At 50.1% G+C, this 274687-nt stretch overlaps 23 protein-coding genes, 4 non-coding genes and 6 pseudogenes across 45 annotated transcripts; 19 read left to right on the top strand and 14 right to left on the bottom strand.

Annotated features, from left to right (window-relative positions):
* The first annotated feature begins 417 nt into the window (after positions 1-417).
* Positions 418-1353, top strand: LOC149861848 (olfactory receptor 4N2-like). Its single transcript, XM_090053828.1, has one exon. The coding sequence runs from the start codon at positions 418-420 to the stop codon at positions 1351-1353; it is 936 nt and encodes a 311-aa protein (XP_089909954.1).
* A 7758-nt stretch (positions 1354-9111) lies between these two features.
* On the top strand, positions 9112-12702 carry LOC149861847 (cathepsin G-like). Its single transcript, XM_090053653.1, has 5 exons — positions 9112-9174; positions 10427-10583; positions 11788-11932; positions 12084-12344; positions 12553-12702. Exons 1-5 carry the CDS (start codon positions 9117-9119, stop codon positions 12700-12702), a joined length of 771 nt encoding a protein of 256 aa, XP_089909779.1. The 5' UTR covers positions 9112-9116.
* A 3829-nt stretch (positions 12703-16531) lies between these two features.
* On the bottom strand, positions 16532-17618 carry LOC149861846 (ribonuclease pseudogene; annotated as a pseudogene). The gene is made up of 2 exons (XR_016443121.1): positions 17548-17618; positions 16532-17353 (listed from the first exon to the last, which is right to left on the bottom strand). The product of XR_016443121.1 is annotated as a ribonuclease pseudogene (transcript).
* Positions 17619-18496: 878 nt separating this feature from the next.
* LOC149861845 (cathepsin G-like) lies at positions 18497-19615 on the top strand. Its single transcript, XM_090053826.1, has 4 exons — positions 18497-18516; positions 18674-18845; positions 18997-19257; positions 19466-19615. The coding sequence occupies exons 1-4, from the start codon at positions 18497-18499 to the stop codon at positions 19613-19615; spliced, it is 603 nt and encodes a 200-aa protein (XP_089909952.1).
* A 2778-nt stretch (positions 19616-22393) lies between these two features.
* On the bottom strand, positions 22394-24219 carry LOC149861844 (ribonuclease pseudogene; annotated as a pseudogene). The gene is made up of 2 exons (XR_016443086.1): positions 24166-24219; positions 22394-23210 (listed from the first exon to the last, which is right to left on the bottom strand). The product of XR_016443086.1 is annotated as a ribonuclease pseudogene (transcript).
* Positions 24220-40429: 16210 nt separating this feature from the next.
* TRNAP-AGG (transfer RNA proline (anticodon AGG)) lies at positions 40430-40501 on the top strand. Its single transcript has one exon. It is a non-coding gene; the product is annotated as a tRNA-Pro (tRNA).
* Positions 40502-42684: 2183 nt separating this feature from the next.
* PNP (purine nucleoside phosphorylase) lies at positions 42685-52245 on the bottom strand. Of its 2 annotated transcripts, none has more exons than XM_090051865.1 (6): positions 52116-52245; positions 48968-49137; positions 48731-48834; positions 48361-48536; positions 44350-44540; positions 42685-44142 (listed from the first exon to the last, which is right to left on the bottom strand). In XM_090051865.1, exons 1-6 carry the CDS (start codon positions 52133-52135, stop codon positions 43925-43927), a joined length of 879 nt encoding a protein of 292 aa, XP_089907991.1. In that variant the 5' UTR covers positions 52136-52245; the 3' UTR covers positions 42685-43924. The 2 variants fall into 2 exon arrangements, with proteins under 2 accessions (XP_089907991.1, XP_089907992.1); XM_090051866.1 differs by lacking the exon at positions 52116-52245 and adding an exon at positions 51439-51705.
* Positions 52246-55338: 3093 nt separating this feature from the next.
* On the top strand, positions 55339-59861 carry PIP4P1 (phosphatidylinositol-4,5-bisphosphate 4-phosphatase 1). Its single transcript, XM_090051867.1, has 7 exons — positions 55339-55619; positions 55759-55949; positions 56072-56178; positions 56289-56394; positions 57455-57507; positions 57774-57864; positions 58152-59861. The coding sequence occupies exons 1-7, from the start codon at positions 55445-55447 to the stop codon at positions 58293-58295; spliced, it is 867 nt and encodes a 288-aa protein (XP_089907993.1). The 5' UTR covers positions 55339-55444; the 3' UTR covers positions 58296-59861.
* Positions 59862-61091: 1230 nt separating this feature from the next.
* Positions 61092-66156, bottom strand: APEX1 (apurinic/apyrimidinic endodeoxyribonuclease 1). 2 transcript variants are annotated; one of them, XM_090051863.1, is made up of 5 exons: positions 66026-66156; positions 65175-65306; positions 64909-65096; positions 63184-63376; positions 61092-62411 (listed from the first exon to the last, which is right to left on the bottom strand). In XM_090051863.1, exons 2-5 carry the CDS (start codon positions 65233-65235, stop codon positions 61897-61899), a joined length of 957 nt encoding a protein of 318 aa, XP_089907989.1. In that variant the 5' UTR covers positions 65236-65306; positions 66026-66156; the 3' UTR covers positions 61092-61896. The 2 variants fall into 2 exon arrangements, with proteins under 2 accessions (XP_089907989.1, XP_089907990.1); XM_090051864.1 differs by having other exon boundaries at positions 65175-65301; positions 66026-66128.
* On the top strand, positions 66148-70524 carry OSGEP (O-sialoglycoprotein endopeptidase). 2 transcript variants are annotated; one of them, XM_090051868.1, is made up of 11 exons: positions 66148-66310; positions 66414-66533; positions 66610-66785; positions 66865-66960; positions 67748-67797; positions 67992-68070; positions 68176-68241; positions 68548-68638; positions 69199-69274; positions 69657-69755; positions 70310-70524. In XM_090051868.1, the coding sequence occupies exons 1-11, from the start codon at positions 66196-66198 to the stop codon at positions 70347-70349; spliced, it is 1008 nt and encodes a 335-aa protein (XP_089907994.1). In that variant the 5' UTR covers positions 66148-66195; the 3' UTR covers positions 70350-70524. The 2 variants fall into 2 exon arrangements, 1 of the variants encoding a protein (XP_089907994.1); XR_016442975.1 differs by lacking the exon at positions 70310-70524 and having other exon boundaries at positions 68548-68654; positions 69657-69719.
* A 120-nt stretch (positions 70525-70644) lies between these two features.
* On the bottom strand, positions 70645-88591 carry SLC12A3 (solute carrier family 12 member 3). Its single transcript, XM_090051870.1, has 26 exons — positions 87794-88591; positions 85547-85860; positions 85187-85315; positions 84784-85084; positions 84283-84422; positions 83304-83414; positions 82992-83103; positions 82768-82898; positions 82574-82658; positions 82270-82430; positions 81888-81995; positions 81226-81349; positions 81018-81119; positions 79931-80086; positions 79560-79659; positions 78649-78760; positions 78435-78563; positions 78206-78312; positions 77809-77891; positions 77154-77228; positions 76882-76986; positions 76006-76117; positions 75510-75596; positions 74975-75110; positions 74539-74606; positions 70645-71530 (listed from the first exon to the last, which is right to left on the bottom strand). Exons 1-26 carry the CDS (start codon positions 87849-87851, stop codon positions 71389-71391), a joined length of 3288 nt encoding a protein of 1095 aa, XP_089907996.1. The 5' UTR covers positions 87852-88591; the 3' UTR covers positions 70645-71388.
* Positions 79936-94074, top strand: KLHL33 (kelch like family member 33). 4 transcript variants are annotated; one of them, XM_090051860.1, is made up of 5 exons: positions 79936-80073; positions 90585-91203; positions 91458-92259; positions 92651-92821; positions 93189-94074. In XM_090051860.1, exons 2-5 carry the CDS (start codon positions 90648-90650, stop codon positions 93760-93762), a joined length of 2103 nt encoding a protein of 700 aa, XP_089907986.1. In that variant the 5' UTR covers positions 79936-80073; positions 90585-90647; the 3' UTR covers positions 93763-94074. The 4 variants fall into 4 exon arrangements, with proteins under 4 accessions (XP_089907986.1, XP_089907984.1, XP_089907985.1 ...); XM_090051858.1 differs by having other exon boundaries at positions 91314-92259; XM_090051859.1 differs by having other exon boundaries at positions 79968-80073; positions 90629-91203; positions 91314-92259.
* Positions 94075-95772: 1698 nt separating this feature from the next.
* Positions 95773-108263, bottom strand: PARP2 (poly(ADP-ribose) polymerase 2). The gene is made up of 19 exons (XM_090051862.1): positions 108209-108263; positions 107886-108018; positions 107695-107813; positions 106759-106971; positions 105478-105624; positions 102348-102418; positions 101726-101776; positions 101529-101625; positions 101289-101364; positions 101095-101197; positions 100588-100744; positions 99989-100127; positions 99567-99630; positions 99323-99457; positions 99085-99212; positions 98879-98978; positions 98484-98582; positions 98024-98142; positions 95773-96169 (listed from the first exon to the last, which is right to left on the bottom strand). Exons 2-19 carry the CDS (start codon positions 108014-108016, stop codon positions 96010-96012), a joined length of 2109 nt encoding a protein of 702 aa, XP_089907988.1. The 5' UTR covers positions 108017-108018; positions 108209-108263; the 3' UTR covers positions 95773-96009.
* A 229-nt stretch (positions 108264-108492) lies between these two features.
* On the top strand, positions 108493-127231 carry LOC149861833 (uncharacterized). 3 transcript variants are annotated; one of them, XM_090053259.1, is made up of 13 exons: positions 108493-108585; positions 109019-109121; positions 112172-113148; positions 114189-115387; positions 115755-115970; positions 117627-117851; positions 118103-118130; positions 118739-120102; positions 121142-121196; positions 121890-122441; positions 122596-122732; positions 123135-123306; positions 123675-127231. In XM_090053259.1, exons 4-13 carry the CDS (start codon positions 114419-114421, stop codon positions 123965-123967), a joined length of 4011 nt encoding a protein of 1336 aa, XP_089909385.1. In that variant the 5' UTR covers positions 108493-108585; positions 109019-109121; positions 112172-113148; positions 114189-114418; the 3' UTR covers positions 123968-127231. The 3 variants fall into 3 exon arrangements, with proteins under 3 accessions (XP_089909385.1, XP_089909383.1, XP_089909384.1); XM_090053257.1 differs by having other exon boundaries at positions 117624-117851; XM_090053258.1 differs by lacking the exons at positions 108493-108585; positions 109019-109121 and adding an exon at positions 111371-111646 and having other exon boundaries at positions 117624-117851.
* LOC149861835 (Nuclear RNase P) lies at positions 108568-108879 on the top strand. The gene has a single exon (XR_016443403.1).
* LOC149861834 (uncharacterized) lies at positions 109070-111178 on the bottom strand (annotated as a pseudogene).
* Positions 127232-128266: 1035 nt separating the features above from the next.
* On the top strand, positions 128267-143166 carry CCNB1IP1 (cyclin B1 interacting protein 1). 7 transcript variants are annotated; one of them, XM_090052989.1, is made up of 7 exons: positions 128289-128386; positions 131605-131780; positions 132876-133023; positions 135119-135197; positions 136052-139674; positions 140660-140999; positions 141928-143166. In XM_090052989.1, exons 5-7 carry the CDS (start codon positions 139378-139380, stop codon positions 142125-142127), a joined length of 837 nt encoding a protein of 278 aa, XP_089909115.1. In that variant the 5' UTR covers positions 128289-128386; positions 131605-131780; positions 132876-133023; positions 135119-135197; positions 136052-139377; the 3' UTR covers positions 142128-143166. The 7 variants fall into 7 exon arrangements, with proteins under 7 accessions (XP_089909117.1, XP_089909115.1, XP_089909119.1 ...); XM_090052990.1 differs by lacking the exon at positions 128289-128386 and adding an exon at positions 129038-129052; XM_090052994.1 differs by lacking the exon at positions 128289-128386 and adding an exon at positions 134623-134671 and having other exon boundaries at positions 129082-131780.
* Positions 134780-134857, top strand: LOC149861832 (small nucleolar RNA SNORD126). Its single transcript, XR_016443370.1, has one exon. It is a non-coding gene; the product is annotated as a small nucleolar RNA SNORD126 (small nucleolar RNA).
* LOC149861831 (small nucleolar RNA SNORA79) lies at positions 135574-135718 on the top strand. The gene has a single exon (XR_016443386.1). It is a non-coding gene; the product is annotated as a small nucleolar RNA SNORA79 (small nucleolar RNA).
* A 324-nt stretch (positions 143167-143490) lies between the features above and the next one.
* Positions 143491-151624, top strand: TTC5 (tetratricopeptide repeat domain 5). Of its 3 annotated transcripts, none has more exons than XM_090053149.1 (10): positions 143491-143559; positions 146316-146448; positions 147258-147469; positions 147652-147802; positions 148117-148208; positions 148451-148507; positions 148984-149130; positions 149219-149433; positions 149712-149856; positions 150776-151618. In XM_090053149.1, exons 1-10 carry the CDS (start codon positions 143512-143514, stop codon positions 150893-150895), a joined length of 1320 nt encoding a protein of 439 aa, XP_089909275.1. In that variant the 5' UTR covers positions 143491-143511; the 3' UTR covers positions 150896-151618. The 3 variants fall into 3 exon arrangements, with proteins under 3 accessions (XP_089909275.1, XP_089909276.1, XP_089909274.1); XM_090053150.1 differs by lacking the exon at positions 143491-143559 and adding an exon at positions 143668-144649 and having other exon boundaries at positions 150071-151624; XM_090053148.1 differs by lacking the exon at positions 143491-143559 and adding an exon at positions 143676-144649 and having other exon boundaries at positions 150776-151621.
* Positions 151625-151838: 214 nt separating this feature from the next.
* On the bottom strand, positions 151839-159731 carry LOC149861828 (olfactory receptor 11H6-like). The gene has a single exon (XM_090053151.1). It carries the CDS (start codon positions 155459-155461, stop codon positions 154526-154528), a length of 936 nt encoding a protein of 311 aa, XP_089909277.1. The 5' UTR covers positions 155462-159731; the 3' UTR covers positions 151839-154525.
* Positions 159732-173964: 14233 nt separating this feature from the next.
* LOC149861827 (olfactory receptor 11H6-like) lies at positions 173965-174900 on the top strand. Its single transcript, XM_090053574.1, has one exon. The coding sequence runs from the start codon at positions 173965-173967 to the stop codon at positions 174898-174900; it is 936 nt and encodes a 311-aa protein (XP_089909700.1).
* Positions 174901-181828: 6928 nt separating this feature from the next.
* LOC149861826 (olfactory receptor 11H12-like) lies at positions 181829-186057 on the top strand (annotated as a pseudogene).
* Positions 186058-194191: 8134 nt separating this feature from the next.
* Positions 194192-195237, top strand: LOC149861825 (olfactory receptor 4Q3-like; annotated as a pseudogene).
* A 2013-nt stretch (positions 195238-197250) lies between these two features.
* On the bottom strand, positions 197251-198195 carry LOC149861824 (olfactory receptor 4D1-like). Its single transcript, XM_090053825.1, has one exon. The coding sequence runs from the start codon at positions 198193-198195 to the stop codon at positions 197251-197253; it is 945 nt and encodes a 314-aa protein (XP_089909951.1).
* A 13048-nt stretch (positions 198196-211243) lies between these two features.
* On the bottom strand, positions 211244-212191 carry LOC149861823 (olfactory receptor 4D1-like). Its single transcript, XM_090051620.1, has one exon. It carries the CDS (start codon positions 212189-212191, stop codon positions 211244-211246), a length of 948 nt encoding a protein of 315 aa, XP_089907746.1.
* Positions 212192-227292: 15101 nt separating this feature from the next.
* LOC149861822 (olfactory receptor 4M1-like) lies at positions 227293-228228 on the top strand. Its single transcript, XM_090053824.1, has one exon. The coding sequence runs from the start codon at positions 227293-227295 to the stop codon at positions 228226-228228; it is 936 nt and encodes a 311-aa protein (XP_089909950.1).
* A 4020-nt stretch (positions 228229-232248) lies between these two features.
* Positions 232249-233245, top strand: LOC149861821 (olfactory receptor 4D1-like; annotated as a pseudogene).
* A 10108-nt stretch (positions 233246-243353) lies between these two features.
* Positions 243354-244298, top strand: LOC149861820 (olfactory receptor 4Q2-like). The gene has a single exon (XM_090052909.1). The coding sequence runs from the start codon at positions 243354-243356 to the stop codon at positions 244296-244298; it is 945 nt and encodes a 314-aa protein (XP_089909035.1).
* Positions 244299-246259: 1961 nt separating this feature from the next.
* LOC149861819 (olfactory receptor 4K3-like) lies at positions 246260-247189 on the bottom strand. Its single transcript, XM_090052910.1, has one exon. It carries the CDS (start codon positions 247187-247189, stop codon positions 246260-246262), a length of 930 nt encoding a protein of 309 aa, XP_089909036.1.
* An 8419-nt stretch (positions 247190-255608) lies between these two features.
* Positions 255609-256523, bottom strand: LOC149861818 (olfactory receptor 4N2-like). The gene has a single exon (XM_090052911.1). It carries the CDS (start codon positions 256521-256523, stop codon positions 255609-255611), a length of 915 nt encoding a protein of 304 aa, XP_089909037.1.
* Positions 256524-261123: 4600 nt separating this feature from the next.
* LOC149861817 (olfactory receptor 4N5-like) lies at positions 261124-262059 on the bottom strand. Its single transcript, XM_090051855.1, has one exon. The coding sequence runs from the start codon at positions 262057-262059 to the stop codon at positions 261124-261126; it is 936 nt and encodes a 311-aa protein (XP_089907981.1).
* A 10830-nt stretch (positions 262060-272889) lies between these two features.
* On the bottom strand, positions 272890-273894 carry LOC149861816 (olfactory receptor 4N2-like). The gene has a single exon (XM_090053823.1). The coding sequence runs from the start codon at positions 273892-273894 to the stop codon at positions 272890-272892; it is 1005 nt and encodes a 334-aa protein (XP_089909949.1).
* Positions 273895-274687: the final 793 nt, after the last annotated feature.

The raw sequence follows: 274687 nt of genomic DNA, 5'->3' as shown, positions 1-274687 counted from the left end.
TGGAAAAGGGCAAATATAGTGCCCATCTTTACATGGGGGAAGGAGGAGGATGTGGGGAGCTATGAACTGCTCAGCCTGAGCTCTGTACCCAGAAGGACCATGAAGCAGGTGAAGCGCCTAGGGGAGAATAGGGAGGTAAGGATCAGTCAGCATGGATTGACCAAAAGTAAGTCAGTTATGGATGACCAACCTGATTTCCTTCTATGATAAAGTGACAGGCTTGGTGGATGAGGGGAGAGCAGTGGATGTGGTATACCGTAACTTTAGCAAGCCTTTTGACACTGCATCTCCTGACGTCCTCATTAGCAAGCTAAGGAAATACAGACTAGATGAAGCTGCCCCCCGCCACTTGCTTATGACAATGAATAATAAATATCACCGACCCCTGTGTGTGTTACAGGACTCCACGCTGATGGGATGGAGCAGGGGAACGGCACAGAAGTGGTGAAGTTTGTGCTGCTGGGACTAGCGCAGACCCAAGAAGTCCAATTTTTCCTCTTTATCTTGTTTCTCATCTTCTACTCGCTGGTCCTCCCAGCTAATATCCTCATCATCCTCACTATCCAAAGGGACCGCTGTCTGGGCTCCCCCATGTATTTCTTCCTAGCCAACCTGGCCTTTCTGGACATCTGCTACTGCTCCATCACCCCACCAAGGATGCTTGTCGACTTCTTTTCCCAACGCAAGGCTATCTCCTACAGGGCCTGCATGGCCCAGCTCTTTTTCCTCCACTTCTTGGGGGGGGCTGAGATCTTCCTGTTGATCTCCATGGCCTTTGATAGGTACGTGGCTATTTGCAAGCCCCTGCACTATACCACTGTGGTGAACAGGGGGGTCTGCTGGACCCTGGTAGCAGCTGCTTGGACAGGGGGTTTCACTCACTCCATCATCCAGGTCATCCTTATCATCCATCTCCCCTTCTGCGGTCCCAATCAGCTGGACAACTTCTTTTGTGACGTCACCCAGGTGATCAAGCTGGCCTGTGCTGACACCTACCAGCTTGAATTTATCATATTCATCAATAACAGCCTGGTCATTTTAGTAAGCTTCCTCCTCCTGCTGATCTCCTACGGGGCCCTGCTGGTCCGACTCAGGGCAAGCTCTTCCCATGGGAAGAGCAAAGCAGCCTCCACCTGTGTCACCCACATCATCATTGTCTTTGTCATGTTTGGCCCAGCCATCTACGTCTACTGCCGGCCCTCCCGTAGCTTCCCCATGGACAAGGTGGTGGCCGTCTTCCACACCGTGGTCTTCCCCCTTGTGAATCCCATGTTCTACACGCTGAGGAACAGGGAGATCCTCAGTGCTATGAATAGGCTAATGCACAAACACAAGCCCTGGAGAGGGAACTAGAACGGAGAATAAAACCCTGAAGGGACTGAAAATAGTTTTGATGGGGAGGCCAGATTCTGATGTGCTTGAAGGCACAGAAAGTCTATAATAAAGCTGTAGGATTTATGATCCAGAGCAAGGCATGCTTTCACTAGAAATTAGAGGCAGGCACAGAGCCAAGCCATCAAATATTTCAGAAATTCTGAAAGCAAACTGTATATATGCCGGTGCACTATATGAGAGCTGCAGGATTATACAGATAAAAGTTGTATGTACAGTTTCTTACCACACAGTCGAATTACATGATTATGATGGGAGTACAGCAGTAAAATATTTGGTGTTCTGGACACTCACATGCACTCGTTGGTAAAATTGAAGATAATTCTGCAAAATGGAACGAGCGATTGTCTATGGCTTGCTTAGCCATGAAAAGCTGAAGAGTTGCCGTTACTTTGTGAGCCTCATCTAGCTTGTCAGGTTCTAGAGCGGCCATAGGGCAGTGCCTCTCAAGCCAAGTGATTACCAGCTCTGAATCTTTTTTTGCATTAGGGTGCTTGTACTTTTAGAAACGACTGATTACACTTCAACAGGTGACAAATTAGCCAGCATGTATCAAAGTCAATAGAATCCAGTACACCTACTAATGAGACCACAGGGATGAGTGACTCACTCATTAACAAGGTTTCTACAGAAAAAAGTGTAATTGTAGTATCTATGGAATATTAACATCATCATCCTTTAATATCTATTCAATAATGATGTACCGTTTTTAAGTGTTTACTGGGTCATTCTACCTCTTGACAATCTTGTGGATAAGTATAGAGTGCTGGCTCTATACTTATAGAAGTACAGAGCACTATCTTTTTTAGATCTAACAATCCCCTCCTTAGACCCACAGCATCCTTTGGAAAATCCCACCTCTTAGTTTTCACTTGTTCTTTGAGTAGGGAAAAGCAATAAAACAATTCTCTGCTGCAAAGAACTCAAAACAACCACAGTGTGTCAGAATGTTTTTCACACTATGGATTCCTGTTGAAATCTCTGGTTTTTCTTATGAATCGTGTTTGCACACCTAACTACGCTAACAGTACATGGCATTAGTGACTGATGCTACCCTAGTCAGGAGGGGCACATGCCCACCCCCAGCAACCAGTCAGCGACCAGGGCAGGGGTCCCCCAATGGGTAATCTCACTGATTGGTGGGAGGAGGGTCCTCTACAGCCAATCATGCCGCCTGAGAAGTGGCTGCAGCGCTCCCAGAAGTGGCCACGGCGCAATGTCTGGCGCTCCCACTCCCCGGCTGGTGCTCGCAGGGTGGGCACCAGCACTCCTACGTGCCCACCCCCCTCCCCCATCACCTAAGCAGGGAGTGCAGCTTGTCAGGGGGTGCACCAGCACTCTCAGGGGGTGTGTGTGCACCCCCATGCACCCCCTATGTGTTACCACTGGTACATGGCACCCTGCAGGTCCTGAAAAAGGACCTGAAGGCACCTCTGGTGCCATGGCACCCTGATCTAGAGTTTGTATCTACTGCGCCTGACAGCAGAGCTTAGCTTTGCCTCTCTTCTGATTTGGGAGAAGGAGGAAGCCAGCAATTTTGCCTGTGGGAGTGAGAGGGAAAGGCAGAACATGTCCAAGAAGTCCAGAGAAGAGAGAGAGACTTTTAAAATTACTTTTCAGACCTTTCTAATAAAAGCATTCAAAATAAAGGGTAAGAGTACACAACGCACTATGGATGTATAGTACTCATACTATACGTTATAGTACTGCTGTGGGGATTTTTGTGTTTGTGATGTTAAACCCATGATGGGAACTTTCCTCATATGAACAGGCCAAGCTGCATTGAGCAGCTCTTTGAATAACCAGTCAGGATCAGAGCACTCGTTGCACTGGGGGCTACACGGACTCACGGAAATCGGGGCCCTTGTTAGGCCAGGCAGCATGCAGACCCTAAGCAGAATCAGGGCCCCGTTCTGCAGGGCATCGCACTGTCCCTGACTGAGGTGAGGGTCCTCTTTGTGACTGATTCTACACGGGCTTGGCTCCTTCTGGCAGGCACGCGGGTCGTGTGTGTGGGCCAGAGGTAGAATCAGATTGTCTCCTGGCTACAGAATAGGGATTCAAGATGATTAGGTTTCCTCAGAGTCTGTGGGTCGTGAGGCCCAGCGGTTAGCCTGTGGGACAAGGACTCCTGGGTCCTACTGGAGTACAACAAAGGAGCAGGGAGCTTGGATGCCGCCGCTCTGTCCTCAGCTCCAAAGGGTGGGAACGGCGGCTTGCAGGGCTTGTAGCACCAGCTCAGGGAAGGGACTGGCATCTGTTGTGTTGGAGTGGGGCCCGTGTCCAAGACGTTCTGTGTTGTACCCCAGCTCTTGGAAGGCAATGGGGCTACTGTGCAAGAGCACAGGGCAGCTGGCAGCCAGGACGTCAGGATGCTATCGCCTACTCGGGGAAAGGACGGAGGTCTAGTGGTTTAGAGCAGGGGTCTGGGAGTCAGGACTACTTCTGGGCTGTGGGTGCTTCTCCTTGCCCTGCCCAATGTCTGTTTTCACTCAGCAACTCCAGCAGGTCGGTTGGTCCTTGCCTTGGGCCAACCGACCTGCTCCATCCCCACCCCAGCCTGGTCCCCACCCCTACCATCATGCCTGAGGCTCCAACTTCCCTTCCTTTGAGTCACTGCCACAAGCCTCTGCCCTCGACCCTGCTCACTAAGGCACTCTTTGCTCGCAGCAGCGGGTACATCTCCCTAGGATCCTGAGTCCCACCCTGCACGGACACAGGAAACCCGGTCCTGCCCCCAGTGCCCAGCCCTCTCCCACCCAGATGGGATACTCCCAGAAGGTGGCTGGATCTGGACTGAGCACAAGGCAGGGACATGAACTGTTGAGTATGTGGGATGCTGGAGAGAGTCCTGGCTTGTTCTCCCATCCTGATCCTCCCGACCCTCCTAGGCAGCCGCACACAGCACTCCCCCAGTGGAAAGGCTGGTCCACATGGGAATGAGCCCAACTTCCAGCCCCCACCCCATCACTCATTCCCCTCCTGGGACACCAGCTCTGTTTATTGCTTTGGGGACCAGCCTGGCCTCTCCACTTCACACAGGACCTCTGTAGACTCTTGCAGTTGGATTGTAACTTGCAAGTGTTCCTACTGCCCAATTCCTTTTTTTTTTATTGTGTATCTTGATGCCATAAGCTTTTTACAAGTCTGTTTATTATAGGTTGGCCCTGTGAACTTATCTTTATAGCATGTTAACCTGGCAAGCATCCTAACCCTATAACCCTGCCAATTATAGGCTTCTTTGTAAGTCGGCTACTGATAAAAGAGACAAGCAACAGATCTTGTGCCTGACTGTTTATCGGTTACACCCAGAGTACGAGATAACACATGTCTGTGAGTGCCTGTATCTGGCTGCCTGTTACTGTGAAGTAAAAGTTGAAGTTGTAATTTGTAACAAGACAGTACAAACGAAAGGACCAGTGTGGAGAAGAGGAAATTTGGCCAGCAGCAAGTGTTTTGGGAGGCTTCCTGGGTTTTCTCCCATTTTCCATCTATTCTAACAGACATTTTCTGATTTTTTTTTCCCCCTTTGTCTTTCTGGGACTCTCAGAATCCAGCCTAAATCAGTTTTTCCGTAATCTGGTCTAAAAGAGGATAGCACTCTATAAGCCCAAATGCAAAGTGCTATCCTTACAAAGAAGCAATAACATGCACAAATACCAAATTGAGAGTGACCAGGCTCCAGTTCTGGTGCAAAGAGTTTGGGACTGATAATAGAAACCAGGCTGAATGCTCATCAACAATGCAATATGATTGAAAAGAAAAGCTAATCACATGCTGTATGGTTTGTAACAAGAGTGCCATCTGCAAGCCACAGGAAGTGATTCTTTCACTCTATTCAGCAATGGTGAGACATCGTCTGGAGTACTGGGTCTAGTTTTAGGGACCAATCTTTGAGAAAGAAAGGGGGAAATTAAAACGAGTCCAGAAGAGAATGCCAAAAAAAGATTTACAGGTCTAGGGAACCTCACATATGAGGAAAGGTGGAAGAATTGGAGCTATTTAGTCTAGAAAACCATATACTGGGCATGTCTACACAAGATGCTAAATGCACAGTAACCAAATTACATTGTGCATTAGCATGTCATGGCAAAACCCATGCTAATACGCTAATTCACAGTAGTGTTGAGCTACTGCACAATATGATCACTTAAAAATCGTGCATTAAGCATTGATTTAGTACCTGGTAATACAGGTACTAAATTTAATGTGCAGTACTACGGCACATCAATGAACATTGTAGACATGCTCACAAAGAGGTGATTTGATAACCATTTTCAAATTCAAAATACATTGTAGTGAAGGGGATGGAAATCAATGGCTCTCTATGTCCACAGGAAGGGAGGATGAGAAGTAATGGGTTGAAATTGCAGCTATGGAGATTGGGACTGACTACTGAAGTTGGGTTAAGTAGGTCTCACTAGGAGGGTGATTAATCACAGGAAGCAATTGCAAAAAGAGACGGGGGAGTCTCCACCATTGGCAGTTTTTAAGTGCAGGTTAGAAAGCTTTCTGACAAAAAGGTGGCTCAGCAGCTGATGCTAAACATGAAGCTACACATGTGCAGCTCCCTGGCTCGCTTGTTCCAACCATCCAGACACCCGGACTCTGCAATTAGATGTCTAACCCTACCAGGGCAGAAGACTCCAGGCCAGAAAGCTTTCCTGCCTCTTCCATCCTGGCCCTGGACTTGCTCCGTATCAATTCTGCCCATCTCGATCAATCCTGGCCTGCAGTCTCCTGCTATCCCAGCCCCAGGCTTCTTCAAATAGGGATGGGAGAAACATTCATTGGCACAGCTGTGCACAGACCGAGATGACAGCAAGTCTTCAAGTCAAGACTGAGTTGCTAGCAGAGCTGTATTCTGGGGAGCACCAGGCTGGAGAGGCAGAGGGAGCAGCAGGGCATTGGTGAAACCATGTGCGCTACCCCTGGGGCTGGGGTAATAAGTCGATGCAGATCAGGATGGAGGGGCACAGCATCTGCTTGTAAGGGCTGGGCCATCATAGGAGATGTCTCTCTTTCGCCATGGCCTGCTCCCACTTTGTCAATCGTTGCCTTTTATTGCCAGCTTCTTAGAAGCATCTGTTCACCATGTGGACTTGCTAAACTTTTCCTTTGATATTTCCTTGCCTGATCAAGCACCAGGCAGCAGGCACTTGGCACAGGGAGATCAAAGGGAATCTGTGGGGAAGTCAAGGTCAGGACTAGCTGGAGACTGCAGGGCTTTGCTAGTTGTCTCTCTTTCATCCTCTGCCCCCCTCACTTAACAGCTGTTTCCTTTGAAAACTATTTCCCGCAAAGAACCCATTCACCATCTGGATTTACTAATCCTCCCCTCCCAAAATCCCTAGTTTCTTGCCCAGCCAAGGTCCATATAATGTGCACCTGACAGTGATGGAAGCTCAGAGGAAGATCTCCAGTTCAACAGAGGTTTGGACCCACCTGGCAGCTCCAAGGTTAGGTAAGAGGAGACATAGCTGCTCTCTGCAGTCACAGAGACATGGGCAAGAAGCGTCAGTGCTATCCGGCAGGACACCGATCCCCTGGTGGGAACTGGTGTGTGTGTGCGTGTGTGTATGTGCGGGTGCGTGCACGCTGTCTGAAGCAGTTGGTATTGGTGTTCTTGGTGCTAAATGTTGGGGACAGGATCATCCATCTCTTACATCAGGAGTTGAACTCATCTTTCACCCATCTAGAGACCAGACCATGATCTATGGTGGGGACAGGTTGTCTCCTGCCTGCTTCTCTTTGGGGGGAGTTCTTGCCCAAGGAACTTGCTATCTATGGGGTGTCTCCATCCTGCCTTCCTCCAGCCAGTGGGATCCTCCCCTGTGAGCCTCATCACTGAGAGCACTAGTGCTACCCCCAGTCTGTGTGTAGAGGCAGGTAGGGTCTCACTGGGAGCAGCACTGAGCATCCCCCCAAGCGCTGGTGCAGAAATTGGGGTTTGCAGGACGCCCACGTAAAAGGCTGGATCTCTTCATTAACCCTGGAAAGGAGCTGGGATCCACTCCAGGGCAAAGCTTGGGGAGGTGGCATGGGTCAATAAAGAAGATGATGACAAAGCCTCCAATAAGATGCAAGGCAGGGAATTAAGGCAGGGGGTTGGAGACAGAGAGATCAGGCAAGTCACAGGATCAGTTCTGGGGCTTGGGGTGGGGGGCTGCATCAATGGTTAGCCTGAGCTAGTGCGACCATCATTTTGTCCTTATTTATCAGTGCCCTTCTGCTCATGGAAGAGCAACCAAGCTGCTCCAGCTTTACAGCCCCCCTAGCTGCTGAGCACCCGCCCTGCCTGCCCAAGGGATTTCGGTAGTGACACAGGACAGGCAAAGCTCCAGGAAAGAAGCAGAACAGATCAGTGTTAATGAAACACTCTTTTGGCCCATAGTAAAAACCTCTGTCCAGAAAGCACCAGCTGGGCCAGAACTGCCAAGATCTCAGCAGTGACTGCCTCACCTGGGATGGCGAAGACCCCAGTTAAAGTCCCAGCTCTCAACTGCAGCTGGCATGTGAACCCGGTTCGCCTACCCCTAAAGCTGACTGCCCTCTCCACTTGGCCAGAAAAAGGCTCTGATGACAACCTCCCCCCTTTACGGCCTGAGCAATGCCAGACATCCCGCGCACCCTTCCTCCTGTCTCTTTTGTGCCTCATCTCTCACCTTTTCTGTTGTGTGTAGAGGATTTGCTACGCTGCCAAGGGCCCATAACCAGGGATCGTAGATAAAAGTAATGTCTGCGACAGATCGGGACTGATGCAAGGTTGGCAGGTCTTGAGGCAGGCCCGTGGTCCCTCAGCAGTGGGAAGACAGGGAGTAGAGACACAAGCTGCAGTTTCTCTCATTGCTGTTCCTTCCTCTCCCTTTTCTGGGTGCATCTGTTTGCTTTTGCCCCTGAGAAAATGGACTGGACTTTGACAGCAACACCAGCTCCAGCCCAGCTCAACGAATGGTTTCCCCTTTCCCCCAACTATTAAGCCCATGTCTCATATGAGGGTGCTGATCCAACCAGAGACAGTGAGGAAGGGATACTATCACAAGGAGCTCCTTACTTTTAAGATTATTTTAATGATTTTCTTTCTTTTTTTCCCCCTGCATGTTTAAGAAATATTAAAAAGCTTTCTGGTACAATTTTTTCCAAGAAGGTAGCCGACGATACATTAACATGAAATACTTGGCTGTTTCATGCTGTAAAATAGGACAGTTTCTAACACTTTATCCGTTCTTCAGCTCCCAATGCCCCCCTTCATCATCGTTTCAGTTTGTGAGATGCCGCTGGGGACTGTGGGAAGGGAATGGGGATGAAAACTCCCACAATGCTTTGCACAGGAGCATGAATCCCGTGTATTCAGATGCTTTCTCTGTGCCCATCACCCTGGCATTTGTCCTCCTCAAGGTCCTACGACTGGGCTTCAGGTCGACAACAGGCTTCCCAGTTTCAAGAGGAATTTCTGCCATTCGCCCTCTGGTGGGGAAAAGAAACCCAGGACAGGGTTCAAACCTGTCCTCGCCTCTGACACAGGTTCACATGCACAAATACATGCACAAATTCCCATGCAGAGCTGCATGGCCAGGTGATTTAACGTTCAACACACTCCACTGGCGGTTCGTGAAGGCCCCCACAGGACGCCAGCTTTCTCTCAGGGCGTGTGAATGTGATTTGGAGGTTTTCTTTTGGTGTTTATTATATCTTCAGGTTATTGCTTTCCCCAGACTGGGAAGATGTTGCTCCTGCTTCTGCTGCCTGTGGCTCTGCTCCTGCCCTCCACACTTGGGGACGGTGAGTGTGGACTGGGTTTGGGGCCACGGGGAACAAATGCCAGCCGGCCAGGGGTCTTTGCAAATCCGGCTTCCTCCTCAGAGTCAAAAGCGTCTTTATTGCTCCTTGCTGGTGACCCAGCTAGAGGTGTTCAAGAGCAGTTTGAACAGCCATTGTTTGGGGACGATTTAGGGGTAGCCGTACCTATGGCCTACTGGGGGTATTTCCCATGCCTCTGGGCTTTGCTCATTGCCCTCTTCCCAAGTGTCAGGATGTTTCTAGGCTTTCCTCAGAAGCATTGAGTGTTGGCTGCAGTCCAGCCTGTGGATTTGGACTGGTAATGCTGGTAGTCCCTGGCTAGAGGACCTTGCCTGTCCACTCAGGGTCAGACCAAGAGCCATATTTGGGCTCTTTTACCCTACGGTCAAATAGGTCTGGACTGTGGAGGTTTAGCCTTCCTTCTCCCTGGGATCTCACTCTCTGGGAAGGGTTTCCCAAAGTGAATCAGTGCTGGGAGAGAGGTCCTGCTGGTGAGCCTGTTACATCCTTACCACAGCCTTGGGAACATAAATTCGTAATTAGCTCTAATAAGGAATGGCGTCCTCCCTAGACAAATCCTACCTCCCTGCACCTTGCTGCTTGGTCCCTTTGACAAGAAAATTGAAAAGCTCTGAGATCATCTCCACACGCTGCTCCTGATATGCTGAGTCCAGCTATATCCCCTGCACAGCGGTAGGAGTGCCACCATGCTATTACAGAAAAGCTGGCAAGAGCCCGCTGCCATCACTAGCTCACTTGGGGAAAATTGTCCTCTTCTGCTCCTTATCCATCACCCCGGGAGCTTGATTGTCCCAGAAGGCCCCCGTCCCAGTTAAAGTAACTGCTCCCCAGGACCGAGTCCCCCTCCAGTTAGGACTGCAGCAGTGCAGTTAGGACTGCATGTAAAGTCTCCTAAACAGGAGACTTTACATGCAGCTGTATCAAAATGCACTTTCTCTCCTTGTGCCCAGATTATCAGGCAGTGCAGAGCGCTCTGTGCCAATGCTCATACTCTGCATTACTGACCATTGCCACCATCTCTGTGTCATCTGCAAACCGTATGAGAGACCAGTTTCTGTTTCCCAGGTGGGGATGGCAAGAGTTCAGGGCTGAGAGCCTTTAACAACTTCCCTCTGAGATCTAGAGATGGGGAAAGACCATGGAGGGGTGGATTTCAGAGCCACATGCTGTCTCAAGGCAGGTGACTTTACCCTCTTTCCTGTCTCTATGCCAGACAAGATCATTGCGGGACGTGAAATTGCAAATAACTCCATTCCCTACCTGGCCTCCGTGAACATAGAAATATTTGGGCATGTGAGAAAGAGATGTGCAGGATTCCTGATCCGGGAAGACGTGGTGATGACGGCAGCTCATTGTTATGTCAGGTTCAGGTGAGGAATCCCACCCGATCTCCAAGGGATCAGTCCAAGAATACACCCAGTTCCTAGTGGTAAAGTGACCCACCCTGTTCCTTGGAGGCCACCAAGAGCCATCAAACAGCTGGAAGCCCCCTGCATTGCCACCTGCCCCAACTACACAGGACCACTCAGCTGGCTCTCCGCTGCCTGGGGACCTGTCACGTCACACTCCAGGACATGGCAGACCTGCACTGCTGTGAGGTTGCTATCAGGCACAAGTTTCCCTGATCACCCCAGCAGTGCAGCTCTCACCCTCGGCCCGCTACAGTGAAAAGCAAAGCCATCCCAACCCCTGAGCCACCAGTACCCCTGCCCCGGCTCTGGATCGAGGATGGTGTTGGTGGGACCAGGAGGTGCAGGGGTGCAACTGCACCCTCCTTTGACTCCTGCTCCACCCAAATTTCAAATCTATCTGCCTGGGAGAGGCAGCAGCATTTCTATTCAGGCAGTGCTGAAAATTGACTTCATGCCTCATTAACCTCCCCGATTCCTGCTTATCTCTCTCCATTTCACAGGTGTTAACAACCCACTCCTTTTTTTAACGGTCCTCATGTTGCACTATTCAAACTAAAGGACTAATGACACAATATCTTTTGACTGTTTCCTATTTTTCCCTAGTTTGTTCTGCTTTTTAAACTTCCTTTATAATCTAGCAACTTAGTGGATATTCCAGAAGTGATGTGTGGTTTCCTTTGATCATAAACTGAATAACACAGTGCTAGCCCCTTGCATCTTAGCAAAGCACCTAGCTTCTCTTTAACTGGATGAGCAGTACATGTTGCATTATACACGATTGTGTGCCGTACTATCTGCCACCTGGTTCACACTCCTAGATCCTCCCCTGTGTCTCACTTCCACCTCCCTGAGCTGGCCAGTCTGCCCACCTTGGAGCCAGACCAGAGCCACTGCCCCTCCAGGGAAAAGAGCCCGTATTGCATTCCCTTTCCAGGATCTACTAAAGGGGTCGTAGGGGATGGGAGCCCTGGTCCACCAGTGACAGTGGCTCTGAGCAAGGTGGAATAAGATCACACTTCGGTGCTTAAGCCCTAAGAACTGCAATGGGATCTGGACCACAGCACCCCAAAGGGGTCACAGAGCATACGATCCACAGAGAAATGCTCTAGAGAGCCTGTTTCCAATGCCTGAACAGCTACAGTATCCTGAGATTTCCACACAGGGATTTAAACAAGTTATCTGTGGTGCTGGGAGCCCACAGCGGCCAGAAGTCAGAAGCAAACTCACAGAAGATTGAAGTGCGTCACCAGATTGTGCACCCTAAATACAGGTGGAAAACGAAACACAACGACATCATGCTGCTGCAGGTACTTCCCTCCTTGTATTAGCCTGTCCCCAGTGACCTCGGGCTGCTGCAGGGTCCAGCCCCGTCACATAATCCCACCCCGCAGGAGCTCAGGCTGCTTCCTTGTTCTGTGGGATGAGTCTTTGATCCTGTGGTTTTGTTCTCCATGGCAGCTGGATCAAAAGGCCAGGCTGAACAACCGAGTGCAACTCATCGGCCTGCCTGCTGCAGGGGAAGCAGTGCAAGCGGGAGCTGTGTGCAGTGTGGTCGGCTGGGGCGGGAGACGCCTGTGGAACTGGAAGCCCTCGAACGTGCTGCTGCAGGTGGCCCTGCTCGTGCGGCGTGATGAAGTCTGCGAGAACGCTTTCTACACGTATAATGCCCAGGTGCAGATGTGCGCAGGGGACTCCTCCAGCAAGAGAGCAACTCTCAGAGTAAGCGTGTTCCTTGGCTCATGAAGTCGGGGGACAGTGACCCCAAGTTGTGGGTGCTGGCCCAGACTGCACCGGGATTGGTTTCATTATCGCACCCAACAAGGGCTGACACAGCCCGGGGGTCGTCCTCCAGAGAGGCGAGGCGAATCCCGTCTCTGCCACAGAAGGATGCAATGAGGCTTATCTCACCGCTGGCTTTATTTCACAGGTTGATGCTGAGGGAGCATTGGTGTGCAACGGGACAGCCCACGGCATCCTCTCCTACGGACGCCGAAGAAGGGCCTTCCCTCAAGTGTTTGCAAAAGTCTCCAGTTTCATTCCCTGGATTCAGAGTGAGCTTAAAAAGCTCAAGCCCTAGGCTCGAGCTACCAGCATCTACCAACATCACCCAATTTCTCCATCACCCTGCACCAGCTGGAAACAATCTGCCAGGGCAACACAGGGGCCAAAGAGGCCAGGGGAGTCCTTGGATGGATAAACGTGGGAGCGGGAGGGCCTGTCGCCTCTGTGCTTGGCGCTGGAGCCGGTGTGTCTCATATTGTCCCCACATTCGTCTACTGCAAACATGCAACCCTTGGTCCCTTGGGATGCTATCACAGAGCCTCCTGATCGGTGAAAAGGAAAATGCCTAGGCTCAGAGCTGGGCCCTGGGCTGACTGCGGGGTGCTCCAGGGCTTCTCTGAGCTGTCTCCAGAAACATCCCCTTCACTCCCGGGTCTAGTCCAGGGTAAACCGGGCCCATTCTTCCCCAGTGTACAAAGGGTATAATGAAGGCAGGGAAACTGAGGCATGCACTAAGAGAAACATTACTGAAATATTACACAGTGCTGTCACATTCAGTCACAGATCTGAAACTTCCCAATGTACGGGACCTTCAGCTGGTACTCCCCTGCCGCCTCACTGCTAAAGACGTTGTGATTGTGTCTTGGAGAAGACATCTAGGGACATAAAAAACACAACACGAGGTTTAATGAGGTATGACCCACACTTCTACATAAATAGCATAGTTTGTAATGATTTACTGAAAAGAAGCGATGAACAAAGGGAAAAAAAGACCTAACTAACTACTAACATTTTATTGTTGTAAATGCAGGTTAGTCAGGCAGGATATGGCCCTCTCCTGGGGCTCATCACTTGCAAATTCTGAAAAAGTTTTCCATTCCAGGCTGCAGTGTAACAAAACCCTTGTGGTCCAATAAATGATAATGATTCAGACAAGTAATGGTCCCGCATCTCCATGAGAAGACTGTAACATGTATCACTAATGCTGCTAGCTGGAAAAGATTGCCCCTGCACCCCTCTCTTCTTGGCCTTTCCTGGCTTTATTTTGTCTTAAACTGCCATCAAAACCACTTCCTTCTGCTCAGCATGTTGCTCTTGATCCCCTTGACTAAGGGCTTCAAGAAACAAACCGTCTCCAGGACTTAAAAGTTCAATGAGGCTTGAGGCGAACTGCTTAGCTGAGCCTTGGCCTGTCGTGCTGGCTATAGAAGCCGACTTTGGTTCATCAGCGAGACGCCAAGCTCCCTGCCTCCTGTGGATGTGACACAAGTTTGTGTAGACGGGCTTTTCTTGAAAACTCCTGTTTCACTTGTCGTTTTCCACACTGTGGTAGGAAGGAGTCATTCCCTTGCTGAGGGCTGCACGACGGCATCACCAGGAAGTTGTCGGCATCTTTGTGTGTGTGCGAGTTGTTGCAATAAAGCCCTTTTGAGAGCAGAAAGTCTCCCTGCCTTTTAGCTATGAGAGGGCACACGTGCAACCCTCCTGCATAAGCCACTGGATTTTTTATCTGTATTTTCTCTCTTCGACATATTCTCAGTTTAACTTAATTATGTCCTTTTTTCCTCCTCTAAACAGGGTTTTGCAATTTGCTGAATAACATCAACGGTCAACATTCCCCATTAGATATTTATCCAAAGGTTGCAAAACCAACTGACAGACTGATACCAGTCTTCAGATATTGCAAAGGGTACTGCAAAGAGGAAGGCTGTAAGCTGCTCAGGACAAGACATAATGGGCTTGAACTGCAGTTGGGTGAATCAGGCTAGACATCAGGAAAACTTTTCATGTGCGATGATAGTTAAGCCCTGGAACAGAGAACCAAGGGAGGCTGTGGGATCAAGAACAGGTTAGCTAAATAGCTGTCAAGAATGATTTTGGTATGCTTGATCCTACACAAGGATGACTAGATGAGTTTTCAAAGTTTGTTCCACAATATTAGCTCAAATTCTCAAGATATCCTGGACTATAATCACATGCTTGTTGCTAAATTTAGATAGTTTTATAAAATGTGGGCTGAAAAATTGACATTCAAGTACCTTTTGATTACTTGTTGAGTTATAATATAAATGATAAATGTTCTTCAGCTGGATAGTAAGAAGGGCGAACCAGACGGAGACATGTTCCAACACGAGGTAAGGAAACATCCCGTTTGGGAAGCACGTTCCCCACCCTCGTGGCAAGAACAGCCTCACTGGTACCCCATGGACTGCGAGAGCAGAAGGACCGTGTCCGCTGTGCCCTAACCACCGGCTGACACCCGCAGGGTGAGTCAGACCTGGCTTTGCACATGTAGGTCCTTGAGCTTCACTCACGTCTTGCAGTTGAGGCTGGCGGGGTATCAGGATGATGGGATCGTGCCTCACTCTGCAAATTAGCCCTGGACCTGCCTCTCAGCTGTATGCGGACATGTGTGTGAGTGGAGGGGTCTATGGATATGAGCACAAAGCCCTGAGAGAATAAGCAGCTTTTACAGCATAGCTGGCATAGAGAGGGCAAGGCCAGGTCTGAATAGCAGTACTAATGGTGACGGTGTCAGTGCTCTCTGACCATTAGGGCCTGCCCTTCCTACAGTGATATTTGCTGTCTTGAGGCTGATAAAGGGAACAATACAGGGAGGAGATGCAAGACAGGATCAGACTGTGCATCTAGTCAGTTTGACCCCCCCTGGGATTTGCTCCTCAGCCCAGCCAGCCCCAGGCTCCTTCCTCTTCTATCCCACATGAGCCCCTGGCCAGGCAGCCTGGTCTCTCCCTGCACTTCCTTCACATCAGCTCTTGGGCCCAGATATCTTAGTGTCCAGGGACTCATACACAGACATGGCTCCCCAGGAGGTGTTCATGTGGGAAGGGAAGCTCAGGGTGGTCAAAAAGGTGCCCAACGGAGGGGTCCTGGCTCTATGAAGGGGCTGATTTAGCTGGACGCTGGTGGCGGATTGGGAGGGACCCTAGCTTTGAGAATGGCTGGCGGCTCCAGCTTGAGCCAGACAGGGACTGGAGAGTAATCCTGGGGCTGTGTGAGCTTGACCGGGAGGGGAACTCAAGCAGGGAGGGTTGGGTGGCTTCGAGAAGGCTCCCGATTCCAGAGGTCTCTTATTCCAGAAGTGGGACGATGTGGACTAGGGACAAATCCTGCCCCAGTGAGCCTCCTACCATGTGGGAAGAGCAGGTCAGGAGGACACTGGGTGAGAGAAAGCTTCCAACTCTCCTGGGGGTAGATGGTGGGACACACAGGCCAGCCCTTTTCAAATGGCCTTGCTGGGGTACAAGGATCAGCTCCTTGCACCTGGCATCACCGGTCCCCTGCCCCCTTCACCCAAATTGCTCTGCTGTTTCTGCCTCGGGCAGCACACAGGGTAACATGATGGCTGGACTGTTGATCTGACACAAGTCGGGGTATGGCTGCAGGCCGGGCTGCCTGGGCCTGGAAGCGGGGGAAGCTGTCCCATGCAGTGCTCCATGCCTTCTGGTTCGGTCACAAGGTTGCTCAGAGGAGGTGGACGACTTGCCAGGTTGTTCATTTACAATTTTTTGGGAACCTGAATAAAATTGCACAGCAGTGGCCAAGTCCACTTTGGTGCCTACTAGGCAGTCTAGGGTCTGGCTCCTAGTCTCTTGGTGACCTGGTGCTTTGTCTCTTCCTGGCTTTGAAGCCAGCGGCTGTGCCCTGTTGGAGTGCAGGAGACGGGGCTGGGCTGGGAAAGAGGGAGTAGCCTCCAAGGGGGAGCCTCCCCTCCCAGTGCCTGTGGGACTGCTCAGATGCCCCCTCCCTCCATGGGCTCCAGGGAAAAGGCTCGGTATCCCATTCCCTTCATGCTGCTAAGCCACTGAGTGATGCTCCCTGCATGCTGCTCGGGTCGGGTGCTCTGCACAAACACACTCGCACTCGTTCTGAATTTGCAGGGAAGCACTTTATTGCAAGAACAGCAGGAGAACTGAGCAGACTTCCAGCTTCCGAGGTGCAGTCAGAGACAGTCAAATCCCCGCACTGCACAGCTAACATCACCCCGCTCAGCGGACATGGGATGGGAAAGGGTTGTCTTCGCTCTATAACGGACACTAACAGGAAGCAGAAGATGAGGGGTGGGAGAGGGATGCCCCGTGCTCATGCACGTTCGAGCCCACCCGGACGCCCCAAGCAACTGGCGCGTGGAAAGGCCGTGAGCCCTAGCCTAGGAGGAGCAGAAAGCAGGAGGGGATGTCATGTGGCGCAAAGGCAGGATGTGCAAGGAGCTGGATCCTCTTTGCATGGCCAACCCTTGAGCCCTACAGGATTCTGTCAAAGTGCACAGGCATCTGGTTGGTACAGGCCACCCGGATCCTGCGGGTCTGGGACACGGACTTATAGACACAAGGCCTCCTGAAGTTGCGGGGCACCAGGCGGCATTCAGTGAGGGCGAATGACATGTTGCTGTCAAAGAGGTTGTCTCTGAAATGCTTCCCACCATTGGTGCAGATGGCTTTGATCTCCTTGACAGGGGCATGGATGAAGATGTTGGTAGTCTTGCAGCTGGGCCTGGTCATGCCTCGTTCCTGCATCATGATGTCACAGTAACTCCCGCTCTTAGCAGCACTGGACTTGGGGTAGTCAACATGCTGGAACACAAACTCCCGGAAGCTGTCCCCCTGGGTGAGCTGGGCCAGGCAGACGGACAGCAGTGCAGAGAGGAGCAGCACCATGGGACAGGGGCCCCTGGCAGCCATGGCTCTGTCCTTCACAGGATCTTCCTGGGGGTGGAGAGACGGGACGGTGAGGGAGTGGCATGAGGATCTACTTTCCTTACAGCAATGCTGGCCCCATCTCCCATCACCCTCCCGCACCACCTTCCCCAAGCTCCTCTCCCTCCCATTGCCCCCTGCCTCACCCTGCCCCAAGCCCCTCTCCTCCTGGGTCTGTTAAGCAATGTGCCTCCCATACTTACCCAAGTCTGGAGGTTGGAGCGCCTGCCAGAGCTGTGCAGAGCTGAATCCCTGCGATCTGTCCCCCCTTGTACCCAAGATATAGAGACCGGGCAGGGTCCGAGGTGGGGCATGGTGGATCCTCCCACTGAGGGACCAGGGACCGTGCACTCGGCGAGAAGATAAGCGGGGAGTGGGCATGGCCCTAACAGGAGGGCTGAGACACGGCAAACCCCACACCCCCAGTTCCTCATGTAGCTGCCTTGTCACCTTGAACCCAGCAGTACACCAGAGACAGAAATCCCGGCTCCCAGCCCTGTGCCCCACTCTACCCCAGTCGATGCTACTCCCATCGCAGTTGTGTGCGAGTGTGTACAGTATATCTGAAGATCTGCATGATTGTGGGGATACAGTTACCATCGGCTTTTGGTGGTAGCCATGTTGATCTAAGCACACAGGCAGGCAAGGTTCTTTGCGCAGTTGTGATATCTTTTAGTAGAGCAGCTGAGTACTTGGGAAAAAGTTTTAGGCAAGCTTTCAGGTGCAATCACACTTCTGCAGGCATAGTGACTACTGACACAATATCTTTTGACTTTCCTTTTTTTTTTTTGCTTTAGGTTGCTTGGCTTTTTAAACTTCCTTTATAATCTAGCAACTTAGTGGATATTCCAGAAGTGATGTGTGGTTTCCTTTGATCATAAACTGAATAACACAGTGCTAGCCCCTTGCATCTTAGCAAAGCACCTAGCTTCTCTTTAACTGGATGAGCAGTACATGTTGCATTATACACGATTGTGTGCCGTACTATCTGCCACCTGGTTCACACTCCTAGATCCTCCCCTGTGTCTCACTTCCACCTCCCTGAGCTGGCCAGTCTGCCCACCTTGGAGCCAGACCAGAGCCACTGCCCCTCCAGGGAAAAGAGCCCGTATTGCATTCCCTTTCCAGGATCTACTAAAGGGGTCGTAGGGGATGGGAGCCCTGGTCCACCAGTGACAGTGGCTCTGAGCAAGGTGGAATAAGATCACACTTCGGTGCTTAAGCCCTAAGAACTGCAATGGGATCTGGCCCACAGCACCCCAAAGGGGTCACAGAGCTTACGATCCACAGAGAAATGCTCTAGAGAGCCTGTTTCCAATGCCTGAACAGCTACAGTATCCTGAGATTTCCACACAGGGATTTAAACAAGTTATCTGTGGTGCTGGGAGCCCACAGCGGCCAGAAGTCAGAAGCAAACTCACAGAAGATTGAAGTGCGTCACCAGATTGTGCACCCTAAATACAGGTGGAAAACGAAACACAACGACATCATGCTGCTGCAGGTACTTCCCTCCTTGTATTAGCCTGTCCCCAGTGACCTCGGGCTGCTGCAGGGTCCAGCCCCGTCACATAATCCCACCCCGCAGGAGCTCAGGCTGCTTCCTTGTTCTGTGGGATGAGTCTTTGATCCTGTGGTTTTGTTCTCCATGGCAGCTGGATCAAAAGGCCAGGCTGAACAACCGAGTGCAACTCATCGGCCTGCCTGCTGCAGGGGAAGCAGTGCAAGCGGGAGCTGTGTGCAGTGTGGTCGGCTGGGGCGGGAGACGCCTGTGGAACTGGAAGCCCTCGAACGTGCTGCTGCAGGTGGCCCTGCTCGTGCGGCGTGATGAAGTCTGCGAGAACGCTTTCTACACGTATAATGCCCAGGTGCAGATGTGCGCAGGGGACTCCTCCAGCAAGAGAGCAACTCTCAGAGTAAGCGTGTTCCTTGGCTCATGAAGTCGGGGGACAGTGACCCCAAGTTGTGGGTGCTGGCCCAGACTGCACCGGGATTGGTTTCATTATCGCACCCAACAAGGGCTGACACAGCCCGGGGGTCGTCCTCCAGAGAGGCGAGGCGAATCCCGTCTCTGCCACAGAAGGATGCAATGAGGCTTATCTCACCGCTGGCTTTATTTCACAGGTTGATGCTGAGGGAGCATTGGTGTGCAACGGGACAGCCCACGGCATCCTCTCCTACGGACGCCGAAGAAGGGCCTTCCCTCAAGTGTTTGCAAAAGTCTCCAGTTTCATTCCCTGGATTCAGAGTGAGCTTAAAAAGCTCAAGACCTAGGCTCGAGCTACCAGCATCTACCAACATCACCCAATTTCTCCATCACCCTGCACCAGCTGGAAACAATCTGCCAGGGCAACACAGGGGCCAAAGAGGCCAGGGGAGTCCTTGGATGGATAAACGTGGGAGCGGGAGGGCCTGTCGCCTCTGTGCTTGGCGCTGGAGCCGGTGTGTCTCATATTGTCCCCACATTCGTCTACTGCAAACATGCAACCCTTGGTCCCTTGGGATGCTATCACAGAGCCTCCTGATCGGTGAAAAGGAAAATGCCTAGGCTCAGAGCTGGGCCCTGGGCTGACTGCGGGGTGCTCCAGGGCTTCTCTGAGCTGTCTCCAGAAACATCCCCTTCACTCCCGGGTCTAGTCCAGGGTAAACTGCACAAACTGTACAAACTGTAAGAAAGTTTTATTTTCCAGGCTGCAGTATAACAAACCCTACTTTTTTGCGGGGGGGACGGGGGGGTGGGTTCCAATAAATAATAATGATTCAGACAAGTAACGGTCCTGTATCTGCATGAGAGGAAGATTGTAACGTGTAACACTAACGCTGCTAGCTGGAAATATTGCCCCTGTACCCCCTTCTTCTTTAGCTATTCCTGGCTTTATTTTGTCTTAAACTGCCATCAAAACCACTTCCTTCTGCTCAGCATGTTGCTTTTGACCCCCTTGACTAAGGGTTTCAAGAAACAAACCGTCTCCAGGACTTAAAAGTTCAATGAGGCTTGAGGCGAACTGCTTAGCTGAGCCTTGGCCTGTCGTGCTGGCTATAGAAGCCGACTTTGGTTCATCAGCGAGACGCCAAGCTCCCTGCCTCCTGTGGATGTGACACAAGTTTGTGTAGACGGGCTTTTCTTGAAAACTCCTGTTTCACTTGTTGTTTTCCACACTGTGGTAGGAAGGGGTCATTCCCTTGCTGAGGGCTGCACGACAGCATCACCAGGAAGTTGTCGGCATCTTTGTGTGTGTGCGAGTTGTTGCAATAAAGCCCTTTTGAGAGCAGAAAGTCTCCCTGCCTTTTAGCTATGAGAGGGCACACGTGCAACCCTCCTGCATAAGCCACTGGATTTTTTTATCTGCATTTTCTCCCTTCAACATATTCTCAGTTTAACTAATTATGTCCTTTTTTCCTCCCCAAACAGGGTTTTGCAATTTGCTGAATTGCATCAACAGTCCACATTCCCCATTAGATATTTATCCAAAGGTTGCAAAATGAACTGACAGACTGATACCAATCTTCAAATATTGCAAAGGGTACTGCAAAGAGGAAGGCTGTAAGCTGCTCAGGACAAGACATAATGGGCTTGAACTGCAGTTGGGTGAATCAGGCTAGACATCAGGAAAACTTTTCATGTGCGATGATAGTTAAGCCCTGGAACAGAGAACCAAGGGAGGCTGTGGGATCAAGAACAGGTTAGCTAAATAGCTGTCAAGAATGATTTTGGTATGCTTGATCCTACACAAGGATGACTAGATGAGTTTTCAAAGTTTGTTCCACAATATTGGCTCGAATTCTCAAGAGATCCTGGACTACAATCACATGCTTGTTGCTAAATTTTGATAGGTTTTATAAAATGTGGGATGAAAAACTGACATTCAAGCACCTTGCTGGGATACAACCGGTGCGAGGGCACATATCTAGGAACCTGGGTGGCAGCCCTGGCTCCAGAGGCAGGAACTCCCCACACCAGCGTGCAGTGGAGATAACCGCGCCAACAGCCACGGCTCTAGGCAGAGAAACTTTCTCCTATGTGAGGTGTTTCCTGCTGAGAGCAGCCTCCTGTCCCCACTCCCCACAAATGACAGGGGCTCTTAGGGGACTTGAACCATGTCAAGAAAGTCCCCGCCGCCGGCTGACAACAGCAGGAGAGCAGGGCCTGCCCCAGTGCAAAAGAAGCCCTCACGCTTTGCTCATTTTCCAGGGTTGGGCTTGGGCTCGTCTTTGACTGAAGGGTTAGGCCACAGGTGCTAACTCGGGGCCTTGTTTTGGAGGATGGTTATGTCTGGCAGGGCTTATTCAGGGAAGAGGACTAACCAGGATATCCATTCACAAAGGTCCTCGATCAGTAAGGGCGGACACGTGCACCCACACCCAACAGATGCACACAGTCTGCCATCCATCTCCAGTCTGCACATCTGCATATCCCCACAGCCACCCCTGCTTATGTTCATACCATCCCGGACCACTGCAGCACGGCCCCTGGTCCTACGCGGACGAGCCCTAGCTGGGTTAACTGGCTCAGAAGACCCATTCGGCTGCGTGCAATGGAAGGTAAAATAGCCTCCGGTTTCTTGGTGGTTACTGCACAACTCACTAGCAGCATCATTTCCGTGGTGGGGGACAGAAAATGGGATACGGTTTTACTGCCTAGTAGTACCCACTGTTAGTGCTCATAACAGCTGGGTGCACACGATGTGGGCAGGGAGCAGCTGGCAGGCTGCCCGGGCTGGTGCATTTAACGTTGTCCATGTTGCGTACAAGCACCTGCAGTCTAGACAGAGGGGAGCTCATTCAGGAGTATAATTCAATTGCCTGGGTGAGCCCTGGACATCCTAAGTGATGGGGACTGTGTTGATATGACTAGGAGTAGCCTCCAAGGGGGAGCCTCCCCTCCCAGTGCCTGTGGGACTGCTCAGACAACCCCTCCCTCCATGGGCTCCAGGGAAAAGGCTCGGTATCCCATTCCCTTCATGCTGCTAAGCCACTGAGTTATGCTCCCTGCATGCCGCTCGGGTCGGGTGCTCTGCACAAACACACTCGCACTCGTTCTAAATTTGCAGGGAAGCACTTTATTGCAAGAACAGCAGGAGAATTGAGCAGACTTCCAGTTTCCGAGGTGCAGTCGGAGACAGTCAAATCCCTGCACTGCACAGCCAACATCTCCCCGCTCAGCGGACAAGGGATGGGAAAGGGTTGGCTTTAACGGACACTAACAGGAAGCAGAAGATGAGGGGTGGGAGAGGGATGCCCCGTGCTCATGCACGTTCGAGCCCACCCGGACGCCCCAAGCAACTGGCGCGTGGAAAGGCCGTGAGCCCTAGCCTAGGAGGAGCAGAAAGCAGGAGGGGATGTCATGTGGCGCAAAGGCAGGATGTGCAAGGAGCTGGATCCTCTTTGCATGGCCAACCCTTGAGCCCTACAGGATTCTTTCAAAGTGCACAGGCATCTGGTTGGTACAGGCCACCCGGATCCTGCGGGTCTGGGATGTGCCCCTATAGGCACAACGCCTCCTGCGTCCCCGGCTCACCAGGCGGCATACAGTGAGGGTGAATGACCTGTTGCTGTCAAAGAGGTTGTTTCTGAAACGGGTCCCCCCATGGGTGCAGATGGCTTTGACCTCGTTGAGAGGGTTGTGGATGAAGGTGTTGGTAAGCTTGCAGGAGGGCCGGGTCAGGCCCCGGCTCTGCATCAAGCGATTGCAGTAAGCGTTGTTGTTAGGAGCATTGGTCTTGGGCTGGTCAACATGCCTGGACAGAAATTGCCGGTAGCTGGCAGCCTGGGTGAGCTGGGCCAGGCAGATGGACAGCAGTGCAGAGAGGAGCAGCACCATGGGGCGGGGGCCCCTTGCAGCCATGACTCTGTCCTTCACAGGATCTTCCTGGAGGTGGAGAGACGGGATGGTGAGGGAGTGGCATGAGGATCTACTTTCCTTACAGCAATGCTGGCCCCTGGCTCTGCCATCTCCCATCACTCTCCCGCACCGCCTTCCCCAAGCTCCTCTCCCTCCCACTGGCCCCTGCCTCACTCTGCCCCAAGCCCCTCTCCTCCATTCCTATCCAACTGCATCCCGTGACCCTGCTTATAGCAAAGCCCCATTGTGCCCTGTGCTTGCACACACGTGTGCATTCACGCACATGCACACGCACGCGCCCATTCACATGAGCACTCTGAGGGCCAGGTTCTGAGAGGAAGATTTTATGGCTTAAGCACAAGGAAAGGGTCCCTTGCTGCCAGGGTGCTGGTGAGGGCATAGGAACATCAAGATCAGGCCTTTCTGGGGCACCTGAAATTGTCTAGATCCCTAATTCCCATTGAAATACACCCAGCTTGGCCACTAAAATCTTGTCACAAGCTTTGGAAATCACAGCTTTGGAGCCTGGGAATCAAAACCAGCCCTCCTTGACCCCAAGCAAGCCTCTTGCCCCAAGCACCTGTGTACTATAAGATAGCAAACATTTGTCCTTTCTACTAGTTCCCAGCACTCCTGCTCTGAGTCCTAGATCCAAATCCTCTCCCAGAGCTGGGGACAGAGCCTGCGAGCCCTGAACCTAGGTCTCCTCTGCTTTGATGCTAATTTTTCTGCTCAATTCGAATCTCAGAAAGCGAGGAGTCAGCCACTGGCTGCAGGGGCCAAACCTGGATTCTGCTCCCCGTTCCCCTGGGGTAAATGATGAGCTAGCTCCCGGATGCAGTGGGGTTAGGCCCTGTTCTGCTCTGGGCTCCCCCAGGGTAAATCTGATGTCAAGACTGGTCTTATCTCATCTCCCCAGGGGCAGCATCTGCATCCCTCCCTGTGGCTGGGTCTGTTAAGCAATGTGCCTGTCCATACTTACCCAAGTCCGGGGGTTCGAGCGCCCGTCAGAGATGACTCCAGGCTACGAGAGCTGAAACCCTGCAATCTGTCCCCCTTGCACCCAATATATAGAGACCAGGCAGGGTCTGAGGTGGGGCATGGTGGCTCCTCCCACTGAGGGGCCAGAGACCCTGTGCTAGGCAAAGGGTTAAGGGGGGAGTGGACACGGCCCTGCTAACAGGAGGGCTGTGACACGGCAAACCCCACAGTCCCAGTTCCTCATGTAGCTGCCTTGTCACCTTGAACCCAGCAGTACACCAGAGACAGAAATCCTGGCTCCCAGCCCTGTGCCCCACTCTACCCCAGTCGATGCTACTCCCATCACAGTTGTGTGCGAGTGTGTACACTATATCTGTGAAAATCTGTGTGAATGTGGGGATACAGTTAACAGGGGTGTAGGTTGTAGCCGTGTTGGTCTAAGGAAACTTCCTGAGCCTGACGAAGGGTTTTTGAACCCAAAAGCTTGCTTAAAAATTGTTTTCCAACTACTTAAGTTGGTCTAATAGAAGATATCAGGTTCACCCACAGAGCCCTGTCTGCCGGTATACAGTTAATGCACGCGTGTCTGGGAGAGCACGTGCTTTGTCAGGGTGTGTGTCTGGGCAATTGTCGGTGTGTCTCCGGTCCAGGACTGCCTCGCCCGATGACTCCCGCGCTTTCTCCTGCCCTGGCCATGCTTAGTTTGAGTGGGTAGCCTGGGTCGAGGACCTCTGGAAGATCAGGGTTGTTCAGACCAATTGACCTAAAGAGCTGATCTCAACAGAGGAGCAAGGGAACCCAGGCTACGTGGGTTGAGGAGTCCCTTAGCCCTGGATACTTGGGCCCAGTCCCCCAACAACAGCCCCATCTCCTCCAAAACACAGGGTCTACACACACAGGCCCCGGGGCTACAGTCAGGCTTTCCATGGTCCAGTTAGCCAGGAAAGCCCAAATCCCAGGCATGGGCAGTGGATGAAGCCTGGTTGCCCGCTCTGTCCTGCCTGAGCTTTTGCTCGCCCGTTGGATATTGGTTGGTAGTTGGGGCAATCCTGACATGGGCCCCACAGGGCCCCTGTGGTTGTGGGGAGCTTGCTTTTGCTGTAACGGTGGAGGGGGAAGTTTCCCAACCCAGAATGGGGGAGAGGTACGGGGCTCACATTGCAGAAGCCAAGGAAGGGATGGAGTTTGGAGCATGACTTGGAACAAGAAAGTATTTCCATATAATAGATGGGACCCCAAGAAGTCATCGATCCTGCCCCTCTGCCCCACTCCTAAGGGAGTTTTTCTCCGCAGCTCCTATAATCCTCAGTGACGGTGGGTCCACGGCCTCCCCAGGTCACCTGTTCCAGTTCCACCATCCTTACAGCTAGAAAGCTCTTCTCCACACTGCACTGACCTGGCCCCTGTCGCCCATTACTTCTTAACCAGTTCCCGGCAGACATGAAGAATGGGCTATCGCTCCCTTCTTTCCAGCAACCTTTGACTGATTTGAAGATATTCTGTCGTCTGCCATCAGCCTGCCCTGCTCTAGACTAAATCAGCCGTGTTCACAGGGCATGTTTTGCTGCTCATGTTTTGTTGCTCGCAAAATATGATGCATGAGATGGAAAAATGACCTTACTGGAATGACCGCCAGGGCCAAGGGACCGAGACACAGAGGGCTGCACTCCTGGGACGACTGATCGGGAGGGAGGGTCAGGTGAGCAGCTGGGGCACGGGGCCTTGTTGAGCAAAAGGCTCTGGAGCATGGCCGGGGGGTGGGCGCACGTCCAGCGACCAGGACGCTGGGTCTCAGCCCCCAAGTGGACGCTCACATGCAAGACTCTGAAAAGGGGCTTGAGGTCACAGCAGACAGTTGATGAGCCCTGGGTCTCGCAGGCCCAGGTTGCTGTGGCAGACTCAGGCTACTCTGGGGCTGAATGCTTGCTGTGGGAGGTGTGGGATTGCTGGGGGTATAGTGTTGTGCTTGCTGTGGAAAGCCCATCTAGTGTAGGGCACTAGAGGAGGGCATGAGCCAGAGAGCCCCAGGCACCGACACAAACCACTGAACAATGGAGCCTTTGTCTCTGGGCCCATTGCCCCAGCACAGGGTTGTGAAACTTCCCCTAGTGTGTCATGCTGATAGAAAACTTTCCTAGACCACAGTGGGGGCCCCAGGGGAATGGGAACATGTCAGGAGTGTCCCAACCACCAACTGACACCAAATGAAGGAAGGCTGGGCTGCCACTGAATGGACCCTCGGACCCAAGGGAACGGCATTAACTTCCACTGGGGCACAGTCCTGTAGGCATCTTTCCAACCCACTCCCAGCTCCCAGCCTAAGATGCATCCCTACCCACATATGTGATTAGGCACCCCCCCCTTTATACACATCTGCCCATTCACGGGCACGTCCCAGCATCCATGCCTATTTCACAGGCACTGATCTGGTCTCCACCTCTCTGTCCACAGTGACATCTATACATGGACTCATGGGCAGATCTAGGATTTTGAAAATGAGGGGTGGAGATAGTGTGATGCACTATCACTGCATATGACATTTTTCTCCAGTTAAAAAGAAACTAGAAGCTTTACTGATCTGCTAGGGGCCTAGGGCTGTATTATTCAATGTACGACTGAAGCAAAACCAAATATGGCTTGGTTTACTCCAGGATTTATTAAGTATAAAAATGCAACAAACTACACAAATAATAAGCAAGCCATTAAAATTAAATGGCCATCTCTTATTCAGAATCATGAAACAAAATCTAACCTCCTTGAGCATCCTGACAGTGTAACCCACATTTCACTGACAGTTATTTCCACATCTGAGTTAATGTACAACATGACACTTCTCACCTGCGGCTGAACAAAGCCAAATTTTAAGTCTCCACCAAGGATATTTTGTCATATTGTTTGTTGGACCACCTGTAAAGTTGGGAGGGCTATTGGACAAGGTGACTTGAGAAAGGGCACTTGATTCCCAGAAGTTTATCCAATGGTCTCCCAGCTATACAGAATCATAGAATCACTGAGTCGAGAGGGACCTGGACAGATCATCGAGTCCGAACCCCGGTGTGGAGCTCCTGTTGCCTCTGCACATGGATGTGCTGTCCTCTGAAAAGCATGGCTCAGGACTCCCTGATGCTTAACCTATTTCCTGCTGGCTTCAGAGGGGACAATTTGCTCCCCCATTGCAGCAGCCGCACCAGCCATGTGGACAGGAGTGGGGAAGAGGGGATAGGACTTTCGCCCAGGAGAAGCATGTGCCCTGGACCCCGGGAGCCCTGCCGGACTCCCCACTGCTTCCCACATCCCAGCGGTTCTCGAACTTTCTAGACTCACGGCACCCCTCACTGCAAGATCTCAGAATTTAGTGGCACCCCATTTCCAAAATGACTATAAATATAGTACAAGTATTATAAACATTACATTTTGAAGTGTGAGATTTCTTATTGTATTGCTGTATTCTAACATAATATGACATGTAATTCAAGTGTAACAGGCACAACGTCAGGCTGCTACCCCCCGCTCTGCCTGGCTCCATCTGCTCCCAGTGTGGCCCCTGGACATTACACCAGGTCACTGGTTGGGACTGGGAACCAGTGGGCCAGTTTCTGGCCTTATTTACTTCTGGGACAATCCCCACTTGAACTCCATCCCCAGGGCCAAAATGGGCAAAGCCCAAGGACACCTGCCCCCCCCAGGGATGAGGTGTCGGACTGCACACATGTGGCACGTGGTGGGGGCTGAGGAGGTCCAGGGAGCAGAGCGATGGGGGTAGCAGAACACATGGCTCAGGAACAGAACCAAGAGCAATTGCCTCAAACCGCAGCAGAGGAAATGTATGTTGGAGATGAGGAACTTTTCAGCGATGGGGGAGGTCAGGCATTGGAACAGGCTGCCTAGAAAAGTTGCAAAATCTCCATCCCTGCAAAGTATCAGGAGCAGGTTAGACAGACACTTGGCTGGAATGGTTTGCCAGGGATGATTCTGCTTTGAGCACAGGCTGAACTTGTGAGGTCCCTTCCAGCCCTGCTTTCCTGTGATCCTGTGCAAAGGTGATAGAAATCAGCAGTGTCTGTGGCACTGAGAAGGCAGGGGAGAATCAGACCCAGCAGGTGGGTCCAAGACAACAGCTTTCTGCTACACTGGGAAATGAGACGTTCAGGAGCCAAATGCCCTGAGTTCAGGTTTCTCTTGCGTTTCTTCTTCCCTGTGATTATTTTCATCTCCTCACCCTCTGCCTGCCTTCTCGTGCCCATTATACAGGCCAACCATTTTCTTATCTCTGACCTGCTGCTGGCCCCTAGCATCCATTGTAGGGCAGAGACACCCTTTCTTCAGGGGTACTGACTTGGATGTCACCGTACAGCCCAGGGGCTGGATCCAGCCTGTGGAGCTGCTCTATCCCCTCTTTTGGGCTACCAACCAGCAACCAGAATTGGGTGGCATGGCCAGAGGGACTGGCCTGCCACAAAATCCAGAGCCCCTGAGCCCCGGTGGATGTGAAGATAGGAGGCAGCAGGGTGCATGATGACTGATACAGCCCTAGTTGCTCTCCAGCCAGTTCACTCATCACCACCACTGCAGCCCTGCCTCTTCTGCCATTTCCCCATCCTGGAGCTGTCACCATCACTGCCAGAGGCAGGTCTGCCCCGCTGCATAGGGTAGCTAGAGGTGGGGCTGCTGCCACTGCACAGAGCTGGAGCTGCCATCACCTGCGCTGCTGCCACCTGCCCAGCCTGGAGCTGCCACGGGTGCTGCCACAAGAAGCCCCACAATCTGGATCTGGCCTGGGGCATGCAGTGAGTTTGACAACCCTAAGGCAGAGTAAAATATATCTTGGGTCCTGGAAGCAGCTTCTGTCTGCTGCAATCAACAAATCTGCATGCTCAGTAAAGATTTTTGAGTCACACTGCCAGGCACCTTGGTGCTCAGTAATTTCCAGAATCTCAATACTTGATAAAAGCTCAAAATAGTCTTACTCTTGTAGAAAGGTGAAAGGGGGGGAGTGTTTGGGGGGGAAGTGGGTTGTAGGGTGTGGTGGGTATGTGCCCCTGTGGCAGGGCACTGTGGGTGCTGCCACTTTAAGATCAGAGCCAAGCAGCCAGCAGGTACTTGATTGCGGCAGCCATTTTAGATCCCTGGCTGCCTATATAAATAGATCAGCTCCCTGCTGGCAGTAGCATGGTCTGGTTGCAAGGCTGCTAGAACATCCTGGAGGTAAGGGAGGAGCTGCAGGGGATGGTCAGGAGGCTCCTGGTCCTGGGCATGACCTAAAACTGCACCCTGCCAGGAAAGGGTGGCCTGGTGGGGCTCCCAGTGGCATGGGAGCCCCCAGGAAATGCCAGGCTGGTTACCACCTTAGTGAAAGGCAAGTTGGGGTGCCTTAACCCCAGCTCTTACAACTGGGTGGGTCACCTGCTGGTAAGGTCCAGAGGGCAGAGCCCAGGAGATAGTGGGGCTAGAGACTTGGAGGCCTAACAGAGAGTACCCTAGACTAATCAGTGCTGGGGCCAGAACCAGACCAGTCAAAAGGGCCAGGGGCCCACCATGAGGGATATGCAGAGCTGGAGGGCCTGGGGTTTCTGGCTCACCTTGGAGGTGAGGCCAGGGCCTGTATGGTCAAAAGCCCTGGGGGGCCACACCCAAGAGGAGAAAATAGCTTCAGGGTGCTAGATTGCCTGAATGAAGGTGGGGTAGGCTGTCTGATTAGAAGAATCTTAAAGGGGTCCTGATTGGAGAAGTCTGGGGCCTGGCATGGGGCTGGTGACTAAGAACTATGGATGCCATCTGTGAGGCATGGGCTGTGGTGTAGGGGAGATATGGAGCTGCAGATTGTGCCCCCTAGCACTGGGGCAAGAAATGGGTGGCCTCCTACCTAATTAAGATCATTAATTAACAACAAAGCATGGAAGGTGGGTGGTTGACCCAGAAACAGGTGGGTGGGTCAAAGGTAAAATTGGCCATGAGAAGGCTTCCCCCCCCCCCCCTTACAGTCCCCAGCATACATGCCCACACTTCCCCCCCTCCCCCCCATCAGCTGTCAGCTCTACTATTCCTGAGGGAGCCCTGGCACCCAGCTTGCTGGACTTGCAAAAGACTCTTGCTATTTCCTGCCCCCACCCCACACACACCTCATCTACCCAGAACTAAGCAGAAGAAAAGTTTAATAGGCATCTCGGGCTGTACATTCCCTGGTCCCAGTATGGGAGGCCTATTTAAACTTTATTGACTAAAACTTGGTCACTCCATTAGGGAAGGCTGAGGCAAGAGAGCAAGTCGGAGTGGGTATGGGCAACACTTGAACAATAGTTAAGGGGTCATCACAGTGTCCAGCCCATTGGAGCCCTGATGGCAAATGCTATCATACTTTTCCCAGGATGACTGGTGGAAGTCCTCCCCACAGTTATGATGCTCCAAGTAATCAATCCCCTTAAGTCTGTTAAAAGAGTATGTCAAATCAGAGTCATGCTAAGCTGAGGCTTATCCACAACAGATAAAATACAAAACCCTGATGCTGACTTCACAGTGCTAGCATAGCAAGGCCATCGGAAAAGAAACAATGTGGTATCCCTTCCACTATATCTTCTATATTCATAAACATTTCAAGCTGGCTCACAAGTGTCTGGTTACTCCTTAACTTTCTGGTTTTCTTGGTTGTTAATCAGTTTCTTGAGAGGCTCCAAACCAGATACCTCTTTCAGTGACAATGGGTTAACTCGTTTACATTTAAACTGTTTATATAATAGGATTTTTACCTGTCAATTATGGCTTGGGACCCTCTTGATTTGCACAACTAAAAGAAAGCTTTAAGAGGCTGGACTAAGGGTATAAGACAGCTGTAAAGCAGCAAACAGCATGCTTCAAGAGAAATCTCTGACACCACCTGCTGCTGCTCTTGAAGTTGGGAGAAACCAGTTGTCTCCCTTAAAGGATTGTGCTGGGGACTCAGCTTGTCAGCTGATCACCTGAGTGCCTTGGACTAATGAGATCCCAGCTGTCTCTGTCTCCTCTGCATAGCTTTCTGAATCTAAATTGTATTTGTCCAGCTCGAGCTAAGTTTCCCCAAATTCTCAATTAAACCAGGGTAATATTGTAATTGTTTTTCCTTGCATGGTTATTACTACTAGTGCCATTATACATCTCATACACTCAGCAATGAATAACTTTTATAGTCAAGCTGGCAGTAACTGGGTGTGTATTTCCTTCTCTACTTTCTTTCCCCACTTGCTCTGCAGCAACACTTTTACCTAAGCTAAAGATCCCTGTGAAGCCTAGAAATACGGTGGGGTCTGCTCATCAAGAGGCTACCCCTACTAGGACAGTTAGGCCAAAAAGATTGGGATATGCTGAGTTTGAAGCACATAAGGGGATGGGCATATACAGGATGATTGACCCAGTTTGGCTCAGATGGCCCCTAATGAACTGAAGGCTGGCTCACAAGGGTGTCAGCTGGACACCCAGCTGGATTTAGAGGATTGCTCACCTATGTGCTTGTGCCTGACTGCAGTTTATTGTTACCTTTAATGAACAGCTTCCTGGCATATGAGGGTGTCAGCCTGTACACGCTGATCAACCTGGCCAGATCATCACTAGTGTGAGTGTGTGTGTATTTGATTGATTTGGTGACTGGAGGAACCCAGCCCCACTGAAACCGAGTCCTGCAAGATAGCTCCACTGGGGGGTGAGGGCTTGCAGAAGGGAGAAATGCAGCTCTGTATAGGAACACAAATAACACGAGCAGCACATCGATAGAATTACGAAGACCCTAGAAATGCATCCCTAATAAATGAGCACACCCCAGTGACAGATAAATCAGGTAACACCCCACACATGCACAATGCATGTGCCCTCCCCCCTTGGCCAACACACATGATACAGGAGTAAGACTTTTGTTCTGAGCTATTATGCAATTGCCTCTATATACACTACTCAAAGAAACTTAAATTAGGACAAATTATTTTTTTAAATAAATTATAGCAGATGTTTGCATTTTAGTATATTATTTGCTCTTTTCACTTTAATTTGTTAAAGTAATATCTTCTGAAAGATTTAATGTGTGTAGCCTTCCACAGCTCACCAAAACTAGATAAATGACCTGCCAGCTGAAATAATTGCCCACCCCGGTCTATAAGGTGCAAGCCTACCCTGCCCACGGTGGTACAGCTACCATTCCCCAGGTCCCTCTCCTCTGCTGTCCCCCTAGTAGTTCAGCTGCCCGTTTTGCATTCACAGCAGTTGGGTCAACATGGGGAGATGGCTGTATCAGCCTGAGATCTGGAAATCTGTTTCTGAGGTGACATTGCCAAATGCTTCCTGCAATAAAACCATTTCCTGCAAATATGACTTGACTGTGGGTTTTTGTCACGGGCTCTGGGCAGAGTAAGTATCCCCCACCAGTAGTTTCTAGACTGCTTTTGTCATGAAGTGGGGTAGGCAGCAACTCCAGTTTAGGTGGTCATAAGAGTATAAGAAGGGCCATACTGAGTCAGACCAATGGTCCATCCAGCCTGGTATCCTGTCTCCAAGAGTAGCAGACATAGATCATTCTAGATATACCCAGTTCAATGCTGTCCCTCTGTAGCATCCATCTCCTATTCATTACTTTTCCCAGTGTTCAGAATTATTGACTTGGAGATGCCCAGCCATTCTGTTGAACCGCTATTAATAGATCCATAGATGATACATCTGTGAATTTGTCTAGGCCAGGGGTGCCAAACTCCTGCAGCCCCACTAACCAGATGAGGGTTGCTGGGCTGGTCTATGGGCCAGACAGGGACCAACCTCCTGTGCAGCACCTATGGTGTTGAGGGTAGCCCGTGCACTGCACATAGCACACATCAGCCCCAGGGCTTACTGCCTGCAGCAGGCCAGGCTGGCACAAAACGTGCTGCTGATGGTACATGGGCCAGGCCCAAAACTGCAGGCAGCACATGGGGTCAGTCTGGGGTGCTGAGTGCAGCCTGTGCCCTGGACTTGCTTTGTCGCATGTAGTGCCGCTTCCAGCTTGTATGCTGCAAGCACACGCTCCCCATGCTGGCCCTGCAGCTAGTGTCAAGCATTAGGCTGTGAGTCCAATGGCTAATGATGGGTCTAGTGCCCAAAGGCCTAAGTCAGGAGTTAGGGCCCAGGGCCTTGGTCAGGATTAAGCTAGCACCTAGAGCCATGACTGAGAGCAATCTGGGGTTTAGGAGCTGGGCATCATAGTCAAGAATAAAGCAGAAATTAGAAGCCAAATAGGTATCGGGAAAGCACGATGAGCAAGGACCAGAGTCGAGGCAAGGTACTGGGGTAAGGGCAATGTACATGCTCCATTTGTACAACCAGACTGACACTTTCTGCTCTGCTTCTTTTAAGGTTCAGCATGCTGGGCCTGGGCATTCATTAAGTCATCACCTTCATATAGACTGGATCCTCCATTCCTAATGTTGCTTGGCAGGAGTTTAGCGGGTGTATTTCAGCAGAGACATGACTGTCTAGAGCTGTTGGGCTTCCCCTTCTGCTGTTACTTCCATGTCTATATAACACCAAAGCAATTAGCCACAGACCTGTAATCATCCAGGATACCTAGGCTGTAGAGGGCAATAGCAACTCACTTGTGAACTACCTTAGCCTTTTACATGCCTTGCTGCTGATGGGCCAAAGAGATTTCCTCTGAGAACTCCAGGCATTGGCTATCCTCTTTGAGAAATTGCAGGGAGCAGATAAGGTCCCAGATAACTGGGAAAGGTCAAATATAGTGCTCACTGTTAAGAAAGGGAAAGAGGAGGATCTGGGGAATTACAGACCAGGCAGCCTAACAACAGTACCTGGAAAAACCACAGAACTATAGAATCATGGACAAGTGGGACGAGAAGGGACCTCCAGAGGACCTTCAGTACCCTGGGATGAAGTTCATAGGGCCCAAGTGAATTCATTCAGACCCATTAAAAGTTCTCTAACTGCTTCTTTTGTTATATCATTCATCAGCTTGTCTCCTTCCTTATCTGAATAATCCTCATTAGATGTTCTCACTGCAACTAAATTTATTTTTTTTGTGAAGACTGAAGCGAAGCAGCTGAGTAGCTCTACCTTCTTTGCATTTTCTGTTCAGAGTTTGCCCTGGCTATTTAACCATGGGTCCACAGCTTCCTTGGCCTTTCTTTTTTTACCAATGTACTTGTAGAACCTCTTCTTGTTGTCAGGTAAAGTCCATTTTTAAAATCCTTTTCTTCCTGATTTTTATCCCTGCAAGTTCATGTTTTTCCCTAGTAAGCTTCTTTGATGACCAGCCCATCTTTCAAGTGCTTGTGTGCTTTCTTTTTTGCATTTGAAGCCTCCTAGGAGTTTTTTGTGCAACCACATTGGGCTCTTAACCTTCCTTCTTGTTGTTCCATTGTGTGGGAACAGTTTCTTGTTAGGCTTCCAATATTGTGCCCTTTAGAAACTTCCACAGGCCTGCTTTTCCTTCGGGCTGTCTCCCCATGGCACCATGCCTATCATCACCTTCAATCAGTTCCACCTTAGTTTTGCTGACCCTGTGTTTTCCCTTCCTCTGGATAATAAAGTCTATCGTATCATGATTACTTCCTCCTAAGATCCGCACGCTGACTAGCACATCAGAGAGTGATATCAAAAACTAATTAACTACAGGGACTTAGCAGCCTCTCCTGCATGGGAGGCAAAGTGCCTCAGCAACCTCCCTCCACCTGGGGCCAATAAATGGAGGGGACAGAGGGCCATGGTCACTTGAAAGGAGGGGGATGATGATAGGCATCGCTCAGCCTGGCACCAGAGGGTGGAGACTTAGGGAAACCAAGCATCTCCATTGCTGTCTGCTTTGCAGGCACCTCCTGAGGTCCTGTTTAAATGGATTCCACGTGGATCTACAACCCCCAGGTAGTTATAACACAACCACGTGGCACAAAAAAAATCCTCCCCTGCCCTTTCTCCCCCTGCAGCTTTCCAAAGTCGATCTGGTTGATTATTAACAGCCAGATCTTTATCTGCATGTATTACAGTGCCAAACTGATTATATCACCCGGTGCCTATTTCTTCAATGTAGTTTCAGCGGCCACATCAATTTCCAACTTGCTGTCGTCAGTTATGCTCTTGGGGGGGAGAGTCACGTTCTGCACATCTGCACTCAAGTTCAGAAAAACCATAACTTTTTTTTCCCCACCAGATCTTAATTTCCTCAATTTTTTGGCTGCCTTTTCCCTTAAAATGTCATCTTTTTTGTTGGTATTTGATATGTTTTACCATGGTAGCTCTGGGCGGGTTGCTTTCTGAAGGCCCTCAGGCGCTGTGTGCACTACCATTTCCCATGTCTTACACCTTGAGAGAGTCCAGAGAAGGGCCACCCGTGTGATCAGAAATTTGCACGGCAAGCCATATGAGGAAATTACATTTGCTTATTTTGCAACAGTGTCATATTTACGTATTCATGTTTTCTGCCAAACCCCCACTTCTCAGCATCCCTACTGCCCAACCAGTTATCTCTCATTCAGTACTAGTGCATTTGGATATCCTTCCCTAAGTGTAAAACCTTATATTTGTCTGCACTGAGTGCCGTTCTGTTAACTCCAGCCCATATCTCCAGTCTATGATGTATATTCCTGCTCTTCAGAGTGGTTTCAATTCCTCCCAGTTTCGTATGCTTTATAAACATGAGCAGCAGGGATCCTGATGAAATCACTGTCGGCAGGGATCAGCAATCTGACCTGCTGAACATGAAAGGAGTCTCATTTTTAGCATTTCCCAAAAACCAGGTCACTTCAAGGCGTACCAAATCAGGTGCACAGAAGCAGTGGTCCTCTGAAAATTTCACCCTCAATTCGACACCTGAGACATGGCTTGGATGATCATCCTTTGTGTCTGCTATGATTTAGATCAGGGAGTCTCAGCACGCGATCCGTCCCCATGATCGGACTGGGGCCTTCCCAAACAAACAAGTTTGTTTCTCAGTCCAGCATAAACATCTTAGTTGCAAAGAACCAGTGTGGATGTCAGTGGGAAATTAATGCTTCTTTTCCCAGTGGCCCTTATGAAGCCTGGAATAAAAAAGGAAAAGGCCCCTGAGCCAAGGGCAGTAACAGCACAGTGGTAGGCTTTCCCTGCTTACAACTACAACGCAGCGTCCCTTGCGGTCCCTGTAGAGCCTTTCAGCCCTTTAGCATGGACAAGAGCCTCCGGGGATGTCATCAGTCGTGTAGGATTCAGTGTCGTCTTAGACTATGCTTGTAGCTAAATTGGCGTTGACCCTACAAATTACAGGTAGCTTCAGTTTTCACAAGGCTCACCCCTCCCAGAGAAGTTACTTGCTCTGGGGCTGCTACGTAGAATGTAGAGAAAATAATTGGCAGCTGTAAAGAAAATGCCTTATGTCATTTAGCTTCTCTCTGTAGAAATGTCTCTGTCGGCATGTGTATAAAGTGCCGCTTTCGCAATGGGCTGCACAAAATCCATTCCTGGCATCTTGCAGCGCAGAGAAATCTGCCTCCCAGCTGGATAAAAATGAGTCCGGGGGGGGGGGGGGGGAAGGGCATGCTTTTTTCCTTGTTTCAGGTAAAACTAGACTTGCGGAGCCTGCGAATGAGACAAGGATTGCCTTTGCAAGTTCAGGGGAAAGTCTTTCCTGATTATCTTCTAGACCCCAGCTCCCCCAAAAAACCTGCCTCCTTATTCTGCGCACTTGTGAAAAGAGATGTATCATGTAAAATAGGGAAGTGATGTTCATCTCTTTATACTGCATTGGTAAAATGCTGTCTCTAGTTCTGGGGACTGCATTTGGAGACGGTTGTGGAAACCCTGGGAAGTTCAAAGGCAGGTTATAAAAGTGATCTGGAAAACCAGGCTTCTTATGTGTGTGTTTAGCCTCCTCTTAATGGAAAGATGGCTGAGAGGAAATGGCTCATACAGTTTGCAGGTATTCAAGCCATGGGGAAGATGTTTCATAGTGAGGGTCCAGAAGACATTTCCCCTCAAAATCAGATCAGCAAGGACCATGGGGGGCTTTTAACCTTCCTTGGCCGCATGTTTCCTTTGGTGGGATTAGCAGAGGAACACGTACCTAACCAATTCCCCGTCATCACAGGGGCTCAGGCCTGAGCAAAGCCCTGGTCTCTGCAGGTTGGATGTTTAGGACAAATATATTTGGTTTGACACGGGACATGTGCACGAATCTTAGACTGCTGACAGATGGTCACTTAAAGGCGTGCTGGGATCTGATCCGTGATCCCAGCAATTACTCTTCCTGCCCTGCTACACATGCATGGGATCTAAAGAGTGGCAGGAGGCGTGAGGAGCAGGGGTCGTGCTAGGGAGAGATTTTTACTCTTCCTAAAATCTTAAAGTGGGAAGAAAAAGAAGAGGCAAGCCAGGGTGCTACTAGACTTTAATAAACCTGGATTCATGTGCAAAAACTGCCGGGTAAGACCAGCACGCAGGGAGGAGAGCTTTTTTGACATGTGCTGTGATGATGGCCAAGCCTGTCCCTTTAGCTGGACGTCTGCCTCCCTCTGCTGCCCAAACTAAAGCATTGCCTTGGCAAGTTCAGGGGAAAGTCCTTCCCCATCCCTGCAGCCACAGCTGGGCGCTGTGGGACAAGCGCCAAAAGGAGGAGCAGGGGCGACATCTGCTGACCTCTGTGCTCCTGGCACAATAGTGCAGCCTTTTTTTTTTTTTTTTTGTATAACCTGGGTCTTGGTAGTGTGGCTGAGTGCTTTAAGGTGCTGCATTAAGGGCTCTGTCTCTGTGGGGATGTGAATTGAAATCCCACTGCTGCCCAGACTGCAGACTTCGATGCCAGTGCCGTTGTGGTTGCCGTCAAGGCCTGGCTTCTTGTTCTTGGCACTCACCTCCTGGCACCCCTTCCCTAGGGCAAGGGCTTCCCAGGCAGCGAAAGGCCTGTGCCCGGTTGTCCCAGGTGAGCCACGTGGTCTGCCGGCCTCCATGACCAATCCCTCCCACCTGCCTTGACATCATAGCCCAGGGCATCGGAGCCCAGGGTGGGCAAACCCTACGCAGGGAGATCATGGCTTACCGCTCAGGAGCTGCCCCAGCTGTAATGACCTACAGGTTGCAACACAGGTTGCAATGGCTTTGATTTGCGGGGCGACACCAGGACACTCCATGCCCTTGGGCAGTTTCCGAGCGCACCCTGCACCTCTTGGTAGCAAGCAGTGGCACACGGCACTTCAAATCAAGATCCACCTTCTTGCAATCCAAACGGTGTCCCTTGATGATTGCACCATGCCCTGTGCATGCAATACGCTGGCAGCGGATGAGAAGCACAACAAAGCGCGTGATGTAAAGGCAGTGTGGAGGGACTCAGACCCCCAGTACACTTGGATTTCTAGCAAAGAGCCTGGCAGCAGGGTGGAAGCAATAGAAAGAGCTGAGCTTGTAGACGCACCTAACCGTAGCAGGCAGGTAAACTTTTCCATTACCTCCCTGGGAGAAAGGGCAGAGAAGCGAGTGCAACATGTTTTACTTGAGGGGCCTAATACATTACAGCTGGTGATGAAAGGTTTGGATAAATATGGTGACACCAGGCAAAACGAGGCTGTAGGAATAGACTGGGGATTTTTAAATCCAGAACCAGGCTCCAGATGAAGTAGATGCTTATGTTACAGAGCTGAAACCATTAGCACCCACATGTCATTTGGGGAACATAACAGGCTTCTTTATTAGAGCCAGAATTATGCAGAGAATACAGGCTCTGCACCTGGGAATAGGGGGCTGCCTGCCCCTTGAGCTTGTCTACTGGCCACACACCAGATCCCAGATGAAGGCATACCTGGAGCAGTGCGAGGTGTGCAGAGCATGGAGACAGGCAGCAGGAGACACCGCAGCTTCATCAGATCCCAACATGCCCTTGTGAAAAAGTCAGCACGGCCCTGTTCATGTTCAATAACAGAAGCAACGTGGTCACAGAAGACTGCACTCCTTCCAGAGGACCCGGGGCCCCTTCTCCATTGGATCCCGTGCCATCTCGCTCCCCCTTGCCCACAACAAGATTTGGATGCAGACATGCCAGCACGTGCTCTCTGTGGTGCTGCAAACCTCTTTGCAGTGCCACAAACTCCCAAGTTGCACAGCAGTCGGTGCACGCCGCTGCTAATTTGCAGCGCTGGGCCAGAATTTGCTACCGGGATTTTCTGGTACCAAACAAACAAACCTGCAAACCACACCAAAGTGGTGAGCGTTGGGACAAATGCAAAGACAGGGGATCCGGCAGCCCAGGCTGCTCCCCTGTCCTCATGTGCCACTCCCCAGCTGGCACAGGCCCAGCATGCACCCCTGCTGTGCCACCCTGCCAGCCCCCCTGCAGCAAGTGGAGCAGCGGGACGTGTTCCGCTGCAAAGCACATGGGCAGGGGTGCATGCTGTGGCCCAAAGCAGCGGCATAAATCTGTGCTGCTACTATTTGTGCGCACACCCCTGCTCGTGTGGTGTTAGAGAGCAACTGTTTGCCTAACGCAAGCTCCTTAGACCTTAAAATGAACTAACTCAGTGGGCTATGGACCAGCCCGCTGACTTCCCTCCTTCCTTCTGCTCCTGTCCTGTTACGGCTGTCTGCAGACAAGGGAGCCCGTCCTCTCCCCTGGGTCCAGTTCTGCTACATCTCAGGGGTTTAGGTCTAGAACCGTCTAGACCTAAAGAAACATCCCTAGAAACGTCTTTGGAGAAAGGCAAGTGCTGGCTTGGCTCGAGCTGCTGTCTGTATCTCGGGGGGAGCACATGCAAAACGCTAGCACTCTCGAGACATGATACCTTTTATTAAATCACAAACCACAGAGGAATGATTTTGCTTTGCAAGCTTTTGAGCATGCACACCCTTCCTCTGGCTTGTGGATGAATCCAATCTAGTAAAAAAATTCTCTTAGGTAGAAAAGAAACTTCATTTTGCCGAGGCTGGAAGTTTGCTTCCCTGATTTGCAAATGAAGGGTTTTTGTTTTAGTTTTTAGTTCCAGCCGGCATGGAGTTTGCGTCTTGCTTTCGCTGGCAGGAAACGGATCCTTGGTGGTGGACTTCCTTCTTTTTGCACATGCAAATGTATCTCTTTCTTGGCCCTCCCCATCAGCTCCTCCCTGCAGAGGGCTGGCATTTGCTGTCCTGCTGGCACCCCAGCAACTCATCAGATGATGCCTACGTGACACATGTGCAGTACCGCCAGGGGAAGGGCCGCAAGCGGGGATGAAGGAGCTGGGGCACATTGCAGCTGGTGGGGGAAAGGGATGGTGCTGGGCAGGGAGGAAGAGCACAAGGGGTATTGCTAGGAAACCACTTAATCAGCTGGCTCGTTGGTCTAGGGGTATGATTCTCGCTTAGGGTGCGAGAGGTCCCGGGTTCAAATCCCGGACGAGCCCAACTCTGCAATTTTTCTCCCACAGCTTTTGGGGTGATGCGATTGCTTTTATTCCACCAGCTCCAGGCTGGGAAAAAAAGTCTGTGGGCCAGAAGAAGCCGCTGCTGGCGATGGATGAGGCGGAAAGGCGCCACGCTGCCTCCCGGGACAAGTGCGAGCAAACCCAACCTGCACATGCAGGAATGGTGTGAACACATTAACTGCCCCACCCCGTGTGGCCGTATGGGACGTGGCGGTCTTCTCTGTGCTGCCTTTTTTTTTCCCGTGGGTTTTTTTTTCTGGACTGGGGTCAAATATACCCACGGACAAACAAAGAGCGGAGCTGTGCTTGTGTGGGCAGTGCGCGCCGCTGAAAAGCTGGACCACCCAGAGCAGGGGTGGGCAAAATGCAGCCCACGGGCCAGATGCAGCACACCAGCCCATGCTAGCCGGCCCGCAGTTGTCTAGCCCCGTGAGTCTACCTTAAGACTTGGGTGTTTTTTTCCAGGCCTCCCCGGGCATCCCAACTTCTCCCTTCTTGGACATTCAACTAAACCCCTAGGAAGTTTGTTGCGTGGAACTGGAGGAGCTGGCATGAGGGATGTTCTTCTTTCTTACCTCCAGGAGTTGGAGCAGAGAGTTTCTTTCCACCTTTCCTTCGAAGCCAGTTCATCATAGAAAGACCTGAGCCGGTGCTATAGGGTTGCCAACTCTCCCAGATTAGCTGGGAATCCGCTGGAATTGGCATCGATCTCCCGGCGACTATTGAAAGCGATCCGGGAGATTTTAATGGGATGTTTTAAGAGAATGAATTAATATTATGAATGCACATCATTCATACAAAAGTCTGTTTGTTTAAGTGTCTCCTGATTGCGTTTTTCTTTCCCTGGGCCGCGGAATGACGTAATGTCATGAATGTACTGTTCATTACGGATTACATCCTGTTGTGATGGGGGGGGGGGGAAGAAATCTCCTGGAATAGCTTCAGTCGGAGTTGGCAATGGGAGCTGGTGCTTCCCCAGCAGAGATGGCAGATGGCAGAATGAAACCGTATGTCCCGACGTGTGGGTCTGCAATGGTAGTATGGTTTCAAAATCTGGCTCCAGCTGGCAGTCTCTGGGGTTGAGTCAGGTTCTTGCTTGGAGTATTAAGATGTGCCAGGCCTATATCCCATGGGAAGCAGCTTGCATTTTTTTTTTTTAAATAGACTTCCTCTGTTTGAAGGAGGCAGAAGTGTGCAGGGTCCCCGCTGTCTCATGCAAAGCGCACTGTAGGAACAGGATCTTGATTAAATGCACTATATTCGGTTCTGCTGCTCCCATCTTGAGCCCATAGCGTTTCCTGGGAGTGTGCTGGTGTCGCCCACATCACTATCCTTCTCATCACTCGCACTCCAGCCTGCAGCTTTTGACACCGTCAAGCAAACTGCTGTACCCAGAAAGAGGAAGGGGCAGCTTTGGCAGGGCTGGAATTGGCCGGGGCAGGGTAGGGGAATGTAGACTGGGGCGTCAGCCGTGAGAAATTGCCATGCGCAGTGCTCCCACGTGTGAGCACCCCTTGCTCTGTCGGCTAGAGCCAAATGCTGCGTCCCGGTACAGCTGACTTGCTGCCCTGCGCCTCCATGGTCACATACAGATTCAGTGCTGTCCTCCGGTGCCCTCGACAGCAGCATTTTCTCCTCCACTAAGTCCTCCTTTTGGCACTCTTTGGGGCATCAGAGTCATGGTTCTCAACTGTGTGCCAGTGCCATGTATGGGCCTCAAGGCTGGACATGAGGGTGGGAGTCAACCTTTGTGAAGTGTCCTGAGCTGTCGTGCTCCAGCCCCCCCCAGGCAAAAGCACAGCCTTGTTGGGCAGGCTCCTCAGCCCTCAAAAGAATAAGACTTCCCATGAGCCTTGTGAACACAGCTGTGCTGCTTCTGCCAGCAGAGCCAGCTCTAGGTCTCTAGAGAGACACCCCCAAATATGACCTCTCCTCCCAAGCAGGGGTACCTCCCTCAGCCTTCAGCAAGGCTGTCTGGCTGGCATCTGGAGCTACTGACGCTGGCCAGCCACGGGCCCAACTTTCCTGTCCCGGCAGTGGTTTGCTGCACATGTAAGTAGGCTATCATATCCCCCGGAGGTCTGAAGTCCAGCCCAAGCCCTGGACCGCCACCACCTCCCATGAGACCTGAACATCACAAAGCAATTCACATGAGAGACTTTGCACTTTTATTGCTTTATTTTAACTGGTGTTATAATTAGCCAGGGCTACAGCTTCTTAAATAAAATGAAAGTGCCATATGCTGAAACAGTCCTTTAATTCAACCAGTTTGGACTGGGGTGCGGATTCAGCTCTCCAGCAGCACTGGGGCACCCCACAAACAAACTTAAGAGCAATTTAAAATGTAACTGTTGGACGGACACAGTGGTAATGGTAAAGAAGGAGGAATGCGAAGAGCAGGCTAAAACCAGCTGCACAGGTAAGGCCTAACCCCAGAGAGGCTGTCTGGTAGGACATTCATCTCCTATAGCCAAAGTGGAACAAAAGGGGCTTTGGTCCCTTTGCCAGTGAGCACCAGCTGCAAACAGGAGTGGATGTAACACACACGTATGTCACCCCATCTCCTCCAAGGGGACCAAGGTACCCCTGAAAGTAAGAGACCCCCAACTCTTCATGAAGCCAAGGCACAAAAGCCACCCGTTACTGCTCTCAGGACCTCAGGCAGAGTTGTCTCTGAGAGAGCACTGCATGACCCCAAAAGAGCCTGCCCACATCACGCACTCTGCACACAATAGGCAACAGCTTCTGAAAGACTGGAGTCCAGATCTTCCTAATGCCTGCAACTCAGGTGACGCTAGCAGGGCAGCACCAGATGCCCACGGAAACTGCCGCCCTCCCATACACGTGAACTGGCACCGAGCTCACATGAGAGCAGCCAGAAGCAGAGGGGGACATGAGTGAGTAGGCGCATGAGAGAGACACCGAGATGAAAACGGGGGGCTTTTTTCCTCTGCGCTGAAAGAAGCAGCTAGAATGACTGAGGTGTTTACGGTCAATCACCCCCTGCCTGGGCTGGATGCATCCATCAGTGCAATTAGTGACAGGGATGCCTCAGGAGAAGGAAATCCCGGGGGGGCGGTCAACTTGCTCAGCAGAGCAGAGACCAGATTCTCCACAGACAGACAGACAACAGCATTCTGGGAGGCTTGCAGATCAAAACAAGTCTCCAAGTGGCAGAACAAACTGGGAAGCTCATCTACTAACAACAACTAAGGACAGAGAAAGGGACAGGCAGACTAAGAGACCAGAATGCAGTCCCTCAGAGTGAATGAACATCCTCAACCAGGGCTGGTTCTGGTGCTCAGAGGCAGCCTAACAGTTCACTGGAGGGGGAGGGTTAGACAAGATTTGAGAATTCCAGTGCCTGGACAGGACAGGGAGGGGGGCACCGGCATCCCCTGCCTACGCCAAGTTGTTGTTGCTCTCAATGCGCTGCACCAGCTCGGAGACAATGTTCTCCAGCATCTTGGCACTACCAGAGCTGGCCTGCAGCACCTCTGTGTGGTTGGCTGTCTCTTGGCTGGTGTAGTCGAGCACCGCCTTGTTGGTGATGAGCGAGAAGCCAAAGACACGCAGGCCGCAGTGCCGTGCCACAATCACCTCGGGGACAGTACTCATGCCTAGGGAGAGAGCACAAAGGAGGTTAGCCTGCTGAAGGCGGAGACGGCCATGTCCCTCCCCTTAAGCCCTGCTCCCTCTTCTCTCCCCACTATGCATCCTCCAATGCTCCCCTCCATCTCTCTTCCTCTGTTGCCTGTCATTCATTCTTTCCCTGTCCTTCCATCTACCTTCCCTATTCCTCTACCTTCCCCGCTCCCTCCACTTACCCACAGCATCGGCCCCCACACGCTGCAGGAAGCGACACTCAGCGATGGTCTCATAGCTGGGCCCTCCAACTGAGCAGTAGACCCCTTCATGCACAGCCTTGGCATGGCCCAGGTCCCTGGCCACAGCCAATGCCAGGCGCCGCAGGTCCTTGTCATAGGCGTCTGACATGGGGGGGAAACGTACCCCAAACCTGCAGGGGGAAGAAGGAAGAGAAGTCAGGGGGAAGAAGGACAGATAGATAGGGCTCCCCCTGGGCCACACATACGGGATGGCAAGTGTACCTACAGCCCAGCATATCTATCTCTATATATCTCTACCTCTATATATCTCTATTTCTGTGTCTCTCTATCTCTAAGTATGCCTGTCTCTGTATATTGCTCATAGAGTCTGGGGCTTTCGCAGCAAACACAGTGAGAGGCGGTGGCTCTCTCTCCAGCCCGTTTTGTAGCAGTCCTGCTCTGCGCAGATGAGGCAGATGGGGCAGATGAGTCCAAGTCAGAGCCCCTGGCAGTGCCCCCGCAGCAGGGCTGGCTGGAAGGGGAGGCGGAGGCCTGAGCCCTTGCAGGGGAGCCCTTGCCCAAGCTGAGACGGGGAACCGGGGCTGGCTCGGGCTCAGCTCCCAGCTCCATGACACATGGCTCTGAGTCCTCACCAGGCCCCAAGCGTGGGCGGCTGGCCCAGCAGTCCACGCCCCGCCTGCCCTGCCCAGGGGCTGCTTGGAGCCACAGGTGGCTTGTCCTGGGAAGGAGCCTCGCGAACGCCCATCAGGCCTGACTGCCCATGATCAGCCCCTGTCCCACCGCTGTCCCAGGGACCCGCAGCTCCCAGCTCCCAGCAGCTTTGGTGCAAGTCCCCGGCCGCTGCCCCCGCTGCCCCACACAGCATCTAACACAGGCGGAAGGTCACCGAGTGGACCATAACTCACCACTCGCATGCACCATCTGTCATGAGCACGGCGAGCACTCCTGGCCGCGTGGTGCAGCTGGCCCTGGCTCCCAAGCAGAGGCTGCGCAGCCTCCTCGCGCTGTACCTCCAGCCGCAGCCCCCACAGACAGAGGTGCCCGTGTGCAGCCACAGGCCCTGTCGTGCTCCAGGTCAGTCGGGCACGGAGAGACTGGGCACAGCCGGGGGGAGGCAGCACAGGGAGTAAATGAGGCCTGACGGCTGGGGCTTGCAGGAGCTGCCCGAGGCTGGCTCGTGCAAGAGGCAGAGGGCAGGCAGTACCTGTGTCCACCCCGGAGCCTGACTCGCCTCCCAGGCTGCCTGACCTGGGTGTAGCACTTCACCACGTCGCCCTCCAAAGTCAGGATAGATGTACGCCTGATAGACTGACCTGACCTGGAGCAGAGCCGTGATCCCAGGTCTCTGGTCTGCCATGTTGCTGGGGCTCCTGGGTGAGGTACTCCTGCTCTCATCTAGCTGGACCCATTCCCCTGATGGGAAGTCAAAAATGGAGGTTTGGCCCTGGGACTAAAACCAACAGCACCTCAGGGTGGGGCTGTAACCACTGCACTTTTTGAGGCTCTCACCCGCAGGCCTTTAGTGCCTCCAAGGAGGAACCCACTCAACAGAAGACCTCTGTTACTTCCAAAAATCCCCAGCCTATGTTTCCGGTAGCCTGGTGGGCCAAGTCCCATGTGGGTATATAAGAATAACTAGAGTTCAATCCCTGATAAGGGAGAAGTGGGTCTTTCAGTGGGAAGACAGTGTGTAAGACTAGTGTCTTTCTTTAGCTTGACTATCACAAGACCTCATTCAGAAGCACCGAGTCAAGAGGCACAGCTGACAGCTTGGCCTGGTGGGGAGAGGGCTGGTCCAGCAGCTTGATGTCCTGAGTTCAAATCCTGGATGAGTTCTTTACTCCTGGGGCCCCCTGATGCTTTCATTGCTGTGGCCAGAGGCGCCAAGTCAAGAGGCACAGCCAACAGAGTGCTGTCAGGAGAGCTTATCAGCCTTGTGGGTAAGGTGCTGGCTGGTGACCCTGGTGGTGTGGGTTCTTCTCCTGTGTGTGTCTGGTCCTGAGTCAGCAAACTCTCCTGACAGCAACCTGTTGGCTAGACCTCTTGACTTGGTGCCTCTGGCCCCAGCAAGCAAAGTGTCAGGGGGCCCTAGCAGTAAAGAACTTGCCCAGGATTTGAACTCAGGCCACCAAGTCTCTAGACCAGCATCCACCCCACAAGGCTGACAACCTCACCTGAATGCAAAGCTGTCAGCTGTACCTCTTGACTCAGTGCCTCTGAATGAAGTCTTGTGACAGTCAAGATAAAGAAAGACACTAGTCTTACACTCTCTCTTCCCACCGTTCACACCAAAAGACCTACTTCTCCCTTATCAGGGATTGAACTCTAGTTTTTCTTGTATACCAGCATGGGACTTGGCCCACGAGGCTACTGGAAGCACAGGCCAGGGGTTTCGGAAGTAATAGATGTCTTCTGTTGAGCAGGTTTCTCCTCAGAGAGACTAAGTGCCATGGGTGAGAGCCTCAAAAAGCGCAGTGGTTACAGCCCATAGCCTGAGGTGCTGTTGGTTTTAGTCCCAGGGCCAAACCTCCATTTTTCATTTCCTGTCAGGGGAATGGGTCCAGCTAGATGAGAGCAGGAGTACCTCACCCAGGAGCCCCAGCAGCATGGCAGACAGCTGAGCTGCTGAAACTTAGACCGGAGACCTGGGATCACGGCTCTGCTCCAGGTCAGGTCAGTCTATCAGGCGTACATCTACCCTGACTTTGGGGGGGCGATGTGGTGAAGTGCTACACCCAGGTCAGGCAGCCTGGGAGGCGAGTCAGGCTCCGGGGTGGGCACAGGTACTGCCTGCCCTCTGCCTCTTGCACGAGCTGGCTTCGGGCAACTCCTGCAAGCCCCAGCCGTCAGGCCTCATTTACTCCCTGTGCTGCCTCCCCCTGGCTGCGCCCAGTCTCTCCGTGCCCGACTGACCTGGAGCACGACAGGGTCTGTGGCTGCACACGGGCACCTCCGTCTGCAGGGGCTGCAGCTGGAGGTACAGTGTGAGGAGGCTGTAGCACTTGGGGGCCAGGGCCAGCTGCGCAGCGCAGCCAGGAGTGCTCGCCGCGCTCACGACAGATGGTGCGTGCGAGTGGTGAGTTATACTCCGCTCGGTTACTTTCTGCCTGTGTTAGATGCTGCATGGGGTGGTGGGGGCAGTGGCCAGGGACTTGCACCAAAGCTGCTGGGAGCTGGGGATCGCTGGGGCAGCGGTGGGGCTGATCATGGGCAGTCAGGCCTGATGGGCGTTCGCGAGGCTCCTTCCCAGGACAAGCCACCTGTGGCTCCAAGCAGCCCCTGGGCAGGGCAGGCGGGGCGTGGACTGCTGGGCCAGCCGCCCACGCTTGGGGCCCGGCAGGGACTGAGAGCCACGTGTCACAGAGCTGGGAGCTGAGCCCGAGCCAGCCCCGGTTCCCCGTCTCAGCTTGGGCTGGGGCCTGACACCCCAGAGGTGAGTTCTCCCCTGCAAGGGCTCAGGCCTCTGCCTCCCCTTCCAGCCAGCCCTGCTGTGGGGGCACTGCCAGGGGCTCTGACTTGGACTCATCTGCCCCGGCTGCGCAGAGCCAGGACTGCTACAAAACGGGCTGGAGAGAGAGCCACCGCCTCTCACTGTGTTTGCTGCAAAACCTCCAGACCCCATGAGAGATGTACAGATATAGAGACAGAGATAGAAGTATACAGAAATATATACAGATAGAGATATACAGAGAAGTATAGAGGTAGAGATGTATAGAGATAGAGTTATATAGATATATATAGTGTTAGAGATATATAGAGATAGAAATAGAGGACCTGTAGTCTCCTCTAAGGCGAGATATCTCTATTTCTGTATATCTCTATATATGTCTAAGCTGTAGTCTGGCCTGGACACCTGGGCCCCAGGACATGTTGGGAATAAGACTCTGGGGTGCTGATCACCATGGAGACAGAGAGTAAAGGAGGCGGGGGAAAGACTGGGGTGCCTGGGAGTGCCGGCTGATCCCCAGGTGCTGGGGAAATGGCTCTTACCTTTCCTCATTAGGCCCCACCAGGGGGTTGTTCCCAGCCAAGCCTGGCATGTTAATGTGGTCACGGATGATCATGATGTCCCCCACATTATATTCTGGGTTGAGGCCACCAGCTGCATTGGTGACAATTAGTGTCTCCACCCCCAGCAAGTGGAAGATCCGTACCGGGAACGTCACCTGGAAGAAAGGTGGGGGGGAGAAGGATCAGGTGTGCCCCCTCATGTGAAACAAGCAGTTCTAGTGAAGCTTGAGCTTTCTCTCTCCTGCCCCAAAGTCTTCCAGTGGCCCTCCTTCTCAGGCCACACAGCCTTCTGCCAGCCCAGGGTCCTCCCCTCCCCTGCACACCATGTCTGCCAGAAGCAGCCACTCACCTTCCACAGGGGATAGCCCTCATACATATGGAAGCGACCCTGCATCACCACGCAGGGCGTCCCAGACAAAGTCCCAAAGACTAGCTTTCCTGCATGACCTAGGACTGGAGAGAGACAGCAAACAGTTAAACCCAGCTTGATTTCCCACTGTCCAGCACAGCCTCCCCTTCCCCATCTCATCTTCTCCCGCCCTCTCACACTCATTACACAGTCCAGCTGCCCCTTCATCCCAAGTACCCGTGCTCTGGGGGAAGTTGGGGATGTCCGTGTACTTGATCACCACTTGATTCTTCAGGAGACTGGCCAGGCCCCCGAGGCCTGAACCACAGATAACAGCTACGCGAGGCCGCTCTTTGGTGTTAGCCTGGAGCCATTCAGCTGTCTCCTTGTACTGCTCGTAGGTGTACCTTGAAGACAAAACACCAGCAGGTAAAGCAGCCACCACAAACCATCCTGCCTCCGTCTCATCCCTATGCTCCTTCCCATGAGATGCAAAGTCTCTCCCAGGAGCTCTCCTGCGTTATGTCTCATTCCCATTCGTCTCCTGAGAAGCCACCCTCTCCCCTCACCCCTGGTTGCGCAGACAGACACCTTGTCCAATACATCACTTCCTCCCATACACAGGCAGCAACAAACCACCTTTAGGATGAAACCAGGCTGACATTCGGTAATCCAATTACCCAATATTCTGGGGAAGGAGATTTACAGCAGCAATATCTGCTGCAACTTGCCTGGAGCCAATCATGTGACAGGAACTTGAGATGTGTAAAGCAAACAATAATTACTAACGTAACAGGAAGCACATGCAACCCAAACAACATTTGCCTTCTTGGGTTTTTCCACCCATATCCATCATTAACTGCTCTCAGCTGAGGTTGTGCAGGAAGGACATCCTGAGATGGACGCATCCAAAACTCAACGGAAACTTCCACCGGGGGAAAAAACATTCTGTCCTGTTCCTGGGTGGGTGTAAAGCAGCTTCAGCTTAGCTCTGGCCAAGCATCCAGCTGGGAATCTGGCCCACAGTCCAATAAGCCTCGTGCTTGGGCGAGTCCAAGTAATTAGCTGGGTTTAAAAGCCACATGACCCTCATGCTCGCAGGAAAAGGCAGAAAATTAGATTTGCTGTGATTAAGTCCTGAAGCTGGATGAGTCCAATGAGAATTGAGCCAGGAGGGGGGCACCCTGCTGGGGCACTGGGGCCACCACCACCTATCCGGGGAATGCATCCCCCAACTCCACTCCCTGCAGCACAGCAGCCCCCTGCACTAACTGCAAGTGCAGAACACCACCCCTTCCCCAACCAGAGCTTGTACCTTGCTCCCTGCAGGAAGGCCACCGTGCGGTCAGCAGCTGCCAGGGGAGAGCACTCCTCTCTAGAGCCAGCCCCTTGCACTGCACTAGGATGCTGACATCAGTGCAGGCCTCAAGCAACAGTGACTCATGTGGATCCCCCACCCACACTTTGCCCCTGCTTAGCAAAGACTCTGAAGCGAGCTCTGAACAGAGTTGGACGTATGCTTCTGCCTCCTGTGGTCCCAGACCAGCCACTGGCACGCGCAGCAACTTGGTAATGAAGCCAACTTCACTGGGGGAGGATCCCCTGTGGGAGTAGGACTGAAAAACACCGTCTTCTATAAAGGACTCGTTTGTCCCCGAGGTCACAGAGAAGGACTTTGATCCAAGGCTGACGGACATGTGTCTTAGGAATGCATGGCGGCACGGGCGCCGGGACAGGGGGCAAGATCACATGCGTGTGGGATGGGGAAGCGAGGGGAACAGTTTTCTTGCTACTGGCATCTTCCCCAGTCAGTTGGTTGCCATCCAGGACAGCAGTGGAGTGGCAAAGTCTGGGGGAAGCTGGAAACGCTCTCAGAAAATGCTGCCCTGCCACAGATAGGGAGACAACCCATGAATCCTGGCTCCCAAGCCAGCCCATCTAGCTAGCTAGACCCCACTGCCGTCCTCTAGCTGGCAATAAAGTCCAGTAGGCCAAGCCCTCAGCCCCTTCAGCACCTCCCTCACCTCTACCCAGCTGCACTCCCCAACTCCAGGCCTGGGTGTCAGCAAATCTCCCCCATAACCACATGGAGCGGGTCAGATTTACAGGGCTGCCAAGCTGGGACCTCTCACAAGGGGGGGTCCCATCAGTGACACTAGAAAAACACTGATAAAACCATGAAAACCTTGCTCTGGAGGGGAACCACCTGATCCATCCCCTGGGAGTAACAAAGAGTCAAAACAGTGATCCAAGTGGCTATGCCAAAGCACCTGCTTCTGGTTCCCCCCGCCCCACAGACCTAGCTCTTCTCCACCGTCTGCTCCTGGGGACTCGCAGCCCTGCCACGCAGCCACAACTGGAGGGGCTCAGAAGGGCAAAAGCAGAAAGCACCAGGATGGGCCACTGGGCACTGCCCTACTGAAGGGACACGGCCTGCCAGATTGGCCCAGGACAGGAGGGCATTGCATAGCCAGGGGGAGGGACAGGGACAGACGCCCCCCTCTCCCCGCACCTAGCAGGCCAAGGTCATTAACCCCCAACTGCCAGACGCCCACACCGGGAGAGACCTGCCCTCCTAATGCATAGCCCCCTCCCCCCCTCGGCTCTGCCGTGACCGGTACCCGCCCTTCCTCAGCTCCGTGCCTACATGCAGCCTCTCACACCCTGCCCTGCGGCTGACTCCATGTGGAGCCAAACCGGAACTTAACAGTGCTGGGCTGGTCCCAACGGCAGCGGGAGGTGCAGGCAGAGGGACCTTCCTCATGCCACCTGGGCTTGCATAATCTGGGCAGGGGAGGTGTGCAGGCAGCGGAGCGCGCGCACGGGCTCCCGTCTCCACAGCGAGCAGCAAGGTCTTTTCCTGGGGACCCAAGAGCCCCGTGGAGCCGGGGAGGCCGGCAGCGCCCCCCGTGCATGAATGGCAGCTTTCCCGCCGGCGCGGGCGCGGGCACCTGCCCCTGCGCCCAGCGCCGCCGCCGGCCGGGCGGGCGCGCAGCCTTTGTTCCGCTTCGCAGCGCGCGCTGCCAATTGGCTACGACGCGAGGGTGTGAGCGCCGCCGCGCGCTCTCATTGGCCGCCTCCTCGGAGCCGGCCGTGAGGTCACGATCGGGAAGGCAGCAGACCTTTGCGGGGACCCGAGCCGGCGGGCGGGGGGGACGGAGCGGGTCGAGCTCTCCCCGCAGCCCGCCCTGCTCCTCCCGGCCCGGGGACCCCCCCTTGCCGGCCCCTGCCCCCGGACACCTGCCTGTCCCATGCCCGCTCCCATCGGGGGGTCGCCGGCTGCCCGGGGGGACCCCAGGAGTCCGGGCTGTACACCCCCGCATGTAAGCGTCTGCCCCCGCCGCCTCCCAGAGCCGGAGCCCCGCGCCCGGCCCGGCCGCCGAACCTCTGCTCCTGGCGCGCCATGCTGCTCCGCGTGTCCCGGGAGATGTGTGGACGGATTCCCCCCTCACGGGCGCTAAGACACCTCGCGTCACCCCCGCCGCAGCCAATCGGCAGCCGCCGGGCGTCTCCATGGCGACGGGCTGGCAGGGGACCGCGGGCGGGGCCGGGGGCGGGGCTTCGGGGCCAGCTGGACCCGGCCGGGCTGGAGGGTGACTGCCGCACCCAGGGTGACTCCTGCTGTACCTGGGGCACACGAGAGCGGGCAGCCACCCTGGCCATCTCCAAAAAGCATCTGTGACCCCGGCGGTCTTTCCAGCCCGAGTGCAAGGGGGGCTGGACCCCACCATCTGCGCCGTCCCTTCCAGCCCCTAACAAGGATGAAAGCCAGGCCCTTCCCAACCCTGCATGGGGTCAGGCAGCTGCAGCCAGTGGAGAAGGCACAGACCCGCTGGCAAGCCAAGCGTGCAGTCACACAGGCGTGCTCATGCCGGCACGCCGCGCAGCTCAGAGGGAATGCTGCAAGCCGCCCCCGTGGCACAGGCCCGTTCCAGACTCACACAAGCGCTCAGGAGGGCACGTCTAGTCCAGCCCCCTGCTCCAAGCAGGACCAGCCCCACCTACATCATCCCAGCCAAGGCTTTGTCTACCCAGGGCTTAAATACCTCCAAGGATGGAGATTGCACCGCCGCTCCGGGTAACCTGTTCCAGCGTTTTACTACCCTCCTCGTGAGAAAATTCTTCCTAATATCCAACCGCAACTTCCCTTGCTGCAGCTTGAGCCCACTGCTCCTTGTCCTATCATCTGCCCCCACTGAGACCAGTCCAGCTCCATCCGCTTTCAAACCCTCCTGCTGGTAACTGAAGGCTGCTATCAAATCCCCCCTCCGTCTGGTCTTCTCCAGGCCAAATAAGCCCTGTTCTGTCACAAGGCATGTTCCCCAGCCCCCAAACCATTTTTGTTGCCCCCCCTGGTCTCTCCAACGTGTTCACATCCTTTCTGCGGTGGGGGGCCCACAGCTGGCCACAGGACTCCAGATGTGGCCTCCCGAGTGCTGCATTGAGGGGAAGAATCACTGCCCTCCCACACTGCTGGCAATGCTCACTCCCCTCCCCTCGGTATAGGTATTTAATACCCTTCCCATTGACATGCCTGTCTTCCTGGCCATCGCTTCTCTAAAGGATCACTTGGCCCGTTGACTAGGGAGCATGGGAACCGAGTCAGGACCTGTGATTTCCTGACCTATGACACAGCACAAAAACAACACAGGGAAGGGTGACTTGTTGCTCTCAAAGGAGCTTTATTGCAACAATAAAGCTAACACACACACCCACCAAGTTGGCAACAGCTTCCTGTTGATGCTATCATGCCAGCTCTCAGGAAAGGAGTCACACCTTACTCCTACATCTCTCTTTCTCAAGATTTCCAACAAACCACACAATCCTCTTGAGAAGAAGTTGCAAGCACATCACTGTCTTGCGAGTCTTTACCACTTCCCTACAAAAAGAGAAAAATCAAACAAAAACATCAACAAGCCTTTCATTTAAAGCAGACAGGTTCACAAATCATGTCTATTGGGTGGCCCCGACACACATCCTGACCTAGCGCAGTCAAGAGGTAGGACACGATGGAGACGCTTTCGATTCCTATGGAGAAGACCTCTGTAGGAAGGAGAGGTGTCCACCCTAGCCGGGACCATGCCTTGTACCCATGCACCTGGAGTCCAAACTTGGCGCTGGGAGGAAAGAGCAGGTGCATTTCTGGAGACACGCCTCGCATATTGATCGGTTGGTCTCTCACAAAAGTCCTGTATGTCAACATGTTTTGGGACCAAGTCACCTGTCGCAGTCGGTAGAGTTGTATGGAGTCAGAGACTCATAAGCAACTCAATGGGCCTCGGCTGCTGCTAGAGCGTGGTTTAGCATTTGGGAACCGCTGGGTTGCAGGCTGGCATTCAAGCTCCTGCCGGTGGCAGCATGGGTGACTGGTGCGCCCCAAGGCTAGGGGGGCACCAGATTGCCAACAGGTGAGGGGCTATCATCAAGCCAGCAGCAAAACCAGTTTCGCGGCTGGCGCATCCAGGGGGTGCACGGCCGATCTCGGGCACCCCTACAGGTCGCCAATAGGTGGCAGGAGGCAGCCACTGCTGACACCATGCATTGTCTCATAGCTCAGGAAAAGGCTGGGAAACTTCCTCTCGAAAGGGCTTTATTGCAACAACTAAAACACGCACAGAGGGCCATCAAGTTCCTACGTGTGCCCTCAGGAAGTCAGCCCTCGCCGCTACGGGGGTTTTCCCGGGTCCCCACGCTAGCACTGGGCATACTCACGCCCTCAGTATCTGCTGCCCTCACATGCTAGTCACCATCCTGATCAGCACTGGTGATCTTCTGGGACGTGTGCCTGCCTGCCGAAGCGTAGCAACATGCCCGCGGGCGAGGCGCAGTCCAGCCTGCTCAGCCTGGGCTCCCACTGGGGATTTTCCCCTGGAAAGACAGCAAGCGGATGGCTGCGCATGGGCATCCCTTAGGGGAATGCGCCAACGTTTTCCCTGCTCCTCCGCGCCGAGGCCCATCTCCCTCTCCTGCCCCACTCGTGCAGCCGCCTTTCTGCTGCAGGTCTGCCCGCCGGGGAGCCTCGCTCCCAGCCAGTTCTCTTTGCTTGTGCATCGCTCAACGTCGGCCCGGCTCCCCGGGGCGGGCAGGGATGGATGGAGCGTGCTCTGCCCGCCCCGAACTCTGCCCGACCGCCCGTGCGGGGCCAAGGCCGCCCTTATCGCGCTGTTTGCGGAGCGGGTCACCACCCCGCCGTACGTCCGCAACGGCCCTGAGCCGGCGCCTGACGTCAGCACCGCGCCCCCTTCCCGCCTCTCGGCCGTAGGCGGAGCCAAAGAGCAGGCCCAATGCCAACGGGGCTTTGTGCCACGTGACTACGCGCGATGTCACTTGCCACCCAGGCCCCCTCTCCCACCGGAACAAGCAGCGGGATGACGGGAGAGTGGAGGGGAAGTCATGTGACGGGGATGTCACGTGTAGGGCGAGCGTAGTTGTGGATGTCCACGTGAGGAGGACTAGCCAATGGCAACAGCTCCCCCAGAGGAACCTCGGCCCAATGGGGAAGAGAGCGCCTGCCTCACGTGCCCGCCAAGCCCCGCCCCTGCAGGGCCCGGGGGCGGAGCCCACAGGGGGTCACGTGAGCGCGTCCCTGGTCACCGCGCAGCCAATGGGCACGCCGCCCCCTCTCACGTGACCCTGCGGACGCCGCCGAGGCGAGAAGAGCGAAGCGAAGAGCAGGGGAGGCGGCGGCGCCACCTACGGCAGCCGGGAGGGACGATGGCGGCGGACGGCGAGCGCTCCCCGCTGCTGCCGGCCGAGCCCGGCGACGCGGGGACCCCCGGGGGCGGTGGTAGCGGCGGGGGGGGCCTGGCGGGGCCGGGCGCGCTCGTACCCTCCGCCCCGCTCCCGCCGCAGTGGGGCCCCACGGGGGCCAAGCCCGCTCCGCCTCAGGGTGAGCGCCTGGGGGGCGTGGCTGCGCGCGAGGGGGTGGGGCGTCTGTAGGGGCGTGGCTACACGCGAGGGGGCGTGGTCTTGGGAGGGCTGCACCAGGTGGCAGCTGGTCTCCCCCCGTCCCCCCACACACTTTGTAGGTTTCCCGCCCTTCCCGGAGGGGCACCCGGCCGTGCTGCCCGGCGAGGACCCGCCGCCCTACTCGCCCCTGACCAGCCCCGACAGCGGCAGCGCCCCCATGATCACCTGCCGCGTCTGCCAGAGCCTCATCAACGTGGAGGGCAAGATGCACCAGCACGTGGTCAAGTGCAGCGTCTGCAATGAGGCCACCGTGAGTCCCTGCCCCCGGCTGGGCCATGGCCACCCCCCCCTTGCCCGGGCTCCTCCTCTCCAGAGCCGGGTCCGGGCGTGAGCGTGTTGCAGGCGCTCACCCGAATCCCCTTCCTGCCCCAGCCCATCAAGAACGCGCCCCCGGGGAAGAAGTACGTGCGGTGCCCCTGCAACTGCCTGCTCATCTGCAAGGTGACGTCGCAGCGAATTGCCTGCCCCCGGCCGTACTGGTGAGAGACTGCGAGGGAGGAGGCTTGCCTCGGGGACAGGGTTCCGAGAAGGGCGTCAGGCACTTGCAGGGGGAAGACCTGGTTAAATGCATGTTTTTCTTTGTCCGCAGTAAAAGAATCATTAACCTGGGCCCGGTGCACCCTGGGCCCTTGAGCCCCGAGCCTCAGCCCGTGGGAGTGCGTGTTATTTGTGGGCACTGCAAGAACACCTTCTTGGTAAGCTGGGGTCCAAGAGGAGATGGGGATGGGGATGGGGAAATCCTGGCTCCCAGTTGGCATCTGGATGTGTTACTTCCCTGCTGGGAGAGGGAAGAGAGAGTCGGCACGCGGAGGGTGGGTGTATGAGTCTGTCCTGGTAGATTTCACACGAGCACACACACAAAGTAAAAAGTGCTGTATCATTTGGTGGTGTCCCGAAAGCTTGCAGAAAAGTACAATTTTCTTGCCATTTTCCAGTTGGTCTAATAAAAGGTATCTTTTTGGAACCAAGAGTTCTAGTTTTTTGTATCGTTTGGTTGATGCACATTTGGTTTTTTTCTTTTCTAACGGTTACTAGTAAATCTTCACGCTAAATCTGAGACGATTTTGCTGTGTTCAGTTGCTCATGTAAGGAGAAGGATCCAAGTATGGACCCGCCCCAGGTGGGCTTGACGGATGATTCTGACTGTGCCTCCTGGTGTCAGAGGGTGGATCTTGACCCTTGTGCCAGCTTTATTAGCGTCTTGTTTTCTGTAGCTCAACCCCTGTATTCTCCTGTACATGAAGCCCTTAACACAATACCTGTGTGTGTGTGCGCGCGTTTCTGAAATGGGGAGTGGTGAGAGAATTGGCTAATTCTTGGAGGAAACAGGTATCAGTAGCTATTGAGCACAGGAGTTGGGGATGATGCAGCCTCTGAATCGGAACTTCCTAGTTAAATGCTGGAGGCCATGAGTGAGTGTGGAGGTGCGGGGGAGGAACCCTGGTTATACCCAATTCACTGGTTACACCCTTTCAGCATCCACTCTCTGCCACTGTGTGACACAGGATGTTGGGCAGTTCTTAGGCTCTTACGTAAGGTGACTCCTTAGTTTAGGCTGTAATAGATTTGCATTACATTTAGACTTCATTTGGAAAAAAAAGTTTATTTATCAAAGAAATCTTAAAACCTGTGGTGGTCTTTGTTTTTATCTTCCAATCCTTTTTAAAAAGAGAGGGGACTAATGGATTAGGCATGTTGAAGCTTGGAAAGTCCTATATGTATATTAAACTTCCTTTTGTATCTCTTCTTTTCTAGTGGACGGAGTTCACAGACCGCACTTTAGCCCGCTGCCCACACTGCCGTAAGGTGTAAGTGACTTATTGCTTGTCACAGTTGGACCCCCCTGTTCCTGTGCAGGACTAGACTGCAGAAAGCCCTGCTTGGTGGGGTGGGATTGTTCGAATGCACATAATGACCCTAGAGGTCCAGGGAATGCAGCAACTGTGTGAATCGACCTGGGGGCTGGGAGACAGGTCTTCTGCATTCTGCCTCCAGCTTTGGAAAAGGAATGAGACTTTTTAGTTGGTTTAGAATAGGGGTTGGACATCTCACACTCCGCTCTGTTTTCTTCCAGATCATCTATTGGGCGCAGGTATCCCCGGAAGAGATGTATCTGCTGCTTTCTCTTAGGTGTAATAATGGCTGCAACTGCCACGGGCCTAGCGGTGAGTGTCTAGATGAAAGGGTGGAACTACTGGTGCTTCAGACTTCTTCCCCTTGTTCCTCCCAGGGCTGAGAGCTGGGGCTGAGTCTTGGCCTACCCAGGGGTGGGAACCTGAAATCCCTTCTCAGACATCTAGGGCCAGAAGCAGGAATCCTAGTTCCTCATCTCCTGTGCTGAGCAGTAGATGCCTACTCCCTCCAGAGTTGGGCTGGAAGCTGGGGCTCCCCTGGTCTAAGCTGTTGGCTGGATATCCTGACCCCGACTGTCTTTCTGTCTCTGTCTCTACAGTTTGGCACGTGGAAGCACGCCCGTCGATATGGCGGGATCTACGCCTCCTGGGCACTGGTCATTCTTCTAGCTGTGATATGCCTGGGCCGGGCCATGTATTGGGCTTGCATGAAAGTCAGCCACCCGGTCCAGAACTTCTCCTGAGCCGCCTCCTACCCAACGTTTCCCTCCAGTTGTTCGCCATCATCCCCCCTCTAGCACTACACCATGTGCAGGGTCCCCTGCCCTACTGCTTCCTTCCAGCTATCATCCAACCGTCCAGCCTTCTCTTTGAACCCCTCACCGTGGTCATGCTCCTCTTTTCCCCCACCTCTGCCAAAGCCAGGAAGGGCAGGTGGGCTTCACAAGGAAGAGGTCTCTGACTGATGAAACCCTGAGGCTAGGAGGACATGACCCTGCCGATGCCAGGAACACTTGGACAGCAGTTGCTCAGCTGGAACCTGTTGCCAAGACCAGGGACTGGCTCAAGGGGTAGCCCTGCATGGACAAAGAGGAAGCCAAACCACAGTGGCTCAGCTGGGATCCACCCCTCAAACAAGAGATGGCTCACAGTGGCACCAGCTTTTATGCAAGAGGAAGAAACGGTAGTTCCGGTCACTGAAGAGCTCTTGAGCAGGAGGAGGGAGCGAGGAGCACAGTTATGATGTCTGCATGTGTGGTGGGTGTGCTGAAAATGAGTAGGAGGTTGGAGAACATTCCACAATGTATGTTGGGGGCTGATGAGGGGACCCAAATTCCCCATTCCCTTACCTAGCACCCCCCTGCCCCCCGCTTGTCTTCTGTCAAGGGACCAAATGTAGCATTTTTGTGGGGCATCCTAGGGCTGCAGCTGGTGCCTCTGTGCTGGGGAGGCCCACGAGCTGTTGCTGATGGTGGTGGCAGAAGTTGCTTCCTGTTTGCTCTTCCCCTTGCTCCTTGGGTAGTCTGGTTGCACATTCCCAAAGAAAGAGGGCTGCCCCATCCTGAACCTCTCACATCTCCCTCGGGCACAATGGACAAGGAAGGCCCCAGGGCCTTACCTTCCTGCTGCTGGGTTTGACCACCATAGTAGCATCCCCTTCCTATTGTGTCCCTGGACTTCTGCACTTCTGGGGCACCACACCATATCTTAGGTGAGGGTGGAATGGGATTGAGGATCATCTTTCTCCTTTCGTTTCTTTCCCCCCCCCTCCTCTTTTAGGGCTTCTTTTGAGGAACTGCTTGGGAGGAAGGTTTGGGGAGAGACCTCTCCTCCTTCATGCCTTTTTGTTCCTCTGGAGCAGGCACAAATGGAGGTTGAGAGGGAAGGGTGATCATCTTGGCTAGTATCACTTCCTTCTGGGGTAACATCTCTTTTGGGGGAGTGACCAGCACTTCCTGTTCCAGAGCAGGGGGATGGAAAGTGTCAGGCCTCGGTTCCTTGGTGATCCATGGCTGGGTGAGTGGCAGGACTTGGGGCTCCTCTCCCACCCCCTCCTGATCTCCACATGTCCCAGGGCCAGCCTGTTCCTGCCAAGCTCACATGGACAAACTGGATACCGCTTTTGGCTTGTACATAACCCACCCCTGTATATAACTATTTAAGCTCCACCCTTTGCTCTTGCTCTTTCCGAGGGTTTGTCCCCTCCCTGTGCAGTGCTAATTTAAATTGGGTTTGTGTCTTTCCCAACCCCAGGGACAGACAAACTGACAGATGATCTGACTGTAAATAAAGAAGATTTCACGTCTCAAGGATGTCTGGGTCACTTCTCTTTCCCTAGGACTGCCTTTTTTTTCCCCCCCTTCTTGTCTGGTATGGGTCCCTGAGGCCTTCTTTTACCCTTTTCTGCTACAATCTTGGCTGACAATACCTAAACCTGCTACACCCCCGAGGCTGCAGATACAGGGCCTCTAACTCCCCTCCAAAACTGTGAAAGTCCTGTGTTCCTGCTTCAGCCAGTCCCCCGGCTCCTGAGTGGATCAGAGCCACCATCCCTTGGGGAACAGGAGATGGAGTTGGCTTCTAATGGACCCTTCTTAGTCCTTTCCACAACCTCTTTACTATGGGGTGAGTGTTTGAGAGTAGGTGGGGTGGGTTCATGAAGGGCACTGCATTCAGCTGGTTAATGGGAGGGGGCTCTGTGTGCTATGCCTGTCGGGAGGGTATGGAAGGAGTGGGGGTGGAGATTGGCCTGTTTCTCCTCCTGTAGCAGAGCCAGGATACTTTATGGGAGAGGTGTGGACTTCCTTACAGCCAGAATTGTCTCAGCTCCTGGTGCCCTGTTCCCAACTTGAGAACTGGACTCCAGAGGACAGTAGCTTACCTAGCCAGAGAGGGATAGTACAGCTGCTTCCCGAGGTCTGCCCTTCACGTGGTGTAGCAGCGGGACCCCTGGTTCTGGTTTGTGCTAATGAGGCAAAGGGCCGAGTCAGGTGTGCTCATCGTAGTAAGCAGAGGCTGGCTCTCTAAACACAACCAGATCATGCTTTTGACCCTGATAGGGCTGTTGTTCCTTGCTGTTGCACTCGTGTGCGCCTTGTCCACCTCCCTGCCCCCCGCCTCAAGAATTGGTCCAGGTTCTCTGTAAACCGTGCAAGTTGTTTCTGTATCAGGGCACTCCCATTTCAGCTTGGGGATCAGGCACAGCTGTTATTTCGATAACAGTCTGAGCACTTCTCCCTTCAGAGCAGCTTCCTCAAAGTTCCTGCAGATTCAAACAGGCACCACTCTGCTGGGTTTTCTTGAGAGCAGCATTTCAGGCTTTCTGCAAACTGAGGCATATTCCTCCTCCCCCATTTGTGCTGACGAGCTAGGAATTTATTTCCCTCCCACCACGCACGAGCTGGGATTTGATGTAGGGACTTCAGTACAGCTCATTTACCAGGTAGGTGCCTCCCCTGGAGCTTTAGGGGACCTACCTGTAAAGAGCTAATAAGGCAGAGCCCACTTTCCCTTGCCCCAAAAAGATGAGATTCAACAGCTTGTTTTAAATATGTTTTATTCAATACTCCTTGCAACAACATACAGCCCCCAGCACAACTGGGGAAACCCCCACTAGTGGGGCATTGGCTTCTAGGCAAGAGAGCTACTTAATTTTACAGGTAAAAAATAGTGCCCTACTTCTCCATTATCAGTAGGGTCTCTGAATTTTGGGGAGAAAGAAACAAGCAGATCCTAGGGCGGTCCTTACAGGTGGAGGGAGCTAGGGAGTCTACTGGGGGTCACAGCAAGGCTTGGGCAGTGCGGGAGGATCAGAGTCCTGGTCTGAACAAGGTGCAGTGTAATTGTCCCCAGGCTATGTTTGCCACAGGTTCTTGGTCTCTGAGGTGTGAGGTCATGGACCCTCTGAGAGCTGGCTCTCCCATGTGCAGGGGGTTGAACTGGGACTGCTCCGGGGTACCCCTGGGGCGAGGCATCGCCTGACCTTGGCACAAGGCCTTTTCTCCGTACTCTCTCCATGGCTCCTATAGGGCTCTACAAAGACATACAGGCCCATTCTTCTGCTCATGTGGCCCTGTTACTCTCTTACGGGGCTCTGTAGATGCACAGAGGTCAAGAGTATGTCCCAAGGCCAGACAGAGGCCGAAAGGCCAAAGTCCTGCTTACAAGACATATTAAGACTTGATCAGAATCAGAAAGGTGAATATAGTCCCCCTTCTACCTCTGACTTGTATGGGGACAGAGGGCCCATTCAGGCTATAGACCCAAGCCTTGCTGCTAAAAACATAAAGGGTAAGAGAGCATTGGGGTGATGCGGCTGTAAGGGCATACTGGCCCCAGCCCAGCTCAGAGGGCCACATAGAGGGTGATGGGGCAGTGGTCACTGCCCATGACCTGGGTGCGGATCTTGCTGTCACACACAGCCCCTTGCAGGCTTTGCGATACCAGGAAATAGTCCAGGCGCCAGCCCACGTTCTTGGCGCGGGCGTTCATCATGTAGGTCCAGAAGGTGTAGGCGTAGGGCGTGTCTGGGTACAGGTGACGGAAGGTGTCGAGGAAGCCGGCTGCCAGCAGCTCCCCGAAGCCCTCGCGCTCCTGGGGTGTAAATCCAGCTGACTTCTTGTTGCCCTTGGGATTCTTGAGGTCAATCTCCTTGTGGGCCACATTGAGGTCCCCACACAGGATGAGAGGCTTGCGGGCATCCAGCCCTTTCAAGTAGGCCCGAAAGGCAATATCCCACTGCTGGCGGTACTCTAGGCGCACCAGGCCCCGGCCTGCATTGGGCACGTAAGCGGTAACGAGGAAGTGCGAGGGGAACTCGGCTGTGATCACCCGCCCTTCCTTGTCATGCTCTTCCTCACCTGTTAGGGAGAAGAGGTCAGAAGGGGCAAAAGGAATAGTAGGAATGGAAGGCATGAGACTAAGGAAGGCAGGAGTCTCTGAAGGCACATGCAGAAGTGGTTCAGGATCAGAAGAAACAAAGGACATCGGCTGGTAAAGGTCAGAAGTTAGAGCACAGGTCAATCACATGGGTAGAGTTGAGGTCAAATGTTAGGATGGGTCCTTGAATCGGAGGCAGAAAGTATAAAGGGGAAAGATGTAAGGCTTGGGGAAGTGATCTAAGAGTCAATTAAGAGGGAATTAAAGGGACAGTTATGGGGTAAAGGGAGGAGGGACAAAAGTCAAGGCTGTGCAGACTGAAGTCAAGAGGAGAAGGCTTGGTGTACCAGAAATCACATGGCAAGGTCACCAGCAGGTAGGGTTCAATGGGCAAATGTTTGGAGGCTGGGGAAGAGAAGTTACAGGGACCACAGGCATGGGTCCCATGTTCAGGAGGTAGAAGAAAAAGAATGCAGATATGAGGGTCAAAGTCAGACATTGCAAGCAATTGAAAGGTCAAGGACAGTGGTCACCAGCTTAAAGAGGTGCACAAAGAGGCCTGGCCACAGGAGCAGGCAGCATGGTTTTTGCCCAACATGAGAAAAGGATGCTGAGAAAAGGCAATTAAAAATAAATAAAAAGGGAATCAACCAGAGGGTGAGGGGGCAGAGGTGATGGAGCATGGTAAACGGGCTCCAAGGGGAGAACTGGGGTGTTAAAGGATGTCAAGGGTCAGAGATGGGGGGTCCTTACCAATGCCATAGGTGACATTAAGCGGCTCGGTCTTGGAGAGCAGGGCCACCCCGCTATAGCCTTCCTTGTCATCAGAGCAGGCCCAGTACTTGTGTGGGTATTCGGGCATGTCCCGTATCTCGGGGGGCAGCAGCTTCTCTGCACATTTTGTCTCCTGTAGGCACAGCACATCTGGGCCCTCTTCGCGCACCCACTGTGGGGGAGGGTTGGGTTAGTCAGGGTGGCTGGGCTGGCAGCCAGGACTCCTGGTTTCTATCCCCAGCCCAGGTCTCTAGATCTGAAACACAGAAACCTATTTCCCAGACTCTCCCCGTCTCTGCTACTGCAGCCCCCTTCCCAGGCGTCCTCCTGGACTCTACTATAAACCTCAGCCCCGTTATAATCCACTGGACTCTGTGCCCCTTCCTGAACTAGGCCCAACACCCCACCTCTATACCCATCCTACCCCTTCTCTTGTGGCCTCACTGTACGTCATCCTCCTGCTGTAATGCTAGGTGTTGTTTTAATTGCTCTGTAGCTAAGGCTGAGTCGCTGAAACCAGCCCCACAGGATCAGAAAGCCTCATCTCCTTTGCTCTCAAGGCAGGTTTCTTATACTGTTGAGGCTGTGTTGGGAGTGAGCTCCTAACCAGCATAAGACCTGACTGTACCTGTATAACAGTGCATGACAGCAGCACAGCAGGGAAATATCCTCCACCTCCTCATTAGCTCTAAAGTGCATTGGGAGGGTTTTTTGGAAAAAAAATAAAAATGATATTTTTTGGACAGCAACTACAGCAGGAAGACTGAGATCCAAGATTCAAAATTGCTCCCTGCCAGCTATTCAAAAATGTCTAGAGGCCAAATCAATTGGAGGGGAGAAAAAGGGGCAACCTGCCCTCAGGACATAACTGCTAGTTAATTAAACCTGGTGGCAAAAATCAAGAAAGGGGATGGCTGAGAGAGAGCCCCAAACATCTAAAAGTCAGTGTTCACCAGATTTGGGAGGGAGGGAAAGCAGTCAAACTGTACATTCAAAACCAACTTCATAAAATGAGAGGCTCGTTTATTATTAGTTTTTGAACGCACTCCCAACCACCCCATTTCCCAAAACTTTGTTGGCCAAAAATAAAACTTAATAATCCAAATTCTCCTTCTGCATGTCTCCAAACACCCACAAGTTACTATTTCTACCCTGGAAGGGGAAATGGAGGAGCCGAGGGGTGGCAATTTGCACCCTGAACTGCAGTGACCCAGGCCAGGGCTCTGGCTACTAGGCTACACTGTAAAACAGGAAATGGTTCTCGGCTGCTGCAGCTCCGAGCGCTCATCTCCGACGCTCTCCAGCAACACCACCGCAGTCTGTGGCCCTCGCTCCATGCTCGTATTCAAACTGAACAGAAACCAGCTGTAGCGTTGTTATGTATTTCCAAGCGCTGACTTGAGACCAGCAACCGTAGCAGGAAGACGGAGATCCAAGATACAAACTGATCCCTCCCACCTCTGCCGGCTGTTCAAGAACGGCTAGAGGCCCAATCAACTTAAAGGGAGGGAAAGGGGACAACCTGCCTCATCTCTTGATAGATGCATTCTGAATGGCAATTACTCTGCACCTTCAGCAGGTCCAAATGCATGGCACGGTTCAGCAGTTAGTTGTGCGCTAAGTGCGTTGCAGACGTGGCCAGTCTTACTTTGTGAGCGCGGCTGGTCTGAACGTACTGCGTGACTCTCCTGCCTCGGCTCTTACCTCCAGCCCCTTCTTCTTGAACCACGCGCGGAGCCCGTCCACGTTCCAGGAGGTGACCTTCAGCGTGTACCGCTTCCCGCTGGGGGAGGCGAGCTTGTCCGGGGGGTCCTGGTACAGGATCGGCCCCTCAACAGCCTTCTCCTTGGCGCCTTTGGCTCCTTCTTTCTTACTCTTCTTCACCTCGGGCTCTGCGGGGAGAGGGTGGGGGGCTCCAGTGCTCGCACAGCAGGGGACGGGAATCCACGGGGGATGGGGAGAACTCTTACCTGGGACCTCAGGCTCTTCCCCGCTGTCCCCTCCCCCCTGCTTCTTCCCGCGCTTGGGCATCTCGGGCCACCCGCTGCACCCGCAGCCACGCCGCGGCGCCAGGAGCCAACGGAGCTTGCCGAGAGCCTGCACTGGGGAGAGGAGGCGTTGAGCCCCGGAGGACAGGGGGCCACGCACCCGGGTGCCCAGGCTTGTCCCGGGGGCAGCATGGGGGGGCAGCCACCCCATCCCCTGCTAGCCCTCTGCTCCGGGCTCCCCGCTTCCTCCGGAGCCCGCCCTGCCCCCCATGGGCTGGACAGCCCTGCTCCAAGCGCAGCAGGGGCCCCCCCCCCCCCCCCAATTGAAATGCCAAAGCCCCCTGCTCCCCAGTCAGTCACCGCCTAACACACACAGAGCACCCGCTCCCCAGCCAATCACCACGCAGCACACGCGTAACACCTGCTCCCCAGCCAATCACCACCCAGCACACATAGAGTGCCTGCTCCCCAGCCAATCACCACCCAGCACACGCATAACACCTGCTCCCCGGCCAATCACCACCCAGCACACAGAACACCTGCTTCCTGGCCAATCACCGCGCAGCGAACGCCAACATCCATTCCCTGGCCAATTGCCGGGCCGCGCGCTCCGCACCCGGGTCCCGGCCAATCCCCGCCGAGCACCCCCTCCCCGGACGAGCCCGGACGCCGAGCACGTGCCCCGCGGCCTGTTAAGCCCCCGGGCCGGCCAGTAACCACCGGGCCCGGCGCCCGGCACAAGCGCCCCCAGCCAATCGCAGTGCGCGGCACTCCGCTCCCCGCCGCCCCCAGCCAATCGCCTGCCCGCTTCCCCCCGGCGCCGCGGCTCCCACCGGCGCTGCAGCTCGGCCCGCGCGGCCGCACAAAGAGAGGAGCCTGCACGTGGGCGGTCACGTGGGCGGGGGCGGGGCCGGGGCCGGCGCGCGTTGCCGGTGGGTGGGGCCTGACGTCAGGGGCGGGCGCGACGTGACGTGACGTGGGCTCGGCTCGGCTCGGCGCGGCCATGCCCGTGGTGCTCGGCTTCGAGGGCAGCGCCAACAAGGTGGGCGTCGGCCTGGTGCGCGACGGGCAGGTGCTCAGCAACCCGCGCCGCACCTACGTCACGCCCCCGGGGCAGGGTGAGCGCCCCGCCCCCACCCCTCCAACCCCCTAGCCCCGCCCCTTCATTGCCCGCCCCATGGCCCCCATCCCCAGTGTGACGCGCTTGTGGCCCCCTGGCAGGGTTCCTGCCCGGGCACACCGCGCGGCATCACCGCGCCTGCCTGCTGGAGCTGCTGGCAGAGGCACTGCGTGAGGCCGGCCTGCGCCCCTGCGACGTGGACTGCGTGGCCTTCACCAAAGGTAGGGCGGGCACCGGGGTGGGGCGGGCAGTGCCAGGGCGGGCAGACACTGATGCGTCGTCCCGTCCCCGCCGCAGGGCCGGGCATGGGCGCGCCGCTGGCGGTGGTGGCGGCAGTGGCGCGGACGGTGGCGCAGCTGTGGGACAAGCCACTGCTGGGCGTCAACCACTGCGTGGGCCACATCGAGATGGGACGGCTGGTGACGGGCGCCCGTGACCCCATCGTGCTGTATGTCAGCGGCGGCAACACACAGGTACGGCTCCGGCTCCGGCTCCCCCCGCCGGCACCCGTGCTCCGTCCTCACCGGCCTCTCCCCTCCTCTTCACCCCCAGGTCATCGCGTACTCACAGCGCCGCTACCGCATCTTCGGGGAGACCATCGATATTGCCGTGGGCAACTGCCTGGACCGCTTTGCCCGTGTACTCAAGGCGAGAAGGGAAGGGGCCATCCCTGTGGGGCCCCTAAAACTCTTAAAAAATTAATATTTATCTGTCCCTGACTGCTTGTCATGCGGCCGTTGATGGCTTGCCAAAACTCAGTAAGCAGCCCTCCGTCCGAAATAATTGCCTGCCCCTGCTCTGGGCCCTCCTTTCTCCCTCATGCTGGATCCAGCACCTGCAGCGTTTGCTCCCGCTGCATGCAGGGGTGACCAGGATGGGCACTACAGACAGCACAGTCCCACCTCAGCAGGTGCCACATGCAACACAGATCCTGGGCCAGCTGCAACAGGTGCTGCACTGCATGCAGTGGCTGTTTCAGGGCCTGCATCACACGGTTGCCCCATGGGCTGGTCCCACGCTGGGACCCATGCTGCATGTAGCATCCGTGGATGTTGTGCAGCGTGGGGCCTGGACCAGGCACAGTTTGCAATACTCATTGTTCCTGGAGCACCGCAACGGGCTCCATCTGCGGTGTGTATCCCGGGCACTGTCCACAGGGCAGCCAGCGTCGATTCAGACCCAGGGCTGGATGGTAGGGCTGTGTATCTGACACCCTTGTGTTAATGTAAATGCCCCACTTCCTGCTCCAGTGAGTTTCTGGGAGATCTGGTAGGATACTAACAGAAAGACCGAGGGTGAACAGGACAGTACAGACCTTACTCCCAGTGGTAGCCGGGCTATGGACAGGTGGGAAGAAGCAGGGAGGGCCATTTACTTAACTGCAGTTCCGTTGCATTCCCATAGGCAAACATCCCTTCTTTGCTGTCTGTTTTAGATCTCCAATGACCCCAGTCCTGGCTACAACATTGAGCAAATGGCAAAAAAGTGAGGGGCAAAGCACAAGGCCTGGTGGACTGGAGTGGGGGCAGGATCCAGCCGCTGGGAGCCTTCCCCCAGCTGCAGGGAGAAGCTGGCGGAATGGGTTACAATGGGGTAGAGCAGGGGAGGCTGGGAGCTGAGATTCCTGGGGTCTGTACCCAGCTTTTGGAGGGCAGTAAAACAGTCTCCTCTCTCCACAGAGGTCAGAAGCTGGTGGAGCTTCCCTACACGGTGAAGGGGATGGATGTGTCATTCTCAGGGATCCTATCCCACATAGAGGTAAAGCACCCATGAGTCCTGGCTCCAAACCACTAGATCCCACTCCCCTTCCAGATCTGGGGGATAGGATCCAGGAGCCCTCACTCCCCCTCTCTGCCCCTGCAGGAAGTGTCTCATAAGATGCTGGCATCAGGAGAGTGCACCCCTGAGGACCTCTGCTTCTCCCTCCAGGTGAGAAGCTGTCCTGCCTGACTGGGGGCTGTGGGTCAGGGGAGAGAGAGCTCAGAGCTGGGCTAGCAGTGACTATGGGTCAGGAGCAAAGGGCACTGTCATCTGGGCTGTGCAGGGAGCTGGAGCCAGCAGGAATGGGAGGCAGTGCCGGGACTGCGGTGAAGTGGAGTCTGGCTCAGAAGAGGCTTTGGATTAGAAGTGACTAGCACAAGGAGAACTACGGAGGAAGCCTGGGCCGGGAGGGAGTTGCTGGAGTGTAGCGAGGGGCAGTATTGAAGCTGTGTACGTTGTATCCCCCCACCCCAGGAGACGGTGTTTGCAATGCTGGTGGAGATCACAGAGCGGGCCATGGCACACTGTGGCTCCCAGGAGGTGCTCATTGTGGGCGGAGTTGGCTGTAGGTACCTGTGGGGGTGAGGATACATTGCACAGCTGGAGATCTACCCCCCTCCCCGAGTCCTGCTTGTTTCCACGGCAGTCAAGCCCTCCAGTCTGCTGTCTTCCCAACAATCCCCTCCGGACTGCACCTTCTCGATCCCCAGCACAGAGCACCCCGGGCACGGTGATGCCAAATTCCCGCCTGCGCACATAACCTGCAGCTAAGCACCTGCCCCATGAACAGATCTCCCCAGGAATCCCAGAATTGCTCTGTCCCCAGCAACAATTTTCAGCCGCTGTCATATCCCTCTCTGCCTGCCATTTTACAGGGGTCTCAGCTACCCAGGATGCATTACTGGATCTGTCGTGTCAAACACCAGCCTGCATGCGGGGCTCAGGGGACCTGGCAATAGACAGGCTGTGATTGGAGGGCAATTACTGCCTGTGGCACCAGACTGCCCATTTGAATGGAGGCTGGATTTAGCTGAAGTCACTCCGACTTGTGTTACTTGTGGCCAGTGATTTTACACAGGAACCATGACCCGGCTGGACTCTAACCCTGCCCTCTCTCCCCACCAGGTAACCTGCGGCTGCAGGAGATGATGGGGATCATGTGTGCAGAGAGAGGCGCCAAGCTGTTTGCAACAGATGAGAGGTAAAGACCAGCAGTGAGCAGAGGCAGGCCCTAGCATGTGCCACGCCACAGTGAGCAAGCTCTGTGGTTCAGGGTACCCATCAGGCCGAGACACAGTTTTTTGGCAAGGGTGAAGTCTGCCCTGTTCAGCAGGAAAAGAGGAAGGCCTTCAAAGCTATGGGGCTTTGGGTCCTTACCTGTCCCCGGCATCTAGAGCCAGTGATGGAACCCAGGAATCCCGGCCTTCAGATTGCACCGCTCCTCCCTTCCTATGTAACTCTCTAGGCTGTACTCCCCTCCCATAGCTGGGGTCAAGCCCAGGAGAGTTGCCTTCCCATCCCTCTCCAGCCCTTTCGACCCCACTCTGCTGCCTCTAGGAGCTCTTGCCTCTCATCTCACCCAGGTTCTGTATTGATAACGGGGCCATGATTGCTCAGGCTGGCTGGGAGATGTTTCGTTCAGGACAGGTGACCGCGCTGGAGGATTCCTGGATCACACAGAGGTATGGGATGAAGGTGGCATGCGAGGTACTTTCAGGAAAGGCAGGGAAATATCAGTGCTGTTTATTGCATGCTGCCTTGGTGAGACCTCATCAGGGCTCTGGTGTGTAGTTGTGGTCACCCACATACAAAACTGATAATCTTGATTTACAGTACGTGCAAAGAAGGGCTGCTGGGGGGGTTAAGGGTGGAAAGTTGCGAGAAAAGCGTGGCTGGTTTAACTTGGTAAAACAAAGGCTGAGAAGGGGACCTAGTTAACACACAAGAGGGAAAAGAGCTCGTGACTTGGTGGTAAATGGGGATGAACTGGCCAGGAGTAAACATGGATCGGAAATTACCAGTTGGAGCAGGGAGGCTTTGGGACCAACCTTCCAGTGGGATGCAAGCTGGTTTCAAGACCGCCACAGTGGTCATTCCCTTCACTCACTGACCAGGCTGCCTGAGGGAGTAGGGACTGAGCTGTAGACACAGGGTCCTCGGTGCTGGGGGAGCCTGGAACCAAGTAGGCATGGGGTAGACACCCCTGAGTCTGCGTGTGCCTGTCTGTGCCTTGTAGGTACCGCACAGATGAAGTCGAGGTGACCTGGCGTGATTAACTCCTTGGCTGCGCTGAGCGAGGCGGCTTCTGGCAGCAGCTGCTGCACCCAGAGACTCTTGGAGTGAGGTGCAGAAGAGGCACAGCCGGGGGCTTTTCCAGTTCAAGGTGCTGGGCTCCCTCCAGGTCCAAGGTTGGGGCTGTTTAAGTTTTGAATAAAGCAGTTGGCTTTTGTAGCTGTGTTGACCTCCTTCCTCCCTTGAATGGGCACAAGGGCAAGGAGCATCACCCTGGCACCCAGCGAAATTTGCCCTGACTTGCGCTACAGGTTGCTGCCAGTCTCAGCCTGACTTCTCAGCTCCGTTTAGTGCAACAAGCCTCCCTGGGTCGCATTGAGCCAACCCTCAGACACAAGGCTTCTGTGCTTTTAAATAAGAATATTTAATATTTACAGCAGGTCCCACTTGGGTACATGGAGAGAGAGAGAGGGAGGGAAGTGGACTAAGGGTTCATACCCATCCACCATCAGGCTGAGTTGGAGAGAAGGCTAAACAGGCCAACAGTACAACAGCTTCCTGCTTGCACTGTCTTAGAGAGGCCTGGCCCTAAGGAGGAGACTGTCTTGCAGGCCTGAATCCTGCCTAATGGGTGTTGTCATATTGCAGATATTTGGTCAGTGCAGAGAATCGTAGTTACTTCAGTGGTAGGGCCAGGTGCTGAGGATAGACTCCTGGCTGATCCCCAGTGCCCAACTCACTAGGCTACACCCGGTTTCCAGAGCTGGAACAGAACCCAGGAGTCCTGGTTCTGAAGTCCTCCCACCCTGCTTCAGTCACTAGGACCCCTGGCCTCCACTTTCCTCCAGAGCTGGGGACAAAACTCAGGGGGCCCGACTCCCAGCACCTTCACCGGCCCCAGTCTAACCCAATGGACCCAAAGTTGTGTGATAAAACCCTGGAGTCTGAGCTTGCAGTCCCGACTCTGCTGTAATCCAACAAGACTTTTGCTCCCAGCACTCCCATGTCCTGGCTCCCCGCCGCTCCCTCTTGGCTGCACCCCATTTTTCCAGTCAGTCCCTTCTCCCTCCTGCCAGACTGCCACTACTGGCAGTAGAACGTGAGGGCATCCTGCTGGTTGCCTCGGATGAAGGCGATGGGTGGACGCAGGTCCCGGGAGAGGATCTCCAGCCAAGCCATGTAGAGTGCACTGGGACAGGCTCCCTTCCGTACCACAGGCAGGCTCCTGGAAGAAGGGCAGAAGCAATTATGAACGGGAGGACACTGGTCATCTCTTCCATCACTTGTCACATTTGGGGCCTAGGGCAGGGCTTCTTTTAAAGCAGCGTTCTCCAGACAGGTCTAGCACCAGGTCATCCCCTCATGTGACACTAGGCAGAAGGTGGCATTTTAGGCTCATTGACCAGCTCAAGTACGACCTCTTGGGGGAGCAGGGAATGCAGAAGGTTGCATTTTTTGTGAGACCTTTCCAAGTGAAACAGGCACGCAAATACTCCAGAAAGGGATTGTTGGTGGATGTTTACCCTGCCCCACAATTGCTGGGGGACCTCCCACAAGCTGGGACCTTCAGCTCCAGAGCCAGTTCTCACTAGGTTTCCACAGAGAGGGTGAAAGGAGTAGAGGGGATGGGGGCTGAAGTGTCCATTTCAGCAAGGAGGCTGAGGTGCCCTTGCTCCGTGCCACCCCCCACCCCTTACCTTTTGACACATCTTTGGGGGGGGGTGCACAGAGCAGAGCCACAGGTCACTGCAGCCCCTGCCTCACAGTAGAGGAGGCTGCAGCATTTGGATTTGTTGCAGCCAAAGTGGGGGTGCATGCATGGCCCTTGGCTAAAACGCTTCCAAGTGTATTTTACTTAGAAACATGTCAGTTGTTCTGCCGGGGCATGGACGCACGTGCGCTTGGAGCTGTTGGAGAACGTTTCCAAAGGGCGGCAGCTGTTCTGTGCTGTTTGGGCGTAGGCACACATCACGCCTGAATCGTGCATCTGTACAAGCCTTTTCAAGCTGCCTGAAATGGTTCGAGAGTGTGCCCGGAAAACGAAGCGCTAGGTTGGACTTGGATCAGCTCACGCATGGACCCCAAGTGTTCCACATGCAGCTCGGCTCAGTCCTCCAGGCATCCCACATTGCATTGCTGCCCAATCCCCCACCCACCTTGTAACTGGCTGCTCTGCTATGTGGCCCAAATCCTCCTGCCCTCCTATTTTCTCTCAGTCTTGTTAACCCTTTTTATCAATGAGCTCCCTTGCACAACTGGTGCTATCAAAGCTGTCGTCTTAACAACCAGCTCTGTCCTCACTCCCTACTCCATAGTGGCCCCCTTAAGTTCCCCCTGGACCCTGGCACCCGGGAAGTGTGGGCTCCAAGCACTTCCCCCTCCCTGGCACCCCCAGTCAGGCAAGCACACTGCAGAGTTCAGTCAGGTGCAGGCTGCTGAGCTTCACTGAACTCATGCTGGAAAGCAAGGGGAAAATCAGAAAAATGAGCATGCTCCCAGCCACAGGGCACCGCCCCCTGAACCCCCAAAACAGGAGTCCGAGCACTCCCCAGCTCACCCACTAGGAGGTACAGTGGCCTGGGTGCTTGCTCTCACCCCTGGTATTGGAGCCAGTGCCCTTCATGCACAGGTGTGGCCCAGGTCCAAATCAGGGATGTTTGAGAGCAGGTCAATTGCTGCATGTGTTTGCACCCAGGTGTTAGGCTCAGACCAGCTGAAATGGCTCAGCTCTGACATGCTTCAGCCTGGGTGAAAATTGGAGCAGGTTTGCTACATTTGTACCTGCCCCTGCGTGTCCACATGGGACAGGAACAGCTGCTGCCCTTTTGGAAAGTTCAGCCCCAAAGGCACATGTCTGTACCTGGTGTCCAGAGCCTGGATCAGAGCTGTCCACATGACAGTCCCTGGGCCGCATGCAGCCCGCAAGGGGTTACGCTGTGGCCCCCGGTTCCCCTATTGCTCCACAGCAGCTGGTATTTCTGGTCTCCCTCCTCGGGCTGCTGCCTCCTGCCCAGGGAGCAGGCCTGTGCGGTGCAGGGCTGCCCTGGACGGTAAGCACTACAGCAGACACGCGGCCAGTTCTCCCAGGCAGGCGGGCTATTACAGAAACTGGCCGATAGATGGTAAGAGAGCCTGGATTTACTCCAGAACGAAACGTAGAGCAAGCGAGCAGATGCGACTGTTACACCTGCGTGTAGCCGCTCCCCGCTTCCTGAGCAGTCACTGTGCCCTGGAGAGGAGCAGCTTTACACAGGTGTAAAGCCACGTGTTATATGTCCACTCCATTTATTTATTTATTTTTTATTCCATGGCCGCACCTCGTGGCTGGACACACTGTGACATTTTTGTGGGAAAAATACTCTTTCCTGAGAACAAGCATTTTTTTTTTAACCTTTGCCAGTTCAAAAAAAAAAAATAGTCTGAACTTCCTCATTTGGTACAAATGGGTTTCAGCAGCTGAGCTTTTAACAATAGGATTTAAGGGGATTTTTTTTTTTTGACCCTGAGAGAAGTTTCTAGCAGAGAAAAGGCTATTGAGGTGTTTTATTTTGACAAAACTGACCCGCTGCATTTGGGTTTTCAGTTTGTTAAAATGCTTAAAAATCAAGAAGGGACTTTCAACCTACAGGAAAAAAAACATCCCGGAAACAATTCATTTTGAAAATGGCAGCGCCTGCCTGTTTCAGATCCTTTACAATAGGACCTGGCAACATACGGCAGTGCCACCGGGTCCAGCCTGTGCAGCCGGCGGGGCTTCGTTGGCCAGGGTCTTTGCTGTCCCTGCATTTCAGGTGTGGGGAGAGGTGGCGGGGAAGAGACAGGCTGCAGCAGCCAGGTGTGGGGACCAGCTCCCCATCCACCTTAGCCCCCAGCCCGGTTGTTCCAGCCCATGGCTCTGAGAAGTTGCCAACTGTGGCATTTGAATGTGCTCTTGGGAGATACCCTGCTCCCCCTTCCTTACGAGAATGGTCTGGGGAGAAGGCCTTTCTTTAGCTCCCACTGTCAAGCTCCAGCCCTTCTTTGACCTGTCTGAAAGGGACTCTGGGGAAGGAGAGATCTCTCCCGTAAGGAATCCTCCCAGACCTTTATGGGCAGCTCAGTCTGCCCCAGCCCGTGGCCGGCAGCCCCCAGGCACCCCCCGCCTTGTCCTGCCCCCGTCCCCCGGTTCCTCTTCCTGCTGGGAGGGTGGGCTGCGTCCGGTCCCGGGCAGGAAGAGAAGGGGCTTGGACTTACATGACAATGAGGGCAGAATTTCGGGAGTTCTCCTGCAGGATTTCGTGCAGCCGGATCTGCTGCTCAGACTGGAGGGACAAAGCAAGGGTCATGAAGGGGCTGGCATGGTGAGCCCCCCCTGCTCCCTCCCATTGCCCCGACTGCTGGGTCTGTGGGCTCACCTCCCTTTTCTGGCATTTGCATCCTGCCCCTGCCCCTGCCCCTGGAGACAACACCTGCAGCGCTCGGGGAGGGGGCCTGCCTGCACACGCAGCACAGTGGTGGGGGGACCTGTCCAGGTGCTCAGTTGCCTGCCCTTGCCATGCTGGGGAAGCTTGCAGCGCAGTGCAGTAAGGGAGGTGGGGGGCTGTGACCGCTGCTAGGGCATTGGACTGCTCTGCTCTAGCCCACTAGAGCTGGGGTAGATCCCAGGTGTCCCGGCTGCCCGGGTTTTCACCTTCTTCTTGTAGATCTGGAGATCTTCATCCGACACTTTCCAGGGTGCCTCCTTCTTGAGGGCTTCCACCGCCTCAGGGTCCCGCTGACCCTCGTTCAGCCGGTACGGTGCTAGCAGGTCCTCAAACTCCTTCTGGCTGCCAGGCAAAGCGGAGGGTGCTGGGACAGCTCTGTCTTCACCAAGGCCCCCGGGATGGAGCCAGGGGGGTCCTGACTGCAGTAGGGTAAGTGGTAGCCTGCTTCCTAAGGGGACTGGGGGCCAGGATCCCTGGATTGTATCCCCACCTCTGGGGCTGAAATGGCATCAGTAGAGAATCTGAAGGGAACACGGGTCTCGATTCTCCGCCGCCTCCTGCTCGGACCTGCTTGACCTCGCTCCTCTTCCAGAGGTGGTGGCAACCCTGGCTCATCGGCCCCGCTCTGTTCTAGCCCACTGCCCCCGCTCCTCGCACCAATGGGTGTGTGCGGGACTTTCCAGTGCCCTCGGCTAAGCGGATACTGGGGAAGCAGGATGAAGGGAGGAGTGGGCTTCCCACCTGCTCTCTTCTGGCTTCCAGGCAATGTCAGGCAGCACGACCACCTCGTTGAAACCCAAGCGAAACTTGGCGAGGAGGAGCTGGATCCTGCCATGGAGATGGAGAGAAATCAGGCAGAGGAAGAGAGAGAGGCCAGACTGGGGCCAGCCAGGGCTACTCTTTTGCAGGGATGAGCCCAGCTGCCTGAAGGGATGCGTCACAGGCCCAGCACCAGGGAGTCCTCCAGCCCCAGAGGGAGGCCTGCATGCTCGGACAGCAGGTAGGAGTTGGCACCGAGTCCCACTGGGCCATTTCTCTCTGGGGTATACCCCAGCTCTGGAAAGGACGTGGGATTTCATGTGGTCAAGTCGGTGGGGTCTGGGCACCAGAGTCCTTGGGTCCTCCCAGCTCTGCTGGGGGACGAGTGGCATCTGGTGGGTTAGATGGGGGGTGTTGCCCCTGTCCAGATCATGGGGGTCACCCTCAGAGGGTCCTGGCCCACTGGTCCCCTCCTTACTCTTCCCGCTGCTCTTCGGCATTGGCCAGTTGGCCGCTAATGAAGACCCGGACTTTACAGCGGCTCCAACGCTTCCGGCGCGTCAGCAGATATGGGATGAGCAGGGTCAGCCCTGGATGGGGGAGAGAGGATTAGCAAGATGGGCTGGCCAAGATCTAGTGCATTAAACTGGGGGGTGGAAATCAGGATTCCTGGGTTTTATCCAGCCCTGGCAGAGTGGGCTCGAGCGGGGCTGGCTAGAAGCCAGGACTCCTGGCTTCCTCCTTGCCCCAACTTGTTCTGAACTGTTTCCCTCTGGATAACATGGGGGTCACAGCACCCAGTGCCAGGGTGTGGTGAATACTGGTGTCCAGATGGGGTCAAGTGAGGCAGAGGCAGGGGGGAGTTATAGAGGATGTGGCTAAATTGCAGTTGGCAATGGGGCATGTGATGGTTTGGTCAGCCCAATGAGTAACACCTCTGTCCTCATGATGAGCTGAAGGCAAGAAATGAGATGCCTGCCCAGGATCAGCACAGGCCGGGGAGAGCTCAGAAGCCTCCTCCAGTGCTTGCAGGAACGGGGGGGCAGGGGGTGTCTGGGGGACCAGCTCCCCCTGGGGAGAGGTCCCGGCTGCCCAGCACTGCATGTCTCCCCGGCCTGGGCTAGCACCGCCTGCAAGCACAGCTCAGCCCTTGCGCACGACCAACTGCATGGTGCACAGTGTTGTGCCGAGGCAGTGGGACCAGCCCGGCTCGTGGAGAGTCCTGGCGGGCTGGGCGGCCGGGGAGAGTCCCGAGCAGGGACCAGGCATCCCCATTCGAGGAGCCAGAAATAGGACACTGGCCGCAACCGGTCCCTGGTCAAGGGGCTGGCTGGGGTTGAGCTGCGCCACGCACCCCCGTCATCGAAGAGCCAGTACACATCCAGACATTTCTTCTTCTGGTTGCTCTGGAAGAGGGTCTCCATGTGCTCGTCTGCCCCAACCACCCTGACAGCGCTGCCTGTGGGGAGAGGGGTTGGGAGGGCTGGGAAAGGGGGACAGGAGCTCCAGTAGGCCCCTGCACGCCCCTAGGACAGCCCCCCTCATCCCCAGCTCCACCCCTAACACACATGCCCCCCTCTCAGCCCCGCGACCCATGCCCACCACCCTTCGGCCCTGTGCCGGTACCTGTGCTGGCTGACGACTCCCGGCGCTGCCTGTCCCACTGCAGCGCTGCCTCGGCGTCCTGAAACATGGGGTTCACTGGAGAAGAAGAGGGGGTTAGAGCCATGGGGCCCTCAGCCCAGTCTGTAGGGGGACGGAGCCTCTCCTGGCCTGGCAAAGACTGGCTTTTGGGGAGGGAGTAGGGGAAATCCTGCCCCTGCCCACCTGCGCTGAAGGGAATGGGCCTGGCTCTGTGTGCATATGTGTGCGTGTAGTCCTTGATCCCCACTTGTGTTCCTGGCTGTCCTAGCCTGACACGGCCCCGCTGCTGCCATATTTGTGCTGGCCTTGTGGTGTTTTTCTGACGGGTTTTTTTTTTCTGCTGGACGTGTTACGCCGGCTCCCCGCACTGCAGGAGTCAGGCCAGGTAAAGCCCTCTTCCGCACCCCCGATGCCAGCTTAGCTACCTCAGTGTACCTCAGTGTTGCTATGCCAGCAAAGCTACATGGCAGAAGCTCCATGGCATAGTCTGGATCCGTGTCATGACCAGGGCCACAAGGGGAGTCTGTGGCAGAGGAGTGTGTTGAGCCCAGATCTCTCCCCAGTGCCCCTAAGCACTGGGCAGTGTTCACCATCTCTTGAGCAGCATCCTCCCCAGCTCTTCCAGCGACGCACTCACCATAGGCCCGCACTGTCCGAGACACATCGATCCCCTCCTTCATCCTGAGCACGCAGACTCCGGCCCGGCAGTCGAATGCATCACTGGGAGGGGCAGACCAGGGTTACAGGGACAGCAGCACTGTCAGGGCCCCAAAGGGCCTATAATGCACTTCCCCTGTGTTCAAAGGCAGAGCTCCTAGTTCTGTTTCAGGGCAGGGGGCAACTCTCCGCGTCCCCAGAATAACCCCGATCCACTTAGGGATTCCCTCCCTCGATGCCCCCCACCTGGGCCCAATACCTCTCCCTCCCCCCGGACACCCCTGGTCTTGCTGCCCAAGGGGCCTTGCTATGAGCTTGCCTCCTCATCTGCCCAACCCTGACTCCCCTCTGTCCACCTCCCCCAAGTCAGCCCTTACTGGATGATGGCCACGTAACGCTGTAAGTTTTGGGGCGAGTCCGTCTGCCAGTTCTGTTTGTAGCCCAGCACGACTGTGTTTGGCTTGAGACGCCCTAGACCCGAGACCTGGGGAGGAGATGGGGGGGACACCGCCGGTCAGCTCAGGGCGATGGGGGGAGTAGGACACCGACAGCAGCACGGCACAGGTCTCTGCCCCACTCCTTCCGGCTGGGGCAGGGCGCTCGCACCTGCATGAGGCTCCGGGCGCCGCTGCGCAGGTCCTCTGCCGTGATGACGGCGTAGAAGGAGCGCACCTTGCGTGCATTCAGCCACTTGATGTGCTCATCCGAGTCACTGACCCCAGGGACGTCCTGTGGCTGGGGACAGGCAAGGGTGGGCGTGAGGGGTCGAGTGCCAGGCCCCTGCCCCCTCCCGCACAGCCCCAGCCAGCGCCGTACTCACCTCGGCCACATTGCCGCAAATCATGAGGCTGACGCCTTTGGTGAAAGCACTAACGAAATCCACCAGGGCTGGGCGGAAGTTGGGGGGGCCTGTCAGCACGAGGCACTGGGGTCTGGAAGAAACAGGAGGCTTAGCAAATCCAGAGATACTACAGGGCCTGCATTAGGTCCCAGCCCCCTCACTCTTAACCTGCAAGACCCCACTGAAAGCTTCAGATGCGGTCGGTGCCTCAAACACCGCGATGACATGTGCAGGCTCTAAAGGAAGCCTAAACTATGACGGGCTTGCACTGCAACCATACGCGATAGCACAAAAAGGGAGCGTCAACCTGTGGGTCCCACCTAGGTGACACTTTCCAAGTCCACGTGGCAACTCATTCAGTTCCAGTAAGAAAAAAAAGTCATTGAAACAAAGAAATGTGAATAAAACCAAACGGGGAACCCCTATTGCAATGCTACAGGAGTAACCTTGAACAAGCCATGGGCAGGAACGGCCCTCTGTCCGTCTGGAGTCTGCCCAGCTGGTGGGAATCTGCATTATGTTGTGGGGGTAGCGAGGTAGGCATTGACATGTTTGTTCTTGGGCTTTTCAAGTGCGACAATAACAGTTCGGGCTGTACATTTGTCTCTTGCCTCTCTTCTGCGTTGTGATCATTAAGGAAACCATAACTGTACCTTACCTTTTGTGTTTCAAGGGTGAGTCATTAAGGGAATTGTAGCTGTACCTGAATTTTGTGTCTATGCTTGCAAAAGAGATCCTGATCATAGACAGGCTGCAGTCTTGTCTCTAAAGGCTGGAAGGTCCTGGGTTTTTGGTAACACCGCTGTCCACCCAGAGCAGAGAGAGAACCTGGAGGTCCTGGCTCTCAGCACCCCCCACCTCTAATCCACCATGCTCGACAGCGGGCTTACCGGAAGTTTTTGACATGGTCTTCTACTTCCGTTAGGCTGACAGAGTAGGAAAGTGCCATGTTGTATGTCCCAGCCTGCACAGAGGAGCCCCAGTTGACAGCTGCGGTGGGATGAGGAAGAGGATGCAGAAGAAAGATCAGGAGGTCCCACACCTACATCTCTCCTTCTAGTGGGAGAGCACGTCTGAAGCAGCGAATGGAAAGGTCTGTATATCCCACAGAGGATTCCTGCAGCCCTGCTGCTCTCGTGTCATGCTCCCCCTTGCTCCCTGATGTGACTGTCAATTCTCCCCTTTAACGTCCTACTTCGCTTTCCATATTTCAGACCCACCCAGCAGCGAGAGAGAAAGGGGCTGGGAGGCACCTCCTTACCTGGCTTCTTGTAGCTGACATAGGCCACGCTGATGAGGATGATTCCTACCACAATGAGGGCTGCCCACCAAGTCAGCAGGAACATGATGACCACGGAAATCACAGCACCAAAGAGGGCGCTCCATTTGCTGAAGTAGCGGAAGGTGGGTCGCCAGCCTAGGGTTGAGGGGGGTGATGATATGCACTCGCAGGGATTTGTAGCATGGCACACTCATCAGACACACCCATCCCCATTCAGCTCCATCCACCTCCTGCAACACTGAGCACTCCCAGCTCACTAGGGCCAGTAGGTTAAAGGCTTTGTTCAGCTTGGCTCCACTCTGCCCTTCCAACTCAGCCCATCCCTTCCAGCCCATTGTATTCAGCCCAATCCCACTCTACCCATCCCAACCCATCCAACTCAGTGTATCCAGCCTGACTCCACTGCACATAACCCAGCGCTCCAACCCAACTCTACCCTCCCCTCCCCATATCCACCTCAACACCCTCCTATTCAGCACAACCCTTCCACACGTATGTGGTCAAACAACTCTGTCCGCCCCAGCCTAGCCCTTGCAAACCAAACCAGTTCTTCCAATAAAACCCAACACTACCTTGCACAGCCTAGCTCCTTCATCTCATCCCACTCTACCCTGCTCTATCCTTCCTTCCAGCTCCACTCAGCTCCTACTGTACCCGGCCCTGCTGTCCCAATCCAGCTCAACTCCCTCATGCAAACTTACTCCACCCCACGCAGCCAATCCATCTTGCTGAACTTATCCAACCCAAACTGATCCTACCCAGCCCAGTTCTAGCAAAGCAACTCAATTCCTCTAACACAACCCACTCCACTCCCAAGCCAGCTCCACTTCTCCACTAACCCCACTCTCCTATGCAGTCTGATCCAACTTAGCTTATTCAAGGCAAATCTGCCCTGTCAAACCCAACCCTTACAAGGCAACATGATTCCTGAGTAAGCCCCATCCTTGCGCCTCAGACTATGCAACCCTTTCTACTCTACCTAGAGCAGCTCCTCCAACTCGCACCATGCGACCCAGCCCTTCCACATCAGCTTCTCCAACTCAGCCCTTTCAGTAGCGTACTGTACCTGGTGAGTTGGTAATGGTGGCATGGAAGCAACTGAAGTTGATGAGAGCATAAGAGCAGAGGAAGAAGTTGGAGATGATGGGGGCAATGGTGTTCAGCTCAGCTGTGGATGCAATAAAAAGAGATATTAAATGTGGTGGCCCACTCCCAAGCTATGTGGCATGGTCTCCTTCTACTCATTCCCAGGGCAGGGTCATGATCCCACTCACCAATTAGGATGAAGGCAATGGCCAGAACGAAAGTCAATGCATAGCCCCGGAATGGCTCGTTGTTCTTGCCATAGCCTTTGGCAAAGAAGCCGATGAAAGGGTAGAGCCTGTCCTGACAGAGGCACTGCAGACAGGAAAGGGCAGGAGTGAGCGGGGCGTGCCACAAGAGGAGAGAGCTGGTTTACTGAATGATCCTGGGAGGTATGGTAGCATGCTTGCGGGGGGAGAGGGGAGATGGAAGGGAGGGGCTGGGAGAAAGACATGCATTTGGGCTGTAATGATGCCAGCAGGGGTTAGTGTTTGGCGTGATAGTGGGGTGCTGGCACATGAGGGGGTTATGGAGGATGTTCAGATATTAGTGGGGAATTTCTGAGGGTCTCTCTAGGGTACTGCAGTACTCTGGGGTCCATGGATGCGGGGGTGTCCAGATCAGTTGCCACAAAGGTGTTGTTGGGGTGGGGAGATCTTAGGGATTCTTGTGGTGTCAGCTGAGGATTTAGGAGTGGTTGTGACACTGGGATTTCAGTCATAGATGGTGCTGGCAGGGCTGTCGACAACTGCAGGGTGTGATTGCACATGGGTGTGCCAGTGGAGGTATGCACAGTGTGTAGCAGCTGTTGTGATGCTGCGCCCTTCCACTTCCAGCGCTCTCCCCAACGCACCTGGAAAACCTTGGGGGCAGAGACGAGGCAGGCTAGGGCTGAGGAGAGGGTGGCAGCAAAGATCCCAGCTGTGATGAGGGGACTGAAGCCGGACACCATACTCATGGTCTGGGGAGAGAAAGGTCCCACTGTAAGTCCCAGCTGAGAGAGGCATCCCATCCCAGCCTGCGAGATCCTCTAGCCACCTTCTCCCCTGGTTCCCATGGTCTACCATCAACTCCCAGTCCCCCCTGCTCAGGGCTGACAGCTTCCACAGGCTCTCCCTCTCAACACCGAGCCCTCCTATAGTCCTTCCTCCTCAGATGAGTCCCCACCCCAGGCCCGCACCCTCCCCGAGCCCCCCACTCCCCTCGGGAGGTCTTGCCCCCATCCTCCAGAGTACCTGGTAGTTGTTGGCCAGACCATATTCACAGGTCCCAGTCTGGGTGCATGAGCTGAAGTTCCAGCCATAGTGGCAGCCCAGGCCCAGGCAGTCACCTGTGGCATTGAGGAAGCCCAGGGTGTCATTCATGCTTCCAGATGCATCACGCAGGACACAGGAACCTGGAAGGAAATGGGGAAGATGAACCCTCCCAGGTCAGGACGTGCCTCGTGCTAAGCCCCCAGCCCCACTGCTCCCGCAGCACAGTGCCCTCTCATGTCGGCTAGACCCCCTCCTCTGCCCTGTTCCCACACCACGGCATCACCTATGGTCGCGGAGACAGCCAAGTAGGAGAGTGTTGTCCAGAAGATGGCTAGCAGGGTTCCTTTGGGGATAGCCACAGCGGGGTCCTGCAAACAGGGACAACAGTCAGGGCTGGGCAGCAATTGTACCCCACGGTGCTGCAGGCCAGTTCTTCCACCTGACCCTGGTGGGCCTGGGAGGGGCCTGGCTGCCCACCTTGAGGTCTCCAGAGATGTTGGCCCCAGCCAAGATGCCAGTGGCGGAAGGGAAGAAGATGGAGAACATGCCGAAGAAGCTGCTTGACTCTCCCCGCCAGTCTGGCCCAAGATTTTCCACGAAGATATCCCCTGTGGACAGCGGGAGGCAGAGGGTGAGTCCCGCAGCGGGGATGGGGCTGTTGGAGCCAGCATCCAGAGGAGGGACATGCCACTGCTCCTTACCTTTGTAGCTGAAGTAGCCTTTGGACATCTTCTCCTCAGTAGCGGGCAGCAGGGTTCCCACAAAGTAGTTGATAAAGGATACCATGATGACAAAAAAGAAGACGACTTGGGCCTGCAAGCGGGCGTGGAGAAGAGATGCGAACCCAAGACTCCTGGCTCCCGTCACTACCTGGGCAAACCACGAGGCTCCCCTCCCACAGCCGGTAACGCAGCCCAGGAGTGCAGACGCCCAGCCCCCTGCTGCAACTCGCTAGAGCCCAGTCCCCGCCCAGGACCAAGGGCAGGATCCAGGCATCCTGGGCACCCTCATACCTTGGCTTCCCACTCCATGCCAGCCAGCGCAATGCCCATCAGCACAGTCACCGTGATGACTCCCACAATCCGGATATCGTTTATAGGATCTGTCATCACCACGTCAAACTCCTAGGGGGTCACATAGAGATGGAGGTTAGCAGGAAGGAGCCTGGCAGAGGAGTGAGAGGCAAAGGGTCAGGGACTGAGTGTAGGGAAGGAGCCATGGGGCAGAGGAAGAACTGGGATAGCAAAGAAGGGGAGAATTAGAGTTAGAGCTAGGACTAAGGTTCGTGCTAGGATTGAGAAGTCAGTGTTGGATTGAGATTCAAATCAGGATAGGGCCAGAGTTTATGTGATGATAAGGGCTGGGATTAGGGATTGGGTTAGATCTGGGGCTCCTTCTCCCATGGGAGTTAGATTGAGGGCTCAGGTTAGGATCAGGGTTAGAGCTGGGGTAAGGGTAGGGTAAGTATGCGGCTTGTGTTATGTTTATGGTTAGGACTGGGGCTCGAGTTTGGACTAGAGAAGGGCTAGAAATGGAGTGATGAATGATCTTTTGGTGTGGCATTACATTTGGATAGGGTTAGGATTAGGTGTAGTGTCAGCATTAGGTTTAGCATCAGGTTTGGAGTGATCATTAGGGTCAGGTGACAGGCCAGTGTGGGGGCTGGAGTGACACTTAGTCACAGAAAGGCTTAGACGTGGGCTAGGGCTGAAATAATAGGGTTAGGTTTGGAAGGAAGACTAGGGCTAAATTTAGGGTTAGGTCTGGACTGATGGTTAGAGCCTGGGTTGGGTTTCAGGTCAGGTCTTGCTTTGAACTGATGGTTAAAGTTAGCATTTGGGTCATGGGATGGTCATGTTTAGGGTTGGAATGTTGCCTAGGATTTAGGGTTCAGGTTGCAGCAATCAGTAGGGCAGGGCTGGGGATAAGCTTAGGGTTGCTGCAGTCACTAGTTCTGTGCTTAGGACAAGGTTGTGCTGGGGCCCCTCTTACCAGCAGCAAGTCACGCACGGTCTCGGCAAACCCCACAACGTGCATGGCCACAGCCACGGCATTGGCGAAGGAAAAGAGAAGCCCGATAGGGCCTCCCAGCTCAGGACCCAGGCTGCGTGAGATCAGGAAATAGGTGCCTCCTGTGCTTGGACAGACAGACAGTCAGGCTTGCTCAGCAGGATGGGATCCAACTCTTGACTTGGTGCAGCCGTAAGGTGAGCCCTAGAGACTGTGTGCGTGTGTGTGTGCATGCATGTGTATGCATGTGCGCACACGTATGCATATTCACATGGGCCTGCTATTAAGCTGAACTACCTGCTTCCAGCATGGAGCGCTCGCTTGGCTTCCAGCTCATCCTGCCTCCATATGTTGCAACCAGTCCAGCCCCCACTGACCCCACCACAGCACCAGCCCTCCCCGCCACGGCCGAACTGGGGACTGTGGTTTGCTGTCCTGCCATGGCTGTGCTGGTAGCAGGGTGCATGGAGCCACACAACTCACCTGCCTTGACCTTGCCATTGGTAGAGATGGCCGAGATCGAGAGCCCAGTGACAGTAGTGACCAACGCCGACATGAGGATGATCAGCCAAGTCAGCCCTGTGGGGGTGGGAGTCAATGAGTGGTGAAAGCCGGAGGATGCACCTGCTCCTTGCTGCCTCTGGGTGGGCTCCCACCCCCGTCCCTCCTCTCCCAGCTCCCTGGCTGCAGGGAAGCAAGCCCCATTACCGATTCCAGCCTGAGCCGTGATCCAAGGCAGCCGGAGGTAGAGGATCACACCCCAGATGTTCAGCATGCACCGGACCTGGGGAGAGAAACCAGAAAAGAGCAGATGATGGGAGCCCAGAGTCTGGCCCGCTCCCCAACTGGCCCCATGCCCCCCTCAGAGGGGAAAAGCTCCCTTTACCATCACGCCAGTGACCCAGCCAAACCGGACAGGCTCTGCCACGGAGGCTGCTGCCTCTGGATCGTCGTCCGTCGCCTTCGAGTTGGGGACCCCAGGGTCCGGGACTTCAGGGAAAACCTCTCCATTTTCCTGGGCACAGATGGAAAGCAGGGTTAGAGCCGCCCGGCAGACCCTCCCCGCTCTGCCCCCAGCACAGCTCCTTTAACGGTGTCACCCTGTCCTGCACACCTTGCAGCACTGATCCCAGCTAACCTGCCCGCCCCTCCTTCCCTCACCTCCAGCAGAAGCACAGTGCCCACCTTGCTCCCCGCAGCGCCGTGCCCCCCCACCCTGAGCCCACTCCCCACATCCTGCCCCTACCGCATTGCGCAGCACTTCCAGGGAGGGGCGGCTCTTGCGGGCTCGTCCCGGCAGCACCGAGTGCGCATAAAACTCATAGCAGGGGCTGGCATCAATGGTGGTCTCGTAGTCCGGGGGCGCCGACAAGGAACCCCCTTCTTCTGACTGGCCCGAGCCCCCCGGGGCTGGAGGCTGGGGGCCACTGGCCTCTCCCCTGCTGGGTTTCTTGGCCGGCCTGGTCTGGAGCCTCCTCACCTTGAACCGCCCCAAGGCCATGACAGTTTTATAGGCTGGAGAGTCCATGGTGGAGCGGGGGGGTGAGTCACAGGGTCCTTCTGCTTGGAGCAGGGAGGGTCAGGAGGGAGTTACACGTGCAGGCACGAGGAGCAGGATCCAGTCCCCCCAGCCGGCACACACACACGGGCACACAAGCATGCACACGTACGGGCGTATAGCAGCCGCCTGTAAAACCGAGGCACGGACTCCACCCTGGAGGCAGCAGTGAAGTCAGGGCCAGAGCCGAGGGCAGATCCCAGGATCCCCAGCCCGCTAGTGCTCATTTCTCTCCCGGGACTGGGGGTAGGGCCCAGCACCCCTGCTCTAACCTGCCAGACCCCACTGTCCACCAGAGCGAGACATGCTGGGGAACAAAGCCCTGGCTGCACTGATCTGTTCAGGGAGAGGAGTGGCGCCTCGTGGCTGCAGGTGGGGGAAGAGAGGTGGGAGCCGGGATGCTGGGGCTTGATCACTGTGTCCAGAAGCTGAGTGGGCGTCTGGGGAACAGTGGGGTCTGTCTGCTTTGGAAGAGGAGCAGGGTCTGGTGGGCTGGGGCTGGGAGTCCCTCCAGAAGGGGAGAAGACAGGGTGGTTGCCTGTCCATCCATCTGTACCGTCTCAGGTGCCCAGGTACCTGCTCTGCAGCTGCCTTCCACGTCCTGCCGTGGCCAGTTCACTCCTTCGTTCTCCCTCTGCCTGCCAGTGTCCTGCTTTATATGGGGCCCTGGCTAGGAGTCCGGGCCAGGCCCTCCAGAACCGGCCCAGGCAGCCCCTGGCCGGCCCCACCAACCTGCTCCTCATCCCATCCCCACTCCTCCAAACAGAAACTTTCCAGCAGGAAAGATCCCCCCTCCTCATTGCCATGCTGTTTGCTCAGCTTATCTCCCCTGCGTTCTTTCCACTGGGCTTGAATCATCCCAGTTTCGCCGGGGGGGGGGGGGGGGCAGGGGAGGAGTGTGGAAAATAGCAGGGGCAGGGCAGGTAGTAATCCCTGTACTCCTCCCCGCCTGGGCAACCCACAGGCCTCTAGGTGAAAGTGGGGGTCCAGGGCTGGTCAAGAGGCCAAGGGGAATTGGTCACAGGGGACTATTGTGGAGTGGTGTGACTCCACACACACACATACACACACACACACACACACACACACACCTTCCAGCAGGGGTCAACAGGGACATACATGTCTGCACATTTGCACACCTGGAACAGGGCTCTCCCCTTCCAGCAGGGGGCAGCTTATGCACATGTACATCCACACACACGCTCACATGCACACTCCCTTTTGACTAGTCAAACAATGAGCATACATCCAGGGTTTGTTCCCATCCTGAACCTGGGGAGAGCCCAGGAGTTCTGTGGCTGTAGTTTGATCTTTTGTGCAAAGAGAACGCTTGGCACATTTGCATGTGCGGGCGAGCGTGCGAGTGTGCGTGCACACATGCATGCACACTGACCCCTGCTGGAAGGAATGACCCCTGTTAGGAGCATGCTGCTCATCCCCAGGGGGATCCTATCTCGCCCAGGGCTGCTCTCAGGGCAGGGCAGCTGAGTGCTGTGCCTGTGGTTGTCCTCAGGCTGGTTGCCCAGCCACAGCCCCTGCACAGCATCATATATTCATGCCAATAGAAATAGCTGCCCAGCCACAGCCCCTGCACAGCACTGTATATTCATGCCAATAGAAATAGTTTTGCAACCAGACAACTCCAGTCTTGTATCTGAAGCTGGCCAGGAGAGAAACCTCCCAGGGTAGATTGGGATTGGGGTTGGAAGTCCTTGCATATCTGCACGCCTGTCCTTCCAGCCTCTTCCCAAGTACACGCTACCCATCTGTCCACCTACATAGCCCATTTGTCTGTCTGTCCATCCCTCCAACCAGCCTCGATCTCCATCCACACCTCCCACACATACGTCTACTCATTCATCCATCCATCCAGCCAGCCGCTAACTTAAATCTCCCCTCTTCCATCCCTTCACTAGCTCAGCAAACCCCATGCACCTCCATATAAATATGACAACTTCTCCCTCTCTGTTTCTCTCTCTGCCCCTTCCCCCATCTTCTTTCTCCTTGTATTTCCTCCCCCTTTCTCCCCCCACTCCCCCTTGCAAGAGGCCCGCCCCGTTCTTTTGTTCCATTCCTGGAAAAACCAACATCAACAAAACTTTTCTGACTTGACCTGGGGAAATCCCCTCTCCCCTGGACCTGCCCCAACTGCAGGAGGGTGAACCACGATCTCTGCCAGGAGTCCTGATCCACTCCTACCCACCGCCGTCCCTGCTTAGACCCCATCCCCGTCTGTAACAGGGAAGCACACCTGGCCCCCCAGGCACCCCCATCCCCAAAGGGTCACACTCCTCTCTCACAGCAGGGCTTGGACCTCAGTACTCCTGGCTCCCAGCCCGGCTTGCTTTCACCCTGCCTGCCTTCCCGTCCCAGAGGCAGAACCCAAGTGTCCTGCTTCGCAGCCCCCCAGCTCTGAACCCATGAAACCCCGCTCCCTTCCCAGAACTGGGGCACAACCCAGGAGTCCCGGCTCATAGTGCCCCTTGCTTGAACCCCATGCAGAGCCAGCACTGGCAGCCAAGAGTCTTGTCTCCCAGGTCCCCTGGTTCAAGCCAACTAGACCCTACTCTCTTCCCAGAGCTGGGGAGTGAAGCCAGGAGTCATAGGCACCCTCCCCTCTCACCCCTGGCCTAAACAGGAGACCCACTGCCCCAGCATTAGCTTCCCAGACTCACCTTCGGGTCCATCAAGATCTGGCTCTCGGCACTTGGCTCCTCCTTCCCCTTGCTCCTGGTCTTCACTTGGCTCCTTTGCTCTGTGCAACTTCTTCTCACTGCCATTCGCCATCCCTTTGGGCACTAATTCCTTCCCTTTCTCCCCGTTTCGTCCCTGCCAAACTGTCCCTGTCTTCCATTCACACTGATCTGCCCTCTTCTTTTTTTTCCCTTTTTATTTCCGTCTGTCCACACCCATCTCTGCCCCCCCCCCCCAATTCCCCGCCCCGCCCCCCCCCACACCTTGTGGAGCATATCCCTAGGGCAGAAAGTTTCCTTCCAGACGCATGTACCCCATGACCCCCACCAGCTCCCAGGAGCTCAGTCCTGCCTCGTTGCCAAATTTCTCTCCAGTGTCAACAGTATGGGTAAAGGACACTGTGCACCATATTGCAGAATATGGGAATTAATGTGAGATCCCTGTCAACACTGCAATGGTTAGGATACACAACCTTCTGCTATACATCTCGGGATTCATAGATGTCGGCTTCTTGTGCTATTGGGGAATCCTCCTCTGGGATCAGCAGCACGGGGTATGATACACATCACAAGGTTTGCCAGCCGTCTCAAATCCTCCGTGTTTGGCATTTCAAGAGCCTTTCTCCTGGGTGATCAATTCTGCCTTATTGGAGAATCCCCATGAGGGGGAGCATTATTGGGGCCAGGATATACAGATAACCACAGGATTTCCCAGCTCTCCTCTAGCATAGCTCCCAACCCTCAGGCTGGGCAGGGGAGAATTTTCTCCTCGGGGATGGGTGCCATGGGACCTTGGGTACATGGGAGGCTGGCTGGAGTCCCATGCCCAGCTATAATTAACCACAAAGCCAGCTGGGAGCCTATCCAACATTTCCCCCTGATCAGACTCCGGCTCCGAAGGACCTCTGAAAGGTCAGCGTCACCCTACAACAAGCGCCCACAGGTAGGAGAGGGCTTGGAGGGGGGTGTGAACCCCCTGGGGAGCAGGCAGGGATCCAGGGGAGGGGTTCCCAAGGCAACACGCGATGCACAGCAGACAGACATGACAACACAAACACACAAATGCATGCACCCAAACACATAGGCATGCTACATCCACCAGAAAATCAAACAAATCCAGCCCACACAAGCCTCAGAAAACAAATACACCACAAATACGTACAACACAGACATGGCCACGCACAGCACAAGCACACATGTACAACACAACAAATCCGTACGCCATGAGCATATGGACTACGCACACCAGACATACACAAAAACAAATGCATGCACAGACCACCACCCTCCAAGCTATACACAATACACAGAAAACATACCCAACACATCCACATAACATACACACACACAAAACTACGTATATCACATATGCACACTTAGCACACAACAAATACACACTCATGAATATACAGACCAGATATAAAGTATCATAACACACATGTATATCCAAAACAACAAATACAGGTGTACACCACACAACAAACACCTCACAAACTTCCAGGCCATGCATAAACATGCCCATACATAGCCACACAAAAAATACACATCACGAACATTTAGATCCCATTAATACACACAGGCATGTCTACACGTTCAATTAATGCTTTTCAGGTAATGAGCATTAAATCTAGTACCTCCATTGTGAGGTATTGGAAAAAGGCTCATTAGCCTATTTTAATTAGCCCATTTCAATCACGTTAGCTAAAGAGCTTGTTTTTGCAGGGGACACTCTAATGGGCTTTAAAAGACACTAATGCATATTAAAGTGCACGTGTAGATGTGCCCACACACCACACCAAAAATACGCACATGACTCAGCGGTTTTATAGACGCATGGGCCGCAAACACAATTATCTACACATGCCTCACACAATATGTCATGCTTAGCTCAGAAACTACACAATAGTACATAATACAAGGACCCCCCCACCACACACACACACAACACACACACAGTAGATGTTCAGTGATAAAAAAAAGGGTTTAAGCTCCTAAGGGTGCTATTTCTTACCCTGCCTCATTGTGGTTCACAGAGTGAGGAAAAGGCCACGGGGCCTTTCGCATCCTTTCCCGGCAGGTGTCTCCTGGCAGGGAGGATGTGGTCAGGTGTGGGACCGGACTCCCCAGCAAGGGAAGAGGAGGAGGAGGCCACGTCAGAGCCCCGCAGGGAACTGCTGAACGAGGACCATGCCCGGCAGTTCTTCGAGGTGGCACTGGAGCTCTGCGCACAGAACCAGCTGGTGGATGTGGACGTGATCTCGGGCTCACGAGCATACCATGCCCACGCTGTGGTTCTGGCAGCTGTGAGTTCCTTCTTCCGAGAGCGGCTGGAGCAAGGGGCAGTGGGTGAGGTTGACATGAGCCAGCTGGCCACTCCACATGGCTGGAAAGCCATTCTGGATTTTGCCTACTCAGGGGTTGTGGAGACCACATCAGACACTGTTCAGGAGGTGGTGGCGGCAGCTCAGGCCCTGGGGGTGCCACGAGTGGTGGAGATTTGCCAAAGAAGATGGCTCAGTCCAGAAAAAGAGGAGGAGGGAAGGAGGACCCCATCTGATGAGCAGTGGGATACCCTGCATAGCATTGAAGAGCTATATGGAGCTGAGATTGGCTGTGACCTGGACCTGGAAGCTCAAGGAAAGACTTTCAAAGGTGAGTTGGGGAGGGGGGAGCTGCAGGTAGGGAAGGAGCCCAGAGCTGGGCTAGGAGGATGGCTGTGGTGGGGTTGCCCATCCCTACCCTCGTCCTCTCTCCTCCCGCAGTGCACCGTGTTGCCCTGTGCTGTGGCTGCGAGTTCTTCCGGGCCATGTTCACCAGCGGGATGCGGGAGTCAGTCCAGGCCACCCCACTCCACACCCTCTTCTTGGTGCCTGACCTCCACCTCCTCATCTCCTTCGCCTACTCAGGAGCACTAGGAGGCACCTGGGACGAGATCCTGGATGCAGCACAAACTGCCCTGCAGTACCAGGCATCGGGCATCTTCTCCCTCTGCATGGACCTCTTCCAACACCAAATGACCCCGGAGACCAGCCTAGACGTCCTGTCCTTCGCCCAGGCCTATGACCTGCGCCAGCTGGCCCGGACAGCTGAGGACTTTGTGCTGATGAACTTTCCCTGCGTCTCATCCACCCCCAAGTTCCTGGACCTCTCTCTGGACCAGCTTCTGTGGTTCCTCCGCTCCGACGCCCTCTACATCCTCAACGAACTGGAGGCCTTTGAAGGTGCCCTGCGGTGGCTGAATGCAGACCGGGCCCAACGGCTGGGGGAAGCTGAGAAAGTCCTCAGATCCATTCGGTTCCCCTTGATGTCCGGGCGGGAGTTAAAGCGGGTGCGCGCTGTGGATTTCATGGAGAAACCGGGCCGGTTCTATGACCTGCTGGTGGAGTCACTCTCCAGCATCCCACCCGGTAGGCCCACTATGGAGCGGCTGCCATGCCGCATCCGCACCACGGAGAAGGTGCTGGTCATCTGCGGCGGAGACAGCCTTACGTCAAACATGGCCATGCGCTGCCCCAGCCGGGAGCTGAGGTTCGCCCACCGCTTCCTCAGTGGCGTCGGGCTGGTGAAGCAGGTGGAGTGGCGGTACTTGGGGGAGTTCCCTGATGGGCCACGTTTCCGCCACGCCGTGGTCGTGATGGGCAACATGCTGTATGTTGTTGGAGGCAAGCAGTACTATGGGGTGAGGGACACACTGACCACAGCGTTCAGGTAAGCGGGAAGTTTGTACAGCGCAGGGACTTTGCTCTCCAGAGGGTGCAGGCTCCAATCCAGTCCCATGGCAGGAGACTCGGCTGGCTCAGGGGGTTAAAGAAAGGAGCACGGGCCCTTCCCTGTCCAGGAAGCCCCAGTTTTGACACAGTATTAAACTTTGGGGGCTCAGGATGCTGAGGAATGGAGCCTGGCACCTTCTCTTTCACAGGGTGCCAACTCTCATCTGACCCAAGGATTTGCTGGGAGGTGGTGGAAGAGGAGATCCCCTTTCAGCGGGTGTTGCTCCTGATACTGTCCCCAGGCAATGGGGGACAGGTTAGCCTAGGAGATGAGGAATGGGGCTATTCCCTTGCAAGGGGTGCCGGTTTCAGTCCTCTCCTTGCTTTAGGTTTGACCCCATGCAAGGCTCCTGGGAGCGCCTGGCAGACATGTCTTGTGGACGCAGCTACTTTGCAGCCGTGTGTGCAGGTGGGCTGCTCTATGCAATGGGAGGCAGCTCTAATGACCAATACTGCATGGACTCGGTGGAGTGCTACGACCCAGCTGCCAACGTGTGGAGGTGAGATGGGGATGGGAGCGTTTCCAGGCACCTGTGTCCCTGGTCTCCTAAGACGCACGCAAGCCCGATTACCTGTGCCATGATGTATGCGGTCCAGGTGTCTAGAGATCCACTGGGATGAGACCTGGAGCCTGGGAGGTTACAGACCAAGGCCCGAAGGCCCATAAGACATAAGCCAAGGTAGCCCTATTTCTAGGAAGCCTGGGGTCCTTGGGAAAGCGGGAGAGCAGAAGCCAAGGCCAGAGGCAGGCAGCCTGGTGGCTGCAGGTACAGGCTAAGCCCATTGACACGGGACCAAGGACTGTTCCTCTTTTCTCTTAATTTCCTTTCCTTCCTGCCCACCTGGTTCTGGTTTCTCCCCCCGCAGACCGTCCCACCCTCTCCCGGCTGCGCTCTGCGGCCAGGCTGCCTGCGTGCTGGATGGCACCATCTACGTTTCAGGCGGCTGCGACGGCTCCTGCCGCTGCCTGACCGCCCTGCTCCAGTACCACCCGAAGCACCCACCCACCCAGTGGGCACCTATGCAGGAGGAGCGTGCTGGCCATGTCATGGAGGCTTTGCGGGGACAGCTCTACGTGGCGGGGGGCTTGCGCTGGCGCGACGGCCATGGGGGTTATGCTGACCAGCTGACCTGTGAGGTCTACAGCCCTCGTCTGGACACCTGGACCCTGCTGAGCCCTCTGCCCCATGCCCACGTGGTTGCTGCCTCAGTTGTACTGCAAGGAGAGCTGTATGTCCTGGGGGGGTACAGCCATAACACATATCGTGACACTCACCTAGTGCACAGCTACCACCCAGGCCAGGACCGCTGGATATGCCTGGGCACCATGCCCCAGGCCTATGCAGACCTGCGAGCCTGCGTCTTGTCTGTGCCACCTGCTTTGAGGGAGGGCTCCCCCCCACGGCAAAGGAGGCTCTTGACACCACCCCAAGGGGAATAGGAGCCTCCCTAGTTCCTCCCTGTAGGACGAGGGGCCCTGATGCCCCTCAGATGCTCTCGTCCGGTCTACCCACATTATGGGTGCTTTCACTGATCCGCTGCAAGTTGGTCAGAACTATTCATGTTGCACCTTATTGACCACTCTACAATGACCTGTTTAATCCACCCAAGGCCTGCCTCCCTTCGCAATGGAGCAACCTCCTTATGGAGCAACCTCCCTGACCAGGATTTGTCTGCAGATATCCTCTGGATTAAGGAACGGGATTCACGGAAAGTCACAAACAAGTGTCTTGTGACAAACCTCACTCGTCAACCTGTTGGCTTTGAACTACCGCGGCAAAAGCGGTCCCTGCTAAACAGGCTCAGGACAGGCCAAGGCCCCTATGCAGCCAACCTTCACCGCTGGGGCCTCAGCGCTAACCCATCGTGCACTTGTGGAGAGATACAAGCAATGCTGCGCATCAGCGAGGAGTGTCCCCTCTACAAACTTAAGAGCATTAATAACTTTGAACTCAGCTAACGAGGAGGCTATTGCTTGGCTTCAGGGATTTGCACTTGCTAAATAAATAAATGGGGGCTCTGTCATATGAGCTGAGAGGCCTCTTGGATCCCCCAAACAGGACGGGGCCATGTCTGACATGACAGGGAGATCCTCTACACTCTCCCCCAAAAATGGATACTCTTTCTCATACGTGGGACATCAGCCTGGCAGCGCCCCACAGGACTGGGGTATCTCTGATGGAAAAGGAGAAGAGATGGGGATCAGCAGGGGAAAAGCCTGCTGTTTCCTGCTCAGCCGTGGCGTGGGTTGACTGAGGTTGCTGTGTCCAGGGGCAAGGTTTGTCCACCCCATCACGGTGGGGCCAGTACCAAAGTAAGTCAGTAAAGAGGGTATGAGATTCATAGTCCTGCCTCATTCTTTTAAGGAGATTGAGGAAGAGACACAGACATATCCCCAGGGCCCCAGAGAAGTAGGAGCCAAAGGTTAGGACCCAGGACTCCTGGCTTCAAGCCCTGCTCCAACCTGCTAGAGCCAATTCCCCCCTCCCGGATCTATGGAGAGAACCCCGAGTTCCCAACCCTTGCATTTTCTGTCACTGAAATGAGGAGCAGCTGATTTAATCTGGTCTTGGCTCCAGTTGGTATCAGAATCAGTCCAGCTGGGGTGAGGCTGGGAACCCAGACACCGGAGATCTATTCCCAGCACGGGAGGGGAAGGGGGTCTAGTAAGTTATGAAGGAGGAGGGGACCTAAATCCTGGACTCCTGGGTTCTTTTCCCCACATTAAACAAAGCAGGTCCGAGAACCAGGACTCCCTCCAGCTCAAGGAAGGGAGATCTAGTGACGTGGGACGGAGGGGATCAGAGCCCAGATGCCTGGGTTCCCATGGAGGAGGACGGGGAGGACTTCCCCCCATCCTGTTAAACAACTGACACCTGAAACCTGCTTCCTGGTAGCTGATGGAGAAACCCTGGCATGTAACTTGTGGGAGGTTACCCAGGGTGGGGTAGTTCCCAAAAGGCTTAGCTGGCTTAGCCTTCCCAGAAGGGCTCTGGGGCTTTTTCCAAGCATGTGGAACAGGAAACGGGAAAGGGGCTGTGGTACAGCATTGCCCCTCGTGATTACAGCTAGCATTGTTGTAGCATGTGCCACAAACCAGTGGTTCTCAACTTCCTGAAACTCATGGCACCCCTCCTGGTACTCAAGACACCCCTCCACAACTTCAGTGAATGGAGCAGCACTCCATTTGAGAAACTAAATGTATTTATTGCAGGGCTTACTTCCTTGAAGAGGGAGCTGGCAGTGGGGGCAGAGGAGCAGCTAGGCAAGGAGAGCCTGAGCCTGCCCGTATCTGCTTATCTCCTCACACTTCTTGCAGCACCCTTCAAAGGATCTCACGGGACTCCAGAGCACCCCAACACCCTGTGAAGCACTGCCATACTCTCTTCCCTTTTGCTAACCGTGTAGTCACCAACCTGATGTGTCGTAGAGCTTAGAACCAGGACGCAGCTTTGCTCTGTCACTATTAAATTTATTATAAATGTGAAATGACTGGAAACTCGTCATTGCAAATCAACCACTACTGTAAAAACCACTTGCTTACTTTGGTTGCCCTCCTGCTGGGGTGAGAAAATAGCACAGATAAATGTTCAAAGTCCTCCTTTGTGCAGTGTGAAAGCTGAAAGCAGGAGGGCAGCTGTCATCCCGACTCCTCCATGATGGAGGATGGGCCTGGGCACTGTCTGCCTTACCACAGCTGCGTGAAGTTGAAGCGCACCTTGAGCAGGTAGCGCATGCGCACCTGGCATGGGTCATAGATGATGAATTCATTGTAGTTCAGGGTGTAGCCATGGGGGTTCACCACACCGGTGTCCACAGCTGGTCCTAGAGGGACCACAATACCATCCCTGCCACAAGAAAATGACAACAACTGAAATCTTCAGGCCTCACAGACAAAAGCTCCCTGCTTTGAACCCCTTTTTTTCAGTTATATCCCAGACCCTGCTGGAATCCAACTACATTTGCAACTGTGGAGAACCTCCCCCATGGCTGTTGTGGGCTAAGAACAAAAGGATGTTTCTGAAAGAGGAAACTCCTTCATGCCAAGCCTGGCACAGGTTCCTACAGCAAACTCAGTTTATTTGCACACAGAACTTGGCTGGAAAAAAACGATTGGGGGGCGGGGGGGGGGGGGGAAGAGATGCATAGTCTCTCTCTGCCTTTCCCCCACTGCCAAAAAAAATTCTATAATGGGCAGGAGGGAATTTAACTTTCCCTCTACATTCTTCCCCTTAAAAAGGAGATGGAAAAAAAAAAAAAGGGTCAGGGAGCATCAGGATAGCAAGAACTGTTCAATGTTATTTGAACCCAGCAGTCTTCCTTGTCCACAGCAGGGGGGCTGGACCCAATGATCTCATGAGGTCCCTTCCAGCCCTAAACTTCTATGAATCTGAATGTCAAACTGAGTTTGATCTTGCAACGAATGCTTACACAAGAAAATATTCTTCAGCTACATAAGCAAGAGAACCCGGAAAGCAGCAGTGAGACCATAAATACTCAATGAGGGTGTGGTGGACAGTAAGGATCATTTTGGTACGACTCCAAAAGCCAGTGTTACTTTGTTTGTTTTCAGTCTGGCGTGAACCATGTTGGCCACAGAGGCCAAGGCAGAGTGGATAATCATGTACAGAAGCGACCTCAAAACAGGCATGGCCCAATGCTCCCCACCCTAAAATTCTGAAAGCACCAGCACACCAAGTGGCAGGTAGATCTATTTACACATGCTTAGACAGCAAATCTATGGGTGTCAAATGATATGGCTAGGATGCCCATTTTAAGAAAGAGGACGCAAATTAACAATCCAGGTGAGTACAGGGCTCTTTAGTCTGATGTCAAAAGCATGCCAGGCTTTGAAACAAGTTCTGTGGGAAAGACTAAAAGAGATGGAGATAAATGGAAGAGTGGATAGACCGCATGTGGGTTTGCTATTGTGTCCAAGTGACCTAATGGCAGTTTTTGAGACTATAAGCCAAAGATTCTAGACAAAGGAAATGCCTATCCAAATACCACGTAGGAAATATCTACATGGCCTTCAGTCAAGCATCCAAAGATGGCAGCACCTGGGTGACCTTAGTCAAACTGAGGATTGTTAAGACAACTCAAAGTGGGCACGGCACTAGCTACAAGGGTGGTGGTGATGATGATGACGACGACTGAAAAGGGGCTCGCTGGAATGGGACAAGTTATTAGTAGAGCTCCTCAAGCACCGGACTTGGAACCAGTGTGATTTGGCCAAGGTTATTAATGAAAACAAGGTGGGATTGTGTTGATGAAACCTACTGCGGACAGAGGTAGGAGGCATTGTCAATGCAGAGGAGGACCAGGATATCAAAAGTCAGGCTTGGATGATGTGGAGGACTAGAGAAAATGGCATGACATTCACAAGTATAAAATATAGGAGACAGAAGGAAAGTAACAACCCTGTGGATAAAAGAGTCACTTCTGGGACCTCCAGCCTTGGACACAAGTCCCCAAGCCTAGGGTGGAACAGCCTCCAGACAGGCAGCCAGACAGACAAACTGTCTCCGCCCCATGGCGTCCACGATCTCAGAGCAGCTTCTGGATGCAACTTCCTCTCCTGTTGCCGTGACAAAAGCAGGGAATTTCTCCAGCCATGACCACGGCACCCCTGCCCCGCACGCTCTCCTTGGCAGATGGGGGTCAGGAGGAGCAGCTTTGTTCCTCAAGCAGGGGATACTCACAGCTTGGTGTTGTTAGCAGGAGCCATCTTCCCCATCCCCTTCGTGCTGTGCTTCCCGTTCAAGAGCTTTTGGGCATCAGCATTAGCCTCCAACAGCTCGTTGCACTCACCCAAGGCCACCTGTGACAGGAGAGGGCAATGGAGACCAACCTTCCTTCAGAGCCAAGGATGGAAGCTGGGTGTCCTGGCTTCCAGCTCCTTCCCCTCCCAGAGCTGAGATAGGAAGCAGGAAGATCCCAGTTCCCTCCTGCTCTACTGCACTGGCCTCTTCTCCCCTCCCAGAGCTGGGATAGCACCTGGGAGTCCTAAGCTGTGACACAGTCTCCCCCAGAGCTGGGATTGCTCCCTGCAATACAGCTGGCTCTGAAGCAGAGGAGAGCTTCACTGCCCAGGCACAGACACTGTGAACCACTCCCTGTCTTTGAGGCTGAAATATCAGCTCATTGTTGCCCAGTTCTCACCTCTGACAGCAGCAGGAGCCCCACATCCTTCTGACGGGAAGCAAAGCAGTAGTTGGCACTCTTGGAGGACATGTCAGCAAAGTAGATGCCTCTCCCAAACTGAGGGAAGATGAGACAGAGAGAGACCAGGGCTGGGTGCAGTGAGAAACACAGAGCGGTGGGGATACTGAGACCGGGGGCTCTAGAGAAACATATGGATGGGGGGAAACCAGAACTGGAGTAGGGTCCAAGGCAGGGACACCACGACTGAGGGCTCCACAGATCAAAAAAGGAAAGGGGAAGGAAGGATTAGAAAATGAGACACTGGAGGGTGAGAGGCTGAGGGTCTATTGGGCTCAGGGGATCTGATCCCGGAGGCCGGGCGGCCTGGTCGGAGCAGATGGGGCATCACTCACCATGTAGCCAGTCATAGGAGCCTCTGGGGGTGCGATCCGCAGCCCCTGGCTCAGGATGCCCATCCAGTTGCCCAGCCGGGAGCCATGCCACAGCAACACCCTGCCAGGGGATAGAAAGCAACAGAAGGGGTGAGCCCTATTCCACCTCCCTGCCCAACAGGCTGGGATACCAGTGACCTCTCCCCTGCACCCAGCAGCACCCCGACCTGTTGGGAAGGTCAGCGCGGAAAGTCGTCTCCTCAGATGGGCGGCGCAGGGCAAAGGCCTCCAGCAGCTCCATGGAGTAGTCCCGGTGGGTGGGTGCATGGGTGGTCAGCAGGTACTGCTCCAGCACCTGGTGAAGGCACAAAAGGGGATGGGCAGTGAGCCACAGAGCCCAAGCTGCTCACCCCTGCCCCAGGGACCCGCAGCCCAGGTGCCCTCTCCCCAGCCTGACCTCCCCACCTGGAAATCGTGGGTGTCCCTGTCCAGGGCACACAACTCGCAGCCCAGTCTGTGGTAGTGCCGGTCCAGCGGGTGCTCGTGGTCCTGCCTCTCTGAGCACACTAGCTTGATAGCAATTTCAATCTCGCCCAGGGCCTGGGGTGGGGGAAGAGACAAGATTAGAAGGCATCTCTCTCTCATGTCCACACACATACACACACACGCGCATGCATGCACCTGTCAGCTCACCCAACTGCCTCCTTACCTCCAGCAGCTGCATCTTTTCCTGCAGCTCCTGCTTCGTCCGGATCATTGGGGGTGTTCGGAGCCTGCAGGGGCAGGACACCAGGAGAGAGCAAGCTGGGGAAGGGGGTGCATTACATACACAGCTCATCACTTCCTGCCCTGGACAAAGCCATGGGGGTAGAAAATAGAGCAAGGAGGAAAACACAGCATAGATCCAGGGTGGGAGGTAAGAAGGCCTTGAAACTCATTTGTGGGGACCCCGGGGCAAGAACCATAACACTCACCAAGACAGCAAGAAAGAAAAGAGGAGGGGCCTTGAACCTGGCAAGGAGAAAGGAGACCCCAGTGCTGCCAGGATATTCCCCCTACCCCGCAGGGCTGGCAGAGAGGCCAGGGGATAGAGCCAGTCTGTGGGGTGGGGGTCTGTGCAGGGGGCCTGACCCGAAGTCGTGCGGGATGCGGGTGTAGAATTCGTTGCAGGCATCCAGCAGGGCCCGGCCAGTGCTTCCCTCTTGCAGACATGCCTCCACCTTCTGCAGCGAGCGGTACCCAGCCCGGATCTGCTCTGCTGTCAGCTTCCCTGAGGGTAGGGTGGGGGAGAGGGTAGGTCAGAGCCACCAGACCACCACCCGTGCCCTCCAGCAACCCCTTTGCCTGACAGGCCTCTTGAAGAAAACAAATATTTCGGCATGCAACCATACACAAAACCTCCAGAAGCCTCCCCTGCCTGCTCCAAGGCATCGGAAGACTCCCTGGGATCCCCCCGACGTGCTCTCACAAGCACTTGTGAAACACTTGTGCACAAGCAGTATTCACTCCTGTGCCCTCCAATACCCTCTCCCCTCCCCTATTTTCCTATTTGGTACCACACAGAACCCCCCAGCAGGGCCCATCCATGCTCTGGGAGGGACTATAAAGGTTACAACTCAGGGGGAGCCTAGAAACCAGCCAACTCCCCATAGGAAGGAGAAAGGAAGAGGTGGGAATATGTTGCAGGGTGAAGTGCAGAGATTTGGTTGGGGGGTGGGAGGGGTTCTCACCCAGTGGGGCCTTCCTAGTGTCATACTTCATCTCAATCACCATCTCCTCCATGGTCTGGATGTTACAGATGAGCTCCACCAGTGCCTGCACGCGGGGGTCAAGTTGGGAGGCTGGTTTGGCTTGGGACATTGCCTTCTCAGGGTGGCTTTCCTCATCCTGGGGAGCACAGGGAAGCAGAGGTCATAGTAGGGCACAGGTCTCCTACCTACAGGCCTAAATAAAACCCTACCCTGGTTGGTGCCAGATCCGGATAGAGGCTGGTAGACTCCCTCACCAGCAGGGTCAAAGTGCCCCCCACAGCCCCCAGGGTCATGGGATAGGGGTGCTGGTGGGAGAGACCTGGGGAAAATGCCAAGACAGATGGGGCTGGGCAGTCCTTGTGCAGCAGGCTATGCATGGTGGAGGGGGGCCTGAGGTGGTATTTGCTGGGCAGTGGGGCTGGGAGTCCACGTGCAGAAGACTGTATGGGAAGGGGTGGTGGGTCACTGCAGTTCTGGGAGACTCACTGGACCGTGGACCTGGTAGTCCATATGCAGCAGGTCGTATTTGCCTGGCACCTTCTGGAAGCTGCCCCGACTGGGCCAGCTGTTCTTTGTCTTATCCAGAAACCTGGAGACGGACAGGAAGGTCTGATGGCAGTTCAGGCACGTCTAGGTAGGGGGAAAGGGATGCACCCAGGGCAGTGTAAGCAGACACTCACTTCTTGGTGAAGACTTCCTTGGCTTTGGCAAGATCCCCAGCACAGGATACTAGCGTGTGCTGGCCTGGACGCCCCACTGCAGAGACAGAAGAGACCTGGTCATGGGGTCGTGGGGAGTGGGACTATGTTCCCAAATAACATTCCCATCCTCCCAGTGCCCACACCCTGCCCCTGAGAGACCAAAGCCAGCCAGTTCCACATGCTTCCACACCCCACCCTAGCCCAGGTGCCCCAGCTCACCTCGCCCCCACCGCATCCAGACACTGTAGCTCCGCTGCCCATCATCCTCCAGGAGCTGGATGATGTAGAACTTGTTGTTGTTGAACTGGAGGTTCGTCTGTGTCCGTGGGGAGGAGAGAGACAGTTACCAGCATCCCATGCTGAGGGGCCATAGCAGAAACAGTCACTGAAGAGCAGAAATGCACTGCTGAACTCACCTGGTTCAGCATCACATCATAGACGTCATCCTCCTCACAGTACACATGAGCCTGGGAGACAAGAGAGTCTATTCTGCAAACAGACATAGCACAAAGGGGGGCTGGGGTGGGATGGGGGCGGGAAATGGTTTGGGTGGGCAGGGTAGGGGTCTTTATCCTCTAGGGAGAACCAGGTTCTTTCCAGTCCCAGGGTAGGGAAATGGCTGGGAATACAAGATAGGAGACGGGTCTTCCCAGAGCCAGATTAACACATAGGCAACTTGGCACATGCCTAAGGGCCCCAGTCCTTCTCTCTAGGGCGGAGGTGTGAATGGCCCCCATCCACCTCCCTTCCTTTCCCCTCCTCTCTGCTGGCTTTGCCACCACAGCTGCAGCAGCTCCCAGCCCTACTCCTCATGGGTGGCAGCACTGGGGTAGGGTGGTGGTGGGGGAGGGTCTCGACCAGACCAGGGCCTAAGAGTTTGTTTGCCTAAGGCCCACTAAAGGGTTAATCCAGCCCTGAGTCTTCTTCTGGGGGTGTCATCTCCCATCAGGTCCCAAGGGTCTTTCCCTTCTATGGGGTGGTGACCCTGATCCGAACCCTGGGTGGGGGGACTGGCTGGCTCGGGGTGGATCATGTTACCTTCCCAAGCTTAGCAGAGCACTCGGGATCCACTGGTGCTTTCCCCTTCATTACTAGGGTCTTAACGGCCTCTAAGGGAGACAGAAATAGAATAAGGGCTGCAAGGCTCAGGATTCCTGGTATGTTTCCACAGATTAAAGTCAGAAACACCACAGCAAACCTCATAGGCCCGTTGCTAAGTGCAGACAGCAGCATTTTAAATAACGATACAGAATAGGCAGAAGTGTTTCATAAATACTTGTTTGGTATCTAGAAAGAAACAGGTGACCTATGCACACAACACAAAAAGGATGAAGTACTTTCAACCCATTAGTTACTAAGAAAGATGTTGGACGACATTCAGTAAAGGTACATACAGTTAAATCAGCAAGCCTCTATAACTTGCACCCAAGAGGTCTAAAACAATTGGCCCAGGAGTGCTCTCCCGATGTTCATTTTTAATTCACCTTGGAATCCTTAAGGCAGTGATAAGGCTGTGCCTGGATAACTGTGTGTGGCTTAGTTTAATATCAAACAAAATAAAGAGAAAGCTCATATAGAACTCGAATGATAAAGAGGTAAAGTGCAGGAACACAGTTTGTTGCCAGTCAGCATGGTTTCATGGAAAATAAGACCTGTCCAACTGTCTTGATTTCATTCTTTGACAAGATTGCTAGTTTTATTGATTACAATGTCTCCTATGAATATACTAGACTTTGGGAAGAGATTTGATTAGGCAGCATGCAGGGCTGCAATTTAAAAAAAAAAAATCAGTGGTATAGCGTATCCATAAAATCCATTGACAGACCACAGAAACTAGCAGTCGGTGGAGAATTGTGATGGCCAGAACTAGAAGAGTTAAAAACAAAAAGAAATCTGCTTTTTGAAGGTATCTGAAACGGTAGCTTATGGAGTAGTTTCCTGTCTGTCTGGAGAAATTATATATATAGCTTTTTATACTAATCTTCAGACAGCATGAACTTTAAAAAGTAGAACTGAAAATTATAACCGCAGGTGTAGCTGATTTATAAAATTTTGCTTAGTCAGTAAAAAAAATCAACAAACATAATCACAAGGCATAATTAACATAGTGGGTTGAACTTAGGTGGGGACATGTTAACCTCAGACCCCAAAGTGATGTGGTATAATCTGCTTATTGAATAAACTCAAGCTTAGGCAGTAACTTATTGTAATGATTTTTAACACCTTTTAATCCCATAAGATAACAGCTATGAAGTAACACTATGAATACCTATATAACCAAAAAATTAGCATAAACAGGAAAAAACCCACCCACATTAAGTAACGCTCAGGAAAGGATGGAACGAAGGGTCATTCCTGTCCCATAGCGAAAACCAGATCCTGACTGAAGGACCTTCCCCCTCTGACAGCCCCATTCAGACACGTCTAACTTCGTTAAATCAACTTGATGTGTATCTTCTAACTGAGAAACTATCGGTAAGTTGCTAATCAAGTGAGAACTCTTGGTTAATGTCTTTATCTGTTTTATTATCACTGTCAATTTTAATCTGTATTGTTATATTGTCTGTTTATTAGCTTAACCTTTTTACTAACTGTCATATGTGCAAACTGTATTTTTTGTTGTTATAAGTAAAATTTATTCTTTTTTACGTGAAACTTGTCATTGCTTTCCTTCCCAACATCACCTCCTCGATCCCGAACCAAAAAGCCCAGTAGCTAATAAAGTTGCACTGCTCAGTCAGTCTGCAACTAAATTGATATACTCACAGTGCCCAGCTGGCTTGTGACAGAGTCATCAAACAGGAGTGTTTCTTAGTGGTGTTCCATGCAGACCAGGGCTAGAAACAACTGTATTTGGTATTTCCACAGGTGATCCAAAAGGAAATGCAGAATCACTGGTCAAGAGAGTTTTCAGCTGGCCCAAGGAATGGTTTATGAGGATTAGACCACTGGACAGAGTGGCTGGGATCACCTGATGAGCTAGGCCCAAATTACCAAGATAAATTTTTTATGCAGTCAAGGTTCTCTGGGTAAATGCAATATCTTTTATTAGACCAACTAAATAGTTGGAAAAATTATTTTTTGCAAGCTTATGGGGCACAAACACTCTTCTTCAGGCATAGGGAGAGCCTGCTGGTGGTGTGTGTTCTCCTGGATGGAATAGAAGCCAATATGCAAAAGGCAGGTCTGTGAAAATGCAAATATGTGGCAGCGAGGATCAGAGGGAAAGGGAGACAATAGGTGTGAGCTCTGCCCATGGTCTGGAGGAAGTGTTGATTACCAAAAGTGAAGTTGCTACCTATGAGGATGAAGTGTGTGTGTGTAAGTTCGATAATACCTTTAGCTCTGTACTCTGAGTTGTAATCTTGCTCTTGTAGATAGGTAAGGCAGGCTTGGGTGCCATCCTGGTGAGGGATGTTGGTATATAAGCTGGTAATGCCCATGGTGGCTAGCCCATGGTGGCTAGGTGGGTATTGCTGGGAAGGTGGTCCGTGTTTTTATGCAATAGTCTAAGAGTGATGTTATGTGACATCATGCGAGTGGCAAGGATTTTTAGGGTGAACTGTTTTACTGGACCAACTATGTAGTTGGGATAAAGGTAGACAAGCTTTCGGCTGCTTTGCTGTATTAAAAAGGCAAAGATCTGACACAGTCAGGCTTTTAGCAGCTAAGCACACGGATACTGGAGGGGAAAGCAATGGCTCTGAGAAAGATGTGGGCTAAGAGCAGGCAAAAACCCAGTATGAGTTCCCAGCACAGTGTGATTGTCTACAGCCAAGACCACGCTGATCTTTAAAAGCAGACGGAGCAACCCGGATGAGGAAGAGGATTCCATCTCTGTCCACACTAGTGGCTTCTTGCACACACATATTTAAAATGAGGTACAAAAATTGGAAGCAATACAGGTAAGAATCATGAAAAACTGATTCAAAGACTGCAGGAAATGCCTGGCCACAAGAGACAACCAGCAGTAGGTCTGTTTGGTTTACCAAAAAGGAAAAAGAAAAAAAAAGACGTGAGTACTGTGAGGGTTTCTGTACTCAAGACTCTCCTTTACCTAACAGAGAATGCCATAACAAGTCAAAGCCAAGTCTGGTAGGGAACTGGGGAGGATTTTCTGCCTTCTGGGAAGTCAGACAAGATGGTCCTGATGGACTGAAGCTCTCACCTTTGACCTCTCCCCCATCGACTTCTTTAGCCACTGGGTCTGGGATGGACCCCCCACTCCGGGACCTCTTCAGTGCTTGAGCCTCTTGGAGGGCTGTGGAGCTGGGAGTGTAGCTCGCTTGAGATTCCTTATTATCAACCACTGCATCTATGGAGAGAGGGCACAGAGCATGCATTAGAGAGTGGAGGGGATGGTGCCCCTCCTAGAAGTGGCTGCATCTCATGCCAGACACCCTGAGCTGTCCCACCCCAGTGAAGACACCTAATGCTTGCGTGGCACTGCTGGGCAGTGGTCATCCTGACACTTCGGAGGGTGCGAGTCTCCAATCTCAGAGGACTCCAGCTACCTGGGCAGCATTGAATCTGCAGTGAATTTCCTCTCTGAAGTAAAGATGATCTTGCCCAGGACTCCCAGAACCAGCTAGACCAGACCTGCCCAACTGGGCTGGGCCCTGGAAGAATCACTGTAGTCTGGATCTTCTCCGGCTCTCAGCCTGTCTCTCTAACCACTAGACCCCATGCCCCTTCCAGAGTTTGGGGTGTTTGCCTTCCACTGTAGAAGGGAGAGGAGGGCACGGCTTTTCCTGGGATCTCTCAAATGTGTTTTAGCAACTCTCGGAGCAGCAGGACATTGGCTGCCATTGCCCACCTGCTTTACCTATGGCAGGTGGGGTGTTCATGTCCTGTGCCTGCGTCAGGGTTGACTGTAGTTTTGCTAACAGGTTAGATCAGCAGTACCAAAACTTTTCAGCCTGTGGGCTGGCTGAATGGTGCCGGACTCGTCCACAAGCCTGATCCAGTCTGCCGACTCAATCCAGTGTGTGATGCTGCCCCATCCAGGGCCCAATCCAGCTGTGCAGAAATGGCCCAGCCAGTGCTCATGCCACTGCATGGGGCTGAGGCCCAACACAGCTGTGCAGAAGCAGCTGAACATATGAAGGAATGGCCCACCCATGCAGCTGGATAGACCTCAGCTCAATCCCTCCATGTGAGGCCAGCCCTGGCAAGGCCAATCCAGCCACATGAAGCTTGGAAATTTGACTCTGGGGCAGCAGTGGCAGTGGTAAATCGCCACTTCTCCCCCACCACCAAATTTCTGGACCCATGAGGAGAGCCACAGGCCAGACGACATGGCTCTGCAGACCCGTGGGTTAGACAGTGGATTTGTTTAGGATGGTTTGGATAGGGATGATCCCACTGTTCTGGGGGACAGTACTAGGTGACCAGCCCTGCTTCTCTAGGTTTAATCACCGAATAATTGGGGTCCGGCCTCCCCTCATACCTGACTCCCTGCGGTCCATCTTGCGTTGATACCTGGTTCTCAAGTTGGTCTGGGTCATCTGGGCTGTGTCCAGCGTGTAGCGGGTCCGGCCAACAGTCATCTGCAGGGTTGGCTCCCCCTCCCCACGTCGCACCCGCTCCAGAGCTAAGCAGGTGTCAGCAGGGTAGGGGAGCCAGTCCCCCTCCTCATCGCCCTGCCACTGCCAGATGAAGTCTGAGACACACAGGAGACATGCGCCACCACTCAGTGGCCCCTGCATGGCCAGGGGACTCCCTGCTCCCAAGGGAGACAGGGGTGGGAATAGGACGCAGGCGTGCAGCAGGTTGTCACCCACGGCGGCTCTGCAGCCTGTAGTCCCAGAGGGAGGAAGACCCAGACAAGAAGCAGGACTCAGGTGCGCAAGATGCCAACAGAGGGTGCTTCCCCACGCCAACCTTTTTTAATTTTACTAAAATTTCTCATGTATCCGGTCAAACTAGCCAGATCAGCCCTACATCCTTCAAAAACCATACTACCGGCAAGTATCCTCCACCCCAAATTTTTCAGCCTGGGGCTTCAGATATTTCCAGATCCTCTGGCAGGCATCCTATGTTCAGGTACAAGCCTGGAGGCTTGGGGCTCAGATACCCCCGAATTTGCTTGCCCCGAGCCGTACGGCTCCAGGAGCAAGCTAGGGAGGAGTCTCCCATTTCCATAAAGTCGGCGCGTAGCCGAGATCCTCCCGCTGGATCTGGCCAGTGGGACGCTAACTACGAGGCCCTCGTAGGGAGTCGTGCCCGCAAGCAGACAAGGGTGCCCCCTCCACTACACCCTGCCATTTTCATCATGTTGCCTCCATCAGGGTGTTTCCCCTGCCAGGCAAGTGCACCAGCCCCCTGGGAATGGAAGGCCGGGACCCCAATATCCAGCATGGCCAGGAGCCCCCAAATCGCTCACAGGAGTCCTGGTCCCGGACAGCAGCTGCCACGGGTCTGTCCTGCCCTGTCTGTGTGTCTTGTTGCACCATCCTTCTCAGGTCCACGCAGGCCCCGATGTCCACGCTGGGCTTCCCAGCCCTGCAAGAGGCGCAGGCCCAGGTCAGAGCCACCTGCCCCAGGGGCACCGCCCGCCCACTCCCCGGCACTGACCTGGCCGCCTGCGTGAGCACCCTGCTCTGCTCCGGGGAGTACCAATGCCAAGTGCCGGCAGCATCCTGCCACTCCCAGCGCAGCTCCAGCTCCAGGTCGCCCGCCTCTGGCGCTGCCCGCTTGCGGCCCATCCCTGGACAGGCACAAGAGGGAAGGGACATTCGCTCTCCCAGGACAAACTCTCCTGGGAGTGGCACAACCCCCGTTGTCCCAGTGGCTCTCCCGGGAGAAACTGAATGCGCGGGTGGGAGTGCTGCACCCCCCTGTCTGCAGCACCCCATAGCCCCTTCACCCCTCGGAGGAACTCATCACACCCCCTGTACCTCCACAGCTGTGCGCCAATGAACCAGGAAGCAGGGGGAGGTCCGAATCCCTCTGGCCCCGCCCCTTTATTCGCATAAGACTCCCCCCCCCCGAGGGGCAGGCGCGGATTGGCGCGTGGGATGCAAAACGCGACGCTGATTTGCATGCCCGGCGCGAGGCTTGCTGGGAGGACGGCGCGCGGGTAATTTTGGCTCCGTGTGCGGCTCAGTGCGCCCCGGGGCGGGGTGTGCGGCACGGGAACAGGCGTGAGGGCGCGGGAACCTTGAGTGGGGGTGGGGGTGGGAAGGAGAGTCACCCTAACCAGAAAACTGCAGCTTGGCGGAGGTTGATATAGGAGCGCGGAGGCAAGGTGCAGCGGGCCGGGGGAAGCTCGCCGGTGAGGCCACGAGCGGGGTGCCCGTCACCCTCCCTCCGCCTCTGGGAAGGTCTGAGACAAGGGCCCGGGCCGCCCCAGCAGGGCGCCGCCCGCGCGGGCGGGTGAGCCCCCAGCCATGGGGCCCGGCCGGGGCCGCCTCGGGCAGGAGAAGCGGCCGCGCCTGCGCCGGCGCCCCGCGGATGTCCAGCCCCGGCCCGGCTTGGGAACGACTCACGGCCGGCGGCGCGAGTGCAATGGGCCGAGGCAGCGCTGCCCGCGGGGCTGCAACCCAATTCAGACTACTCTCCCCCGGGCCACGGTTTTTCCTTGCAGCTCCCTAGCCGGGATTCATAAAGTTTCCTTATATTTGCATAATTATAAGTGCAATGATTTAATTATTATTATTATTATAATTAAATGGGCCACCTCAAAATGACATTTCCATTTTTCAAAGCCGCAGACATCACACTGGCGAAAGGGACACAGGACAGCCAGTCTTCGATGGACATGACAGCGCTCTGGACCAGGAAAACAGCGCAAAGGTTTTATTACAAAAGGTTAGCGTCTCCCACATCGCGCACCATCTTGTCCCCAGGCAGAACCTTGTGCCCCCCGCAACACCCCCATCCACGATCCTCCGAGCACCAACTCCCCTCTTGGCCCAGAGATCCTTGGGCTCCAGGACTGGAGCCCCAGCCCACGCTGCGTTTCGGGTGCTGGGGGCCAACAGCAGAGCCATGAGCGAGCAGAGCAAAAAGTCCTCTGGTCGGGAGCCGGTGCGCGGCCAGCTCTTGTGTGACCCAGGCACCAAGCAGGGGATCTGCCCAGATGCTGTTCATGGATGACGAGCACCTGCTCTAACCCCCCGGGCCTGAAGTTTCACCCTGGGACTCGTGTCCAAGCCACCAGAGCACTTCTGGACGTAGCGGCCACCACCTCCCCGATGACTCGCTCCTGTGATTACTTTGCGATCCCTTACTCGCAGCTGGAATCTCTCCAGCATCAGTGCCCAACTCCTGGATCTTTCTAACTGTGGCTGTTGCCACTCACGGGCACTTGGGAGTCCCCGCTTCACTTCCCTTTGAGGAGCTTCCAATTTGTTGGAGACGCCGATGCCCAGTACACGTGGAGCAGGGCATGGCTGCGGGGCTGGAGAGTGATGAGGTTGCTGAGGATGTTACAGTCCCCCGTCTCGGAGGGCTCCTCACAAGGCCAAGGGGGCTACAGGGTCCTCTGTCCTCGCAACACAGTGTGGAGATTTCCAAGTCCCCGTCTCCTCCGGCACGGGGGTACATAGGGCTACAGGGTCTGCACCTCTGCAGCTGGGCACCCAGTGGGCCAGGTCTTTGCCAGCCTGGTGCCACTGGCCCCCAGTGTGGACACGCTGGTGCACCACCATGTTGGAGCGACGGTGGAAGCCGCGGCCACACTGTGGGCACCGGTGGGGGCGCTCCGCTGTGTGGGTGTGCTGGTGGCAGATGAGGTTGGAGCTGCGGTGGAAGCACTTGCCGCACTGAGCACAGACGTAAGGCTGCTCGCCGGTGTGCGTGCGGCGGTGCACGGTGAGCGCCGAGCTCTGGGCGAAGGCCTTGGGGCAGTCGGGGCAGCGGTATGGGCGCTTGCTGGTGTGGCTGAGCCGGTGGGTGGCCAAGTGGGAGCTCTGGGCGAGGGCCTTGGGGCAGTCGGGGCAGCAGTAGGGCCGCTCGCCAGTGTGGGTGCGGCCGTGCACCACCAGGTCGGAGCGCTGGGCGAAGCCGCGGCCGCAGTCCCTGCAGCGGTAGGGTGACTCCTCCAGGTGGGCGCGCTGGTGGCGCCGGTGCACGGTGCTGTGGGCAAAGGCGTCCCCGCACACGACGCAGCGGTAGGGGTGCTCTCCGGTATGGCTGCGCCCATGCCACAGCAGCTCCGAGCTGCTAGGAGAGCCCTTGCCACACTAGTCGCGGCAGTAGGGCCAGTCAGGCTAGTGCGTGAGGCGGTGCTGGGCCAGGTTGGAGCCGGTGCTGAAGGCCTTGGGGCAGTCGGGGCAGCGGTAGGGCCGCTCGCCCGTGTGGGTGCGGCCATGCACGGCCAGGTCAGTGCGGCGGGGCAGCAGAAGGGGCGCTTGCCCGTGTGCCCACTGCGCCGGTGCACGGCCAGGTTGGAGTGCTTGCCGAAGCGGTGACTGCAGTCAGGGCAGGGATGCGGGTGCTCGCCGGCGTGCACGCTGCGCTGGTGCTTGTAGAGCCCCTAGCTCTGGGCGAAGGCGCGGCCGCACTCCTCGCAGACGTAGGGGCGCTCCCCCGAGTGCAAGCGCCAGTGCACGATCAACGTGGAGCTCTGCGAGAAGGCCCGGCCGCACACCGCGCACAAGTAGCACGGCCCAGCCTCGTCTGAACCCTCTGGCTCTGGGCCACGGTCCAGGGCTGCCCCAGCGCTGGCCTGGCCCCTGGCCCTGGGGTTGCCACCACGCTCAGCGCCCTGCACCTGGGTCTTGTCCGACATCCTGGCACCTGGGGGGAGCAGGGGAAAGGTCAGGCTGGCCTCGGGCCCCAGCCCCGGGTTTGCAGGGGCCAGGGGGCAGCGCCATGCCCGGCCCAGGGAGGCTGCAGGGTCAGGCCACGGCCGCCAGATCCCAGCGCCGGGCCCGCACGTGGGGGCGGGGCCGGGAACTACAGCTCCCAGCAGCCCCGCGGCGCCGGACCACAGCTCCCGGCATGCCCTGCGCCCACCCGCCGGTAACCCTTTCGGCGCTGTGTGGTGTGAATCAGCAGGTCCGTGCTGCTAATCCGCCTTCTGCTTCTCTGTTGTTCCCATTCTTCTGCTGTCTGCTTCCTGCTGGATTTGCTTCTCGCTGTCTGCTCCCTGTCCACTCTCCTGCTCTGCTTTCCGCTCTTTTTCCCCTCCATTCTTCTGCTCCCTGCTCAATTTGCTTCCCTGCTTTCTGCTCCGCCACCCTGAGTCCGACTTCTCGCCTGCTCCACTTTCTGCTCCCTGCCCCTTTCTGCTGCTCTGCCCAACACACGCACAGCCTGCTCGTGCCGTGCGTTGCCCCCCGTCCCGGGCGATGCCAGCGCTGGGGTGTGATGCGGGGTCTGGCGAGGAGGTGGGCGGTGGATTTGTACGGGGCGGTTTGTTCAGGCGGGGATGACTCGGGAGGTCCCGTCCAGCCTGTCTGCTCTGTGACCGGGGCTCACCCCTGAGTTGCGGCTGGCTCTGGGGCACAGAGAGGTGACAGCTCAGCACAGCCGGCTCCTCGTCTAGCACCTCCACAGAGCATCCTTGTGACAAGCCCCACCATTTCTTTCTGTGCTGGGCTTTTCCTGCCAGCTGCGCAACACCCACAGCGCGTGAGCCCTGCTCTGCGGAGCTGAGATGTGGCCAGCAACACGTCTGGGCACCTGGGCCTACACATCTACGACAAGTGCTAGACTGGGATGAGTGACTCACCATGCCCCGTGGGGCAGGAAGCACCAGGGCCCAGCACAATGCAGCAGTGCTACATAGAGGTGGCCCACCCAGCACGGCAAGGCAGCCAGCTGTGGGGTGCCGGGCGGGGAACAAGCATGAGACTCGGGGTTACTCCAGTGCTCCAGTTTCACAAAGTGCAACCTGTCTCCTTTTCCACCAGGTGCAGCATATAACAATCAAACCAGCCTGCCTTGCTGACTACCCAGCTCTAGAAAGATATTTTTCAAAAGACCAGACTAAACCCAGCTTTATGCAAACTGCTTCCTCCTGCCTGTGGGCTTCTCAGCACAACAGTGCATCAGCCACATCCTTTGCTGGCAGAAACCAGCACTGCCCCATCAGTTCCAGTATGGCAACAACCAGCTTACATCAGCTGAAGATCTGGGCTGCTGACATCGGTGGAGCCATGGGCCAGCGGATACTAGCTGGAGACCTGGCTCTGTGGACTGCAGTGTCACTACAGCTGGTTTGCACCAACTGGAGATTTGGCTGCATTGACTTCAGTGGAGCGATTCTTGATTTATACCACCTGGGGAAGAGCCCCCTGACTTAGCTGGAGCAATCATTGCTGACTCCTGATTTACTCCCCTGCACTCAGTGCATGACTGTATTTAGCACAAGGGGGTTGAGTTCAGACCACACTAGGGCCAGGATAGTGGGCTCTGGCCTCACTGTCCCCAGTGAGTGACCTTGGATTTACCCCTACAGAACAAAGCTCTGACACTGGCCATGGGTGCAGCTTGAGGCTTGTTGGATTTTGAAGCTGAGTAATCTCATTTTGCCGGCAGCTCAGCTGGGCCCTCTAGAAAGCAGCTCAATTTTATACTTGACCTGTCTGGATAGGTGAGGTCCCCACTTGAGCTGGTGACGGGCTTCCCAGGTGTATTGATTTCTGCCTCGCCTTAGGTGGCTTCACCCAACACAAAACCTTTCCTGACCCCACCCACCCGGATGAAATGCTGTGGGCAGAAAAAACAAGAAATGGAAAGTGAAACTTCTCACAAAGAGGTTTATTACTTGAGAGAGGAGCAAATTAAGTTTCATTCTGCTGCAGGAACATTTCTCTGTCATCTCCAAGAAGGTGTCCAGCGTGGCGCTGGAAGAAGGAGAGTCAGCAGACAGACTTGCTGGATGGAGGTTGGTGGTGGGGGGTAGGGGGTTGGAAGGAATGGCACATTGAGATCTTGGGAGATGGGGTATTTCCAGCTCAAAGTTGTGGCCAAGGGGAGCTACTCAAAACAGCCAGCAGCTGTTGAGTATGAAGCTTCCTTTGCTCACCACCTGGTACTGAACAGCTGGCTCACCATTTTCAATGCAAAGCATTGGGCTTTACAGAGCCCTGCCTGGGTTGCAGAGTTGCCAACCAAAGGGAAAACAAAAATCACTGCCAATCTGCAATGCTTTTACTGATAACCAAACGTTTATACTGATGTGTTTTTTACTGACATCTGTTTTATATAATGGAAGTGTAACCCTTCAGGCTGTGTTGGCAGTGACGAGGACAGGGTTTAACATTAACCCCTGTAGTAAAAAAACCTTGCAGATTGCAAGTTAAAAACTCCCTCTTGGTTGGCAACCCTGCTTGACCAAAGCAATGGTTTTACACCATGCTGCCCCCACTACTAACTCCCACACTCTGACCCTCCCAACTGCACCCCATACAATGCTGTCCCCACCTTACCCCTGCTGGCCTTGCTCCTCCCCATCCCAGCACAGCCCCCCATGCACTGCCTCACCTCCTCCCAGCCTGTAGCTCCATCCCAGCTACACCACCCCACTTCCTGTGCTTTCCTGGCAAGCAGCTGTTAGATGCAGGGGCCACCCTGATGGGTTGGGCCCTGAGGGTGAGATGCTTGTTCTCCGGTTCTGCTACAAGAGTAGAGGCCACCTGGGCTGACAGACTGAACCCAGGAGTTCCCCTTCCCCATGTGCTTTGGCCCACTAGATCCCAGTCCTCTTCCACAGCTAGGAAAAGAAGCCAGGACTCCCATCCCCCGTGGCCCGACACAGTAGACTGGATTCTACTCGCAACTTGGGTAAAACTTAAGGGTCCTGTCTCCCACCCCTACCCCATCTGCTTTAACCCATTCAACCCCACTCTCCTGCTAGGCCTAGGACTAGACCCCAGGAGCACTGATTCAGTTTTCTAATCCAAAAACTCTACTTTTCACCTACAGCTCAGGGGAGACCCCAGGCATCCAGCCCCCCAGCGATCCTGGCATTGACTTACAACGGCCTCTCTTCAACAGTTTCAGAAACAAACAAGGACTAAGATCCACTTGGCTCCTTCCTATTCTCCCTGGCTGTGCCACTGACCTGCCCTTCTGTCCTGGGTGTTAGAAGGAACAAAAGGGACCCCAGCACCAGGCAGTAGAACTGGGAGCAAGCTGCAAACCACCTCAGGAAGATGGTAGCCTCAGTGGGGGGAGCTCTCAGATGCTTCCACCCCCCTTTGGGCAACACTGAAACAAAGGAGGCACCCAAAGTTGACCAGGAGTGCCATGCGCTGCACTTGGGGCCAAGCTCTCCGGACTGTACCCAACCAAAGATCTCCCAGGGTGACCGGCAGGGCCACCATGAAGAGGTCCCTTGCACCAAAAGTACCCTCTTTGTCACCCCCGCAGAGATGCGCCTCCTGGAGCAGCTGCTGGGGGCCTTAGCTCTGTCCCTGTGGAAGGTAGAGGTCACTTGGCGATACCAGGAGGATGCAGGCACCATCGTCTTCTCTGGCTCCCATGAGGCAGGGCTGGCAGCCCAAGTAGCCATCAGCCAGATGCTTATCAGGGTGAGCCAAGCCGTGAGGCCAGTTCCCATCCACCCCTCATCAGCCAAGCTCCGAGTCATTGGGTTTTACGGCCTCCGGCAAGGGCTGAGTCTGTACCTCTGGCACGGGGATGCCTCTGGCCTCAGGGGGGATGTGATCATCAGCATCTCAGACAAGGGAGGCTCAGATCATGGTGCTAGTGTGCTCTCCCAGAGGCTGCTGAGCCAACGAGGGGCTCCCCACACCCACGTGGATGTTCTCCTGTCTCATCTCGGACCTGGCGAGCTGGGAACAGGTGCTCTGCTGCTAGCCCTTCAGTCTGCGTCCCAGGAACAGCACACCTCTGTGGTCATCTGTGTCGATCCTGCAGGCATATGGATGGCAGAGGCTGTGGCTTGGGTGATGTCCACGTTCACCAGCAGCCACCACATCTCCTCACTCAGCAGCATTTCTGTTGTGACCAGTGATGGTGCTCTTGCAGATGTACTCCATGCAGCTTGGAAGAGGTACTGGCCGACTGGGGGGAACCAGCAGGAGCTGCTGGGGAAAGTCCTCCAAGCCCAGGAAAGTGTCAGTGTTGAAGTGGTCGCTGGCCCCATGGCAAACCAGAAAGTAAGTAGGGGGGGCGGGCATTTGGGACACCTGGGGTCTATTCCAGCTCAGCCAAATGAGTGAGATCAAGTCATTAGATTGGGCATGACTTGGAGTCAGGATACCTGGGTTTTGCTCCCAACCTGGCAAGAAAAGACAGCTTTAGACTGGGGGCAGTGCCATGACCCAGCACTCCTGGGGTCTATCCCTAGCTCTGGGAGCGGGGTGGGCACTGGTGATTTTGAACAGGAAACTAAATGCCTCTGATTCTTGCTGCTCTGTGGGAAGAAGGCAGCCTCAGGGCTAGCCTTGCTCTGACCCAGCAGGGCTTGCGATTCCTGGGGCAAGCAGACATAGCTAACTAGCTTGGCTCTCTGGTTTCCTTCAGACAGATGTGGTGGTCTTGCCATTGGCTTCAGAGTTGCATGGGTGGTACTGGTGCCGGGAGGCCCAAACCCTGGCAGAGACGGCTTTGGCAGCTGCACCCCGCCTCAGAGAAGCAAGTCCAGGAGAGGTGAGAACGGTCCCGGCCGATGCTGTCCCAGATTTGAACTGCAAGATGCTGTATGTGGTGCGACTGGATGAGGAGCAGCTCTGGCACCAGGTAATGGAGGACCTACTAGACACCCCACAGGTCTCAGCTGCAGCCCCCGTGGCCTCTTGAGGTTTGTGCATGCCTGGATTTTCATACGAATACTAGGCATTTCTTCCCCCAGATGCCCCTGAGCTCCCTCCGCCCTTGGCTGTTCAGCAATTGTACTACATGCCTAGACCCAACTTTCCTACTTACAAGTCATCTGTAGAGGCTGGCTTGATAATGGGATTTAGGTGTCTGACAATGCAGAGAGGTGGGTACAGGGATTTATGAAAGGACCACAGTGAGTTAAGCAGACATTTGCTTAGGTGCCTCTGAAAGTCTCCCTTGGCTTTCAAACATACATACCTGGCAAATATTGCTGGCTAAACCAGGTTGTTTTTGCATCCCCATGTCATTCCCCAATGAAACATCCTGGAAAGAGTATCTGTTTTCTAGAGATTTTTTTTTTTTTTTCACTTGGAAGAAATGGAAACTAAAACAATGATTTTTTGCTCTTATTGTTGAAAAGCATTTTTAGTAAACAATTTAAAATTGAAGTTTTTCACATGAAGAAATGTTCAAAACCAGAACATATTTACTGAAAGCTGATTTTTATGTTTTTGGGGTTTTTTTTTACTGAATACCAAAAATATTGTCAAAAGCTTTTGAAAATCAAATGGTGTTACTAAAAACTTTGTTTTGTTTTGTTTTTTACCATAAGCAGTTTTTTTAAAACACACTATTTCACTGACAACTAAATCTGTTTACTGAAAGCCAATATTATTTGTATGGAAAATCAATATTTTGCCTTCAGTTTCTGAACACTGGGAGTTTTCCTCAAAACCAAGGGATTCACAGAAAGCCGGTTTTTGAAAACTGAACATATTTATTGAGCATCGAAACTTTTATTGTAAGCTGTAAGGGCAATCTCCCTTCTTTTTTTGCTGCAGTGCAGTTTTGTCTCAGAGAACGGAAATCCTAGCTAAGAGCGTTGGACCTGGTAAAGGGATGCCCCAGTGATGGTGCGTGGCCTGGGTTAAACAGACAGTCAGACTGGAGGATTAACCATCCCTGCTGGCCTTAAACCTGTTGAAAGTGAAATAACCTACCTTCATTCTTATCTCTTTTTAGTGATTTTTTTTTTTTTTTTAAAGTTTCATCATTATTTTGGGGCGGGGGCTGGCTCATGATTTTTTAATTCCTGGAGCTGCCCATACTGCTGCAAGTTTTCTGATTGTCCATAGAGAACCCCACAGGGAGAAAAAGCCTGGACTCCTATAATACCCAATTCAGAAAAAAACCTGAACAACTTGCATCATTTTTAAAGGACCACAAGCGATATGTAACTTGTGTTTTTTTTTACCTTCTGCTGCTATCTGATGGCTGCATTTAGCCATGCGTAGGCATCTTAAAATTTGTTTCCGAGTTAACGAGGAGATTGTATGAATAGACCAGTGGAGGGCATTTTGTACGTGGTGGGGGGGAGAGAGAATGTGTAGGAGTAGATGGGCAAATGGCAGGTTATAGCACAGGTGATGTAACTTGAGATCTGGGATGCCTGGCTTTGATTCCCTAGCTTTGGAAGGGGAACAGGGTTTAGTGAAGGAGCTGGGAGCTAGAACTACCAAGTCTGTTCCTATTTTAAGGCTTAGGAAATACCCATCCTTGTCTCCGCCCCAGCAGGTCATCCGTCAAATTGTGCAAAGCTGCCTCAGCTCTTTCTATGGCTCTTTCCTGCGGTCCATCTCCTTCCCTCTGATACAGCCAGATTCTGGGGCAGGGATGAAGGAGCAGGAGGCCCTGTGTGTGATGCTGGATGAAATCAACCGCTTCCTGAAACACAAGCCTAACACTTGGATGAAGCTGGTGCAGATCGTCTGCGCCCCGGGCCTGTCTCCTCCTGGTTTGGTAAATGGGGCAGATCAGAGTGGGAGTTGGGTCACCAGAGTTGGGACCGGTAGGAGTGTGGGGTCTAGTAGATCAGATCTGGGGGCTGGGACCAGGGATTCCTGGCTTAAGGAAAAGCATGGATGCTGGTGGTCTGGCGTAGTGACAAGACGCCTGAGAGTCTGGACTCCTGGGTTGTGTGCCAGTTTGGGGAGAGGATTAGTTCTTACATCAATTGTACAAATGGATACCTTTTCCCCCTTCTCTCCCAGGTGGATGACTACATCAAGACGCCCACTGGTAAGAGATGCAAAGTCTCTTGTGAATACCAAGGAAGAACTGAGTTAACGCAGGAGATTCCCCAGTCATCTGCACTGCAGGCCTAATGCCAACAGCTGAGCAGCTCTGACTGCACCCATGCAGAGAGCACTGCCAAGTTTCCAGACCCATGGGGAGCACCACAGGCTGGATGATAAGGCTTCCAGCCCACAGACTGGTTCTTGGTCAGCCGTGGTTTATGCAGTTTTAGTGGGAATTGTGTGTTTAACTCTCCTAGGCTTTTTGGAAATCCCCAGTCCACAAGCATGCTCCCTTGTTCACTGTGAGGTGGACTGCATTGCCTAGTGATTACAGTGCAGGGAGTGTGAATGAATTTTAACAACCCTTGGAGCAGTAGGACACTGATCACCGTTGTCCTCCTGCTTTACCTGTGGCAGATGTGGGTGTTATCCTTTGTAGTTAGGTGACAGGGTTGATTGTGTATTTCAGTAACAGGTTACATGAGGATTTGTATCATTTGGACAAGGATGAAAAAAGCCTGCGTCAAGGAGGGGGTTGGACTAGATGACCTCTGGAGGTCCCTTCCAGCCCTGTTTTTCTATGATGCTGTGATCTTCTCACTCCTGCAGAGGCCGTGGGGTTCTGTCAGCTGGAAGACCCCCTCTTTCTCCGATACCTGGATGAGAGCCCAGCTACCTTGCATAAATTTGAAGGACAACTGAAGGCAGCCGGTTATGGCTTTCAAGCCTATGCTTCACAGGGTATCCTGCTATTCCAGGCCAGAGCCAAGTCCTCAGACCTGCACAGCTGGGAACCAGCTTTCCGATCCATGCGAGAAAAATTTACAGTCCACCGTGGGCTCCAGATGGACCTTTTGGGAGTCCTGAGTGATGAACCGTCCCTGGTGGAAAAGTTCGGGTCCATCAGAGTTTATGATGGCATGTGTTTTGTGGGCCTGGTCTGTGAGATGGCACGGTTCCTTCAGAGTCTGCAAGCGAAGGCCTTCCAGAAGCAGGTGGTGACCAGGCAATATCCAGCTGAACCAATGCACAGATATATCATTGTCAAGGACATGGTGGACAAGGAGATCCAGCTCTCCAAACACCATGTGAGCATTGACCTTCATCAAGGCAGTCCAGCCACCATCACTTTGCAGGGGCCTTGCGGGCAGGTGACTGAAGTAGAGAGACGGCTGGAGCAGCTACTTGGAGACTTCAGGGTGGTGCCAGTCCCTCTGTCACCTCTTCAAGCTCAGTTTGTGCAGGAACTCTGCAGCGAGGTCTTTTCTGAGACCTTCTTTCTGGAGAGGGAAATTCCTGTCCTGCTGTGTGTCACAGTTTCCTCTGCCCTTCAGGAAACCCCCACAGGTGTCTTGGTGTCTGGGCTGGACTGGAATAAGCTGCAGGAAGCGGCAAAGCTGCTGATGAACCTGGTGTGCCAGCAGACTGTTCTGATAGAAGAGGGACTGCGTTGGGCCACGGAGTGTCAAGAGTGGGCCGAGTTGCTGGCCAGGCTGGGGGCAAAGAAGGATGTAGCTTTTCATTTTGACAGACCCAGCCAGGGAGTACTGACCATGGTGGGTCTCCATCCCCATGTTGATGAAGCAGAGGCTGCTGTCAGGGAATACCTCGACAATAACTCCCCGGTGCAGGAGAGGTTGGCCGTTCTCAGGCCAGAGCTAGTGGAGGTTGGGGAGGAACTGCTGCGCATAATGGACTGGGAGAACCCGCAGGTCAAGGTCCAGGTGTGCTCCAGCCCTGGGGCTTTGTCGCTGGAGCTGGAGGGACTCCGAAAAGATGTGCAAGAAGCCCGCAAGGCTGTCAGGGCTGACTTACTGTCCCTGATCCTCGGCATAGTGGCTGTGAGGGACCGGGCCCTTGAGGAGTACTTGACTGGGGCTGGAGAAAGCTTCCTTCAGGGTCTTGCACAACAGCTACAGTGTGTGGTGAGCTTACGAGGAGGAACCTGGAGCACAGACTGGGAGAGGGGGCAGGTAAGACATTGCTAGGAGTTGTTCATACAGAGCCTGTTGAGATTGCAGCTGTGGCTGGGCCTGAATTAGATACCCAAGTTTTGGCTGTTGGTGACCTACGAAGGGTGGAGGGGGTTTTGGTTGAAGTGTCTGGGACACAGAACCGGAAAGAAACCTCCTGGGTACTGGAGTCCAGTTCCCTCCTGTTGCAGGCCCCACATCAAATCCCGTTTATAAATGGATAAAGTTCTACCATCAAAATATCGAGGTTGCTTGTGCAGCTACTTGTCTTGAGAGGCTCTTCCAGACCATGGAGTATTTGCCTTCTGTAGCAGGGGGGCATGGTCCTCATCTTGGGATCTCTCAAGTGGATTTTAACAACCCTTGTAGCAGCAGGACACTGGCTGCCATGGTCCCCCTGCTCTACCTGTGGGAGCTTAGGAAGCTATGCCTTGTGGTTGTGTAAAATAGGACTGCTTGTAACAGGTTAGACAAGGATTGGCATGGGATGACCCTCCTTCAGGCAGGGCGAAGGACTGGATGATCTCCTGAGGTCCCTTCAAGCCCAGCTTCTGTTTGATTCTCTGACTCCCAGATCCAGTTCCTACCTCTCATGACTTAAAGCATGAGAACTGGGACCAGAAGGCCTGGTTGTATTCCTACCTCTGGGAAGATCCTGGATCCAGGGGCTGGGAGTGGGACCTATGAATTATGCCAGGAAGGACTGGGGGTGGTTAGAGGTCCTGCACTGCATTCCCTGGTTTGCCCTGACTGCCCTTTCCCCTTCTTCCTGTTTCTCCATTTTTCCACCTGGGGTACAGGGCTGGCAGGCCTCGCCCTTCACAAATGTTGAATTTGTAGAAAGACACATAATGAAAAGTGAGACTGAGTATGGTGTGAGACAGGAGCTGTGTGCACCTAGGACTTAGCTCTGCACTCACTGCTTCTGTGCTCACCCACCTTGCTCTGCACTGTTGCCAAAAAAAAAAAAAAAAAGGCATTTTTGAAGGAACTGGCACAAGCATGAGCATCTTACTGCAGCTCTGTCCTTTCTCTCCAGAGCTTGGTTAACGAGAAGATAGATGCTCTAAGGAAGCTTCCAAAAGGCAAGAAAGGTAAGAGCAATCAGATAAAACAGAAGCAATTCCAGGATAGCTTGTGGGGCAGGCAATGGGGCTTCCAGGATGCTGAAGGAAGTAGTCCAACTTTAGCCCTAGCACAAACCTAAGCCCTAAAACCTAAGCCACAACATTAACTGTACCATTAATCCTGGCCCCAACCTCAGCCGTAAGACAGGGTCAGACCAAGGATCCATCTAGTCCAGTAGTTTGTCTCCATAAGTGGTGAGTAGGGTATGATTCAGATTTGAGTATAACAAACAGGGTGTATGTAGTGACCTATCCCTTGTGAAACCCTCTGTTTCCAGCAGTCCTAAGTTTATGGATGTCCTGAGCCTGAGGTGGCATCCCTGACTGTGTTTAGTCGCTCCTGTTGGTCTTATCCTTCATAGATTTGTCTAGTCCCAACTACAGCCTGAAGCACACTTTGAAAACCCCAAACGTTAGTTGATGGAGATCAAGCTTCCAATGTTAATTTGACCAACAAGTGGAATTAATCTGAATCTATGAGAAGCCTGAGCTCACAGCTCTGCCAGTTCACCTCCTATGCCCAAACCACATTCACTGATACCCCAGCTCAGGGTTTGTTCCCTCATGGCTCTCCAAGTGCTCTTCAATCCTGACCCACAGCTGAGAAATTCCTCTTTACCTGTAAGTGTGGCTCACCTTGTGCTGTTGCTTCCCATTTAGGAGCACTCTCTCCATTTGCAGAGGCCTCGGAAAGGCTGGTGATCAGGATTGTGGGCAGAGAGGACAAAGTGGCTTGTGTGAAGAGAGCTGTGTCTGGTTTCATGACTCAGTTCTATGAGGAGAGCATTTGCAATGCAGAGATAGTGGCTTTCAGTGACCAGACTCTCGAAGACCTCAGCAGGAGATCCTTCTATCGTTTCCCCCTCAGCCTCCATCGCACCCAGCGAAATGCACTCCGAGTGCGTGGTTTTCGAGAAGATGTGGATAAGGCTGTGGCAGCTGTCTATGCTAAGATCCAGGCTGCCCAGGCCAAGCAGGTGGATGCACGGGTCCTGTATGGGCTGGTGAAGTGGTACCACATGTCCCATGGAGAATGGTCCCCATTTGATATAGCCATCAGCCACCAACTGGAGAGTGAGTATGGGAAGAAGCAGAAGAAGACAGTGATCATATGGGAGGGTCAGAGAACGGAGGTCGACCTGCTAAAGCAAAAGGGATTTGTGCCAGGCAGAAAGACCACCATCAGCATCAGGAGGGAGATCTGCTTGGAGGGTGAGACCCTTCATTCCTTTGTACTTTCTCAATAAGCTGGATATCAGGGCTCCTAGGGTGGAGGGGGGCTGGCAGGATTGGGGAAGTGAGATCCAGGGCCTTTCTCCATTTAAAGACTCCCCCACACCCCAACCTCCAACTATTTTTGTTCCAGACAAGGTCATTGCCCCACATTGGGAGCCGATGGGTGAGGGCCTCGTGAAGATGGTGGAGCTTCAGCCCAGCTCAGAGGAATACCAGGAGGTGGCCAAGGGTTTCAACCGTACAGCCAAGGGGTTCTCCATCCTCAAAGTAAGTGCAGTGGGTCAGGGATCCCACTACCCCAGTGGGTGGAGGAGCTTCAGACTAGGATGATGGACTGGTGGGCTCGGCCCTAGGGTCACTGTGAAGCCAAAGTGGGTATAGAGAATGAAACAGAGGGGTAACTGAGCAGTTCTGCAGCAGCAAGAGCAGTAGCTGGCAGAGGTACAAAAGGGCAAGCTGCCATTATGGGGATCAACATGGAAGCTGCTATTTGAAATGCTTAGGCAGATCCAGGATTTTAGAAAAGTGGGGGCGATATAGCTTGGTAAGGAGTGAGGTAGAAAGCCCCTGAATTACTATGAAAACTCTCCTGACTTACCTCATGGCCCTAGGGGGGGCTAGCAATGCCTAGCCTTACCCACAGTGTGCTTTTTCCCTATCTCCCTGTAGATAGAGAGGGTCCAGAACAAGTTCCTATGGGTGTCCTACTGCTGGAAGCGCAGCTGGATGGTGACGAAGAACCCCCTGGGGGTGAGGAATGAATGCATCCTTTACCATGGGACACAGCCTGAGAACTGCTGCTCCATCCAGGAGATTGGCTTCAAAAGTACCTGTAGAAAAGGTAGGTGTAAGTGTGGGGTGATTCAGACAAAGCCATGTGTGAGACCTGGGCCTGTACCCCATTCCCCACCCAGCAAGTCAGCCAGTCCTACTGTCCTGGGACCAGATCAGAACCCAGCCCCTGCTGAGGGAGAAACCTACATGTCCCATTCTCTACCACCTGAGCCAGCCAGTTCCCTTTCTTGGGGTCTAAAGTGGAACCAGTGTCTCCATAAACTGGAAAAACCCTGTTTCCCATTCCACACCCCCCTAAATCAACCTCTCCTAATGCTGGATGGGAACTCATGCCCTCTAAAGTGGAAAGCCCCTCTTTTCCTCTCTCTCTGTCTATATGTTGATAGTCCCTGTTCTCTCCTCTCTTCTTCCCAGCTGGACTCTATGGACAGGGTCTATATTTTGGTGTGGATGCCTCCCTATCTGCTTTCTATGCTGAACCTGATTCCTCTGGGCACCGATTCATGTTCCAGGCAAGGGTGCTGACGGGGCAGTTCACCCGAGGGGAGGAGAAGATGGCACTGCCCCCACAGAAGCCAGATGGAAGTGGCCGATATGACAGTGTGGCCAACTTGGCTTCACGTCCCACCATGTTTGTAACCTTCTTTGATGACCACGCCTACCCAGAGTACTTGATCACCTTTTACGGCACAAAGGTGCAGCACTAATGATCTGGATTCTTCGTTCGATTGACATGGTGCCAGTCTCACTAATGTCAGCAGGGAACAAAATGAGGGAAACTGAATGTGTATGTGTGTGTCTGTCCCTGCTGTCCCCAGGTGGCAGGGGCAAGGCTTGCTCTTTGTGTGTATGTATGTGTGTGCCTGTCCATCTGTTCCTACTGGCAGGAATGAACCTGACTCAGTGTATGTGCATGTGTCTGTCTACTATTCCTCTCCCCTCCATTGTCTGAATTCAGAATTATTCAGCCATGTGTCACAGACTACTGCTGACAGCCAATGAAACATCCCCGTGGAGTGCCAACAAGCATCCTCAGCAGAGGGGAAGTATGCACTACTGCCATTTACTGGATGGCATCATAACAACTCGTCTGTGTGTCTTCAGCCCAGGCTGCCCATGTTGAGCAGAAGACCCTGGGATACCTCTGCTGTGGCGCAAAACCACAAAACAAAAGGGGTCACACTACATGATGCAGACTCCCAAGCAAAGGGAAGCTGCGTGTCTGAGCCAGGGGACCATAAACACCAGTTCTAATGTGGAAAGAAGGGGTGGCTTCATCAGCCATTTATTGGTCAACCTATGATGCTACGTCAGTGGGTAAACTGAATGGACCATAGTACTTCTACCATGGCCTCCAATCAGAGTCATAGGTGCTGAGGCCAGAAGGTTTGTCAGATCATTCAGCTTGACATCCTGGATAGCTCAGGCCAGAGAATTTCATCCAGTGACCCCCTGCATTGAGTGCAAAACTTGGGTTTAGTTAAACCAAATGCAAGGTGTTACAGCAAGGGATGGAAAACAGAAGGGGATAACACTGATTTGGAAGTATCACTGATGAAGGAGCTTTGGGTTATTTCATAGATTTCATAGACATTAGGGCTGGAAGGGACCTTGAAAGATCATCAAGTCCAGCCCCCTGCCCAAGGGGCAGGAAGTCCGCTGGGTTCACAGGATCCCAGCAAGATAAGCATCCAAATTTCTCTTGAAGGCATTCAAAGTAGGTGCTTGAACCACCTCTGGTGGCAGGCTATTCCAGACCTTGGAGGCTGGGACAGTAAAGAGATTCTTCCTTATGTCCAGCCTGAAACCATCTTGCAGGAGTTCATAACCGTTTGCCCTTGTCATCCCTTGGGGCGCTCTAGTGAACAAACGTTCCCTCAGATCTTGGTGGTCACCCCTGATAAACTTATAGGTAGCCATCAGATCACCCCGAGCCTGTGCTTTTCAAGGCTAAAGAGTCCCATGGCTCTCAGCCTGTCGTCGTAAGGTCTGTTTTCCAGACCTCTGATCACGCGTGTGGCTCTTCTCTGGACTCTCTCAAGATTCTCCACATCCTTTTTGAATTGTGGGGCCCAAAACTGGATGTAGTACTCCAGCTGCGGCCTCACCAAGGCCGAGTACAAGGTGGAGAATGACATCCTGGGATTTGCTTGAGAAGCATCTGTGGATGCAGGCCAGTGTTTTGCTCACTTTAGTAGCCACAGGACCACATTGCAGGCTCATGTTCATCTTGTGGTCAGTTATGACCCCCAAGTCCCTTTCATCCGCAGTGCTAGTCAATGTAGCACTGCCAAGCCTATAAGGATGCTGCAGGTTTTTCCTCCCAAGGTGGAAAACCTTCCATTTTTCAGTGTTAAACACCATCAGGTTCTCTTCCGCCCATTTTTCATGAGCCTGTCCAGATCCGCCTGGGTTGCCCTCCTGTCCTCAGATGTGGATGCTTTACTCCAGAGTTTGGTGTCATCGGCGAACTTGGCGAGTCCGCTTCTGACTCCAATATCTACATCATTAATGAAGATATTGAACAATATGGGTCCAAGGACAGAGCCTTGGGGGACCCCACTGGTCACAGGGCACCATGATGAGTGACTTCCATTAACCACCACCCTCTGGGTCCGACCACGGAACCAATTCCCCAGCCAGCGGAACGTGGTGGACCTGAGGCCGCACTTGGCCAGGTCTGCCAAGAGGTGATCGTGGGATACTAGCTCGAAGGCTTTTTTGAAGTCAAGATCTATGACATCAATCTCCTCTCCCTTGTCCAGGTGATAGATGTATTGCAGACTCAACATGACTCAGCATCATAATGCTGTCATAGGAAAAGCAAATGAAAATGTGGGCTGCATAAATGGGAGCATTACATGTAGGATGTGGAAGGTGATTGTATCACTCTACCCAGTGCTAATTAGGTTTCAGCAGAAATAGCGTCATGTTCTGGGCCCTGCTTGATAAGGATGTAGAGAAACTGGAGAGGGTTCAGGGCGAGTGACAAAGATGATACAGGGACTGGAAAGCCAACTGTATGCAGAAGGACTAAAGGAACTAGATAGGTTTCGAGAAAAGGAAATTAAAGCAGGACACAGCAGTAGCTTTCAAATATTTGAAAGGCTCCCATAAAGAGGGAAAAGCATTGTTCTCCTCTGCAGTGGAGATAGGGCAGAGGACAGTGATTTTAAATTGCAATAAAGCAGATTCAGATTAAATCTGAGGAAACCTTCATAAATGTAAAAACAATAGAATAGTGGAATAAGATTCCTAGGAAAGTTGTGGAATCTCTCTTTCATTGGGCACTTTCAAGAAATGTCAGGATAAGCATCTGTCCAAGATAGTTTAGGAAGTGAAAATCCTGGTTTGCTGGAAGGTGTTGTATTAAATGGCCCCTGAAGTCTAGGATTTTATGAAAGCATCTTTTCCAAAAGCATCCTGGCTGGATTTGACCTCTGCTGTTGGGAGATTGTTTGTTTCTATAGTAGTTAAACACTCTCCGTGGGGGGGGGGGAAATGTGCCTTATTTTGAATCTGAATTGAATTTTGAATTTCTTCATTTTGAATCTGTCCTATTTAAACTTCTGGCTGTCAGTTCTTTTTCTACTTTTGTCTGTTCCATGGCCATCTTGGTATTTTCTCTTGTGTACTGTAATCAGGTGACCTATGAGTCTTCTTTGTAATGGAAGAAATGGAGTGAGCATTAATGTAATATAATACTCTGTAAGGTATTGCCTCAAGCTTAAAAATAATTTGGTGTTGCCTGAAAATACTAATATCAGAACTGGATGCAGAATTCCAGTATCACTATCGTCTTTTCATCATTACTGCCTCTTCACAGCATGTGTGTAAAGGCACATCTATAAGCTTTTTGGCTGTTTGGGAAGTAAACTTTTGTCTCTGACACAGCATCAGAGCTGTGGGACCCTTTGCTTTGGTTCTTATGAATGAGAAAAGTAGAGGCTGAACATTTAATAAACAAACATTTAGAAAAAAATGGTTGTGTGTGTCCACAAAGAAGTCTGTTTGAAGAAGTCTTGGAGGTGCAAGAGCATCGGTTGGAAGCCCCAGAGTTGCTATTCTATGTTTTGGGGGACTTTTTCTTAAAAAATGAAAACTGAACAAATTCATGCACAAAGTGGAATATGTTTAATTTTCAGCAAACACATTTTTGGTGGTTTGTTAAAAACCTCAACATTTGGGGAGAAAGAGATGAAGACAGAAATATGTATTTTCATACTTTTTTCCCATAAAAATTTTTGTTTTGTTAACAAGTTCTAGCAGATGCAGTGGGGGTATGTACACTGGGGGATATATAGGCTTCAAGATCCCATTTTCCTCCTTGAACTGGGAAAAGAACCTGACTCCCTATCCCTTCCCTGTTGTAATCATGAGTTTATAGTCCTTTTTACTACATAAAGAGTCCTCGTTTCTAACTGGTCGCATGGCTCATGTTTTGCAATGCATGTGCGCAAGAAATGCATTATCCAGTAAGGTTTTTTTAAGGTAATTTCAGTTCTGTGTCTCTCAGTGTCCAACCTATAGAGATAACAATACCTTACTTACATGCCAAAGGCTTCATTTACTTACATTTGTGAAATGTATCAAGATCTTTGGATGGAAAATACCAAAGGGAAGTTAAAAAACAATACCATTATTGTTATGGGCTTATTGGCTGTAACAGATCCATAGCCTAGAGCCTATTCAAAATTCCTTCTGAGGTAAAGCCTGCCAAAGATTTAAGGAGTGCTAATAAAAGATATCACATCTTGGTCTAATGAAAGATAGCATATCTACACAAAGACACTTGCCTGCCTGTGTCCTTAGACCAACACAACTACAACCCCAAACCCTGCAACACAGAAGATATTGACTCTAGGTTGAATCCTTTGGTTCAGATGCTGAATTTTTTTTTAAGGGATTTCCACTAATTTCTGCCTCCCAAACTTTCCCCAAGCCCACTCCACAGAAGCCTCTGGCCACAAATTTATTAAAATAATTAAATGACCAGATGACTGATCCAGGAAGTGCAACAGGCTTGTGCTTCCCGCCAATCACAGGGCGAGCTGCTCTCTTCTTTGTCCCACCTCTCTTTCTCTGCGTCTTTCATTTTTTCTTCCTCTTCCTGGCCTTGCTGCATGGTGAGTAGCATGCTGCCCTCTTTGATTTGAATCCTTTGCCAATCTAGGTTTAATCGTTGCCATCCACTCCTGCTATAGGTCTGTGCTAAGCCAAAGTGAACTACAGGAAGAAGAGAGGCTTGAAGGGCATTAGACAAGGTTTTAGGTAAGGGCAAAATGCAGGGAGATCCTTGTGATCAAGCAGTTCAGTTGTGTTTTTCACCTCCCCTCCGCAGTTGATATTCCTGTTGAGCTCGGAGTGCCGGAGGCAAGCAGATGTGAGCCACGTGTTTAGAAACCAGGCCTGTATCAGGCCACGTGCAATACCCTTAATAGAGAATCGTGTATCGGATGCCTGGATTCTCTATAAAGGTCTTGTACCATTTTTTAAATACTGTTTCTGCATGATTGGGACTAGGCTCCTCCGAAGTGATGAATCTGTGCTGCAGGGCTGAGCAACAAACTCAGGGGTCTGGACTCCCAATTCTGGCACTTAAAGCACTAGGTGATACTTTTTAGGAGTCCTGAGAAGGGCTTAAGCTGGAGCAAATAATAGCAGGTGGTTTGATGCCACGTGTGTGCGCATGGCTCTTTAAGAGGGAAGCACACGGTGGGGGAGGGGGAACAAAGGCTGCCTGTGCAGAGGGTCGGGCTGCAAGGAGCTGGGTGCCTCTCTCCCCAGGATCTGTGAGTTGCCCTGGTTCTGGGGTGGTATGTGCATTGTAGCCTGGGCTGGGGAGGGGGAAAGCATGAGAGCTGAAGGTCATTACAGGCCTCTGTTGCATCCCTGGTCTCTCCTTTTTTCAAATTGTGGATGCAATTTAGAGGCCCTGTGCAGGGCTTGCTTCCTGGTGAATGCAAGTTTTAACCTTGGCTGCAACAGAAACAAAGCCGGGCAGAAATGCAGGGAGCTTCAGAGGGCCTTAAAAAGCAGCATGGGCTAAATATAGACATTGGCTTGCTGGCACATGACAGCCAACCCTGCATTTTGCATATTGGTATCTTGCATTTCTGTTCTACACAGGAGAGCACAAACACCGGCAGGCCCTCTCTGCACCTGAAGAAGGGTGTTTGTGCCTGAAAGCTGGCCAAGAACTATGTTTTTCCTCAACCATTTAGTTGGTCTAACAAAAGATATTACATCTATCAAAAAAAGCCTGACTGCCTTAGAAAGACTTTATGGTTGCAAGGGGAAATGCAAATAGCATCTAGCAGCTGCTTTGTTTCCATATACCTAAGTTTCCCGGTTATGTGCAATACTGAGTGATTACATATAGAAGTAATTGCACAACTGTAACTCTAACAGTATTGCATGTAATATAACGTATTTATATATATATTTTTTCAAGGAAGAAGAGTTGTCGTGTTGCTTGTGAGACTCCATTGGTAAATGTTTATAAACTGCATTGACATCATTGGTTGGGAATTGCTAGAAAAGGAGCAAATCATTCAATATTATTTGAATTGTGGTTTTATTTTCCTGCTGAACTCTTATTAAATGCCTGGGGGTGACTCAGAAGTTATGAAGCCCCAGTCTGCTACTTACACCACTTTGTAGAGTATTCTGAAGCTATTGTAACCCTTAAGAGTAAGAAGGGTGAACCTAGGTTTTTAATGATAACTTGGAGAATTTTGGATACAGTGCAGATGCTGGGTGTACAGTAGGCTACAAACCTCCAGAGGTTCCTTCCCTTGCTCTGAGGATTGGTTCTTCAGATGCACCAGAAAGTCAGTACAGGCCTGTAAGAGGTTCCTCTAAAGTTAACTCAACATTTGGGGGTGGAGGGAAGCCTTGTCTAGGCATTGAGTATTAGCCCAAGGCAAGTAGCAACTGTGGGTCAGTCTCAACCTGGGCTGTGGCTAGGGTGGCTCAAGTGGTTTATGTAGTTGGGGAGAGGGTGCATGGCCAGGATTTGGCAGGCTTGTGTAGGGGTTCATCTGAAATTCAAGGTCATCTTAAATTCAGGTAAATGTGGAAGGGGCTTGTGTTGTGCAAAATTCTCACTGTGCTGTGTATCACTGCCTCTGGCTTAGTGAATGTCTGGGATTAGCTTTACCAGGTGGGCTTGAGAACTGCAAGCAGAGTGCCTTGTGGTCTGATTTGTTATAGCGTTCACGTGGGTCCAAAATCTCTTTAGCAGAAGAAAGTATTATACCTGTATCCCACTCTGAGTGAGTAATGGGTTGGATAGAAGGCTTTGGGTGGCACTCTCTCCTGCTCAGATGGGTGAGCAAGGTCAAGACAGTTCCCTGGAAGGATCCTGAGTGAAGGGAATACTTTCTGCTGGCCATGGAAGTCTGTTCGGTACCTTCCCAAGGTGCGCTTAGCCCCTCCTAGCACAGATACCAGAGTGGAGTTGCCAGAAACGTCATGAATGTAAGCATGCCTTGTTGGTTTCCCTGTAACAACTACTAGTGTAGCAGGTTAGTGCAAATTCTTGGGGAGAGAGGCAGGATTTGAGATTTGACCTCGGTGATCCTTACTGGCTGGCCTAGGTAGCTCGACAGTCAGTGCGCTGGCTGTTGTGGAGCCTGGTTTTAGCATCTAAATCTGTTGCTGATCCCACTAGGCAAGCAAACGCCTAAAAGCTAGGTGCTGTAGCATTCAGGTCCTTCTGTTTTATCTAGGGCAATGATTCTCAACCTTTTTAGACTTGAGGCACCCCTCCATAACTCTTGTGAATTGGGTGGAGTGGCACCCTATTTCAAAAACTAACTCTTTGCAGTGCTTACCTGGTTGAGAGGGGCTGGGGAAGGAGGAACAGCAGCCAGCAGGGAACAGCCTGCTGGGGGAGGAAGAGTGGGCCCATGACAGTACCCTGAAAAGGCTATTGTGGCAGCCTGGTTGAGAATCACTGACCTAGGGATAGATTCAAGAAGATTTTTAGGTCCCTAAACACACACAGCCATTGATTTCAGTTTCCTGTGTTAGGTCTCAAGGACTTCATATAGTGAGCAAGCCTTAAACATTTGGTCTGAGATTTTCAGAGATGCTGGCTTGAGTTAAGTAATCTAACCTGCTTCAGCCCTGAGTATTCAAAGCTTTAAGTGAAGGGAGCTAGAGGAAGACAGGCCTTAATTTTTGCGTGGGTTACACTTGAACACGGATCTTTGTTCTCATGAGCAGAAATTCTAGTTGTAGAAGTATTTATTCTCTTATGGCTGCAGTAGTATGTGGTATAGTGGCCAGGTTTTGGTGTCTACATCCTAAACTCCTATTTGAATTCATTTAATTTCAGGTTGGAAATGGAATTTGCATCTAGGAAGAAATGGATGCCTCTGAGAAGCATTATTTTTAAGGCATGGAGATGCATGAGTTGGTGTGAAAGGAAACTCTTAAAGAGAGAGGGGGTTGCAGTTGCATACAGCAGCATCAGGTGTTTGGATCCAGGAGCAATAACAACAGGTTGAACTGGTGCGTGAGCAAAGCCTGAAACTTTGAAAGAGGCCTCCAGAGTCTCTTCCTGTTTGCCTGACCTGTCTGCTTCTGCTGTACTTTATTCAGTTTGTGTACCTAAACCTAGCTAATACAGGAAGAGAGATGTCAGGCCTTCAGCTCTGGCTTTGGAGGGCGTAGCAGATGTTTCTAGCTCTTTTGTTTAACTTATGACGAAGCATGCACATGTGAAAGAGCAAACAAACACTTTTTATTATGCCAAGCCTTGTCCCCACTCTTGCAACAAGTTTGCCTTTTTTAAGGGCTCACTTCCTGGGAATCTTAGGAGATGACTTTTTTTTTTTTTTTATGTGAGCTAGGACACGGGCCAGTTTGAATGAATTAAAATTAGTATATTAAATTTAATCTGTTTACTACAATCCTACGCATATCAGTGGGAGTCTCTTACAGAGGAAACAGTAGGTATCTCGGTTAATGATCTGTGGATCAGGAGTCAATTCCATTGCAGCTAATTGAAAATGTATTGTGCAAGCAACAGAAAAATCAAACAAGCTTGGGTGTATGCTTTTTTTTCTTTTGGTTTTGTTTTAATACAAATATGGACAGAAACCAACAATTGTGCTGCCGCTGTTTTGTGCTTTTGTGGGGAAAAGAAAATGCTAAAAATAAGGACTTGTCTGGTAAGCTAAGTTAGCACAACAGTGGTTCTAAACCAGAGCCCCTGCCAAATTCAAAAAAGTTATGGAGGGGGTGCCCTGACTGAAAATCTCTTTCTCTCTCTCTCTCTCTGCTGGCTGATATATCTCTGCTGGCTGTGGACATTAAGAGAGTCAATGGGATCTTTTGGAAGAGACCCACACTTATCCAGTTGTCCTTTTTTCTATATTGTCCTCTAAGTCTTTGTTCCCTTGCATTTCAGAAGTGGTTGTGTTTGTTTGGCACTTTCCTCCACTGTGTAGTGCTAGCTCTTTCTGCGTGTAGGAAGCTGATCTGTGCTAGAGGATCTAGTTTTGTTGCCTCTAGTAACAACTTTGATAACTGTTACAGCTGTGAAAAAGAGCACTGTCAGTCATGTGCATATGAGGTTGTCTTATGTTTCTTTTCCTGTTTCAGAGTGTGGAGGGATTTCTCCCCTTGCTTCTCACCCCTACAAAATAATCAGCACCTTAGTGGGGAAAATGGAGAATCAATTCACAATGGGTCATTTTGAAAATGGTCTGCAGTGGCACATCCTGGATCTTGTAAGCACCTAAAACAAAAGGTAAGAATATTTAATTAGGCAGGGCATTAAAGAAAAAGGACTTGAGTTTCTATGGCATGCTTGAGTTGAGATGAGGATAAATCTCCTATGCATTCATGGCATGCTTTGATCTTTTTGAGGATTAGAAAGGAAATACCTGCTGATATGGTGACTGGTGAACACAAGGTGCTTGCTTTCTGTTGGTTCAATCGTCTTTTCTCTTGTATTGCATTATTACCTTGAAGCCCCAGCTATGTTAAGGAATGTATATGCACATGAGTCTCCTGCCCAGCAGACTCTTTCAGTATTGTCCATTTATATTGTAAAGAATGGGGGAAAGGAGTGTCAGCATTCCTGATTTTATATAAGAATAAAGAGAGAGGGGGGGAAGCTGAAGACTTTGAGGGACCTAAGGAAACATGATGCCCAAACTTGTGATCGTATTAAAGTTTCTTGAAGTGATTTGCACACAGAAGGAAAGAAGCACTAATTTTTGGTGTCTGTTCTATTTTCAGGCATTTCATGGGAGAAGTCAAGATTTAAGCCAAAGGGAGGCCATTAATTTGTTTTGACTTTTCCATACTGTAGGGCATAGACCACCATCCAGTAATCTCTGCTATGCTGTCCTGACTCCTTCCACTCCTAACTCAATCATATCACCACTAAGTCCTGCACCAGCCCCTCTTAAAAAAGTATAGTGGTATAGATTTAGGCATCTTACAGTGTCTTCTGGAGCTTTGCTCCAGACTCCTGCTGAAGGGTGCCCCCAGTTTCCCCAATGTAACAGTAGGATACTGTTTACAACTGGGTCATTAGAGGTGGTGAGACCTCTTGCCACATCACTTTTGTGTGCTGTTGGCCATGGAAGCTGGTGTGTAACCATGCTAACACAGTGGGCCTTCTAGAGTCAGGCAGACGGTCCCTATTTACACTAGCCCCTCTCATATCAGTGTCTCCACAGGTAATTTTGCTATGTCATTAGAAAACCATTGTGTGGCCAGTAAATTAAAAAGGCACGTGGACTTCAAAGGTCAAGACTTGAAGGGATCATTAGCTCATGTAGTCTTTATAATACTCGTCTTAGCATTTCACCCAGTTACCCTACGTTGAACCCTGTAACTTGTTTGCTTTAAAGCGTACTTTCCATCAAGGTATTAAGTCTTCATTTGAAGGCAAGAACCTGAAAGAATCTTTCACTTCCTTGCTAGTGTGTTCCAATGGCCAGTTGCTTGTGGTTAGAAAACTTGTGGCTTACTGACCAATTTGAATTAGTCTGGCTTGAGCCAATGACTGCTTACTATTTCTGTGCATTTTTGTTTGTTTTCCTTCAGTCCCTAGCACTTTTCCACCTACGAAGGTACCTAGACATAGTAATTAAGACCCCACATTCTTTTTTTTTTTTTTTTTTGGATCAACTATACAGATAAATTCCTGTATACAGTTCCTTCAAAAATTATTGTACAGCTAGTCCATTTTTGCACCTTTTCAGTTCTGCAACTTTCTTTTTAAAATGTGGGTACCAAAACCGTATACAATATTCTTGTATCAATCCTCACTAGTGCTGTGTAAAGTTGCCTTTCTTCTTGTCTGTCTGCATCCAAGAATCTTATCTGTCCTCAGGTGCAGTTGGGAAACCAGGGTCTCCCCTGTTTGAACAGGAGGATATTGGGTGAGGAAGAGCTGAAGTTTTCAAGTCTCTGATGTTTCAAATTGTGCATTGGTGGGTTAGACAGATATATGGAAGGGATTCTGCATTGCCACTTGCAGGCCTGGCAGTGGTCTGCTGTGATGAACTGCATGTTCAGTCCGTGTTTCATCTGATCTATCCTGATTACACACATGCCCTGAGCAGACAAATTAAGTCAATGCCTGCAAATGAAGTGAGTTTTGCTGAGGAGAAGCTAACGTTTTGTGGTCTTAAAGAAAACCACCTGTAAAACTTCCAGACCGGAAATAGCAGATCTGTGGGAAGGCTTTTAAACGGAGATCCTGTTTGTATGAAAATAAAGGGGAAGGACAGATGTAAGAAAAGAGAATGTTTCTGTGGAACAGGTAGATCTTTGAGGTTGTTTTTAATAGGGTCATAATAACTAGAAATGTCCCCTTGTTTTTGTAGGCTAGAGACTCGGAAGACAAGGCGGGATGCTGGATTCACTTCTCACTTTGCACTCTGGATTTTGTTGGAAATCTTGGATGTAAGTGCTGTGGGGAGTTAGCCTTCAGTTTTATATTGGTTTTCCGTGCCAACTTGCCCACTGGGGACATGGTAGGGAGAGCCCAGAGTGGTGGTTATGATGGCAGACAGTTTACTAGTGACTAATTGCTATCTGACATGCCTTCAGTGGTTGAGCAATTTTGGGAATTAACCTTAGAAATCTTGCTAGGCTGTGTTTTGATACCAAAAGTTATCACTTTCTTTAGAATGCTCTTTTTTTTTTTGAGCCTCTTGTAAACTGTGAGGTTTTGTTGAGGACATGCCTTAAAATAAGTTCTCTCTTCTGCAGAAATGCATGCAGCTGTCCTAAGGAGGCCTTCTGCTGTCCTAGTAGCACACACAAAGCAAAATGATCCTGATGACCGTTCCTCTCGCTGCCACAAGATATGGGCAGTGGGATTTTGTGTCATCGCAGATTAAACTTGACTTTTCTTCACTTGGGGTGCCTTGGATGGATTGGCTGTCTGTTAGGTCCTCCAAATTTTGCGGGGTCAGACATTCAGAAAGGAGTGGACTACAACTAGGAGGTGGCAGTGGTGGTAGAAATGGTGTTTAAAAGCAGCTTGCTTTGCACATATTGCTTTCTTTGCTTATGGAGTGGGATCTCATAACCAGATAGTGAGAGAACCTTCAACTTTCCAATGTGAGTGGAAAGACTTCACTCTTCTCAAGATGAGACCTAGGTGCCATGCCAGGAGTTCTTAGCGTAACTTTGTGATCTGATTTTTTTTTTTTTTTTTTTTTTCCTTTCCAAATGTGGGAGCTGGGCTGTATGGTATGTTCTGCATCTTTAACACCAAGTTGTATGTATTTATTTATTTATTTATTTTACAGAAGGATTTGAGATGACATTAAAGAAAATGCATCTTTCTCCTGCAGCATCAGTTGTAAGACAGAAATTTCAGCCTGAAGACTTTAAGAAGTTCGCTCCTTTCAGATCTGTGCTGTAATGGGTCCTTAAAGTTATGCTGAGAATGTATTCAGAAATAAAATTAAGTAAAAGGATTTGGAAAACTCAGAAGCCTCCCAAGTAAAAGAATTTTGGAGGTTTGGGTATTCTTTGAAAAAAGGAAAAGAAGCAGAAATGGAATCAATTTACTTTGCGTACAACTGTGGTCAGTAGCGGTCTGGAGTTGGATTTTTTTTTTGAGTAGATTAGTAATTAAATACCATGCAGTCTTGGTCTCTTGCAAATATCAGACTTAATCCACTGCTACCAAAGATTTTTAGCTGTCCACAGTAGAGCGAATAAGGGTTTGACAACATGTCTAAAATGCCCATTGACTATATATATTAGTAGGAAGAAGACATGGGCTTAATTTGTGGTATTCCTGCTTGGCCAAGTGCCACTCCAATTTCTTTCCTCTATTTCTGCTCCCCGCCTGATCTGCTGTGCACCATACACAGAGGTTGGCCCCTCCTTATTCACACATGCTAGAACTCAATTGAGAATCTGGAATTGAGATCAACTAACAGTAGTTGAGTTACCTTGCATCCAGAATTTAATCTGGAAAGTCCACTTTTTAATTATGGTGTGGGGGGGGGGGGAGTGAACCCCCAAGTCAACATTTATTTTGGGTTAGGTTGATGTTTTCAAATTTGTTTGAAGGAATTTGGTTTTCTTTTCACACCATTTAAAAAAAAAAAAATCCTTTTCTCCAGAGGGCTGCCACCCCAACCCTGTTACAAGGTGTGACTTGTGCAAATGGATGATAAATGGCTGAAACAACAGGAGACCTGGGAGTGGCATATGAATGGCATGTAGCAGTACTTGAGGAAATTTTAGGTGTGGATCCCTGCAGCTATGTGAAGAGGATGTTGTGCTTTCAGTACAAGTGACAGCTGCTAATCTGGGCCATTCCCTTCTCATTAAGAGTTTGGCAATCACTTTTGAGTATCTAACAGTAATAATAAGCAACACTATATCTCTGCCATTTAAGCGTGATGAGCCTTAAGGTGCGGGTCTCCAAATAAAAGCATTTTCTGAAGATCTGCTGTTTGTTAATACTTGCGGGTGGGGGAAGAAGGGTTTCTGGTGCGGTCGGGCTTTTCAAACATGTTCTGAATCTCTTTGTTTTTAAATGGGACTTGTTGGGACCTCAACACTTCATTTTCTCAAGCTTTTTTGAAAACTTGATCCAACTGCAAGTCCATGTCACTTTTTTTTCTTTCTCTGTCTCTATAGCACCCAGCACTTCTTAAAGCAGAAAATGCTTTTGTTCAAATAAAGACATTCAGCCTTTCTTGCAACCTAGCTGTTTTTTTTATTTATTTATTTTCAAGCCAAACACAGCAGGAAAGGTAGCGATTACGCTCATCTGGTCAAGTGGCTGGTTTAAGCCACTTGGTGTTATTTCTGGTGCCCAATTTTTTTTGGGTTGGCCAGTGGCTGCTCTGGCACCATCTGTACCAGGCCCCTTGGGTTTGAGGTGGTTTGTGGATGGGCCATATAATTTATAATTAATTTATATATAATGTAAAAATAAAGCTGAGGCTCTTGCCCAGGCAAAGGCTATGAGGGGTAGCACATATATCTTGGGGTCTCCCTGGCAGCTGCTGTATACGTAGATATACGCGCTGTGTGTGTGTGTATATCGTGCAGCGTATATTGATGTGGTAGCTGCGTGTATATACACAGGGTCTTTATAAAGTCCATGTGTACTTTTTAAACTTTAATAACTTGGTGTGCACTTCAGGGATGTATGTTTGAAATGCATGGGTGTGATGCTGGTGGTGGGGGAACCGGTTTGGTGCCGTTGCTGAGGAGGACGTTGGTGCCAGAGCTGTCCCTCAGCCAGAGCCAGGGCTGGCGTCTCGGCTCAAACCATTTCTCTTGAAGGGAAACGTGGGGAAAGCGGCTCATTTGAGTCAAACATCCAGGTACGATTTCTTAGAGGGAACAGAGGGTGAACTGCCTTTAAACCCTTGTGTTACCTAATGCAATAATTACTTGGGAAAACCTAAATGATGTTGCCCGCTTCAGAATGGTACGGTCTGGCCCCCCCCCCCCCCCCCGGTGAGGAGGTGGTGCTAGCGTGTCCTTAGGGTCTCCTGCCCCATTTTTCCCCACTGTTTTGCTTTCTCCTTGCCGCCCCAACAGTTTAGTGATGATGTTTCATCAGGAAATGTCAGCTTCCAGCCCTGTCCTCTCAATTTGTGCACATTCACCTGCCTTTTAGAAAATGGTGGCCACCCTGTGACGGCTTGCTGTTCAAACCCGTTGGGCAGCCTCTTCCTGCCAGGCTCTGAAAAATCCCGCTGTGGTGCCCCGTGGGCCTCCGCTGGTAGGGGCTGAGACCACGAGGGACTCCCTGCTTCGCGCCTCATGTCAAGCTCATGGCCATAGTGTTGTTTAATTCCCCGTCGGCATGGATGGGTGCCTAAAAAGCTACTTCAGGGATGAGGAGCTGCTGGTGTCGGGCCCAAGTCCCAATAGCGGCCCCAGAGGAAAGCTGGGTTGTGTTCCCACTATGCATGTTATATATATATATAAAAATAACCAATATTGGCACCTGTGGCAGAGGGGAAAGGCCTGTAAACACCATAGGATATAAAGGTTACAGAGTTTGAAGCTAAGCGTTAGTTACGGATGTGCTGTATGACTAAACAGTTTGGTGCACAGACTGGCCATGGAGGTGGGCTAAGCCCCCAACATAAACCATACACGTGACCTGGATACAGCTGTTTTAATAATGATACATTTTACCCTTGAAACTCAGAGTCATAAATGACTTGCCCAAGTTCACCGTGTCAGTCTGGGTGGTTAAATACTGGGGGTCTGAATCCCCATGCCTTCGGGTGTAGCCGCTACATCGATTCTCTCCCCAGAGCCGGGAACAGCACAGGCAACCTGACTCCCAGTCACCTTTAATCTAATATCTGTGTTACTGCAGGTCGAATCTGTATGGGCACAGACAGTGCCGTTGTGCATTGGCAGAAGTAAAAACCCAGTGGAGGATGTCCCTTGTCACATAGGGCAGCTGTACAGTGAAGTTGGATGCCCCATCCCCGTAATTCCCTGAGAACTGAAAGCCTATCTGCTTTGGCCATCCTGGCTTGAACATTTGCTTTGCTTCCTAGGTTTGCTGTGGGAAGTGGCAGATCCCTTTCCATCAGTGGGTATTTAATTTGGAGTCGAGACTTCTGCTGACTCCATCGAAATGGCCGTGTGCGAGGACACCCTGCTGTGCAATTACCGCAAGTGTCGTGTCAAGCTCTCTGGCTATGCTTGGGTCACAGCTTGCTCGCACATCTTTTGTGACCAGCACGGTAGTGGGGAGTTCAGTCGTTCACCGGCAGTCTGTCCTGCCTGCAACAGCACCCTTTCCGGCAAGCTAGACATTGTCCGCACTGAGCTGAGTCCCTCCGAGGAATACAAGGCCATGGTGTTGGCCGGCCTGCGGCCAGAGACTGTCTTGGACATCAGTTCTCGTGCATTGACCTTCTGGACGTACCAGGTAAAACCAGCTCAGATGACACTTAATGTGGTTCCCTACAATGTCAGATGCCTTAAGACTTGCCTTCTGAAACATAAATTGGGAAAGGATTTTTCTGCTAGACTGGTGCAAAACCCAGAAATCAATTTTCAAATATTTGAATGGAGAGCAGAGTTTTAATACCCAGGTAACTGCAAGTTGTTAGGACTGCTGTTACTGTCAGGCCATCTGATGAACCGCCATCCGAGATTTTTGGCTTGAGCACTGAGGAAAATAAAGCCAAGCAGCAGCGGGGATGGAACAAGATTGAAGAATCCCATTGTTTTATTTTATTTTGTTTTGTTGTGCGGCAGGGCGTTGCCACTCAGCCTTTGTTGTCAAAAGCATCACTCCATGGCACTGCATTCTTTCTTCCTTTTCTCCTCCATCTGTCCATTTTTGCTCTCTTGTTCATTCCCCTCCATTGTCACCGTCTAAGTTTCTTTCCCTCTTTGCTTATTGTCTCTGTTGCACATTTTTTACTCTCAGGTTTGTTTTTTCCTTTCCCCATATGACCATAGTATCTAAACACTTCATTAACATTGATAAATTATCTTCACAAGCCTGCAGAAGGGAGCATTGCCATCTTCATTTTACAAAGCTAGTATTTTCAAGCGTCCCTTAAATTTTAAGTGCCCCACATTGTGGGAATTCAACATAAGGACACAATCTTCAGTTATTCTGGGAACCTGTAGCTCTTATCAACTTCGGGATCTCAAAAAAAAAATCAGCTTGACAGTCTGCACACAATTAGTTGCCACTCTTGAAAGTACTGGTCTGACTGACGTGCCCAAACTTGCTGGGACAGAGATGGGAATTGAACCTGCCGTGGTGCCTGCACTCAAGACCATCCTTCTTTTGCTGCACTGGAGTCATGCCCCTATATCTAAAGTGAATTGTTTTGAATGCCCTATGGCAAACAATGGTTGCAGAAGCCCTTCATGCATATTTTTTTTGCCCGTGGCAGGTTCACCAGGAGCGCCTGTATCAGGAATATACCTACAGTAAGGTTGAGGGCCACCTGAAGCAGATGGAGAAGGTGTATACCCAGCAGCTACAGAGCAAGGATATGGAGCTGACCTCCATGAAGAGTGAGGTCTCCTCCCTGAAGAAGGTATTAGAAGAGTACAAGAAGAAATTCAGTGACCTCTCTGAGAAGCTCATGGAGCGCAACCGCCAGTACCAGAAGCTCCAAGGCCTTTATGACAGCCTCCGTCTGCGCAACATTGCGGTGGCTAATCGGGAGGCTGCCTATGAGACACTCATGATGCCTCAGCCTGCCATCTTTGGCTTCCCATTGAATAAGGGTGAGGCCCGTGGGAGATGTTTTTAATTCAGTGATTCACTGGAGCGGATATAATGTTGACATCTCAAGTGAAAGGGGACACCTTCACCTTAATCCTCGAGCCAGAAGAGAAATGTTACTGTGGTTTCTGTGGGTGTGCAGGGGGTGGGAGAGGTGAAGGTTGCCAAACTGGTTCTCGCTGGAGACTGGAAAATGCTTGCTCCCATGTAACAGGTGTTGAGATAGTTGTTGACATTATCAACCTCCCTTATACTAAATAGCCTCCTTCCTTAGCAGTGTCAGTAGAGAAAATAAAGACTAAAAGAACCTGAGATCCTTTATTTTCCCTTGGTCAGGATTTCTCCAGAACATGGGTTGATTGATATCCTGAATCCCACAGCACTGAATATCTTTTGTAATTTCTCCAGCTGTGGCTAGTCATCCAGAGTTGCCAACTCATGACTTCACTGTGAATCAGTGTTTCTGAAAGCCACAGCTCCTGGGATTCAGCAATTATGGGATTAAAGAAAAATAAGAGTAAAGTTTTAGTACCCCTGGTTGTAGAGGAAGATGGAATATGTAGCAAATAAAGGCTCCAGAACAAAGAAAGAAATCTTTATATAATTTAAAAAAAAATCCTTATTATTTGAAAGCCAATCTTGACAATTTTCAGAGTGCAACTCATGAGTTTTAAAAGATTGAGGCTGGCTTAAGCATTGGTATTTCTCTGCAGCTGGTTCCCTCATAGAAAAGGTTATAAATTCAGGCTAGTGAATTTAGGACAAAGGGAGGCCCATAAATGTCATGGTTTCCCATGACAAATCCCTACCTTTATCCCTTTCGCTCACGCAGTAGTCATTCGCTGTTTTGGCTCTTGCTTTGTCGCAACACTAAGGTCCTTCAGGATGGTGAATCCAGTCTTCTGACCCTGTACATCTTCCCCTTCCTAGGTAATGCAGGGAGGCTCCCTGGGGAAATCACACCAGTCCGGGGCAGGTGCGGCGAAGGAGACTTCCACTTCAAGCCCTTCTTTGCTACGTCCCCTCCTGCAGGTGAACCTGGCAACAGCTTCTTCGCTTTTGCTTCTCCTACCAATGAGCTGGAGTCACATCCTGGAGCCAGCCAGGCCTTCAAGATGAAGCGGATGTAACTGGCAGTGTCCTGCCTCTGAGAAAATTAGCTCATCCAGTGCTGGGGAAAGCAGAAATGCTAGGGCTGACATATTTATTTTAGGAACTGCAATGCCCTGCCACGCTGCGTGTTGTCGGAAAATTGTCACTCTAGGCTGTAATGCCATGTCTTGACTGATTGATATCTTCTGTTGGGAAACATCTCTCCCTCATTGGTGTCCCCCTCAGCTTGTAAAATTGATTCACTTTCAGGCTGTAGGAGGTCATCTAATTATTCACACAATTAATCACACACTGATTATTTTTGGTCAGCTGCATGCATATCTGAGAGAGAGAATGTACTTGTGTGTGTGTCTAAATGCGGGTGCAGATATGTGAGATAGTATGTATTAGGGTGTGGATGGGGGAGAGGGAATGTAAGTCTGTGCCTGAGTTTGCTTGTGCACGTGTGTAAGTCTATACAGGTGTGTATTATCTGCATATGGGAAATCAATGTGTGTTTCAACCCCTGTCTGCACTTTGGCTTGTCACATAAATATACACAATATTGAATCTGTGGCTGTGTGCTATATGATTATTTGCAAGTGAGGATATTTATTATCTCAAGGTGTGGGCATGCACATTATGATACGCAATGAGCATACTTTTAAGTGAGCATGTTTCCTATACAGTTGCACAAAAAAGTGTGTATTTGCTGATGTGGGCTTGTGTGTACATGTAGGTGCATATTTGCTTTATATCTTTGCTTGTCTCCAAACTTGTGTGTGAGTTACTCAGTATGTTATCCAGTGTATGCAAATCTACTCTTCCGGGTACGCCCCATCCTGTCTTTGCAGTACTCATGCTAGTTAATTTTCCCCCAATTAAAGTTCAACTGTGCACTCATTTCACCCCTCGCTTTCACCAGGACTCATAATTCACAGAAGGAGCAGCCAAAGGAGTGGGGCCTCTCACCCATTGTATTCTTGTACTGTCTAAAGTGTCTTTCCTAAATAGATCATTTCTTTTCTCATAGATAGGATTAAATTTTTTTAAAGGAAATAAAATGTTGATTTGTTGCCGTTTAATTTTCAGCGTATCATACATCAGGGGAGAAACGGAGAAGGGATTTCAACAGCAGGGAGCACAGACTGGGGAGGGATCCTAGCAATGAGCAAATAGGTGGGTGGCATGGGGTGGGCATACATGAGAAAGAGGCAGCACGGGGAAGGTAGGAAATCTATCCTCTCCAGGATCTGCTGGATAGAAATACCCCTGACCAGGAAGGCTGTGTCAGAGAGTGAGCAAGCAGGCCAGGCACCACTTCCCCTCCATGCCCTTAGGTGTCCCTGTGGCTGCAGACTGGAGCCTCATCTCTCTGGCTGTGATGTAAGAGGAGGAAGAGGAGGAGGAACTGGGGCCAACATGGCAGAGGAGGAAGAAGAAACCCCCCTGGCCTTGCAAGCTGTGCAGGTAGCGGCGTGGGGCAGCTGCGGGACTTGCGCACCAGGCAGGCAGCACTGCTACTCCTGGGGGGTGTGCACCTACAGGAGGCAGGGGAGAGCAGGTCTTGTGGGCACACAGCAAGGGTTTTCCTGCCGTCCCTGGGTCCTGGCAGGGATGTGTGCAGTGCAGACCAGCAGGCATGGGCAGGGGCTGGAGGGGTGGGTACAGATTGCAAAGAGCTGGGGCTGAAAGCAACGCTGGTGCTGTCATTTCCAGAGTGGCTCTGTTGGGTGTGCTGCTTGTTGGGAGGGAGGGAGAAAAGGCGTGTTTGCACGCACAGCACAAGCCTCTCTGCTCCGGTACTCACTGTTGGCCTGGCTTTTCCACCACACATCCACTTTTGCTTTTACATTTACAAAAGCACTTGTCTTCCTTTATTACTTTGCAGCTTTTAGACTTCTTTAGTGTGCCTGTAGGAGTGATGCCTCATCCCTAGCTCATGTGTCACAGCTATGAACGCTCCTCCTCCTCACACAGGGACTTGCATGCCTTCTAATTCCTCCCCCTGCAACACTCTCTCTCTCTCCTGCCTCACATCCCCTACTTCTCTGGCTCTCATCACATTCCTGTGCCTTATACACAAATCTTTGTCATATTCCTACCCCCAGCTTTATGCTACTTTTTAATTTTACAGCCCCTGGCTTGTTAACCTCTCCATTTTACTACCTTTTCCTGACACCAGTTCCCCTTGCTCTCAGCAGCTCTGAGTTGGATTACTGCTGTGTGTCACTGCAGTGTCTGGCACAATGCTGGTGTTATAGGGTCTGTTTAGTACCTGTGCCAGATGCTACATAGACTGAGGGGTCTTGATCTCCATGTGGGTCTGTGCAGAGCTGCACAGCAGGGGTGTCCAGCCTGCAGCATGCATGCCACACATTGCACAAACAGCCTTGACTTGTGGCACATGGCAGGTTGGAGAATGGCAGGAAGCAGAAAGTAGGACAGCAGAATGGGCAGGGAGCACAGGGAAGGGAGGAAAAAGAAGAGCAGCCGATGCAGCAGAGGAGTTGCACTAAGGGAGCGTGCAAGGCCAGTTTGTGGTATACCTGCCAAGAAGGTTAGTGCCTGCTGAACAGAATGGGGGTTGTGTTTTCAGTACTCGTTGGTACAGCACCTGGCACAATGAGGGCCATTGTCTTGGTTGGAGTATGCAGTGCTTGCAGTAACTGGAATCAGGTTAGGGTGCTGATCTTTGGTGAATACTGCTACATTACAAACAACTAATAATGGAAGTGACAGCGATGTGAATGTAATTCTTTGGGACTATCTTTCAGGTGGTGAGACTTGCATTTCTGACTTGCTGGTGAGACTTGCATACATCTGACTTGGATCAGATGTATCCACCGAGCACTTGTGCCACATGTTGATATGTAACCCATGTTCGGGCCCTTCTATTAGGTGCTGTGCAGTTACAGGATGGGAGACGATTCATGCCCCAAACAGCAAAAAGCCATTGTTTTCATCTGTCTCAGACTAGGTGCCTTCTGGTTTTAAATGCTAAATGAATCATAGGGAAAAACAGGCTGGAAGGGACTTTAGGAGGTCTTCTAGTCCAACCCCCTGCTCAAGGCAGGATCATCCCTATCTAAATTATCCTGTACAAGTTTGCCTAACCTAAGGGTATCAAATATACAGCCCCTCTGGCTTGATCTAGCCTACTGAACTACCAGCCGGCCAGGAAAGTTGGGAACATGTCTTGCAGTGGGCTGGGTCTGCTGCAGAATGTGCACCTTGGTAGGCATTGCCCATGGTGACGTATACAAGCAAGGGCTGTGCCTGCCACTTGCATTGCCTCTAGCACAGCAAGTGATCAGCTGGCCTGTGACTGCTTCCCCTACAGCTGCTGCCACTGTCTCAGTTACTGTTGCCACTGCCACTGCTGCAGTTGCGTCTCTGTGGATGCTGCTACATATCCAGCCTGTAACAAGCCCTGCGGTCTGGATCTGGACCAGGGTATGGGGTGTGTCTGACACCTCTGGTCTAGCCTGCGTCCTGCATACTTAAGGGACTGCCTCCTCCATTATGCTCCTTCATGATTCCCAAGGACAGCTGAGAATGACCCATTGCAAGGATCCCCTATGTCCCAAGTTCAGTTTGCTCAAATGTGGGAGGTAATTCTCGTTTGTTGCTCCTCAGCTCTGGAGCTCTCTCCCGCCCACTCATCCTGGCCATCTTTCAAAATCAGTTGTAAGACCGCTTTATTTGGGCAGGCTTTTAGCAGGTGGGGTTAAGCTTAGGTAGTCTTTGGGGCATTATTTTACCTGTTTTATGCTTTTGTTGTTGTAAGCCACTCTGAGCCTTTTTGGGGAGGCCTGCATAGAAATCAAATCAATCGATCAGTCCTAAAAACCTCATCGCACATCTCCCAGGCACATTACCCAGGAACACCAGAAACATGCTAAACTACCACATGTAAATAAGGGGGACAAGGACACTGACAGGGTCCTGCTAGCACAGAATAATTTGGTGATTTTACTGGAACGTTATGGGTGCCCCTAACTTACTTAGGTCCCTTGAAATTCCAAGCTAAAGTGACTTGCCTGAGATCTGCTGAGGAGACTGTGGCAGAGCTGGAATTTGAACGCAGGTCTCTTGAGTCCCCATCCAGGGCTTTAACCATATGGCTTTGGGTAGCCGTGTGCTTCTGATAAGTAGATGCAGGTCGCTAGTGTTGTCCTTTCTCCCCCTCATGCCCCTTGTCTATCTGTCACTTGTCAATGAAGGATTTGGTTGACCGCCTCTACTATTTCCGGGATCACTACTTTGAGAGCCACAGTGTGGAAGATGCTGGGAAAAAGCAGAAGGATGTGTTGGAGGAAATGGAGAAGATGCTACAGCAGATGAAAGAGATAGAAGGTAACAGGGTAAAAGAAGGAAATGTGACTCTTCTTCTAAAGGGAAAGGCCCTATTGTCCTAGTGTTCACAGCTCTGAGCCAACCTCTCACTTTAGACAGATTGGAGCCAGCACCCTCTGGACCAAAAAGCTCTATTTCCAATACCTCTGAGCCAGCCAATCTCCAAACCCTTGGGAGCTGATTGATCTCTCTGCCCTGAGGCCTGATCAGTCATGACCCAAGTTGTAACCTTTTTGTGAGTCAGTGTTGTATATACCTATAATGCTTTGTACTCATGCTAAGTTCTTCTCTTGAAATATACTAGGAGTTAAACTGCCCTGGCCTCTGCAAAACGTACCATAGAGAAAGGGATTCATGTTCTCGTTGTACACCCATGACCAGTAAAAATTATTTGTATGCCTGGAATTGTGGAATATTTATCTTTTGGATAAAAGCGCATATGAACGAGCTAATTTTGTTAGATTATGAGCTGTAAACAGGTTGGCTTTAAAAGGGTTTGTGCAGAGTTGCATCCTGAACTTACTCCATCAGAATATGCTGCAGCACCTCAAAGACCAAGCCTAATAACACACCCTTTATATTGTTGATTGATTAAGATTCTTACCATCCTAACCAGTAAGCTAATCAGTTGCAGTGAATTGATCTTTCAAACTTTGATTGATAAATTAACTAATAATTACTGGTAACATATTGGCTTTTTTGTATTGTATTGATTTATTTTTGAATCATAAATTCTTGGGCCTGGGTATCTGATGTTGTGGACTCTCTAAATCTCAGTGACTGATAGGCATTGTTTTTGTCTGTCGCAGTTGCTCCCCAGGATCGTGCTCAAATGCTGATGCTGAAGGGGAAGGCTTTGAACGTGACTCCCAGCTATAATCCCCAGGCTGAGGAGCTGCTGTCCAAGGCTGTCAAGCTTGACCCCAACCTGGTGGAGGCCTGGAATCAGCTGGGTGAGGCCTACTGGAAAAAGGGTGACATCACAGCTGCTCACACATGTTTCTCGGGAGCCCTTGGACATGTAAGTCCTACCCCTTGAGATATGACCATGAAGGGAGAAACCAGGCCAGCTGAGCCAAGAGACTGGGTGGAGGTATTTGGGTTAAGGGACTGATTTTGGAGGAGACTGGCGTGATTGAGAAGAAGGAAGAGGAGGTTGTGCTAAGTTACTGACCCGTGATCCATGTTGCTCTGCCCTCACAGTGTAAAAACAAGGTTTCCCTACAGAATCTCTCTATGGTGCTACGGCAGCTGCGGGTAGAGAGTGTGGAGCAGCACGCCCAGAATGTTATGGACAGTGTCCGGCAGGCCAAGCTGGCTGTACAGATGGATGTGCGGGATGGTCGCTCTTGGTGTGAGTGTCATCCCCAGCATGCTTTTTAACTTCTTACCCTTCTCCTTAATTTGGGGGGAGAATGATATACCCTGTTCTGTTTGACTGTCCAGCTCTCCGTCTATTGCAGCTGTGTCCATCCATGCTTCCATCTGTCCATTTCTTGTTATATCTATCCCTCTCTTCTCTCCATCCATCCATAGCTGTTTAATCAGTGCACCTGTCTAGCCATCCATGCCTCTATTTGTAATTACTCACATATGTCCATCCTTGATGCCTTCAGTTCATCTGCATCCTATCCTCAGCGCTAACTCTTATGTCTTTGTTGGTTACAGACGTCCTGGGAAATGCCTATCTCTCACTGTTCTTCAATACAGGCCAGAAACCCAGTATCTCTCAGCAGGCACTGAGTGCCTATGCCCAGGCGGTAGGTACTGCATCTTCTACTTGTGCTAGGTGGGTGGTGTACTGCAAGGAGCAAATCAGGGCTCGGTAGGTCACGTCATTCCCAAGGGAGGCTAAAGTACAGAAAACATAGCTGGACTCAGTAGAAACTCTCTACCGAGAATCAGGGCTAGTTTGAATGCCCTGGCGTTGTACTAAGAAATTCTGTGCTGTGGGACATGACACGGGGGGGGTGCTCTGACACTGATTCCCTCTTCCCACTAGGAAAAGGTGGATCCTACAGCATCCTGTAATCCAGACCTGCACCTCAACAGAGCAACGGTGAGGTGTAAGGGAGCGGGTCAGGGGGAAATGTGATTGAAAAGAATGGGAACTGGTTGTCTGGTTAGAAAGAACTGTCAGTTTATGCTCTCTTTCTTGTGGTACCCTGCTGCCATTTACTGAAACAAACTGCCCTGCTGAGCTTGCAGGGGTGTGGAGGATGGGGAAGGAGGAGCTACTGTGGGCAGAGCAGGAAAGCACAACTGGTTGGCACTGAGGAAGGATGCAAAAAGTCTTACTTCTTAGCTTCTTTCTCTTTAAACCACTAGACCCCACTGCTGTCCTAGAGCTTGGGTAAAACCCAGAAGCCCCCCATTACCTTAACAAACTAGGCACCACTGTATGTTAAAGCTGTGGATCAAACCCAGGAAGTTCTGGTTTGTAGCCCTCCTACTTCAACCTGCTCGACCTCACTTCTGTCCTAAGGTCAGGAAAACAACTCAGTGACCCCTTCGGTTTTGTTTCTCTTGGGGCAGTTATATAAATATGAGGAGAATTACATGGAGGCCCTGGAAGGGTTTTCTCGTGCAGCAACCCTTGATCCAGCCTGGCCTGAACCTCAGCAGCGCCAGCAGCAGCTCCTAGATTTCCTAGAGCGGCTTACCACCCTCCTGAAAAATAAGGTATGGCGACTGGCCAGTTCTCTGCACTTGCCTGCCTATAAGGAGTGACATGACTCAATTGGCGCTGATATCCCCCCTTTCCCTGCAGGGTAAGGTGAAGGGTAAAAAGCTGCAGAACATGCTGGGAAGCTTGCGCCCCTCCCAGCTGGGTCCCTTTGGGGACGGGCGGTACCAGACATCTGCAGGCCAGAAGGTGGCCCTGCAGCATCAGCCGCTGAGCGCCCTGCAGCCAGGTGTGAACACTGGCACCGTGGTCCTAGGAAGAGTGTTGTTTAGTCTCACCACAGAGGAGAAGGTGCCCTTGTGAGTATCAGCCTGCTTGTTCATTGGTTCTGAGCACCTTCTGTCTTTGTCTCCACTGTCTATGCATTATTAGCTCTCTCTGTCTCTGGTTGTCTCTTCATGAATTCATGCCTCCTCAGCACTGTTCATCCATCCATCTATCCATCCATCCATCCCCATGCCTCCTTGGCACTATCCATTTGTCCATAGATTTTCTTCTCTGCATCTGTGCATCCTCCTCAGAGTTATTCTTCTATCTTCTCTTCTCCTCTTACACCTTTTTTTCTGTTTTATGACAGCACCTTTGGCCTGGCTGACTCCGAGGGCCCCTGCTTCGCTGTCACTGTTTATAACATGGTGCAAAGTTGGGGTGTGCTTATTGGTGATTCAGTGGCCGTGCCTGAGCCACACCTCCAGCACCACCACATCCAGTACCAGGGCAAGGTGAGCATAGTATTCTGTATAAGTCAGTGTTTCCTCCTTTTCTGCCCTCTGTGGTGGCCCTTGCTCTGGAGGAGGTGGGATCTGGGAAACCTAGTAACGGCAGGACAGGCAACGGTAGAAACATGACTGTAGCACTTAGGTGACTTAAGGGTTAACACCCTTCGCTTCCCATGCCCCTCCCTCCATTTGGCATTTATTCCTTTCTTTGTAACAGTGATGGGAAGCACAAATGAAGGCAGGACTTCATTATTTCCAGGTGTTAACCAGTCTCCTGCAGGGATCAGGAAGGAAGTTTAATGGCCTAGGATCCTAGATCCTCCTGGATGATGTTATGATCCCTTCTAGCCTTAAACTCTGTGAACCCATGACTTTCTTTGTTCCCTGCATCACTTTCTGTGACATTAGACCTGAGTTAGGGGCCTTTATCACAGCCCAGTGTGGGAATGTGCATTTTCCACATCCCTTTTCTATAGCCACAATGAACATGACTTTAAATTGAGAGAGAGAATTTCAGTTTCTGATGTACTTCATCTGGTACTCCAGTGTCTGTCCCCAAATTAAATGTAAAAGAAGTCTGCCTAGCTGTGATCACTCAGGATGGAAAACGTTAACCACAAGACTGTTTCCAGAAAATAGGCACAGGTGCCTGGGTCACCTCATTTCTCACTACTGCATGCCTTCTGATTCTCTCTAGTATTGGAAGGACTGAGAACTCTGCTTTTCTTTTTTTTTTTCATAGCTGCCCCAGGGCATATGGGCTTGAAACTGCCATTGGTAGGATCCAGAATTAGACAGTAGTTTAGGCAAATCTCTTAGCTGAGTTGGAAGATTTCAGCTCAAGTCATAAAAACGGCCATCAGTAGAGATCAGAATCAACAACCCACCTCTGCATAATTGTTCTCTGTCTCTGTGCCCACAGACCTTTGATTTCCCTGGGATCCGTGTAGAGACGCCACTTCTCCTAGTGGTGAACGGCAAGATTCAGGGATCCCACACCCAGGCAGCAGCTACCTTGGCATACCAAGCACAAAGCGAGTGAAATTGTGGGGAGGGGAACGGCGGGGTAGCTCGTCCTGTTGATGGTGCCAAAGCAATTGGATTTGTTGTGCTCTGCTATTTCTGGGTGATGCCCAGAGGCTTGATGTCTCTGAGAGGCCTGTGTAGCCATTAGGATATAGAGAATTTACAACAAGGTAACAGAAGCAGAGAATGGGGCCATCTCCCCTTCAAACTAGGGTAGCTGGTATAGCAGATAAAATGGAGGAGCTCAGAAGGGCACAGTCTTCCCTATGGAGAGCTCAGTCTTCCCTATGGAGAGGCACTGAGAGAGTTCTTCCCACCTTTCTCAAGACTGTCTGCTCCAGATGATCTTGTTTCTCTGACACTGAACCTCATTTGTGTTCTCCCTGTGTGTACCCTGACAAACCACCCCCAATAGCTAATCCTGGGTCTGGAGGTGTCCTGAGGGGACTGGGGCAATCCCCTACAAATGAACCCAGATTTCTTGTATCCTCATGGCTGCCCTGCCCTGCCCCACATTCCCTTTTCTTTCTGCATTTCCCTTTCTGTCTCAGTTCTGCTCCTTTTTGATCCTGTTTGGTCTGTCCTTTCTGAGGCAAGTTTGTAAACGAGCCTTGGGACTTTTGGCTACCTAGCTGCTGAGAGTCATAGGGTTGGATTCCCTTGGATCCTTGGAGAATGGGTCTGACCCAGTCCTCTCTTGGTGTATATAGATTAGTTCAGTATTTATTTTGAAAGCCTTGATGTGTTTTATAATTTTATATGCTTTTGAAATTTTTTTTCTAATGAATAAAATTTGTTTTTAATGCACCCTGGAGTCACAGTTACATTTGTTTATCCATCCACAATCCCTGTGCCTCCCCATCACACACCTCTCTCTGCCTTTTCCTCTCCCCATTACTCATCTCCCTTTCTTCTTAGACCTTAATTTTCATGACGTGCTTATACCACTAGAGCAGTGAGTCTCAACCAGGGTGCCACAGCAACCTGGAGTGTCCTGAGGTGCTTTTAAGGGTGTTGTGCTGTTAGGCATCTAGCATATTAGCACTATTAAGTGTGCAAACAGATGAACCCAGAAATTTGAAATAGAAATCCAAGTGTCGAAAGCATTTTGTCTTGTGGTCTTTCTGACTTCTTTGTGACAGGAGAATTGGGCTATTATTTTTCTGTAGGCAAAAAACCCAAATGAAAACTAAAAGCTAGCATTCACCAAGCAGTGCCTTGAGTCTGAACAGTAGAGAATCACCGTTCTAGGGAAGGTAAATTCAGATGTACCTGAGATGTTGGGGGCATGGTGTAAAACTTCTTTTATTATTTTCCTCCATTGATTTTGCCAAGATTTCCCATATGTTTCTGTTATCCCCACATATTCTCAACATTCCTTATTACAGATTTCTTCCCCAACTTCTGTTCACCTTGAATCCAAATACATGCCAGGATTTTCAAAGCAGTGCAAGGAAATGAGGTGTCTAACTCCTACAGAAGTCAGGCATCTGTGTACTTTTGCAAACCCCACTAGCCAGCTTTCTGCATCCTTAGCTACTTAAGTTACTTTTAAAAATCTGGCTTTCCAGAGCCCATACTTTCTGCCCTAGGATTTCAGGATGGGCAAAGTCCCAAGTGCTAGATAATGTGATATATTGCTATTGACTTTGTAAAAATTTTTTGGTTTGGTGGGAGGAGGGGGTCAAATTACCCGAGATCACAAGGGCTAAATGTTTTCAAACCTGAGGGCTTGGAGCAAGGCTTGAACTCTATAGTTCTATCAAGGCATTTCAGGTACTTTGCTGGCTTGTTCCACTATTCTGAAGTGGTGGTTGGAAATTTTTCCACGTAGAAACATGCCTTCAAGGTTGTAAAGGATTACTCATGGGTAAATAAAAATTTTTCAAGTAAGGTTACACTTCTGGGCCATTAGAGCTGCCCCTTGCCTGGAAAGTAAGTGGTCGTCTGCTCCTCTAGACAATTAAATCCCTAGAGCAGTTCAGATCGTGTGCTCGAGGACTAGGGATGTTTCAGTGTTGTAGCCTAAGCACCTTGTGTGCAGTGCCAAAGACTTGAGACTGGATGCAACAGTGAGTCAAGAGTTTGTCAAGCTGGGGGCCTGCTGCAGGCAGAGCTAAGGCAACAGATCCCTCTAGTGGAGATGTAGTGGATTGCTACAGAAGGTTTTTTTTCCTGCCAGTGTATCTACACTACTTCGCATAACCCAAACTGCCAGAAGACTACTATCAGCAAGGCTGTATCCAGATGGGGGTGAAGAGCAGGGAAGGCAGAGCTGTAGCAGTTACAGGGCTGTTTCTTTTCACATCTTCTAGCCAAGGTAGTTATGTCAACAAACTTTGTAGTGTAGATCAGCCCTCAGCTCTGCGCAACGCCTCTCCTGTGTAACAAGTGGGTTGCTTCTTGGCCAGTTCCACAGTAGAGCATGTGCTTTCATGAACTTGCTACTGACTGGTGGGGGTTGTTTTGGGGGGGCCAAAGTCTGAAGAGAATGCAAAGATTCAGTAATCTTTTTCACCCATAAACAGCACTGCTAGTGCCCCTTCCGCTTTCCTGTCCCTTGGTTTCCCACACATAACTCTGCCTATGTCTTTCAGTGCTGACCTTCTGCTTCTTGCTGCCCTACCCGTGTTCTCCCCCAAACACTGAGTTCTGAGACTACACCTTGCTCCTGACCTGTAGTCCCCACCTGCCGTATTCCAGTTCCAGGATCTGAACTTCAGTTCTCAGGAGATGAACTAAGCTTTTGCTAACTTTATTTTGAGTAAGATCTGTAAGGAGTTGCATTTAATTACTTGGCCCCACCTCTGCAAGTAGGAACTGACAGCAAACTCAGCTCAATTCTTTAATTGGCTCCCCATGGGGCACAAGTTGTTAATAACCAAACTATGAAAAAGTTCAGACATCAGCACAAAATAATTATTCCGAAGAGATTTGCACTGCTTTCTTTGCCTTATTAAGCGGCTCTAACTCCTGCAAGTGAGAGGAGGGGTAACCCTTGACACTGTCAATCCCCTAAAATTAATACAGTTCAGACAGTGGGTTTATGGCCCAGTGATCAGAATGCTGGACAGGGAGCCAGGATGCTCAGTTTATTTTCTCATCCTCGAGAAGAGAAAGGCAGGGAAGGGAAGATTGTGGGTTACAACAGAGGGAGATGACCAAGAGTTGTGGCCTCTGGATTCTGCTTCCAGTTGTGAGAGAGGAGTGAGGTCTACTGCATATGAAAGTCTAATGTTACCATGATCTGATCCCAGCTGAATGTTTTCTGGAGTCAATGACAGCATTATTTGACCAGCTTCAGTTAATGGGATAACAACCCATTTAATACAGGGAAATGCTTGCACAGAAAGATGGGGGCCAACACCTCTGCATACACAGTTGATATAAATTTTCTGCGTGCTACAACCTCCAACCTGTGTGTCGTTCCTCGCCTCCCCCCAACAAATGCATATACTTATTGAGTGCAGCAGTAACGAATATAGGTACTTCACCTGTGTTCCACTTGTAATCTCAAACAAGCTTTTTTTAATATTGCCCAAGGTCAGATTGGAGTCGGTGTCCTTTAGAGGCGAAATGGCTTGGAACCCATTCACCACCTCCTGAGCCAGCCAGTCCCCCTGCCCTGAAGCCAGATTCACACCTGTTACTGGTCCCCTAGCAATGTGCGCCTCAAAGCCTCTTTCATCTCCTTATTTCTCAGGCTGTAGATCAATGGGTTGAACAGTGGAGTAACCAACACATATAGAAGGGACACCTCCTTCCCACTGTCCCCAGAAGCTGCTGGGTTGACATAGGTGACCATGATGGAGCCGTAGAAAAGACCCACCACTGTTAGGTGGGAGGTGCAAGTGGAGAAGGCCTTGTGTCTTCCAGATCCCCGTGGCAGTTTCATTATTGCCCTGAGGACCATCACATACGAGGTCAAGATGAAAAGGACAGTTGAGAAGATGATAGTGGAAGTCACAGCAAAGAAGGCATTTTCAATCTGGGGAGCAGGGACACAGGAGACAGCCAGCAATGGAGCAGGGTCACAGACATAGTGATCCAGGATATTGGGGCCACAGAAGGGGAGCTGGGAGATGAAGATAATGGGGATGGCAAACCAGAAGAAGCCACCAACCCAGCAGAAAGCCACCAGGAGCAAGCAGGCCCTCTGGGACATGAGGCTGGGATAGCGCAGGGGGTGACAGATGGCCAGATATCTATCCAAAGCCATGGCTGAGAGGGAGAAGCATTCAGCAGCCCCCATGGAGAAGAAGAAGTAGAACTGGAAGAAGCAGGCATGAAAGGAGATTGCATCGCCCTGCGGGGTTGGCAGGTCTGAGATCATCCGTGGCACTGTGGATGTGACATAGCAGATCTCCAGGCAGGAGAAGTTCCCTAGCAGGACATACATGGGCAAGCGCTGGAGGCGGGAGCTCCTGACAACAGCCCACATGATGCACAAGTTGCCTGCTAGCGTCAGGGTGTAGACAGAAGACAGGATAGCACAGAGGAAGATGCGACTGGTGTGGCCCAGGGATGAGAAGCCCAGCAGGATGAACTCAGTTACATAGCTGGTGGCATTGTCTGGATCCATTGGGAGGACACAAGCCTGAAAGAGAATGATTCACAGGACAGCTGGGGTCTGTTCATGGTTCGAGTTCTACCCCTGGTTGGTAGGAGTCTGCACTCCTCTTGGTCTTCCACCAGTAACAGAAATGGAATTGTGTGCAGTGGTTAAAAGTTTGTGGAAGAACAAGAGGCAGCAGTCTCACATGTGCAGGTGGACTTGCATCCACAATCTGTCTGATGGGGTTTCTTGACCAAGGTGCAGTGATTTTCCTGTTGGTACCAGCTTCTCAAAGGCTCCTAGCTAGAGGATCTTCCTCTTCTGTTCAGTGTCAGAACAGTTGCCAAATTTGGGGAAAGGAAGGGACTTTCCTCCCTAGGTCACACTGGGATGGACTGAGGGTTTTTATCTTCCTTGGTTCTGCACAGCACCATTCTTTTGCTAGGATCTTCTTACCTTATGTTACCCAATTACTCCCATGGTGTTGCAGCAGCAAGGCATTGGCACTTCCCTTTGCACTGTTGTTTTTTAACTGCTATGCTAAAGGGTGTTTTTGTTGCATCAGGTATAGTTCTCTGCAGTTATGGTAAAGGAATCAGAGTGATGATTTGGGAGAATTCTTTGGTTAACAAATAATCTGTAAATGCAGGGACTAGTTTTGATGGCCCAGGCAGCTCCTTCAAGTCCTCTGTCCCCATGTTTCTATATTACATTTCACAGGCCACATCTACGTTTATTAATCTGCAGTTGTTACTGTGCATTTAATTTAGCACTTGCTTAATGAAATGTGCAGTAACTATAATTACTGCACAGTAGTGCCAGCAGACTTTTTTTGGTAACACTTACTGTGCAATAAGCCAATACTACTGCACAGTAGCACATTAGCATGATTTTTGCCCAGCACACTACTGTACAGTCTTATTGGCTACTGCTTATTAAGCATCTCATGGAGATGTGCCCACAGTTTACCTCTCCATGTGGGATGTGAGATTTACTTTGGGATTACCCTTCCTACTAGATAAATATCCTGCACTGAAGCTCTTAACCAGTCATTCGTCTTGGGGAATGGATTTTGTTGGGTTCCCACAGCTAGATCCCCTCCTCTGTGCTAGTCACAACAGATTATAGAGCAGTGATTCTCAATCAGGGTGCCACAGCACCTTGATCTTTTTGAGGGTGCCACACAACATTAGTATTATTAGGTGTACAAACTGGGTTCATCTTGTAAATCATGAGATTTCAAATAGAAATCCATAGTTGTGGTCTTTCTGAGTTCTTTGCAACAGAAAAAGCTGCCCTATTATTTTCCTGTAGTCAAAACAGAGAGTGAAAACTCAGAGTTGGTATTTTCCAAGGGGTGCCTTGAGTCTACCTAGGGGTGCCTCGAGGCTAAAAATGTTCAGAACCATTGTTCTAGAGGCACCGAGGGAACTGGTGGATGTCTTTCTTTCTCTGCCCTTTGGATCTAAAACAAAATTGACCAGATAGTTCTGGCATCAGTTCTAGGCACAACAAAGCTGGCTAGAACTGAGATTTTCAAAGTCACTTCAGCTGCTCAAGTATTTTTGAAATGCTTCATAGGCATCTCTATATCAGTGGTCTCCAACCTTTTTATGATGACAATCACTTTTTGCAAGTAAAGGGCACCCCAGGATCGACCGTGCCCCCTGCCCCTTCCCCACGCACCCCTGGATCACAGAGTGCCTAGACATGGCTGGGCCGGATCCCACTTCTGTGCCACGGCTGCACTGAGCCGCATCCATCCAGCAGTCAGAGGATCATGGTGTCAGGCCTCAGCACAGCAGGTCTGGAAGTCTGTGTCCAGGGTCATGGGAAGGCGGGGGAAGAGATGCTCCCACTGCTGGCCACAGCTTGGTGGAGGCCGCAGGGGCCTGTACCCCCACCTCCCCATATTTGGGATGAGGTGGCTGCTGCTGCAGGCTGCCCACTGTGCCCCCAACACAGGGTGGGGGGGGGCACGGGCCCCCAGAGCCTCCACCAGCCTGCACCCAGTGATGGAAGCCTCCCCTCCCCCCCACACCCCTGGATGGGTGGATCTTCCCAGACCCAGCTGGGCTGGGGCCGCTCCTACGAGAGTCCCCACTGCTGAGCTGAGCCATGCCTGCACATGGCCAGCTGCAGCGGGACTCGAGGTGCAGCAGCAGCCTCCGTCACCTCTGCAGAGATGGGGAGGGAACCCCCCACACTCCTGGAGGAGTCCCCCCTGGGCTCCAATTCTCCCACCACCCGGCCAGGCTGGGACCCCACTTACCTTCCCCTGCTCCTGGCTGGGCCGCATAGTCATCTGCTTACCGCGGTGGCCTTGAGCTGGCCCCCACCCCTTCCCACAGATTGACCTGCTGGGGCTGGAGGTGATGGGTGTGTATATGCCCAGCTGTCCTGCCCCCCAGGCCAGGATCTACCAACAGAGACTCCAGGATCTACCTGTAGATCAGGATCCCCAGGTTGGTGACCACTGCTCTATGTTATTATATGCTTACACTAAGGCCTTACTAGACGGGGAACTGACAGCTGGGAAACATGGCAGAGGAGCTCCACATATGTGCTTCGAGGACACCCTGAAGAGGTCCTTTTCTACCTGTGGTATTGAGTACAAACTATGGGAAATATGTTGCAGATCATGGTGCCTGGAGGCTCCAAATCAAAAAAGAAAACAGCCCTCTTTCAATGTCAGCACAGAGCCAGCATTGAGCAGAAGGAAAGATGTAACCTGATCTAGCAGCGATCAGCCATGCACGTGTAACTGTTGTGGGAGGATTTGCTTCTGCAACTGGACTGATTAGTGTAACGGGGCTCTCGGAGCCAATCTGTCATTGGCCTGCCCACCTGTTTCTGGGCCAACCACCCACCTCCTAACCTGCCTCACCTTGTTGTTTCTTAATTGGTTCTTATTAAGGCAGGACGCTGCCCATTCTTGCCCCAATGCCAGGGGGCGCTATCTGCAGCTCTGTTCCTCCTCTACATTGCAGCCCATGCCTCGCAGATGACATCCAGGTGACAATGCTCCCAGCCTACAGCCAAACCAAGCTTCGCCCCCGTTGTCAGGCCTCAGAAAGACACATTCATACCGCCCTCCTCTCACTAGGGCCTCTCACTCCACCCCTTCTCACAGGGTCTCTTTCATGCATTGACAACTTGTACTGCCTTGCTCCCTGTTGGAGCGGGAGCCTTAGGCCATGCCTTTGGCCTTAGCTCATACCTTGGGGGGCAGATGGACTGTCTTTTGGGCCTCTCTCACCAGGGTAGTGGCCAGCCAATTACTCAGCCACGACCAAGCTTGCCCTGGCCCCTCCCAGGACAACTCTATACGCTCACACACGCACACTGGGGCTCCACAGCTCCACCTCCCTCACTGGGGCCACAGGGCTTCCCTCCCCGGTGGGAGCTTAGGTGGCCATAGCTATGCCTGGCCTCATCTAGGTCTTACACCCTCCTTGGGCTCATGTGGACATAGCAAGGCCTGGCCCCCTTCTACCCACAGTGTTGGGGCTAGGGGTTAAGGCACCCCAACCCACCTTTCACCACTGGGAGCCCCACTAGGCCACCCACTCCCAGCAGGGTGCAGTTTTAGGTCATGCCCAGGACCAGGAGCCCCCAAACCACCCCCATACACTGCTGTCCTTACTTCCCAGATGTTGCATACAGCCTTGCAGCTAGGCAATGTTTCTGCCTAGCCTGCAACTAGTGAACTGCTCTGTTTATATAGGTGGACAGAGTTTGAAAATGGCCACTGCAATCAAGCACCTGCTGGCTGCTTGGCTCAGCCCTTAAAGTGACAAATTCAGGAATGGCATCACAGTGTCTGGATTTGCCTGGATGATGTTCCTGATATGATTAAATTAAAAGATAAATGGATATATATGGACTGGACTGAACTGAACATAGAGATTCAATAGCAATTGTTGCATTTTAGTGTTTTTGTTATTAATTTATCATTACTGCAATAAGCACCTAGGAGCCTAGACCAGCAACACATTTTGCCGGATGCTGCACAGACCCACACCTGAAAGTCATTACCTCCAAAGTTATCCCATTATAATCTTATTTGAGATTGCAAAAAATTATTTTTATTGTTTTGATTCAAGTAATATAGAGCTAAAATGATTCTATTTCCAAGTACCATTAAAATACTAACTCAAGTATCTACGTTGTATTTCTAGCATTGCTTCACTCGTTCCATTAATATTTATATACGCTGTTAAATTCTGGATTATTTAAACATCTCAGTTTAGGATTTATTGTAATGATTTCCAGATTTTTTAATATATTGAAAGAATGGCTATATATTAATCTCTAATCCGATCAAAGCAAATGAATGTCTTTGTCAATTATTATTTTTAATAAATATAGTAATTCAGAATTATATGTTGCCTGAATATCATGTGTACAAGAAAATATTACATGTTCATGTTTTGTGTTCAGAAATCATTAAAATATTAGAATAGTGATATATTTAGATATGGCTAAATATTAAGCTTAACTTTCTATAAAAGTTTAGATTTGATTAAAATATTATTTGAAGAACTTCATTTTAGGTTTGGTTATCAGCATATATGTGTTTTGATATATAATGTTAACCTGCAGGTGTGATAAAATATTGTGTAACATATGTATATAGTACAGATCTCTAGATTTGGTATACCTGCACACATAAATGAATACTTTGGCACCTTTGAAAGTGACTGCAGAAGCAAAAGCAGACAACTAATGGGAATAAGTGTATGAGAATGGGAGCTGCCACATCTGACGTGAAAGCAACACTCATGGAGATTCCTGTTTCCCCCCTGAAGATAGAGCTTGATCAGTTTATGAAGGGGATGATATTTAGTGCTTGCTATCAGGCTCTAGACTTGATGATCCAGGAGGTAGGTGTTTCCAGGATCAGGTCCTGACTCTTTAGAATTTACTCTTTAAAAATCACAGAATCCTAGAAGAGTACGGTTGGAAAGGATCTCAGGGGGTCAACCAGTCCAACCCCCTGCTGAAAGTTTCATAGAAACTATGAAACTATGAAAGCAAGATGGTCCATGGCTAAACCATCCCAGTCGAGTGTTTGTTTTGAGATTCCGCAACCTGTCTTGGTCAATTGTTCCAATGCTTCATTAATCTCATAGTGAGGCATTTCTTCCTAATATCCAACCTAAATTACCACTGCTGAGACTTAAGTCTATTGCTCCTTGTCCTATCCCCTGTAGTCAGAAAAATAGGTTATTTCCATCCTTCATGCAGTCCCCCGTAGCTATTTGAATACTGTTTTTTTTTTTTTCATCTTATCCTCAGAAATCATGTTTCCCAAGCCTCTAATAACTTTTGTTGCTCTCCACTGGACTCTTTCTATTGTACTTAGTCAAATCCAAGACATGGGTTTTTTTTGGGTTTTGTCTTAGATTTGAGTACCAGTTTGGTTGCTCAGCTCCGGCTTCAGCCCTAGGCCAGGGTGCTTGTGTGTAGGAGGAAGGGACACAGCATCTTCTTGGATTCTGGTAAATGTAGTAATTTGTCTGCATCTTTTTTGATGTGAGGAACCCAAGACCGGATACACCAGTCCATGTGAGGCCTCACCACGCTGAATATAGCAGAAGCATCACTTCCCTTGATTTGCTAACATTAACGTGACACACAACACAACACAACACATTTCTCTTTAGAAATAGAAGTGTGGGGGTAAAATGACTAGCACTGATTCATTAGAAATTGCACTTTAGGAAAACCTCATTAGACGCTATGCCTTAATTTAAAAAAAATTATGCTATGAAATTCACTGTAAGATATAGATGCCTTGAGTATGAATATTACAGTAAAATACTGTCTAGGAAACTACACTTAAAAGCAACACTTTTGTAGGACATTCCTTTTTAGAGACTAGAAATACATCTTAGAGCTTTCTTAAATTGGCCTTTATGTGTTAGAAATTCCTCAAGGAAAATACATTTTAAATATTACACTATGAAATTCTTCTTTGAAAATATCTTTAGAACATTTTTGAGCACTGTAAAGAAATATTTTTAATACTCTCCCTACAAATCACTCGAGCATTTATTCTCATTGTGGAGCAGTTCACTTAGAAAACTTCCTTAGAACGAATGCCGGGAAATTATCTTAGATAAATCACCTCAAACATACTCTGACTAGAAAAATATCTGTAGAAGAAAATCTCTACAAATGAAACTTCAGAAATTTCTATAGAAAAAAATGCTTTGTTGGCAGATTCCTTTTTACATTTGGAAATGTTATTTTAAGAAAATCTCCTTAAAAATAAAGTTTATCAGCCATAAGGAGATTTCTTTAGGGTCTTTTTAATAAATCTACCACTGAAGTTATTCTTGAAAATTATTTATGAAATAATAACAATGTAGAAAACATTCTTTAGAAAATACACTGGAAAATTCTCTTTAATAATTTACAAAATTCTCTAGAAAAAATTTACAAGAATATTACTCAGTGTTAAGAGCAACCTGACAAACTCTGTTTAGGGAGCATGAAATAGAAATTATTCTAGGTTACTACTTTTTAGACATCACTCTTTAGAAATGAATGCATAGTAAGCCCTTTTTGTAAAAGTCTGCTTGTATAAATCTCAATAGAAAATTTTAGGGAGAATGATGCTTTCAAAAAAAAAAAGATGGGTAGACACTGTTTCAAAAAATGTAATTTGAGAAAAGTTTGTGTAGAAAATTTTCTGCAGAAATGGTGCTTTTGGTACAATCTCTGCCAGTAGGATTGCCTCCAGACTTACTATTTTGGAAAGATCTCTGAAGAAGTAAATTTTTTTAAAAAGCACAGATTCTTTTGGAAATCTCCCAACTGCTGCTCAGCCTTTTGGATAATACCTGGCCTTTCCTTACCTCTGTCGGTTTCAGGGCTCTCAGAAAGCCTTGTTCTTCTTAGTAAGTCATCTCCATCCTAAACCTCAGTAGAAATTTGCCTTCCCCATTTTGCACCAGTGATAAGCTTGCTCCTGATGAAATGGGGAATGTAGCTGGTGGAATAGGATTTTCCTCTGGACAATGTGATGTCTGAGAAAAAATCAAAGCCTGAAACTCCCCCATAAATGCTGGCTTTGTTTTCTTCATAACCTGGAAGCTCCTTAGGGAGGTGGGGTATTTCTCTGAAGGATGCTTCAAGTTTCCACCCAATCCACACCTTGTAGGCATCATATCACCATCTTGTTGCATAAAGCTTGCAACTTGCAAAAACTTTGTTCTTCAATGTATTATGCTGTTTGTTTGGCAGGAAGTACTGCGTCTCTTACAAAGGTCTGTTGTGTCTTGTGAGAAGCTGATATGGAAGACATTTGTAAGGCCATGAATGAGTTCATTTAGTCTGACCTCCTGTATCACATATGCCATACCATTTCACCCAGTTACAGTGTCTCGAACCCAATCAGATCTATTTGATTAAAGTGTGCGACTCAGTATAGCTTAGCTGCAGAAAAGGCAAATGTGGTTGTGGCCTGCATCAATAGGTACAGTAGGTGCATAACCCTTCTTCCAGGTACCAGATGGCGGTAACTAGAGCCAAGTTCAACTTAGAGGTTTTACACAAATTGATTATTACAGCTTGAGTCCCCACCCAGAAACCGTGGAAAATGATTAATGACTATTACAATGCGAACAAAATTCCCCACTCACAAGCAATATTAAATGATAACAGGGTTAGGGCAGAAGGGAAATAGAACAGTAACAGATTTAGGAAACCCTTAATAATGAGTAGCCCACCTCAACCCACTATTAGCAGTTTAGCACAGTCAGTATGTTTAGACTTCTCCCGTAGTCCCACACAGGGTAAGCAGTGTGGTCAGTAAATCCAGCACAGCTGATACCAAGTCCAAGGTGTCCCTTGCCTCACCACTGTTGGGAGGTTTTCCTCCACTGCTACTGCTGACACTCAGCCTAGCTTTTGGTGGGTACTGTGTGTGGCGGGCCAGTAGGGGGCGCTCCTGCGTTGAGCCGCCCACCTCCCTGCGCCCGACCTCCTGCCAGGCTCCGAATGCCTCCCTAGGGGCGCCTTATGTCCGGCCCGACCCCTTCCTGCAGGACATACGCTAGCCTGGGGGTAACGTAGCCGCCATCACCCCAAGAATGGACTCACTCCTGGCCCTGTGTCCTTGGGGAAACACAGGCCTAATGTCCTACGGGTACTCGACCCGGTACAGGCACTTGGGGCACTTCCCCAAGTCAGGGGGCGAAAAGTAAAGTCTCCCTTAGTCCGCAGACCTAAGGGGTCTCTTAGGCATAATTTAGACCCACCCCTCAATAAGTCTCCCACACCAGTCACAAAGGAAGACTTTATTGGTTACAGGGGTAGGGTGAAAATAGGGTACAAGATTGAGCAATATCCTAGAAATCCTAAAGAGCAAACAGTCTGGCTGAGGTAGCCTTTTGATCACGCATCTGAGTTACTGCCAGCTAGATATCTAATCAGATCTCAAGTAGCTTACTCACAAGCATCTTCCAAAGGCTGGTGAAGTTTCCTTTTGGAGGTAGGTGGTTTCTAGCTTGTGAGTTTGGGGGAGAGAGCCAATTTTAGATGGTCATGCTCCTCTGTGTCCCCCGCATGGCTGCTGCCTCACCTCATGGCCGAAAAGACCGCCTCCTAGCCCGTCCTAACTTATATAGCCCCCGTGACCTCATTCACCTGGTCTGGTGGAGGCCAGCTCCGGTTGGCTCTCCGCCAACCAATTTGAAATACATCACCAGTTACCGGGCAGATTCCAGCCCACCAGGTAGATGCCCCTCACCCAGGTGGCTGATGCCAGTCACGTAGGCAGAGGGAGCAGGTTTCCCCCTCCCTCAGGAATGCAGCCAGCTCAAGTTACCTAAAGAGACAAGCTGAGGTGTGAATCCTTTGTGCTGGCCCATCTAATCACATTGTCACAGGGCAGAGATTTTGGGGAGAAACCAAGGTGGCTTTCTGTCACACTGCTCCTTTGTTGCTGTTGTGGCTCCTTGGGGGCTCTGCTCACCATTACTGGAGGGGGGGTGCTGCATCACTGCAGCCCACCACCACTGGGTTCAGGAGTGCCTCAAAGTGCTCTTTCCATCTAGCGTGGTTAGATTTATTGTCTTTGAGGAGCATCAAGCCACCCTGCAATTGCAGGAAAGTAGGACCATGGGAAGTTGCAGATGGCTTTCATTGCCTGGAAAAAGCTATGCATGTCATGCTTGTCAGTATAGAGCTGGATCTCCTTGGCTTTATCTTGTCACCTCTGGTTTTTGATCTCCTAGATCCCCTTTTGAACTTTAGCTTTGAGGAGCTGATAGGTCTCCTTCTTCTGCTGAGATGAGATATCATCTTGCCAAGCAGAATGAGCCCTTCTCTTCCAACTGAACAGGGCTTGGATCTTGGCCTCACTCTCACCAAACCAGTCTTGGTGTTGATGGGTGGAATAGCCTATGGATTCAGCACAGGCCATATGGACAGTGGTTTTAAACCCCTTCCAGAGTTCCTCAAGGTTGCCTTCATTTGTGGACAGAGCAGAGAGCTTTTTGTGAAGATGCTGTTGGAGATAGTTACAGACCTTTAGGTCCTGACGAGATTTGGCACTGAAAGTCCTTCACATTGGGTTTGGCTGATTTGAATGGTTTGGAGCAAGCTGGACGTTCATAATGGATCTGATGAAACCATGATCTATCCAGCAGTCATTGGTTCCTCATGTAATATGGACATCCATCTGAACATTGGCTCTAACAATAGCATAGTTAAGGAGATGCCAGTGTTTAGAGCAAGGGTATCGCCAGGTAGTCTACCCCCACCCTGCCTGCCCCTCTTTGTAAGGTGAGCAGAAGCGATCCTGATAGGACTGCTCAGTCACAGTTGCAGCTGCCAAATTGCACCCCTGTCTCAACGTGGGTGCAAAATGATCATCAAGCTACTGCAGCCTGAAGGGGCAGATCCAGAGGGCATGCAATGGCACTACTACACTGCACTTTTGGACTGGATTGTGCTTCTGGAGCCTCTGGAACATTTTTTTTTAAATAGAAGAGAATCCCCATTTCCCTCTGTACTCAGAGGCATGTTCCCTCCCTTCCACTTCTTCTGTCCCCTACCTGTCCTGATGCTTTCCCCACTGACCAGGGGCCAGGGAAATCTTCAGAACTGTTTGTGCCCTTTCCAATTGGGCTGCAGATGGACTGGGCTCACCCCGGGCAGTGACAGTGGGAGCAGCTTCCTGTGTCTGCTCCTAGGGGAAGGGTAGCATGGGGGAACCCACCTGTCCCCATTGCTGCTGCCGCTGTTCCCAGTTAAACCCAGCCCCCACACAGGCCAGCTGGAGAGGGTGGGAGCACCTCTGAAGCTTACCTATACCTGGAACAGTGGGGAAAGCAGCAATTTCATTTTCACTTGAAGACCAAAGTATTCAAAACAACCATCCTTGACTTTCAATACTTTCTTGACTGTGCCATCCTAGTGCACACAGAGGAAAACCTCCAGACTGCACTGGATCTCTTTCCAGACATCTTTGCAGGACCCAGGGAACTATAAGCCAATCAGCCTAACTTCTATTCCAAGGAAAAACCTGGAAAAATGTATTAAGGAGTCTATGTGCAATAGGCTTGCAGAAGGTAGGATTCTGAATGACAGCCATCATGGCTTCATTGTGGGCAGGTCTTGTCTCACAAACCTCATCTCTTTTTACAGTCAAGTGGCTTGCCACCTGAATAAGAGAGAGGAGGTTGACATTATGTACCTCGACTTCCAAAAAGCTTTTGGTATGGTATCCCACAATGTTCTTGTGAGAAAACTAAAAGACTATGGGCTTAACTGCAAGACAGGTGGGTAGGAAGCTGGCTGCATGGTGGGACCCAGAGAGTCCTAATGAACAGATTTGTGTTGTCCTGGCAAGAAGTGGCCGGTGGTGTCCCTCAGAGGTCAGTGCTTGGTCCAGTGCTATTCAGCATCTTCATCAATGATTTGGGTGTGGGGGTGAAGAGCTCACTGGCCAAGTTCATGGATGATACCAAGTTATGGGGAAGCGTGGTCACACTTGAAGACAGGCTGCACATACAGGAGGACCTGGACAGACTGGCAAGTTGGGTGGACTGGAATCAGATGAAGTTCAAAGTCAAGAAATGTAACATGATCCACCTGGGGATGAACAGTCCCCTACACATCTACAGGCTTGGCAATGCCAACCTGACCAGCACTCTGAATGAAAAAGACTTGGGTGTAATAATTGACCACAGTATGAACATGAGCCAGCGGTGCGACGCTGTAGCCAGCAGGGCTAACAATACCCTGGCATGCAATCAATGTATCTCCAGCCAAACCAAGTAAGTGATTCTTCCGCTTTACTTGGCATTGGTGAGACCACAGCTGGAGTACTGTGTCCAGATCTGGGCGCCGCACTTCAACAAGGACATGGCAAAGCTTGAGAGAGTCCAGAGAAGAGCCACCAGTATGATCAGAGACTTGCAGAGCAAGCCATATGAGGAAAGGCTGCGGGATCTGGGACTCTTCAGCCTGAAAAAGAGAAGGCTGACAGGGGATTTGTTAGCAGCTTATTGCTACATCAGAGGCGTACATCAAGGGCTTGGTGAACAACTGTTCACGAGGGCACCCTTGGGGAAAACTAGGAGGAATGGCCACAAACTCCTGGAAGACCATTTCAGGCTCAACATTAGGAAAAACTCCTTCACAACTAGGGTGTCCAGACTGTGGAATAAGCTCCCTCCAGTGGTGGTGCAATCAGCTACTCTGGAAATCTTCAAGAGGAGACTAGACGGTCACCTCGCTGGGGTCGCCTGACCCCAGTTGGCTTTTCTGCCTGGTGGAGGGGGGCTGGACCCGATGATCTTCCAAGGTCACTTCTGGCCTTACAATCTATGAATCTATGAAACAGGCAGAGCACTCTCTGCTGAACTAGACTGCACAATGGAGCAAAAAATTGTATTAAGATCTCTCTGCCACATTATTGAGGATAGTGTGATCTCTGTGGGCTGCTAATTGGAGCATCCTTGAGAGTGGTACCTCCCCGCTTTCCCAAGGGCCTGCCAGTTCATGACAAAAGCAAAACCAACATTCATTGGGAGCCTTTGCTACCAGTTGTTCTTCAGGCATTGGATCCTTCATTTTCAACCAACTGTTCCTTCTTTTCAACCAACAGCTCATGCCTGTTGGTCCCCATGCCATCCAGAATGGATGCTCTCTTGGTTCAGGAGTGGAGGCAAATCTGCGGTGATGTTTACAGTGGACACAGCTGGCTAAGGTTTTTGAACTTGGTCATGAGACCTATAAAGGTAAAAACTGGAAGGGATTTTCTGATTGATTGAATAAGGGGCAGGCCTTTTTAAAAGAGCTTATAGTTTCAAGAACATTTTTTTCTTATGAGAGTTTTTCAGAGATACCAATGCACCAATGCCATAAAATGCACCAATGCCATTCAAAAAAAATTAGACCATTTTCTAACCAGAATCTTCTAAAACATTCTTTCTGAAGAGAGCTTTATACCCAACTTTATCTAAAGGATCATACTAGAAATAATGCTCTACTGCAATTTTTTTGAGTAGCTTTTTCTAAAGAAAAAATAGATTTTTTAGATCTTTTTTTCAATTTGAAAGGGGTATTTTTAGAAAGGCTTTTCTCCTTCCCTTTAGGATACTTGCAGAAAATTTCCCAAAGTATACTTTTCTAAATTTTAATCTCTAAATGATATTTCCTATTCAGCAACTTCAAAGTATAGTTTCTAGAAACTATTTCCCCAAACAACTATTTTTAGAGTAATTTCTTATGCTTAAGACCTTGCTAAAGTCTATAGAGACTTTTCTCAGGTAATTTCTAAAAAAAAAAAAGAAAAAAATGCTGAGGCATAAATTTTGACACATACTTTCAAAAGTGTGATTTCTAGTGACTTCTAGTGCACCTGTGTATTTGTTTGCACGGCTGTGGTGTTAATTTCCAGAGAAAATGATCAAAAGTGTATTGAGCAGTGCAGGGCTAGAAGGAATCTCCTGGGTGATCAAGACCAATCCCTTGCCATCACAGGCATCCAATGCATGCCATCCCTTCATATCGTCCAGCTCCATCTGGGAGGTAGTTAGGAGGGCTGTGTAAAGCTTTGAGTGCTGATTTGCTTTGGAGGAGATTTGGCCTGATTTGGTAGCTGAATCTGAATTGAATCAGGGGATCAATAAAAAAGGTCTGAATTGATTTGAAAAAGATTCAGAGAGCTTTTTTGATTTGGGCAGTCCCTGCCCGCTGCAGTAGGAGCTGGACCCGGACTCCATGTTGGTAAGTAGGGGGCCGGGAGGAGGGGCTGGAGGAGGGGCCATGGGGAGGACCCCTGCCAGGCCCCATCCCCTGCCTGCTCCCCCAGCTCCTCCAACCCCCACCCGCTCCCCATACCCCGTCATGACTGCGCCACCCACCCCAGCTCCTGGTGCTTTAAAAAAAGCCCCAACTCACCGGGTTCTGCCAGGCAGGGGGGTGATCCCCGCTGCCCCCTACTACCCCATGATGCATGGGGGGCTCTGCACAAGCTCCCCGACCCTCCCCATCACTCCCTCAGCACCCCCACGGCTGCCCCGCCTGCCCCAGCTCCAGCCCTTTAGGGAAAAAAAAAAACTAGAAAAACCCCAAGACTCGCCAGTTCCTGCAGCGGTCTCAGGGCTTTGAGGGGCATGTGCAGAGCTCCCCGTGTGGCGAGGGGCAGCAGGGATTGCCCCCCGCCAGGCAGCAACAGTGAGTGTGGGCTTTTTCTGATTTTTTTTTTCTTAAAGGGCTGGAGCTGGGGTGGGGCAGCCATGGGGGGCTGGGAGGGGAGCTGGGACAGTGGGGTGATGGGGGGGCTCATGCAGAGTAACCCACATAACGCGGGGCAATGCAGGGCAGTGGGGATCACCCCCCTCCCGGCAGCACCTGCTGAGTTGGTGCGTTTTTTTCCCCCAAGTGCCAGGAGCTGGGGCAGGCGGGGCAGCCATTACCGGGCTAGGAGAGCAGGTGGGGGATGGACCTGGGTGATTTGGAGATTCAGGAACAGCCGAATCCAAATCAAAAGCAAATACTAGCCACTTCACGCAGGCCCAGTAGTTAGGTTTTATAGTTCCACAGTTCCTATCCAGGAAGGTGCTCCTCTCATGGTAGTTTTCCGTTTCTTCTTACACCCACAGTGTCCTTGAGAATTTTCTACAAAGAATTTTCTAGTGATCATTTCCTATTGTAATTTCTGAAGAGAATTTCTAGAGCAATTTTCAAGGCTTGCTTCTTAAATTTATTTTCTAAAGCACCTTTAGGAAAGTGTGACATTTGTAAAGCATATTTTTCAAAGCAAATCAACTCTTGAAGAGGTGAGGGAGGAACTGTGCATATAGAATATCTGTGTGCATGTGCGTGTGCATGCACACACACATCTGTTAGAAATGGAGTATTGTTAGAAATGCACAGCTTGCATCTTGCACCTGATAAGAAAGAAACACTGCCAAGGACTTTTTTCCTTGGCCAGCCTTGCCACAGCTTCTCTTATACTAAATCGCAGACTCTCCCCCAGCTTCTCCCTACCCTTTCTCATGCAGATTACAGAAGCTGGAATTCAACTGACTGTGTCCTTGAAAGGGGTGGGGTTTAAACTCTTGGTGACCTATAGTATTCTCTGAGCATGCTTGATTAGCTGATGCATATTTACCTCTCCGCCCTGCATACTTAAGTAGTTAATTATAATATACATGTGATGGATGTAGTGATGTAACCACATATATGTTTGTATGAAATGGAAATAAGCTGTAAGAGTTCCTGTTTCTGCACACGTGCTCAGGAGGAAAAAGATAAATACAGCCTGCAAAAATTCCTTGGTGGATTCAGAGTAATCTGAGTTTTTGACTCTGCTCTGACCCTATTTGCAAATACACCTTTTGTGCCATCTAATGAGTGTGTGTCTGTGATTTTAGTGGCCTCCAAGAAACGGACCGCAATTTTTTGCAACACATCTGTGCCTATACGTGTTTAGGCTGCTGAGTTTCCAAGGTGGTTTCTTTCATAGAAAAGAAAAGAAAAGAAAAGAAAAGAAAAGAAAAGAAAAGAAAAGAAAGTTACAGTACCATTTTAGCTCTTTCTGAAAAGTTTCTGGCTTGTTTTCATTCTCTGAGCTTAGACAGTAAGAACACCTGCTTCTCTCATTTGCTTAGACCCAGGTTTAGTAGAGATTGCTTATCTGATCAAACCTGTAAATCAATAGAAAATTAACATTTTGATAAAATGGACCTCCTGAGCTATTATTGCCAATTACTTTTTAATAACATGACCTAGAAATTAATCTTTGCTATTTTACTATTCACTAGGTCACAGTTCATTACAGGATTTAATTTTGGTTTCATATTAAATTTAATATTGAATTAATATTAACCAGGCTATAATACAACACTCAGTTGGGACCTATAATCATTAATATAATAAACTCACAGAATCATAGAAAAAATAGTGTTGGAAGGGACCTCATGAGGTCATCTAATCCACACCCCCTGCTCCAAGCAGGACCAGCCCCAACTAGATCATCCCAGCCAAAGCTTTGTCTACCTGGGTCTTAAAAACCTGCAAGGACGGAGATTTCACCACCTCTCTGGGTAACCTGTTCCAGTGCTTTTTTCCTACCCTCCTCACAGGAAAGTTTTTCCTAATGTCCAACCTAAACTTCTCTTGCTGCAATTTGAGCCCATTGCTCCTTCTTCTGTCATCTGCCCCCACTGAGAACAGTCCAGCTCCATCCTCTTTTGAACTCCCCCTTCCAGGGACTTGAAGGCTGCTATCAAATCCCCTCCAAGTCTTCTCTTCTCCAGACTAAATCAGCCCAGTTCCCTCCACCTCTCCTCACAAGTCATGTGCCCCAGCCCCCTTACTATTTTTGTTGCCCTCTGCTGGACTCTCTCCAATTTGTCCACATCCTTTCTGTAGTTGGGGCCCAAAACTGGATACAGGACTCCAGATGTGGCCTCCCCAGTGATGAATAGAGGGAATAATCACTTCCCTCTATCTGCTGGCAACACACCTGCTAATGCAGCCCAATATACCAGGCCAGTATGTCGTTAGCCTTCTTAACAACAAGGGCACACTGTTAGCTCATACACAGTTTATTCCATATGCAATAACTGGTTTCTTATTTCAGCCGCACAGAAAAATTAATATGGAGAAACATCTTAACAGTACAAACTATCAGATCTTTCTCCTGCATATCTCTTAGGCCTCGCTCATGACTGATGCTAATCTTGGATTTCCTGAATTCAAGGTAAATATTTGTAAAGCCTCCCACTATCCAATTTTGTTTTACTCGTAAGTCTTGCAGAAGAAGAGGAGTGGGGTAAAATTTTCAATGACGATGTTGGGAGTCTGAATTCTATTTTGAAAAATGGTCCTTTTAAGCCATTAATCTAAGCCATTTAAGTGAAGAAAGGGGGTTGCCTGTCAGCTCCCTGATGTTCTCTTGAGCAGTGCTTCTCAACTTATGTGTCACGACCCAAAAGTGGGTCACAAGAAGATTTGAAAGGGTCACAAGCAAGTCCCAGAAAAATGTGGGAAAGTGTAGGTTGCCCTTTACAGGCTGGCAGCATTCCAGCCTGCCAGGGGCTGCTTAGAGCGATTGGAGGCAGCGGGTGCACATGCATCTGCATGTGTACACACATGTGGCCAGTATGCAGCCAGGAAGGGTCATGGGAGCAGCTCCAGCAGCTGGATGCAGGTAAGTGTATTGGGAGTGGGGGTTAGAGGTCCGGATCTTGGGGACTGTCTGGTGAGGTGTGGTGGGGGCAGGGTATTGGTGTGGAAGGAAATTGGTTAGGGTGGGGGTGGGGGCAGGTGTCTGCCAGCACTGGGGGAAGGAGGCCAGGTGCCGAGGCTGCATCGGGGCAGGGGGCTGGGGGTGGGGAAGGCACCTGCCCCTCCAGTGGGATAAGTGGGTAGTGGGGGTCCTTCCAGGGTGGCAGGGAGCTTCATGGCTGGCCAGTGACACCTGGGCCGGGGACCATATTTGCAGAGTCGGGGCGTCCAGGAGACACTGCTTGGGGAGCAGGTGGGGACGTGACTGGGCTGCCTGGCATGGTGTGGGAGCCCCAGCCCAGTGCAGGGTGGGTGCAACAGGCCTCCCCTCATCCTCCCTCCAGCCCATCCTGGGGCTGGACTTGCTCCCTTGCCACTCACATGAGCCAGAGCTGCTGCAGTCACCACGCTCTGGCCTGAGTGGGACAGGGTCAGCTGGGAGCTCCCTCTGGCAGGGCTGGGGGGGCAGGAGACTGCAGGATGGGAGGGACACCAGCATGGCTCAGGGGGGCTGGGGACTATGGCTTTGGAGTGAGGGGCACTGGCAGGACCAGGGGGCTGTGGGTTGGGACTGGCCATCGATCTTTACAAATGGGTCCCAGTAACAAAAAAGGCTGAGAACCACTGCTCTTGAGCATCATGTGCTGTTATGACCAGCACAGAGAAGGGTTTCCCATCCTCTAGACTGTGGTTTTTAAACTTCCTAAAGCCACAGAAACTTCTCACATCTCTTCTGTCATGGAACCCCTACCACTACTCTGTGAACTGACATAGAGCCTGGGGACCTGGCCCCCAGTGGTAGCACATCACCTCTCAGCCTGTTCGGCCTGAACCCCTGAATGATCTCTTGCAAAAGCCCACGGCTCCATGGAAGAGTTTGAAAGCCACTGATTTAGACTGGCCCTCAAAAGCACACGCCGGTATGGGAATGTGTTCCCTAGGCAGTATAGCTGGTCCAGAATGATGATTCTCAGCCAGGGTGCTGTGGCACCCAGGAACAGCATGAGGTCCTTTGAAGGCTGCTGCATCATCTTAGCACTGTTAGGTGTGCAAATGCCTATGCGTGACCTGCTGAAGTATGCATTGCATTTGAAAGCTCGCCTAACCTTATTCCAACCATGCAGTTGGGCCAATAAAGGATATCATGCCCAAAAAATCCTTGCTTATTTGCATAATTTGTGGACCAACATGGCTACAACATCCCTCTAACACTACAACACACGATTCACAAGATGAACCCAAAGATTTCCCATAGGAATTCTTAGTGTCAAAACAGCTGTGATGTCCTGTTGTCTTTCTAAGTTCTGTCTGAGCAACAGAAGAATTACTCTGTTATTTCTCTGTAGTCAAAAATGTCTGGGATCTAAGTCCTGGAATTTTCTGAAGGGTGCCTCGTGTCTAACGAGGGGTGTCTAGAGTCCAGTGAAGTCAAGAACAACTGATCTAAAGCATCCATGCTGGGCCTTTTTCATGCATGGAGGGTGTTGAATCATGTATGGACTTGGAAATGCATTTTGTGTGCGAGTGTGTTTGCACGTGTATGTGGCACATGTGAGAGCACTGCTCCCTGTGTGGGGATGGAACCACGCTCAGGGAATGAATGTCTGCTTTCCTATACTGTATGGTGAACATTCTCAGCGCTGATGATATAACAGGAGTCCTAACTCCTAGATTTCCCGGCTCTACCCCACTAGAGCCTTATCCATTCTCAAAGCCAGGAATAAAACTGGAATATCTTGTGTGTCATTTCTCCAGATCCAAGCTTCCCGATGATTTTAAACAATGCCACCAACCCTGTGACTGAATTCATTCTGTTGGGCTTTTCATCCCTGGACCAGACAAGTCGCCTTTTCCTCTGTGCCTTCCTCTCTTCAGCCTACGTTCTGACACTGGCAGGCAACCTTTACATCATGTGGGCTATTCTACAGGACTCTCGCCTCCACCGTTTGCCCATGTATGTCTTCCTGGGAAATTTCTCTTTCCTGGAGATCTGCTACATCACAACTACAGTGCCACAGATGCTAGTGGACCTGGCAACCCCTCAGGGAGATGTCATCTCCTTTCAAGCCTGTTTTCTCCAGTTCTACTTCTTCTTCTCCATGGGAACCACCGAATGCTTCTTCCTTTCAGCCATGGCCTTGGATAGGTACCTGGCTATTTATCACCCCCTGCGTTACCCCAGTGTCATGTCCCAGCAGTTCTGCTTACTCCTGGTGGCCTCTTGCTGGGTTTGTGGCTTCCTCTGGTTCATCATCCCCATTGTCCTCATCTCTCAACTCCCTTTCCATCGCCTCAATGTCTTGGATCATTTTCTTTGTGATCCAGTCCCACTGGTGGCTGTCTCCTGTGTCCCTGCTCCCTACACTGAACGGGCCTGCTATTGCCTAAGTTCCCTCCTCCTCTTTTCCACCTTTCTATTTATTCTGGCCTCCTACACAATGGTTCTTAAGGCAGTGATAAGGCTGCCTCAGGGGGCTGGGAGACGCAAGGCCTTTTCCACCTGTACCTCTCACCTTGCTGTGGTGGGTCTCTTCTATGGCTCTGTCATGGTCGCTTATGCCAATCCAGCAGCCTCTGGGAGCAGTGGGAAGATGGTTACATTCTTTTATGCAGTGGTGACACCACTGTTCAACCCATTGATCTACAGCTTGAGAAACAAAGAGGTGAAGGAAGCTTTGAGGAGGACACTGCTGGGGGAGCGATAGCTGTTCCTGTCTAGCTCCTGGTGGTACTGGCTGGCTAGCTTACAGCATAGGGAGTGTAACAGGGTGGGTTGTATCTGTAGGAGTTGTATCTGTAGGAGTCTTAGGCTGTATGGGCCCACAAATGACACAGAGGCCTTTCACCTTTAGGAGACACTCACTATCTCTGATCCGACTGAGCAAATGCATTTTGTGTGACTGCTAGGAGTCACTCTGCATCTAATGATAAAAATCCATTTGACCATTCACTTGGAATACAAGCTGTGTGTATTTCTATGCCTGCACAATGTAAATAAGTGCAATGATAGTGCACACCTGGATCCCCTCTTTCCGTTTTTGGCACTATTTAATTTCAGTTGTTTCCCTGCATTTCCTACACAGCTCAAGTGGGCAAATTTGTTGCCCATGTAAGTCAGGAGGAATCCCTGGAATATCAAGCTATAGCGCAGCCTAGGTTTGCTTGCTAAATGTCCGCACAAATAGGAAGATCTTACAGTGATTGCAAAAGCTATCCAGCCTCAGGCCCTGTTGGGCCTTAAGAGGGAGGGAGTCCTACAACTGTGGAGCGACTGCTGAGAATGATCTTTCGCATTTTTGCCAAGCAGACATGGTGTATTGATGGTGCTTGCAGAAATTATCTCTCACTGATCTTAGGGGCCGCAATGGGGCATCAGGGAGAAAGCTGTCTCTTAGGTATGTAGGGTCCAGGCTGTTAAGGGGTTTATAGGTCAAATCTATCACCTCAAATTGCACCAGGGTCTGTGTACATCAAGAGCTGTTGCATAGTTTTGGGTTGCCTTATCCTTCTCTGTACAACTGCAGTGGCAAGTCCTGGTAAGGATGAAGCTGAGTACAGTCCTCCCACACGAGCCTGCAGGTTTGCTCCACAGCTGGAGATTTGCTAGTGAGGCTATTCTGGCCTTGTCCCCAGCAGCCATGCTCACATGTTGGAGACCAAGGGCTTGAGAGCAGGCACTGGGTACAAGGCCAGAGCAGTCTCACAGGTGAGCTCAGCAGGACTTAATGCCCCTAGCCTCCATAGATAACTCCCTGCTCACTTTGGGCTTCAGGCCTTGGACTTAGACAGAAACATCCCACATCCATATTCATGTCATTGCTATACTCATGTGACAGCCCCAACACCAGAAATAGTCGCGGCAGCTGAGACACACATCAGCAGTACTCAGAAGTGGCGCTGGCTCCTACCCTGGGGGTCTTTAAGAGGAGGCTGGCTGAACACCTTGCTGGGGTTGTTTGACCCCAGTACTCCTTCCTGCCATGGCAGGGGGTCGGACTTGATCTGCTCAGGTCCCTTCCAACCCTACCAACTATGAAACTATGAAAGAAAAACAGCAAATATCACAGCTTCATGCCCCTCACAGCTGGAACATCTTGAAAAAAAAGTAACATATTGGGTAGATGACAGTAATGGAATGGGCACTGTATACTTGAGCTTTAGTAAGGCTTTTAATAAAGTAGACAGCAGCATAAATATGCATCTTCCAGATTAACTAAATAAAATATCTATAGAGCCCAAGATTTAATTAATTTGATTTCACTTCATCATATGGTGTGAAAGGACAGGATAGAGCAGTGAATAAAGTGGAAAGAGTGATTTCAATGCAAAAGGTGGGAAAAGAGGAGGGAGAGGAAGGGCTGGGGAAGGTGGGAGGGGGATAGTGTAGGGAGATGGATACAAGCAAAGAACCCACAGGGACAAAGGGGCCATAAAAGCTAGTCCAGATAATGGAATAAGAATCTGTAGTCCCTGTTTAAACCATGCTAAACACTGTCCAGTCTGCAGATGATTTGCAGTTATAGTTGGGTAGTTAAAAACCTGTAGGGATAGAGATTCCACAACCTCTTAGGGTAGCCTGTTCCAGTAGTTAAGACCCAGGTAGACAAAACCTTGGCTGGGATGATCTAGTTGGGGCTGGTCCTGCTTGAGTAGGGGATTGGATTAAATGACCTCCTGAGGTCCCTTCCAACCCTGATTTTCTATGATTCTATGAGCGTGTCTTCATGTGCCCGTACAGCGATGTTGCTACTGTGCCACACATTGCTTAGTACTTCCTTTTGTTGTCTGTCTTATGCTTGACATTGCAGATTTCTGTGCCCACTAAGCTCATTTTTTAGAGAACAGACTATTCTTGTCCACGTCATTGTCATGACTCCAGTGCCACCATGTAAAGTTTAATACTGTATTAAGTCCAGTATTAGGGGCTGTCTGTAAGCCAAGACAGGTTTGTCCCCAGAGGCTACCTTAAGACGGTGATCCTTTTCCAGGAGGGATTGGAAGTCATTAATCATGTGTCTAAAGTGTTCAAGCTGGGGACTTTAGGGGACAACCAAAGAAATCTGTTGTCCTTGGTGTTGGTACTGTAGCAGGCCAGAGTGAGGTCTGAGTCTGGCTTTGTTGATTTGGGTGGCTACAGTTTTGGGCTTCTACTTTTGGAACAGGACAATAAGGGAAGTTGAGGTTTGATATTGGGAAAAACTTTTACACTAGCAGTGTTGTGAAACACTTGGAAAGGCTACCCAGAGAGGATGTGACATCTCCATCCTTAGACGTTTATAAGACCCAGGTAGACAAAGCCTCAGCTGGAATGATCTAGTTTGGGCTAGTCGTGCTTGGAGCAGGGGGTTGGACTAGATGTGACCTCCTGAGGTCTCTTCCAGCCCTTGTTGTTTGTGGTTCTGTGATCCTTCAGGCGTTCATCCCTATCAGTGGGATCAGAGCAGATATGGTTGTAACACACAGCGTGGCTGTAGAGGATGGCGCTAGTGATGTGGCTTGTGGCATGAAGGTAGTTGTGGTGGTTGTTTGGTTTCTGATACAATATAGCAGCAATGTGGCCATTGCTAACCTTCAGTGTAGTGTCTGGGAAATGGATTTGATATGTGGAATATTCCAGAGAAAGTTTGATGGAAGGGTGGAAGTTGTTAAAATGCTGGTGAAATTTCTCTAGAGATTTCTTCCTGTGTGTCCATATTATGAATAAGTCATTGATATCCCTGGGGAGGGGGAGAGGGAGGGAGATGGACCAGCAGGATGAGTGGGCAGCTGCTGGGGAAATGAACTTCAAGGTCTGTTATAAATATGCTGACATGTTGGGCAGGGGGCATATGTGTGCCTATGTCAGTGCCATTCATTTGTACGTCCCCAGACAGGGAGTCCTCAGATCTGAAATGGCTGTGCATGAGAGCAAAGCAGAAGAGTGAAGTGGAAAACAGAAATGGAGTTTAGTGGGGATAATGTTCTTCATGGTTTGTAATTCATCCTCATGGGGGATGTGAGACATGACATCCATGGTAGGTAATATGGAGTTTGCTGGAGGCTTACCAATGGGGCCCAGTTTCTTTTTAAAAAATTGTGGGTTTCAAATAGCTGATGGCTCCAGGGGCATGTGGGAATAGGGTAGAACCAAGGTAGCCAGAAACTCCTTCTGTGATGATGCTAATGCCAGAGTCAATGAGGTGTCCTAGGCTGCCCAGTTTGTGGGTCTTCCGTAATAAGTAAAAGTTGCCTGGCCTAGGTTTGCGGGAGGTGGGAGCAGTAATCCTCTCCTGTGTTTCCAGAGTTAGCTTCTTTAAGAGTTTTGATAAAGTATCACATGAAGGCATGATTTTAAATTTTGGCAAAGTAGATTTAGAATAAATCTCAGTGGGAAAAAAAAGCAACAAACAAGTTTCCTTACTCTCAGAACAGTAACGTAGTGGAATAGTCTGCCCAAGGAAAGTGTGTAAACTCCTTCATTGGAGGTTTTGAAGAGGGAGCTGGTAAGCATCGGACAGGGATGATTTAGGATTAATATTCTCATCTTCATGCTGGGGTAGGACCAGATGACCCTTAAAGTCCCTTCCATCCTATGATTCTATGACAAAAATGCCAGCAACAATCATCATGATAACCTAATTGTATCAACAACCCAGGACAGTGCACACAACAGTCACCATATGTGGCCCCATTTCTGCCTCTATCCTCAATGTTGAGCTGTCCTCACTCCCCCATTTACAGCCTGGTGGGCAGTGTGCCCTACTCACTGTCTTCCACTTGAGAATGGCAGAAGGCACAGGCATAATATTTATTCACCCCCCGTTACCATTCAGACCGCAATCTGTTTTCACTGTTCCACGGAGAGTGTGAGATCCCACCACAGCTCATTCAACCAGGTGAATCAGTGGCGAGTACCTCTGATAAGTCAATTTTCACCCTCTGAGAGCAAATCAGCAGCCACCAGGCCGGAGGACTATGGTAGCCAGGATTGGTCAGGGGGTGGGGAAACCCTGACCACTGAAGCTCTGATCCATGTGTGGTTGAACACTTACCAGCTCAGAGTATGGTTGAGGAGTTGCAGCTCCTGGGATGCAAGCCCAATGACAGGAGAGTGAAGTTTGTGGTAAGAGCAGAGCTGCTCCATTATTAGGATCTGCTCAGCCTGAGACCCTGTTGCTGAGGCTGCCAGATAGAGAGTAGTTACACAGCATCTCTCATGTAAGGTCAATGAGAACCCACCCACTTGTGCCATACAAAGGTCAAACAAAGTCCCAAGAATACTTATTGGCCTAGGACACATTCACAGGTGAGACTTAAGGAGAATGAGATATGGGGCCATTCCCCACTATCACTCTGGGCCAGCCAGTTCATCTTCCTCTGGGGATAGAATGGATCCAGTGAGCCCTAAACAGGCCCCTCATATCAAGAGATATGGCAAGCTCCTATAGTGTCCTGGGCAGAGTGCCAGCCATCGAAGAGTGGGAGTTGTGGGGGAGTCTTACCTGCCCTACCTCTCCTCACCTTGGTGGCAGCTGCTGCTGTAGTAGCAAGGTCTATAGTAGCTGCTGCAGCTGATGAGCAGGCTCACCACACACTGGCACAGCACTGGGCACCAGAATACAGCCTGCCCCTCTCCTCCTCTCCCACCCTCCTCAAGGCATCTTTGCTGTCACAGGTGCAGCTCTGCATTGCCCAGTCAGGGAGTCCAGCACTCAGTGGCATATGGGGATGTGGGGTTGAGTGCAATGCTGTCCCTCCCTGGGTTTTTGCAATGCATATTGTATCTGGGGGTGGGGAGCAAACAGGGCACCAGGAGCTGCCCATGCTATGGGGCTGCAGTGGCCAGCGTATCAAAAGCCTATCCCTCGGCTACAGTGGGTCCGTGTTGTGTTCTGGTGTCCCCCACTATGTCAATGCCCAGGGCTAGTGCCCTTCCTGGCCCTCTTCCCACTATTGTACTTGTGGCAGGGCACCTTTAGGTGACGGCCACTTTAAGGGCAGAGTCAGGCAACTACCAGGTGCTCAATGACAGCAGCCATTTTGAGAGAATGCGATATAAAGGCTGCAGTTTACTGCTGCCAACCCGGGCAGAAACATTGCCTGGCTGAGCTCAGCAGGAACATCTGGAAGGTAAGAGCAGGAAGCTCATTGGTCCTGGGCCTGATCTAAAACTGCACCCTGCTGGGGAAGGGTGGCCTGGTGGGGCATCTGGTGGCATGGGAGCCCCCAGGAAATGCCAGGCCAGTTACCTCCCCAGTGGAAGGCGAGGAGGGGCACCTTAGCCCCAGCCCTCATCTTCAGACGGTCTTTGGAGGCAGCTGTGGGAGTAGTGGGGCCAGGCACAGCAAGCAGAGTGCCATCTGAGCCCAGCAGGGATGTGAGATCCCAGAGACCCCAGAGGGGGTAGCGTGGAGAGCATAGAGCATGGCACCACACACAGTAGCGTTGAACGGGAGTTGGTCTGAAGGTAAATCTCGGGGGCGCATTGAGTAGGGCTGAACTGGGAGTAAGCCTGAAGGGCAATGCAAGCGCCAGCCCCATGAGTAGTTGATCATGAAGATGAGAAGACCCCATGGTGGGGTGTGTGCCGAGGCCCTAGAGGAGGCGTAATAGGAACCCCATGTGTGGGGAAGAGGCCAAGGCATGGTCGCGGATGCCTGAGGCCACAGTTTGGGCCAGAGGCCGAGTAGGGGGCTCAGCCAGAGAGTTAGGGGTGAGTCCTGACCCAAGTAAGTCCTCCGCCGCAAGGAGGCTGAGAGTGTGCTTGCCCTTAAGCTCTTTCGTTCGTCCCAATGACCTGCTGCTCCAGAGAGGGAGGGAGAGTCCCTGTGAGACCCTGGAGCACCAGTCATGGTGTAGGCTACGGTTACATCATGTGGATCCCATCTGCAAGGCATGGGCTGTGGTGTAGGTGAGGTTGGAGCCGCAGATAGCACCCCCTGGCACCAGGGCAATGAATGGGCAGTCTCCCACATTTACCACCAGTTTATGGAAACAACAAAGTTGTAGCAGGCAAGACTAGGCCATCTGTTCCATAGAGACAGGTGAGTAGCTCGGCATGAGACGTGGCCCCAAGCATGCCCCGTCACAGTGCTACTGCTTGTATCTCATTTTTACCAGATGGTCTCTGAAAGATCAGCACAAATATAATGGACAGAGTTCCAGCTCAACTGCAGATGGCATCAGAGTCACATATACACAGCGAATGTCACTTCCCACAGTATGTGTATACATCCCCACTGCCTGACAAAACTGAAGTTTATAGACCTGATGGGGTGCATTTTAAAAAAGTGTGCCAACTCCTATTATTTTATCATAAAACTGCAGTGTTTAATTTTCTTACAGTCCCAGATTCTGGATTCAGAAGATTTCTTCTGAGCTTCAGCTTTCATCTGAACCAAAAAAAAGAGTTTTCAGGTCTTGTGTTTGAAGCAATGACATTGAAAGTGTGATGCCTGGTTTCTCCAACAGTGGAACCTAATAAAGAAAGAAAGTGAGGAATTGATGGCAGTGTCTAAGTATCTTCTTGGGGAGGCAAAACAAGGACCAATGGCTGGAAGCTGAAGTCAGATTCAACACCACTTATTCCTTCGACAGTCCTCTTGGAAACTTTTCCTGGTGATTAGCTTTAATCAAATGTAAGCTATTGGACCAATGGCAGGTAATTGGATAAAATTCTACTGCTGGTGTGATACAGGAGGTTAGGCTAGATAATCTCCTACATCAGGGGTTGGTAACTATTTGGAGAAGGGCTCTACTGAAACTAAGCTTTGAGCACGGGCCACTTCCAACCCAGTTCACGTTGCTGCCTTAGTCCCTTATACCCCCCAGCAGTGCTGCCACCATGCCGCTTCTCTTTGCCACCCAGCCACCATGGTGGCAATGTCCTCTGGTGCTGAAACACTGCCTTTGCCCCCTTGTGCCAAAAACTTGTAGAATCTCCAGTTCCCTGGGCTGGATAAAATGGCTCCCTGAGCTGGATCTGGCCCACAGGCCGTAGGTTAACAACCCATGTCACACATGGTCCTTTTTGGCTTTAAAAATATGTTCTGAGGGACCCTCGGATCAGATCCTCAAGAGATCTGCTAGACAGACTTTGGTAAGAGGTTGAACACTTTCTGTTGAACCGGATGACACAACAAAGAGGAGAACAAAGACTTCTAAGCTCACCCATTGCATTGTGAGGAATGAGGTGATCTCTTAAGGGTGTTGATTCGATGGAAAAATTAACCAGCCTTGAGAGAGTTACCCTCCCTCCCTCTGGGGCCCCTATGCTGAGCAAAAACAAAGCCAGCATTTTTCAGACAGCACAGGTTTTGATTTTTTTGTCAGACATTGCATCGTTCATAGGAAACAACGTTTCACCCAAGTGCTCCTGAGAGGTGACTGAATGCTGCCTGAACTGAGGCTTAGGATGGAGACTGCTGGATAAGAGTGCTGTGCATTTTTGAGTTGCTTCCTTAAGCCTACAAAGGGTGAGGGAGCTGAACAACTGGTGGGAGCATGCCAATTTAAGTATGCAAAAGTTTTGCTCTTTTAGCTTTCGAATAGAACCTGAAAGTCAGTGCGACAAGCCATTGCATTAGTGAGGTGACTGTTTTAACAAAACCATTTTAACAAACCACCATCACAGGTGGCTGTTTTAACTACACTGACATTTATCAACCTAACGACTTATTCAGATCCACAGGTTCAATGTAATATTCTAGCAAGTGTAAGACTTAGTCCTTTCTATAATATTTTAAACACATTTACATTCATAGAGGAATTGGATAAAGACCACACTTAAATAGCTCAGTATTTTAAAACTTTAATCCTGGACATTAATACAACCTGTATGTTGCTAATTTTTACATGGAATCTAGATGTCAGTGGGTGCATCTATATGAGACGCTTAATGTGTAGTAGCCTGTGCAGTAGCATGTCCGGTAAAAACCATGCTAATACACTATGGTTACTACACAGTAAGTGTCACTAAAAAAACCATACTCTGGCACTACTGCACAGTAGCTGTAGTTACTGTGCATTTAGTTAATACTTCATTAAGCAAACAATAAACTAAATGCACAATGACTACTGCACATTTACAATTGTGTAGATGTTCCCCATATGATATATCATTCTTAATTTGGTATTTCCTTAACAAACTTGATCTCTATAATTAAAATATAGAGATTTTAATTATTTTAATCATGGTGTACACATAAGAAGTCTAGTTAGATACCCGATGAATCCATTTGCAGTTTACAAACCCAATTTGAGAGTGACATGGCTTGTTACAAGTTTCACAGATCCATGTGTTGCCTGAGTTGATCCTACCCAGGACCAAGGATTGATATAATAGTATTATAAATGTAACATTTTTACCCATCAGGGATCACTACAATCCTTACTAAATTAAGACAATAATTTTAATAATTATAAAATCTAGACTTTAACATGGCAAGTTAATATTAATGTAACACATTACGCAAATCTAGAGGCACACTGTTTAGTATTGAATCAGTCTTTTAAACATTTTTAGGAATAATATGGTTATAGTTCTTCATATTGTATTATTTTCATTCAACTCTAAATAATATGATATCATTATTATTGAAAAAGAAGCTAGGGGCTGATATCATACGTAGTCAGGAATGTATTGGAATTCAAAGTATAAAAGGATTTCATAATCATTATTGGCTTAGTGCTTCCATAACAATAGGAATAGATAGAATAACCAAATGTAGACATTAATATAACACAGACTCATTCGTTTTAAACTTTAAGTCCTGGAATTTGTGTAATCTGACTTGCCATGAAGACTGTCTGGGTCAGGGACTATGTGTTCTGGGTCTGCACAGTGTGCAGCAGCATGGGACCTAGCCAGGGCTGGGCTCCTGAGTGTTTCTGAGTGACTAAGGAAAAATAGCAATAATCATGCATTGATTTATAAGTTCATTTCATTTGTAATGAATCATTCTTTCTTTTATTTACAGCCAGGAATTGAGAGAGGCATATCCAGAAACCTGGACTAACATATTTTCCTCTTACATATGAGTGTCTTCTGATCCATGACTGATGCCATCCCTGGATCTGTATGAACAGAAGGTAAGGAGATTTGAAATGTCCCTTTGATCTAGTTCAATTTCACCGCACAGTCTCCTAGAGATAAATATTGTGGGTAAAGCACTCAAAGGCATCTAGGTGGTTTTGAAGCCTGAATCCCATTTTTAAAAGGAAGTCTTGGCCAGATTCAAAAACTACGTTATGTACCACGCAGAAAGGTCTCAGAAACACCTGACCGTGACCAGTTAAGGAATGTTTGAAACTCCCAGTCTTAGTTCTGGTTTGCTGAGAAGAAATTCTTCTAGGCTGGCCCTCAAAAGCAGAGCCAGCTGTGGGAAAGCCAGGCTATCCAGCTGTTCTAGGGCTTCAGTGTAGTGGCTTTCTCCAGCAGGGTAGGTGTCCACTAAGCTAAATGAACCTGCCCTGAGTGGATCAACCATCCCAGGTAGATGTGAAAGCTACAGACAGACTTGTGCCTATTCATGTCTGCATGCACACATAGTTTGACTGCTGCCCCTAGCTTCAGTGATGGGGCTGTGCTCAGAGTCCCACTGCTGGTCCATCGCACTTGAAATTCCAGACCCCACGTTGCCTTCAGATGTAGTGATATAGCATGAGGAGTCTTATTTCCAGTGTCTCCCAGCTCTTGCCCACTAGATCCTTCTTCCACAATGAATCCAGAAACACCACCAACCCTGTGACTGAGTTCATCCTGTTGGGCTTCCCTTCCCTTGAGCAAAGAATCGCGTCCTCCTAAGCATTCTCCTCTCCTTAGCCTATACTCTGACACTGGCAGGCAACTTGTGCATTGTATGGGCTGTTGGGCATGACCCCCATTTCAACTGCCAGCCCATTTGGGGTGTGTGAAGCGGGCCATATTCAATTCGGATTTGGATTCAGCCCAATTCGGGGGATAGTGATTCAATTCACTGATTTGGATCACTGTCCTGATTTGATTCGGCCAAATCCGAATCTGAAGATTTGATTCTGATTCAGAGAATCAGTGATTCGGCCATAGGCACAGCTTTAAAATTTTTCTCTACATACCTCGAGGTACCAGGTGCAGTTCATGAGCACTGCAATGGTGGGGTGGATGGAGCACAGAGGGGCCACCCACATGCTATGTCACTGCCACAGTGCCACAGATGATGTCAAACCTGCCAACCCCACAAAGAGATGTCATTTCCTTTCAAAGCTGCTTCTTCCAGTTCTACTTCTTCTTCCCCATGGGGGCTGTGAGTGCTTCTCCCTTGTATCCATGGCTTTAGATAGATAGGTACCTGACCATCTGTCATCCCCTGCACTACTCCAGCCTTATGTCCTAGTGGCCCTGCCTTGTTCTGGTGGCCTCTTACTGGTTCCTTGGCTTCCTCTGGTTCATAGTCCCCATTGTCCTCATCTCCAAAGTCCCTTTTTGTGACCCCAATATTCTGGATCATTTCATGTGTGACCCAGTCCTACTGTTGACTACTTTCTGCATCCCAGCTCCCAGCACTAAACTTTCTTGCTACATCCTGTGTTGCCTCCTTATCTTCACCACTTTCGTTTTCATCCTGACCTCCTATGTGATGGTACTTAAGGAAGCATTTAGGCTGCCACAGTAGTCTGGTAGATGCAAGGCTTTTTCTACCTGCACCTCACACCTGACCATGGTAGGTCTCTTCTAAACCTCTGTTACGACTACCTATATCATTCCGTCAACCCCTGGAAGCAATGGGAAAGTGGTGACACTTTCCTATGCACTGGCAACTCCATTGCTTAACCCACTGATCTACAGTTTGAGAAACAGGGAAATGAAGAAAGTATTGAGGTAGACACTACTGGTGAAGAGGTAATGTGTCCAATCTGGCTCTCACCTGGAAGGGAGTGGTGCAGAGAATAAAGCAAGGGACCTTTTCCTGCTAGACGGCCCCTCTTCCAATTCTCCCCAAAAGCAGTGGGACTGGCTACACCTGGGAATTGGGTCTGGGATCTTGAGCATTTGAAATCTAGGCTTTGCTGGATTTGATCCAACTAACCAAGCAAAGCATGTATGCAATTTTGAAGAGTCAGTCTGTATAAAACTAGAGCAGAAGTATTGTGTATGTTTCTGGGTCTTTTGGTGGGGGAGCTGCTCTGAATGGCTTCAGCGTAGGCAATTACTGTGCAGTAGCATTGCCAAATGGCTTTTAGGTGATGCTGACTGCATAGTAGCTCGGTACTACTGCACAGTAGTATCCTGTCATGTCATGCTTTGTGCCTGTAACTTTCTGTGCCTTTTTCCTGAGCGTTGTGCATTTGGGCTTTTCACGAACCTTGGTGTGGCTTCTTGAGCTACACAGTCAGGTTATTGGGGATGGTCTTGGGTCAGCTCCCCAGGGGTCTATCCTGCCACATCTTTGATGATAAGGAGTTTCCAATCGGGAGGACAATGTCTGGTCCTGCCCCCCTGGTACCTTCCCTTGGCGATCCTTGCAACTGTCTCTTCTTGAGGCTCCACCTTCCCTGCACCCTGCCTAACACAAACTGTGGTGTTGCCTGTCAGGACCAATGCTCGGGCCCTCCCCAGCACTCGGTTCCTTAGGGGCTGTGGTCATTGGCCACTGCTGAAGCTAATACCAAGTGCTCTGCGTGACCCCTCTTTACTCTTTGGCTTATGCAGAGCTGGGCTCTACCCAGGCTCCCGCCTCCCTTGACACGTTGTTGACCCCCCAATTTTGGTACCTGCTGCCGGTCGTTCAGGTCAGGGTCCAATCCTTGTTGTGTTCACCGATGTCCCAGTTACTGTGGCTACCAGCTTTGGTCCACACTGAGTCCATCAGCAACTCCTTGATACCTCGCTGGCCCAGCATTCCCTTTATGCTTCCTGTCCAAGGGAGCCACCAAGCCTCTTTCTCCAGATTGTCTGGCTGCTGTGGCCCCTTGGGGCTGGCTGGGGACTCTGTTTGTGGTCCCCCCAGCTTCCTTCTGGCCAGGTCTTTTCTACCAGCATCAGCTGCCCACCCAGCATACCCAGGCAGACACGGGAGCTGTTCCCGGCTCCTCCCTACTCCACAACAGGTTTTTCCTTTTATCTTCGACTGCAGTGGCTCCAGCCATGATCAGCTGTTGGCAAAGCATCCCGCTGCCTCTCTCCTGACTCTGATAAGTTTTTCTCACAATGCCATGCAACACTACTGCACAGTAGTAATGAGCTGCTGCACAGTCAGCATCTTGTGCGATGCTGCAGCCACAGGATAGCAAAAAAAAAGATCTTTACTCTTAGAAAAGTGGAATAGATTGCCCAGGGAAGTTGTGTAGTCTCCTTAATTCAAGATTTTCAAGAAGAGGAGGTTACATTGATGATTTAGGAGTAGCTATGCCTGGAGTGTACTGTGAAGAGCAACACTTGCAAGCGCAGGAGATCTCCATATTACAAAGGGTAAGGAAAGAAGTAAAAAGGAGGGACATTGCAGGGAGAGGCAAGGTTGATAGGAGAGAGAAGAACTAAGCCATTAACGCATGGAGGGACACATGGTTTATAAAAGCTGATGCAAGTAATGGGAAAAGAATCCATAGTCTCGGTTTAGACCATACTTAACACAGTCCAGTCTGTAGATAATATCTTGTTCTGCAGTTTCCCATTCAAATCAGTTTTAAAAGGTTGGCTGTCTGAGAACAGCCACCTTGAGGTCAACAATGGAACGTTCAGGAAGGATGAAGTGTGTCCTGCCCCAAGGTTTTGTGTCTTTCTGGGAATGTTGTCAGACTGGGGTTCATTCATTCTTACACATAGAGATGGGCCTGGCTGTCCAATGTGAACAACAGAGGGGCTCAGTTACAGCATATATTATGTTGGTAGAAGTACAGGTAAATGAACATTAAATTATTCCATGTTAATTAATCCAGTAATGATGCAGTCTATGTTGATGAGGGGTGCAGCTGCATATTCTAGTTAAATTCTTGGCTTATAATATCTCAGGTTCATTTACCTGCACCTCTACCAACATCATATATACCATCACCTGCTTACAGTGCCCCTCTGCTGTCTACATTGGACAGGCAGGGCTATCCCTATGTGTAAAAATGTGTGAACCCCAATCTGACATCAATTCCAGAAAGACATGCAAGCCTTTAACCTCCCTAGACATTTTGTTGCTGACCTCAGAGTGGTTTTTGTTAGGCAGCAAAATTTAAAACTGGTTTGAACAGGAAATTGCAGAACAAGGAATCATCCAGAGACTGGAATGTGTTAAGTACAGTGTAAAGAGGGACTATAGATTCTTATCCTATTACCTGGGTTACCTCTTGTGACCCCTTTGTCCCTATGGTTTTATTTCTTGTTTGCCTCTCCCAGCACTGCCCTGCTCTCCTCTGCTCTCCTCTTCCTGCCTCCCTCCCTTCCCTTATCTTTTCCATTTTAATTACTCTCTCTATATGACAGCATGCTCCATGCATATCCTTTCATAGCTGCTGATGAAATTATCTTGCCTCACAAAACCTTGTGTGCTTCTGATGATACAATCAACTGACATGCAAGTAAGACTAGCCAGTTCCTCTTGTGCTCACCCCTGGGTGCCAGCAGAAGTCTTCCTTGTCATCAGGGCCTCTGTCCATCTGGAGGTCTCAAGCAACTGTGGGCTACTAGGTGTTAACAGTGATATCCACCTCTTTTGGGGCTTTGGACCTCAGGTTTACACAGAAGTGGTCCAGAGAACTTTCAACTACCCCAATCAGTGCCACCCTCACACTCCAGGCACACCGACGGCAGCAGCCACAACCACAGTTCTATTTCAGTGACAGCTGCAACACTAATCAGTCACACCAGCTCACACACACACTCACCAGCCACCATATCATATCATAGAAGTAGGGCTGGAAGGGACTTCAACACATGTGAACAACACAACAGTCCCTGGCCCCAGCTTCTGGTCATCTAGTCCAACCTGCTGCCTAAGGAAGGAAAGGTCTTGTGGCCCCATATGGAGATCAAATGTGTAAGGCTGTACATTATAAGGCAGCCCTTGCACTTTATTCTCCAGCAGCAACAGCCCTGGTCAGTCCTTCAGAAGGAACCAGACTCCTTGTCTGCTACATCAAGACATGGCAGAAAACTACCAAGAGCTGCCAGGCTCCCTACAGAGACAGTCCTCTGGGCCCGGGGGACCTTGCATTTCTCCAGTTTAAGATGCTGCTAAAGAAAGAACTAATCATAGCATTTTCTAAATTAAAGTATATGTGGTTGGGGGCGGGGAGAACCACAACAACGCCTTGCTGACTTTGGAAAATGATCTTTGAAAATGAATATTTCCACTTGAAAAAGTAAATGCATGAGGTTTTGGAGGCTCAGCCCATCTCTAGAATTTACTACTTGAAATCTTCCCCTCACAGAATTTCTCTTAGAAATGAACATTTTTAGAATGGATTCATTACAAATTCTACTTTAGAAAGAACTTATTTGAAATGATGCCTGAAAGATGAATTTCCTCATAATGTCATGTAACTGCCAAGGTCTTTGTGCTGTGCTTTCTTGTGCAGTTGACGGTGTTCAGCCAGTTATAGAGGTCCATGAGATACACTGAGGAGCAGAATCACAAGACTGGTCCCAAAAACTCATGAAATTCTCAGAAAAATCCCGGGGGGTCTGAAACATTCTGAACATGGAGTGCTTTCTCATAGGTTAGGAACACAGGGAAGTAAGGGGGGAATGGACCTCACAAGGTCATCGGGTTGAGCCTCTTGCTCAAGGTAGGATCGTTCTAACTAAACCATCCCAGCCTTGTGTTTGTCCAACCCACCCCTGAAAATTTCCAAGAGACAGAGATTCCACAACGTCTCTAGGTATTTTGTTCCGATGCTGGACCACCCTCATAGTCAGAAAGCTCCTCATTACCATGAACCCCAATTTCCCCTGCTGGAAATTAAGGCCATTGCTCCTAGTTCTGTCCCCTGCGGCTACAGGGAAAAGCCCATCTCTATCCTCTCCATAATCACCCTTCAGGTATTTGAAGACTGTTATCAAATCCCCCCTCATTTTTCTCTTTTCCAGGATAAATAACTCCGGTTCTTTCAGCCTGTCCTCAGAAGTCTTGCCTTCCAGCCCCCTAACCATTTTTGTTGCTTTGCGTTGGACTTTCTCCAATCTGTCCAGATCATTCTTGAAGCTGAACTGAACACAGTACTCCAGGGGAAGCCTCACCAGTGCTGAATTGAGTGGAAGAGTTGCAAGCGACAGTCCTGTTAATACAACCCAGTACAGGCATACCTCAGAGATATTGCGGGTTCGGTTACAGACCACCGCAATAAAGTGAATATCGCAATAAAGCGAGTCACACGAATTTTTTGGTTTCCCAGTGCATATAAAAGTTATGTTTACACTATACTGTAGTCTATTAAGTGTGCAATAGCATTATGTCTAAAAAACAATGTACATACCTTAATTAAAAAATACTTTATTGATAAAAAATGCGAAGTGAGCAAATGCTGTTGGAAAAATGGCACTGATAGACTTGCTCGACGCAGGGTTGCCACAAACCTTCAATTTGTAAAAAACGCAATATCTGCAAAGCGCAATAAAGTGAAGTGCAATAAAACGAGGTATGCCTGTATACCGTTGGCTTTTTTTGCAACAAGAATGCACTGTTGGCTTGCGCAGATTCTAAGATTCTGTGGATTCAACAGATTTTGTTGATTCCACAGATTCTACGATTTTTATGGCCAGAAGGTCCACGTATGAGATTGTCTGGTCTGACCAACTGTATTGCGCAGGCTGTAGTATTTCAACCAGTTACCCCCATCTTCATCTCAGTTCCTGTAGAGCAGATCACCCTGAAAGGCCTCCAGGCTGCATTTGAATACATTGCTGCCCTTGCGAGTGTGTTCCAGCAGGTTAATCCTCTTAAATATCTGGGCCTTATTCCTCATACAAACATGTCTGGCTTTAGCTTCCAGCCACTTGTTCTTGTTCTGTCTTTCTCCACTAGGCTAAAGAGCCCTTCTGTATGAGATAATTTCTTCTTAAGAATGTATTTAGGCACTGTTATAAAGTCTTCTGGGGTTGATTAATGCAGGCATCATGGCTTCAAGTTTCCCATTGCAAATGCTGGGCTGAGAAATGTGTTTGTGTCCACATATCTTTTAGTTGCTTATCCTGAGCAGATCCCTTACCCAACCTCATCCTCCTTTCTTTTTTTCTGCTGGTAGGGTTCAGTGAATCTCCCCTTGTCCTTAAACCTAGGACCATTGGTGTGCTAGGAAGGTCTCTGACACAGAAGCCTGGTGAATGGCCATAAGAGGGAGAAAACTAGCTGTGATCAGAGATACCAGCTGGCTTGGGGTGAGCTGTGATGGGGTCTTGGGGTGTCCCTGTTACAGTAAAAGGAAGGTTTGCTCTGCAGAACAACAGGGGATGATGCCTGCCCCTCTTACTCGCTGTTCTCTGGTGGGTGATGCCACAGCTGGTGTGAGTGATGATGAGGTTTAATTTCCCACTGTGGTGGTTATGGAGGAATGACTCTGTTGCTGTCATGACATGATGGTGGGTAGGGGTCAGGGTGTGAAACTAGTCATTGTGTCTGTTGTTGTGATTGTGACCAGTGCTGTGGCTGTCACTGGGTTTTTATGATATACTAGCAAATTGACTGTCAAGAATGACGGGGGTGGGGGAACGGACCCCTGTGACCGGCATCTGGATATGGCCCCACTTCCACTCCATAAGCAGAGGGAGGAAAAAAAATGTGTGGTGGGGAGGAGCTGAGCATGCATGTGTGTGTCCTTGTGCCTCCCTCCCAGGTGGGAAAGTCTGCAGGGGGAGGGGAAAGGGTGGCGGGGGGGAGTGGGGCTGGGACCAGGCTTGGATTGGGAGGGAGCGTAGGAGAACCAGGCCTGGGCTCAGGGTCGGGGCCTGCTGCACCCGTGCAGGTGCCCCTTCCCTCACACCCAGGGTTGTTGCCCAGCACCAGCAGTCCCCACAAACCCCCCCAGCCCTCCACTGGTCCCAGCTGCTTCCTTGTCCCGGCCCAGGCCCCGGTCTCTCACTACTCAGGGCCACAGCAGGGCCAGCCAAGGGGATAGGGTACATGTCTCCCCAACCTGTGCATGGAACAAGGGTGGGCTGAAGCTGCAGGCTGGGCTCTGCCTGCTCCCTGCCTATGTGCTTCGCTGCCGCCTTTGAATGCGGGACAGTGCCATGTGCATCCCCCTGCTGGGCAGGCTTTCAAAGACAGCAGCAAGACACTCAGACAGGGAGCAGGCAGAGCCCAGCCTGAAGCTGCAGCCCATCCTTGCCCTATGCACAGATTGGGGAGGCCACGTGCCCCCTCTTGGCTCCTTGGCACTGTACTGGGCTCTTCCTGGGGATACCCAGGGCGGGGTGGGGTGGAGCGGGGCGGGGCGGGCCGGGCACAGGGATCCCAGGGGCTCTGTCCCCTCTAGCCCTGTGGTGCAGCTGAAGCTGGCCCTGTTCCAGCCTCCAGCCCTGGGAGCCCCCACGTGGTGTGGGCCCTGGGTCAGGGCCAGTCTTTGGGAGGCAGCTGGGGCCAGTGTGCGACTGGGGGGTGGCAGTTTTGTAGGGAATGCCAGTGCCGGGCAATGACTCCAGGCATGGGGGAAGGAGGGGCAGCCACACAGGTGCAGCAGGCCCCGGCCCCAAGCCCAAACCCGGTCCCGGTCTCGGTCCTGGTTCTGCTCCACTCCCTCCTAATCCCTGCCCAGTCCCAGCCCCACTCCCCCCGCCCTAGTCCTTTCCCCTTACTCTACAGACTTTACTGCCTGGGAGGGGCATGGGGGCACGTGCTCATGCTCAGTTCCCCCCCCAATTTTTTTCTCCCTCTGCCTATGGGACCCATAGCCCCTGCTTTCCATCTGCTCCACCCCCCATGTCCATCTCCACTCCACACCTCACCCAGCTGCTCCACATCCACCTCTGACCCCACCCCCCTTCTTGTCCACCTGGCCCACGTCTGCCTGCCTCCCCAGCCCACTGCCTCCCTCTCCCTGCCAGCTGTTCTAGGGGGCATCAGGGCTGGGTGGTGGTGGGGGCGCTGCCACTGTGATCCCCCACTTTGCCTCCTCCCCCAAGCAGTGGGCCTACCCCACACCTCCCTGCCTGAAGGCAGAGGTGGGCAGAGGGAGGGAGCCGCCACCACACACTTCCCAGCAGTGGTGCAAACTTGGGCCCGCACAGCCTGGTTAGCACAGCCAATAGCCATGCACCCTCTTAGCGGTGAATACGCAGTTGGGCAAAAGCATTACGGACAGACAGACACCCAGACATGCAAACTAAGTCTTTTATTATATTAGAATATATGTAGTAAGTATGTATGAGCACTTGTGGCTGTTACTAAAGTGTGACTTGGATTGTGAATGGGACTCTGGCTGTCACTGAACTGCTTTCTTCTGTGAATGTGAAAGTTTTTGAGCTGTTGTGATTATGGCTTTTGGTGTGGCTGTAACTGGCCCATTTTGATGGGTGTCTGGGTTGTTCTTGTTGGGAGTATAATGGGGTTGTTGTGATAGTGACCTTTTGTGGTTATGACCAGAGTGTGGATCTGATTGTGAATATGATTGTGGCTGTTGTGACTGGGATTGGACTGTTCTTGCTGTGACTATGCTGTTATGGCTGTCTGCTGTGACTAAGCTATGATTGGTGATACATTTACATGTACAATGGTGGCTACTTCTGTTGTAGCTGTGGAAAAAAAAATCAAAATCATCACACTAAGAAAAGTCACAAAACCTTTCTCTGGCACCACAGATCTAGAAAAACACACCCTGATCAGCTGGCGCTGTCACCAAGATAGGACATGGAGAGTAAAGTGCAGGAGACGGGGCTAGGGAGGAAGATGGGGTCGATGGGTGAATGCAGTAACTGACTTGTAACTAGAGATCCGAAAAAGAGAGAAACAGTAATATAAGGAGGGTACCTCAGGGACAGCATGGGTAGAGTGGGAACTAGTGGGGCTGGGACCCAGGGCTCTGTCTCATCTGTGGAGCAAGGGAATGGGTCTAGTGGTTATAGCATGGGGGGCTAGGAGTCAGGACTCTTGGTTTCTATTCAAGACAGTTTCTCTAACTCCCATTATTTCCTCCCTACCCCAGACACAGACTGGATGAATGGCTCTGCAGTCTTAGAGGTCATTCTCCTGGGCCTGTCCCGCTCTCGTGCTCTCCAACTCCTCCTCTTTGCCTTGGTTTCTGTCAGCTTTGTCACCATCCTTATGGGCAACGTCCCTATCATGGCAACAGTGTGGGCTGACTCCCGCCTCCTCCAGTCCCACAAGTATTTCTTCTTGGCCAACCTCTCCTTCACTGACACAGCACTGGGCACTGTAACTGCTCCCAAGATGCTTCATGACCTGATAAGCCAAGGCAGTACAATTTCCTAGGGTGGCTGCATGACCCAGCTCTTTTTTCTACATTTCTTTGGTGGCTCTGAAATGTTCCTTCTTACCCTCATGGCCTCTGACTGCTATGTGGCCATCTGCTACCCACTGAGCTGTACAGCCATCATGCACCATCAACACTGCTTTTGATTACTTCTGGCCTGCTGGGCTGGAGCCCTGCTTTATTCCACTACTCAGTTAGCTTTGATCATCCAGCTGCCATTCTGTGGGACCAGTGAGCTGGATAATTTCTACTGGGATGTGCCCCAGGTGGTCAAGTTGGCATGCATGGACACCTACGTAGTTGAGATACTTATGAAGTCCAGCAGTGGCCTTCTCTCACTGCTGTGCTTCTTGGTCTTGCTGGGGTCATACAGTTTCCTCTCAGTGACACTAAAAAGCCACTTTGGAGATGAAAGCAGAAGGAAAGCTTTGTTTACCTGTAGTTCCCACTTGACAGTGGTGAATCTCATCATTGTGCCTTGCATTTTTGTCTACTTCAGGCTTTTCTTGAGTTCAAGGATAGACAAGATGGCCTCTGTTTTCCATACTGCCATCACACCAATGCTTAACCCTGTTATATACCAGAAAGTCAAGGAGGCCATAAGGCGGTTGAGGGGCAGGTGTGTCCTCTGCTGGGGCTTAAAGTTGATTGTGAACAGAGAAAAACAGTGATGCATTTTGAGGGAATGAGTACAAGAGGTTTTTTTATTCCATATGGCATTGGGTTCTGCATGAAAACTTTCATATGAGGTTGGAACCTCCTTGGTCTGTTTTTGCTTAGGTGTGTGTTAGAAGGGGGCTCCTGTGACTCTGCATCCATGTAGGTTTCTTTTCAGGTGGCTTCAGGAACCTCTATGTTTTTCTGTTTCTCCTTAAGGAAGAAAGGGTTCTTAGAAGGGGATGGAAAACTAAATGTTTTTCACAGAGATTAATGACAACTTCTTCATGTGACTTCTAGACCACAGCAAAAAAAAAAAAGTCCTTTTAGATTCTCTCAATATTTTGGGGCTCTTCTTTGGTGAGTAGCAGAGGCAATAATGGCAAAGTTTTCATGAGAATCCTTGCACAGTTTGACACATGATATTATAATCAATACAAAATTTTCATGTGGTCACAAACTGTGGTTCTGTGCCTTTGGTTTAAAGCAGGGGTTGTCAACCAGGGGTACTTTGAAAAGTCCCAGGGAGTACGCGGGGACAGGGTGAGAGCAGTGGTACCCTTCTGTGCACAGATGCCACACTGCTGCTGCTTGCAACCCGTCCACACTCATTATCTGGATGCTCGTCACTGCCCCCCAACCCTGCTCATCGTCCAGTTGCGTGCCACCCCACCACCTGCTTGTTGTCTGGTTGCTCGTCATCCCCCCACACTCATCGTCTGCCATGTGCCATGTACCCCCAGGGTACACTTATTAAAATGGGGGCTGTGAGGTGTACACTTATTTTAAAAAGTTTAAAAACCCATGGTTTCAAGACCTGTAGGTCAGTAATAAAGGCAGGAATATCTTTCACAAGAATCCATGTAGAAATTTTCACAAAAACACATGAGCTCTTCATGTTCCTATTTTTGATGCATTAAGTAGAACTTGGGAGTTGGGTGTAAGTCATCAGAGGTGGATGGGGGATGTGGTGACAATGATTTTCTCAGATCCACAAAAGTTATCAAATCTAACCTCCCTACATATATGCACACAAGTTTTATCTGAGAAGCTAGATTAAAGCATGTCCTGTAGAAACATTCATCATCTCCTTTTAAAGACTGGGTGATGGGGAGTCCACACTTCCCCCATAAAAATGTTCTAGCATTTAATTACTTGCACCACCAGAAAGGTGGGGTTATCACCTAACGATGAATTTTTATGATTGCAATATCCATTAGCTAGAATTGCAGGACTGAAAACTCCCGCTTTTGATTATGTGAATCCCTGGACATGGTCAGTCAGTCTCCTTTCCTAAACAGAATTGAGCCATGCAGCAAAAGTCTGGCTTTCCAGCTTTTGGTTCATTTTTGCAGCTCTCCTATAGGAAGCAAGGATCTCATAACCCTGAGTGTTCATGTCAGGGCATGCCCTTGCCCTCTCCCTCCGCTAACCACTTCAACTTTGGCTGTGCTGCAAAGGCACAGTGAGCTCTGATCTCACTGTCTGGGCAGTGCAGGCTTCTACCGGAGTGCTGAGTGAGCAGTAAGCTCTGAGTTCAAAAGCTTTCGTATGGCTCCAGAGTCAGGGGGTCAGCGCTGCTCTTCAGTCTTCCCCATACTTCCCACTCCCTCCACCGCCCTGGTGCTGAATTCAGCAGCAGGGGAAAGGAGAGGGTGAGTGGCTATGGCAGCTCTCACCCTCTGGACAGTGGAGCCCTGTGAAAGCAGGGGCTCTGGCTGGCCCCTGTGTTGAGAGCTCACATGTAGCACAGACAAAGGAGGGTGCAACTGCATCACTGCACCCCCACTGGATCTGCCTCTGGCTTCTGGCCATACAGGGAGCTTGAAGCCAATGTGAAGTAGGTGTGGTAGACGATAGGGTGACACCTTATCCACAATATTACTCTCTTCAGACAGTGGAATTAAGAGAGGGACTCCCATTGCCTTGGATGAATAATGTCCATTGACTTCAAATCAAATCATTTCCATTGACCTCCACAAAAGACACCCAACCAGGATGGCTCTTCCTCCCACTCCTTCCTTTGTTTACATGCTCAGTCCTCTCCATGACATCAGGACTCTGCTGAACATCCTCTTGATAGCACCTTTCATCTGGGTGTTCCTCAGGGTGTAGATCATGGGGTTCAGCATAGGGATGAAGACTGTGTAGAGGACAGAGACTGCTTTGTCTCCGGCGAAGTTCTGGAGAGGCCGGGCATAGATGTAGAGGCAGGGTCCAAATATGAGGCAGACCACAGTGATCTGGGCCAAGCAAGTGTTGTAGGCCTTTTGCCTGCCCTCGCTCACACGTGTCCTCAGCATCACCAAGATGATCGTATAGGAAATCAGCAGCACCACAAAGGTCAGGGTGGATACCAAGCCACCATTGGATGCCATCAGCCATTCCTCAACAAAAGTATTGGCGCAAGCCAGCTTGAGGACCTGGGGAACATCACAGAAGAAGTTATCCAACACGTTGGGCCCACAGAAGGGGAGACGTATTATGAGGGCGATCTGTACTATAGAGTGGGCAAAACCACCTAGCCAGGCCCCAGCCACCAGCCCAATACACACATCCCAGTTCATGATGGTCAAGTAGCGCAGGGGCTTGTAGATGGCCACATAGCGGTCGAAGGCCATGATTATGAGGAAGAAGACCTCAGCACCACCACCCAAGTGGAAGAAGAACATCTGGGCCATGCATCCATTGAAGGAGATGGTCCTGCCCCCCAGGAGATTATGCAGCAGCTTTGGGACTGTGACAGAGGAGAAGCTGATATCAGTTACACCAAGGTTGGCCAGCAGAAAGTACATGGGTGTGTGGAGATGGGGGTCAGAGATCACCGTGCTGATGATAGTGAGGTTCCCCAGCCATGTGGTGGCATAGACAGCCAGAAAAAGGTTGAAGAGGAAGAGCTGGGTCTGGCGACTCTGGGAGAGACCAAGCAGGAGAAATTCAGTCACTGGTGATGTGAGGTTGTCCTGATCCATCTCTGCCTGCACAAGGTGATAGAATGGTATTGTGATGTACAACCAACAAGAGGAGTGAACCCCACAACCTCTAGCTCTGGAAAATAGCCCTCTACACTCCCCTGAGAATGCATTATCCACTGGCAATGAACAAGCAGCCTGTATTTGAAATGCATTCACCTCTGAGCCTGAAGCTGAAGGCATGACTGTTAGCTTGGCTGAGTACAGACTGCCGGATAAAAGCAAATCTTGTGAGCTTGCCCAAGTTATATACTGTTGCTCAAAGGAGTTGGAGAACCAGCTTTCGTTACATGACTGGCAATTGGGTGCGGGGGCAGGTTGCTGTGTTTTGTTTGTCATTTAAAGAAATTTTTTGTGGTCCAGCCAAATCAAGTCCAAATCTGTGTGTCAGTCCAGAACCATAAGTGGTCCTACAACCAGCAAACATCTTCCACCTCCATCTGGGGCTTCAGATGTTTCTGTGGTCTTCTGGCAGGCATCCTACGTGCAGGCCCAAGCCCAGAGGCTTGCGGTTCGGGTGTCCCCAAGTTTCGCCTGCCTTCAACCGCACGGAAGCAAGCTAGGGAGAAGCCTCCAATTTCCATAAAATGGGCTTTAATCCCAAATGCCTCAGCAGGTACTAAACCACGCCAGAAGAGCAGTTATCCCCAGAGGCTTGAGGAAAACTGCCTTTATGGACCCGGATACACAGTGTTTCCCTTGGGTCTCAAATTCCCTAGTGGTTTGGCAAATTCCACCCTCTGTATTTCAAGCTTTCTCCCTTTACAAAGACATCCATGAATTGCTTAGTTTTCAGAAGATGGTGAGCACTTGCTCTCTGAAAACACACCTCCCACTTTTTGTATGCCACAATCTTGTGAAATCTGACTCCCATCACAGCCTTCGGGAGGCAGGCACTTTGACTGCTTAGGTGTTTCTGAAAAGCCCTTTTCTTTCTGTGCCCAAATGACAGCTACTCCACTGTGTAAGCGTTGGTTTTGGCACTTACAGCTTGCAGTGCCCTTCCATGTGCAGTGTGGATGAACAAGCAATCGCAGGGCCCCTGAACACGTGCACAGGCTAGGAAGGTACACAGTACCTTGTGCACATGCCTTTCTGGACATGAGTCTAGAAACCATAGCAGGAAGGCCCTCCCATGTCCAAACACAATAATGGAAGCACTCCCAGAGGAAACAGGTGAGCAACAGTATATTACTTGGGCAAGCTCACATGATTTGCTTTTATCTAGCAGTCTGTGCCCAACCAAGCTAACAGTCATGCCTTCAGCTTCAGGCTTAGAGGCGAATGCATTTCAAACACAGGCTGCTTGTTCATTGCCAGTGGATAATGTGGAAGGGTATCTTTCAGAGGTCTATAACAACATACAGAAGTGCTGGAAAGGAGGGAGCAAGTACAAGGCTGGATCCAGGGGGTGCAGTGGTGTGGAAACACCTCCTTTTGGATCCTATCTGAGGCAGCAGCAAGGATTTTTTAAGTCCACAGATCAGGTAACCATCCCAATAAGTTGGGCAGGTACACAGCTCTGCGTGTGCCTACCTGAGAGCAAGCATTGAAAGTGTAGCTGTGCAAAAACAGAAGCAGGGCTCCCGTGCTTTAACAGAATAACCTAATGGCTACAGCACTCAGCCAGGACAAAGGCACCCGACGCTCTAGTGCAGGCTTTATCCAGGTGGGTTTTGAAACGACTTTTCTCAGACTTCACAGCACACTATTCTGACCGCCATGTGAGCTGGACCAAGTTATATACTGTTGCTCAAAGGAGTTGGAGACCTAGCTTTCATTAAATGACTGGCAATAGCAACTCCAAATTCCCTAGTGGTTTGGCAAATTTACCCCGTGTGTTCCAAGCTTTGTCCCCTTACAAAGACATCTATGAAGAGCTTAGTCTTCAGAAGATGGTGAGACCTTGCTCATTGAAAACACACCTGCCACTCTTTTGTATGCTGCAGTCCTGTGAAATCTGAGGTCGCAGAGAGCTGGATTTCAAGTGTGAAGCTTCCCATAGGCAAATAGGAGCCTGCTGAGCTTTTGAAAATTACCTCGGTGCTGGACTCCCATCACAGCCTTCGGGAGGCAGGCACTTTGACTGCTTAGGTATTTCTGAAAAGCCTTTTACTTTCTGTGCCCAAATGACAGCTACTCCACTGTGTAAGCGTTGGTTTTGGCACTTACAGCTTGCAGTGCCCTTCCATGTGCAGTGTGGATGAACAAGCAATCGCAGGTCCCCTGAACATGTGCACAGGCTAGGAAGGTACACAGCACCCTGTGCACATACCTTTCTGGACATGAGTCTAGAAACTGTAGCAGGAAGGCCCTCCCATGTCCAAACACAATAACCATAGCACTCATGGGGGGAACAGGGGAACCAAGGTGCTCTGCCCCTCCTCCTTCAGATAATAATATTTTCCTGACTTCTTATCACAGCTCTCTAAGCACCAAGCTACAGGTCTGGCATTCAGTAGGGGTTTCCTGGGCCTCCTTTAGTATCCGTGCTTGTGGCAGGCAGGAATGGGAGATACTTTGGGCAAGCTAACTACGACGGCACGTGAGATTGATGCTGTTCTCGCAGGGAGGGAGCCCTGGCTTCTAACCTGAGTTGTTGCTGGGATTGCACATTAAATATTAAATACACAGTGTGTTGCCTCCCTCGGGCACCTTGTGCCGGCAACAAGTGGTTCAGGTTTAAGAACTGAGCATTGGGCAGGGGGCATTGATAATTGACCTATGGCTGGGTGGTTAGAATAGTGTGCTATGAAGTAGAGTAGAGAAAAGTCGTTTCAAAACCCACCTGGATAAAGCCTGCACTAGAGCGTCGGGTGCCTTTGTCCTGGCTGAGTGCTGTAGCCATTAGGTTATTCCGTTAAAGCACGGGAGTCCTGCTTCTGTTTTTGCACAGCTACGCTTTTAGTCCTTGCTCTCAGGTAGGCACACGCAGAGCTGTGTACCTGCCCCATCTATTGGGATGATTACCTGATTTGCGGACTTAAAAAATCCTTGCTGCTGCCTCAGATAGGATCCAAAAGGAGGTGTTTCCACACCACTGCACCCCCTGGATCCAGCCTTGTACTTGCTGCTCCCTTTCCAGCACTTCTGTATGTTGTTATAGACCTGTGTCTCATTTCCTGTTGGTGTTTATGCAAGGCATTAGGAGAGAGATGTGGGCACATGCATAATTTGACTTTCCTTCTTCCTCATGTTTTTGATGAGCAATGAAATAGTTAACAGTGTTCTCCCTGAAAATATCACATAGGCCAAATTAGGCTCAACTGAAATGAAAAAGTTAATACATTATTTTGTAACGTGAAGGCTGAGACTCTGGACAACAAATTCTTCATGCCAAAAATGGCAGGCCCCGTCATTGATCAACTTGTTTGATCAATAGGCTTTTTATTTTTTAAAATTTAGCTCTACCTAGTTGAATTTTATGTCCCATGTCAAGGCACTATGCAGAGATTGCAGGTAGAGTCCTCAGCTTTTTGATGCGTGTTTGTTGGGCGGGGCAGCTTGTTTGCCTTGACTGTTGGAAGGACACTAAGTCTGCCAAAGGTGTCTGCAGCTGAAATGCTATATCAAGCTGCTTCTTAGCCACTTTTTATGTTATATCCAACTGTGCAAAGAATGCTTTTCAGAGTAAAGGAAAGGTCTCCATTTATTACACCTACATTGCACAGAGTGTGCCACGCAAAATACACAATCACGTGCATTATGTGCGGGTATTCACTGCATCGCGGTGCTGGCCTGCAAAGATCCCAGCCAGGGTCTGCCTGGAAGTGGGGTGGGAGAAGCAGCCCCTGTCAGGGGTCCCCATGGAAACGTACCAAGCCCAGACAGCTGGGAAACGTAGTTCTGAAAAACGGAAAAGAAACTATTGGATGGACGTGAGGTTTTGGTTCCTCCCCTCTCCGCTGGTGATGTACTACCCCATTAATTTTTGTAATAAGTGTTGATCACACCTATCTGTTTTGCATGCACTGCCACAGGTGGTCTTATTCCTCCCCCCACACCAGCCACAATCACTACCAGAGATGTGGAGGAGGATAAGGAACCACCCGCTACTTACACCCCATAAAAAATTTATATACTTATACCAAAAAAATAATTATATACATATATATATATAGTTCTATGTACATTTATATTTATTTTCTAACGTGGGAGTTCATGTGGTTCAGGGCTGTGGGAGGGGATGATGCATGCTATTTGGTATGAGGGTCTCTGCCATGGGCTGCCTGCTGGAGACCAGAGCATAGACAAGTTCAAGCGGCAGCATTTCAGAGTGACTCTGGTCTGGCAGGAGAGGGGAAAGGGGGCTAGTGTGAGGTTCCTGGTGAGGTGGGGTTCAGGGACTGAGGAGGGAAGGGATTACTGTTGTACTGCTTACTGGTTTATATGCACCCCCTGCTGTAATTTAGTAGGGAAGACAGCAGGGGGGTAGATTGGTATTTGGCTCTCCCTGCTGCAGTTCACAGGGAATTGCACACTGGGTTTATTGGTTCGAAAGCCTAGAACATGCAAGCACTGGTGTAATTGCTCCAAAATAAATAAGTTTAAATTGTATAAACCTATTTCATTTAAAGAGATTTAAATGTGATGTAACTGTGACAGCCTTGTGGGGTCTTAAGTATTGGCTAATAAGTCAGACCAAAGGAAGCAATATTATTGTCCAATCTAAAAGAGAATAAACCATTGAAACTTTTGACAAAGCAAAAAAAAAAAAAATTGCCAGAAATCAGAATAAAAATGCTAAGACTTTTGTTTCATTTCAATCCTATACTTTTAAATAACACTTTACTTATGAATATGAAAAATCCAATCCAGTTACACTGATATTTGAAAACAGACTGAGAAAAAAAAATTAAAAATCACTTCTGAGCAACCTGTTTCATTTTGATTCTCCAGATTGGACAATCAAAAAAAATTAATGGTGGTTGGGGAGAAGTCTGAGAAAAAAAAAAATCCTTTTCCCAGTAGATATTAATTGTTCGTGAAACCATGTTTTCTAATAGATTTTTTTTGTGCAAAAAATGTTAATTATTTGCAAGGCCAACTGAAGTTTACTAGTTTCAAGGGAGCCAGAGAACCCTAGTAGCTTGTATGGTTCATCCTATACAGAAGTGAGTAGTGAAGGGAGACTAAGCATCAGACCTCCAGGCACCTTCCCTAGGTCTGAGCAGAAAACGTGATATAGCAGGGATAGGGATTAGCATTCTTGGGCTGTACTCCCTGTGCTTAGATGGGACTGGAGGAAATCTAGTGGTTTTAAGAGAGAATCAGGACTCCTGGATCTAAAAAGGGGGTGGAACCTAAGTCATTAGAAAATAAACTTAATCTTACAAAGAGTCCACTCTTAGGCAAATCTCTGCACCTCTTCTCCCACGTATTCATTGAGGATTATACTTACTGCCTTTGCAGGTGTGATGAGCGATGCTTCCTCCCATGCATGTGATTTTAGCTGTCAGCCCTTCCAAATACTCAGAGATACCTTGAAAAAATGTACCTTGCAGCAGGCCCCTGAGCTCTACACAGGCAGGGGAATAGACTTGCTTTCAACAAAGAGACAATACCAGGAACAAGCCCCTAATATAATTTTCTAGGCTTCTGGTATGCCATTACCTCTGGCCTTAGTCGGAGGATGATGGTCCAGGAATCAAGCAGGTCCCATCTAGTCCCAAAAGGAATCATTAAAAGTTCTCTTAATTAACTGTGCATGAACTTCTTGCCAGGTAGTGTTGGTAGCAACACTATTCAGGACTTCTTTGTGAAGTTACAGGAAAACCTTACTTGCGCTGCACTCAGAAAGCCAATTACCTCCTCTGGGCATCCAGGATAGGTAATATATCCCTATCTGCAAATTCTCTGTCCATGTACAAAACTCCAGTCCCTTGTTGTCCGAACCCAGGTTTATTTCAGAGTCCACGCAGGTTGGGCAGATGGCCAGAGAGTCTGTGTGTCTCAGCAGAAAGGCCAGCAAGTCCATGTGGCTTTGCAGGATGGTTTGAGAGTCTCTCTGCAGGGGTTCTCTGGTCTGAAAAGGCTGCAGGTGTTTCACCACAGTCAGACTGAAGTCTTTATCACTCCCCCAAGCAGCACGGGTTTCCACATACACCACCTTTTCAGATGCAACCACGTCATTGACCATGGGCAACTGGTGCCTCTTGAGTCTGGGATGGAAGGGGCGGGGGGGTTCCCCACTGGCTGATTGTTGAGTGCTGAAACCACCAGCATAAACCAGAAGTGTACTTCCGCTGGCACTTCTGGTTTCCCAGCTGGCACTTCCAGGGGGTGCATGGCAAATCTCAGCGGGTGCACGTGCACCCGCATACACCCCCTATGCATTGCCAATGTCATTGACTGTAAAGTCGAAGGAGAGTTCCTCACAGTAAGATACACATGACTGCATGCGCGCGACACATGGTTGCCATCCTGTATCCTCATGAACTGCTGCCTCAGTATCTTGCCCTCGGACCAGTGCTAGGCCCTGTCACAGTCATGTCCCCAGGATACTTCACAACAAGTTCATGGTCCACTTTGTTTTGGTTGTTTGACCAGAGCACCCACTTGTTCTTGATCTCTCCCCAGATGGTTATGAGATCCACTATCTCCTCCCTGGTCCAGTTGCTGGTCCCTTGTTCATGGCATTGCATTTGGATTGAGGAGCCATGGTGGAGGGAGGATGGATGAGTGTGTGAACTGTGTAAGTGCAAATTGCCTCAGTGAATGATGGATCAGTCTGGTGACCTCTCTGACAGCTGCATGGTTAGGTGGATGAAGGTCTGTGGAGGTTGGTGTGGATGTTCGAGATGCGGTGTGCACTTGGGTGAGCCGAAAACATACAATGATTTTTTGAAAAAGGGGGTTTTCATAGTTTCATAGTTTCTAGGGTCGGTAGGGACCTGAGCAGATCATCTAGTCTGACCCCCTGCCATGGCAGGAAAGAGTACTGGGGTCAAATGACCCCAGCAAGATGTTCATCTAACCTCCTCTTAAAGCCCCCCAGGGTAGGAGCCTGTACCACTTCTCTTGGAAGCTGGTTCCAGACCCTAGCCGCCTAGGGTTCCAGACCCTAGTTTTATTTAACTATGGAATGACCCCTAAGATAGAAAGATACATTAAAATACAACAAACAATGGTGGCTACAACAAATACAGTTATGCAAAGGTCACACATCAGTTATTGCTATCATTTTAAATAATACTCACGGTTAGGCAAAAAATCATAGGTGAAAACAGATGTAACATTACGTCATGCACATAAATGTTGTTGGGTCAGGGAAGTGGGTAAACGTGAAGGCCTTAGAAAACACCTCTTTTCAAAGAGGGGAGAGTCGGCTTGGGGTGATCAGTCCCTTGCCCGTTCAGCCTCAGAGCCGTGGTCTCTCGGTTCCGTCTGCAGGCGCTCTCCCCGAGCGCGGGGAGAAGCGCGGTTTTAAACACACTGCTCGACGATTGTCCAATTGTCTTGTGCGCTGCCATTTGAACCCCGGTATATGGTATGTTTCCTGTTTGAGCCTGTAAGAGTTTTCGTGCCAACTGATCGATGGTGTACGTGCTGCGGTGCCTTCCTGCCATGGCACGTCAACCCAGAAGCCTCTGCAGGCTTAGCTTTTGGCACCGAGGCAGCCTGGCCATTCATCCAGGTGCAATTGCAAACACATTCCACAGTGCAATTGCAAAGCACCTTTGCATAGTGCAATTGCAAACACATTTTCACAGTTGGTGGGCTGGATGTTGGTTCAGTGGATACAGGCTCCAGTGCTGCTCCTGGGGAGGTGGTGAGAATGAAGTAGCTGGTAAGTCACCGGGCAGGGCAATACATAGGTAGGGGCAGCCACTGGGGCCTGACACCTCTGGGCAGTAGAGTTCTGCGGTAAGGACCAGTACAGCTGCACTGAGTTGAAGAGGCTCTGGGATTGGCACCAAAGCACTGCACTGTGGGATGTGGCAAGGGCCAAGCAACCTGTTTGTCCTGTGATGATATCATGGGAAAACTGCTCAGGCATCCTTCACAATAGCATGGGACAAACTGCTAGTACCTCTTATTTCATGAACCTTTCCAGGGCTCTGTCTTGTGACAGGCAACAAGGATGTCTGCACACTTACACTTTAGCCTGTGAAAAAAACAATGTAGGCACTCAAATCCTACATTTAGCCACCACTGAGTTTTTCAAATACCTCTGCTCAGCTGTCATTTAATCCTAAGTACCTAGGTCCCCCAGGTATCTAGGTTTCTGCCAAGAAAGCCCACCTAAGTCTCTGATTTATTATTGCAACCACTGGATTGTAATTGCTTAGCAATCTTTCTTATAGGTGCAAGTGTGTGATGACTAGGGACTTGTGATTGATGGGAGGATTTCTTTTTGTACTGTACTTGGTTACTCTGGGCTATTTGGGTGGCTCATGCAGAGATGCAGTCCATTTCTTTGGTGATGTGTCCTTTTTTGGTAAAGATAGTTTTTATAATGGTCAGATGGGTCATGAGTATTTTTCCTAATGCAGATACTCTGTTGTCTGACTGTCTAGCTATAGGTCACAGGTTTCTTAGTGTGTTTGGGGTGGTTGCAGGATTTGTGGAAATAAGTGTGGGATTTTGCTTACAGGATGCCATTTTCTCTTGGTGGTGTAAAAATATTCCAAACCAAATTTGATGGACGTGCACAAACCTGATACAGTATGAACGCCAACACCTGGTTGTCACCATCCTGCACAGGAAACCTCTGTGAGTACCCATTGCAATATCTCTTAAATATATCCAAACTCTTATATTTCTTATCCTTCTTCCTTCTCCACCTTTCTGCCTGCCCACTAACTATCCTTAACTTGTTAGGATGTTCTGGCTGTCTTTCTACCTGTCCTTGAGGCTAAGTAGAGGCATTCGGAAAGCCTGAACTTGAAGTTAGTGTAACCAGCAAAGACTGAACCGATTTGCAGGTGGGTAAAGATTGACTTTTCATTCAGGAAATGCAGGTACATACCTGCCCTGGCTCAGGCTATAAGCTGTGAGGTGCTAGAGTAGCCCTCTCTTTCTTTCCTCTGTGCTGAGCTGAGGGGAAAGGGCAAGGACGGTGCTGGGCAGGCTGCTATGATTAGGGAGGGGTTTGAACCCTGACACTAGCCTGCACAGTCCCCAGCTGGGGTGTGCCTGGAGGTGAAGGGAAGCTAGGCTTTTTTCCACTCACCACTCAAGGGGCGGGGGAGTGTTACCAGACCCTGGTCCTTGACTAGCACGCTGAGGCAAAGGGGTACAGGGTGAGGGAGGAGCTGCTTGTGTGGTGTGCATGTATCTATTGATGATACTGGATGAGCATGTCAAGCTCCCTCCCTGTGTCTTCATTCTGTGCGCAGCTGTGGATTGGAAGTGAGTGGCACCAAAGCCTGTCAGAAGTGCCTCTGCTGTCTTGTTCTTTGGGATGTGCACAGCCACTTCCCGAAGACTTGTTGCAGGCAGTGTGGCAGTGTAAACTCATTTGTTGCAGGTGGATCTGCTGCCACCTTCTTATTGTCCTGTTAGCTAGTGCTTCATATTTGCCTAAATCTCAAACTGACAGCACTGACAGGTCTCATTCATTGCAAACCAGGTTGTTTCTCACACCTCTGTCCGCCCACTGTTGAACACTAACTGATTGCAACACCGGGAAGCTGCACTTTAACAAGGGTCAGTTATTGATGCATAGAGGCCATCACCAGCATGAATTGCCACATAGTGAAACTTCATTTGATATAAGGGTTTCGGGAGGGCGCGGGGGGGAGATGCCTGCACTCTAATGGCTTTGAAGCAAGCCAGCAGGGAGCTTATCAGCACACGAAGCTTATCAGCCCATCAAGCACTGGAGGTTGACTACAAAAGAAAACTAAAGCATCTCTCTCATTAGTCTAAGCTCTTCTTAACTGCAGGGTGCAGGCATCTGCAAGGCCTTTACAAGCCCCTGGCTTCTTGCTCAGGAAGAAGGGAGAGCGAGCTGCATGGCTGGCTGGCTGACAGACATTGCCAGGTGACCTGCTGATTAGTTCCAGAAAGCCCTAAGTGGACATTGTTCCGACTGCCTCCATTCCAGTGAAATTGGACACATGCACACATAGGCACCTCTCAGGATTAGCCAGCATGGGGGGCGCGTGGCCAGATGCAGCTGGGTTTCATGCTGCTGGGGTTCATGCCATGGGAGGCGGTAGGAAGAGGGGGGAACCCTGCTTCTGTAGTGAGGATGGGTGTGAGGGGAGGCAGCAGAAGCCTGGTGGATGCTGCTGTGTCCCTGCCAGGCAGACCCCAGCTGCAGTCCACTACCCCCGTCTCAGCCAGCCACAGCAGTAATAGTGCTCCGGGTAGGGAGGAGGGGAGTGTGCCCAGCCTTGCTCTCTGGAGCAGACAGCCCAGCCCAGTGTATCCCAGCTCAGGGCTGAAAAGCATGCTGGGATGCTGGGGGACTCTGATTTAACTTAAACCAGGAAGGGGTCTGGGACAGAAGTTCCATAAACCGGTTTGACCTCTGGCAGTTCATTCTGATACTGCATTCAACCAAGTTTATCTTAAACCAGTTTCAGCCCTTTTCAAACTGGTTTACGTGCACTGAACTTTTGTTTTGGTATAGGTTTAAACCAGTATCCGATCATTTAAACCAGTATATGTGTAACTTCTGTCCCTAGCCTATAGGTCCAGGGCCTGCCTGTCTCTGAAGTGTAGTGCTCCCATCACAGTGCTATCAGACTGTCTTTCTTCTCTCATTCAGTAATCAACCTAAGCCTTGGGCTGCAGCTGGGACTACTTCAGGGTTACAGGAAGAGCCTTCTCTCTCCCTTTGGCTGAAGCAGCTGACAACCCCTGCTTCTGTTGAATATCACACCACCAGCACGTTCTCCATCACTTAGAATCTGCTCAAGATGTTCTCCAGACTGCCACATGTTGAGTATCTCCCAGTCCAATAGCGCCTTGGGTGGTCATGTTAGCAGCACCCAAGAGTAATTTAATTGCTGTCTCTGCATCAACAACATGCACCATGTCTTTATCTGAGTTCCTTTGGCCCTGAGATTCCTGTCTGAATATTGTCACATGTTTTCTTGTGAATGTGGATTTGAACCTTGGACTTTCACTGCTACAAGTATGATAGGGAGAAGAAGTGGCAGGTACCAGGCCATACTGCCTGCTGGACTTGAACTGAAAAATGTTGCCAATTGCTGCTCCAGACCAGTGGCTCTAAAGCATTTTAGGCTCAAGGCACCCTGCCATTATTTTCTGAATTTAGTGGCACCCCATTACAAAAATGTATTTATTACAGTGTTCACCTCCTAGCACAGGTTCTGGGCAGGAGGGTGGAGGCCTGGGTGAGCACTTACTTTCTTACTCCCCACTACACCCTTACAAGGATCTTATGGCACCTGTGTGTGCCGTAGTACCCTCACTGAGAATCGCTGCTCTAGACCCTGTTCTCCTGTTAGAGCTGGGGCCCTGACATTCAATTCTCCCAGGAGAACCCAATTAGAACGTAACAGAACAGAGTTCTTCCAGTGTCATGAAGAATCAGAGCCCAAGAAATTGGTATCCTGAGACCAAGTTGCTCCATACTCTACCATAGTCCTTTGAGCTGAGGGAAGAAAGTAGAAACGAGGACTCCTGAGTTACATTCCTACTTATGGGAGTGGAGTGTGGACTAGTGGGTGGGGAAGAGGGCTGGTCTAATCACTGTATGCCTTAGTTTCCCCATCTATGAAATGGGAATGACTTGATAAGGTTTTTGTTGGAATGAACTTCTGATAAGAAATATTTTCTCAAAAATTAAAATACTCTCTTTGAAAATTTCAATTATTTTTTAATATTCTGTTCAGATTGACAGGCCCACTCCACCCATCTGAATGTCTTCCATCATATTAAAAGCCATCCAGACAGGCAACAGAGTAGCAGTAACTACAGAACAGAGGCAACGTGGGAGGGAAGGGGACTGAGTATTTGCCCCGCAGCCCCTCTCAGGTCTGGGTTACTGGGGAGACAAGGAGGCAGAGAACTTGATGTGATGATTCACTCGCGTATGCAACAAAACAAATCATTCTCAAGTCACCTGTGTCTGGACTGACTCTCCTATCCCTGTTTCTCATTTTTCCATGCCACATAATATTCAAAGAGAAGGCAGGCTGGGAAGCTGGGTTATATCCAGTTGCTGTGATAGGAGTGGGGTCCAACGGTAAGAACTTGGCACAATGTGTTGTACAATTGAGGTTAGCTGCTAATTCCTCAGTCCCTGGCACCCTCCAGAAGAGAGGGAGAGAATTCTATCTTTATTTTACTGATGTGGAAACTGAATGACTTATCCAAGAGGACATAGACAGTCTCTAGTAGCCCTGGGTAGCCCCTGGCTCCTAGGCCAAGAACAGAATAAAAAGGCTAGTTTTTCCTTTTTCAGGACTGGAAACACTGAAGACACAGGAGAATTCCCACTGAAAAAAATAATTTCAGTCTTCTTTGATCACTTTGATCCCCACCCCAAACACCCAAACCCACCAGTGCTGAATTCACCAGTAGACTAAAAGAGAGGGTGAGTGGCTATGGCAGCTCTCACTCTCTGAACATTGGAGCCCTGTGAAAGCAGGGGCTCTGGCTGGCCCGTGTTGAGAGCTCACATGTAGCACAGACAAAGGAGGGTGCAACTGCATCACTGCATCCCCACTGTATCTGCCCCTGGCTTCTGGCCATACAGGGAGCTTGAGGCCAACGTGAAGTAGGTGTGGTAGATGATAGGGTGACACCTTATCCACAGTATTACTCTCTTTAGACAGTGGAATTAAAAGAGGGACTCCCATTGCCTTGGACAAATAATGTCCATTGACTTCAAATCAAACCAGGTGTGGCTGTTGAACCCAGCCAGGAAGTGCCCCTGCTTCCAGCCAGCTGCAAATCCCCGACCCCGCTGCCGGGTGACTGCAAACTCCCACCTCTCCCAGCCCTCTGGGATCTCCACCAGCCCACCAGTATGAATACATCAGCCACGCCTGAATCAAACCATTTCCATTGACCTCCACAAAAGATACCCAAGCAGGATGGCTCTTCTTCCCACTCCTTCCTTTGTTTACATGCTCAGTCCTCTCCATGACATCAGGACTCTGCTGGACACCCTCTTGATGGCACCTTTCATCTCGGTGTTCCTCAGAGTGTAGATCATGGGGTTCAGCATAGGGGTAATAACTATGTAGAGGATAGCGACTGCTTTGTCTGCTGCGAAGTTCTGGAAGGGCCGGGCATAGATGAAGATGCAGGGTCCAAATATGAGGCAGACCACAGTGATCTGGGCCAAGCAAGTGTTGTAGGCCTTTTGGCGGCCCTCACTCACACTCGTCCTCAGCATTGCCAAGATGACAGTATAGGACAGCAGCAGCACACCAAAGCATACGGTGGCCACCAGGCCACCATTGGATAGCATCAGCCATTCCTCAACAGAAGTATCAGTGCAGGCCAGCTTGAGGACCTGGGGAACATCACAGAAGAAGTTGTCCAACACATTGGGCCCACAGAAGGGAAGACGTATCATGAGGGCGACCTGGACGAAGGAGTGGGCAAAACCACCTAGCCAGGCCCCAGCCACCAGCCCAATACACACATCCCAGTTCATGATGGTCAAGTAGTGCAAGGGCTTGTAGATGGCCAAATAGCGGTCAAAGGCCATGACTATGAGGAAGAAAACCTCAGCACCACCACTCAAATGGAAGAAGAACATCTGGGCCATGCATCCATTAAAGGAGATGGTCTTGCCCTCCAGGAGGAGGTGATCCAGCAGCTTTGGGACCGTGACAGAGGAGAAGCTGACATCGATTACACCGAGGTTGGCCAACAAAAAGTACATGGGTGTATGGAGACGGGGATCAGAGATCACCGTGCTGATTATAATGAGGTTCCCTAGCCACGTGGTGGCATAGACAGCCAGAAAAAGGATGAAGAGGAAGAGTTGGGTCTGGCGACTCTGGGAGAGACCAAGCAGGAGAAATTCAGTCACTGGTGATGTGAGGTTGTCCTGATCCATCTCTGCCTGCACATGGAGATAGGATGGTATTATGATGTACAACCACCCAGAGAAACAAATCCCACAACCTCTAGCTCTGAAAGATACCCTTCCACATTATCCACTGGCAATGAACAAGCAGCCTGTGTTTGAAATGCATTCGCCTCTAAGCCTGAAGCTGAAGGCATGACTGTTAGCTTGGTTGGGCACAGACTGCTAGATAAAAGCAAATCATGTGAGCTTGCCCAAGTAATATACTGTTGCTCACTTGTTTCCTCTGGGAGTGCTTCCATTATTGTGTTTGGACATGGGAGGGCCTTCCTGCTACAGTTTCTAGACTCATGTCCAGAAAGGTATGTGCACAGGGTGCTGTGTACCTTCCTAGCCTGTGCACATGTTCAGGGGACCTGCGATTGCTTGTTCATCCACACTGCACATGGAAGGGCACTGCAAGCTGTAAGTGCCAAAACCAACACTTACACAGTGGAGTAGCTGTCATTTGGGCACAGAAAGTAAAGGGCTTTTCAGAAACACCTAAGCAGTCAAAGTGCCTGCCTCCCGAAGGCTGTGATGGGAGTCCAGCACCGAGGTAATTTTCAAAAGCTCAGCAGGCTCCTATTTGCCTATGGGAAGCTTCACACTTGAAATCCAGCTCTCTGCGACCTCAGATTTCACAGGACTGCAGCATACAAAAGAGTGGCAGGTGTGTTTTCAATGAGCAAGGTCTCACCATCTTCTGAAGACTAAGCTCTTCATAGATGTCTTTGTAAAGGGACAAAGCTTGGAACACACGGGGTAAATTTGCCAAACCACTAGGGAATTTGGAGTTGCTATTGCCAGTCATTTAATGAAAGCTAGGTCTCCAACTCCTTTGAGCAACAGTATATAACTTGGTCCAGCTCACATGACGGTCAGAATAGTGTGCTGTGAAGTCTGAGAAAAGTCGTTTCAAAACCCACCTGGATAAAGCCTGCACTAGAGCGTCGGGTGCCTTTGTCCTGGCTGAGTGCTGTAGCTATTAGGTTATTCTGTTAAAGCACGGGAGCCCTGCTTCTGTTTTTGCACAGCTACACTTTCAATGCTTGCTCTCAGGTAGGCACACGCAGAGCTGTGTACCTGCCCAACTTATTGGGATGGTTACCTGATCTGTGGACTTAAAAAATCCTTGCTGCTGCCTCAGATAGGATCCAAAAGGAGGTGTTTCCACACCACTGCACCCCCTGGATCCAGCCTTGTACTTGCTGCTCCCTTTCCGGCACTTCTGTGTGTTGTTATAGACCTGTGTCTCCTTTCCTGTTGGCATTTTATGCAAGGCATTAGGAGAGAGATTTGGGCACATGCATAATTTGACTTTCCTTCTTCCTCACATTTTTGATGAGCAGTGAAATAGTTAACAGTGCTCTCCCTGAAAATATCACATAGGCCAAATTAGGCCCAACTGAAATCAGTGGAGTATTGTTTCAAGCTCTTTGCATGCTTAGTTGGAAATCTACACTAGAAAGTTAGTTATTTTGTAACAGGAAGGCTGAGATTCTGGACAACAAATCCTTTATGCTCCAAATGGCAAGGCCCAGATTTTGGGAAATGCTACTCTACGCTATACTTGATCAAACGCTATACTTGTTTGATCAATAGACTTTTTTTTTTTAATTTAGTTCTATCTAGTTGAATTTTATTTCTAGTGTGGTCATTGCATGTTCGACTTTTCATGTGTGACCACAAGATTTCAGCACTTGGGTTGACAATACTTTGCAAGGAAAAGTGAATGGTGGCAGCAGCACCTTCCCCTGCAGACATGCACCTAATTTTCCCTTAAAATGATACAATATTAGAAAAGGAATTCATAAGCTGAAGTGTCAGGTGCAATTTAGCTGCTCTGTTCTCTATTGAGTGAAGCAGTGCAACTCATTGGGAAAAACTTTCTAACCGTGGGCACATCTACATGAGACATTTACTACAAAGCTGTTTAATTAGCTCCTCAGTAAAGTCAGTATCTACACATGCAGCTCTGTTAGGCCTCAAGAAATTGCTTATCTCCACTGCAGGTTAGTACTTGTAAATACAAGTACTATCCTGTGGTGGAGTTGTTTAGTGCACCGCTCTGCACATGGAGACACTGATGGGGCTGCCTGGGGCACAAGGGTGCTTTAGTGCAGGGGCTGCCTGCTGGCTAAACCCACACTGGAGCATCCTCACATCCCAGCTAGCCCTTCCACAAAACCTTGAGCTGGGTCAGATCAGTCCCAGGCTGGCAGGCTGACCCCTCCAGACCCTCTGCCAGCTGGGGCTGCTCTGACCTGGCTCAACATGCTGCGGTCCTGTGTGCATGTTCAAACAATAAACGCTGGGAGTAGTAAACGCTGGCACGATATGCACCAGAGTTTATTGCTTCATACTAATAGCATGTGTAGACACACGCTGTAAGGATGGGTAAATAGTGGAATATATTACCTAGAAAAGGTGTGGAATAGTTTCAAGACCATTTCAGGCTGGACATAAGGAAGAACTTTTTACTGTCCGAGCCCCAAGGCCTGGAATGGACTGCTGCCAGAGGTGGTGCAAGCACCTACTCTGGACTCTTCTAAGAAACACCTGGATGCTTATCTTGCTGTGATCCTTTGGCCGCTGTTGACTTCCTGCCCCTGGGGCAGGGGGCTGGACTCGATGATCTTCCGAGGTCCCTTCCAGCCCTAATGTGTATGAAATCAATGACATCTATGGAATACATAGGATTGGAGGTTCAAGACGCATCAAGGTATAGTTTGAAAACAGTTGATCCTGCTGTGGGGCTGGACTAGATGCCCTTTCAACTGCCTTATTTTCTATGCTTCATTTATCTGACCGATCTTCCAAGAAACTCAGGGGCTCATTCTATCCCATCTTTTAGATGCCTATATCCATTTATTCTCTGAAAAAAGAGTTGTAGATTTTGCATTTCTTTTCATCTCAGACCAACACGGCTACCAAATACATCCCTGAAACATGGAAGATGCTGAATTTTAGCCAATTTTGGATTTTAAACTTCATTGCTGAACAACAAGGAAGATTTCTACACCTCCCTGCTTGCCATCTGAAACCACCCAGGAAGGAATCATGCCTGATCTGCACAGCAAAGAGGGAGTCACAAATACACACTCATGGACCCAGATTGACAGTTTCATCTTCAGCTTCCTCTATGCAAAAATGAAGTTTATTTCCTACCTACGGGGACTTCTTACCATCTTTAATTTTCCCTGAGCCTGATGGAGGGTACATGGACGACTGGTGCCACCTTAGTCAGGGGGGACACATGCCCCCTCACCCCCAGCAACCAGTCAGTAACTGGGGAGGGGGTAATCCCCCCCTCAGCTGATCTTGCTGACTGGAGGGGGCGGGGGGGGGGTGTTCCTCAAGACAGCTGATCACTGAAGCCACTTCTGAGAGTGGCTGCAGCCGCTTCTGGGAGTGCAACGGCACTCCACTCCCTGGCTGGTGCTTGCAGGGTGGGCTTCAACACTCCCACCTCCCCCCCTACCTGTCACCTAGGTGGCAAGTGCAGCCAGTCAGGGGGTGCACCGGTGCTCTCAGGGGGTGCACGTGCACTCCCGTGCACCCCCTATGCATTGCCATTGGAAGGGTGTGTGAGCCCAAAAGCTTGCAGGAAAAGATTTTTTTTCGGTGATTTCTCAGGTCTAATAAAAAGTATAATCTCTGAACCAAGAGGTCTAGATCTGTGCATCTCTACATCCATTTAAGCACCAAAGTATGATCCTGTTCTACTCTGCATGATCCCTGAAAAACTATTAACACAAAAGATGAGGGAAACATTATCTTCCTTGCTGCTTTTGTGACTTAGTTGAGAGTGATGTTGTAACTGGGATGATCTTAAGGCTATGATTACAGTGATGTACAAAATTCAACACATTAGCTATTTTTCAGGAACTAAAGCAGGGTGGAATAGAGTCACACTTAGGTGGTGAAGTAGACTTAAGTGCCTTGTTGGTGGAATGGGATATGGCCCACAGTCTTTTCATATCTCTAGACACTGATGCCTCCTTTCCTTGGTCTCTGATCATTTCTCTTGGGGTCTGAACAGGAGATGCCAGGTGAATCCCAGTGCTAAGAATTTTGGACATTTCAAAATTACCATTATGCTGGAAGGTGCTACCAACAGCCATCCAAAGGATCAAGAATTGTCCTTCAGAGTTTACAGAGGTAGCAATGAAACCCCTTGATACAGTAAGAACAGCTGTAATCAGTGGAGGGATATGGACCCAAATATTAGGCTGCATGACAGATCAGAGCTCAGCCACATGGAAGAAAGGATAGCAGTACCAAGCTGTGTGCTTTACAGGTAGAGTTGTAAAGTAACAAGTTTTCACACCCCACAGAAAGTCGTGAGTGTGACTCTGAGAGGGAGCAAGTAGACAGAATTTCTAAGGGACAGAGTTTGCTGGAGAACCGCACATAGCTTTTGAGTAACAGAGCCACTTGCTGTTGTCTACAGTATATGCAGGGAAACAGGACTATGGAATATGTCATTGTAAATGAGCAAGAATACCCCAAAGAATATACCCATCTCACTGATTTCTCATCCTAACTGTGACAGCCTTGTGGGACCTCAATCTCTGGCTAATCATTTGGACCAAAGGAAGCAAAATAATTTGCCATTCCAAAAGAGAATAAACCATTGAACGTTTTGACAAAACAAAACACAATTGCCAGAAGTCAGAACCAAAGACCTTTGCTTGTCCCATTTCAACCCCATATTTTTACATAACACTTTCCAATATGAAAAATTCTATTTGGGGCTGGCAGTTCTAGTACAAAGTGTCATTTACATTAACTTTTCAAAACAGGCTAAGAAAAAAAATGTAAAATTCACTTCTCAGCAACCTGTTGCATTTTGGTTCTTCAGACTGGACAATCAAAAAAAAATTAATGGCAGCTGGCGAGAAATTGGAGAAGAATTGGATATCAATTGTTGTTGAAACCATGATTTCTAATAGAATTTTTTTATGCAAAAAAATGTTAATTACTTACAAATCCAACTGAACTTTACTATATTCAAGGGAGCCAGAGAACCCTAGTAGCCTGTATGGCTTGTCTCATATGGAAGTGAGTAGTGAAGGGGGAGACTAAGCATCAGGCCTCCAGGAGTCCATCCCTAGGTCTGAACACGGAAGCATGATATAGCAGGGATATGGATTAGCATTCTTGGGCTCTACTCCCTGTGCTTAGATGGGACTGGTTTTAACAGAGCATCAGGACTCCTGGATCTAAAAAGGGGGTGGAAGCTAATTAGAAAATAGACTTCATCTTAAAAAGAATCCACTCTTGGGCAAATCTCTGCACCCCTTCTTCCACCTATTTATTGAGGATTATACTTACTGCCTTTACAGTTGTGAGGAGTAATGCTTCCTCCCATGCATGTGATTTTAGCTGTCAGCCCTTCCAAATACTCAGAGATACCTTGAAAAAAAAACGTACCTTGCAGCAGCCCCCTGAGCTCTACACAGGCAGGGGAATAGACTTGCTTTCAACAAAGAGACAATGCCGGGAGCTAGCCCTTAATATAATTTTCTAAGCTTCTGGTATGCCATTACCTCTGGCCTTAGTCCGGAGGGTGATGGTCTGGGAATCAATAAGGTCCCACTTAGTCCCAAAAGGAATCATTAAAAGTTCTGTTAATTAACTGTGCATGATCTTCTTGCCAGGTAGTGTTGGTAGCAACACTATTCAGGACTTCTTTGTGAAGTTACAGGAAAACCTTACTTGCGCTGCACTCAGAAAGCCAGTGACCTCCCCTGGGCATCCAGGATAGGTAATATGTCCCTATCTGCAAATCCATGTACAAAACTCCAGGTCCTCATTGTCCAAACCCAGGTTCATTTCAGAGTCCACGTGGGTTGGGCAGATGGCCAGAGAGTCTGTGCGTCTCAGCAGGATGGCCGGCAAGTCCATGTGGCTTTGCAGGATGGTTTGAGAGTCTCTCTGCAGGGGTTCTCTGGTCTGAAAAGGCTGAAGGTGTTTCACCATAGTCAGACTGAAGTCTTCATCACACCCCCAAGCAGTATGGGTTTCCACGTACACCATAGTTAAGTGGATGGAGGTCTGTGGAGGTTGATGGTGCTTGAGGTTGGGTCAATAGATACAGGATCCAGTGCTGCTCCTGGGGAGGTGGTGAGCATGAAATAGCTGGTAATTCACTGGGTAGGGCAATACATAAGGGCGGCCACCCTGGACCCGACACCTCTGGGCAGTAGAGTTCTGCAGTAATGACCAGTACAGCTGCACTGAGTTGAAGAGGTCGTGGGATTGGCACCAAAGCACTGCATTGTGGCATGTGGCAAGGGCCAAACAATCTGTTTGTCCTGTGTTGATACTGTGGGACAATTGTTCATACATCCTTCACAATAGCACGGGACAAAGTGCTAGTACCTTGTGATGGGGTGGAAGACAAGAAAGAAGGACCTTACCTGCAGAGTCGGTGGAGCAGCAATGGAAAGTGGCACCGGGGGAAAAGATAACTGCCAGGGAAACACCAGTTATGGGTTGGTCGTGCTTCATAAGCACATCCACTGGCACTTAAAGGGCCGGAACCCCATGCCAGAATTAAAAGGAGACCAACCCAGAGTGACCAAAGGACCGGAAGTGAGGTCCGGAAGCACCAGGAGGGGTGAATGGTGGAAGGCATCCAGCCAACTGCAAACCCACCGAGGTGGCTTGGAGGAGCTAGGCGACTTACCCCCAGCTGGGTCCTGGCCATCAGGGATGGGAGATTGGGACTTGACTGGAGAAGCTGAACCTAGAAAATAAAATGAAGGACAACTGTGAATACAGTGGACAAAAACAGTCCACACAGGATGATTCCTATGGCAAGCCCTAAAATACAAAAAGGGGTTTTTACAAGGCAGGGGCATGGGCAGTCCAACGCACCACCTGGACAAGGGAGAAGAGGTTGATGTCATATATTTAGATTTCTAAAAAGCCTTTGACTTGGTCTCCTATGATGTCATCATGGTAAAATTGGGGAACTGTGGTCTCGACAACCTTAGAGTCCGATGGCTGGGGAACAGGCTCTGTGGTCAGACCCAGAGAGTGATAGTCGATGGAACTGAGTCAACATGGCGCATGGTGACCAGTGGCATCCCCCAGAGTTCAGTACTCGGACCAGTACTCTTTAATATATTCATAAATTATCTGTGTTCGGGTGTCAGAAGCAGACTAGCTAAGTTCAAAGATGACACCAAACTATGGGGAAATGTGGTCACACTAGAGAATAGGCTGGTGATTCAGGCCAACCTGGACAGGCTCAAAAGGTGGGTGGATCAGAACCTGATGACATTCAATACAGAGAAATACTCCACCTCAGGAGAAAGAACCCACATCATACTTATAGGCTTGGCAGTGCTAACCTCAGTAGCACTGTGACTGAAAGAGACTTGGAGGTCATGACTGACCACAAGACAAACTGCAGCCACCAATGCGATGCTGCAGCCAGCAAAGCAAATAAAACTCTGGCTTGCATCTATTGATGCATTTCAAACAAGACCCAAGAAGTCATCCTCCTGCTTTATTTGGCCTCGATGAGGCCGCAGCTGGAATACTGCATCCAGTTCTGTGCTCCACACATTAGAAAAGACATGGAGAGGCTTGAGAGAGTCCAGAGGAGAGCCACACACAATCAGAGGTCAAGAGAGCAAGCCGTATGAGGGCTTGGGACTCTTCAGCCTGGAGAAGTGAAGGCTCAGGGGTGGTGACTTGGTGGCAGCCTATAAGTATAGAAGGTGTGTGCTTTAGGAACTGGGAGAACATCTGTTCGTCAGAACACCCCAAGGGAAGATGGGAGCCAATGGCCACAAACTCCTGAAAGACCGTTTTAGGCTGGACATAAGGAAAAACTTCTTTACCATCCAAGTCCTCAGAGCCTGGAATAGGCTCCCCTCAGTAGTGGCGAAAGCACCTGCTCTGGACACCTTTAAGTTACACTAGGATGCTTATCTTGATGGGATCCTTTGATCCTAGCTGGCTTCCTGCCTCTTGGGCAGGGGGCTGGACTCAAAGATCTTGTGAGATCCCTTTCAGCCCTAATGTTTATGAAATCTATGAAATCTGAAGGGCTGCTATGACAAAGAGGGAAACAGCTTTTATCTTCCGCAGCAGAAAGCAGGATGTGGACCAGTGGCTTGAAGTTGCAGCAAAGTACGTTTAGTTTGGGTATCAAGAAAACCTTCCTGACTGTCAGAACAGTGAGCCAGTGGACTAGACTGCTGAGAAAAGTTGTGGACTCTCCAACCTTGGGGAGGAAGATGTTGGATAAGCTTGGTCAGAGATGATCTAGGAATAGTTATGCCTGTGCTGTCCTATGAGTATTTCCCACGCTTCTGGGCTTTGCTGGTTCCACATCCTGCTGGGAAGGAATTTTGCTACACGTTTCAGGGTTTGTTTGGCTTTTTCTCCCTTTTCCTCAGAAGCTTTGGTTGTTGACTCGGGTCAAGACTGGGGATTTTGACGAGTGTGCCAGTGCTCTTGTGGGGACTAAAACCCACAGGTTCCTGGCTAGAGGGTCTTTCCCATCTGTTCAGGGCCAGACCAATCACCATATTTGAGTTCACAATGGATTTTTCCCCATGATCAGATTGGTATGGCCTGTGGGGATTTTTGCCTTCATTTATAGTGGGGCGGGGGGAGGAGGGAGAGGGGACAATATGTCCCCCTTCCTTGAATGTCCACCCTTCCTCTTGAACCTTTGTTATTGTGTAGAAAGGAATGCAAAATGCATGGGGCCAGAAAGAATGCAACTCTGTACCTTTCTGCTTAGGGCACTCAGCTGACTCGGGGGGTGCTGGGTTCTTCTTCCCAGATCTTATCTATATAAAGAGGATGGGGAGCAGAGACCAGAGTCCAGGACTTAGCTTCCCTACCTGAGTGCCCCAACCACTAACTTACAGTCAGATTTATCATTCATAGAGTCAGAATGTGTATCAGCTTCAGTGGGATGAGTGGAGGCTGTCCCTAGCAGACTAGCCCAGTAGATGGTGGTTAGTGGGAGATCAATCTTTGAACACCATCAGGACTTCAACCCAGGGCTCCGACAGCCCAGTATGCAGGCATGCTCTGAGCATGTCTCCTATATCAGATAGTGTTTCTAGAAGCTGGTTTGCACCCCACTGTAGTCAAGTCAGGCACTCTTACATCTTACCTACTACATATTACACCTACTACCTATTTAGGCACCTAAACCCCTGCTGGAACCACTGGGGGTTTAAGCAACTCCTTTTTTTTGGATCTTGCCTTAAGCCCTCAGCTGCTTCGACTACGACAGCTATTGGCATGCATGATAGCTACGGCAGCTTTTGGCATGCTCCATACAACTGTTGGCTACTGAGGAGTTCTAGGCATTTGCAGCAATAGGTGGCTACTGAGAAAGGGCTTTTTGAGGTTTCATTTGTGAATTTAGTGGTCTCATGACTACTTAGGTCCAGCTTGGATGTAGACCTAGATGTCTAATCATTTGATTTCATTAGGATTTATGACCTAGTTCCTTTACAGGTTTTTAGGTGGGTAACTCTCAGTGGCCACCAATTTTAAAACACTTTTGAAAATCTCACCTAGGACCTTCTGGGTTGGTTAGAAGGTAAGTTAGGCATGGACACATCTTTGAAGAGCAGAATCAGAATCCCAAGTGAAATCAGTGGGCATTAGGCACCTAAATGCTTCTGAAAATCCCACCACCAGGCACTGACCTGGATCTTTAGGCACTGATGCAATGCATGGCAACACATGGATTTGCCATCAGAATGCAGCTGTGAGGTAAGGAAGACTTTTAAATCCTCATTTCACTCAGGGGGATAAGTGACAGTTTACATGATTTCCAAGAATTCTGGGATGCCAAAAAGCTGGGCTTTGAACCCCATCTCTTGAGCAATGCCTCACTCAAGGAGCTGAAGGCTACTTCCCTCAAAAGTGAGCTAGCTTCGTTCTGTTGAATAGAGGAGGCCAAGGCTTGGTTTGTTTGTTCCTTGAGTGAGGACCACATTCTAATGATCTGAAGGTCTAGCCCTGAGTAACTCCTGATAAAAGTGGTCAAGATATCCTTGTTTATCCCATATCATCTGCACAAGTTATTCCTTTTGCCTCAGGGTGTGAGTTTAAAGTGCAACGTGACTCCATGGAAAGGGAGAACTGTATCACAGTGGCCAACTTCCTTGGTTCTCTAGTGGGTCACCAGTGGTCCAGTTCCTCCTCTTTGTCATCTTCCTGGCTGTCTATGGAACAACAGTGGTGGGCAACCTCCTCATTGTGCAAAAGACTTCCTGTAGGGAAGAAGGCCATGTTGACATCTCTTCTAAGTCACTGTTCAAGGCTGGTGGCCCTCTCATCCCACCTTAGTTACTCTACTGTAGGAAATTGTATGTGAGAAGCTAAACTGGAGGCTCACCAGGGTGAGGGCAGCTGGATGGAAGTATGGGTTGAATTTCAAGTACAGCATCTGCAGTACAGAATGGTGGAGGGGGTGGAAGGAGGGATAATGGACCCCACTTTCCTTTTATACACACCCCACAGAGAAGATGCCATCCTCTCCAGCCAAGGATGCCAATTGTCAGTAAATTTACTGACTGTCAGTAAAAAAATCAAGTGAACAATGATTGCTAATAAAGGCCATAAAAACCCTTAGCTGTCAGTAAAATGACTGAGTAGCTACACCTTGACTGAAACTCTGGCAGACAGACAGCAGTGCCATTGGGAGCACAGCACCTTGCAGAGAGCATTCTCTCAGCCACATGCTGCTGCTGTGTCCCAGGCTGCCTGTAAAACTGCTGGGTCACAAGTAGGCTTCTTGGCAGGGAGGGGCACAATGGTACATGGTACTGTGGGGGACATCAGGGTGTGAAGGGTGAGTAGGAGATTCCTGGCAGGGGGGAAACACAGGATAAAAGCAGGCTTACCAACCCAAAATTTATTTTGTACTGCAAACTTTTTACTGATTATCCAACTTTTTTACTTCTTTACTATAGTGGATGTTACACTCCAAGTTTGACCACAGCCCTTCTACCTGAGGCCTGGCAGCAGGGCCTTGCAGGAAAGTTACATTTACATTATATAAAATATATATTGGTAAAAACTTGTGTTTAGCAGTCAGTCTAAAGCTTGTAAATTGTGAGTACCCACATTTTTGGGGGCTGGCAACCTTGCCTCCAGCAGGGTCAGCATGTGTGCTGATATGCACCATGTACACAGAAGGAGGCAGCAAGGACACACACACACTCACACAGAGGACTCATTCCCTTCAGCAGGGGGTAGCAAATACAAGCACACATGAATGCACAGGCATGCAAGAAGAGAACACAAAGTCATTTTTAAAAAATGTGAAAAATTCACATGCCAGCTAAGTCACAGACAGAAGCATACAACCATCCATCGGCAGAAAAACAAAAATAGACCTTGCAATTCCACAAGCTGGCACGAAAGTGTCACACTCATTAGAGCACACAAACATACACAGATCATCACAAAAGCCCTTGTCAGATGTTTAGGCTAACACACATTGAAGCACACAATGAGTTACTACATATGGCCACCAAAAAGCAGCAGTGTTTAAACACATACCATCCAATGCCACATATACTTGCCACCTCCCACACAGATATACATATAAATATGTGCGCAATTCTTTTTTAAATACACATGCGGATGTACAGATCATTGCACAACTAATACAGGCAGAACTCCATTGTAGGAGACTTGGCTACATGCTTTCTGCTTTTGTTTCTTCCAGTCCCCAGGGATCAACCTCAAACTTTTCCTAGCTCTGCTCCCTGGGGAGGAAACCAACTTTCACTTTTAATAATTCCCTTTGCAACCTGCCTCCTAGCTGCATGTCTCCTGAGGTCCCCCAACACCCAGCCTGCTCCAGAATGTCCAGTGTCAGCCATGGAGTCTGTAGCCCTGGACCCAGAGAGAGATTATATCTTCTGGGGTTGTGATAATGCAGGACTTGGAGTGAAGGTGCCGGTTTCTTTCCGTTGCAGTGGGTAGGTAGCTGAGGATATCTGGAAATCCACTGTGTGGGGAGTCTGATCCAGCCCTTTCTGGGTAGATACTAACACAAGGCTCTGAAAGAAGCTTCTCAGAGTGAGGGCTGAGTACTGGAGTGAGGAAGGGCTTCAGACTTTGGACCAAAGGGTTTCTTCTCTATGTAAGGACCAAGTCAAGGCTTTAAGATTTAGCTCCCAAACAGTTTTGCCTGAACAAAACATAACTCATGATCAAGGCCCTCAGAATGACTGGGTAAACTCTACAGGGAAACAATAAAAGTAAGGACTGAGATAGGGCTTTGTGATATCTTGGATCTCAAGTGCATTTTGGCAACTCTTGCAGTGGTGGGCCACTGACAGTCCTCATCCCCCTGCTTTACCTGTGGCAGGTTAGGGTGCTTTTGGTGGCTTTGGGCAATATGACTTGTATGTATATGCATGGTGGGGTTAATTGGGCAGTTTTAGGATTAGGTTAGACAAGAACTTGAATGGGATGATTTGGATACAGATAATCCTGCCTCAGGCAGGGGGTTGGACTAGCTGACCTCTGGAGGTCCCTTCCACCCCTATTTCTCAATGATTTTCTACTTTTCTGTGCTGCTCAAGAGAAACTTAACTTGGGCAAGAACAGAGTAAGATGTGTGTAAAGTTTTAAGATTTTGAAAGACAATTTTGCTCAAGTTAGAGGACTTTTAGGGGTATGAGTAAGGGCCAAGTGAGATTCAAGTAAAGAACAGAGTATAATACCTGAATAAGGGCTAAGTAAGATGCGGGTAAAATACAGGCCTGAAATAAGGAGCAGGGAAAAGCTGATTAAGCAGCCAGTATGGACTTAAGGTTCTAGCCTTATATTTTCATTAGAACCATTATGACTGTTGCCCTTTTCCGGCCCTTTAAAAGCATCTGAACTGGTGGTGCTACTCCCTACTCTCAGGTGAGTCAGTCTCACCTGTTTTGTAGCAGGGAGCCTGAGCCAAGTCTGCAGCAGAGCCCAGCTGAGGACCTATGCAAAGTAGGCATCCTAAAGAAATGCTAATGTGCATGCATTCATAGCTTGCAATGATGGCGGGTTTCTGGGAGGGACTGGGCAGTTTGGGGTGTGGTGGAAACCAGGTAAAGATGGGCATTTTGCACTGGCAACAGAGCATGGGAGATGAGCTCCCAAGAACTGCAGTGATGAGTCCCTGGATGGGATCTGGAGGGTGCCAGGAGGTAAGTAAATGTGGTGTTGCAGAGGGACGAGAGCAGTGATTTATCTCCAGGGCAGATTGGAGCTAGGTGGAGGCGGTGAAAACTGGGCAGTGTCTGGGTTCCCCTCAAGCTAGTTGGTACAGTCAGGGCTGCTCCCCTGCAATGTAGATTTTAATTTCTTTTTGCTCTCTCCATGCCACACTGCCCATACCTCCTTGGCTAATGTTCTTCCCCATATCTTTCCTCCTGCCTCTTATTGTACCCTCAACTGTCTGCCCAACCCAAGGCAACCAGGGGAAAATTTTGAAGCCCTTAGGAATGGGGGAGCCAAGAGCAATCCCAGATCTCAGTTACCCTGACGAAAATGCAGTGAGTAGGTGACTCCAGATTTACCCAGTGCAATCTGAAATCAAAATCCAACCCTGATCCTATTATATCTGGAGAATGACTCTGCATTTACCCTGGGAACATGGGATCAAAATTGGGCCCTGACCCTATTGCAGTTAGTGCTGGATGTTCCCCTATCCTGGGAGGGGGCTGAGGTCTGACTCCAGCCTGATCCAGCGTAGTCATGTGTCATCTCTCTGTCTATCTCCGTTGTCTCTGTATGTCTGTAATGGTTTCTCTCTCCCTGTTTTTGTCTATCCATCCCCTGGGGCTTGTCTCCACTGCTTGAAGCCAATGTTGGCATAAGAACAGATGGGGGTGAACTGGTCAGGCATCTTCTCTCCATCAGAGGGAGGTTCTGTTACAGCTTCCAAGTAGGAACAAGAAGTGGAGCTAGTTTTAAGAATGACCTTGATCAGCATATAGAAGAGACAATACATGTGGTGCCTATGATAGCAGGGACCAGGCTTGATGACTCAAAAAGTCCTACCCAGCCCCGTGTTCCTAAAAGTGGTTGTTTTTAGTACTGAAAAAGTCTCATTTTTGTGCTTCAGGGTAGCTAAGGTGTATCACCTGTTCCTGAGGTACCATGAGAACCAGTGCTTTCCTAAATTGGCTGCATTATATCTATTTTGGAAGGCAGCCCACACCGAGCAGGTCTGGTTTGGGTTATTGAGGCATCCCTTGGAGCAGTAGTGGGAGGCTGTAGACATACCCTAAAGCGTCCTGGCTTCCCTGCCTCTTCGGCTCAGGGTAGACGATGTGTGATGGTGGTCCCAAAGAAAACGTACAGCTCCTTTAGCTCTTATAGGATGGGCATGGGTAGAGAGCTCCCTTTTGTTTTACGCTAAACTGGAAATAAGATGCCTTTCTGTTCAGGCATAGAATGTCTCTTCCCTTTACTTCCCTTTCAGTAATGTGGGCAGATCTCCTTCTCTGTCTATATATCCCTATCTGTACTAGTGTCCTGATATAAAGCATCAACACAGCAGACAATGGTGGGATGGAAAGATGAGATGGACAGATGAATACATTAATTTATGATCCATTCCTCTACCCTTGGTACTTCCAGTGCATCAGTTAGTTTGTATTATTTTACTAAAGATTATTATTTTACTAAAGACAATTATTATTCCTTTTTCCCACCCCTCCCATCTCCCTCTCCCTCCTATATTTCCCTATCTTTTCCTGCCAACCCCATCCTATCCCAATGACCCCATTCCAACTCATCTTAATGACCTCCTTTCATGCCATTGATTCCAATCCCTTCCCTTGATCCCGTTCCATTGATCCCAATCTGTTCAAATGCTCCATGACATTTTCCTCATCTTAACCCAATTTCACCCTCCTGACCTTGTCCAATTTGTCTGTTTCCACTGATGTCTTCCCATCCTATTTTATTTGACTTATCCCATCCAAATGATCCTTATCCTATTCCATTCACCTCATACCATCTCTTCCCTGACCTGCCTCTCCTCTAATGTCCCCATCCAAGTGTGCTGCAGCAGAGCATGCACAGAGATCATGGAGAACAGCACAGGGGTGACGCAGTTTGTGCTGATGGGTCTGTCCCAGCGTTGTGAGGTCCAGCTGTTCCTTTTTGTGATCTTCCTCACTTTTTATGTCATTGTGCTGCCTGGAAACGTCCTGATTATCATCACCATCTGGGGTGACCCCAACCTGACATCGCCCATGTACGTTCTGCTGGCCAACTTGGCCTTCCTGGACATCTGGTACTCATCCATCACGGCTCCCAAGATGCTAGTGGACTTCTTCTCTGAGAGGAAGGTGATCTCCTTCGGGGGCTGCATTGCCCAGCTCTTCTTCCTGCACTTTGTGGGAGCAGCAGAAATGTTCCTACTCGTTGTCATGGCCTATGACCGCTATGCCGCCATCTGCAAGCCTCTCCACTACACCAGCGTCATGAACAGAAACCTCTGCACTGTCCTGGTGCTGGCATCCTGGGCTGGAGGCTTCATCCACTCCCTCATCCAGGTGGTGCTGATCATCCGCCTACCCTTTTGTGGCCCCAATGAGCTGGACAACTTCTTCTGTGACATTACTCAGGTGCTCAAAATCACTTGTGTCGAGACCTTTGCAGAAGAGTTAGTGATGATCTTCAGCAGTGGCTTGATCTCAGTTGTCTGCTTTGTGGCACTGCTGGTCTCCTATGCTTTCCTGCTCTCCATGCTCAAGAAAAGTGCTGGTGACAGTGCCAACAAAGCCCTCTCCACCTGCTACTCACATATCACCATTGTGGTCTTCATGTTTGGCCCTTCGATTTACATCTATGCCCGCCCCTTCTGTGCCTACTCCCTTGACAAGGTGGTCTCAGTTTTCCATACTGTCATCTTCCCCCTCCTCAATCCCATTATCTATACTCTGAGGAACAAGGAGATAAAGACAGCCATGAGGAAGCTGGCCAACAGATACGTCCTCTGCAAGGGGCACGGATGCTAGATAGTGGGGGTTGGCATCCAGGCACAGTGCATCCTGAAATACTCCGGTCCCCTGCATTCAGACAAGTGGAACGGCTTACTAGTATTCTTATTTTCCCACTCAGCCATGTTGAGTATATCTTACTTCTCGAGGTCTTGTGATGAACTTGTTGTAAATCCAATGGAGTGAATGGACTGATTTCTCCCGTTACCCATTCCATTGTAGATCAGGAGTAACAGCCAATCGTGCAGAAATTATAGGGCACAAAAGAAGAATGAGGTCAAATGCATTTTTTATGGAGTAGGGTACTATACTTATGGTGTAAGGATGGCAGTGCTTCTCATGAAATCAAATAGAATGGACTAAAATGTAACGCTGGATTCTTTCGAGGGGTCTAACAGAGTTAGGAAGCCCAGTCCTATTGAAATTCACTGGGATTTGGGTAACTAACTCTGTTAGGTTCTTTGAGAGAGCCTAACTCAAGTAAAAAAGGATGGGGAAGAATAAAATAAAAGAATATTGGTCAACCTTTCTCATTCCAAAGGGATTTTATTGTTTTATATGAAAAAGCAGTTATTTTAGGAAAAATGAGAATTGTCTTGGAAATGTCTGCTTTCTTTCCATTTGAAAAAAAAATAATCTCCAGAATCTGATTTATTCATTTTTTTGAGTAAAAATTTCCACACCAACGATAAGACCTGGAAATTCTGTTAGATACTTATCTTCATCTTTAAGCCCAACGTATATTTAAAAGCCATCCCATGTACTCTCTGTGACTCAGTTTACCCAGCTGCACAATGGGGACAATAATACTGCCTTTCTTAGAAGGGCGTTGTGGGGACAAATATATGGAACACTGGGAAGCACCAAAACCCCGGAGGAAAGTGGACCAGTTAAAACATATATGAAAAATATCTATATAATGCCCTTCTATCTACACAAGATGGGATAGTACAGGGAATCTCCTTTGTCTTTAGCATGCTTGAGGTGGCAGGGGTGCAAAATTCCAAGCTGTACAGTGCAATTGGCAATGGTGAGAGGATATTCAGGCTCCCAGCTCTTATTATCTTGCAATATGTATTTTTTAAATCACGCATTAAAATGATTTCCAACAAAGAAATGACTGCAAATTGAATACACCAGTATGTGAGGGAAAAATATCAGATTGGGAAATACCACATCAGGTGTGTCTACATAATGCAGAGCAGTTTCGGCCGGAGTAAACTACCCCTGAGTGCAATGTTTACATGTGTGCCTGGGACAGCAGCAATTTGAGCTGGGTCAGAGCAGGTCTGGGCTGGCAGGGGGCATGGTGGTGGGCTCCAGGTGGTGGCATCAGGGAGCAGAGGTGCTGCCTGGGGCACAAGGGTACTGAAAGTGTGGAGTTACGTGTGGCAGGCGGGAGTCTGGCCATTAGGATGAATATACTTTGGTAAACAGAAAAGCTGTCGGCAGTCAATACTGCCATTAGTAGGGTTCAGAGTGAATAGTCCACTGAGACAAATGGAAGATGGTTGTGTGTGTTTGGGTTGTTGCTACAGACTATTGAAAGGCTCAGGTGCCCCCATCACTGTAGTGGTTGCACCTGGACTACATTTTGAAAGTTTCCTTTGCAAATGATATGTGTAGGAACTGTGAGCCAGAGCCCAGCTGGTGCATATTGGCTGTAGCAACATCAGGGTTAATGGGGACAGATCCCCACCTGACGTAAAACAGCACAACTCCAGTGCAGTCTATTGAAGCAGCAGTCAGCCTTGTGTCTGGACTATTAACAACTACGTGAAGAACTAGCAGCACCGGCTGCATTCCCTGCTCTTTGTGCTCTGTCCACATTCAGAGCTACACCTCCACATTGCAGCCTGGCACAGCACAGCAGTTTGCTTGGACACTTTGAGCTGCCAGACTCCTCTGTCTGCTAGAGCCCTGCCAACAAACCCCAAGAGGGCTCACTTGCTTCCCCAGCCTATCCCAGCATCCTTAGGCATTTATGGAGGTCAGCTGGCATACAGAGAGCTGGCTGCTGGGTCAGAAATGACATTGGAGGGGAGGGAACTGCTGGAGATGACTTTCTGGCTCATTGTTTCTGATCCTCTGCAACTACCCAAATGAGGTGAGCTCAACCTGGTGGGATCTCTCTCAAAAATATCTCAGCTGCTTTCTTCCTCATCCTTCCTCCTGCTCTAGCTACTCATCTCCCTCCCTCAAACTGCCATCATCTGTCACCCTTCTGCTTAACTGTATGTTTTCTCTCTATCCTTCTCTGTGTCCATCCATCTGTCTGTCTATCATTGAGCCGGTGTGGAGGGAGCTGGTCTGGCTGAGTGGAAGGAGCTGATCTGGGGGCCAGGAACGAGAAGCCCATACACTGAGGAGCCTGTCTGGGATGGGGGAGGAGGGCAGGAACGTTTGGTCTATCCGATCCAAGGAGCTGACTGGGAAGGGAAGAGGAAACAGGGCTGGCCAGGCAGGGGAGCCCACACTAGAAAGAGGTGGTCTGTTGTGTTGCAGGCATTGCTGTCTATACACACCTGTGGCTTTGTTCCTTGTTTTGGGTGAGACGAAAAGAAGCCCACCGGCTTCCTCACTAGGAGATTTGGGTATAGCTGCAGCTTCAGCCACAGACTTGCATACTTTTGAGCAAGTCTCCTTCTCTCTCACTCTCCCCAAAAGCAGAATGGGATCATGACACTGGCTGGTGAAGACTGGTGACGATAATTACTGTAGGACCACAAAGGATTCAGGACTTGTGGTAATGGGGGAGCCACATCAGGACCCTGATAGATGGGTTTCAGTGTTAGGGCTAGTCTCCTTGCTGAGGACCCTATGCCTGCTGCTGCTGGAGTCCTCTGGCATGGGGCTCGGATGTGCTGCGAGTGGGATCGCGTCCTGAGGAAATCCTTGTTCTGAAGCTTTGCAAAAACACTGCCTTTGTCTGCCCCTGTCTGTCTCATCATCATCTCGCTTCTGCTTGTTATGCCTCAGACTTCTGTTTATGTCCATCGTTTTCCTCCTTTTACGTGTCCACATATACAGCTTAATCTCTTTTTTCATTGTGGCTTTCTGGCTGTCGGCAGGACTGCAGTACTATAGAGATAACTAATAGCTGTCTAATATGGAGCACTATGTGAGCACAGCACTTGCTTGGCTATTATCTTTGAGAAGCCCTGGAGCTCAGGTGAGATCCTGCATGACTGGAAAGGTCCGATATAATGCCCATCTTTTAAAAAGGGGGACAAAGATGATCTGGGAAAGTAAAGATCCGTCAATCTGATCTTCATTCCCAAAAAGGGTATGGAGCAGATCATCAAGGAATCTATTTCCAATTGCCTAAAAGATGATCAAGAACAGTTAATACAGACTTATCAAAAACAAGTCAAGCTTGGCTAACCTGACTTTTTTCCATGACAAGACAAGGGGCTTTGTGTAGTGGGAGAGAGCAGTAGATGTGATGTATACCCCAACTTTAGCACAGCTTTTGACACACTCTCTGATGACATTCTCATTTGCAAGATAAGGAAATTCAGTTGAAATTAAATGGTTGTAGCGGGGGTTCATAGCTGATTGGAGCATTATGCTCAAAGAATACTCCTCAATGACTTAATGTCTGATTGAGAAGTGGTAACAACTGAGGCTCCTTAGAGGTCTGCCATGAATCTGGTACTGTTTAATATCTTCCATAGTGATCTGGGTGCTGGGATTGAATGCATAGTTAGCAAATCTGCAAATGACACCAAGGTCAGTGGAATTTGAAATACTTTAGAGGACAGGAATTACTGTGCAGTAGCATTGCCAAACAGCTTTTAGGTGACGTGGCTCATTGCTACTGCACAGTTGCGTCACATCATGACTCCTGCTACGTGACACTACTGCGCATGCTACTGCTTGGTCAGCATGCTGCGATCTATCGCATGTACAGAATCTCTCGCTCTGCTCCTCCCTACGTGTTTATTTTTAGTTTCGTCATCACCTGTGTACCTAAAATGGCTCTTGACTCCTTCAGTTACTGCACTTTCTCTCTTCCAGCTCACTTTGGCTGTCCTTATGCAGCAGGAAAACTGCACCATGGTGACCAAATTTGTCCTTTTGGGCCTTTCCTGCTCTCCAGAACTGCAGCCTGTCTTCTTTTTCCTCTTCTTCCTCCTGTACCTCATCACCATCCTAGGCAATTTCCTTATCATGGCCACCACAGCTTCTGAGCCTCAGCTCCAAACCCCTATGTATTTGTTTCTGAGGAACCTCTCCTTCCTGGATTTCTGCTACATCTCAGTCACAGCCCCCAAGATGCTGGCAGGCTTCCTTCTCCCACCTCAGACCATCTCCTATGGGGGTTGTGTGGCCCAGATCTTCTTTTTCCACTTCTCTGGGGGCACAGAGATCTTCCTGCTCACTGTCATGGCCTATGACCGGTATGTGGCCATCTTCCACCCACTGCGCTACGTGACTGTCATGAACCGCAGCATGTGCGTTGGACTGGTGACGGCTTCATTAGGATTGTGCGAGACTTCAGACCTGGGTTGGGGGCTTCATCCACTCCATTGTCCAGGTGGCCATCATTCTCCAGCTCCCCTTCTGTGGCCCCAACTCCGGATCGGAGCTGGACAACTTCTACTGTGACGTGACCCTCCAGGTGGTCAAGCTGGCCTGTACCAACACCTTCACAGCTGAGCTGCTGATGGTGTCGAACAGCGGCCTGGTGACTCTTCTGTGCTTTGTGATGCTGCTCATCTCCTCCTCTGTCCTGCTGGCCAAGCTGAGGACATATTCCAGTGAAGGACAGAGCAAGGCCTTGTCCACTTGTGCTTCCCACATTACTGTGGTGGCCTTGATCATTGAGCCCTACATCTACATCTATGCCCACCCCTTCTGCACCTTCCCCATGGACAACGCTGTCTCTGTTATCAACACCGTTATCACCCCCATGCTGAACCTAGACATTTACACATTGAGGAACAAGGATATGAAATCAGCTACATGGGGATACTCTGGACCCACTTACGGCATTGTTGGTAGAAACAGGGGCTTGATAGTGACCTGGTAGACTTTCTCATGGGGTTCTAAAGTATGATATTTTTATTTATTATATTAAATCAGTAGTATCTAGAAGCTTACCCATGGACCAAGGCTCCTTTCTGGTGGACACAAGCGTATTGCAATGATGTCCTTTAAATGAAGTTAATTAGGACCTAATTAAACATTGTATTATTGGACTACTTTATATCCCAAACAGCAAATACCAGACCTTTTCACAGAAAAAGTCCCCAAACACAGATCTCCCTTGGGGCTGGGAACTACAGAAACACGTGCCACAGATAACGAGTGAGGAACACAGATTCACATAGGAGACTGTATTTTGGTGCACATCACTCCCACAATTCACTGCACAAAGCAGCTGACGGCGGGCTTCCAACACACCAATTGCATGAGAATTGATTTACCTCACATATAATGAATTTTTGGTATAAAAATGGTCATCGCATAAGAGCGAATTTGCACATAAAGAATCCACATAAAGCAAGGGAAACCTATAACAATAGAATTATAAGAGACTTGCAGTGAAAAACTATAAATAATATTTTTCAGTGAAATCACTCAAAAACCAATTGCCTGCACCCTCTCCCCCCGTCCCCCCAAAAACGTTTGAAGAGAAAAAAAGAAAAATCTTTTTAGCTAAAACCCCAAATATACATACATATATACCGCACCCCCCCTGCACACACACACACACACACACACTCATATATAGGCACTAGTCGGCAGCACAAGGGCCAGGTTCACATTTTGGGGTACCTCATAAATTATAACCCATGGCTCGAGCCCCCATCCAGAAATCTGGGAACACTAAATCAATTACTAGGGTGTCTGACATAAACAAAAAAAACCCTCCTCACAAGCAGTGTAAACACAAGAGATTTATTACAGAAAACAGATGCAAATCCAGGTATCAGAACGGTTATATAATCAAATGCAATATAAACCAGTACTAACTACAAGACACAGTCTGTAGGTTGCGCTGTGCCAGGGGAAGCTGCTAGAGATTGTGGGACCTTCTGTGGAGCAAGGAGCCCCTCGTTGCTCTTGCAGGAATGGTAGCATGCCAATCTTTGCTCCCCTGGAGAGGCTGTATGTGAGAGTGGGAAGTGACTGTGGAGCCAGACAGCATGCACGCATCCCAAAACTTCTGGGCTGGTTTATATGACCTGCTGAAACAAACTGCAGGAAAATCTCCAAAGGAGCCAGGTTGATTAACGGCTCATATGGTTTGACTAGAGCAAAGGACTATCAAAGAAACAAGGGGAAAGACCAGGTAGGCCTGGGCCGCAGGTAGTTTGGGTCACAGCTCCATGGGAGCAGAAAGTTGCAAACCTCAACCTTGATCCTGCAAACCGGCAGCATTAGAAACTCCCAGGTTTCAACCCTGTTTAAACTGCTAGGCCTAACTCCTGGTCAGAAAACCCAAAAACAAATTCTCTTTTCCCCAATATTAATCCCTTAAACCTTCAAAAGAAAAAGAGGAAAGAAAAGGAGAAGAGAGGAGTTCCTAGACACTAAAACAATTCTTCTTCTCTCTCCCCTCTACCTGGGTTTTCCTGTCTGCTATCTGCAACTCCTTCTCCCTTAGAGGAAACATCACTCTTCAGCAGCTGGTAGCAACTTCTTCCCCACCCCATCAAACCAGCCTAGCTCACCTTACATCCCTTTTGCATGACAACACCCTGGCCTTGTCTGGTCAGGGAGCACTATACTGCAGTCTTTCTCCCAACCAATCCCCCTAAAGAATCCCCTGCATCCTCTGCCCAAGGAGGCCAGAGGGCTTTACATATTTTGCCCAGATACAGGCCCCAGCCAGCTTTCCATGTGCTGCCATCCTGCCCACATCAATATACAATGACCAAATGTGTGGGTGTTACACACACACACACTTTTTATGAGCCAAATGTTGAACATATTTATATATATTCATGGCAGCTGCGCAGAAAGATTTAGGCACCTAAATGCTGTCTAATATCCAGTGTCAGTTCCAAAATGAAAATTTTAAAGCTTTACATCCCCACTCAGTTGCTACATAACCTAGAGGTGGCTAAAGTCTATAGGTGCCTGGTTTCATCAGTGGAATTCCTTAGGTGCCTGGGGACTGCTGCTGGACATGCCCAGAACAACCTCATTTTTGACAGCTCAGCACTGTACAGCCTCGACCCCAAGACCCTTGGGGAATGACAAACTAGACAGTCCTATGCCTGTGGTGCTTGATCCTTTCACAGTGGGCTACCCAGGACACAGTCCAAGGAGAAGGCTGTGCCCCTCCTTCCCCCTCTAGAACAGTCAGGAAATGCAGGAGCCCAGGACTCTTCTTCCCGAGGGAATCTGAATCCACCTCTGTTCCTTTGAGGAAATGTCCTGTAAGCATCAGGCCAGGGGTAGAAAAAATGTGGCTTATGAGCCTCATGTGGCTCCTGTCCAGGCTATAGGCAGTCCATAAAAGGCAGCTCTCTGTCTGTTCATTTATTACAGCCAGAGAGCCAGGGTCCCTCTTATGCTCTTCCTCTAGCTCAGGGCTGTCCAGCTTATAAGTGGCCCTGGGCCACATGCTGCATGGGCCACACCACTGGTGAGTGTACCATTGCAAACCATGGGTCCCAGAGCTGAAACGCCCCCTTTCTCCCCACTGCATTGTATTGTGTAGCTGCCCCAGCCCCAACCCTCAATGTCCCTGGCCACAGGCATGGCCAACCCTGTGAGCTGCAGCACACCATACCACCCCATGGGGTGGGAGCAGGAGGGGGAGCTTGGAGCCCCTGGCTTCTCCTGCAGCTGGAGCAGTAGGGAGAATAGCCACTGGCTGGGAGCCCAGGGACTGCTAATTAACTCTTTGCAGACCATATATGACCCACAGGTTTGAGAGCCTTCCTGTACCTGAATCTATCTTCCATTCTGTTTTGCATCATGACCCAGGCTCAAGAGAATGCCCCACTGCTCCAAATAGCCTGGAGCCCAGTGCTTGGAGTAGTCTTTTGGGAAATACGGGCTTGAATCCCATCACGCAAAGGAGGGCCGAGCACCCATTTCCCACTTCATTGACCAGCACTCTGCCCACTAAGGTACTTCATGAAGTAGCTTTGTGGCCTTTTTGAGAATATGACTGCAGGTGCCGGCTCTCAGGAGAGCAACATGAACTGTGATCTCTGGGTGGATGGAGGTGCCAAGGCCCCAAAGAGGGGCTGGTGTTCAGACATAAGTGTATACCTGCTTTTTTTCCTCAGCACACTGCCTGCTTTGGATCCCATTCAGAAGCACCTTATTTTCCCCATGTACTGTATAGGCACCTGACTTTCCCCATGTACTGTATAGGAAGCTCAGAACAGGCCTGGGAACCCTGCCAGATGGATCAGGTGCTTAGAAGTCAGGCACTCCAGTGCTCCAGTGTGTCTTTTAGGCACCAAAGTCCTGCCCTGGATCCAACCCTAAATGTTTCAGATTTCCACCATTTGACTCCAGATACTTCCTGCCTCAACATTGAAGAGTTTGTTGGCCTTGGGCCTCTGAAGTAAAATCAGTTTAGTTTGTCACTTGTTATTAATTCCCTCTGAAACCGCACTTCCAGCTGCACCTGGCTGAAAGCCCCACTGTAGCAATATTCTGTCGCTATGTCCCACATAATGAAATCATTCACTGATCCTAACATGAGTTTATATATCATCAGAAGCAAGGGATGAAGACACAGACCAATGGCCAATGCCTCAAGATCATCACGGGTCTTCTCTTCATTATTTCATGGGAGGTGAGTAAATGATAAACCCATTAAAAGGAACAATTATTTGTTGCTAGGTTCATCTCCAGAAACATGAGTCCATGGTTTCCATTTTTCAATATCAGTAACAGGATATATCTGAAGCTGAGTGCCCCACCCCACCACCCCAAGAGTTTTTATCTCTCAGACTGTATTTCTTGTACTAGTAACAGAATTTAGGGTCTTGACTCTTCCCTTTCCTTGCTTTAAGTCTGCACTTACTTAAAAAGTCTGAGTAGTCCAGACTTTCTTGCCTCATTGTTCTAACCCTATAGCTCCATCCCAGAGCCAAAGACAGAACCCAGGGGTCCTGATTCACAGCTCACGTTGCTTCAAATCAACAGCCCCCACTTCTTTCTGAGAGCTAAAGACAGAATCCGAGTGACATAATTCATATGCCCCATGCCCTAACCCTCTGTAATGCTTGAACTAGAAAGAGAAACTGGGAGCCTTAAACCTCAGCTCCCTAAGTTTCCCTAGACTTGTTATGAAGAGGAAATGAGAAAAATGGTTCTATTTAGACAGGTGATGAATAGGTGGGGGTGTATTGGGCAGGTACAAAGGTACAATGGGCTATCAAATGTAACTAATCTAAATACAAGTATGGTGATACTGAATCAAACCAAAAATCCACCAAGTCCAGGCATGCACTGCTGATCGTGGGTAGCCTCAGATGCTTCAGAGGAAGGGGAGAAACATGACAGAATATGACAGCAGTGCCATATGATAAATGAAAGGTCCATCTACTTCAGTGTCTTGTCTCTGACAGTGATAGTATGTGATTTAGAGGAAGAGCATATGAACAGGACACGTCTGCAGTGACAACATTTTTGTCAACTTTTATAATGAGAAGTAGGATCTTCTTGATGTAGCAGGGTTGAAGTGTTGTTGTATCTGTGATAGTCAAGAAAATGTCTGAGGGGCAAGGATTTTTTGTGCTATCTCTTATTGGACCAACTGTGTAGTTGGGAGTGCTGTTGGACAAGCTTTCAAGCCTCAAATGCCCTTTTTTAGGTCTGAGAGAGAGGATGAGCTAATATCAGAAAAAAGACTCCATGCAAATTCAAACAGTCTGCTTGAAGGGATGAAGGAGGACTGTGAACTAGGAGTGAAAAGGTATTAACAGGAGCCTTTATGAGATAAAAGAAGAGCAGAAAAATATGCAATCTAGTGTTAGTGCTAGTTATTACCTGTGAAGTGCAGGGAGATTTTTGGCCATATTTATAGGTTGTAATAGGACATAAAACCACTGTTTATATAAAGTCCAGATTTTTTAATTATTCAGTAGAGTTATGAATTTCTGTTCCCAAACCCATTTTCTGGAGATTTTTGGTAATTTCCTTTTGAACATAAAGATTGTGAGGTTGGAGAAGGACTGATTGTTCTGTGCAGAATGTGCTGCTGTTGGTGTTCGTGTGTCTCTGTCTGTCTTTCCAAGTCTCTGTAAATGCATCATCTTGCTGTGTTCTCAGTCTCAGTGAGTCCAGCGTCTGCCCAAGTGTAGCAGGCCACTGGACAAACACACCAGGTTCTGTAGGTAATGTGCACAAGGGACTGAAGTGTTTAGCATCACATCTACCCACCTTTTATTCTCTAGATTGAATATACTCATGTACCACTGAGTTGATTCTAATGTGGGACTCAGGCTCACTCAAACTCACCAGGTGGTCAGGAACAGCCAACATAGCTTCACCAAGAGCAAGTCATGTCTGACCAACCTGACTTCCTTCTATGATAAGGTGACAGGCTCTGTGGATGCAGGGCGAGTAGCGGCTCTGATACATACCTCGACCTCAGCAAAGCTTTTGACACTTTCTCCCATGACATTTTCATTAACAACTACAAGCTAAGAAAATACAGACTAGATGGAAATACTGTAAGGTGGACACATAATTGGTTGGATCATTGTGCTCAACGAGTAGTCATGAATGGTTCACTGTATATTTGGAGGGAGGTTTCAAGTGGGGTTTCCCAGGGGTCTGTGCGGGATCCAGTATTGTTTAATATTTTCACTACTAATTTGGACTACGAGATTGAGTTCATGCTTAGCAAATGTGTATACAATACCAAGTTGGGTGGAGTTATGGACTCTCTGGAAAGTAGGGCTTGGATCCAGAATAACCTGGATAGACTGGAGAAATGGTCCACAATCAAGCAGATGAGAATTAGCAAGGACAAGTGCAAAGTACTGCACTTGGGACAGAATAATGGCATGCACAAATATAGATTAGGGAATGACTGCATAGGGTGAAGTACTGCAGAGAAGGACCAACTGGTTACTGTAGATCATAAACTGAATATGAGCAAACAGGGTGCTCTGGTTGCAAAAGAAACCAACAGCATCCTGGATTGTTTTATTAGCAGTGTCACTTGCAATTCAAGGGCAGTGACTCTTCTACTCTGTTCAGCACTGGGGAGGTCTCACCTGTAGTAGTGTGTCCAGTTTTTGGCCTGTACGTCAAGAAGGATATGGATGGTTTAGAAAGAAACCAGCATAGAGCAACAAAAATGATGTAGGCCCTGGGAGGAAAGACTTTTAAGGAAAGGCTGAAAGAGTTAGGGTTATTTAGTTTGGAAAAGAGAAAACTGAAGGGGGATTTGATAACACTCCTCAAATACCTAAAAGGTGATTATAGAAAAGATGGAGATGGGCTTCTCTCTGTGGCCGTAGGGGACAGAACTAGGAGCAATGACCTCAACTTTCAGCAGGGGAAATTTAGATAGGAGATTAAGAGAAGCTTCCTGACTGGGTTGGTCAAGCAGTGGAACAGGCTATCTAGGGAAACTGTGGAGTCTCCATCCTTGGAAGTATTCATGAGCAGGTTAGACAGATGTTTGACTGGCATGGTATAGTCATGGCTGATACTGCCTTGAGCAAGGCACTGGACTAGATGACTTTGTGAGGTCCCTTCCAGTCCTACTTTTCTATTATCTCTGGAGCTGAAACAAAGCACTTTAACTGCTTTGCCTCCAAAATCCAGCATTCGAATGAGTGCCCCAGGTCTAATTCAGTGAAAAAGTATTCTCATTTTAGCAGGCTGGAATTTGCTGCCTTTTAGATTATGCATACAGATATTTTAGGCTTGTCTATTTGTAGCTCCAAGTCAAGAGAACTTTGGACAGAAGGCAGAAAATTTAAAGTTGAGCCAAGAAAAAAATTTATAACACAAGGAGAAGGTACTATGGATCATTCAAGCCTACAACGTTGTCAGTTCTTGCCTGATTCAGATGAAACATGCAGGTGTGTTATCCCCTGCTGAGGCCACAAAGCCTGCAAGATTTCAAGGAGATGGGTGCAGGGGGAGTCTGAAAAACTGCACCTCAGGCTGCTGGCAAGCAAAACTCATGACATGGGTGACAGAAAGCAGGGCAGTTCAAACAATGCTGCCTTTTATGCAGTTTTCCGTCCCTCCCCCAGAGCACTGGGATTGGCAGGGACCTTGGGGAAGGATCACAGTCACTGGCCAGCTACACAGTCAATATGAGAGGAGTCCTTCCCCCTTTTCCCTTTCTGTACTTTCTGTTTGCCTGCAGGCGAGCCCAGCTTGAGTTTCGAAATGTTTTGACTGCCCTAGTTTCGTTTCGAGGCTGTTTCAAAGCCCTTTGTTTCATTCCAGTTTCGCTGTTTTGAGCATGAAATGAAACAGCCGGTGAAATTTCGTACCGCCCTGCTGAGCAGTATTGTCCAATGGGCCAAGCAGAGATGCTTTGGGCATGTGCGTTTCCCTCGGCGTGCTTTAGCTTCCCCATTTGTGCAATGGGGATAAGCATACTGACCCACTTCATAAAGTGCCCAGGTATTTACAGATGAAAAGTGTCATGGAAAAGGTAGGGGCTCATTAGGATTTTGAAAATCTCCAGGTCCTCTGATGAAAGAGACTGGAAATCTGCAGAGGATTCGAATAGCCATGGCTGAAGTCCCTCTCTGCGTGAAAGCAGTTAAGACAAGAAGAGCTGCCAGTTACACCAGTGACTACACAAACCAGTGATGGACTGCAAGGCCATAATGACCAGTCTGAGGATAAAACTCTCTCTCCCTCACACAGTTCATTAAATGTTTGATGAGAGGGGCACATAGTAATCCTCAGGGATCTGGTCCAACCCCCTGCAGACGTGCATGATTCCCTGCTCCTAGATATCACAGAGCGTCTCCTTGCAGACCCACAGAGAAGGAGATTCGACAGCATCCCTCAGCTGGTTGTTTCATGGTCTTACTGCTTGTACGGTTAGGAATTTTTCTTAAGATTTGATGGAGATTTGCTTTGCTGTCCTCTGTGGCAAGGGGAAATGATCCTATTTCCCCTCTCTGCTTTATGGGAGACTTTCAAATATTTGAAAAACCATTATCATGCTCCTCTATAATCTCCTTTTCTCCAGGCTAAAGATACCTCAGTCCTTCAAACATTACTTGCAGCTTCTTCCCAAACCTTTTCTCATCCTTATGACTACCTCTGGCTCCTTTTCAATTTCTCTTCATCCTGCTTAAAAATATGGTGCCCAAAATTGAGGAAAGTATTTCAGGTAGGGCTGAACCTGGTCAGGTGGGGTGGTACTGACTTGTCGTTAGTCCAAAGAGTTTGGGATCCACTTTCATGAAAAACTATCCCGCAAGAAAGCAGGTGGCTATAACTAGTTTTTCTTTCCTGATTCCACAGGACTTTTTTTCTCTTTCATGTTCCTAGATGACTGCCTTCAAAATATCATCACCTGTTCAGCTGTGATTCAGGTAAGGAATGGGATTCTTCACAAGCAGCTCCTTCATCCATTGAGCTTTGTTCCAAGTGCATCAGACTCTCATCCCCTGGCAGGAAGGAGAAAGCTCAGTGCTTATTCCCTTTTCAAATGTATTTATTACAGAGCTAGCACAGTAAAGGGCTGGGTTAGAATAGGAGGAGGTGAGAGCTAGGATTTGTGAGCTCTAGTCTCAGCTCTGGGAGGAAACCGGATGCTTGTGCCCCGGGTGGATCCAGGGTTTAGAAGAGAGGAGGCAACCGGCATCACCCTCAGACGTTGCAGGTGGGGAAGAGGTGCAGCTGGAGCTCTGGAGGTAGTGAGGGACGCTGGATGGAGTGATGGGCAGGGAGCAGCGGTCGGAAAGAGGATCATGCCCGCTGGAGCCACTGTCCCAAGTGGACCCAACACTGGCAGAGATGCTCCTGGGGCTCTGCTACACCTAGGCCAGCTCTGGGGCACCTCTCTATAGCTGGCACCAAGTCAGAGAGAGCCTGGGAGGGGGATCATGCTAGCTCCCTCGTAGGCACCCCTGCTCACTGCCCCATGAGGAACTAGGGACCCCAAGGGGGTTTGTGTAGGAATAAGGGCTCAGGGCCAGGATACTTGGGATCTCTCCCTGATTGCGGAAGGGAAGCTGTGAAGCTTAGTGTATTAACAGCTGTGAAGAAGTAAGAAATCCTGCAGCCTGCTGGTTAGAGCACCCTTCTGGGAAACGAGGGGTGGGAATCTGAATCCCCCTAGGGTGGAACGGGGCATTATTCTTGGGTCTCAGTTGATCCTGCTAGCCACAAGGCATGAGATTTAAGGGTTTGACAGGAGTTATTCTGCCTATATTAAAAGAAAAAAAGCATGAAACATTCTAGGTTTTCAAATACAACATTGGGGGTCTCCATGCAGTTTCTAATCAGGCATCCAAAGGCAGGAAAAGAGTAAGATTTTAGATTCACCCCTGCCCTCATTCAAGTCTTTTATCATTCTCATGTGATATAAGATAGCTGCTTCTTACCACATGCAAAACAGAAATGTGTGCTCCACACTTCTGTCTGTTTTGCATTATTGTTGCTAACAATGTTATCATCTATCCCTAGTAAAGGGCCAACCCTATTACTAGGATGTCCTTCTTATTAGGTTCAGTCTTGTTGACCATGGGGTTTACTTGATGTCTTTAGTCTCCCTTATAAAATATCTACTCTTGTCATCATTTCACCATTCAAGCGTGACAGACATTTATCCAAAGTTATACTCTTCCCTGATAGTGGAATTATGGCTCTTTGTCCATCTAACAGTTCAGCCCCGTGAATTCCCCCACTAGGTTTTGGCCATGCTAATTATATCACATTTCTTCTTGACAAGGAGAATTCCCAGTTCGTCATTCTTGTGACTTCTCAGGCTGGTGTGGGCTGTAATGGGGGAAAAATAGATATGGTTTGAGTAAGCAATTCAGGTTGTTGTCCATTGGTTTCAGTAACGAAGTAAAGTCTCAGTAAAGGTCTCAGAACCATGCCCGTTGATTCCAGTGGGAGCAACTCATGAGCCAAGCCTTAGCCAAGGCCACACGATTCTTCCCTTTATTTCTCATTTCACCTTTTTTCTTCCAGGTCATTCCCACCCAGTTGCCTAAGGCCACATGGAGCAGCTGTGGGGAAACCAAACTAGGGTGACTGAGTTCCTCCTGGCCACCATATCTCCAACTCCACAGTCCCAGGCTGCTCTTTTTTTTGTCTTCCTCTTGGTTTACATTTCTACACTGGTAGGCAACTTTGCCATCATGGTGACAGTGAATGCTGATTCCCACCTCCGTACACCCATGTACTTCCTGCTGGGCAATCTCTCCTTTCTGGACCTGTGCTACTCAACAGTTACTGCCCCCAAGATGCTCATGGACTTCCTGTCTGAAAGAAGGAGTATTTCCTATGATGCCTGCATGGCCCAACTCTTTTTTCTCCACTTTGTGGGGGCAGCTGAGATGTTCCTACTCACTGTTATGGCCTATGACCGCTATGTAGCCATTTGCAAGCCCCTCCATTACCCCAGCATCATGAACAGGTACCTTTGTATCTGCCTAGTGGTGGCCTCCTGGATGGGAGGTTTGATCCATTCCACAGTCCAGACCATACTCACCATGCATCTACCTTTTTGTGGGCCTAATCATGTGGATAATTTCTTTTGTGATGTCCCACCAGTGATCAAGCTGGCCTGCACTGACACCTATGTGGTGGAACTGCTCATGGTCTCCAACAGTGGGCTGATCTCCACCAGCTGCTTCATCATCCTGTTGACCTCCTACACAACCATCCTGATAAAGATGCACTCCCCTGAAGGGCGTCGCAAGGCACTTTCCACCTGTGCTTCACACCTGACCGTGGTAACTTTGTTCTTTGGGCCCTGCATCTTCATCTATGCCCGGCCCTTTTCCATCTTTTCAGTAGACAAGCTGGTTTCAGTTCTCTATAACATCATTACCCCCATGCTCAACCCCTTGATCTATACACTGAGGAACAAGGAGGTGAAGTCAGCTATGAGGAGACTTAGGACAAAGAGCATCACTTTTGGGGGAAAGATAATATTATGAGATGCAGGAATGGCCGGGAACCAAGCAGCATCTTGAGGACATATTATCTAAATGAGGTGGAGATATTGGCCAGGTGAGGGAACCATATATGGGGGAGATAGATATCCTGACTTTTTAGGGTAATTTTAGGGTAACGGAATATCAGAAAATATATCCATTTGGTTTTGATTTGTAACCAGCAAAGAATTCCTTTCTGAGGAGGTATGGGCCTGGTAAGACCCACCTTTAACTTCTTTTCTAACTATTTAGTTGGTCTAATAAAAGATATCGCCTCTACCCAAAAAGCCTTGCATGCTTTATTCTAAGTATTCAGTGGAGCTGGGGTTAGACTCTAGATCTCTTTTTTTCTAGCTCTTAGACTTAACCCCCTAGGTTGTGGAGTCATACTCAAACTCCATCTCTGTCTTGCTCTGCAAAAGCGTTCAGTTATTCAGGAGCAATGGAATAACTTCTCATGCATATTTAATTACTCAGAGGAAAGTTTGACTGCTTCAGCAGGAGGGTGGGAGAGCATCCTCCAAATGATGTGTTTTCCCTGGGTGGCTTGTACTTACAGCATGGTGCATTGTAATCCCTAAGCTCCTTTGTGCATCTGCCCTTCAGCCTTTTCACTCTGGAGTGTCCCTAGTTCAGTGCCAGTATGTCAACCAAGGAGGCATCCATAATGGAAATGGGGTTCAGAGTCTAAATCATCTTGTACCCCCAGCCCCAAAGGGCTTTGTTTGTTAATGGTGGGTGGAAGAGTCTGAAACCTGTGTAGGGACACAGGTGAATACTGCATATTAGATATGTCCATCAGTAGACTGGATATGGGTGCCCATTCCTCTGTACTATATAAACTTTTTAAGTGAAAGACTATATTTTCCTTTTGAAACAATGGAATAATGTGGGACTAGATAGGGAGAACACAGTTGCCTTAAACAGAAAGTGGAAAGGAGAGACTCTTAATGACCTAATTCATATCCCTTGACAAAATTGTGTCCAAAAATGTATGGGTGAAGGGAAGTTTATTTATAAGTCAGGACTTTCATTTTTTTTCACCTTAGAAATTCCCATTTCCCCTATTTCAAAAGAGTCTATGAAAGACTAGGAAGCTGGAAACAACTTTCATTGAGGTATTTATTAGGCAAATATCTTGACATTGCTTTTGCTTCCTATACATTGGTTATTTGTAGTACATTAGTGCTTACAGGTCCCAATGTCCAGTGCAAAGTGTTTCAATAATTAGTGTCTCTATGGTGGAGATTTGAATGCTTAAATTGCAGAGGCCCCTTAGAAAATCCCAATGGTAACCACCCCACTAAAATAGCCTCTGGACATCAGTCACTTTGTCCAGCTCATGACGGGGGCTGTGGTATGGAGATTACTGCTGCGTTACATTTAAGCCTCCAAGTTATAACAAAGTTCATGCTCCACGCTGCTGAGCACTAGAAGCATAGTGAGAGACAGCCCAGGTCCCAAAGGCTTCAAGAAGCAAAGGGAGCATGAAGGGGAATGGCAGTGTCACCTCATGTGTCTGTGGCAGAGCCGGTGTTAGCACCCAGGAGTCCTGGCTCTCATTTGCCTATGTCCACGTCCCTACCCTCCTCATATCTTAGTCACGAATTAAAGGGGTCCTGGTTCTCTAGTCCCCTAACTCTAACCAACAAGACTTGGCTTGCTTTGCAGAGATCAGAATGGAAACCAGGAGCCCTGTCTCTTGACCCACCTGCTATCTGGATCCTGGACCACACACTCAGAGTAAGTAAAGGAAGTAAAACACGTTGCCCTTGGTGTTGGACTATACAGTCCCTCTCTTCTGCTCAGCTCCACCCTGCCTGTAGCTACATGGCTGGATGCTGAGTGTGTGACACAACCAGCCATGAAGTTACCAATTTCAGACCCAACCTGCCTGGGATTGAGCTCAGTTTAGGCCTCCCATGATGGGTTCTTCTCACAATGAGGGAAACCTGGGAGGAGACCTACACTCCCCTCTTAGTCCACAGCCTTCTCATTGCTGCCTTCACCTCCTTGTTCCTTAATGTATAGATGATGGGATTCAAGAGTGGGGTGATGGCAGTGTAGAGAACAGACAACACCTTGTCCATGGGGAAGCGAGTGAAGGGGCGCAGGTAGATGAAGAGGCAAGGCCCAAAGAAGAGGGCTGTCACTGTGAGGTGAGAGGAGCAGGTGGAGAAAGCCTTGGAGGTACCTTCGGCTGAGGAGCGGGACCAGACAGCAGAGAGAATGAAGCCATAGGAGACCAGCAGGACTAGGAAGCTCACCAGGGACATGAGGCCACTGTTGGCCACCATCATGATTTCCAGAGCATCTGTGTGTGTGCAGGCCAACTTTATGACTAAGGGGATGTCACAAAAGAAGCTGTCCACATGGTTGGGCCCACAGAAGGGCAGGTTGATCATGAAGGTGAGCTGGATGGTGGCATGGAGGAATCCACCAGACCATGAAACCACCACCAGACCTAGACAATGCCGCCGGCTCATGAGAGAGGTATAATGGAGAGGCCGGCAGATGGCAACATAGCAGTCGTAGGCCATAGCTATGAGCAGCAGCATCTCGCTACCCCCAAAAAAGTGGAGGAAGAAGATCTGGGCCATGCAGCCCTGGAAGGAGATCGCTTTGTCATGGGAGAGGAAGCCCAAGAGAGCCCTGGGTGTGGCAAAGGAGGCAAGGCACAGGTCCAGAAAGGAGAGATGGGAGAGCAGAAAGAACATGGGGCAGTGTAGGAGGTGGGGGCTGCTGATGATAGTCAAAAGGATGAGGAGGTTACCCAGTACAGTAGCCATGTAGAGGAGGATGAAAGCCACAAAGAACAGGAGCTGGAGGTCTTGGGAAGGGGACAGCCCCAGCAAAATAAATTCAGACACCACTGAGTTGTTACTCTGCTCCATCCACTCTGGCCTGGAGGAAAGAGAATTGGGAACAGGTTGAAAGACAGGATACTGCTTGGAGGCCCTGGTTCTGCTCCAACTTTGTGATGGGGATGGGCTTTAGGAAGGGCTTCCCCTTTGGGAAGATGTGGCTCCAATGTGGCCTGTGCCAACAGGAACTGCATAGCTCAGAGGATGGGGACGAGGGTATGGGACCTTTCCCCTCCCAGTACACTAGTCTCGATTGAGCCTGAAGTACAAGGTGCTGCATTACACTAGCCCTGCAACTTAATCAGGTGTCTTTTGATAAAATGGTCACAACATTAGAAGCAATAAAAGGGGGTCCTAGCCTCCTACCTTCCCATGTTTGGGAGGGGATTGTGGTCTGGTAAGGAGGTCAGAAGCCTTTAGCTGGAGTAGGCTGGAACTTGCAACCCAGATAGTGGCTTCATACTAGCAGTTTCCCTCCTGCACCCCCACCACCTCCCTCTCAGCCACCCAGCTGCCTGCCATACCCTGGCCCTGCTGCAGTGAGGGAAATGGAGATGTGGCTGAGTAGCAGGCTCCAAGGTGGAGGGGAGCACTGCAGAGGGCACTGACAATACAGCACAGCTCCAAGCCACTGACTCACCCATGATGGCTCTTTGGAGTTAGGATTTCTACATTGCAGTATCAGCTTGGGAAGGAATAAGAATTAGTGGATTAAAGTGACCCACAAGGTAGAGGCAAGGTGGGAGGTAGGGAGGCAGGCGGTCAGGGCTGCACTTTTGGCTGGGACTTCCTTTGCAACTGTGCTGCCACTGCCCCTGCTTCTGTTGTTGTAATAACCTTGTGCTCCCTGCACTAGCATAGAAAGTAGGAGACTCCGGTTTAACTCTCTGCTTCTGGAGGGCTTTCAAAAGCACACTTCGTGGGAGAGGCCCTTATCACCAGGCTACAGGCTAGTCTGGGTGGGTCACTCTGCACTCCTCCTGGTGCAGCTGGAACAGGTTGCAGAAAGGTATTTGAGCTTCTCCAGGGAAAGGGGAATAACAAAGTGAGTGAGGATGAGTATGGCTGTAGCCTGGAGGATCTGGGCACTCATGAAGGAGAAGGGAGTCCTCAATTGTGATCCCTGATACAGGGACTGCTCATGTATTTTATCAATAGCTATTTAGTTTAAAATGAGTTTGCTGTCCTGGAAGATGGGATCACACTGGGGATCAACCTTCACAAGTGAAGGCTCTAACTATTAGGCCAGAGTGTCCCACTCACTTCCATGCTGTCTCATACTCAATCAATTCTGACTTTGCTGCGAGAGGAGTGGAGAATGCCTCACCTAGCCTTCAGCCTAGTATTCAGAGCATGCTTGTTAGAAAAGTGATGGGAAGATTTGAATTCTCACAGGCAGAGGAAGAGTTAAACCTCCAGGTGAGAGCTTGATCTCAGCCAAGAGCAGATCAGTGCAGTGGCTGGCATGATAGGACCTCCTCTTGGTCCAAGTCCAGGCAGTGCCTGGCTGGCATAACAAAGACCATGATCTTGCCCAGCATTGGTATAATGCCCGACATAGTGGAAGTCTCCATCATGCTTTATGCCTTGAAGCACTACTAAAAATACAGCATTTCAGTTAAAGCTGTTTCTGACTGATGGTGCACAGAGCCATTATTTAATTAGCATCGGTTCAGATTTGCCAGTATCCAGTATTTGAGCTGCACCTTACCAGCGTCTGCCCTCAATACCACCAGTTCAACCTCTGCTGGCTTAAATAGCGACCTCAACCATTCAGCTCCATCCTAGTTACCATGAGCTAAATTCTCAGCCTCAGTGTATCAAGTGCCCATGCAAGTGCCCCCATTTCCATCAGGAATGATCTTTTCCCCTACCACTTTCCAGCCCCACAGTGTCAGAGGCTTCTTACTCACCTGCAAACCTGAGAAAGGGGGTTCTGGGGAAATCACGTCTTCTGCAGTGACCCCAGCATGGAACGACTTGCTTCTCCTGCCATCAGTGTCCATGGGGTTGGTATATCAACTGCAGGGACGGTGTGGGGAAAGAGGCAGGAGATGACTGCAAACTGGCTTGGAGAGAAAAAAAAATTTGAATCCATTGGGCACGTTGCAGGTGGCAGTAAGAGTTGCAGAGGGGGTTATTAAAAAGTTTGATAGTGTCACTTATTTGTTGCTGGGCATGCTCCTCAGCCAGAGGTTGGGGAGGGGATCTGCATTTCAGTTTGATTTCAGTCAGAGAGAGAGAGAGCGATTCCTTGCATAGTAGTGCCAGAGTCCCTTAGGACTCCTTGAAAACCACAGCCTTTATCTTTTGGGCACCTGTGAAGAACCGTATGCAGTCCAGTGCCTGATGCATGTGCTCAGGGCCTGCCTGTGAGGGACAGAGAGATCCTCATGATGTAGGGAGTGCTGTTAGGGCATGCTGGGATTTGGGAGTGCTCAGTGGATCACGACCATATGATGATCAGCCATATGACCGTATGATGATCAGCCAGCCACTAGAGACAGACCAATGATTCTTGGTCTGTCTCTAGTGGCTGGCTGATCAATTTAAATGCTTCCCCAGGCTAGTGGAAGACACTTTTTGTGGGGGTCTGCAACTGCCTTCAGCTTTGGGATTCCTGCCAGCATTCACAGGGGCCAAAGGGAATTAGGTACCCAGAACCCTATTCAGCAGTAGCTGAGGTGCACATCCTTAAAGACACATTGCTTGGCTTGACACTGAAATGTTAAACCTCAGAATGAAACAGTTTAAAGGAACCGTCAATTTGGGTCATCCAAGGCAGAATTTTTGAGCAAAAAAACCCCAAAAAAGATTAACTTGAGAAACTTTGTCCAGCTCTGGGAATCTCCATTCTCTTTGTAAACGGGCAAGGGGATATCACACACAACAAACTTTATGGGAAAACTTCAGTGCTGTAGTAGATTTCAGTTTAAGTTCAGGTGGAGGATGATCTGACTTTTAGCAATAATGACCATGGGTTCAAAACCCACCCAATCAGGGACAATCCATGCTACAGCTTCATAAGTAGAAGGCCATACTCTCTGCTACAGAAGAAAGCAAGAACTCCAACAGCCCATACCAATCTGACCAATCAGTTCATGGTACATGGTGCATAGCCATGAGGCTGGTCCAGAGCACATGTTCTATGTGGCATCCATGCCAGCCTGGCCCTGCACACTAGATCTGGCACGGGAGGTCCATCTGTGGGCCTAATCTGGGCCAGCCCTGGATTTGGTGCGCAGGGCTTGTCTGGCATGGGTGTCACACGTAGCGTGCACTCCAGAATGGCCCCGTGCTAGGTGCAGCCTGTGCCAGATAGGCTCTGTTCACCACATGCAGCAGGCAACATGTTGGGCAGGATGATATGACACCTGTTCATTAGAAGAGAGAGGAACAGGAACAACTCCAGCAGCTTCTAGATGAGATCCAGGGCCCCAGGCTTCTCTTTCCAGCAGGCTTCACATGCTGTGATCTGACTCTGTTTACAAGTATGAGTGCTTTGAACTGTGAGGTTCCACTTCCCAAACTGTCCTTACCTTAGCTAAGTACAGGCAGTCAAGAAACCTGAGGCTGGATCGATTCAGTCTTTGCAAGTTAGTCTAAATTGAGAAACAAGTGGACACATTCATTTTGATTCAGGCTATGCAGCCACATGCCTGCAGTGGCTCAGGCCAGAAGCCAGGTGGTGCTATAGCAGGGCTCCCTGGCACATAGCCAGCATGGGCTGCATGTTCACTTCTTCTCCCTGCTGCCCCTGGGGCCTCTGGGGCTTGCAGTCCAGAACACAACAGCGGGACTCTGCAGGGTTGCTCATCACTTCCTCTTTCTGCTTCCAGGTGCCTCTGGGATTTGTAATTCACAGTCACAGCCAGAGGTAAATTTTAGCAGGGCAGAGTAGCTCTGTACTGGGGGGAAGAGAAGTTTAACCCCCCTCCCTGGCCCCAGATGGGGGGTAGTTCCTGCCTGCCCCCACCAGCTCTTCTCTGGTGGAGCAGAAAGCACAACCCAGCACAAGGCTGGAAAGCATGCTGGGGGGTTGTGATTAAACTTGAACCAGGAAGGGGTCTGGGACAGAAGTTTCATAAACTGGTTTGACTGAAATCAGTTAAGTCTGATACTACATTCAACCAGGTTCATCTTCAACCAGTTTCAGCCATTTTGAAACTGGTTTATGTGCACTGAACTTCTGTTCTGTTACAGGTTTAAACCAGTTTCTGATTACTTAAACTGGTTTATGTGCAACTTCTGTCCCTAGCCCTTAAGACCCATTTCAGGTCTGTAAGAAATAACTGTTAATCCTTCCACCCACCATATAGCCTCTAGGGTCAGGGGGGGGCACCCACTGCCTAAAGTCTCTTTGAAAAGGTGGGATTAGGAACCTGGTCCTTCCTACCCACACCCCTCCACCCACTGAAAGCCTCTTCTAGCTGCAGTGCTATAATGTCCCTCATATCTCAAGACAGCCAATAGGGGATAGCATTGGACAAAGTGGGTAGGTTGTGGCTGAGCAGCCTGGTCTGGTGATGGATTTCAGGGCAGTTGATGCTGGCCCAGATGGACCATAACAGCCTTGGCATTGAAGGAGAATGGTGTGCGCTGTTTGTGAGCTCCATTCCCCAGAGTTTGTGCTGTTTGTGAAATCCATTCCCCAGAGTATTAATTATCAGGAATAATACTATGCCATTCAGGGCATTGTTAGGAGCTGATGATTGCAGGGAGGTGTTCTGGGGTTTTTTGAGAGGGATCTTGGTAAATAACATGACTTTATCAAACACCTGCACATATGGCTATTTACTTTCTTGTCTAGATAGGGAAACCAAGGCACACAGCTCTTTGGGCCAAAAGAGACCCTTATACCAGTCAGTGGAAACTCCTGCAGAGTAGAGGAGACAGGGTCCATGCAGTACACCCTATGTCCTACAGGGACCTGAGCTACAGCCCTAAAGTAGCCTAAAGGTGTGCTTTGTTTTACTGCTCACTATCACCAGCTCTTTCAGTTACGTGTGGTGGATCTTGTGGTATTTGTTCTTCAGCAATTGGTATGAAAAGAAATGTAGCCTCAGCATCCTTTTTTCTTTCGATGAAGTCCAGTATGGGTTTTTTAAAGGGCCTAATGGAATAATTGTTGTACTGCCAGTCCCCAAACTTTAAAAAGTCCTGAGCGGTGTCAAGAAACCATGAGTTGCCAAATATCCCTTGGTGGTGTTTGAGTAGACAGCAAGGTGAGACAGAGGGTCACGTAAGAGGTGCTGCACTACTTTAACATTGTACCCTCCTTTCACACTTCTGAAAGGCCCAGACCCCAAATATTGACACAACACAAAGATCTTCCATCAAAGGGATTCAAATTTATGGCCTACTGTTTCAATGAGCACCACTACTCCTCGCGCATGTCCATCAGTGTGTGCTGCCGATAAACCAGTTCCTGAGGAAGCAGGGATTGGCGGAGGCATGAACTGCATGTGGAGAGAGATGCTACAGCTTTTTTGAGTGCTTGAATTTTGGAAATGTTTCTAAATTGTTCCTTAGTACTACTGAATAGCTGGCTCAGGAGCGGTTCAGATCACTTATATGCAGTGATTAACTCTGAGCACTAGCGGAGAAATAGTGAAGTGTGAAAAACAGCATGATAAAGATGAGACAAGGAATGACATACTAGTCAGCCCAGGATCATGTCCCAGAAAGATGCTGGAAGAGTAAGCAAACAGCCTATTCGCAAGCACCTAAAAGATAAGAAGGTGATAGCTATTAGTGGTAGTATTTGTCCCGAATAAGTCAGGTCAGTCTGACCTGATTTCTTTCTGTGGCAAGGTAACAGGCCTAGTAGAGAAGGGGGACATAATACTTGTAATATATTTGGACTTACTAAGGCATTTATGTGAGACATGCCCTATGATATTCTCTTAAACAAACCTGAAAATATGTTTTGGTGGAAATTACCAAATTTACTTAACTCCAAAATGAGGGTTTTTTTGCCATTCAACATGGGCTTGGAGTTGGAGTTGCAGACCGAACTGCAATTTCTGCCCTGCCACCCTCTGCCTCCTTTTTCCCCCCACTGGTGCCTACCCTCCATCATGGCTTCAGCCCAGCTTTGGCCCTGCTCCAGCCTAGGCCATGGAGCACATGGTTGGTCCAGCCCCTGCCCAGTGGGCTCCAGCTCCAACTAAGGGCTGGAGCCAGAGCTGCCATGTTGGCAACTGGGCAGCAGAGGGAATCAAGAAGAGGGTGGCAGGCACCAATGGGGTGTAGGTATACAGTGATGGGCAAGTGATGGGGGGTAGGTGCTAGGGGCACAGGCACCATGGGGGAGGCGGAGGGCAGTGCTGCAAGAACCTTTGAAGGGTGCCCCGAGGTGTGAGAAGATAAGCAGATAAGCTCGGGCTTGGGCTTGTCCCTGCCTGACTAATCCCCCTAGCCCCACTGCAAGGCAGTAATATGTAATTTAGCTTTTGAATTTGGGTGAATTTGATATGGTCCCCTACAGCATTCTTGTGAACAAATTAAGGATGTCTGGGTTGGATGAATGGACTGGAAGATGGTTAGAAAGCAGGCTGGATTGTCAGGCTCAGAGGGTAGTAATCAATGGCTCACTGTCTAGTTGGCAGCTGGTATCAAGTGGAGTGCCCCAGGGATTGGTCCTGGGACTGGTGTTATTCAATATCTTCATCAGCAACCTGAGAGATGGGGTGGGGTGCACCCTCAGCAAGTTTGCAGATGACACCAAGCTGCGGGCGTAGTAGGTGCACTGGACGGTAGGGCTAGTATTCAGTGACCTCAGCAAATTGGAGAATTGGACTGAAAGACATCTCATGAGGTTCAATAAAGACAAGTGCAAAGTCCTTCACTTAGGTTGGAACAATACCATCCACCAGTACGGGCTGGGGAACAACTGGCTAAGCAGCAGCTCTGTGGAAAAGGACCTGGGGGTTACAGGACAATAAGCTGGATATGAGGCAATAGTGAACCCTTGTTGCAAACAAGGCTAACGGCATACTAGGCTGCATGAGTAGGAGCATAGCCAGCAGATCAAGGGATGTGATTATTCCTCTCTATTCAGCAGTGGTGAGGCCACATCTGGAGTACTGTGTCCAGTTCTGGGCTCCCCACTACAGAAAGGATATGGACAACTTGGAGAAAGTCTGGCAGAGGGCAGTGAAAATGGTTATGGGGCTGGGGTACATGACATGTGAAGAAAGGTTGATGGAACTGGGCCTGTTTAGTTAGGAGAAGAGAAGACTAAGGGTTCAGTTTGCAGCAAGGGAAGTTTAAGTTAGATATTAGGAAAAACTTTCTCACTAGGAGGGTAGTAAAGCACTGAAACAGGTTACCCAGATATGCTGTGGAGCCTCCATACTCGGAGGTTTTGAAGACCAGGCTACACAAAACCTTGGCTGGGATGATCTAGTTAGGGATGGTCCCACTTTGGACTAGATGACATCCTGACGTCCCTACCAACCCTCATTTTCTATGATTCTAGGCATCTAAGATAAATGACAAAAGTCCCCAATGAGCTACCTCAGGGTCTGGGAGCAGTAAGCTGTTTTGATAAGGATAAAGGCATTGTTTATGCACCTGGAACATGTATAGGTGTCTAATGTAAGTCCAGGGCCAGGCCAGGGCACCATTTAACCTTGCCTTTTAAGCTTTTACTTGGGCTGTGGGAGTGGTGAGTACATATCCTCTGAGGTGAAGAATGAAACTAATTTCTCCCCCATCCTAAATGAGTGACATAACTGTCAGGTCATTGAGTGACCCCTTTTTCTTCAATGTCAATCAATCGCTAGCTGGCCTTTTCCTGTGACTAACAGGCTCTTTGGTAAATGGAATAGACTCAGTACACAGGTGAGAACAGGATATGAAATAAGTAAGCTACAAAAATGCCGCATACACAACTACTTTTGAAAGTGTAAGTAGCACTTGGATGCCTTTAGGTAAAATCTGATTTTTACCCACATGTCTAGTCCACAGCTATTACAGCTATTTACACCTCCCCCCGCCCCATACTGTAGATTTACTCTACAGTTACTACTGTGAAGTTACTGCATGGCTTATATAGACTTAGAATATAGCTCTACTCAATAGATACTAATCAAATACTGTAGAGACACTCTATGTATATGACAGAGATGCTCCAGAGGTACTCCAAGGACACAGAAATTTTGTCAATAAATTATACAAAATAATTATATACAAAGATACAAATCACAGCAAAATTACACTATGGATATTACCAGGTTAGTCCCCAGAAATTACCAAGTTGCTACACCACTACTCCACACATACTTCAGCAGTGCTCCACTGATTTACTTCATAGACTTTATACCATTACTAGAAGGCAACTCTGGAGCAACTCCAACCTCAGCTTTTTTTTCCCGGACTTCAACAATATTCCATTCCTAACACATTACATTCGGTCACACTTCCATTTCCTTCTCCAGAGCCCTTATCTACCCAACATCCTCTTCATGGCACTGAGGATCTCCCTGTTCCTTAATGTGTAGATCGTAGGATTCATGAGGGGGAAGACCACGGTGTGGAAGACGGCCACCACCTTGTCCATGGGGAAGCTACGGAAGGGCCGGCAGTAGATGTAGATGGCTGGGGCGAACATGACAAAGACAATGATGATGTGGGTGACACAGGTGGAGGCTGCTTTGCTCTTCCCATGGGACGAGCCTGCCCTCAATCGGACCAGCAGGGCCCCATAGGAGATCAGCAGAAGCAGGAAGCACACCAATGTGGTGACTCCGCTGTTGACAAACATCACAAACTCGATCTGGTAGGTGTTGGTACAGGCAAGCTTAACCAACTGGGTGATATCACAGAAGAAGTTGTCCAGCTCATTAGGGCCACAAAAGGGGAGATGGACAATAAGAATGACTTGGATGATGGAGTGAATGAAACCTCCTGCCCATGAAGCTCCCACCAGGGCCCAGCAGAACCCCTTGTTCACCATGGTGCTGTAGTGCAAAGGCTTGCAAATGGCCAAGTACCTGTCAAAGGCCATGCCCATGAGTAGGTTGATCTCAGACCCCCCCAGGAAGTGGAGGAAGAAGAGCTGGGCTATGCAGCCTTTGTAGGAGATGACTTTGTGGTGCGAGAAGAAATGGACCAGCATCTTTGGAGGGGTGACGAAGCAGTAGCAGAGGTCCAGAAAAGCCAGATTGGCCAGAAAGAAATATATGGGGGAGCCCAGGTGGTGGTCCCAATGAATGGTGAGGATAATGAGGACATTCCCAGGCAGAATAATGACATAGAAGAGAAAGAAGAACATGAAGAGGGAGAGCTGGACCTCTCTGGTCTGTGATAACCCAAGCAGTACAAACTCTGTCACCTCTGTGCTGTTCCCATGTTCCATCTTTGTCAATGCCGAGCCCTGTAACAATACAGAGGGGTTATTGCCATAATTTATTAGGCCTGAGAATGTCGAGTCAAATGTCAGGCAAGAGATGGGTTCCATCGTTTGAGGGTTGCACAGATCCTGACAAAGTAGAGGGTCCCTTGTATGCACAGTGCTGCACAGACCCTAACTGAGGCTGGCTCTGCATTATGCTAGGAGTTCCAGACTCCACTGCAATTGTGTCTGGGTTGGGGGGGGCGCAGAATCTGGCTGAGTTCAAACACAGAGGGAGATGCAAGGTTTGCCTTACTCTCTGCTTGAAGATACATCTCCACGAGTGATCCTCACTGCAGGGAAAGCACCATCGGGAAAACTTTGATTTGAACCCTTCTCTCTCATTCCCTTTTTGTGTTATGCTTTCAGTTATTATTGCCATCAGCTATTCATTTGTTATTCATTCATGTACTAAAGTAGTCATTTATTTATGCATGGATTTATCCACTAAGTAAGGAAGGGGTCCTAAACCTGGCTCATGAACTAGGCCAGATCCAGACCATAGGGCTCTTTGCTGGCCAGATCCAGCCTGAAGCATGCGGCAGCAGCTCTGGCTCCAGCCCAATGGCATGTGGCAGCAGTAGCAGCACCTCCAGCTCCAGCCCCAGCAGCAGCAGCTCTGGTTTCCACATGCTCTTTGCCAGAGCTGCCACTGCCACCACCACATACCCCGTGCTGCAGTGCCAGCTCTGGCTTTGCTACGAAGCATCAAGAGGTGATGGCTTCACCGTAGGGTGGCTGAGGAGATAGGGCCATGGCACTAGTGATGAGTAAACCAGTTGGAGAGTGATCAGGACTGTATCAGCCCTCACTCACCCTTCTGCCACATCCATGTCCACCAGGGCAGAAGGTCCCTGGATTCTGTGGCAGGCCATGCCCCTGAAGGCCTGATCCAGCCCGTGGGCCCTATGTTTGACACCCCTAAAGTAAAGCTTCTTCCTTCCTTCCTTCCTGGCTGAATTTCTGCATTGGGTCCTGCATATTTAATGTCATATTTATGGCATGCAGTCTTTTAATGCACCATCTTGTTCTATATTCAGCTCATTAGTTTGTTTTAAGTATAACATTTGTATTCCTTTGTGAATTGATTCCTTCACATATTTTTCTCTAAACCCATTACTTGCCACTGGAGGGGTTCAAGGTACTGGGGACACCCTCCATTCTCTCCTGCTCTTTTCCGGTGGCATTTTTTTGTAGATCTATGGACTATGCACTAAAGATGCTAAGTTTGCTGTTGGATCTCATGGGTGTTCTTGTGGATATTTGAATTACATGGATTACTAGAGATATTCATTCCTTTGGGGATGTGCTGAATTAAAGAGGTATTAATTCTTTCAGCTATTCATTTAATGACTGATTTAGTCCTTACCACTTGTGTTCATTCAGTCAGTGAATCCCATATATGTCCATTAACTTTTAAACCATTTCTCTTTCCAATCATATATCTCTCATTTATTTATACATTCATGTATTTATTTCTTCATTGATTATATTATATACTTTATTTATTTGCAATAACTGTCACTGCACCTTTTATACACACACACACACACACACACAAATTTATTCATTTATATATAATTTCTGTATTATATACAATTACAGGTAAAGAAATATTCAATATTCCTTCCTCTGTAATGGTATCTATTCCTTTATTTCTTCTTAGATATATTCACCACTCCTTCATTTGCAATTATAGCATTTTTGGCCATGTTTTCATTCATGCGTTCATTTATTTAAATGTTCATTTCAATAAATGAAATTTAAAATTAAGATGTAAAGAATTAAAGGATTCAACATGAGATAACAATGTAATGAGCCTGAGCGAGTCAGTGGAGACAGAGGCTGGAGCAGAGCTGGGAGCTGTCCCCGTCCCCCAAATATGGTTTAAGTTAAAGGGTATTTCTGATGTTTCTGGCATTGTGCATGGTAGTTGTGTAAGAAGGTTGTGCCTTAGGTTTTTAAAAATAGATTATACAGACACTTTTTTTTTGTAGCATGGGCAGGGGGCTGGATTAGATGACCTCCTGAGGTCCCTTCCACCTCTTCTTTTCTATGATTCTCTGAACAATAAGAATGCAGGTAAACTCTTGAAGCTTCAGGCCCTTACACGACTGGATAGTTATGCACTTTGGTATAATGGAGTAGAGGTAGGTGAGGAGCCGATGTTTTGGTTGTCAATGTTGAAACTTAAGCAAGAAAAAATAGAGTTCTGATTCCGGATGAAAATCAAAGCCGTACCTTAGCAAATACATTGGAAGGAAACTCCTTAATGTACACTGTTTGTTTTTTTCCCCACTTTTATTTGAAAAAGTGAAATAAAAGAAATCTATCAGTAAAAAGTTGTTTCAAAGTAAACTGTCGTGTATTTTGCTTCAGAATTATTAAAGTTGGCAACCTGGATTTTAAAGACATGTTAAACCTTTTAAAGTGGCTAGTAAAACTGACCTGCTGGGATGAAACAGTTTGGTATCTGCAGCTCCCGTTTTCCAGCAAAACAAAACAAAAAAATAGATAATATATTCCCTGCTTTCATTGTGATATTAGAGCTCCTCCTCACTGTCACAGTCAACTTCAACCCTTTCCTGACCAAGTCTACCTAGCTGTTAGAAAGTGGAGTAGCATGGAGGCTGCAAGAGGGGACGAAGAGGCACTGGGGACCACACAGAGGGAGGAGGATAGTGGAGAATGAAAGGTAGGAGGACAGAAGGGAAATAGAAAGAAAGAAATCCTGGGAAGGGCAGGACCAACACAGACTTACCTTAATACCTTGTCCTGCCTTTGGCAGCATGGGGCACTCTCAAGACGGTCCCATCTTCACCCTGGCCTGCCTTGTAGCTCTCTTCCACTGGGTCCCCACTGCTATATTCTTTCTGGTATGGAGAAGATACAGGCCCGGGCTTCCTGTGCTGGTGAGGCCCCAGGGAGCACAACAGTAGCTCAGCACCAAAGCACTTGTTAGCCATTGGGACCCAAGACCTGTAGGAGTAACCTCAGGGAGATGAGAATCACAACAGGAGGAAGGGGAAGAGGCCAAGGCTGGCCATGGGACCTACAAGTCCTAACTTCCTGGCCCCCTCAATCCCAGTCCTTTGAGAACCAACCAGTGTTGTTTTAATTAAGGCTGCCCCCCATTACTTTAAAATCAAAGACCTTTTCTGAATTAAGTAGCACAGCTCAGCGTAGCATGCTAATGAAACTGAAATGTTTCCACATACATAGTCTAATGTGCCTACATTTATACACTTGGCATAGTACAACAGCAGGTTTTTGCCCATCTCATCATTTACTGCTTCGCCAATGTTACAAAGTTTCCCACACGGGAACTGATTAGCATCCAGGAACAGCCTATATTTGAAAAGGACCAGGCCTTGAGAAAAATATGCCCACCCCCGCCCCCCTTTTGACATGGGGTTGGACGAGATGTCCTCCAGAGGTCCCTTCTAGTCCTACTTTTCTGTGGTTATATGATCATGTCACTATACAAATCCACGGTGCACCAACTTTGTGCACTGTCTGTCGTTCTGGTTTCTGCATCTAAAAAAGGATGTAGCGGAATGAAAAAAGGTTCACAGAAGTTCAGTCAAGATGATCAAGTGTATGGAGCAGCTGCCATACCAGGACAGGCTGAAAAGACTAGGATGCTTCAGTTTGGAAAGGAGAAGGCTAAGGAGGAATATTATAGAGGGTTATAAAATCATGAAGGGTATGGGCATAGTGAACAGGGAACTAATCACAGAATCATAGAAAGTTAGGGTTAGAAGGGACCTCAGGAGGTCATCTAGTCCAAGCTAAAAGCTAGCATTTTCTGAAGGGGGCCTTGGGTGTAGAGAGGGTTCCTGCCCACAGATGCTGGCTGACTTCTTTTCCCAACACAGCAGGTGTTCACTGAGTCTAAAAAAAGGTGAGGAGCACTGTTACAGATATTGCAGTTAATCTATAGATCAGGCATGTGGCTTTTGCTATCTCCATACCATGCAACTGTTCCAGGACCAAGGGCTACAGGATTTCTAGACTCCCAAGTCCAGTGGGCACAAGTCTATCCAGGCAGCATATAGAAACAGGAAATCTCTAAGGTGAGGCCCTCACCTAGGCCAGCCCATATGACAGAGCTTTCTTGAAGCTGCTAGTTTTGAAAGACTGTCCAAGGATTTACAGGATCATCACGAGTCTAGAAGACCGGAGACCTCTCAAAAACTTAGATTCACAACTTCCAAGTTTCCTTCGGCAGCCATAATAGCCTAGACCCCGAGGGCTCTAGGTATGGCTCCCCAAGGCTTCCAAAATGTCCACATTTCTTGCTCTACAGCCTGAATGTTATGGTCTGGCAAGGCAGCCAAGGACAAGCTCCACAAATGTCATTGCGACTGGATGAAACTTTCATTGAAGCCACAAAATTGAGCGGAACCTAAGAAATGAGCTTTTTCCAATTAAATTCTCTCTCTCTCAGGTCCATAAATCCTATGGCAATAGTACAGTATGTCTGCAATGTCACTCAAATCAAAATCGGACCCCGCGTGTCAAAAATATCTCAGACCCGATAGATTTTTATTCTGACTCCATTTTATTCTTTTCTCCAGACCCCATATGTGGCCAATACCCTTGCTGCAGCACTGAGGATCTCCCTGTTCCTCAGTGTGTAGATCATGGGATTCATGAGGGGGAAGACCACAGTGTGGAAGACAGCCACCACCTTGTCCATGGGGAAGCTACGGAAGGGCCGGCAGTAGATGTAGATGGCTGGGCCAAACATGACAAAGACAATGATGATGTGGGTGACACAGGTGGAGGCTGCTTTACTCTTTCCATGGGAGGAGCTTACCCTGAGCCGGACCAGTAGGGTCCCGTAGGAGATCAGCAGGAGGAGGAAGCATGCAAAGATGACTAGGCCACTGTTGATGAACATGACAAACTCCAGCTGGTAGGTGTCAGTGCAGGCCAGCTTGATCACCTGGGTGACATCGCAGAAGAAGTTGTCTAGTTCATTGGGGCCACAGAAAGGGAGAGGAACAATGAGGGCAACCTGGATGGTGGAGTGAATCAGCCCTCCTATCCAGGCAGCCACCACCAGGGCCCAGCAGACACCTCTGTTCACCACAGTGGTATAGTGCAAGGGCTTACAGATAGCCACATACCTATCAAAGGCCATGGAGATCAGCAGGAAGATCTCAGCCCCTCCTAAGAAATGGAGGAAGAATAGCTGGGTTATGCAGGCCCCATAGGAGATAGCCTTGTGTTGGGCAAAGAAGTCGGCCAGCATCCTTGGAGGGGTAATGAAGCAGTAGCAAATATCCAGAAAAGCCAAGTTGGCCAGGAAGAAATACATGGGAGAGTCCAGGTGGGGGTCCACCCAGATGGTGAGTATGATGAGGATGTTAGCTGGGAGGATGAATGAGTAGAAGATGAGAAACAAAATCAAGAGGAAGAGCTGGACCTCTCTGGTCTGGGCCAGTCCCAGCAGCACAAACTCTGTCACCTCTGTGCCATTCCCATACTCCATCGCACTGGCACAAACTCCTGTTACAACATGTGAGTCAGTGATAGTCATCATTAGGTGTCATAAGGAAGTATTGGAGGGCAGCTAAAATCAGGGCACTGTTGTACCAAGTGCTGTACAGACCCTGACCAAGACTGAGTGCAGGACTAGGCTGGCACACAATTGCATAGTTATTAAACTGGCATACGATTGCAGTAAGGCACAAACAGGATGCCTGGCAAATTTTAGAGAGTTGTCCATGGGGCCCTCTTCCAGTCCTTTGGCACCACACCAGAGCACCACGAGCGCTCGTACAGCCGTGCCAGGGGACTTGCAATGACCTCAGCCAATTGCTTTAGAACTCTAGGGTGGAGATCGTCCGGACCGGCTGACTTGAATATGTCCAGTCCCTCCAGAAGCTCCCTAACTAGTTCCTCACTAACCCTTGGCCTAGGTGTGCCTCCCCTGGGGCCTGAGGGGGACCCAGCGGGGGGGTGGCTGTTCCGGTCCCTGCTTAGGAAGATGGAGGCAAAGAAATCGTTAAATATGTCGGCTTTGTCGTCTGGTGTGACGACCAAATTTCCTAACGTGTCCTGCAGGGGCCCCACATTACCCGAAACCTTCTTTTTACCCCCTATGTATTTAAAGAAGGACTTCCTATTGTCCTTAATCTGGGAAGCTAGTCCCAGTTCCATCTCTGCCTTGGCTTTCCTGACCGCCCCCCTGCATCCCCGAGCAACTTCAGTATAGTCCTTCCTGGTGATGTCCCCTCCTTTTCATTGGGTGTACGCCTCCCTTTTAGCTAGGAGACATTCCCGGATGCTTTTGGTGAGCCATGGGGGCTTCTGTGCCCTCCGGCTCCCTTTGATCCTCGTTGGGATTATCTCCCTTTGGGCTTGGAGGATCGTCTCCTTAAGGAGCGACCACTCTCCTTGGACACCTGGCTCCCCTCCCCTCCAGGACCTCAGTGCTTCCCTGACTATTCTCCTTAGCTCACTGAAGTTTGCTCTCCTGAAATCTAGGGCTGCTGCCTTGCTGCAGGCCTTTGCCACCTTGCGCTGGATGGTGAATTCCAGCAGGCGATGATCGCTGTCGCCCAGGTGGTCGAGCACCCGCAGCCCCCGCACCAGGTCATCACCCGTGGCCAGCACTACGTCCAACAAGGCATCCCCCCTGGTGGGGCTGTGCACCTCCTGGGTTAGATGGAGGTCCTGCATTTGGGCTAGGGTCCTATGTGAGCGGTCAGACCTGGCTGACTGCTCTTCCCAGCAGATGTCTGGGAAGTTCAGGTTCCCCATGACTACCACATCCTTAGACTTCACTGCCTCTGTGAGCTGACCTAAGAATTCCTGGTCGAGCTCTTCCCGTTGGTTGGGAGGTCTGTAGTAGACCCCCACTGTTAAGTCTCTTTCCTCTCGATGCCTTGTACTCTAACCCAAAGCACTTCAGAGTGCCCTTCTTCTGATTCCTTATTAATTGATGAGGATGTGTATTCCTCCTTAATGTAGAGTGCCATGCCCCCACCTTTCCTCCCTGTCCCTCCTGTACAGCCTATAGCCCTTGATATTCACCGCCCAGTCATGCGTTGAGTCCCACCACGTTTCAGTGATCCCCACTATGTCCGGGTTGGTGTCAGCTAGCAGGAGGATGAGTTCCTCATGCTTGTTTCCCATACTATGAGTGTTTGTGTAGAGGCATTTGAGGCCTCCTGTGGATGTGTGCACTGGCCCTCTAATCACAGCATTGCCCTAGCCCCTGTAGCTTACCTGTGTATACGATTCACTCGTTGGTCTAGGCTGGGCTGTACTTGTGGGCGTTGCTTGGTCTGGCAGTCCGATGATTCCTCCACCCTCGTCTTCCCCCTCCCCCGACGAGCCTAGTTTAAAGCCCACCAGAGGAGATCTGCCAACCTAGGAGAAAACACATGCTTATCTTTAGGGGAAAGGTGGAGCTCATCCCATCCAAGCATGATTCAAGATAGGGTAAAAGATAGCGGGCTATGCCCACAGACATGAGGTTTCTTTTCTGGGAAAGCATGGCTTTTGAAAAAGGGATGTTGTGGACAGATGACCCACCATGAACTCTTAATGTGACCCTGTGGCAAAAAGTTTGAATGAAAACCTTTGTTGTATAAATAGAGATGTGGTGAGCAGGAGCATAGTACCCTGGTATACAGTACTGGGAAGATCAGTCCTGGTGTCTGCAACTTAAAAGGGATGCTGAGGACAGGAAGGGAGCAGACAAATTAGTAGCTCCCCACTGTAACTCGTAACACTTTGCAGGAAGCATTCAGAGTCGCAACGATCCATCGGACCAAGCAGAAGTTTGCTGTTGGGTCTGGGGGGAGGGAGGGTTTGGGAATCCAGTTTCCCCTAGCAATGAACCCAGTCCCTTGCAACCCAGGCACTGTTTTCAGAATGGGAGGAGGGAAAGGGAGCAAAGGGAGTTACTTCAGTTCACATCCCCTCCCATCCTCCAGCACTGGCTGAAAAAATCCCAAACCAAATTTCCTCCACTCCCTTTCCTCCCTCCCATTCTGAAAACAGCTCCAAGGCTAGGAGGCAGAGCAGACACAAGTTAGTGAAGACGCTATGTTTTGAAATGTCTTCATTTGAACCCTCATGCAATGAGGGTTCAGATTTTTCTGGGATTGGGCCCTTTTAAAGCACTTTGTGGCCATGCATATCTGTAGAGCACTTTCAGGGGCCAGATCAGGGGAAAATTGTCACTTCTGTCTGCACTTGAAGAAGGTGAAGAAGACCCTTTTTAGAATGGGGAGCAGCTTAATTGGTTGATTTTATCAAAAAGAAGCGCAATAGGTGATTTGGTTACAATTTAAAGATGAAAATACAAGATGCCAAAGAGCCGTTTAATGATTGGCAGAGAGACAAGACAAAAAATAATGGTAGGAAGCAAAAGCCAATTTCCAATTGAAAATAAGGATTGCTTTTTCAACCATGGGGGAGATTGACCACTGAAACCAGCAGCCAGGGGAAGTTGTGCATCTTGTCATGTCTTCATGTTGAGTATACTTCAGTTAAACACAGGGTATTGAAATCAGGCTAGAGGAAAGGGGGCCTGCGATATGTAGGAGATCATATTTAGATGCTCTTGACATCATTTTGAGGGGTGAGGTATGGTGGAAGACACTATCACGCTTAGTTTTCCACAGACGACAAATGCGGTAGCAATCCCATGCTGCTGGGCTCTGCAGAGAACCCAAATCAGGACAGAGGCCCCCACTGCTGCTGGGAGCACAGGCCCCAACTAAAACCAGGACCCTGCCATATACCATCTATTTATATATTCTATTTTCAGAGTATTTCTGAAAGGCAGGCAAGGATTTCTTAGGGTGAGATCTTTTATTGGCCCAGCTGTGTAGCTGCAGTAAAGTTTGACAAGCTTGTGAATGTAACACATTCTTTGTCAGGTCTTTTGTCAGGTACTTCTTATACTTTCATTTATTGGTTCTTTCATTTTCCCCACCATCCATATCTATTTATGCCATAATTTCTCTTTATCTCTGTTTACTCCAAATATCCGCTTCTCCGGTGTTTATTTAGGACCAGATTCCATTCCCGTTCACACGTATAAATGACAAGTATGTAGCTCTATAACCACAGGTTTTCCATTTTTGCACAGTTTGCAATTCAGCATGGCCTACACTAGCTTACTGAGTATGCTCAGCAGGGCTCTACTCAGCTGTGTGGTTCCCCAGGCAAACAGAATCACTCAGGTACCTGCATAAGGTCGGGGCAAGTCCAGAAATTTTGCCAGAAGAGGTGGAAGGTATCCTCCACCTTTCAGGTTAATGGCCTTGTGGTTAGGACATTGGCCAAGGAGAAAGAGAGGTGCCTTTCCTGTTGGGACTGGCCCACTGCACCTTGCATTTTATAGTCATTGGATGAAATGGTTAAACATCTCTGGGCAAATACCTGTCCCACTGTGAGCAAGGATCCTGGCTAGACCCCAGTAGTCCTGTGCTATGCATACCAGCATCCAGCTCCCTGAACTACGCTCCCTCTAGCTGGCTGCTTTCCTGCTGGCCCCATGTACCCACTCTGGTGGGTACTCAGTAGTACTTACCTGCTTTGTAAATCAGGTGTTAAATGAAAACTGGAGAGCATCCTTCATGCTGGATGCAACAGGCATAGAGAAAACCCTAGGATTATGCCTGTCACATGTTTAAACTAGAAGAAAAAGGGAAAGAAAAGGAAGGGAAACAAGCAGAGGAAAACCACAGCCAACCTATGCAAGGTGTATCCAGATCAGAACAATGAAGCCCCTTGCATACAAAGACAAGCAAAAGATCTGGAGGAGACATTGAAGTGGGAAAAGCAGTGGAAGAGTAAGTTAAAACAGCAAGCAGGGTGTCACAGTTCCTCCGCTCCTCATGTAGAGGAGGCCAAGGAGTGCCAGCATGCGCTCGGACAAGGCGGAACTGCAAAGACAAGTGAGGCCTCCAAAGGTAGAAACCAGATGGTTCAAGAATATCTAAGGCACCGCAGGAAGCTGTGCTTGGTGTTGGAAATCAGGGAAACGCTGAAGGAAACAAGCTCCAGTGTGGGGAGGGCAGGTAGCTGCATTAACTCCTGGAGCCCAGGCGAGCGCTCCCACTGCTCTGCACAGTGCTGATAGTAATAAGACCAGTGACCAGGAATATGATCAGAGAATCATTCAAGCAACACTTGGATGCTTATCTTGCTGGGATCCTTTGACCCTAGCTGACTTCCTGCCCTTGGGGCAGGGGGCTGATTTGATGATCTTCAAGGTCCTTTCCAGCCCTAACATCTATGAAATCATAGAACAGGAGCATAGAGAAGTAGGACTGGAGCCTCGGCAGGTTCTCTCTGCCATCTCCCTGCCAGAGGCAGGAGCATCCCTAGCCAAACCATCCTATGCAAATCATTCCCTAACCCATAAACAAGCCTGACCGGACAGCCTTGCCCCACAACTACAGGCATTGCACCCTGAGGTAAAGCTAGAGGTAAAGCAGGGGGACGGTGGTGCTCGGTGTCCTGCGGCTGCAGCGGTTGTTAAAATACCTTCCAGAGATGTAACCAAGAGGGCCGTGTCCTTTGTTAGAGGAAGGCAAAGGACCCCACAATCTGTAACAATCTGACCACAGGGTAAAATTCCTTCCTGGCCCCAAAGCATGAGTCTAGATGGGGGACAGCAGAACAAGAAAAGGCTGTCTCATGCAGAGGCTTTTGGGAGACCCAAGAGAATCAAGGAAGAAACACAGAGCTCCTAAAATCCAAACTCTTCCACGTGCCACAGATTAGCAATGCGTTTATTTAGAAAAGGCAACGCTGTCACACTGTGACACCAGAGTTAAATCTAATGGCAAATTGCACCATCAAAGTAAAGAGGATTTAAAACAAGCAGTTAGGAACAGTCAGAAGCACCCTGCTTGATGCTCACAGGGCAGGGCAACAACTTTCTAATAAATTCTCCAGATTACAAAATATTGTAACAGAGCAGAAGCCCAAGGCTTGAGGCCCCAAGATCCAAAGGAAAATTCACCACTTGGCAAAAGTTTTAGTAAACTGGCTGCCAGCACTAAAGACTGCATCAAATTAATTAGCAAGCAGAAAGGGCTTGATCAGCCAAACCATCATCTTCAGCGGGGAAGTCCATATGACAAAATACCTCCCTCTCCCTGACAATCCTAGTAACAGATAAATGCAAAATGGATATTAAGACTAGCTCTTGGGACTAATTTCATCATAATGATCACCCCCTCAAGTACCCCTCCCCAATTCAGGGAATACCCAGTCAAGATATTCAGGGCCAGTCTTAGCCTGAGGAGCTATCAAGCAGGCTGTGTTGACAAGCATGAAATTACCCATGTCGCATCAAGAAGCTGATATTAAACAGTGCTTTAAAAAGTGTCCAGCACAACATCACAGCATGGTGTTTCTATACGAAAATACAAATCTGGGCAAGGAAGGAAGGAAGTTCTTTTTAAGACTTCCAAGGCGAGTGCAAATTAAAGTCTGAATTCAAAATACCTAGGCATAATATCCATGTCTATTGTGAGACATGTCTTGTTACAGGGGCTGGCAACTTATGTGCAGTCCCTGGGCCAAAAGAACCCAAAAACCTGACTTGATCTAGGAAGGGAGGGAGGGAGGGAGTTGGAGACTCACCCTGCACTGTCTTTAGTGAAGCAGTGGCCCTTCAGACTAGTCCCATTTCCATCCTGGCCCATGCCCAGCCTCCTCCACTCTCAGCTGTCCCCAGCTATATCCCCTCTGTCTCAGGCAGGGCTGGTTCTGGAGATGCTGTTCTCGTGGCTGGGAAGGGTAGAGCTCTGAGGCCAGGGGAGTGCATTGCAACTTGGCACCAGGGGACTCGTTAGCAAGGCAGTGCCAAGCCGGGAGAGCCGTGAGTGTGACCCCTCTGGGCGGGACGAGCTAGGCTCTTGGTCACCAAGCCAGCAGGAGAAGGACTGGGGCTCCAGCCAAACAAGGTCCCTCCCAAATTCCTCATGCTCTTAAATGAGGAAAGTTCTCTAAATGATCATTCTTCTCACTACCAGGATGCTCAGGAGGGTTTTGAGGGGCTGATCTGAGCACTAAGGCACCGAGCACAGTAAACACAGCCAGGGAGAGATCTCTCAATCCTAGGATATATTTTCCTCCCGGGAGGTTTCCAGCAAGGTGCAGCCACAAGAGAAACGGCTGATCATGTTGGATCTGCAGGATGGCCAGCTGGTCACGATGTGATCACAGTGGGAATGAGATCCACCAAGCAGGGGCAATTGCCCAGCTGGATGCTGGCCCTATCTCAAGAATCATCTGCACCTCAGTGGGTAAAATAGGGCCAGGTATCAATTGCAAGACAGCTGTTCGTAGGATGAGCTTTGTAGTAAAAGGTGGAGAAGTACGGTTTGAGATGCTCAGCAAAGGAAAGCATTCCCCTTGAAAGACTTTGGTTTGATGAGAGGATGGAAAGGACTGAAAGTTGCGTGTTGCCTATTGCATGGGTATGCATGGGCTACTAGAGCTTTTCAAAGCCATCTTTAGTAGGGTTCAAAACTGAAAGAAAAAGAAAAAGAAAGTGTAGGTGACGGCTGTGGAGGCCTCCTCAGCCTCCGGCCAAAGCAGAAGCTGCTATTGCATTTTGTGCAGTCTCATGCCATCAGTGTGCATTAGGCAGGCTCTGGGAACGCTCGTGTTAGAAAGGGCCTGATGGGGCTCAGGTAGAGAGAGGCGTATTTTCTGAATGCTGACTGGGGTTTAGGGGAGTTGGGCGCCTGGCTGCTGATCGAATAAATTGGGAAACTTTTCGGTCTTTACTGAGATGCAGTTCTGGCCGTGTGGGAAGCCTTCAGGTCCGAGAGAGGTGGCTCTGATGTCTGGTCACTTCCAGGGTTGGGCAACAGCTGAGTCAGGGTTTTTAGATAACAATATTGGATTCAGGCTCCAGGTTTGCAATGTAAGCCCCACTTTACATGCCCAAGGTCTCTTTTTTTTGGCTCTGCCCTGAGTCTCAATCTGCACCTCACTTCCATGCACCAAGTGTTTCGTGTAACAGGTCCCCATTATAGGGGGGTGCAGTGATGATGATCCCTTTGTTAAATACTGGATTGTGGTACTGTATGAATGCAGACCACAGGGCTGTCTTAGACTTCTCTCAGACTTTCCACACTTTACTAAACCAACTTCCTGCGAGGGCAAGGGCCAAGGCCTGTGGAGTACCTTTGGTTTCCCCTGCTGTCTCCTTCCTGTGTCACACTGCAGTTTTTGAGGCTTTGTTGGGGCTTTTTGCACCAAGCTTCTAGATGGTGATCGGCGGAGAGGGGGAGTTTAGTGGCTTGTGGTGTGCCTAGAGATGAAGTGTTGTAGATGCTCTTGTGGGCTCGGGGGACTGGACTCAGCGAGGCAGACGGTCTCTGTTGGTCCTGTGTTGTAGGGTCTTTCATTCCTGATGACCGGATGCCATTTGGTTGTTGTTGTAGGGGTCACCTTAGCTTTTCTCTGTTGCCAGTTTCTGACGCATTTGATCAGAAGTATGCAACTCACTTCCCAGCTCCCACCCTTCAGTCCCTGCTGCCCACAAGTGCTTGTTAGAAGGCTAGCCACCTATTTTCCCCTCTTTTCCATACTCTCCATCTTGCCCATATTCTTCATGACCAGAAATATGGTTCCTCATTTCCCTGTGTTACCATCTTGTGCCAGCAGTGTTTTTATTTTCCAACCTTTCACTCAAACTCCTGGTTAAGCTGCCGTATACAGTTGCAAACATTGCATGATATTGTCCTTCTACTATTCAGTCTTTCACGCTTTTCTCTGAGTTTAGTGAGATGTTCTGTGGCGACTCATCAGGGATTGCAATCAGTCACTGGCTAGTTGAACAGGAGAATCCTGTTGAATTCTCCCCTTTGTCCTGTAACTATTTAAATGAATAGGCAAGTTCAACAATCCAATCCAGATACTATTAGTATAGACTGAATGTTGTAGTCTAAGGCAGCGGTTTTCAACCTTTTTTCATTTGTGGACCCCTAAAAAAAACGTGAATGGACGTGTGGCCCTTTTAGAAATTATGAAAGGAGGTGCAGACCCCTTTGCATTGTAAGTGTAGGTATTCTCATACTTTTGATTGATTATAATCATCTTTCACAGACCCGTTAGACATAGTCTGTGGACGCTCAGGGGACTGTGGACCACAGGTTGAAAACCACTGGTCTGAGGCCCCCTTTACATGTTAACATATTAATTGCAGTGTATATAGGTAGGATGCTACACATGCACTCATTTTAAGGTGCCATAATATGGGAAACAAGCCATTAAATGTTCCACATATAATGTAGATATTTTTCTGCCTAGTTTGGACGGCAACTTAAATTTTACTTGTGGCCAAGGCTGATGAGTCTGTTCCTGAAGTTACTTCTTGTGTGTTTCTAACCTTTATAGCATATGTGGGATAGGCAAGAAAGTCTACAAGCGGCCTCAGGAAACTTCCTTTCCTCTGACAACTCGCCTGAACTAGCTCTATGAGGATCCATGGGAGGTGTTGGTTTCTAAAGGAGTCTTGTCATTGACTTGTGTCTAGCTACCATGGGCAGATTCAGGATTGCAGTGATAAGGTGATGTGGAGAAGTTAAGACAGCTCATTTTGCACACCACTGAAGGGGATGAGCTCACAGCACATGTGAAGCTCTCAGCAGGAGCTGCTCTGAAGTGCCAGCAAGAGCTCACTGCACACTGGGGGCACAGTCAGAGGTGGGGGGTGAAGTCTGCAGCCATGCCACCACACCATCTCTGGATCTGCCCCTGCTGGCTTCCCATTGTCTGGGGGCTTCCTCTCTGTTACTTCCATGGGCCAACATATTGAATGTATCTTCAGTAACCGAGGTTTGAGGCAAAATTAGGATGCTGGGGAAAAGGCTGACAAAAATATAGCAGTGCAATTACAGTATAATAATTCCTAACCAGCACAAAATCCCATCATTCATTGATATTAATATGCCTAAACTAAAACAGCAGTGTGCTCATCCTCATTTTGGCTGGTTTGGGAAGTGTGTTGACAATGGCTTAAGAAAATGCAAACGTTATTATTTATTTTGCTCCTCGTCCAACCACAGTGTCCCTGCCAACCTCACACTCAGTCCCACCTTCTTTTCCACTTTCTACAGCTCTCAGACTTTGCCTTTCTGACCATAGAGTCACTATAGTGTTACTCTCTGGGTGCTACAGGCTCATTCCACAGATATAAAAGGAAAACAATCCAGAGGTACTAGGGTGTTGCTACACAGTTATTGTGGCCCAAATCTTGTGTCCCCCTCTCAGATGAATCTCTCCAAATGGTGGGAGCAGAGCATCCTCTATCCCTCTCCTTAAAATTAGCCCATGGAGAAGAAAGGTTTGCAAGAGTCAAGTTCCCTCTTGCAGGCTGTCCTTTTGGCCTTAGGACTCCCATCTTTTCCAGAAGTGCTCTAAGCACTTGGCTACTGGGCAAAAGGGAGTGGCAGTACTATTAGTAGAGATATTTCTACTACTATGGATCTGCAGGGCAAAATAGGATCAGACTTTGCAGGAGCATTAGGGGAACTATACATTTTCCAGGATGAACTAGGATTAAGTAAGGGTCATGAGGTGACACACATTTTCTGGAATAGCCTGAACAAGAATTAGCCAAATAGGATTTGGTGCTATATACTTACAGAGCTAACAGAATTGCCCCACAGATGATGTAGACTTACTCCACAGTTAATACAGAGTTACTGCCTGGCTTATACAAAGTTAATTTATAGTTATTCCATAGATACTATAGAGCTGGGGGTTGTCAACCAGGGGTTGAAAAACCCAGCTATAGAGTTAGTACAGTGTTTCTACACAGCTGTTGTAGAGCCTGTCCATCTATATCATAGATCACTTCATGGATAATACATTTATTCCAAAGTTTTTCTATGGACCCAGAAACTTAGACCATAGGTTCTGCACCATTAAAAATGTACAAGGTGTGTCTACACCTGTATTAATGTGCTTTTTTAAATGTACATTAGATTTAGTACCTCCAATGTCAGGTACTAAATACATGCGCATTAAGCTGCCCTAATGTGCAGTATGAAAAGTGCACATTTTTAAAGTGATGCATAATGCACAGTAGCCTATTTTACTGTGCATTAGCGTAATTGCATGGGTTTTTACACGACACTTTAATGTGCAACAAAATAGGCTATTGTGCCTTAAAGCGTGCATGTACAGATGCACCCACAGTGTAAAGAATCACTGTACTCCACAGATACTGCAGCTTCTAAAATGTTTATTTCAAAGATACTTCAGAGGAGCTCTGTGGTTAATTTGCAGAACCTATACCATGATTAAAATGCTACTCCAGTACAACTCAAACAAAACCTTGCCCAGCACAACAAAAATATTCTGATTTCTGCATTTCTTTTATTCTGACATTCTTCTGTTTTCCTTTCCAGAGACCAGATCTGCCCAGCAGCCTCTTCATAGCGCTGAGAATCTCCCTGTTCCTCAGTGTATAGATCATGGGATTCATGAGGGGGAAGACCACAGTGTGGAACACGGCCACCACCTTGTCCATAGGGAAGCTGCGGAAGGGCCGGCAGTAGAGGTAGATGGCTGGGCCAAACATGACAAAGACAATGATGATGTGGGTGACACAGGTGGAAGCTGCTTTGCTTTTCCCATGGGAGGAGCTTGCCCTCAGCCGGAACAGCAGGACCCCATAGGAGATCAGCAGAAGGAGGAAGCACATGAAGGTGGCCAGGCCACTGTTGAAGAACATGATGAATTCCAAGGTGTAGGTGTCAGTACAAGCCAGTTTGATCACCTGGGTAATGTCACAGAAGAAGTTGTCCAGCTTGTTGGGGCCACAGAAAGGGAGAGGAACAATGAGGGCAACTTGGATAATGGAGTGAATCAATCCCCCTGCCCAGGCGGCCACCACCAAGGCCCAACAGACCCCCCTGTTTACCACAGTGGCATAGTGTAGTGGCTTACAGATGGCCATGTACCTGTCAAAGGCCATGGCAATGAGCAGGAAAATCTCAGCTCCTCCTAAGAAGTGAAGAAAGAATAGCTGTGCCATGCAGGCCCTGTAGGAGATAGCCTTGCGGCGGGAGAAGAAGTCAGCCAGCATTCTAGGTGGGGTGACAGAGCAGTAACAAATGTCCAGAAAGGCCAAGCTAGCCAGGAAGAAATACATGGGAGAGCCCAGGCGGGGATCTTTGTGGATGGTGAGGATGATGAGGACATTAGCTGGGAGGATCAGTGAGTAGAAGAGAAGAAACAAGCCAAGGAGGAACAGCTGGACCTCCCGGGTCTGAGACAGTCCCAGCAACACGAACTCTGTCATCACTGTGCCGTTGCCGTGCTCCATTTCATCTGTGCAGAGTCCTGTAACACATGCATGAATTCTTGTTACTGTTTGTAGGTGTCGTTGTGTGACGCAGCTGTCCGTGTGTGTCATCGTAGCTGCCATGAAAATGTCTGGGTGGGGGAGCAGCTAAGATCAGAACATTGTTGTACCAAGTATTTCAAAGACCATGACCAAGGCTGAGCTCCCTGCATTGTGCAAGTGCTGAACAGACCTCAACTGAAAATCAGGTTCTCACTAGGTGCATCTACACAAGACACTAATTGCGCAGTAAGCCTAATAACACTGAATAGTAGCGCATCACACCACGGACAGTGCTAATATGCTACTGTGCAGTATTATTAGGCGACTGTGCAGTAGCATCACTAAAATGGCATTTGCCGGCACTACTGTGCAATAACTCTGGTTACCGTGCACTTATTAATATTAAATTAAATGTGCAGTAACCACTGTGCTTTAATGAATGTGTAGAAACACCCACTGATTCTGAGCTCCTGGTTGTGTTTGGCAGGCAAGATGACTTAACTAATAACTAATGTAGACTAGCAGCAAAATGATATGAGTAAAAACAAGACTGAGTGACAGAAAAGGAAAATTTCTCTTGGGGAGTTGACCTTGCATATTTTTTACTAGCATGCCTCAGATCCAGGTCACGTTCACCGTTTTCACTAGCTAACTGGGCATATTTCATACATCTGCTGGTATAACTGGCAGATCCTGCAATAAGGACAAAGGAGTAAATGCCAGTGAGAAGAGGGCAGTTATGCAGAGTATCTTGGATCAGCTGTTAACCTAG

The sequence above is a fragment of the Crocodylus siamensis genome, chromosome 6 (assembly GCF_052110815.1).
Source record: "Crocodylus siamensis isolate JL-2025a chromosome 6, ASM5211081v1, whole genome shotgun sequence".
Lineage (NCBI taxonomy): Eukaryota > Metazoa > Chordata > Crocodylia > Crocodylidae > Crocodylus > Crocodylus siamensis.
Note: the sequence above shows the minus strand (reverse complement) of the source record. Positions and strands in the feature narration are given on the sequence as shown.

Excerpts from the sequence above, each read along its gene's own strand:
- LOC149861848 (XM_090053828.1), top strand. The coding sequence starts at position 418 with ATGGAGCAGGGGAACGGCACAGAAGTGGTGAAGTTTGTGCTGCTGGGA.
- LOC149861847 (XM_090053653.1), top strand. The coding sequence starts at position 9,117 with ATGTTGCTCCTGCTTCTGCTGCCTGTGGCTCTGCTCCTGCCCTCCACA. Across the intron at positions 10,584-11,787 it reads CATTGTTATGTCAGGTTCAG|GGATTTAAACAAGTTATCTG; the intron begins GTGAGGAATCCC and ends ATTTCCACACAG. Across the intron at positions 12,345-12,552 it reads GCAAGAGAGCAACTCTCAGA|GTTGATGCTGAGGGAGCATT; the intron begins GTAAGCGTGTTC and ends TTTATTTCACAG.
- LOC149861845 (XM_090053826.1), top strand. The coding sequence starts at position 18,497 with ATGGGAGCCCTGGTCCACCA. Across the intron at positions 18,517-18,673 it reads ATGGGAGCCCTGGTCCACCA|CTACAGTATCCTGAGATTTC; the intron begins GTGACAGTGGCT and ends ATGCCTGAACAG. Across the intron at positions 19,258-19,465 it reads GCAAGAGAGCAACTCTCAGA|GTTGATGCTGAGGGAGCATT; the intron begins GTAAGCGTGTTC and ends TTTATTTCACAG.
- PNP (XM_090051866.1), bottom strand. The coding sequence starts at position 51,494 with ATGAGGAAGGTCCCTCTGCCTGCACCTCCCGCTGCCGTTGGGACCAGC. Across the intron at positions 48,835-48,967 it reads CAACTTCCCCCAGAGCACGG|TCCTAGGTCATGCAGGAAAG; the intron begins GTACTTGGGATG and ends GTCTCTCTCCAG. Across the intron at positions 44,541-48,360 it reads GTGGGGCCTAATGAGGAAAG|GTTTGGGGTACGTTTCCCCC; the intron begins GTAAGAGCCATT and ends TTCCCCCTGCAG.
- PIP4P1 (XM_090051867.1), top strand. The coding sequence starts at position 55,445 with ATGGCGGCGGACGGCGAGCGCTCCCCGCTGCTGCCGGCCGAGCCCGGC. Across the intron at positions 55,950-56,071 it reads GCGTCTGCAATGAGGCCACC|CCCATCAAGAACGCGCCCCC; the intron begins GTGAGTCCCTGC and ends TTCCTGCCCCAG. Across the intron at positions 56,395-57,454 it reads ACTGCAAGAACACCTTCTTG|TGGACGGAGTTCACAGACCG; the intron begins GTAAGCTGGGGT and ends CTTCTTTTCTAG.
- APEX1 (XM_090051863.1), bottom strand. The coding sequence starts at position 65,235 with ATGCCCAAGCGCGGGAAGAAGCAGGGGGGAGGGGACAGCGGGGAAGAG. Across the intron at positions 65,097-65,174 it reads GGAAGAGCCTGAGGTCCCAG|AGCCCGAGGTGAAGAAGAGT; the intron begins GTAAGAGTTCTC and ends CTCTCCCCGCAG. Across the intron at positions 62,412-63,183 it reads TAATGTCACCTATGGCATTG|GTGAGGAAGAGCATGACAAG; the intron begins GTAAGGACCCCC and ends TCTCCCTAACAG.
- OSGEP (XM_090051868.1), top strand. The coding sequence starts at position 66,196 with ATGCCCGTGGTGCTCGGCTTCGAGGGCAGCGCCAACAAGGTGGGCGTC. Across the intron at positions 66,961-67,747 it reads GCTTTGCCCGTGTACTCAAG|ATCTCCAATGACCCCAGTCC; the intron begins GCGAGAAGGGAA and ends TGTCTGTTTTAG. Across the intron at positions 67,798-67,991 it reads ATTGAGCAAATGGCAAAAAA|AGGTCAGAAGCTGGTGGAGC; the intron begins GTGAGGGGCAAA and ends CTCTCTCCACAG.
- SLC12A3 (XM_090051870.1), bottom strand. The coding sequence starts at position 87,851 with ATGGGGGAAGGGGCAGAGAGAGAAACAGAGAGGGAGAAGTTGTCATAT. Across the intron at positions 85,861-87,793 it reads GTTGTCATATTTATATGGAG|AAGGACCCTGTGACTCACCC; the intron begins GTGCATGGGGTT and ends TGCTCCAAGCAG. Across the intron at positions 78,313-78,434 it reads GCGCCCGGAGCCTCATGCAG|GTCTCGGGTCTAGGGCGTCT; the intron begins GTGCGAGCGCCC and ends TCTCCTCCCCAG.
- KLHL33 (XM_090051858.1), top strand. The coding sequence starts at position 90,648 with ATGTGGTCAGGTGTGGGACCGGACTCCCCAGCAAGGGAAGAGGAGGAG. Across the intron at positions 92,260-92,650 it reads ACACTGACCACAGCGTTCAG|GTTTGACCCCATGCAAGGCT; the intron begins GTAAGCGGGAAG and ends TCCTTGCTTTAG. Across the intron at positions 92,822-93,188 it reads CCAGCTGCCAACGTGTGGAG|ACCGTCCCACCCTCTCCCGG; the intron begins GTGAGATGGGGA and ends CTCCCCCCGCAG.
- PARP2 (XM_090051862.1), bottom strand. The coding sequence starts at position 108,016 with ATGGGCCGCAAGCGGGCAGCGCCAGAGGCGGGCGACCTGGAGCTGGAG. Across the intron at positions 102,419-105,477 it reads CGATGGGGGAGAGGTCAAAG|AGGCCGTTAAGACCCTAGTA; the intron begins GTGAGAGCTTCA and ends TGTCTCCCTTAG. Across the intron at positions 99,213-99,322 it reads GGGACACCCACGATTTCCAG|GTGCTGGAGCAGTACCTGCT; the intron begins GTGGGGAGGTCA and ends TGCCTTCACCAG.
- LOC149861833 (XM_090053257.1), top strand. The coding sequence starts at position 114,419 with ATGGTAGCCTCAGTGGGGGGAGCTCTCAGATGCTTCCACCCCCCTTTG. Across the intron at positions 118,131-118,738 it reads CTACATCAAGACGCCCACTG|AGGCCGTGGGGTTCTGTCAG; the intron begins GTAAGAGATGCA and ends TCACTCCTGCAG. Across the intron at positions 121,197-121,889 it reads GCTTCCAAAAGGCAAGAAAG|GAGCACTCTCTCCATTTGCA; the intron begins GTAAGAGCAATC and ends CTTCCCATTTAG.
- CCNB1IP1 (XM_090052991.1), top strand. The coding sequence starts at position 139,378 with ATGGCCGTGTGCGAGGACACCCTGCTGTGCAATTACCGCAAGTGTCGT. Across the intron at positions 139,675-140,659 it reads TGACCTTCTGGACGTACCAG|GTTCACCAGGAGCGCCTGTA; the intron begins GTAAAACCAGCT and ends TGCCCGTGGCAG. Across the intron at positions 141,000-141,927 it reads TGGCTTCCCATTGAATAAGG|GTAATGCAGGGAGGCTCCCT; the intron begins GTGAGGCCCGTG and ends TCCCCTTCCTAG.
- TTC5 (XM_090053148.1), top strand. The coding sequence starts at position 144,542 with ATGGGCAGGGAGCACAGGGAAGGGAGGAAAAAGAAGAGCAGCCGATGC. Across the intron at positions 144,650-146,315 it reads GTGGTATACCTGCCAAGAAG|GATTTGGTTGACCGCCTCTA; the intron begins GTTAGTGCCTGC and ends TTGTCAATGAAG. Across the intron at positions 146,449-147,257 it reads GCAGATGAAAGAGATAGAAG|TTGCTCCCCAGGATCGTGCT; the intron begins GTAACAGGGTAA and ends TGTCTGTCGCAG.
- LOC149861828 (XM_090053151.1), bottom strand. The coding sequence starts at position 155,461 with ATGGATCCAGACAATGCCACCAGCTATGTAACTGAGTTCATCCTGCTG.
- LOC149861827 (XM_090053574.1), top strand. The coding sequence starts at position 173,965 with ATGATTTTAAACAATGCCACCAACCCTGTGACTGAATTCATTCTGTTG.
- LOC149861824 (XM_090053825.1), bottom strand. The coding sequence starts at position 198,195 with ATGGATCAGGACAACCTCACATCACCAGTGACTGAATTTCTCCTGCTT.
- LOC149861823 (XM_090051620.1), bottom strand. The coding sequence starts at position 212,191 with ATGGATCAGGACAACCTCACATCACCAGTGACTGAATTTCTCCTGCTT.
- LOC149861822 (XM_090053824.1), top strand. The coding sequence starts at position 227,293 with ATGGAGAACAGCACAGGGGTGACGCAGTTTGTGCTGATGGGTCTGTCC.
- LOC149861820 (XM_090052909.1), top strand. The coding sequence starts at position 243,354 with ATGGAGCAGCTGTGGGGAAACCAAACTAGGGTGACTGAGTTCCTCCTG.
- LOC149861819 (XM_090052910.1), bottom strand. The coding sequence starts at position 247,189 with ATGGAGCAGAGTAACAACTCAGTGGTGTCTGAATTTATTTTGCTGGGG.
- LOC149861818 (XM_090052911.1), bottom strand. The coding sequence starts at position 256,523 with ATGGAACATGGGAACAGCACAGAGGTGACAGAGTTTGTACTGCTTGGG.
- LOC149861817 (XM_090051855.1), bottom strand. The coding sequence starts at position 262,059 with ATGGAGTATGGGAATGGCACAGAGGTGACAGAGTTTGTGCTGCTGGGA.
- LOC149861816 (XM_090053823.1), bottom strand. The coding sequence starts at position 273,894 with ATGGAGCACGGCAACGGCACAGTGATGACAGAGTTCGTGTTGCTGGGA.